Consider the following 245621-nt stretch of genomic DNA (forward strand, 5'->3'; position numbering starts at 1 on the left):
TAATGATTCATTGACACCAGTGACACCATACAGATGTAAATTTACATGGAATCTCCTCTGCTGAGATTAATATTCCAACTGAGTTTGATACTCTTGATGTTTAAGTTTTGAAAATCAAAATAGGAAATAAAACACTTACTTATTCAGAAATTGTTTCTCATTTGAAACACCTTCCAAGGGTAAAAGTCAACAAGAAAACCAATTAAGCTGAAGTTGCCAAGGCCAACTCTGAGTCAGAAAACTAAATCTGTTCAGATTTCTACAGAACTCCAGAGACTGTTGTCCATTTCCAGAACTTTGCTTGAGACAATCAGAGATTGAGAAAGCTTCTCTAATCTTAAAAACAAAATGTATCATTTAGGAATGTATGTATTGATTTCTTTATTGTGACTTATGCAAGTAAGAATTTACTGTAAAGTTGCCAAAGAACAATTCGCTAAGAACTGATATTCAGAACCTCAACTTGTAAAGGCAGTTTGGAAAATACTTATCACTGTTTCATTATTTCCATCATCCACAAGTGCTGCTTTCCTTTCTCTGTCAGAGATTTCCTAGTACAGCTTACCATCAGGTGGGATCTATATCTGTCTCACACAGCAGCACTTGAATGCATGAGAGATGCTGGTGGGTCTAACATTCTGGGTGGGAAACTTCTTTTGTAAACATAAATAAAAACCTTACTATATGATGAGTTAGAAAGTGTTTGGATTTCCTGAACCTTGAACTGTTTTGGCCAAATAGCCAAGAAGGTGGATTCTATCTCACGGGTTGATGTTTGCTTATTCACCTTTACATTTAATTAATTGGAGTAGTAGAAAACAATGAGTCTTAGGTGATAAAAACTGAGATACACAGAGAATGAGATATGTTTTCCCTAAGGAAAATCAGTGATCTACCTGTGGATTTTTGGTCTACGTGGTGGGAATGTGACCCCACGCTGCTCTGTCTCTTCTCTGCCTTTTCCCCTGCACCAGACATCAGCTGAGCACCCCACACCACAGAATATTCTTTCTCAGGCTCAGATGGCACCAGATACATGCTGTGATAACTTACCCAGGGCTGCATTCTCCCACTTCACACAAAAGCACTCAGGCTCCTGTTGAGCTTCCTTCCTAGCAGAGGCTTGTCATAATGCAAAATGGCAGGTCAGTCTGGGCTGTGGTAAGATCAGCCAGTGCTTACCTAGCATGTAGGCTCCTGATGCCTTCAGAATTGTGCTCTCATTGTTATTGTGGCTTTCAGAAGCACAGAGCAAGAACTGAGGAAAGCCCATGCTGCCAAGGTGAGATTCCTTATAGGATCTGTCTTACAAATTCCTTAGAAAACATGCTATCAAGTGTTCAAAGACAAGTGTTTGCACAGCTTCTGCAGTAGCAGCCAAATGAAGGGCCCAAAATTTAGGGATTTTTAGGTTATAATAATGCTTCCATTTTAGAAATAAAAATGTTTACCTCTCTTCTCTTCAGAGACCTATGGTTGCTGTGTCAGCACGGAAATCCAAGAATGTGGATGTGATCCAGCTCTTCCACAAACTTTTGTTTTGCACTTAGGCAAGCAAGCAGTGCCCCAACTCCTGCAGTCAATGGGAACAACTCCAGTTGACAGCTTGGTACGGGCCTCTATGCTGTCAGAACACAAATACATTTGAGCAGGCGGCAGTCATTGATATTACCAGACAGAAAGATTGTGACATGAATCTGTTTCCAAACAAAAGAGGTTTACAAGCCAGTTGGAAATGCAGCGTATTCATTTTCTTTAAAGATAATGAGCAGCATGATCCAATAATTTTCTCTTATGCTTTTCATAAAGCTCTTAAGGCATTTAATAATCAATTAACAGCTCAAGCACGTCATCATTACAGAACATTTTGCAATAATCCATTAGGAATTAATGTAGAGGGAGCATTCCATCAGTGCTAACAAATCATTGCTAACAAACTGCTATCCAGCTAGGATCCATGCCAAGCTGATGGGCTCTGCATTTCCTAATGAAGACAAGATATGCTCTGCAAGCATATTGCTGGGACTTGCTGTTCCCGACATCTGCATTTCTGGTGGTTCATATTTAGCCTTTTCTCATTCTTCTGGTGAGATTAATAAAATCCAGCTTGCTGTGCTGCATGACCTTCAATCCAAATATTTAGGCCTTGATGGATTATAGAAAACGTGCTACAGAGTAGTTATATATCTAGAATGCAAAGCCCCTGAAGTGGCTTCATGTATTTCTGAAGTCTTTCTTAACAACTCTGTGAATGCCTTTTAAATATCTTTTGCTGCCTCTTCATAAATCTTTCTGGTTTTTTGTTTTGTTTGTTTCCCCCCCCCCCCCCCCCACTTAATAGAACTGGTTGTATCCCTGCCTCCTTGGATCAATCTCAGCAAGAGACAGAGATATACCTGTGTGAGCTCTTCCCAGCTGTTGCCAGATGCAGCAATCAAGTGCCTGGCTCTCAAGGAACTTAGAGCAGCAGTAGCACCTTGTGTTTGCAGACAGGTCTCTAAATTCAAGCTTGGACCTGAACAGCTCCCTCACCTTGCAAGAGCAGTCTATTCCTTCCCAACGATGTGGCTCACAGGCTCGTCCTCTGCCCAGCAACAGTTGGCTCCTTCCTATCTGCAGCAACAGTTTAATGTAAGCATCTTACCCTGAGATCAGCAGCAGGAGCTTACAGCGTGATTTGCAAGGAAAAAAGCTCTACAAAGATTAAAACGCCTTTAGATGTCTGACACTGGGGCCCCATACTGACAGCATCACATGAGATGCAACTTTTAAGCAGTTTAAGCAAGGCATGTTTTTGTTTTACAAAGGCAGCACACAGTCTATTATTAATATTTTGCACGAGAGACCTGGCGGTTTCCCAATGCTATGCCAGACAATACAATTTGATTGCTTCTGCCTCTTGTCAAGCCTCCAACTGTAAATATGCAATGTGAAACAAAGTCCAACCCGACAGATAAGGGTGTGCTGAGATAGTTACACAATACCAGCGTAATTAAGGATTGGTATCAATACCAGAAACAAAATAAGGCCCGAGTTTTGAAGGCTCATTTAACACTGCAGGATTTTAAGGCTACCAATTATGCGTACTCTGTATCAAGTTGACAGAAAAAAAAAAAATCATAAAATATGAAAGTTTGACATTAAATGCTGCACATTAGGAATGTTTAATTTATCTAAAGGTTTTCAGGATGATTTTTCTGTCAAACAGAAACAGGAATATAAAGCGTGTTTTTGCAGCAGCTGTTGCAGCAAGGTAGTGAGAGACAGCTCTGATCTTTTTGCTAACATGTACTGCATCACTATTACATGCTCAGACCCATGGCAAATGTAGCAGCAAGAGAAAGAGAAGCAGTAAGGAGAATGAATGCCAGTGGCAGAAAATGCTAACAGTAACAGATTACATAGAATATGAGGGATTCCTTCTGTGCATGCCACATTACTGGAAAAAAGTAAAAAAATAAAAGAGAAAACTGAGTTCCTTCTTTTCCTGCACCAGAAAATGATGAAGTACCGCCGGTAAGAGCAGTGCTAAACAATGAATTGTTCTTATTACCACTATACCATTCAACTTCAAAACCAGCCTGCCTTGCTCCAGCATCCAAGCAATGGAGTGAGGCTTGCTGTTATCTGCATGGTCCCTAACTCCTGCCCTTGTGCATCTTGTTTTAGAAATTATATTTGTCCTTGATACTTTACAAGGATTCATCCCTCCTGTGTCCAGCTTGGCTATCGTGGAGAGTCATTAATTCACGAGTCTTTGATTCCATATTTACAAAGAAATGACCTCTCTTCTTTGGAGAAGAAATGCAGCCTGCACACAACTGCTAATTTATACCCACAGTCAGGCAGTGAATGCATTGTGAGGAGAAACAGGAGCTGGGGAAAAAGTGAAAGAATGAGTTCTCATTGGCTTCAAATGGCATATACAACCAATACAGAAAACAGAATCTCCTTTGGGAATATCCAAGAAAAAATGAATGAAACAATTCCCTCCAAAGATATGTTGTCTTTCCTTCTCTCCCTCCTGCTAATCACACCTTGTCTTATGCACACTCCCGTTCTGTCTCTCTTTTAGTTGAGGGGGATATTCATGCAGTGCTAGCTTCACTCAAAATGAGAATATTCTTATTTTATTTCCCAAAGTGAATGTATCAATTCAACCAGCTCATCAACTGGAAATTGCTGCGCTGTGAGCCAACCCAGGCACTCTGTGTTGACAACTGAGTGATGCAGATTGCTGACAAGCTCGACAAAACAGCCATTTCACAGTTGTGAGCTGCAGAGGGATGGAGCCAATGTCGATTTCCAGCAGAATGCTTTCCCAAGGAGTTACTGCCTCATATCCCTCTCACGACAAATCAAGCATTATGGATGCCCTACCCTCTTTCCTTCTGCCTCGAAAATAATACTGCAGTGATTTTTCTAACTAACGATTAACACCGGAGGAAGGAATATTAATGTCAGCAGTGGCCTTTGAGAGGTTTAAAGAGCCTCGTAACTTGCATGAGTAGGTGCTCCTCAGCCACAGGAGCAGTCTCACACAGGCAAGATGGGCATTAAAGGCTGTTTTGGACCCGACCCAGACTCATGTGGAAACCCACAGTCAGGATGAGGGTATTTCAAATAGGACATTCCTGATTCTTCTGTCTTGGAGTTCTAATTTGGGAAATTTTCCAATGGAGATGAGTATGATTATGCACCCTAGCAGTTGAAATAATCTCTGGTTACATTTGGATTCGTTGCTACGCATATTTCCTCTTATAAAAATATTAGAGATTATCTCCTTTCACCTCCATCTAGGCACTTGTGGGGGTTTTTTGTATTTTTTTTTTTTTTAATGAAATTCAATAAGAAGAAAAAATCCAATGCATTTATACTCACAGGAAACCAGTCATGCAAAGCATTCATTTAGGAATGAGATATAGTTACACTGAGTCAATATTAACACAATTACCCACTTAAACAAGCTCAGCTACTCTATGCATTACCCAATTCTCTGCTGTTATATACTTACTGGTGCTATTTTTTTGTAACGTTCTTGTCTGTATTCTCTTATTCCTGTGCTTTTAAGAACTACCACTATTAGAAATATAGAAGTACAAACCGTTGTCATGGAAAACCTGCCCTAGCCATACAGATTCGTTTCTTTCACTATAAGCAAAACACAAGTTTGAGATCTGGTATTTACAGCTCTGAGACACCATGGTAGATTTGGGAGAGTTGGGTTGGAAAAGTTTTTTTTTAGACTGTGAAAATGTTGTAGGAAGCTCTTCTTATTCCCGATGGGACAGAAGGTTTCTGCATTCCTAGTGGGACAAAAGCTTCTGTTTATTTATTTATTAGTATTTTTTGGAGCAGCAGAGAGAATAGATTAAGATAAGACATTATGACTCACCTAGGCCTAATTTATTTTTGTCTTACAATTTAACAGAGAGAGGCTTAAAGAACATCTTCTCCTTCACTTCTCTCAATGCTCAATATGTGTTTGCACTATAAATATCAAATCTTGGGGAAAAAAAGTTGATGAACTTTGTCTCTGGGATAATATCAGATGTTACATCCATGATATAATGTGAAAGAAGACCTTGGAAATGAGCCCAGACAGAACTGCAGAAACTAGACAGAGTGCTCTTCATTTATTCTGAAATCTGAAAGTCTGAAAGACTAATTAATAAAGAATAGAGTTTTCAGTCTGGAATTCAGCGTGCATAGTTTTGCATGGCAATACAACCCCCAGGCTGCACAAGCTTTCAAGAAACACCGTAGTTCGGAAGGTAAAGACCAAGGCATTGATCAAGTCACCAAATTCTCTTCACTGGATCTAAACAAACATTCTATATAATGATATGCATGGAAGTATCTTATATTGACATGACTGTAATCAGCCAATATACAGCCAGAATCTCCACCCAACTGTAAGCATTGTCTTCTGACATCCTTCCTTCTGCCAACACTCACATCCTTTTTAATGTCCACACCTGAAGGGTGTCTCTTCTGAGGCCCAAAGTTGACCTGAGGCCCGCACACATGAGATGCATCACAGACACTGTCCCAGTACTGAGAGACAGGTGCTGTGAGCAAACCAAGGGCTGCGCACACAACTGCACTCACCAGGTAAGGACCTGCGAAGAAACATTCTGCACATTCGTAGTTTCTGAGACCAAAAGGAACTGCAATATCTCCAGCTCATAATGCCAGCATACGGGCTGTAAATTTCCTCCAGATGACTAATGCATATTTTATAAAAAGGATATTAGTACTTAAATTAAAAGAAACTTAAGTTATAATGAATCTACTGCTTCCTCACTAAGGCATCCTACCATTTAACCATTCTCACAGATTGCATTTTACTTCAAGGTTGAAACTGTCCTACTTTAACTCACGGCTTTTGGATTTTGCTATGCCATCAAATGTGAAGGGCCATCACAAAGAATTATAGAGACGTCTACATCAAAAAAGCACGGCATCCATCTCTCTGCTAAATATGCTAAGGACAAAGCCTGATAATACTGCTATGTGATTTTCTAATAGTATCTGGGGATAACTACTAATGACATTATTTTACTTCCCCCAGCACTGTAAGGTGATCATCAGTGAGGCAGGAGGAAGCAGAAGGCTTCGTTACGTGCCAGAAAGAATAAAGGGTGTGCTTTAAACATATCTACGTGCTGAATGCCACCAGGCCTCTAACAGACCATTGGGCAGTCAGCAGCTACGGTCTGGAATTGACCTGATTGTTTAGAGAAAAAGTCCTCAACTGAGTCAGTCTTTTGGATATCCAGCTGCAATAATTTAGGTAAAACATAAGATCTCACATCATTAGCGTGTTTTGTACACACAAGGGAGGCAAGTTACCTGCTGATCGTTGTGGGACTGCACATTGACTTCTAATCATAAAATCTTTGTACATTCCAGCATTTTGTCCTGTGCCACTGCAAGTAGCAAACTGGAGATAACGTCATCAGCAACAGGCAGCTGATGGCTGGTGTGAGAATCCCAGAAGGAAATGACAGCAGGTGTTTGTCAGCTCAGTATATTTTTACATGAAAAGAAAACGTCAAACCATACCTGAAGGTAATTACAAGTATGTAAGCTCAATAAAATTAGTTTGTGCTTGATTCTTTAAAAGTCTCAGCCCTTCCTGTAAATAGTCACGTGCGTTCAGTTCCTAATGATCAATAGGAGTTGAAAGCATTTAGCAGGAAGCTGCTCAGCACGATGCAATTGCATTTACAGTGCAGGTTTTGAAGGTCTGACTGATATGTTATGTTCTTCATTACGAAAGAAATCTCAAAGCAGAGAAAATCTTTTCTCAAGCATACATCTATGGGTCACATAGCTGCTCATGTATTTATGATGACTGAACGTGGAAATGCTGTACATAAACATCAGCTCTCAGAATGGTTCTGACGTAGAGAGCTGGAGGTGTAGCTTTTGTAAATTCAGAGCCAAAAGAGGAGATAGATAGTGAGAAAAATTATAAGCAGAGCTACCAAAGCATTTATATCAACAGTCTGTGCTGAAGAAAGCTTTGTCATGACTTATCTCTTCACTTCTGTAAAACACGGTACAGATGTCACTGTCTGATCTGACTTTTAGTCACAATATTTAGCTACCTGGAAGATAAAGTACAGCGTAGCACCGTACATTTCTGCTCTCAGTCTGTCTTAGCTTTGGAGCCGTGAGCCTTTGAAGGCAGATGACATACTCAATTATTATCAAGTCAGTTTTGTATCTGTCATTTGATCACTCGTGACAGCAAAAGCAATGTAAAAAGAGTAAATGCTCACTACAGAATTAGCCTGCAAAATATAATAGCTATTGTAGGGTATCCGGCACACAAAATGTACATCAGCTGTCAGAAGTTCCTGAATAATATTCTTGTGCATTTCGGATAGGACCAGCCACAGCTGTGCTGATGTCACATTTCGGTAGCATCTTTCAGTAGGTTACGCATTCTTTCCTGAGGAAAAAGAATCTCTTCTTTCCTGCTGTAAACAGAATTTCTGGGAAAGAGAGACAGTGTGCTAGTGCATCTCAGCCTTAGCTTCAGATATTCGTGGATCAGAATTTCTCCTCATAGAAATTAATATATTTTCACTGGTTAAGTGAAGCCATGACATTATAGCAGCAGACAAATCCAGTCTTCTGTTTTCCATCACAACTGACATAATCTTCTAAAGGTTCTGTCAGTCTCTACACTCAGCAAACCGGTGGGATTGTGAAACCATTTTCCAAAGGAGTTCTGCAGAGTGGTGATGGTGAGCATCACTTATTCTGCCTTGGCAATAGAGACATGCATTCTGTTTGAAGAGCTTACCCACAGTTTGTACAGGCAGAAGAAAGCACTGTGATAATTTACTCCATCTTTCTGTACATGGAGATTGTCAGAAGCTCTGGGCTCAGTTTCTATGTGAGCTACAGATATAAATATATTTTTATGAGACCTTCCAGTCAGAATTTAGACCTTCCCAGAATTTCTCAAGTTGTACTGGTTTGTATCTGGCCCTCCCCATTTATCTGCTTACCTGCTCTTAAATTCATTCTTATTGTGCATATGTTGAACTTTAATTTTCATCTGAGACCATGAAGAGTTTATTTCTGAAGTCTTGTTCCCCACATGGGTACTTCTAGCTCACAGCCAATTTGCTCCCAAAAGCACCTATTTGAGAAACTTGTTCTGCAACACTTTGAACTCCATGCGTCCCCTCTCTCCAGAATAGAGCAAAGAGTATTTAATAGAGTCTCTGGGGCAGTTTGGTGAGTGACATCTATAATGAAACCATCTCACAGAATACAGATGAAGAGCTAGACGGATTCTCTCATTTTTCAGAGACTACTCAACTACTTTCTGACAGTAATAACTAATGGTCACTTGTGGTCCAGTGTGGAACCAGAAAAAAAAAAAAGAAAAAGTGGAGGAGATAGATAATTTCTGAAAGGTAAAAACACCAGCACAGCTCAGAGGTGGGTCTGCACAGAGATGCGATGGTTTTGCTGTTGGTCCCTCACCCTTCCAGGAGATCCAGCGCTGAAGTCTGTGAAAATCACAAATCCGAAGAGCCCAGACAACCTGCAGCTGCTTCTCAGTTGGGAAAGACATTACCTATATTATTCATTAGAACAGGCTGCCCAAGGAGGCTGTGGATGCCCCATCCCTGGAGGTATTCAAGGCCAGGATGTGGCTCTGGGCAGCCTGGTCTGGTGGCTGGCGACCCTGCACATAGCAGAGGTTGAAACTACATGATCACTGTGGTCCTTTTCAACCCAGGCCATTCTATGATTCTATGGTTCTATCTGTAAGGTTTTACAGCTGTGAGTTCCTCCAGAACGGAAACACTCTCCAGGAAAAGATGCTGGTAGTATTTATGTGCATGCACCCATAACATTACATTTTGTATTTGATCTTGTAACTACAAAACAAGCTGTTGTACTGCAATTAGTATAGAAAAAAATAATAATCATTTAAATTCATTTTCCATCATTTTGTTTGTTTACAAATACAAACTGAATAAAAATCTATAATTCTAAGCAGGTTTAAGGGGAGATTACTGCAAGCTCATGATTTAAAAAAAAAATATGAAAAAGCCTTTTTTTCCTAGATTAAAAATAAAATAATAAATACTACAATATAATCCTGGCAGCAGATTTTACATCTACATCCAAAGGAGGTGCAGGTTTATTTATTAAAGAAGAGTGCAGTGTCTTGAAGTGCAAACCAAAGCTTTTGCTGAGCCGTACTGCAGGCTGCACTGTTGTAATCAATACTCCAAACAGACCTATTTTTCTTGGACAAAAAAACATACATATATCTGACATTTGAGGAAGCCAGGTGAATAAATCAATAGCTAAACACAAATGCACTTAATCATATCTATTGCGGATAGATGCAGTTTGGAAAAAACCTGTATGGCTCACGTATTGCCTTCTGCTTAAAGGTTAGGAATGAAACTGCGTTTCCTAAGTCACGTCCTTCTGATACACTGCATTTCTGAAGCCAGAATGATGGCAGCAGCCACTGTGTAATGGGGTCTGAAGCCCCCAGTACAAGAAAGACAGAGAGCTGATGGAGAGGGTCCAGAGGAGAGCCACAAAGATGATCAGGGGGCTGGAGCACCTCCCCCATAAAGACAGGCTGAGGGAGCTGGGCTTGTTTAGCCAGGAGAAAAGAAGGCTGCGGGTGATCTCATTGCAGCCTTTCAGTACCTAAAGGGAGCCTACAAACAGGAGGGGAATCAACTCTTTCAAAGAGTTAATAACTGCAGGACAAGGGGAAATGGTTTTAAGTTGAAGGAGGGAAGATTTAGGTTGGATGTGGGGGGAAGTTCTTTATAGAGAGAGTGGTGAGGTGCTGGAACAGGCTGCCCAGAGGGATTGTGGATGCCACGTGCCTGCAGGTGTTCAAGGCCAGGATGGGGCCCTGGGCAGCCTGGTCTAGTATTAAGTGGGGAGGTTGGTGGCCCTGCCTGTGTTCAGGGGGTTGCAAATTCATGATCCTTGAAGTCCCTTCCAACCCAAACCATTCTGTGATTCCGTGACATTGCTGGGCAGGTCTTTCCCTACACCTTCAGAATGTACTTTACTGGGGTATGCAGGAAAGATTCACACATTCTTAACACACAACCTTAAATTGACTGAACTGTTACCTGAGTCAGACCAATGTACAATGCGTTTTATCTTTCCTTAATGGCTTGAAGTGATAATTGTTACAGCACGTTTCTTGTGCCACTGCAGATGATCATTAAACATACACAATAGCCCCATTAAATGATTATGGATAACTCTGGTGTCTTGGCCAAAAAAACTCTATGTCCAAAGGTACATTGGTGCACAGAACACTGCTGAGCTTAAAGGTGGCCGTTTGCCTGGCATCGATTCATAAGGCCGTTTGAGATAGCCACAGTGCCAGGGATGCTTTAGTTTTTATTATATAAAAATTTTGATTTCTTCTCAGCTTTAGCCCTGAGCAATTCAGTGTTATTGGAGCATCAGGAGCACTGCTTCTTTACAGCTTCAAAGTCCAATTCTAATCTCACATTGGCAGTGCACCTTGAGATTAAACATCTGCCCCCAGCTGGAAGCAGTGGATGCTTTCAGCAGAGCAGTGCAGTGGGAGGTACCAGCCTGATACTGTGATACTGCTCAGTGAGAGGCTGAGCTGAGGGCACATCAAGGTGCCTGACCTGAATGCTCTTCCAGGAAACATTCTAAGCTGTAAGAAAGGCACCACACATCACGACACAGTGAGCATGGGGGCGGCTTCGTGCCTGCTGTTAACCTGAAGGATGGGCAGATCCCTCCTGAATGACCTTTTCAGTGCAAACTTCTGTCAGGTGTTCTGAAATCACGCAGACCAGGCACGTATTTTCCAAACGCGTAATCCTGTGAAGAAGAAAATGCAAATAGATGTCTGAGAATCTTTTGTTTCCTTCCTGCTGCAGCTCCTGTCTCCTCAAGAGCACAGCAATAGGCTTCTCCTCAGTACGAAAGCAGAGCATGTCTGCAGTGCAGTCACCCTGAGCCATGGATGCGCCCTGTGGTTGGGTGGGGCTCTGGGCAGCTTGATCTGCTGGGTGCCAACCAGCCTAGAAATGAGGCTGGGGCTGGATGGGGTGGATTCTAAGGGCCCTTCCAACCCAACCCAACCCATTTGGCCCTGGGCAACCTGTTCTAGTACCAGATCTGGAGGTTGGTGGCTCTGCCTGTAGCACTGGAGTTGGAACTTGATGATCCTTGGAGTCCCTTCCAACCCAAGCCGTTCTATGATTCTGTGGCACAGATGTTGGCTCCTGCTGGCTCAGACAGCTGAGGCTGTGGCAGGGCTCCTCAGCCGCTTTGCCCTCCCACTGTCCTCATCCCATTCTGGGAGGACATTCTGGGAGCTCTCTGTGTTTGTTTTGGGCCAATTACTTCAGAGCGTGTGTAACAAGCTTCCCTCCCGCTGATACACTCTAATTCCACCTACATTTTTGCCTTCTCACTTCTAATTAACCAATAAACGCAACACCACCTGTGTTGGAAGAGAGTTTTTTTCCCAACACCGCAGGCAGCCGAACCCCGCTCCTTTCCTCAGTACAGCACCACTCTGACACGAAGGAGGCCCACACCGCTCCCGCCCCTCAGTGCTCCCGCCCACCCGCGGCCCCGCGCCGTGCCGGCCGCTCTCTCCGCTTCCCGCCGCAGCACCGCGTCCCCCGGCGGCGGGCAGGCAGCGCCCCCGGCATGCGGCAGAGGGCGCCCCGCGTTCCGCCACAGCGGGGCCGGGAGGAGCCTCCGGCGCGGCGCGGCTCGGCCGGGGAAGGAGGGAGGAGGAGGAGGGAGCTGCCACGTCCTCTGCGGAGAGCGGAGCGCCTCAGCCCCACGTGCGGCGGAGCGGGGAAGTTGCCGGCGGCCGCTTCGCGCTTTGCCCCTCTCTCTCTCTCGGGCGAACGCAACTCCGGGTAAGGGCGCGCGGGGCCGCCGTCCCGAGGTGTGGGGAGCCGCTCCGGGAGAGGCGCGGCGCCGGCGGGGCTCCGTGCGGGCCGACTTCCTGCGGGCTGCGGCTCCCAGCGCCGCTGGCGGAGCGCCGCGGGGAGGAAGCACAAAGTTTGCGGGCGGCGGTGCGCGGGCGGCCCGCTGGGGGGAGAGCGGCGGCCGGACGGGACGGGGCGGTGCGCGGCTGTGCCGCCGGACTGAGCCGCGGCCCCTTCGGGGATCCGCGAGGAGAGCAGCTCTTGGAAAGCCCCGCGGCTTCCTCGATCGCCTTCACTTTATTCGGAATTTCAGTTCTCCGGCCGCGAGTGCTGTTGCGTGTGGGAGACGAGCGGGGAGCCGCGTTTGTGCAGCCTGGTGGGGGATCGGGGAACCTCAGAAAAGCCTTTAAAGGTGAGCCGGGTCGGGGGGAACCGAGATGATCCGTTCTGAACGTGGAAACGCGGCTTCGCTCTGTATCTCAACGCGGCTGCCGTTTGTTCCGGCGCTGTCCCCGCCGAGGCTGACAGGAGCGCAAATCGGAGCTTTTCTTCGGTTCTTTTTTTTTTTATTGGGCACCTGGAGAGCAAGTCGTTTTCTTCCCGTGTGTATTTCTAAAGAGCCCGAGCTTCAAATCTGCGATTAAAAGAGGGGGAAAGAAATGTTCGGTGATATGGAGGTCTCCCTTGCGTGGTCCCGACATCTGTGCCAGCTCCTCTGCCTCCATCTGCAAAGCTCTGTTCTTTTTAGCTATGATCAGATTGCTTCTTTATAATGGAATAAAAGTCTGATGGGAATTCCCCATTGCCTTATTAAAAAAAAAAAAAAAGTGGGATGAGTTTCTTGTTAGTGCTTTTGCAAGAACTTTTTGCTCTCTGTCCTGTAGTGGCCTGTTTATACCATGCAGTCCTGAAAGGCTGAAGTTAGGAGGAGAGCAGTTCTGGGCTGTCCTCAAGCATCGCACATGGAAACCTCAGCCGTTTTTCTCCGTAAATGAACAGCTCGCTCTTGGAGCAGATCAGGCTGCACCCTTCCCTTGTGCTGTGTGGGAAATGTAGAGGCAAAGTTGACCAGCGTGATGTGGGGTGCTGTTGTCACGTACTCTTTCTGCCGGGACAGGGGGTTGATCCTAAGTAATCTTGGAAGTCCCTTCCAACCCAAACCATTCTGTGATTCTGTGCTTTTATGACAGGACTTTCTGGGAATCACCTGTTTCTGTAGTGCTCTTTCCAGCACAGGCTTGCAGAGGTTTTTGCTCTTCAGTCAGGTTGTGATGAAGGTGTTGACCCAAAGCAAAAGGTACAGAAGGGTACAGGCGGCACTGATAGAGGTGAAAATGAGTCATTAACAGCACATTCAGGTGCTGCGAGGGTGGGTTTGGAAAGCCCTGTTTGTACAGCCCTTAGCGCGTGGAGCATCCCTGTGTGCTGTGACCAGTGCTCTCGGAGCGGTGGGACCAATCCACTGGAGCCATACTTATCAGTGACTGCATGGCTGCATCTGTCTGGGGAGGAGCAGTCGAGCTTTGAAGCTATCCCAGAGCAGCAGGCTGCAGCACAGCTCGCACTGTGTGAGGTGGCTGTCGGTCACCCTTGCTGGCTGCACATTTGGAGGTGTGTGCTGTGTACAGGTGAGAGAGTGGGCTGTTTCCTCTAGTCGCTCCTACAGCAGTGTGCTAGCAAAATAATCTCTTTTTTAATCCAATCTAATCACGTTTCTCTGTGCATTAGACAGTGAAATGCTCCTGTATGTATATACATGCTGATTAGGTGATATCAGCTGTCTTATGGGATGGTAAATAGGCTGGACAGTAAATCTGGCTGCGGAACTTCATGTGCGATGTAAGGCAGTTTCCTCCTCTGTTTTTGTTACATATTTTCCTCCTCCATCATCTTTCTCCCTTCCCTGTTAGCTTTGAATCCAGCAGGACTTGGCCTGATGGTGTGTGCTCTACTTAGAGGCAGTGATTCAGGAGAACTGAAAAGGGAGAGTTTTCTCCACTAGGAGTCACAGCCCTGGTTCAGCAGGGAGCGGTGCTGTCACAAGGACTGTGCTTACAGGAAGATAATTCATCTTTTGGTATCAGGGTTTGAGAGAACTGAGCACTAATTCTCTCTGCTGAATCGGGCTGTGTTTGCCATACCTCACAGCTCCATGTCCCATCTGCTCCTGAAGTCTGAGCTCCTTGGGAATGGCCCTGGCATTTTTTGACTCTGGAGCTGCCTGCTCCAGAGCAAAACATTCTGCCTGTTTTCCTGTTAGTCCCTCCATCGTGTGCTGCAAGGAGTATCTATGGATGACTGATGCCCACATTGTCCCCTAGCAATTCTGTGTTGTGTGCAGATCTGGATTTCTCTGCTTTTTTGACACTTGACTGCTGTGCTTCAAGAAATGTCTGCCAAGCAGATCTTTGCTGTGGTCTTCTTGAAAGGCCTCTGAAGTGAGTGCTGTAGAGACCACCAAGGCAACAGCAGGGCTGCTCTTTCACCAGGTGGCGATTTATCACGAGGTGCTGTATACTGAGGAGCCTCTGTGGTTGTGATGTTCTGTGTTGTTCTCCCCCTTCCTTTAGTTTTCTTTTTTTTAATTATTGTAGTATCAGCTTTCCCTTAAGTGCTTGTTAAAGCCGAGAAGCTACCTTCCTTTCCATCCATATGGGAAATAGTTAGGTTGACAGATGTGGGCTCTGTGAGGATTTGCTGAGCTCTTAATCCTGTTTGTGGCTAACAGGCCATGCTAATGTGCAAGGGCATCTCTTTCACTGTACAGAGTTCTCACCTGCTGCTGCCTTGGGGAGATGTGCTGTTAAAATGCTGTCATTGCCTTAGCAGTAGTGGTGGGCCAGAGGTTGTCATTGTGAACCTCTGCAATGCTGCAGGTCTCTCCTCTATTTTTTTATGTTAGTTAGAGATTATTTTCTTGTTAAGACAAACGCAGGAATTGCTGTAGGCAACAGAGGAAGAAGGCTCTCTGTGCTGGCTATGGCAAACAGCTGGAGATGGGGTGTTTGTGAGCTCTTAGGGTGTTCTGGGGGGATGAGATGTGTGATGCTGTTCCCTTTGTTGCCTTTTGCCCTAGCCCTGGTTTGGTCTCAGGGTTTTTCACTCTCCTCTATCCAGCTTCATTTGATTTCTTTTATGCTGCTTTTAGTTGCACAGAAGTTAGTTACTTCTTTCTCCTTTAAAATGGGAGTTCTGTGCTTTTAGATGTCAGTGTGGCTAGAAGTTTCTGATCACTCTGTTCATTAGAAATCTTGTGGAATTTCTTGAAGCATAGGAGGCAGAGCATTTAAATCGTTCTGTATGGGAGTTACCATAGAATCACAGAATGGCCTGGGTTGAAAAGGACCACAGTGATCCCCTAGTTCCAACCCCTTGCTATGGGCAGGGTCACCAACCACCAGACCAGGCTGCCCAGAGCCACATCCAGCCTGGCCTTGAATGCCTGCAGGCATGGGGCATCCACAGCCTCCTTGGGCAGCCTGTTCCAGTGTGTCACCACCCTCTGTGTGAAAAACTTCCTCCTCATATCTGACCTAAACCTCCCATGTCTCAGTTTGACACCATTCCCCCTTGTCCTATCACTATCCACCCTTGTAAACAGTCATACCCTCCTGTTCATACGCTCCCTTCAAGTACTGGAAGGCCACACTGAGGTCTCCCCACAGCCTTCTCTTCTCCAAACTAAACAAGCCCAGTTCCCTCAACCTTTCTTCATAGGACTCATGAAAGCGTAAACACAATTTTTAATGTATTAGTGACTTGACAGAGCCACCTCTCTCTGGTCCACCAACATGCTGGTCAAAAGCTAATCTAAATAACTACAGTGCACTGATAAGTCCTTCCTTGCAGTTTCACATGAATGCAGATGACACCACTGTCCACCCTGTCTAATTATTGTGTGCTTTTTCAGCATCTGCTGAAAATATTTCCAGTCAAAGGATTTATTTTGTGCCGTTTGTTGATGGTACTCCTTGGGGCTGAAAGGCTTTTGAGAAAAATGCCTGCTTGCCTTCCTTGATGCTGGTAGCCACACTGAAAGTGTATGCAAGACAGCGACCTGAGGTCCAAACGTTTGGCAGAGGGTGTCAGTGAAACCAGGACTGAGTGTGCAGATGGAAGGCATGGTCACTGATTCATGGCACTCAACTGCAATAGGAGTCTTTTTTTTATTTTATTTCTGTTTGGTTTCTCTTGTGTAGTCAGCTGACAGTACCAAAATACCTTTATTTTCCTTTTTGTATCGAGCATTGTCTAGGATAGCTGCAATGGAAGGCTGCTATGACCATGATGTATTTCTTCTGCAACTGGCTTTTAAAAATGGGACAAGATAATAGGAAGACTCACTGTGTCAACCTCCCAGTTTAGCCATCATACAGCTACAGCTCAACTTTCTATCTGTAGTATATTTGCACTCTTAATTTTTTAGAGCTACTCACGGCACAGGAAAACAAAACAAAACAAACACACAGCTAAACAAGTGCTTGTGAACAAAAGTACCACCTCAATAAATTGCCCCAACCCAAATGGATTGGTTTGTTGCTGCCAGAGTCCAAAGGGTGCCAGTGTCAGTAAACGCAAGGCCAAACATTCTACACCCCCCTACCCCAGCAGCTCAAAGAAGTCATCTGTGCCTGCAGCAGGACAGGCCACATTTCTGCTCTTCATGTGACAAAGACACCAACACATTTGCTTAGGCAGAAGCAGCTTTTGCACTGATGCTGCTCTTTATTTTCCACTCTTTTTGTGAAATACAGAGACAATTTCCAAGCAAAGCCTTTGGGAAAAGAGCTCTACTCAAAATCACTGGTCCTCTGTCTGGCACAACAAGAGCAGAGAATGCAAATTAGTTTCAAAAAAAGCAGCTGGCAATCAATAAGAAAGGGCTGGTCTCCAAAAGTAAAGCTGGGTTCCTCTAAGGATAAGAGTTAAAAGGTAAAAAATATAAGAAGATGAAAGTAAAGGAAGAACAAACGTAAACAACGTTGTGGGAGGGAAGCACAGAAGGAGAAAAAAAAATCTAATGATACAACTGAAAAAAAATCAGAGACAAAGAACAGCTGGGGGTAAAAAGGGAAGAAATACGCACACAACTGGACTGCACAGAGAAGGATCATTAGAAAAAGTCTAATGCACAAAACACGCAGAAAGCAAACAAGATAAAAATAGTGAAAGGGAGCAGATAAGAGGCTAGCAGGCACTAAGGCTGAAGGCAGCAGACACGAGTTCACGTTCTAGCCCGGTTCCCAGGCACTGATGAGTCTGGTAATGAGCATCAGCATTCCTTCTGCTGCACAGCTGGCCAGCTCACCAAGCCGTGCCTGTTCGCCTCCTGCCCTTCTGCACAACCCAGTGCCCACCTGCATGAGCCAGAACCCACCCACTCTACCTGCAGGCAAAGTCTTCTTAAGGCCTCTCATGCCCATGGCAGCTGGAACAGACTGAGAAAAGCCCAGCAATAACGTTACCACCTGTGTAAAGGAAAGAAGAGCTCCTCGGGAGAAGATTAAGCGAGCTGAGGTGGGAGGCTTCAATGCTTGGGTAGTATCTGCCTTCAGTTAGGCCCTCTGATAAAGGTCTAAGGGTCTTTAATAAAGCTCCATGACGTTTACATTGCCAAACAGAAAAGTCTTGCATACAGCCCGTCTTGATTCCAGGCTTTGTTCTGTGCTAGTGGTATGGATAATCATGCCTTGGATGCAGACCTCGGGGTGTATATTTGTCACGCTCGCAGGCTGCTTTCTATTTATAAATGGCTCTCAGTGGTTTTACACCCTCTGTCAGTTTGATTTTGTTTGGCACCTTGGCTTTGTGTACACAGAGAGCCCTTCTCTGGCCACAGTGCAGTCCTTTGCAGCAGGTCCAAAGAGCAGGCGTGCTGCGTAAACCTGTTATTGAAACTCAGTGAAGTTCTTTGCATCTCAAGAGTCCATTTTCTAGAGACCTGTGCACCTTACTGCATTGGGTCTTGCTCCCACTTTGGAGTCGGAAAGCTTACTTCTGTATTTAAGGATAGCTTAGGACAGAAACTGTGAAATAAGCATCTATCCAAGTGGTGTGAGGGGGAGTTAGGTGGCAGCGCTGCGAAGGATTACAAAAAACAAATGCTTTCCTGAGTTGACATGTTAAAGGTGGAGCTTGTAGCTGTGGTATTAGGATGAGTGACACGTGTTTGGAGGCTTGAGTTGTGTGTGTTGAAGGGCCCTAGCCTGGAGGAAGGAGTGTGTGTCAACTTCTTGCCTGAGTGTTTAGGTTTGATAGTCCTGCTCAGAAGCTTGGCTGCAGAGCTGGGCTGATTTCAGCCTGCAGCCTCAGCCTCCTTCCCTCCATTGTTCCTGGTTCTCACAGCGGTCGGACAAACATTCAACAGGATAGAAAACAGCGTCTGTAAAAGTAAGATTTGCTCTGACATCTGATTGGAGGAGCTACTTCTAAGTCTTGCATTTCTGAAAGTTGAAACTGGCTCCTTTCTGCTGCTAATTCATGTAACATGTTAGCTCATTGTACAGTAATCTCTAGCAGGCACACAACGGCTTACTTTTTATGGCATAAACTGGGAGAAGGGGCAAAGATTTGTATACAGTCATTTTATTGTTGTTTTTTTTTTCCCCATGTCTTCCAGCTGTAGCACTGCTTCCTGTGTGGGAGAATGAGAACGGGGGACCTTTCTGTTCTGTGTCCAGAGTACGACACAAGCCAGTGTTAGAAGTAGGAGTGAGAATCCTTTTGACCTCTTGAATCTGTGCTTTTGTTAATAGCAGAAGGGGTTATTACTATTGAACATGGTGAAACGGTGGTTTTCTTTTTTTAAAAAAAGAAAGTTTAAATTTAGTATGTGTTTAAGGCAGAGGAGGGGTGCTTAAAGCATTCAGAGAAGCCTGCAGGAATAAATCTTCACAGGAAATTCAGTTACAAGCGGAAATACTCAAGTTGGTCTGTATGTATTAACGTGGGGTTCCTCCCTGTCTAATGATGCCCCTCCTAATAGAGCTGGCTTGTAGCTGCACCACGTCTTACCAACTGGCATGCACTTCTCTGTTTGCACTCTCAAATCAGCAGGTAGGGGCTGAATCTTGTCTGTAAGCCATCCAGCTTTGTTATTTCAGTCCTGCGCTCAATAAACATGCAGTGCCGACAGGCTGGCCTCCTAGCCTAGGCTCAGCACTGCTCCAACAAATGGCTGCAGCTGTAGGGCTGAAGCTGGCTTGCTTCTGAGCAGGACTGTGGAAGGCTGGGTCCTAGATGTGCCTTGTGCCCAGTTTGATAAACTGCATGGAGGTTTCTTCACGTCTGTCCTCATCCTGAGATGACAGGGGAAGCTTCTGTCCTTTGTGACACTGGAACTTTTCGGTGCCTTTTTGTAGCTGTTTCATGGGGTGAAGTGTTTTGATTGTTTGCTGTTTTACTTACTTCACTTCATTCATTTATTTTTAAGGCAGTGCTTTTTGCTCAGTTTTTTATTATCTGGATGTGTTTTCTTGGCAGAGGCAGGTTTTCCTGTGCCTCTTTTGCAGCAGTGAAAAGAACCCATTGGCCCCTAAAGCTTTCCTGCTTAATGCGCTTTTTGACCTTTTCAGTCACTTTCTGTTTCACAAGTGTAAGTCCTGGGGATGTTACTGTCCCTTGTTGCTGAACTAAACGACAGTTGAGGGTTTCTGATGATAAATGCATATTTTTCCCTATGCAGGTTTATCTTTGTACTGTGTGCTGGGCAGTCCTGAAGGGGAGGTTCTGTGTGAAGAGAAGTCTGAGATTTTGGCCTTAGCAACCCTTACAAGTGCAGGAGAGGAAGAATTAAGGAGAATGGCTGTGGTGTGCAGAGTCTGAAGAATCCATGTCAGTGTATCCGGTCCCCTTTTCATGCAGTGTAAGGAAGACGGTGATGGGAGGATTCAGTCTTCCCCGTGGTACCAGCAGAAGAGCAAGAACAGCACCTGAGAGCTAGGTAAGGCCCTGTGAGCTGCGAAGCTTCCTGGGCTGTGTTCAGTCTTCTAAAATACAGTTTAAGGAACAGCCAACAAAATGTGTTTTCCAGGGGCTGAAAAGGTTTCCAGGTAGCGATTCCTGATCATCTGTCAGCTTCAAACTCCTTTGATCCCCATATAACATAATTCAAAAATGTTTTTAAAGCTTAGCCTTATTTTAATTAAAAAGAAGTATCGTGGCAGGGTTTTTGACGTTGCACGTTTGCTGAGCCACATCTGCAGGCTGGATAAGTGGCAGGAAATTCTGCTCTATGGTGCTTATTTGCTGCCGCCTTTTGTGCCAGATTTCATTAGATGCAGGATTGTTTTCTTTCAAGCTGAATGGGCATGCGTTTTTTGCTGAATATCTTCCTCCTGTGAACACTTTCATTTGTTGTGTGAAAATAATATGATGCTGTGTTACTGAAAATAGAGTTAGATTGTAGGCACGGGCTGTATTGTCATCTGCTTTTTTTTCCTGTTGTAATTTCAGTAAGTGCTGAAGTGTTTGTTAATCCTGGGGAGACATATTTGCTTTCCAATATAAATATCATTTAGGAAAGTTTATTTCAAGTTATTTACGGGAGACTGCACACACGAGGTGGGGATATGTGGTGTTTTCTTTGGAGCAGACCTTTTCCAAAGACATTTGTAAGGGTTGCTAATGCATTTCCTGCCTAGGAAGCCGAGGAAGTCAAAGAGAGAAGGAGATTACAGACATAGCTGTTAGTGCAGTGCTGTGGAGTTCCTGTAACCTCCATCTCCTGCACAGTTACGAGCTCTGCAGGAAGGGGATGTGCACCTTGTGTTGCAAACTCTCAGGCTTCCTGTTTCTGTGAGCACACTGGTTTCTGGTGGGGCCTCTTAACTTTCACTGCTGGGCCATCTCCTTATTTTCCATGGCCCTAGAAACTTGCTGGTCTCCGCCAGTTCCAAATAGTTACTGATGTCTTCACGGTACAGCAGCGTAGCAGCATCAGCTCTGTGCCAGTCCCTTGGAGTTCTGCTGCAGGTAATATTTCCTGTGAATAAAGTGTTGCTGTTACGGAATTCCAGGGAGCCCTGAATATAAATGTATCAATTATGTGTCAACACAACAGCATCTGTCGTTGAAATTGGGTATCATTTATTTGGCATCAGCCTAGTGAAGATTTGGCTGACAGCCAGAGTGAAATATTCCAGCAGAAAAAGCTGCAGCAGGAGCCATCTCTGAAGTAATGCTCTGAAATTCAGGTGTTCTAACATCATCCAATACATTCTTAAGACATGAGGGACCTTAAGCAAAAAGGTTCCATGTTCTCGTCTGCTTTTCTTTCTTTTTCATGTTGTTATTTTTTTGTTCTTGCTCTCCGCAGAGATGCACACAGGCTGTGGGATGTATATATCCTGTGAGTTGAGATCCTTCTCCTGACTGCATTTCATATTCCAACACTTGTTTACATAAAAATTCCAAGTGGATGCAATCAGTGATGGCTGCTTTGGGGGAGGTTTAACTGTGAAAGAAGCAAAATAGGAGAGTTAGAAATGACATCCCTTTTCTCCAAAAGATTTGCAAGTGTTTGTGTTTTTCTTAGACATTACCTAAGTAAGCTGCACCTTCCCAGGGATGTGAATCAGAATGGTGAGTTTAGAAAGTTAGGCACAGCCCTGGATACCCTGTTTGTTGTGGATGCACTTGGCTGTGGCTCAGTAAACATTTTGGACTACCTGGTGCAACTCAGAAACAAATCACTTTGCTTTTATGGATGCTTCCTATCGTACTTGAACAAGGTAGAGAAGCAACCCTTCTGTTTAATGGAAAAGCTTGTAATGGGCAGCTCTTGGGTTCTGAGGTATCTTCTTAAAAATGAAAGTAGGAAGCTCAGTGTTGTAAAGCAGAAGATAAGTCAGAAAGATTGGGAGGTTGTGTGTCAAATCTGAATGCCTGCGTGGTTTCTTGTAGCTGGCTGGGGCTCCTTGCGCCAAATCGAAATGATTCACCTGAGTGCTAGAGAAACTCTTTTCTAAGGAAGTGTTAAGAACAATGCAGAGATAAAAGTAGTTGGGAGAGAATAAGCACTGGGCTTTCAGTGCTGCAAGAAAGGCTTCTGGAATAAAGATGAGCGTTTTTAAAAGGTTTTTTTTTTTTTTTTTTTGTTGGTTTTTTTTCCATGAGTTTTGAAGGTCTGTGAAGTTCAATTTCTCTTGGAGGGGAGAGAGCAGTGAAGGGAGGGAGGTCTGTCATATTCTCTGCATTTCAAATGAGTTGGTTGCTGGTTGAGTAGGAAAAGCATTTGGATTTACTCTTTAACTTTAGACTGTCAAAAGAAATAGCAATCTAGAGTTAAGTAATGAAACCTCTTTAGGAAAATCGATGCTGCCTTATCCAAACTCAATTTATTCAAGAGGTCAGCTCTGTTGCTGCCCTGGAAAAGCTTGAATTTAATGATTAACCTCTTTGTGACTGTTCGTGTAACTTCAGGCTTTCCTTCTGGTACGTTATGTAAGCATGAGGCAAGATGGTAATGGAGCTCTCTGTGGAATGCTGTGCACTATTTGGGGAGAAGATCCCTACATACAGTATGTATCAGCCCCAGTGAAACAGAAGCCCATGAAGAAATCCTATTAGCTGTCTGCTCTCCAGGTGAGTTAAAACCTCTGCCCAGTGTCTTAACTGGTGGCTTATCTGTCGCCCCTTCTGGAGAGGTGTCTTTTTGTGCAGCTGTGCCAGGCTAGGTTCATCTCAGCCACATACAACATTGAGAGACAAAGTGATACCCTGTAATAAAAGTCAAAATCCTCTTCAGTGTTGAACCTGACACTGTCTTGTTCTGTTCTGTTGGCCTCCCATTCAGCTGATCTCCTTGTGAGGTCTCAGTGTCACACAAGCAGTAATGCACAACAAGAGGGAGGGAGTGTGTGTTGCATGAAAGCAGCTCTGAACGGCACGGGGTTTGGTCCAGGAGTGCTGTCAGGTGGTACACAGTGTGTTTGCTGTAGCAGTATTCATCTCTGTAATTTTCTGTGGCTTAAAGCAAACCTGTAGTTCTTGTGTTTACTTCCCAAAATTCTATTTCAAAAGTAGCTTTAGTTAATGTAATAGCATGTAAAGTCTAAATTGTTTTTCTCTTAAAACAGAGAGTATCAGGAGGAGTAATTCTAACACCAGCTGCACGTCTCTCATGAAACACAAATCTGCAGTCTGCTCTGTGTATGTAGATGCTCATGTCCATGGAGTGGCCTGAAACCTGCCAAGTGCTGCAGTAGCATCTGAGGCAGACTGCCACGCTGGACGTGAGCTTCTTTTGCTTCCTTCCTCTTCAATTTTTCTCACATCTAAGTAGTTCTGTATCTTTTCAAAGTGATTTCTGTTGGTAGTTGTTGCTTCCCATCAGCTTTTGACTGTCTTCTGTCTTTCATTTTATTTGAAGGAGAGGAATTTGGACTGCAGCTACCTTCCCTGTTTTTAAGTGCTGTACGCTTTTTGCTCTTGAGCTCCACCAAGTTACTGCAATCTTTGCCTACGCAAAATTATTTTGTATTTCATTCTAAGGTGGCTATTCTGAGACGTATAAATACTGTGTTATTTCTGTTCAGATGTTTATGAACAATTTTGACCTGTTGCTGCCCTCTCCAGTTGTTTGAATCATTAGCATGCCCTCAAGGGAGGGGAGACTGCACGTATATGGGTACAGTAGGAAAGGGCAGTGCTATTCCTTTTCCTTTCTCAGAAATGGGCATTGCTATTGTAGCTCTGGCTTCAAGGCTTGGTTAATTGCTGCAGTCGCACAGAGGGATAAGCAATGGCTGATGGATCCAGGTCGTGGGAGGAATACATCTAGATATCTACTTCCCTTTGTAGGAAAGATGTTCTGAACTGTGCAGGAGGTGATGTGTGTTGTCCATGTTGTTTGCCTCCAAAGGCACAAAATGAGCTTTTGAGTCCTTTAATGTGGTGTTTTGGGCAGCCCATGTTCAATAGCACAGGTTTCTGCCCTGGCTTTATTCAGTGTGTCCAGGAGCTGGCTGCCCGATTCTCTCTCTGTGTATGTGGTTTGTTTATCTGTGTCCGTTGCTTTTCTTAGTCTCTCTTCTTTCTCCAGTCCAGATTAGTTTGAGGAAAACCGCATTTTCTTTTCCGTAATACTTGCATTGGAAATTCAAGGGCAAAAGGTCCCTTCCTCACTCTCAGGAGCTGAGAAGTACTAGTGCTAAATGTCCTCATATCTAACATTGGGGTCTGAATCTACTTCTGGCACTGCAGCTCTGGCACTGAGGAGCAGCCTGTTGGGAGCAGTTTGCAAAAACAGTTTGGAATGTGTCAATATTATCAAGTCAGTACTGGAACCTTATGTGAATGAGTCTCTATCCCCTTACCTCATGGGGAAGTTGGAGCTTTCATGTTTCCAGAGAGAAATTGTCTCACTCTGCAAAGAAACGCTGGCTTTTCCCTGGTGACTCAGTGTGAAAAAGCTCACAAAGGCTTTCAGCAGCCCCACGTCCCAAACAGGCATCAGCAGCAAAACTGAGGTCATCTGTAATTCAGTATTTCATTCTGTGAAATTGCCTGCTCCAAGAGAAATAACACATTTACATGTACATTAACCAGTGTTTGCCAGCTCTTGGAATAAAGCCAGTTCTCTCAGGGCCAAACAAACACTCTGAGTGAATGAGTAATAATCTGCTATTGTCACTCTTAATTTATGGATGGGTAGATAGAGCAGTGTTTGCCATTTTAAGTTGTCCTATTTGCTTGGAAGGCTAAAAATCATGATTAGCTATCAGCTTGGAATTGTGGAGTATCTCTGTTGTGTCTGCTTATGGCTGATTTGCTGAATGCAGTTGTTGCACAAGTTCAGAACCGCCTCTTATGGTATGAATAATTGTGGCAGAGGATGAGAATGCATGAAGGTTACAGAAGCTTTAATTTTTCAACAAGTGCACTTAAAGGTAGTTTTTAAAACTTCATGCAAGTGTAAATGTGTAAGATTTACAGTCTGACGAAGCTGACAGCAACCTTTGTAAAACTGGGATGGTTACAGACATCGTCAAAGCATTCTTCCAAGGAGCAAGATGCATAATTTTTAATAGGAGCACTTAAAATCGTTCAGCTCTAAGGCCTGGCCCATATTAAAGGCTGCAGAGAGGCAAATAGCACAGCATCCCTGTGGAGCAGAGTTTGAAGCATTGCAAGTCGCTGGTAAGATGAAATTCTGCTCAGAACGCCCTGGGAAGTCTTCTGAGAGATCTCTTGGCAGGCTGCAGAGAAGCGTGCAATATCGCACCTAAACACAGAGGCAGGAGATGGGTGAGAATTAGACCTCACGCGCCAGCTGCTGAGGGTGCAACGACGTGGTGCAGAGATGAGAATGGTACCTGGTGTCTGACTTCTCTAACAAATTGGCTCTCCCATCCACTTCTTTTAGCCTTTCTTTCACTTCCATACAACTTTTTCTTCCACGTGTGTTCTTTTTCTTTCCTTTCTCTACTTGCACTTTGGGGGCTTTCTTGCTCTTTTTGTCCAGACCTCAGTATCCTACTCACCTCCTTGTGCTACATCATTGTTTTCCCTCCCCAGTGGTGTTAAACTTCCTCTCTGTGCTCTTGCTAAATGAAATAACAGCAAGAGGGATCAGCATTGATGCTGTAGATAAGAGGATGCCCACAGCCCAGTGCACTGGGCTGCAGCCACTAACACTGTAAGCAGTGGAGGATGGGTCAGTGGTTTCTCATCTCTGAAAGGAGGTTTCTGAACAATGAAAGGGGGTTTCTGTGCTGCAAAGCCTTAGCTGCCACTCGGTCTCCGCAGGCACCTTGGTAGGATAAAAAGCTAAAATATCCCCCACTGGAGAGAAGGTCAAATCATATGTGATCCAAACCTGTCATGTCCTGGACTTTGGGCACCCACACCCAGCACATGAGCAGTTCCCAAACCATCCCTGTGTCCTGGTGCTGTGATTTACACTGTTACAGGCTCAGGGTACAACCCAAAGTGTTTTCAATCGTTGTGTGCCTGCTGTTGTGTTGAAGAAAGGATCTACTGGGCTGAGTGCTCCAGAAGATGCTCTACCAAATGTGAGCAATGAAAAGAAATGAATTGTGTTCTCAAGTCAGTTGGATCTCGACAAAAATGTTTAAAAACCAAACCACCACCATCACCAGAAAAACAGCCCACAAACCCAGCAGCTTGGAGGAATGTTTCTTGAAATTGCTCTGAAAGATGGAGCTATTGAGATTAATGTGAATTAATTTTTACAAAGTAAGAAAGATACCTACTTAGATCTCAGCAGCAGCAGCAGCAGCAGCAGGTGCTTGCAGCATTATAAATAGAAAGCAATACAAACTGAGGTGCTTATTAAATTTGCCTTTATGATGCTTTGAAGAATTGCAGAGGAACAAAAAAGAAAAATTACCAGTGGTGCTGGCTTGGGAGGGTGATTTAAAATAGCTGTGCTGCCAAAGAAACCAGAATGTAAGCTAGAATAACTGATAGACTTGTTCAGAAAGGTTATCTCACAGTGATTCGTCCCTCACACGGAGAGATTGACTGAGAGCTGTGCAGGGATTTGATTTGGAGGGCTTAATTTTTTGGACAGTTTTAATAAAGTGTGGCATTTTAATGTATTTTCCAACAGATTGCACTCTAATCCTTTCTGGGATTGCCTGGGTTTGAAAGGTTTTTCCTTGTTTTCTTTTGGCCCTTCTCCCTGTTGACAAAAACTGATTCTGTAGGAGATGTTCATGGTTGGGAAACGGATTGGTTCAGAATTCTTGCTGTCCTTTTGGATAAGGCTTTAGTGAGGATCCTGTGTATCCTTCAGCATTTTGTACAACTTTGGAAACACTGCAGCATCTCCATGGAGAGGTGGCTGAGCAGAGTGGCTCACAAATGGGCTTGTAGACCAGATTGGAGCAGCAGGCTCAACGAGCAGAGACACCATTAAAAATGAATCAAAATGAATGATTTTTTTTTTTTTCTGTTCTTAATGGGATACTCAAATTGATTGAATTTGGCAGGGAGCGTACTAGGAAATTGCAGTGTGGGGAAATCAGGTGTTGCTGCTGGGATCAGTGAACTGGCCTGTGTGAGATGCTGGTTCCTACCTGCAGCTGTGCTGCAGCAGTGGCAGGATTGGTGGAGATGAGTTCTGCTGGGTCACGGCGTCGCTTCTGCACCCTTCTCATCTCCTTCTCTTTGGGAAAGGCACGGCTGGTGTACAGACAGAAGGACCTGCATTAGAAATGGAGCAGTGCACATACACATACAGGACAGGTGAAGTCATTGCTGCGTGAAGGGAGAAAAGTGAAGTTGTGCTGATGATGAAAAGACTCCTGGCTTCCACCCAAGATGTCCTTGGGACTGCACATATGGTCTGACCTGCTCTGAAGTGGTTTGTGTGCCATGATATAAGATGCATGGATATATTTTAGCTGCGGTTAGCAATTCTGCTGCATCCCTGTGCTCATACATCGTTACGTAGGGGATGTAAAGTTGTGGTGTTGCTGAGTGTTCTGGAAGGTCGCTTGCACTTACTGCTGGCTGGATGACAGCGTTGAACCCATGGCTGTTTGGTGAATGCTGTAGAGGAACTTGTAAGATATCCTTTGGCCGCCTCTGCTTGTTTCCATTACACACTCTGCTCCACACTGTTTGCTTTTGCTTCTGAGTTTTTAGCTGATGGAAACTCCTGCAAGTAGGATTGCAAATAGGATTACGTGCATAGGTGGTGCAAGAACCAGTGCTGCAGAGGCAGAAGGCAGCTGGTGCTTAGGGAATGGCTTTGCTGGGAAACTCCCTTTGGTTACACTGTGCAAAACTTCTTTCTTGTATTTTTTATTTACTTATTTTTTTTTAGGTCTTAATTAAACTTTCTGCATTTGAATTAGTTTACATTAATGTCACACTGTCCTATTATGTGTAAATTGACAGACGTTAACAGGGATTTGATCAGCCTAATTCAGCTGTATGTAATTATGTGCCTTCTCCTTAAATAATTGCAAACAGAGTCTATCAATCATGGCAGGGGAGCCTGCTGCTTTATAGTAATGTGGGATTGTTTAGTGAAATGTAATAAGGCTTCAGGTTTCAGATGGGAAGTAAACAGAATGAGATTTTAATGAGATTAGTGATAGGAAGAGTAAACTCCACATCCATCCCCTGCTGCAAGCCACGCTTCTTATCTTCCCTTCCCCTCAAAAAAGGTGTCCTGATTGCATTGTAGTCACACTGGTGTTTGAGAACATTTCTGTAATTTGAAAGGAATTTGGGCAAAGCGTCAATTTCTGGCTGCCAGGGAAAGTCCCGGCCCTCCCAGTGGTGCTGTTCTAATGTAAGGTGGTTTTTATTTCATTCACTGATGACTTGATTACCCAGATCAAACACAAGGGTGTGCAGAAGGCCACAGAAGTGGAAATGAAATTGGCCGTGCCGTTTCTGCACAAGGTTGCAAACAAGGCCTGCTTGGAGAACCAGTGGCTGAGGGTGTCACTTTCCTGGGAAGCCCTTTGGAAGCGGTTCCCCCAACACAGGCACCCGCTTCAGCAGTTGTGTTTGGGTGAACTTCTCTGTGGTTTTGTCGTCTCTGCTGTTGCACAGTCCTCCTCTGGCACGTGGACAAGCAGGGAAAGACAGGCGCAGTGCCAGCAGGCTTTCCTCAGCCTGCTACTGAAAACCCATCTGTGCCAAGAAAAGCTTGAAAAACCAGAACTTCAAACGAGCTGTGAAGGGAGTGAGTTTGAGATCACAACCCCTTGTTCAACAGGCTCTGGTGTTATGTCCGCTTTGATTTAAATCTGCAAATACCTCCAAAAGACTTTATAATGCCTGAGCTCCACTGTCAGTGCAGTGCTGCCTGTTCTCTCCTGCAGGACTGCCTTGGGAGGGTCTCAGAAGCCCAGCACACATCTATCTTACTCTCTGCTATTGCAGATAGTTCTGTAAGTTGAACTAGAAGGGGGACATCTCCCTTTGAAGGGATTGCTGTGTGAGTAGCTGGAGTCCAACATGCTTGGGTTGTCTCCTGGTCAGGAAGTGCAGATGCTGTTTCAAGATATTGTCCTGGTATCTTGGGAGATGTTGTCCAGTTTTCCTCACCTGTCAGTCAGAATCCATTGCTCCCCTCCACACACACAGCCCCATTGCCACACCGTGCTCCCCTGCCGGTGGGTTTTTATGTTTTTGGGCTCAACAATCCGTTCTTGCTGGGGCCATGGATTTTTTCGCCTGCCGACTTTTAGCTTGGACTGAATTTTCAGTGCCGAAGTTTTAATGACAGTAGAATTAAAATGAAAAGCAGTGACAGTTGCTCAACTCCCATGTTTGCATTACCAAACTGTAACATCAGCCTTCAGACTCGTGGGCGCTCTGCCCGCTGTGTCTTAGGGCTCTGTTTCAAACATGTTTGTAGTGATGCTGTCTCACGGTACTTGAATTGGAGGAGTAACAAGCTGAACACATGCCGGCACGTAAGAAATGAGAATTTCCCATCTAGGTCATCAGCAGCCCAGGGGAGGAGGGCTGTGGTGGCAGTTTGTGGCACTGAGTTATCAGTGACAGCCCAGGTCTCGGTGTGCTCGTGGCCCCAGTGCAGCACCGTTGGAGAACATCGATGATGTGTTCATGGTCTGCTCCTTGTGCTGCACGCTGTCAGAGGCCAAATGCTGGATGTGAGTCGGCGGATTTTAGCGAGTTTGACACTTGTGACTGCTTTATTTATTTAATGTGGTGTTTAGAAACTGTCTGAATTCCTGTTAGCACAACGGGAAGATACGTGTTTTGTATCCAAAGGATTATTGTCAGGAACAGCTGAGAAAATTCGTTTTTAGGAAAACAGCTGAGCAAACACACGATGTGAAGTCATATGCTGGCTGTTGTGGTTTATTGCATTTATGTGCAAGATCATCTGTGGCTGTATGGATAGAGAATGGTGAGGTTTTCTTTAGAGCTCCCATGGGAACTGAATTCATGCAGTGACCGAAATGACCTGTTTGTTTTCAGGAAGTGTTAGTCCTAGTTCTTCATCAGATTACCTGTTGCAAAAGTTGTCTTGATACTGATTGTTTATCTACAAAGGAAAATATTACTTGTTGCCCACCTGTTCACAGTGCAAGAGGACTTGTCTACTTATTTTTTACTCCATTTGCTTCATGCTTCTGTGCTGCATGCAGGGCAGATTGGATTTCTCTGCAACACTGGATGTGCTGAAATACCATCACCTCATTTCTGTTTAACTTTACCTTTGCAGATGCAGAGATCCATGGCTTTTTGCTTCTCATACAGATTACTTCTTGTATCCGAGTCCTCAGAGTGGTGAAACCATACTGAAGTGGCTTTTTGCTTTGACGGCTTTGCAATCTCTGACTTTCTGGCAGTATTCAGTGATGACTTTCATTTTCCAAATGCTGTGAGTAGGTTGGAGACTCTCAAAGCTACATTTACAGTAAATGTGATGCTGCAGTAATGATGGGTCAATTCAGATTCAGTCTGTAATGTGGAGGGAAAAAAAAGCCAAACACCTTCAATAAAAAATAATGTTAAAGTGACTTTAGACAGCAACTTAATAGTTCCGTGTCATTATGTGTGCAATTAAAAGCCTTTACCCATGAAAATGGAGTTGCTTGGATTTGTTAATCATCATTCTTTGCTACGGTGAAATAGACTGAGGTAAATTCTTATGGTGTTAAGAATGGCTTCATGCTGTAATGTGAAAATCCATTTTTCACGGAGCAACAATTTCTCTCTTAATGCTTTTCTCCATTCTTGGCGCTGTCTGAAATGATGACAGTGTCACAGTAACACGAAGCTTTCAGATGTAACATTCCCAGCATTATCTTCAGCTGTGCTTCCACTCTGCTCTGTAACTTCTGTTGAAAGGCACTGGGCTGGGTGACCCAGAGCACCTGAGAGTGCAGCAGCAGGAGTTACTTGTGTCACTGAGCTCTACCCAGAAACTCCTCTCTGGCTTCAGTTGCTCTTGTTGCTTTAAGGAGACACCTTGTACAGATTAGAAGTTCATTTTTTAAGCAGATAAGAGTTGTTTCTCTGTGTCCCACAGAGCTTCAGTGACTGAAGGAACTGTCCTGCAACTGGGAGGCTGCTTTTGTGCTGCTGGAAGTGGCTGTGGGGGAGGGAGGGAGGATGTGGTTGGGATTAAAGTGTTACGGCAATCTTCCGGGCAGACTTGCTCTTTAGGGTTCAGCTGTTTCAGTCGTGTTGGCAAATCTCTGCTCTGTCCATCTTTGTCACCCACACAAGTGACTGCACAGAACATTTTGCTCCTTTGGGGCCTGTCACAAAATGAAGATTTTTTTTAACTATCTCTGTACAGTTAGCGTTTAAAAAGTAGGGTAATAATCGTCCCTGAAAGCGGGTTGAAATGGTGCTGGGCTGTAACTGCTGCAGTTGGATAGAAGCTGTTACAATCAGGCTTTTTTTTGGAAGCCCTCTCCTTGGAGCCAGGCCTCAGGGCACGAGGTGCCAGGCGCTTTGGGTAGCAGACCCTGTGGGAGCTTAGTGCTGGTCCTGTGCTTGCCCAAGTCCTGCACCCAGGTCGTGGCTGTCTGAGGGACTGACTGCGTTCTGCAGAGGAAATGTGAGGGTTGTGCTCTTCCTCTGACACCCGCAAAAAGCGAAGCACAAGAGAAACCAATGGCAGAGCTGGAGCTTTGCCTGGCTGGTAGGAAAGGCTGTGTGCGGATCTGAGGTCTCTGCAGACCCCATCTACAGCTCTGAGCACAGAATTCCCTTTGTAAATCTGCCCCGAGCTCCTTCTGGAAGATGTCTAGCTTTTTAAAATTCCCATCTAGATGCATCTGTAAGCTGGCCAAATCCCATCAGAAATCGGTGACCTTGCTGATGCTGCTCTGGCAATGGCCAGACATTAGAGCTGCAGGAAAGTGAATTTCTATCCAAAATGTGGTACTTCACCTTGAGGTAAAATCAGCTATGCAGTAAATCTGTGCTCCACAGAAAATCTAAAGCAAGGCTTTTATTAAATTTTACCCAGAGCTTCTATAACAGCGTTACACGTGGTTTAACCATTAAAAAAAAAAATTAAAAAAAAATCACTGGTGTGGTTTCAAAGACAGGAAATAAAGCAGGGTCTGGGCAACAGCTAGACATTAATTAAGGTAGAACTGAGCACTGTCATTTCAGCCAACTTGCTGGCTGGGTCCATGTCACACTTCCTCCAGCTCTGCCAGAAGCTGCTACCTCCTTGTGCTGGTGGCCTCTCCATCTCTGGCACTCAACTTCTGATCCAGCCTGCTCACAGTGGCTCTGGCTGCTGCTGGGCCCTCAAGTAACAAGCTTGGTAACTCAAATGAGGAGCAAACTGGTAGGTTTGATGGTTTGAACTCTCCTTCAACTTATTTGCCATGCTGGTGTGTCCTAGTGTTAGTCTGTTTTCTGAGGTGACAAGCGATAGGGTGTGAGTAAGCTGCCTCAAACTGTGCTGAGGGAGGCTTAGATTGGATATCGGGAAGAACTTCTTCACAAAAAGGTGGTTAGGGGTTGGAAAGTGCTGCTCAGTGGAGTCCCCATCTCAGGTGGTATTTAAGACATATGGTTGGGACACCAGGTGACATGGTTTAGTGGTGGACTTGTGTTAGGTGATGATTGGACTTGGTGTTCATGAAGGTTGTCCTAAATGATCCCATGACTCTTTGAACTACAGGTTTTAAAGGCTTTTCAACACTACAGTAATCTGAAGAGTGTTGTCTGCATATGGATCCTGTGTCCTTTTTCCCTACTGCTGGCAAGCAATGTGAATACAGCACATCTTCGTCTGCTGTTCTGTTGTTTGTTTGTTTTTCATGTCTCATTGACACACATTGCCCCAGGGGAAAATTTAAATGATAAAAATAAATTCTTGTTGGATCGTTTGCTTGAATTTCAAGATATTTTGCAGTTCCAGAAACGTGATGGTGTCAGTAGCATGCTCCAGGGGCCAGGGTAATCCAAAGTGGTTTGCAAATGCTTGTAATTCAGGATTTGGTGAGAAATTATTCAGCTTAAGGTGGTTAATAAGTTCATGCTGTAATGTTGATGATAATAAGTTCTTCAGACATCTAGACGTGTGATTGCACTGAGTGCAGCTAAACGAAACCTTCTGTGTGTGTGTTACTTGTGGGAGATCCCATCCCACACAGCGATGCCCAGCAGCATCAGTGTGGCTGGAGGCAGTCAGCTGCGCCTTCCCTGGCTCCCAGAAGGAGCCCCGGGCAATGTGAGGAACTATGACCAGCTGATCACTGTGGTTATTGTTAATTTTACAACAAAAGGAGAGGACAGATTGCTGTAGAGCCTGGTTGGAGGGTTGTCAGTGCGTTTTGAAGGCTGAAAGTTCCCTTGTTTCACTATTACCTCTGCTTACCCATATTTAGCTGCTTGAAGATGCTGCCAAATGCATCAGCGCTGATAGAAGTAACTTCGCTAAGTCTGATTATTTGTGCTGTTAGGTTTTGAGGTCAGCTCTGCAAAACAGTTCAGAATGACTTAATCCAGAGGTTATAATGAGGAGCATTTCTATATACAAAAGCAGTTTGGATGATGGGCAGAGAGGAGTGTAATTGCACTAGTTAGATTTGGAGTGGGGCGCTAACTTTGTGACTTTCTGTTATGTTGAAGAATGACTTTCTTAGCTTTGTTTTCAGCAGCTTGAACTTTTAACCTTTTGTTCTGTTCAAAACTTCAGCTGCTCAGTGCCAAGCTGGACACTGCAGGGTTGGACGGGCAGTCTCTGTGAAATGGATGCTCCAAACAACTGTATCCAGCCTGTGCTCTCTGACTTGCAATCAAGCCAGCAGGTTCCTGCTTTTGAGTAACTTTGCTACAGTGGACTTAAAAAAAAAAAAAAAAAAAAAAAAAAGTTGCATCACCCCATGCAATTCCATTAAAGGAAGATGATGTTACAGATTACTGTCAGAACTGTCAGGCTGTTGTGGGTTATTGATATTCCACTTCTGCTGGACTGCATTAATCCCTTCTGTTGGTGTTCAGACAAATGGCCCAGATGAGAGAGTCACTGACCAGTAAAAGCAGTAGTTGAACGAGTTTGGTGTTCACTGCCAGCCTTGGCAGGTGCTTGGGCTGAGCTGAGCAGAAGCAGCTTTAGGGATGCATACAAGGTGTGGCAGCAAGCCCTCTCCTGTTCAGGGATGACAGGGAATTGAAAGAATACTTTCTTTCAGCTTCTGTTTGCGAAGAAAGAAGGAGTTTCCAACTCTTCTGTACAATGAGTTGCTCTCTGAGCTTGGCAATGAGCTTATACAAGATTGCAGTACCCATAAGCCATCACCTTCTGATTGCCCTTCCGATAGTGACTTGACTCGAGATAATTTAAAGAGACAGTGGTAACTAGCTTGATAATTACAGCCAGTGCAATATTATTTCCTTCCTCTCCTTGTCTGAATTTGGCCTTTCCAGTGAGCAAACAAGGTGATTGCTGGCCAAAGGAGGACAGAGCTCAGAAACACGAGATTTGCTCTGTTGGACTGTGCACTTCTTTCTGCTAGTGAGATCCTGATGCTGCCATCCCGCCTCTGGCACTGACTTGCTTGGCTGAAGCTGTCTGCTCTTTCTGTATCTGCTCCTTCATGTCCATAACCAAGCAGTCATTGCCTCCCACTGAAGTCCTTGGGTGGTTGGTGAGAGACGTGGGAGCAAATGGGGATGGCTCTTACTCTGCTTGCACGATGTAGGTAGCAGGATTTTGCCTTATTGCAGTGGAGCACTTTTAAAAGCACCGCTTCATGTCAACAGGAATTATATTCCTGTCCAGCAGGTGCTTCATACTGGACCTTTCCTGTGAGTGAGTGCTGTCTGCTGCAGAAACTCTGTGATCGTGGCCTCGCATCTGGGCTCCAAATGGCAGCAGGAGCCTGGCAGCAAAGTGCAGAGATTCCCTGCTTCCACTTTATGGTTCAGTTAAGATGAACCCTAAGGCTTATTTACCTACAAAACTGGGTCTGTTTGTGTGCAAGTCCATCTCTGCCTGTACCAAAGCCAAGTAACCCAACCTACTGGAAGCGTGTTTGGGATTGATGCCAGATTCCCAAACTGGAGAGCATCAGCTTGCAACTCAAGTGGTGTTGACATTTGCGGGAAGGCTTTATGTTCTAAGCCATCAGATGTTGGCTGGTGTGTGTAATCAACTTGGTATAATTTTGCTTCAGAATGAAATATTCAGTCAGAAGAGACTTAATGCTTCTAATGTCTGGGTAGCAAGCGATGCTGTGTAGATCAAGGCATACATCTCGTGTTTCAGAGACTGGTTTCATGGCAACTCCTGTTTGTTACTATGGTACACAGTCAGTCCTGAGGGATTTTACTGCCCATCACTTCTTAGGTCATGTGAGTAATCTAGATATAAAACCCATGGATGTATGCTAACAGTGGAGACAAAAAGCAATAAGAAAATACTGATGATCTGCAAATCTAGTTGTCCTGGGGGACAAATGTAAAGCTTTATTCTGCTTAGTGATTTAGAGTTAGGTAACAAAGCTTGTGACCAGAGCAGGAGGAAAATGGAAACAGAAGGGGTAAGCAAAACACTTGGGTTTTGCCAGAAGAAATCGAAGACCAAAAAGAAACCACCGCGGCACAGATGATAGAAGGTGAAATGCCGAAGACTCTCCCTGGATCCGTAAGACAGCTGAGGATTTGCTGAAAGAGAGTTAACATCCAGTAACCAAGTAGTGCTGTTTGTTTAAACAGACTGGAACAGGATGTTGTGTGTATTTGCTCCATCCAGTTCCTATGCCTCTCCATTACGAAGCTCACCGGCCACTTCTGGTCTCTCTACATACGTCTGGTATTACAGTTCTAATGCTACAGCTCCATTGCTTCTAAGACTTGAACTTTATTGTCTTGTCTTCTCATCTGAGAGCCATCCCAGTCACTGAAATCTTCTTTTTATGCTTTGTGAAAACTGAAGTGAAGTTTCTCCGAGTTTGCCTTGGAGACTGGGCTGAATTTGCATAGAATAAGACCAGAAGAAGCAGCTGCACGCAGAGGTCCTGTCTGCTTGGTGGCTGGTTTGTTTGTTTGCTTAGATGGCATCCAGGCAGGTCTGTGGGAGAACACAAGTACTGACCCAGTACCATCAGATGGTTCTGATAGTCTGGTCACTTCTGTAAGTGCAACCAACTGCTGGGTGAGATTCACAACAGGCAGATTGCTGTTGTTATGAGAAAGGATGCAAACATTTCTGTAGTTGCATGCAGCTGGTAGGTGGGGACTCTTGTTTTGTATGTGAGCATTTAGTCTGGTTTTGTTGTCTGACTGACAAACAAGATTGAGTGGTAACAGAACGAATCTCACTTTCAGGGAAAACCATTTCTTTTTTAAGGCAACTGTAAGACAGCTTGTAATGCTGACTTGTAACATTGTAACGTTCTGTGATCATAGAATGGTGGAATGCTTTGGGTTGGAAGGGACCTTTCAGATCATGTAGCTCCAACCCCCTGCTACAGGCAGGGACACCTCGCTCTACACCAGGCTGCTCACAGCCCCATCCAGCCTGGCCTTGAATGCTTCCAGGGGCATCCACAACCTCACTGGGCAACCTGTTCCAGTGTCTCGCCACCCTCACAGCAAAGGATTTCTTCCTAATAGCTAGTCTACATATATAGTCTTCCAGTTCAAAGCCATTTCCCCCATCCTATCGCTACCTGCCCTTGTAAAAAGTCCCTCCCCAGCTTTCCTGTAGGCCCCATTGATGTACTGCAAGGCCACTATAATGTCTCCTGGAGCTGTCTCTTCTCTGTGCTCCCTCAGCCTGTCTCTATAGGAGAGGTGCTCCAGCCCTCTGATCTTCATGGCCTCGCTCTGGACCTGCTCCAACAGCTCCCTGTCCTTTTTGTGTTGATGGCTCCAGAACTGGAAGCAGTACTCCAGGTGGGGTCTCACAAGAGCAGATTAGAGGGGCAGAGTCACCTCCCTCAACCTGCTGGTCATGCTTCTCTTGATGCAGCCTATCAAGATGGTGTATCAAGAAGAAAGGCAGTTAGTTGCATTAACACACCAATTTCTTCATACATTGTATTCTTGGTATGTTAGTGTGATGGAGAACCATCAGTTCATAGTTAACTTCGAGCTCAGCTACAAAGGTAACCCCAGCAGCTTTAACCCCCCCCGATGTGCATTCACACGGCCTGCACGGAGCTGCTGGGCAGTCACAGCAGTGGATGTGGCAGAGGATCACAACCACTCGGGCGGCCTCTTCCTTCTTCCCAGTCAGTGGCATGCACAGCTGCAGGCCGTGAGGGGAGCAAAGCCTTCCCCGCATGCTTGGGTCTGGGAGTGCTGGCATGCAGTGAGTGTCCTTAGCTGAGGAAGGCTTTCGTGTCGAGCAGTGTTTTTGTTAACGTTGATTGATACTTCTGCTTTTATAACTAGTGTAGCTGATGCTTCAGAGCGGCTAGCTTATTAATGACTGCTTGTCTAAGCCAGTGATTTGTCAGCAGGCTGATTATCACTTGAGGTATTTTTTTTCATATAAAAATGACAGCTGTAATAAGAGACAGCACTGAGTCATGCTATGGCTTAGACTTTGTTCTATGGCAGCACAACCAGAAGTAGAAGTTAAGCAGCACTTTCTCTGTGTTTCTTCCTGTTAGAGTACTGCTGATTCCCATAAATACCAGGTGTGGGTGACAAATGCTGAATGTTTTTTCCTGATGACAGGATGTGTGTATGTGCTTCCTGCTGCTGCAGATTGGTGGGGAGCTGTGGGCCCGTAGTTGGGAGCCAGCTGCCAGGCGGCAGCTGTGCTCTGTGTTGATGCAAGGCTCGTCAACAGTATGGTCATTAAGTCTTTAGCTGTGTTATCTTGTTTGACTTGGAGGATAAAGTGTATGGTGCTGGACTTTGTTTCTGGCTTGACACAGGATAAATTCAGTGCTCTTGGACAAATAACACACCGTGAGCTTCTGCAGTTTATTGTGGGGAAAGCGTTACTGATGAGGTGAACGAACGCACTGAGATTCAGGTGCACAGATGTTGGTGCCAGTTAGGCAAAAGTTTTACCCAGTGAAGCTGCAAGTGGTTTTAATAACTGTAATATATGTAGATTTTGTTTCAAACACTTCTTCTCTCTTCTCTTGCAGTTTCTTGTGCTGCCAACCATTGGTGGGAGACGGAGATTTTCAGCTCCTTGTTTCAAGTGACCTCAGCCTGTTCTCTGCAGCTGAGCTCCCTCTGCTCCCCCATTTTGGTGAACAAAAGACCCTATTTGGAGGATGAGGCAGCTGAGAGGAAAGCCCAAAAAGGAGACCTCCAAAGATAAAAAGGAGAGGAAACAGGCAATGCAGGAGGCCCGCCAGCAGATCACCACGGTCGTGCTTCCCACGCTGGCCGTCGTCGTGCTGCTGATCGTTGTGTTTGTTTACGTGGCGACTCGTCCGAATACGACTGAATGATGCGGCTTCTCAGACCTTCTGACTTTGGGGTATTAATACTTCTATCAGGAGCCAAAAGAAACTCTCTGCCACTCTCAGTACTTCACAAAGGAACTTGCTGGCACCTCCAGTCTTTCCCTTGGTTAGGATTCCACAGTTTCTCTTTAGGAATGTAACATAAAACGTATTGGTGAGTGTGCCAGTACGTTTTATGGTCCAGTTCATGTGCCTTTCAGACTTTGACAATGGTGTTTTTCTTAAATCTGTTTGAAGTTCTATATTGTAAAAGGAAATTCTGTTCCGCTATAAATTTGTAAAAAAATCAGCTTTCAGCTTTTATCACTGTTATGGAAAATGTTGCTCCCATGAGCTCTTGTATGTCTATTTCAGAACTTCCAAAGAAGTACATTTCTTCTTTGTACTTAATGTCATATGAAACGCTTTGATTCAGAAAGGATATATTTATTTTTTGAATAAAAGAGAGAAGTCTTACTTGGGATCTTATTTTGCAAAAAAATGTGACTTATTGTGAAAGACTACATGGTGTAATAATTTTTCATTAAACACTATTTAGTTCACTCAGAAAGAATTTCTTGTTGCAGCGAGGTGCGTGCGTGCAAAGTGAATACTCAGGATCCACTGAAGTTGGGAGAGCAGATTCTACCATTTCTGCTGGCTTTGGTGAAGTGGTAACTGCAGACTACATAAACGCAGTATGAGTGTTAAGTATTTAAATCCATCACGTGGCAATAAAAGGTGCTTTTGGATACAGCCCTTGGTTTTTTTTTTTCAATTTAATGTTCACAAAGGAAGGAAAAATGACAGTATGTCGCAGGTCTCTGATCTCATTACTTAAGTGAAATGCACTTCTCTGATATCTGCTACCTGCTTCACTTACAGGGAGCTGTAAGCATTGCTCAAACTGGTCACATCCTGACTTAAGTGATTCAGTAATTCTGTATCATTCTAAAGCCCTTTCCTATCTAAGTATTTTAAGGCACTGAATAGGCCTTAAAGCTGGGGGAGGAAACTTGAGAATACTTGACTGCAGCTAAAATACAGACCAAGCAAGCAATAATGTGACGCTGCAATGTATGGAAGTGTGGCAGGGAAGACTCTGTACTCACTCTCAGGCAGAAAGACAAAGACCGCTCTGATCTTTACATCAGGTGCCACCTTCCAGCAGCCCCAGTGCAGCCAGTGGGATTGTCTGTATGCATGCCTGCAGAAGGCTGGGCTCTTGCTTCTTGCATTAACTCAGTGTACTGTTCTTGTACAGAGTGCTATGGATGACCAAATTTGTTTTGCAAAAAAGACCCAGCAAACTTAGCTGCAAAATTCCCGGCGTTAGGCTTTGTCTTAAGGCAAACATTCCCCAGGCAGGATGAGATGATGACTAGCTACAGCAGAACCCAATTCAAAGGGAGATACCCACCCAGTTATGCTGGGATGGTCACTGCTACTGACCGTACCCAGAGTTAAGCATGCCCTGCAGACCAGGATGCTTTTGAAATACAAAATTTGCTTAAAGGAAAGAGTTTGGAAAAACTGTTAAGGTTTTTTTGTTTCCCTCCAGTTTGCAGCATAGTTGGGATATATGCACAGCAAAGGATGTGGACAAAATGGTTGTCATCATATATTCAGAAGAGTTTTCACCACTGAGGGACGAGCTGAAAATCTGCAGGGGAATCCCTCTGCTCACTAAGCCATACGTTGGCACTCAGACTGTCTGTGCTTCTGTTCTGTGAGCTGCTTCCTTTAATTGGAGAGCTCCAAAATGATGCCTGGGAGACAATGCTTGGTCTGCATCGTCACCCAGTTGCTTCTGTTCTCTCACACACCAAGTGCATTTTGCCCTATTCTTACTTGGCTGCAGTGGAGATGTGAGAGTTTGCCTGTTTTTGAAAGCAAGTGTTCAGCTGGAACAAAATCTGTGCCTGAGGAAGTGAACAGAAGGGTGTGTACTGCAAACATGCATGTTCTGCAGGGTGCTCGGCTTCTTGGGCATCTTGAATGGAAGCACTTTCCTCTGTCTGACCTACAGATTCCTCTTCCTCATCTTTTTCTTCCTAGCAGAGATCTTCCTCTCCTCCTTGTTCTGTGACACTCACTGTAGGATTTACCACAGTCCTGAGCTCTAAGTAGCTGCTTTAATGCAGACAGTTCCACCTGTAGGGTTTTTTATCAGCCCCAGAAATGACTTCATAGATTTGCTTTTTTTTTTTTGCAAGAGCCTTTCTTGAAACTGCTATTAGGTGTTTTTTTTTCCCCTTCATTTTCTGCAAGAGTTCAGTTTGTGACAGATAAGAGCAATTAACTGGCTGATAACAGCAAAATAGGTAAAAGGTCAGCAGGGCCAGATAATATTAATCTCTAATTAGATCTTTCATTTCTGCTTTTTCTTATGCCCTTCCTTTGTCTCGGTCATCTGCAAATTTTTCAGGTCATGATAATCATCTTTTTGGAGCCAAATGTTTATTAGTATGAACCTATAGAATAATGCTAATAAGAGACTTCGTATTTCAGTTCCCTGAAATGTGCGATTTTACTGAGCTCTAATTGAGAGGAAAGCAGTGTTACACGTTCTGAACTGTTCATTATGCAGAAGTTAGAATTGATTTCACAGTTTGACTCTTAAAAAAAAAATGTTTTTCTCTAGTAAACAATGAATGGATTCTGACATTTTCTACCAAGTTTCCTTTTGCTGGTACAGGGGAATGCAGATTTGAAACAGCAGTACGAAGCCTCTGTAGACAGAAACTGTCAAAAATCACTGGGAAGTAATCAGGAAAGAAATTAATGGTGGTTGCCCAAATGCCAACTCTTCTGAAGTCTGCTTAAGGTGTAACCATGCCTCTGTTTTGTAACTGTATGCATTACTTCAAGTGTCAGTTGCCTTCAAAAGTATTTCAGAAATAGGCTTTCAGACTGCTTCCCAGCATACAGGAGCTTATGGGCAACATTGAATGATTTATTACTAGCATTTTACCAGAAACTCACACTGAGGCGTTTCTTCAGCAGTGTCTTATGATATGGTTTCCAAGAGTGCTCATTATCAGGTGAAGTCATTATAAACTTGCCACTGCCTTCTGATAAATCAAGTTATAGAAGCAATCTATTAAGACCAATTTTTCGAAGCATAAATCAAGTCTGAATCAACCAGTCAACCACGTGGAGGTCAGGGTTTGAATGGAGATTTATGTCTTCAAAGTGCTAAGCAAAAGACTTGTGTCAAGTATCCTCACAACAGGCAGACAGCCATCTGTGTTATAAATGGCCCCGAGGTCCCCAAAGGGAGTGCCAGAGGCCCATGCTCTGAAGGAAGAAGAAGGGATCAATCTGACCAGTCTTCTGTTTCCATCAAACTTCAAGAGAATGTTTTTCAAATAGTAATGGTCAGAAAATGGCACTTTGAAATACATACGGGAAATACGGTGGACTCTTCTTTCAGAATGTTTTCATTGGGTATCCAGACAGCATGTGCACAGGTTCTGAATGCACCCTTAGCTCCAGCAGGTGTCAACTGGAGCCTGCTCTTCCATTCTGAGTTTGGACTTGCATCACAGAACATTTCTTACCAGGAGAATATTGGGCACGTGGTCTCAGTCCACACCCCTGCACCAGCAGAGGGAAACCCCCCTGTTCCCACACCGTGTCCTCATCGTACCCACAGGTGCAGGTCTTTGGCTGCTCCTGTCTTCTGTGAGCCGCTGTTATTTGTACATGGTGGAAAAGCTTCAGCTACAAAATTATTGTTGTGGTACTTAGGTGGGAAACTGAGAACCCAGGACTTCTGTTGGAGTTGTTGTTCTGTCTGGGATCGTAGATGGATTCAAGCCAAGCCTGTAAGTTCTACATCTGTAGCAGGCAATTCAGTGGCAGATCAGACTTTCTTTGCACACAGACTGGTTCTCACAGGATAAATGGGCAAACACATTCTTGATAAATCTGATTGAAGGCTCCTAGCACTGTGGCTGAGCAGAGCACAGCAATGGGATTGTTGGTTTGGGGTGCGAGTTGAGTGCAGTCTGTCAGCATCCAGGGCTGTTGCTCAGTCATCAAAAACTGATGGAATTTCAGTGTGCTACATTAAGTTGCAGCGTGCTTATAGACTTATAGAAGGTGTCTGTGTGATTAGAAAGTCTCTCAGACATGATGAATAAGAAACTCTGAGATCTGAACCCTGCAGCAAGGAAAGAAGAACACGGCACTCCAGCACTGAGCAATTCAAACGAGCTCTGCTTTGAGCCATCTTTACCTTAGGTTTTTCCAAGCAGACTGCTCTGCTGGGGAAGAAGGAATTTTGCTTGAACAAGACAGCTGCTGGGAAATGTAGTGAGTAGCTATTTTGCATAGACTTAAGTGAAAAGAAAGTGATGTCAATGATGTAACTGATTGTTGCAAAGCTGTGTGGGAATGTAAATCCCTTGATCTGTATGGTACAGCTGAGGTCCTTCACACAGCACTCACCCTGCTGTCTGACCTTTGATAGATCCAGAGGCAGAAAGCAGCAGGACCAGCTCCTGGATGGAGCCTGGCACACAGCTGGGTGGACTGCAGAACAAACCCGACAGCTGCCATGACAGACCATGGAAGCAATATCACCTGGGGCTCCCTGCGTAAGGCAGCCTATGGTTATGACTTCTTTCTCCTTGCCCCTGGTTTTGTTTAGCCTGGCTGTGAATGACTGTTGGGCTTGATTCTGTGCTGTTACACCACTGGTAAAGCAGGAATGACAAGCAGTCATGCTATGACAAGAATGGAGATGTAGGCACTCTGTAGTCTGGAGGGGATAAGCTAAAGCTATCATTTAAGTCTTCCCATTGGAAAAGCAAGACAACTGTGCTTGTGGTTTCTCATGCTTGTCAATTTTTGTGTTGGTGAGGTGGTGCTTTGCTGCTGTTTGCATCCAGGGCTGTAGTGGTCCTGTGAGTATGCAAGTCCCACAGCACCCACAGCCCCAGTGCTGCTATTCCATTCTTCCGTTCCTAAATCTCCCACACTTAAGAGAGTAAGAAATGAAGTAAGAAGAAAATGTGTTGAATAACCACTTCTCATGTGAGCTACTATTAAATGTTTCTAGTCCACTGTTTCATCAGAGAACAGTTTGGGAAGTGAATTGGACAGCAATGGCTTGGCAGCTCATCCAACACCAACTATTTCAAAATTGCACCTTGATGAAACACGTTGGCAACTGTGTGTATGTGACCTCTGCTCTTCCTTCAGCAAAAAAGGCTGGTGGCATTCTGAACTATTGTTCTTTTATTTAAAACTGGTCTTTCAACTGAGAGCCAAAAATGTTTTTCGGTGAAGCTTTGAAAAATCATAAAAGAAGTCCAGCAGCTCATAAGAATTTTGCATTGCCAGCTCTTCATAAAGTAGAGGAGCAATCTTCTGTATGTTCTGGCTAATCCTTAGCTCCATAGCGTTTCACCTTGTTCTCGCAACAGAACTTACAATTAATAATTCATTTCTTTTTCATTTTTATTGGTACTTTCAGACATTTATAGCCCTGGACCATCCGGTTATTCTTTTAGCAGTATGCATGCATCTCCAATCCCTGTTTGCAGGGATGTAATTCTCAGACTTTATTATTTCTGCTGTCCATCATTCTTTAAATTTTTTTCCCAGTAATGTGAAATGTCATCTAGTGCATAAACTGCCTCAGTCATGATGGACTCAGGGATATCCTGAACAGACTCTCACCAGCTCAAGCAAGTTTCTACATTTTAATACAATCAAAGTATTTCATCAATTTAAAATTTTAAAACGTGCATCTGCATTGAATTTTACTCCTAAGACTGCATGAATACCAACACCATCTTCTCTCGTTCAGAAATACTGCTCATCAGTCAATGATTCCAAGGCCTTGTTGCAGCCATACTCGGAGAGCTGCGCTGTGGCTCTGAGTTGACTGCAGCAGCATTGGGCCCTTGTTCAAATGCGAGCTGAGAGATTAGCAGCTTCTGCTGATTTTGGCCACGGAAGAGAAAGGTGATCTTTCAGTTAAGGAGGTGTTAAGAGCCAGGACTTTAATCTGTACCGACGCAGCACATTTTCAGTGCAATATGCTCTGTGCAGGAAGTGCAGGTGAAAACAAGCCGGCTGTTCAGGCACCAGTGCTTTGCAGTTTTCAATGCTTTTCATGTAGAGGTTAATTGTATGGTATTACACTGAAGCCAAGCTGAAACTGACTCTGATGTTTCATTAGCCAAATTTAAGAGCTTGGCCAGATCGTGAAAGGCTTCAGAAAGAAAATCTTACTCATTTTTTGATAACTTCTTTCATTCATTCTACATGATCACACAAACTTGCATCGTGAGCAGGATCCTTGGGTAGTTAACTGGACTCAGGCACATTCCTCTGGAGATCCAGAGCATGCTGACTCTGTGCATGTTTAAACCTTGCAGCAGCAAAACAATCTGGCTCACCAGCTAACAGTCCTTGTCTTCTTCTGCCCTTCTGAAAGACATTTTACTTTCTGCTTCTGCAAATCTTTCCCATCTTAAAATTTCACTCCACTTATAGAGGTCCCTACATTTTCTCATTAGTTCTTTTAACAAATCCAGATGCATCTCTCCTTTAATTGAGGACAGATATATATTTAGTCTGTTCAAATGTCCTTTCATTATCTTTTTATTCACTCTTCATTCCTCCAGCTGAGTCTAGCAATTTTTCTGAGTTTTCCTGTAAAGAATCTTTGATTCCCTCATCTTCATTACTCATTTTATAGCAAACTGGTATTTAAAATCTTGGTATTTTGTGTGTGATGTAGTGAATTTTGTCATAAAGGAAATATCTCTTGCAAAGACAATTTACATTTTTGCTGTGGTCTTGAATATCAATAGCACTGTTTTACTCGCACTGGAGCTGTTTGACAGTCTGGTATTATTTTTATCCAGATTTTTCCAGGCAGTTGGCAGCAGTACATGCTGGAAAGCACTTCTTCAGTATCTCTTTCACTGAAATTGGTGGTTCATCAACACTGTCTGTAATTTGTTTCGCTTACGCAGCAATAGAATCCAGTTTGAATTGCAAATAAATGGAATCTCAACACTGTGCAGTCTTCTAGCATATGGAGTCGAATCAGCTCTATTCAGTTTTAGAATGTTTTCCCATGTTGCAGAAAAAATATAAGGAATTTAGGCCATTTCTTAAGACTCATCACAAGTCATCAGAAGTAGAAGGCTCTTCTATATTCCAGTGTGGTTAAACGACAAGCCAATACAGTATCAAAAGCTTTTGAAGGTGCTTTTGAAGATGGGATTTAAAAATCTTAAGTATTAAGGTAAAGCACGGAAAGCACCTGTGATCAGACTCTGTCCAGGTAAAATCTGTAGGTCTGCAAAAAGAGGTAATAGAGGTGGCTTCAAAGTAGCTTTGTGCTTTGTCTGCTTGTGCTCCTCAACAGTGTGCATGGCTTTACAGTGTAAGAAATCAAAAGCTCAAACTTCTCATTTCAGGAGTCCCAAGGGTTACTTGTATAGCCAAGAATAACCAGAGCACAGATAAGCTCTTAATGCTAGGAGCTATGACACAGCTAAAAGCCCTTATAATTCCTGCTCTGTGCAATTTAGAGAATTTCTCTTGGCTGACTGTATTTGCAAGGAAATAATTCCACTTACTAGCCCTCATACACCACAGAATTGAAAACGTCTTACTTAATGTACAGTGCTGCAACAGGCTCTTGATTTAACTATGCAAAAGAAAACGGCATATTTTGCAATATGTCTAGGGAAGAGTTTTATAATATAGTCAGGTAATGATATTGCATGCTCTCCGCTATCATATTTCTTTTTGGGAGTCCTTCTACGTAACTTGGGGAAGACCTCTGATAGTTTACATCACTTATCCTTTAGAGGAACCTTCCCCAGGAATGCACACTCTGTACATAGGTGTATGTATGCATATTTTGTCACACACACTGCAAGAATGTCCTGCACGAGATCAAACCAGAGAACAGTCATGGCATGCCTGAGGAAGTGCGAGGAAATGCCTGAAGAGCCATCGGAAGGCCTGGCATCACCCCCCCCCCCGTCAATAACAGATGTAAACCTTCTGATAAGATTGTGATCCTGGCGTACCCAGCCAGTGGGGAAACAGGGGAGGGGGGGGGCAAGGGGAGAAAGCAGGGTATAAGGGCTGTCATGCTGTGTCCATAGGTGTGCTCCTGCTTGCGGGACGCCCGGCACTGCAATCATGAATAAAATCTGCTTTTATGAGAGATGCTGTCCTCACAAAATTATGTGGATATCTCCAACATTAAGAAACTCTTCAGTGATTAAACGCGGGTTTATTTTCTTAGTTGTGTGATGAGCTTAAGCATGCTTACTTTGCTGAAGCCCGGTGTATTTTTTAAGCATGTTTTCAGAAAGTCCTTACAGTTCTTCAAGGTGTGAATTTAAACATTCTTCAAACTCTTTGGTAGGTTTCTCTTCCTCTTGAAGGAACTTCTGTGTTGTTGCAGGGAAGGATGTCTCAGGAGAAGACTAAGACGTGCATAGAAAGCCATGGTTAGCAAACAGCAGCAAGTACAACAACATGCCTGCATTATCAATTGTTAAATGTAAAACATCTGTGCACAGAGCAGCTAATAACCCTGTAATTCTTCATATCTCTCAAAAAAGACATAACTCTGAACATATGTTTTAAAATGTGTTCAGGTGCCTAAGTAACATCATCTGAATACATTTCAACACCTCTGACGTTCATTCACAACATTAGGCTGTAGATTTTCCACTGAAAATGTAAATATCCTGTTAAGCAGAATTATGCTGCTTCAGAACCTCCAAAGTTTGGATCAGCTAAAGGTCACATCAGTCACTTGTGTAATTTAGACCAGGACAGAGGACAATAACTTGTCCTTTGGAACTGCAGAATGTAACCTGTGTTGGGTACTGCTGATAGCCTCCTGTAATTTTCTCTCTTGATTCTCTTCCACCTCATGAGATACTTTCTGAGGAAAGGAAGAAAATCTGTTCTCATTTCAGTGCCATTAACATCAAGGCCTGATATTTTGGAGAATGTACCAAACTATGAGTAGGTCACCGAAAAATCTTTTTTCCATTTAATGGGGATTTAGCAGACTGAAGCATAAAACATAGGAAAATCAGTTTTAAAGTGGTTGTCATGGAACTTAGGAAAAGACATGAATAAGTCTTTGTTGAAGCTGGAATCAGTTCTAAACACGTAAGAAGCAATTTCTGTTAATTCTTTTTGCTAATATTTAAGATCTGTTCATTGGAATGTCTTCATAAAAGAAACCTCTATCAAATGAAATCACCATGCTTTAAATAACTTCAGTGTTTATTTGTGTAGATAATTACAACTTTATGACATGCATTTTTAACAGTTAACTCAAAGCAGCTTTGTAGTTTTACTGTAATACTGACTAAGAGAAAGGTAATTTTCTGTCTTTGGCTATGTATTGAGAAAGATTATTAAAATTTATTATCCTAATTAAACTGTATGTAAAAAATATTTTAGTAACTGATAGAATTATTAGTCTAGAATGCCTGGTTTTGTTTTTCCTAGAATGTAAAATGGAGAGTTATCTGTCGATACATCAGATGGGGATGGCTCCAAATGATTTCAATATCCAAATATTTTGTGCAAAATGTCAGCTCTGTCATACCTGCACCTTTTTATTCTAAGATCCATTGTATCAGAATGACATATTCCCTATTTCTGCAGCAATTACAGGCAGATTCAGTCTTTGCTTGTGGCTTGGTTTAAATCTGCTCTTTTTCAGGCCGAAAGATGCAAACTACATAATAGAAAGACTTTACAGCACTATTCTGTTCATTCAAACTGTTTGCAGCAAACCTTGATATGAAGTTTAGGGATTTCCTAAAGGAAACTCCTTTACTTTTCAAACTATAGCGAGTAAATGATGGTCAGAAATAAATACTGGATGTAATACCACCCTTGTAGCCAGGCTTTCTGGACATGCACAGCTCCTCAAAGGAAATTCACAGATAAAGCAGAATTTTCCTATTCCTAGTGCCTCCAAAGTAGTGTTTTAGCAGGGTGGGGAAGAAAGTGACATGATTTGCTACATAGGAAGGAACAAACTAGAGGTATTGAATCCCCTTGTTGCACAACATTCTTCTATGAATCCCTGCACAAGCACTGATCTTCCAGTGCTTGAAAAACTCTGGAGGAAAATCACCTTATGTCACCTTTTTCCTTATAAACATGTACAGGATTTCCCACTCACAAATCAACATGATTTTGTACAAGGAGTTTTCCCTGAGAATTTGAATACCATGGACACAAGCACATTCTTTCTGCTACTCTCATGGGCTATTTCCTTGTGAAGTTTGGGCTCAGTGATAGAGTTCGCAGTGCTATTTTGAAGTATTTCAAGAAAGCTTTTGCATTACGAAGAAGACCCTCTGGATGGAGGCTTTTCTTAAAGAAACACCTCTGAAATCAATACTGAGCAAATAAACCCCTTCCAACAGCAGACTGATATGAGTATTAGTCTTCAGAAATGTTATCTCAAGTTATGAGAAATTCCTTCTAACAATGTTTACAGTTGCTGACTTGTCATGAGAAACACATGGATCTCATGCTCAAGCCATTGATAAAATACTGGTGTCCTTGGCTTCAACTGGTGCTTACTCTGATGTTCTTTCTTGAAACACAATGTAAGCCCCAAATGAGACATTTATGAATTTACTCAGTGTTGAGGGAAGAACGTTTATCACTCAGAACAAGCAGATGATGGTTCCTTACACCTTAGTATCCTGGGGGTAAGACATTGCTATCATTTTAGATAGATCCCTAATGCACTGTTTTTATGCACTTTGTGAGAAGGTTGTGTATAAACAGGTCTAAAAGGCAAAATTTCTTGTTAGCAAGTAAGCTTTGTTTTCCAAGGTTCTGATCTGTTTTTTTCACTCTGTTCTGTATTATCTTTGCTTTCTGTGCCTGAGGAAGGAAAACCATAAAGAAATTGCTTTAACCCACGTGTCAGGAGAGACTCCGTCTTTATTTTTGAATTTGTTTTCCTCAGATAACACTTCTTTTTTTGTCTTTCAGTTTCCTAACTGTATGCTGTACAGAAATGGGACCATTGCTAAGATTTCAACCTAACTTTTTGGGTAGATAGGCAACAAGGACTCTGCTTTTTCATTACTCATGTGTCAGCTGACCCCATATTTCCTTGGTGTAGACCAGTAATGAGAATCACCTTTTTGCCTCATTGTTTGCTGGCAGTGAAGCAAAATTTGATAAAGATGTGAATCTCCACATGGGATGTGTTAAATATATCTTTTCCTTAGACAAGAACAGCTCAAAGTTAACTGGATTGCTGGGCAGAAGCACTCCAGAAAGCCAGGCCTATTCTCACTCACAGGGCGCCTAATTAATTTGACTAGAGTCAATCTCTTTCTTGCCCTGTGAGTTGTGCCTACTTTCTTGGCTGCTCATTAAGCAGGGTAAATGAAAGCACTAATGTTTGGGATAGTCTTACATTTAGAAGTCAAGTCATGCTTCCAGACTCTTCACGTGTTTAGTCCCTTCAGCTTCCCAGGAAAGTTCTTACAACAACAAGCCTAGGAATTGGTCTGGCTAATTTTAGCCTCATTGTGGCTATGTCTGGAGGCCTCTTGGGCTAGTTTCCTCCAACCCTACACTGTGATACACCTTAGACAGCAGGTAGAGGTGTGGTCTTCTAAGAAAAATGTGCTTCTGCTTGTATATGAAAATAAAAATCAAGATGCCTAGGATATCATCAAGCCACTGAGGAAGGCATTTGGAGGACCTGAACATTCAAGCATCTACACACCTAAAAAGTGAGCAGCATGAACCATGGTAGGACCAAGACAGTCAAAATCATTCCTAATAATGTCCAATGCTAGAATTTCCATAGCTTTCCATTCAATTTACTCAAAAGTAATTTCCCATCCTTAAAGTTAAAAAGTTTCCTAATGCTACAGCCTTTCTTGTCTTATACCAAGTCTTGAAAGCAAGAGCACACAATGTATGTCCACCAAGAGAAACATGACAAAGTATTTGTGACTAAAAGTCAAAGATCCAGATTGGAGAGCACAATGTACAGAACAGCTTGCTCCGGCTAATAGAGAGAAATCATGAAAAATGGACTATTCTGAAACTGCACAGAAACTTATTGGCTATTTTTCTTTTTCTTCTTTTTTTTTTTCAGTGCAAAAGATTAAACCTTTTGCTGGAGATTGGACTGTTCTATTGAATTGTCTTCCCAGAGACTGGGAATGGTTCAAGCGGCCATTTTGTGCAGTTGTTCATTTCCATAGAAGAACACACCATAACGTACTGTTCAGGCAAAGAACATCTATTTCAATCTAGAAAGCCTGGAAACAATACATTCTGAGTTTCTGGAAATTTTCAGTGAATCCTAGCAGAGCATTCTAGTTTAAAGGCAGGAGTGGTTTTCTGTAACCTCTAAGTAGGAATGTGAAAGGACAGTGACTTCAGTGCACTGTTCATTAAGGTTGTTCACAGATTCTCTAGTGGGAGAGGAGATCCAGGTCTTTGTCAAAAGCCTGAGTGATTATTTTCTCACTTCTCTAAATACTAAAAGAGTAATTTTTGTAGGTTTCAGAACATCACCCTTGTTCTGATGTCTTCAATTAGTGCTACAATATTCTTAAGAAGAAATTTTGAATATACCGGAGATCTGACTTACATGAAACATCAATTCTGAAAAATCTGCCAAAGAACTCTGATTTACAATACGCTGTATTTTTTCCTCCTTGTTTCATCATGCAGTGGCTTTCCATTCAAACAAAGAACTCTAGAGTAACAGACAGTTGACTTGCCTCTAAAGCTGTAGTATCAGTCGGTCTGAATGATCAATTAATTTTGTTGATCTTCTGAACTTTTACCTGCTTGGATCCCTCTGATTTGGACATAAAACTCTGTATGAGAAACACCCCTTACTTAAAAGTTCAATTTGTACTTTGCCCACACATCTTCTGGCAAGTACTTTCCTCATTACCTAGGCAATTGTCTTGGCATCAACCCTGTCCTGAGTGCCAGCTGGGTAACAGTTTCCCTGTAGATTGCAAAACTGTGTCAGAATGGCCGTTATCCGCGGCCTGGCTGGAAACAGAAGCTTTGAGCCCTGCTGTCTGTCTGACTCTTCTGACAGAACAGAGGATGAGGACTGGTGTTTATCAGACTTTCCTGAAAAAGTTCAAACAATTCCTTTTGCTCCTAGCAGTTTAAAGAGGAAAACTTCCAATCCACGAGAAACTAAAAGTCATGTACTTAACATTTACACAAAACATAAGAAAATAAAAACGGAAGTGAGGTCAAACATTCAGGACTGTGCGGTTCCCTCCCTGTTCTCTGACTACTGGGGCACAGCTGCTGGGAGCACAGACACTGAAGGGCTGCACCGCTGTAGCTGTTCCTCAGGCAGGCCATCTCTGAGCTGCTGCCCACCAGCAATGAGGCTCCAGCAGCCAGGCGGCGGACAGGAAAGGGTGCGTGCACTTCTCTGAAGTGAACAGCAGTACGGTCACTGCAACCTGCTTTAAGATGACTTGGGGTCATGATGCCTCTTCCACCCTAATTACTGCGTGGAATGGCAAGAATATTGCCTACTTCTTCCCAGTAAATGCTGAATTACAGTCCTTCATTTTCTTCTCTTGAGATGACTCCGCCACACACAGTTTAGGATCTCCTGGGTACAAAGAAGCATATATCACAGTTGGACAGAGAGATGGCTACAGTCCACTCCTCATTAACCCGTTAGTTCTATAAAAATTCGGTGTGATCACACAATTTGAGATCTGGAAAATGAATGCTGAATTTTCAAGTGGAAAAAAAAGTGGCCTACAGTGGGTAAGGAAGAACAAAAGATACTAAGGAAGAGTATAAAATTCAAAGAATTCTGGAAAGCTTTTCTTAAGAATTTCCATAGGCAAACTGGGATGTATCCCACTTTTCATGGATTTTGCTAATCTGCACCCTATGAAGATCTGCATCCCGTGAAGACTGAAAGAAAGAATTTTGCATCATTTCATTTCAAGAAAAATAAGGATTACAGCAGTTATTTCTGTTCCTTTCTGAATACAACAGCTCACGCATGGAAAATAGCTGTTACAGTTCTTCTAATTTCACCCACCAACAACATGCTGTAGAAACCCAATTAGTCTAACAGCATGTGAGGTGTAAGTTTGCAGGTATTACAGAAACAGACTTAAAGCACAGTACACCTGCAGAAGAGAATATGAAGCAGAGTACTTCCATACAAATGGCAATGAGCTAACGTAGAAGTCTGTCCCACAGTCACATAATGGCAAGTAATTACCATCACTGTTAATGGACAGAATAAGGCCCAATAGGGGATGTCTAATATTCAGAAAAACTGCACTTATGTTAGGATAAGGTATTTTCATTTTTGCTGGGCTGGCATTGAATGAATAATAACAACTGAGGTAATCTAAACTTTGGCTCCTCCAAGATTGCATCTGGTCCACAGAAGGATCTCTGAGAATACAGAGAAACAGTTACTTAGTGATAATTTGATTTCTTCTGCATTGTAAGCACGGCTTAATAAAATGCCCGCTCTGCCTTTTTCAGGAAGCAGTCCACCAAAACACAAAGGATGCTCTGTTGCTAGTGATGGAGACTTATCATCTAGTTCCATTTCATGACCTCTGTCAAGTGATAAGATAAAGTGCTTTTGGAACCACTGATATAACCTTGGCCTTGTGAAGTAGGACTACAGTTTCTACGGTATCCGCTGGCTGCGAATATGGCAGTCTGTTGAAGTTTCACATGCCTTTCATCTTCATTTTGGAAAGTTCTAAAATAGCAGTAAAAATTCAAAATCAAAATATGAAGAGCAGTTAAAAGTGAAAGCTATCACAGCAAAACCAGGCCTTTTGGTTTGTTTGTGAAATTCTGGTTACTCAAACTGTTCAAACTGTTTCACACATCAAGGCATCAAGGCATACCTGCACAAGTTTAGCAGCTTTCCAGTGAAGTTCATGTGAATGTCTGAGGGTGCACACTTCGCTTCAGCTCCCACTTAAACCACTCTGATTTAAACCTTTTAATTGCAACTTAAGCTGAGTAACCTTGCCATATAATTTTTCAGGATAAGATCTAAACCACAAACTTGCTTCAGTACGATGGGAAAGAGACTGAAATTAGCCACACAAATACTAAAAATAAAATATTAAAGTATAAATGAGATGGGAAACAAAGCCTATTATTTGTTATTTGGATAATTAGTCAATTTTGATCTAATATAAACAACTGTGTTTGAGTAGTTAGAATAAATTTTTAAATCACTTAAAAAGAAAAAGCTAGTATAGGAAACTAGCTGCCTCTTTACTGCAACCTTAATTTATATCCATCTGTATGCATTTTTTTAGGTGCACAAGAACATGCTTTCGTAACAACAAGGGAAACTTGGGAATTTTAAGCCCTTTATTGTAGTATTCTGTAACTCTTTTATCCTTCTTACAGGGGATGTAACATGGATATAAAAGCATGCATCTGTATTCATTTGTAGTTCTGTCAAGCAAACACTTTTATGGTTAATTGCAACTCAACACGAAGCAATCTCTTTGCTTTCCCTTTGAAATACCTTCTCCTGACAGATAACTGAATGATTCTGAAACCACATTGATTAAAGAGCAGAAAATTTTGATACTATCTTACCCAGATGTCTGCTGAATTAGACTCATTTTCAATTGCATCTTTACTTGTACGATATACCAGAAAATGAAAAAAAAATCAATTCTTTCATATTTTACTGTATTTCTGCTACAATTTTCCTGGAAATAGTAGAAAATGCCACTGTACTGAGCTCCATCCTTATGAAAATAAAAGAAATTTCACTCTTGGGAGGCAACCACTATACTTAAACACGAGAGCTGTTTGAAATGATCCTATCATTGAAAAGATTCTAAAACATTTCACAGACCTGAAATGCATGTACAAAAGTTTTTAAAGATCCAGTTCTCTACCACTACATTACAATTATTATGAATATCTAAGGATGCGCACTGCTGCTAGATCCTGCTTTTATTTCTAATAGAAAAGAAAGAATTTGCCAAGCACAGTGAAAGGGCAGTGCTGTCTGCAGAATGTTCACACCATCATTTTCTGACATCAGTTCAAACATTCAGTTCTGGGAGAGGATGGCTGTGCAGTCTTAATGAACTCTGCTAATCCATAAGCACACTGGGCCTTCAACGTGAGACTGAGGACTCCACAAATGGACAGTAAGGAGAACTAAGCAAGAATGCACTTTTCTTTGATTATAAATTTGCAGTGGCTAAGATACTCCGAATGCTGCAGGATAGCACATTTCAAGTAGGCTACTATAATTTTTGTTTTTGTATTTGAAGATAAAACTGCCTGAGAACATTTACCAAGTCCTCCAGTTTTCCAGATCACCTGAAATTATTCTCCTTTCTTTCCTGCTTTTCATTTAAATATTCTTCTGCTTTTCAGGGCATGGGAGAATGATTTATGTATTTTTTGGCCTGTTTTAAAGTCCATTCTGTTTCTTATTTTTCTGAAGGGCGCAGTGAAAAAGCACCGCCCCAACTGAAGACAGATGCTGTGAGTAATAAAACCACAGGGCTTGTTTTATTTTTGTTTTCCATTTTGCGTTCTGACCTTTTTGGAACTAATTTCTTCTGTAAACCCACAGTAAAGTCTATGTGATCTTTCTTTTTTTTTTTTCTTCCCCTCCAGAACTGGTTTCCTACGTGTTCAATAACAGTTATTACAGTTATGTTGCAGCTTACTTCAGTGAGAGCAGAACTGTCAGACTTGGGTGCCTACAGTTATGGTATCTTTCACACAGTGAAATGACATCTCCTCCCCACCCACCCCCCAAAACCACCGATTATTTACAGCAACTCCACTTTCTGCTGTAATCCATAAGATTGCTGGGGCTGTTTGCTATCTTGGAGAAACATGCCACCTACATTTAGGTGCTTTGATATGGATCCCATGCCCTCACTTGAGACAAATTTCACAGTTGAGGCTTAAATTTCTGTCAGTTCAGTGCAAAATAACATCTGAAACCAGAGTTCTAGTTTGAATACAGATGTGGAGGTAGGCAAATCTCTGCAAGTTTGTGAAAGAAAAGAGGCCATTTGTTAAAGCTGGCAATGCAAGTTCACTCCAACTGCAGTTGAATAAGTGCTTTCAGTGGGTTTGTAGAGTATTTAACACATACAGGTACTTGACAAAAACAATATTACTGTTGGCGTGGAGACGCATGGGACGAGAAGTGAAGAAAGAATGCCCTCACAAAGAGAATTTTAGACAGAATAGGTTTTTCCAGACACATATAGATATAAAATCAGCCTGGTTCCTATGAGATCAATGACTTCAGTGATGCTAAACACATGCCTTACACAGCGTGTGCTGGCTGACATACTTCTCCCTGACTAAGAGAGCAATGGATTTTAACGGCCAAATATCTGCACAATCAGTCGTATTACTTTGACATTGAAAATCAAACTTAATTAACTTGGTTTTTAAAAATTGATAGAAAGCATTTTTCTGAAAATATTAGTTTTTCTGCTTCCGGTTAATCCATTGCAATAGCTGATGTAGTGGTGAGATGGTGAAAGATGTGAGATCTCCACAGGGTAGTGAAAACTTCCTTACAACGGATAGATCCTTTAAGATCCTCTAAGATCCAGCTGTGTCAGTAGGTTTCCAGTCCTAACAGAGATTCGTCCCTTCACTTTTGCCACATGATGAAAGTGCACTTTGCCTTGAGCAGTCACCTCATTTGTGCTTGTGTTTATAGTAACCTCTTATGGGAGCTCACATGCTTTACTTTCTGAAGAAGCAGGCTAAGCACATTGGCTTCATCAGTGAAAATCATCTTCAATGATGAAAACATTTAAATATGGAGAGTATGTGGAGAAGGTATAAAGAAAAGATAAAAACTTTGGGGATAGAGAAAGCTTATTTCAATGTCAATTAAAGCCAACAGTCATCTATGAGAACAGTAATAAATTAAGGTGGTTTCATATTAGAATGACCTTCCTTCCAAGAAGCCCAGGGTTTTCCTCTGGCTGAAAGAGCTGCCAAAGACAGATATGAAGCATTTTTGTTTTTTTTAATGGGGATTGTATGGACAGATTCATTCATCAAATCCTGTGTTAAGCCTGAGATAGCTTTTTAAACTTGGAAATGCAAGTCTGGGCATCTTCTAGCGAACTAAAGCTTAATGAATTTTTAAAATTGTCAGCAGGAACTTGCTTATGATCATCTTAATGACTTTAACATCCAAGAGATAGCCACAAGTGGTACATAGTACATTAATTTAAGGTGTGAGTGGGTACACCTCTGATTTGTTTATGCAGCGTATAAGGGGAATGCTTCACAGTTGTAGTGGAAGTCAAATAACCTGTGGCACACTGCAGTCTCCATGCACATTTACAGAAGTTGTATTTCCTCCTGTGAAACGTAGCAATACCAGCAATAACAGCAGCCACAGCAGTACGAAACTTCAGGTCAGGAGTTTCACGCATCATTTAAAAAAAATAAAATTAGATATGTACCATTTACTGCACTTAGTAAAAAATACCAAAATGAAAATGAAAGCATAAGATTTTGTTTAGAAAATATCCAGTTCAATATTACTTTTTTCAGAGACTGTTTGAAGTTGAAAAATTCACCAAACGTTCTCTTTTATTTTGGGAAAAAGATTGCCATGTTTGATATCAAAAGGAAGACTCAAAACTTTTGTGATCAGCTTTTGTTTTCCAACTCTGCTCAAAACTGTTTCAGTTATATGTTGTATTTCTATATAAATTGGTGTCCACTGTCTGACTTAATGCCGACTTTCCAAGAACCAAATCTCTTGTGTGATGTTCTCAAGCTGCCTCTCATGTACAGTTGCAACAAAGTTTGTCAAACAGTTCATGAGATTGAGAAATACTCTTTAGTCTCAGTTTGGATCTTCTTAAATTCATGTTTTCTTCACAGCCGACAAACCCACCTTCCATTCAGGTTGCTATTCTTTCCAACCAATAGTATGAAAGAAACAGGTGGAAGCATACATAAAGTACTCACAGGCATGGAAGATGTGTGAGGCATACTACCAGGCTAGCTGCCATGGAAATCAGTCTTGTCTCCACCAAGACTCCCATCTCCTCCTCCTTCCTTCACCCAACCCACATCCAACTGTCCTCGTCCTCCATCCAGAATTCATATGCTCACTTGCCTGCTCCTTCAGGCTCATGACAGATCCTGCACTTCCTGCTCTCTTGTATGGATGTCCCTACAAAACATTTCCTTGAAGATTTTCTTAAAGAAGGATGCAGCATGCTGCCATTGACTCTTCCTGTGCCCCTTATTAACTTGCTCCCCCTTCTCCAAATATATTCTAATCCAACTACTGTTTGTGGAAACCTTTTCACATTCCCCAAAGCAGGTCTTTTTGCTTGCATACCGTCAACTTGCATACAGTCCAGTGACTTGGGGAACTAATGTGCAAATCAAATGTATAAACATCACATATGCAGGATCTGGTTGTTCTGACAATACCTGAAATAAATCTTCATCATATATCTTGATTACTGTGAAGTATATTGTAACTAAAGTTAAATGAAGTTAAGAAAAATAGATGATCTTCACAGAATCTCCAGGGTTGGAAAAGACCTTCAAGATCATCCAGTCCAACAGAATCACAGATTTATCTTTCTCCAGATAAATTCTCTATAGGCCACTCAATATATTCCTGAATATTGAAGTGCTTAGATTAATAAGCAAAATCATGTTACTGGAAAAAAAAACAGAAATTAAAATCTTATTATTGATCTGTTTCAATATTCGCTAATAAAAAGGCTGAAGATAAGAGGTAGAAAACCCCACTGAGGGAGCAAACTCCCCCACACTGCATTGGTGGAGCAAGTCCAAGACCACCTCATGAGTCTGAATGCGTACAAGTTCACAGGGCCAGACAACATGCAGCCCAGCGTCCTGAGAGAGCTGGCTGATGTGGTTGCTGTGATGCTCTCCATTATATCTGAAAAGCTGTAGCTGTCAGATGAAGTCCCTGGGAACTGGAAAAAGAGAAATATCACTCCCATTTACAAGAAAAGGAAGACCTGGGGAACTACAGGCTGGTGAGCCTCACCTCTGTGCCCTGGAAGATCACGAACAGATACTCCTGGAAGATATGTTAAGGCACATCAGAGACAAGCAGGTGATCTGTGACAGCCAACAGGGCTGCACCAAAGGAAGGTTGTTCCAGATCAATCCGTAGGCTTTCTATGACGATTTACTGTTGTAAATTTGTCATCAACAGCACTGTAGAATGTATGACATGAAAACAACCATGACTACAGTTACAGACTTGATTATTGCCTTCAATAATGACTCTACCAAAAATAACAAGAATTATTACGGCCAATACTTTGCTTTCAGCTTTCAAAATCCAAGATTGCAGCGTAAGATCTAGAAACACTTAACAGTATGAAGTACCTTGCTTAGCACTTCTCGTTGGCTTTGTTGACTCTGTACGTGTAGTAATAAATCAGCATTTTTATTTTCTGATTGCAAGTAAGTTGTACAAAGGATGATCAATGCCTTTAAATTAAAAACAAAATATGAAATAAGCTGAATGTGCAAGAATATCTACATTATAATATCAAAAGAATTAGCTTACACCAAGAATTAGCCCAGAACAAATTGGATCTTGAGAAATTTCTAGCAATTAAGGACAATGGAAGAGTGTGCAGAAAGGATCCTGAAATCTCTTGTTGATTAGTATTTCATATATTCTCAAGACAGTTATGGCACATCAGAGACAAGCAGGTGATCTGAGATAGCCAACAGGGCTGCACCAAAGGAAGGTCGTTCCAGATCAATCTGTAGGCTTTCTATGATGGAGTGATAGCACTGATGGACAAAGATAAGGTGACCAGTGTCACCTACCTGGCCTTCTGCAAGGTCTTTGACAAGGTCACCCACCACAACCTTCTCTCTAAATTGGAGAGACACAGGCTTGAAGGGTGGACAATTCGGTGGATAGGGAACTGGTTGGAAAGTTGCAGCCAGAAGGTGGTAGCCAATGGCTCTATGTACAGGTGGAGGCCAGTAATGAGCACTGTTCCCCAGGGGACTGTCTTGGGTCTGGTATTCTTTAACATATTTATCAGTGACACAGATGATGGGATTGAGTGCATTCTCAGCAAGTTTACTGGTCACACCAAGCTGAGTGGTGCAGTTGATACAGCAGAAGGAAGGGATGCCATTGAGAAGGCTTTGATAAACTTGAGAACTTGGGCCTTTGTGAATATAGTGAGGTTCAACAAAACAAAGTGCAAGGCTCTGCACTTGGGTTGAAGTAATCCCAGATATGTATACAAACTGTGAGAAAAGCTCCTTGAGACTAGGTCTGCTGAGAAGGACACAGAGGCCCTGGTTGATGAAAAACAACCTGAGACAGCAGTGCCTGTAGCCTGGAAAGCCAATGATATCCTGGGTTCCAGCAGAAGATGAGTGGCCAGCAGGGCAAGGGAGGTGATTGTCCCCCTCTGCTCTGCCTTTGTGAGGCCTCAGCTGGAGTACTGCATCCAAATCTGGGGCCCCCAAAACAGTTAAGATAACAGTTAACAGTTAAGAGCTTTTGGAGGAGAGCCACAAAGATATTTCAAGGACTGGAGCACCTCCCCGACAAGGACAGGTTGAACGACCTTGCCTTGTTCAGCCTGGAAAAGAGAAGGCTGAGGGGAGACCTCATTGTGGCGTTGCAATATTTGAAGGGAGTTTATAAACATGAGGGAAACCAGCTTTTTACAAGAGTAGACTGTGACAGGACAAGGGAGAATGGTTTTAAACTAAAGGAGTGGCGATTTAGATTAGATATCAGGAGGAAGATTTTTACTGAGAGAGAGGTGAGGTGCTGGAACAGGTTTCCCAGAAAGATTATGAATGCTCCATCCCTGGAGTTGTTTAAGGCCAGGTTGGATGGGGCCCTGGGCAGCCTGATCCAGTATTAGATCTAGCAGTTGGCAACCCTGCAAGTGGCAGGGGGTTGGAACTTGATGATCTCTGGAGTCCCTTCCAACTCAAGACATTCTATGATTCTGTGGTATCTCATCTCGGTCTTGTAAGAATCCATAGATTATGATCAAAGGAAGAGGCACAAGCAGCTGTCTCCATAAAGGAGCAGAAAAATGTTAAGCTAGAGATAGGATAAAATCTCATGCGTCAATGCTGCCAGCCTAGACATTCACTGCACTGAAGAATATTCTTAGAACAATAAACTATACCATAGACTTTTATATCTACTTATTTAGTATGTAAAAGGCAATTTGTGCAACAAGATGTAAACCAGATAAAGGCATTCAGTACAAATAATTTTTATACGAGGAGCCAAGTGAATTAAGATAATTCACTCTATGGTGCTACAGGGAGAGGAAAATTATAAAAATCGAGATAAATAGACAAGAATAAGATACACTACTGCATATCAAATGTTTTTCACATCTTACTCAAAAAATTGACTGCTCACAGCTCATTCCATGTTTCTGCAAAGAATATACAAAAAACAACTGTACAGACCTTGTATATAGGCATCCTAGAACTACTTTTTAAAGTATAGTCATATTAAAATAATGCTCCAAAATAATGCTCCACAACATTTATGGAAAACAAGATGTATTATTACCTGGCACTGGCTTTGGAACATTTTCAGTTGTTTCAGATTTTCCTCTTCTAATCTATTCCTGCTTATTGTCATTTCATTAACTGCTGCTGTTAGCTTTTCAACAATTAACCCATCCTTTTCTCTTTCAGGTTGGCCATATTTAACAATCTCTTCCTGGTTTTGTTCCTTATTGCTTATCTGGAATTGATAACTCCGAGTTCGCTTCTATAAAACAATAAAATATTTTTAATGAAATTCAATAATTACATCTAAATTTTCAGGTCAAAACAGTTCTACTGAAGTGATTAAGCTAATTTCTATTTTCTTCATCAGGACTTGCTTAGAAAAGATGGCACCTTTGGAAAGGTTTGTATCACTATTCTAAAAGACACTTCCCTTCCTTAGCCTCAAGTTCATCATGTTCAGTGAGAATAACATTTCTAAAACTTACAAGAGTACAGAATTTTTTCAACAATTTTTCTCTGTTGTGTATTTCCCTCGCACTTTGATATTAATTAGCCTCACAAGTGACAAGGTGATTATGATGACTTACTCAAAGCAGTTACCTATAAAAAATGATTTGAGAGAAATGTTACTCTTCGATATAATGAACTCAGTAGGAGATGTGTGTGTATGCCTCAGGATCGGCATTAGCCTTTGACTAAAAGGTGAGTAGCATGCAGTTTGTAGCTCAGTTACTGCAGTAACTGTATTTTTTTTAATCATTATTGTTAATCTTGTGGAAAAATCATTTGCACATTCAGCATCTCTGGAAACAGTCTTGTAGTCCACTCAGTTTCTTCAATTTCTTGTACTCATTAAATAATTCTAAAAAGAAAACTTCAGAAAATAGGTACTGGTGGTATTTGTGAATTCATAGGCAGTGTGAAGAACCACAATCACTATGGTAACTGTTTAAAAAATTATCCATACAGATCCTTCCACTTGGACACAGCAGCACTAATCTTTCAGAAGACTGAAATTCAGAATTAGCTGAAAAATGACACCAATAACCTGCAAAGCGTATATCATGTGAAGAGATCAAGTTGAGCAAGAAAATTTAAATAAAAAAAGTAGTGCTGCATATATTTTATTTCCTTGATAATGACTGCGAAAAGGAATTCTTTCTTTGGACCCCTTCTGATTTCATTGATTGTGTTCTCTTAACTTGTGCTGGATGAAATGGACCACAGGCTGCATATTAAATAAAAAGCCTATATAAGTTGGCAAGTAAATCTAATGTATGTGGCTAACAGATTAAGGTCCCCAACATCTAAGTTATGGAGTTTGACAAGCAAAGATGTCAAAGCATCCTGTGAAATAAAAGTTTTGATTCTGGAAATCAAAAATCTTACAGATGAGAATTTGGACCAAAGATGCAGAACCTATTGATGCTTTAGAAACAATCCATCAAACTTATCATTAATAAACTAGCCTGATGTTACTCGTATGATGTTACAGTTGTGACAAAAGCTGTCTTCAAAGAGAGTTCACTGATGATAGCCATTTGAACTGAACATTTGACAGAAAAATGTGGATGATCATCTTGAGTACTCTACTTCAGTTTGTCTACTTTACAATCAACTTAACATACACCAGCCAATGGATTTGTCAAGTCAAAGACATATTTTTTTCAGCCATTTGTATGAAAGTTCAGTAATAGCAAAAGAATGCTTTCCAGATCTGTAAATGAAATGTAACTGTCATCCTTGGAAATAGTGGATATGGGTAAAGAGTCTCGTAGGAATCATTAAGAACATGTTTCACCAGATTAAGATTCAATGAGCTTAGTCCCACTGGAAAAGAGCATTACCAGTGAACAATGTAATTGGCTTCCCAATGCTTCATTTTGAGCTATTTTGTAGCCCAAATAATATTTAAATTATTTCTTTAAATTTTTTTAAGAGCACAATAGGTCATCAAGAAATCATTAAATGTATTCTTTGTTCTAGAATGGAAATATTTAACACAATAAAAAATATTCTATACAACTAGGTTATATAATAAATACAATAAAGAACTATGTGAACTGGCAAGTAAAAAATGGATCACAGAACCAAGAATGGACTGAGTGGTAACTGAAAGATGAAAACTATGATCAAAAACGTATCAGTAATCCAACAAACACATCTAAGTGAGCTTTTGGAACAGCACAGAGGGATCCAGTTTTTTGTATAAATGAAGTTAATGTTCATTTATGATCCTCAAATAGTGAGGCGATATCTCAGATTTGAGGGAGCTTCATATTTTGACCAAACAGGAGTGAGATGTTCTATCTACAGTGGAAGTTAAATTTCATAACTTGTCATCACAATTATTGTACAAGGACTGCTCTGCAAGTAATGCCTCCCGTTTTTGTTCTGTTGACCCACAGTGTCAGAGTTGAATATTGGTAGGATGGCAGTGGAGGTTGAAATTTCCTGCTAATATTCTGTCAGATTTTGTTGCCATGTGACAGATGAGCAGCAGAATGGCAGTCTGACAAAATGGAGACTTGACATGGAAGTTTGGAGGTGTGAAATTCAATTTCTCAGTGTGGAAAAAATTCCACACTGACATTCATTAATGCTTACTGAATGTTCCTGGAGACCAAACAGTGGATGTGAGCACAGTGAAGCAGTGGGTGGTACGTCACTGCAGTGGCAACAGTGACAGCAGCTCACCTCTGCTGGTGCAGACATTCACAAGTCTGGCGTGCAGGCTCATCTTTGTGCCTGGCAAAAATGCAGAGCTAATGGTGGTGAATATGTTGAAAAATAGTGTTCTGCAGCTGAGAACTATCAACAGTGTTATTGTTCTCTTTGCATCTGTTGCAACTTCCATGGAAATGAATAAGACATTACTTTCAGAGCAACCTACATATGTTAGTAAATAGCATAGACAATAAATCTAAGTCCACAGTATACCTGAAAAATTAAAAAGGAACATGCATTGCTTTTTACAGTTATCTTCAGAGGAAATATCATAGTTTTCATTGCGAGATTTATTTGTATTACATAAGAAAAACAAAATTAAAATAACTGCATGTATCAGTATCTTTCAGTATGGATCTTTCCTACTTAAAATAATGTGTCCATATTATTTTTACGTTTGCTATAAGCTTAGGAGTGTTTAGATTTCAAAACATAGATTAAAATAACTCAAACTGAGCAAACAGCTCATTTAATTCTTGACTTCCTTCTGAAGAAGGAAGGTAGGAATTTTACCTGAAACGAATTACATTTCTCAGACAATAATTTTTGCTGAGCTTCTAAACACATGAGATGATTTTGGAAGATTGTCTTTTCCTCATCCCATTCTCTCAATTTTGCTTCAAATTCCTGAAATACAGCAAAACAAAGTTACTAAGCAGAAGGAAAATTACTCTTTTTCCTTAATCTAAATAATTTATTAATTTTATCATTCTAAGAAAAGCACAGTTCTGTAGCTGATATGTAATATTTCCATAATTTTGGAAAGAAGAAAAAAACCCCAATGATATAAAACAGCCATCCAACCACAAGACAGCCTCTCTGGAAAAAAATAATCTTAGAGGCTGGTAATCTGAAAAAGTTGCGTGGTGAAATAAGCATAGAATTGCAGAATCACAGAATTGCTCAGGTTGGAAAGACCTTAAAGATCATCGGCTCCAACCACAACCCAACCATACTACCCCAACTAACAACCCTCCGCTACATCCTGTTCCTGAGCACCAAATCCAAATGGTTCTTAAACACATCCAGGGATGGTGACTCAACCACCTCCCTGGGAAGCCTATTCCTGTGCTTAAAAATTATTTTTGTAAAGAAGTGTTTCCTGATATCCAAACTAAACTTACCCTGGCGCAGCTTGAGGCCATTTCCTCTCATCCTGTCACCTGTCACCAGTGAGAAGAGATGAACTCCATTCTTGTTGCCATCAGCTTTCAGGTGTTTGAAGTGAGCAATAAGGTCTCCCCTCAGCCTCCTTTTCCCCAGACTGAACAGTCCCAGTTCCTTCAGTCTCTCTCCATAAGGCATATTCTCTAAGCCCTTCACCAGCCTTCTTGCCCTTCTTTGGGCCTGCTCCAGCACCTCAGTGTCTTTTCTGTACTGAGGTGCCCAAAACTGAACACAGTACTTGAGGTGGGGCCTCACCAGTGCTGAGTACAGGGGCATGATTACTTCCCTAGTCCTGCTCACCACACCATTCCTGATACAAGCCAGGATGCCATTGGTCTTCTTGACCACCTGGGCACACTGCTGGCTCACATTCAGCCAACTGTCCATCAGTACACCAAGGTCTCAATCGCTGAATAGAAATGACAAAGTATTTAAAATCACTTCAATTGCTGTAAATCTTACAGTTATGACTATAAAACACCAATTATATTGGAAGGCAGGCAGCTCCTGTGACTTTAAAGAAAAGTAAGAGTAATCAGCATGGGATCAAACCCTTAATAATCAGACAAATATTTTGAGTGCTTTTTTTGGTTGTTCCTTTTCTTGAGCAAAGGAACAGCAGCTACAGTGAATAAATGTTACTTCTTGTAGAATTGTTCAATTGCTGCTTCTGGACTTTTTTCCTAACTTCACCTAGTTTGCACGAACTTTTCAAGAAATGTTATTACAATCAGGTTTTGTTAGTAGTAGTTTTGTGTTTGGGTTTAGACTTATATATAAATAGAATTGTTTTGTATTTATATACATATGCTTGTATTGATAAATATTTGTATTTATATTCCCATTTACACTGCTGGAATTTTTTCTTATATCAGATCTTGTATTCTTGTCACAAATGACTTTAAAGGCAATAGTCTACAAATAAATGGGAGAGCTCCACGGCTAATAAAGTTCTAGCTCTTCTTGTTTGGATGAACAATTAGCAAAATTACAGTATATATGCACGTGGCGGGGGGGTGGAAATTCATGATCCTTGAGGTCCCTTCCAACCCTGGCCATACTGTGATTCTGTGGTTCTCTGATATTGGTTTATACAGCGAAAAGCAAAATGCTCTTATGAGCCTTTATAGGATCTGCCTTTTTCACAATGGAAATGTTGGTCCCAAAAAGGGAGATGAGTTTTTATAATTATCTTAAACTGACATATTCCTCTAATACACACATACATACACAGCTACTGCAATGAGATCAAATGCTTTTCAACATAGATTAATACAAGTTTTAGCTTTCATAATGTGTGCTTTGGTATTTTAAATGAACAAAAAACCTTCAGTTTCACCAAATGTCATACAGATGCAGTTTTGGTCTGCTAAATGAGGACTGCAGGCTTAAGGCCTTACTAAAGGACTGCTGAGTTTAGTAGATTTTCAACACTGACTATTTCCTAAGTACTAGAATTTTCTGTATATATTTCAAGCAATCATTTCTCATACTGCTTAATTAATCAAATGATAGAATTGTCTTACATTATTTTCTCATTTTAATCTTGAATGAGATCATTCTCAAATGAGCTGGATCAGGCAGTATCAGACTACTGGTATGTTTAGTCAATTATCAATGTATAACCCATTTATTGTTCTTGCAGTGGCAGATGCTGGTAGCTCTGCCAAAATCCAAAGCTTAGCAAATTTTCTGATGATAAGGACTCTCCCACGTGGAAAAGACATCATTTATCTGTTATGTAAAGTGACCTGAAGGTGGCAGAAGTTGCCCCTACGTGTTACATCATAACAGGAAGGATAGGCAAGATCAAAACATAGATCCTAAAATACTTTTAAATTGTAATTTAAGTATGAAAGTATTTATAATTGGTCAGCTCTTAAGATTTCATTTGTGGAGTTCTCCAAGTGTTTAAATTGTCTACCATCATAAACATATATAAATCTAAATCACGAGCATCTAAGTCCTCACCATGCTTAAAAGCTATGCAACTAGCTCACACTTAGTTTCTACTGGTATTCTTTTGCTTACTTGCCCTACAGAACCAGGTCAGGGAATGCTTGAAGCACACATTAATTTTTTCATGATCTCTGTAAAGGATGGCTGGAGAAAATACTGATTTTTTTTTTTCTGATCCTTCTATGCTACATCAGACTAGAGGATAGACTGTTCTCCAAGTACAGGAAACACTCAGTTTAATAATCTTCTCTCCAAACAGAATTTGAACCAGCATCTCCTCATGTTAATTTTCTACATAATCAACTACACGCTGTTTTTCAACAGTTTCTAGAATTTCTCTTCTGGAAGTTGTTTCATTTTGCAAAGAAAATGTACTGGCTAAGTAAGAAAGCAGAAGGAAAAATTAATAGAGCTAGAGATTATATTGCTCAGTCCTATGTTTCTGTGCCAGTGAATGTACCGTAAGAGTATTCGAGGAGAAGCTGCCATGTGGAATCTCACTCTGTAAGTGCCAATTTTCTGTGCTGGGTCAGTCTCCCATTGGCTCAGTAAATATTTCACTACTCAGCAGATAATAATGGAACTTCAAACTCTTGAGAAGTCAAGGCTGGGAATTCTGATAAGAGATCAGCATCTTACTGTATCCAAGAATGAGTCAGCTAAAATACTTTCTGTGTCTGGTTGAACAGAGAATATGACTGAGTCCTACCCTCAGCATCACAGATTACCTGGTTCCCCACTCAAAATGTTGGGTTCTGCAGACTGTATTTTTAAGTGCCTTATCCTTGCTGATGTGTGACCTAGGGAGACTAAGCACTGAAGTCAAAGCTGTGGATGGCCTCAGACATGTAAGTGCTGACAGGATGCGTCTATAACAAACAGTTTTTCAGTCTTAAATCCTTATTCTATCTAGCCCTACACAATAGAAGTTGTCCTGAAGTCTGTAAGACTTATGTTAATGGTAGATATCATGTGACAAAATCCTGCTCATGCAAAAACTCTCATGCCTAAACAGATGATACTCTCCAGTACGCTTACAGGAAGTAAAATTTATTTATCAATACGTTTATGAAGCAAATGATGTATGTTAACTCATAAAACTAACAACAACACTAATAAAACAGCGAAAGAACAAAACTTCAGTATCAAACTATGCACCTTTTCTTACGTGTCTTTTGTAGAAGAATCAGATATTTGGAGTTTACAGCTGTAACCAAGAAATTAATTCTAGAGGCATACTGAAAATAGAGGGTGGTAACAAAATATTCTTACCTCCAGTTTCTTCTTTAAGTTGTTCAGAAGAACTGATGTCTCTAGGCTTTCTTTACTTATTTCTCTACTTCGATGATTTTTTTGTTTTAATAGCTTGTTATAACTACGTGTCAGCTTCAAAAACTAAAAATAAAAGCAGAGGGGGACAGAATCTGTCAAGGATGACTGCGTGACCAAAGTTCTCATTAAACTAGAGTTGCCTAGTGCAAGTTCAACATTCTAATATTTAATCAATACAATGAAGAAGCATTTAATAAAATGAATTTCTTGGAGATGAACTAAGCTCTCCCTCAAATGTAAACTAACATTTCAAGTAGGTTCATTTAACAACTACTTAATTATGCTGAAGATTTCTATGGCACCATTACCCATAGTGTCACTGCCTCTGTGCTTATGTGAAATTTTTACACTTGTTTACTGCCATCTTGTGTTAACAATTTTAAAGGGTGCTTCATCAACCAAAATGAAGGATTATCACTAAAATATTTTAGGCTTGCGCATTTCCTTTCTATAATGGAATTTGATGAAAGGTTATGCATGGGGTGATTCCTTTCTTCTGGAATCGTGGAGTTCCAAAGAGCATCTTTGAGAATTAGACCCCAAATACTGTTCTGCCTATTGATCTTGCTATGAAAGCATGGCTTAGGTGTCAAAGGCAAAGTCAGGAAGGTATCAGCAGAAGTACAGGATTCTTCAGAAGTGTGGTCACTGAACAGTTTGCTACTCTACATCAGCCTGAGGAGGGCTCTGCTATTCAGAGTTAGAAAGAGCTGCCCTCAAATGCTTATACATTTCACCTCTCTCATCTCAGCATACACTGAGAGGAATCGTATTCCAGGAGTGTTTAATTCCTTCCATCCTAAAGGATTCCTTGCATTCCTAAAGGGAGCATGACGCAGCTCAGACTTGGACATTAAATTCTAAAGGCACTTAATTGCTAAAGTGCTTAGAACAAGAATGGATTCTCCTTCTTGTGCCAAAGGTTTTCTGCCATTTTCAAATTGAGAGTAACTAAGTATCACTATAGGAAAAACAAAACAAAATTAAATTAAAAAAACAAAAAGAAAACCAGAAAATAATTAAGATGAATCCCTGAAGTTTTTGCTATTGAAGTATAACAAAATGCTATACATGTGAATGAGTGCAAAAGTGTGGTTTAAGAGTTTCAGATTAGCTATCAGGAGCTATTTCTCTAACACAAAATAATACTTTATTGCAGTCAACTGGAATATAAACCTTCTGTGGGAAGGTTGCTCGTTAAACAGTTGCTCATATTAGTATCAAGGGTAAAAAGCACCGAGGACTACAGAAGAATTGTTATCATAGAGAAATTTGTTCTGAATAGTCTAAATACTGTTAGGGAGAGCTAGAAAAAGCAGCCCTTTCTATTTCTGTCAAGATTAGGAAGGAACAAAAATTGCAAGGGATTTTAAGACAACATCTGCACAGAGAGATACAATGATGTCAATATTAACATGCTATTTATGCAAAATTAAATGGCAGCTCTTAAGGATGTACATTGTTAAAGGAGGTATAATGTTCAAGTGAAGATAAGAACCAAAAGAAGGGAGAGAAAGGATCACAGAATCACAGAATCACCAAGGTTGGAAAAGACCTACAACATCACCCAGTCCAACCATCCACCTACCACCAGTAGTTCTCACTACACCATGTCCCTCAACACAAAATCCAAACGAGACATCTTTGAAATAAATTCTATATTTATTGGCTTGATGGACTGTAGGTGATAAGTGTTATCACCTTTAAGTGAAAATAATGATTCCCAATTTAGACAATTTAAGAATTCTGTGGTAAGTGTGATGACTGGAAAGTTTTAATTACACTTACTCTTTGGTAGAATAATTCAATGCAGGAAACAGTAGAATAGCAGGAAAAACAATGTAGAGATGTGGACATGAACTTGTTAAAAACAGAATCAGAATAGTTTGGAATTTGTTATGGATCTGAATTCATAACTGAAACGAAAAACTAATGGTGAACAAAAGCACAGACACAGAGCAACACATACAAAGCCAAAACAACTCCACAAAGCCAGGCTACTCTGGTTTTACTGCTGTGTTCCCTTGTGGAAAGTTATCAGACTTCTTTAATAACCCCTGTAAACCAATCAAACTAATAACAGAAAAAAGTCTATAGCAAAGTAGTGGCAAGAGCAGTTTAAATCTCAAAATTCTTAATGTGCATCCAAATCATATTAGCATGAATCTAATTATGTGTTTTATTGAGGTTATAGGTTAGTAGTCCATAGTCAGAAATTTAAATACTTGTCTTCACATCAAAATGCATCCAAAGAGTTTGTATGTCTCAGTACAGGACAATGGAGACAGGTTAGAAGCCACAGTCAGCATCATTTGTATTACACAATTCACACAGAATCACACACAGAAACACCAAGGTTGGAAAAGACCTACAAGATGATCCAGTCCAACCTTTCACCCATCACCAATAGTTCTCACTACACCATGTCCCTCAACACAGAATCCAAACGTTCCTTGAACACCTCCAGGGTCAGTGACTCCACCACCTTCCTGGGCAGCCCATTCCACTGCCTGACCACTCTTTCAGAAAAGCAGCATTTCCTAACATCCAGCCTAAATCTCCCCTGGCGCAGCCTGAAGCCATTCCCTCTGGTCCTATCACCAGCTACACGAGAGAAGAGGCCGACCCCCAGCTCACTGCAACCTCCCTTCAGGAAGTTATAGAGAGCAATGAGGTCTCCCCTGAGCTTCTTCTCCAGGCTGAACATTCCCAGCTCCTTCAGCCTCTCCTCATAAGCCCTGTGTTCCAGACCCCTCACCAGCTTTGTTGCCCTTCTTTGAACACGTTCCAGGGCCTCAATATCTTTCTTGCAGTGAGGGGCCCAAAATCCATAAAGGTGTGTCTATACCATAAGACACGTATGAGTTTTTTATAATGCAATCAGAAAATAACAAAACTGATATTTTTCTTAGTTGAGATTTAAGTGCACAAAGCTGAGTTTCGTAATTCTGAGCCATTTTGCAGTTAGTTTTCTGTAAGTTTTCCAGTTGCTGACAAAGTAGTTAAAACACACCACAAAGCCAGATTGCAGCAATCAATCTGCATATTATATGATGAATTAATGATAAAACTATGTGAGTCTGTCATGAAAGATCCCTTAACGAAGCATTTCTGACCCAACTATAGAAATGAGCTGCTGTGCCCCAACATAAGAATTTTGCTTGAATTGTTTACATCTTGAATTATCTGAGATTTTCACAGAGACATGGGAAATATGACAAAGAGCCTACAAGATACCTAGTTGTTTTTGGAGAGGCAGCTGAAAGCCAGTTGCAATGTGCTAAAATATTTCAGATAACATCTGTGTGTGGGCAAATGGATTGATGCTTTAAGGACTGGCTAGCTGAATTATTCTCTTGGCTCCTTTGACTGCAATGACAAAGGCCAAGTTCCTACAGTTGTTTGTTAGGGAGAGAGAGATCCATTTCAAGACTCCCACTGGCTCCTAGCACACATGAGGACACCCACATGTAAACACCTAACACCTAACTTCAGATGTCTTGCAATGGAGCTGAATGTCGTGCCAGGATTCACCGATACTTCTGAGACAGTACTCAGCACACACGACTTGAACTGCAGTTGATGTCAGATCCGCTGGTGCCTTCAGTTTGAAATTAACATTCAATGCCAGTACAGCATGTGAAATGATAAAAATGGTGTATAAATATGAATTACAGTGACATAATTTTGTCAAACTTTTGGAACTGCATTTTTCCATTTAAAATTTCTGATTAAAGTAGAAGTATTGTCATCTAGGAAAAAAAATCAAATTATCTTTTCAAAGCTAATCTGAGAATACTTGATTTAAACTTTAAGGAAATAAAAGAAATATGGGACTTTGAATGACATTTTTACAATCACTTTTCAGAACAGAAGCCCACTTTAAATCAAAATAGTAAGGATAATTTGTGACCTCCAAAGAGTTTGCTATTTTTGCATGGTAGATCAAATAAGCCTACAAACAGAGCATTGTGATCACACTACTCACTTCTTCACAGGATATAAACTTTTTTACAGATCTGATATTTTCAAATACCTCTTGACCTTTTTGATCCAGTTTGCTTTGGGCACTTGCTGATTCTTGATGCTGGATATCCATCCGTGCTTTGAAAGCTTTCATCTTCCTTTCCCATTCTACTTTCTTGCTGTTTACTATGATGACAGTTTGATGCAATACATCCTGAAGAGCAGCTTCACATGAAGAGGCTCTGTAACAATAATAATGAGAAAAACCATTTTTTTTTAAATACAGGGTGAGGGAGAAAACAAATTTGTAGTAACATTGCTAAGACTTCATTTTACTTCTGATGGAAGTAGCCATTTTTCAACATCAGAAAGGAAAGCAATGGAAAAGTGATACTTTCAAAACTTAAATCATAAGCTTGCCTGAAGTCCAAATCTGAATATTCAGCATATTCCTGGCTTTTTGCCTAGCATAAATAGTGCTTGATATCCTCTCGCTCCCTCAGAGACAAAGTGTTGTATGAGCATAAGTTGAGTAGAAAGTATACAGGCTGAAGCTCCAAGAAAAAGAGCAGGACAATATCAAGTTGCTTATGGGCACAGGACTTCCTACTAAGTGTTGAGCAATGGTGGAAAAAGAGTTTACTGGAGGAAGTTACTAAACAGCTAGCTTGAAAGCTAGTCACTATGCTTGATTGCTGGTTCAACACTTACACTCTATTTTCCTGTTGTGGAAAATGAACTTAAATAAAGAGGCTTCTATAACACTACCCATATTTAATACCACCAGGATGCACAGAAATGAGGGCGTTTTGAAAATGACCTTGTTTTGGGGAGACCATAAACATTGGAAATTTTCCAAACTTAAGAGGCTAAGTTTTGATCACGTCCTCTGCAGTACAACTTCACTGTCAGGGATGGAACATTTTTTGCATTGCTGCTTTAGGAATATGATGTATCATAAGGAATAAAATGATGGTATATGGCTAATACATGAGATATCAGCAACTTAAAGCAGTCAAAGATACTCTTAGTCATCTTCTTGTACTTATATGGGAGCAATAAATCAGATGGTATATACCATTTAGCAGACACATAAAAAGCACCTGAACTTTAACATGGAGATTTCTTTATTCCATATAAATTCAAACTTTGTATTTGATAATGAGTATTAGTAAAAAATGAAATAAGAATGATAACAAATTTAGTCAGGGATACTTTCTTTGCAAGAAATTGCACAATTTTTTCAGCACTCCAAAAATTTCCATTTGTAGAAATGCCTATTTTACACCTACATTCTACAGTTCTTCTGGGTATATGAGATTTTTTCCCTAAGTGTTTTGGGGGCTTTATTGCCCAATAAACTCAATCGTTTTATGAACTGTGTTTCTCTCCATCTGTGAATTTACAGCTGGCATTTCAGAATGGCAGCCTCTATATAAGTCGGGATCTTTCTAAAACTTGTGGATCTATTCAAATTTCGATGAAACATTCCAGTTAGGAAAAAGAAAATGACAATATAATTAAATAAAACTTTTTACTGAAATATTTCTAACAGTTTTATTTTTCCAACGTACTGCTTTGTATCCTTTTAAGATGGGATTCTGGTGTTTTGTGAAAAGGAAGAGGAGACAATGCACACTCTTGCCTAATTCCTTTACGTTAAATAAAGAAGGGGAATTTCATTCCATTAACATTTAGAGCTATTTTTGGACCACTACAAAGACTGAGCTGAAATGGCATTTATCTCACTGAAGTGAAGGAAAATCTTTCACTGATTGTTTTCAACCAGTGAGCAATGCATTGAGTTTTTAACCTTTCGAGGCGCAGCATCTCATTCATTTCCTTTTTGGTAAAGCTCTACTTTCCACACATTTTATTAGTGGCATCTGTTATCTATAGGCCCCTTTCTCATATTAGTTAACAATTTTTTTTGTTTAACTTCCTTTTGTATCTTTCTTTTTCCTATTATGGTTTTAATTAAAGTTTTCTATATGCTTGTTTGTTTTAAATAGATAACATTTATAAACTGCCCGCTAATACAGTTTATGACTTTCTTTTGGTCTACCTTTATCTTATCTTTGGCACATATTGGGAAGTGTTGAAATGTGTCATCAGTAGCCACTCTTGTCTTACCTTGGCCACGAAAAAAACCTCATTTAAAATCCTCAAATTACTCCTTTTAGTGCTATTATCTCACCATTATGAAAATCATTACGAAAATGTCTCCATTTTCCCTCTGCAACGATTTAGAGATTAGTTACTCAATTACTGCTGTATCTACATGAAAGTACAAATAAATCGTGGTGTTTTTTTCTGCAGTGTCATCTGTCTCCCTCTTAAGTCAATAGCTTGTACTGTTAGTAAACACCTGTTTGCTCTTCCCTTTTTTCTGTCACAGTGCCTATTCATTGTACTCTTGTTCATGTAAACTTCATAAAATTGAAGTTTAATCTAAATTTAATTTCAGTTTCCTCATACTGCTGGATGATTTTCAAGCCTCTTATTACTTTTATTCTTTTGGTTCCTAAAACGAGCAATTGTATTCTTTCATAAATTTGATCATCTAAGATGATGAAAAATGTATTGTAATCTATTACTTTTCACTATAATATATTTAGCAGTCTGATAAGCATCTCTTCTCTTAAACAAATCTAAGCGTGGTGTCACTGTTTTGAGTTTTCCTCTTAAAAATATTATCTCAACTAATCTTTCTAAAACTAAGTAAAAGAACAATAACTGGTGACTATTTAATTCACACACGCTTAAAAGTTACCAACTCTCTTGACTGGTACCCTATCTCTTGATATGGTACACGCAGTTGTGTGGCAAATGCCTCTGTGACTGCCTATCAGGTTTGCAGTCATTAATATCTGTGGGGCGACAGTCTGAAAAAGTGAGCCACTTCCTTTATGAATTCTCTACCATTTCCTAGCTCTCTTTCCCCTCCTTCCAAGTGTACCCATCAGTCAGTAATTTATGAAATAATTGCCATAGATTTGGTCACAGAGACAAAAAAAAGCCAGTGCAGCATTTGCATAATGTAGCAGCAACATGCAGAAGAGTTAATGACAAAGCACAGAGCAGCAGGCATGTAACCACTCTGTCCTAAAGGGTGCTGGTGAGGATTTCAATATCCAAAATTAGCACAGGATACCATTTCGTGTCATGTACTTTGCAATCTGGCAGATTTTTTTGGAGTGGACATTGTAACTAAGAACGTGCCAAGCAATTAGGAACTCTTTTAGCAGAACCCAACTAATCAAACACAAACTGAACCATGGACTCAGAGGTTATACTGTCTTTGTTTCAGCTGGGACAGAGTTGGTTTGTTTCACAGTGTCTGCTATGGTGCTGTGTTTTGGTTGTAGGAGAAAAATAATGTTTGATAACACAACATTTCTAGTTGTTGCTAAGCAGTGTTGTAAAGTGCCAAGACTGTTCCAGTTTCTCCTCTCCTACAAATGGCTGGGGGTGGGTACAAGAAGCTGGGAGGGGACAGAAACAGGACGGCTGACCTAAACTGGGCAAAGGGACATTCCATACCACATGACATCATGTGGAAGGAGTTTTGAAAGGAGTGGGAGTTCATCATGCTCCCTTCCATTGCTGAGGGTGCTAGCTGGGCATTGGTTGGTGGCTGGTGAGCAATAGCTTGTGCATCACTTGCTATATACACACATAAAAATATGGATATATTTGTCCTGTTATCCTTTGCCTTTTCTCTATTTTAGCAAATAATTTTATCTCAACCCATGAGTTTACTTCGTTTTTTTTCCCCTGTTCTCTGGGGGAGTTGAGTGAATGACTGTGCTGTGTTTAGGCATCTGCCAGGTTAAACCAGCACATCCCTAATGCCTGTGAGCCTTCAGCTGCTGAGTTTGCAGCCAGTGCACCACTGAAGAGCAGTACGGGTACTCACATGTGCCTCTGCTCTAAATGGCTATGGAAAACCGGCCCTAATATAAGCATACATTTTACTCCTTGTAGTTGATGTCAATACCTAGAGGAAACATTGGGATTTCTTTCAAGTTAACTATCTGTTTGAAATAACAAAGGCAGTGGATAAAAATGTCCCTGCTGTAAATGTTTCTGGTAATCTTTCACTTCCTCACTGTTCAACCAGCTTCCTGACTGTCAGCCCTCCTGATACCTGTGCAGACACACCAAAATCTTCTGTCTGTAGGTTCTGCTCAGAGTCAAGCACTGGCCTCACACATTCTGTACTCCATATCTTGCATGCTCAACTTCTGAGTGTAGTGCACTAAGAAGAATTCCTTTACATGGAAATATGTTTACTGAGGGTTTTTGGTGCTTAAAAGTGCATACATAATAATCGTGACAATTGCTAAAGAAATTCAAATCTTGGAAAACTTGCCATTATCAGTATTAAGCGAGGAAAGATTTTATAAATACTTTAAAAAATCTTTATGTTTTTTAATGTTAGTAATCTTATAAAATTTAATATCATTCATAGAATGACCGGAACAAAAAAGCAAGCAAGTAGCAAGCAACAGCACGATACAGTACAAGAAAGACAGAGAGCTGTTGGAGAGGGTCTGGAGGAGAGCCACAAAGATGATCAGGGGGCTGAAGCACCTCCCCTACAAAGACAGGATGAGGGAGCTGGTCTTGTTCAGCCTCAAGAAAAGCAGGCTGCGGGGTGACCTCATTGCAGCCTGCCAGTACCTCAAGGGAGCCTAAAACAGGAGAGGAATCAACTCTTTGAAAGAGTAGATAACAGCAGGACAAGGAGAAATGGTTTTAAGTTGAAGGAGGGGAGATTTAGGTTGGATGTCAGGGGGATATTGTTTACTATGAGTTGGTGAGACACTGGAACAAGTTGCCCAGAGAACGCTGTGGATGTTTCCTCCCCAGAGACATTCAAGGCCAGGCTGGGTGGGGCTGTGAGCAACCCGGTCTAGAGGGAGGTGTCCCTGCCTTTAGCAGGGGTTGGAACTGCATGATTCTAAAGGTCCTTTCCAACTCAAACCACTCCATGATTGGTGGCAACATGTCAGGGAACAATGAGCAGGGACTCTGCTATCTGATTTTAGCCTTCATAAATTGGTACTTTCTCTGTTGTGCATCATATAGATTATCTAAACATTGCTGTTCAACTCCAAATGTGATCTCTAGCCTGGACCACCTGATTACCATTCCAGATCCACCATGGCTGACATCCTTTCCTCTCGGGTTGTTTCACCTATTCTTTTGAGATCAACTCCCACAAGACAAGTTCTGCAGCTGTTGCTAGAAATTTTTCTTGCAGCAATTATTGCAAGTTTCATGAACCTAGAACTGCCAGTATAGAAAATGGACACGTTGAAGGAAAAAATCCCATCTGAAGCAGCTTCTCAGTCTCTCAATTTTCTCCTTTTCATCTTTCTCTGCTTCCTTACCTAGATCCTTTAGGTACATTCACAACTAAAAAAGGAAAGCTGTACCTGAAGCTGTAGATTACTGCTTCTGTTCTTACTTCCAGAGCTGCTCTGTATCATCACTGTAGCATTATGCACATCACTGCATAAAGATGCACTCAGCAGTTATCCCCAACTACTAGCACAGAAGGACTAAGAGCTGCTGTGCCTATTATTTTAATCCCTTTGGTGTTTTGAAGGCAGTGGTTATTACACTCCCTCAGAATATGACCAATCATATGGTGTGAGAATTATGCAAATTTTAATTTCATCACTGGAGGTGGAAGGTGGGAAACTCTGGCATGTTTTGTTTAATATAGGATCAGGTGAAAACACAGGGAAAAAGTTTTCCCATGAAGGGAAGAAGGATGGGGATTTTACTCATAAGCATTCAGCACTCCTACACTGCTGACTGCGTACAACAAATGCATTCCTCCCACATGGAACCAATGACTTGTATTTAAGCAAGTGGGAACTACTCTGTTGCATTTACTATGAAATGGCTCAAAACACTGTAAAGTAATGCATTTTTAAAGAGATGCAGGCAAACTCTTAGTCCTTTTACTCTATTTCCATAATAGTGAAAACAGAGATGATTCATATTCTGCTGTCATTAATGACTATTTATCTGCATGTCAAATGTGTGTATTTCCAAATTTAGAAAAAAACAAATCCTGTTCAACCAGCTTTTATTAAAGCTTTCTTCAGCCAGAAGAAGGTGTGGGTGAATATATGTGCTTCTATTACTTTAAGAAGTACTTTTACACTCAACATGTGCCTCATTAGCTAGACCGCTTCTTGGTAAGAACGATATGAAGAACCATGTGATATGACATATGGAGAAGTGTTCTTTACCTTGCTCTGTTCCTTGAGCAGGCTGGATGATATGAGACCCTACATCAAATCTCACCCATGGTTTGTGCTGTATTTTTTTTCAGATTAAAGCAACTCGATTTGGATGATGTGGAAAAAAAGATGAGTGTGTTGGGAAGGGAAATGTGCTTAATGTTTGGCAGAACAATTTTGGTTATTGTATGTGAAAAATAAAACTACAGCTTGAACAACCAACAACCCTGTTTCTAATAGTTTTGAATGTTTTAAGTGCTGTGATATTTAAGTTTATACTGCTGTAGCCTAGCAACTTCAAGAATTTTTGAAGACCATTCAAAATGAAAATTCTTAACATCTTAATAAAACCCATTTTTCATTGTTTTCTTTTGTTTAGGTATGCAGATTTTAAGGATTTAAATAAATAAAAGTAGAAAATTAAAGCTCTGAACTGTGTTGTCTTAGGTATCAGTAGCCTCCTTACACCTTGCCCAAAAAGGATAAAAGAATGTTTGCTTCCGAGATCATCAGTATTTTGTTTTACATCCTTAATAAACCCACACAATTCAATTGCATTATGCATTTAACCTCCAGACAGTCTTTACTTACTTAGTGAGAGTCTGTTCTTGAAATACTTTTGAGCCCTGCTCCATATTAAAGCCTTGTTAACCTGTTGGAACAGCAGAAATCATTTAATTCAGATTCTCTCAAGTGTGCTTGTACATAGCAAAGCAGTACATATGGGATAGTTCAGTGCTTTCCCTTCAATTTCTGTGATTCTTCCATGCAAACAACAGTAGAAGAGAAATGATTACAGACTGCAATGGGCAACATGAAAGCTTCAGGAGTAAGTTCAGGTCTCTCAGCAGCTGCTACACTTGATGCAGCAGTGAGATAGTTGAGGTGCTGCTGGCTTGAAGATACCACTGGATTTCCATGAGGAATTTGGTTTGGATCATTCTCTGCTAGTGATATCAGTGATCTGCTCCAAAACACACGAATGTAAATTTGCCACAGTTTCATGGGTGCAGTCAGCAGCCATTTCTCCAGTGTCATAGTGCAGAGGTCAAATTCCATCTCTTCATAATTAAGTTATACTGGGCCATAATTGCTCTCAAACACATTTTTGGACTCACAGTGACTATTTGTTGCCATGTGCAGCAAATGCAGCATGGGGACACACAGCACTCAAGCGTCTTGGTGGCAAGGACAGAGTGTGATTCTGGGAACAACCTGGTCTGTGTGTCCGAAGGAACAGAGACCTGGAGAAAGCCTGGGTGCGTGCAAGGACAGGAACCTGTCACGGACTCTCAAGAGGATGGATATCAGCGCATACAGGTGTGTGAACACCACTGCATGGCACCAGAGCCACAGGACCTCTGATTCCACAGAGGACGGGCACCTGAGGTGACACAGGTACAGGATCACCATCCTTGGATCCACCTTGGTACCACAGAATCACAGAGGTTGCAAAAGAGCACTAAGATCACCATGACCAACCATCAGCCCACCCCACCATGCCCACACACCGCATCCCTCAGTGCCACATCTCCACGGTTCCTGAACACCTGCAGGGATGGCGGCTGCACCACCTCCCTGTGCCAATGCCTCGTAACTCTTTCTGAGGAGTGTTTCCTAATATCCAACCTTAACCTCCCCCGGTGCGACTCGAGCCCATCACCTCTCGTCCTATCACTGTTACGTGGGAGAAGAAGCTGACCCCAGCTCACCACAACCTCCTTTCAGGTGGTTGTAGAGAGCGATAAGGTCTCCCCTGAGCCTCCTCTTCTCCGGACCGAACAATCCCAGTTCTCTCAGCCGCTCCCCATAAGAATTTTGCTTCAGACCCCTCACCAGCACCTGGGGTGACACAGCAGAGCTGTGGCTCCAAGAGGGAGCGGCACTTGAGGCGACCCAAGCACCGCGGACGCGCCGATCCGGGACACCCCTGCATGAACGAACACGGCGGAGCTCCCCGGACCCTCAGCGGAGCCCTCCCCGCCCGTTACCTGCCGCTCCTCCCGCAGCCCCCTCCGCGGGCTCCTCAGGCTCCGTGGCCGCAGCACAGCCCCTCGGCCCGCTCGCTCCCGCCTGCCGCCCTCCCCGCCCGCTTTGCGCCGCTGCCCTTGCCGCGGGGAGCGAGGCGGGGATAGAGCGGTGCCCGTGAGGAGAGCGCCGGGACGGAGCTGGGGCAGAGCTATGGATTATGAGCACTGTTTTTAAAATGTAAGATTAAAATAAAAGTATGTGCAGAATTTCAAGGAAGTTCGTGATGAAGTTTGCTTGCTCGGACTTTAGCGCAGCCTTTGACTCTGTGTTCCACACAATTCTCTGGGAGAAGCTGCAGCCCGTGGCTGGGATCCGTGTGCTCTTACCTGGGTAAAGGGTTGGCTGGATGGCCGGGCCCAGGGAGTGGTGAGGAACAGAGTTAAATCCAGCTGGCCATCGATAACGAGTGGTGTTCCCCAAGGGTCCGTACTGGGGCCTCTCCTGTTCAGTATCTTTACTGAGGACACGGATGAGGGCATTGAGTGCACCCTCAGTCAGTTTGCAGATGACACTGAGTTGGCTGGAGGTGTTGACCTGCCTGGGGGAGCGAGGCCCTGCAGAGGGATCTGGACAGACTGGAGAGCTGGGCCAACAGGATGAGGTTCAACAAGATCGAGTGCCAGGTCCTGCACTTCGATCATAACAACCACAGGCAATGCTACAGGCTTTGGGCAGAGCAGCTAGAAGTTGCACCTGTGTGGAGGAAATGGATATGGCGGTGTTGGTTGATGCTCGGCTGAGCATGAGCCAGCAGTGTGCCCAGCTGGCCAAGAAAGCCATCGACATCCTGGCTTGTATCAGAAACAGTGCTGCCAGCAACAACAGGGAGGTGATTATCCCTTTGCACTCAGCACTGGTGAGGCTGCATTTGGAGTGCTGTGCTCAGTTTTGGACCCCTCACTATAAGAAAGACACTGAGGCTCTGGAGTGAGTACATAGAAGGGCAGTGAAGCAGTGGAGGGGCTGGAGCACAAGTCTTGTGGGGATCAGCTGGGGGAACTGGGATTGTTCAGCCTGAAGAAGAGGAGGCTCAGGGGAGACCTTATCACTCTCTACAACCACCTGAAAGGAGGTTGTGGTGAGATGGAGGTCGGCCTCTTCTGCATAACAGTGATAGGACAAGAGGTGATGGGTTCAAGTCGCAGCAGGGAAGGTTGAGGTTGGATATTAGGAAACATTTCTTCTCAGAACGAGTGGTGATGCACTGGCATAGGCTGCCCAGGCAGTCACCATCCCTGCAGGTGTTCAGGAGCCATGGAGATGTGTCACTGAGGGATGTGATGTGTGTGGGCATGGTGGGGTGGGTTGATGGTTGGTCATGGTGATCTTTGGTCTTTTCCAACCTTCATGATTCTGTAATTTCTAATACTGCCAGGTGCTCCTGCAGTGCCTCATGACTCTGCCTTGCAGCAGCTGTGAGCCAGGTTATGGCTGCATTGTGCCGGAGCTGTCCTTGGGGACAGGCAGCCAGAGCCACAGGGAAGGGAGGAGGAGGCTGAAGAATCTGCTGCGCTCCTAGCCCTGAAAACATGACACCCATTTGTCCTAATTACTGCAGTAGAAAGAATGCGAAGAAATGATCCTGAAACATTTGGTTATTGCTGCCTGAAATATCTCATGTGTAATTTCTTGCATGGAAATGTTACTGTACGGGTTTTTTTGTTTTGTTTTTTTTTTTAATGAAACCCTTCCTCCCCCACCCCCACCCCCCACCCCCCCCGAATTTTATAATTATTTATTTAAAATACATAAACTTAGGGGTTTAAATATGTTGTAGAAATAATTTGCAGTGTAACTGCCAGCAAATTTCCCGTTGTTCATTTGAGCAACTGAAGTTAACTTTTCAGCCCTATTCCCACTGGGCTCATTTTAATTTTCTACCTGTCTCATACCTTCTCCGTGGTAATCAGTTATTCAGAGATTTAACTTCCATCTATCATGCCCAAATAAAATGTGAAAAAAAGCCCCAACATGCACACAGAAAAATAATTTTAAAATGACATATCAGTGCTTTAAAAGCTTTTCTGAAGGACAGTTCCCACTGCATTTAATCAGAGTTGTGTTTCTAATTCCTGGATGCTCCTTTGAATATCTCATTTGCTATATTAAAAAAGAATCTCCTACAATATTTCTGACATTTTCAATTTGCTTTTGCTCATGAACATTATCTTTTGACTAGATCTTGTTAATGAGAACAAAAATTTTCACTTGTTGACTTTAAAAAGGTAATTAGTGGTATTAAAAGCAGATGGAGAGGAAGCATAATAAGTGCAAAATAATTACAGATTTTGTAAAGGATATTTATACATACATTAAATTACAGTAGCCAGTAAAATAATAAAGAAAAATAAAGTACTTAAAAACCTACAAATTAGTGGAAAGATACAAGCACAGTTCTGCAGGAAAAAAGAGGAGTCATTTCAGGTCAGGGACAAAACTGTGAATGACCAAATGTCAAACAAGATAAGGCACAGCACTGATATTAAAACAAAAAGAGAAAGTCAGCAAGGCTCACAGTCTGACTCACAGTCAGAATAACCAGGCAACAAGAGACATTTGGATTTTGTGTTGAGGAACATGGTTTAGTGAAAACTATTGGTGACAGGTGGATGGTTGGACTGGATGATTTTGTAGGTCTTTTCCAACCTTGGTGATTCTATGATTCTGTGATTCTGAGGGTGCAGGGAAATCCAAAGAGTGGATGGGTACAATGATGTATAGCTTCAGCAGGATACCCCTTGCTCAGGCTGGTCCTGGGATTCATGAAGCAAAATGAGATTAACAGCTCTAGTAGAAGAACTGGAAGAAGCTGTATGAAGAGAGTTGTTCATTTTTCAATATCTGCAACTCCAAATTGCCAGATTCTTCTCTTTTTTTGTGGCATTGCGTCACATTATTGATGGGTAGGTATCCTGTCTGTCCACCTAACAGAGCATATGCCACAGCTGTTCCTGTTTTGGAGGGAACCATTGAAAGTGGGTCTCTTCATATAGGATGTACTTTGCCACTGGTGTGGGTTTTACATGGAATTGTAGAGCTTTTGTCCATAATGTTTAAGAAGCATGTAGTTATTCTAAGATACGGTGCTGAAAGGCAGGCAAACTAAATTCCGTTGCAGTTCCTCTCCACCAATTGTATTAAGAGCTTTTGAAGAAGTCCTAAGTAAAGTGAAATGCCTTTTAGTCTAATAATTATGCTGAGAATTTAGAACACAGTCATAGAATCACAGAGCAACGGAGGCTGAAAGGGACCTCAGAAGATCATCTGGTCCAACCATTGCTGGATGAGGGCACCTGGATAAGATTATACGGCACCAGTCCAGTCATGTCTTGAAGACTTCTGTCACATCCCTGGAGAGTTTTTTTTCAGCAGTTGATTGTTCTCACTATAAGAAATTTCTTTCTTTAATTAAGACTTTTTGCCCCTTGCTCTACCCATGTGGCTCCTTGTGAAAAGAGAGTCTCCATCCTTTTGAAGCCACCTTGTACGTACTGGAATGAGGTCCTCCCCGACCCTCCAGCAGGGCAAAAAAACCTTGACTCCTTCAGTTCGTCAATGATGTTTCTAAAATGTGGGGACCAGAACTGGATGTAATACTCCAGGTGCAGCCCAACAAGTGCCGACTGGGACATGTTTAACAATAAATTAAATCAATAGCATACAACTTGATGTAGCATGGGAGGCAAATGGATGAGGCCAGGCTCTTCTCAGTGATGTGCAGCGATAGACAAGGAGTAATGGCCTAAAACTTGAACGCAGGAAGTTCTGTACAAACATGTGGAAGAACTTTTTTACGGTGTGCATGATGAAACACTGGAACAGGTTGCCCAGAGAGGTTGTGGAGTCTCCTGTAGAGATATTCAAAACCCATCTGGATGCCTACTTGTGCAACTGATTGTAGGGAACCTGTTTTAGCAGGGGTTGGACTCTTGGGGTCCCTTCCGACCCCTGCAATTCTGTAATTCTGTGTTATAAGCACTGAGATAAGAACAATATTTTAGAGACAACTTCTGGAAGAGAGAGGGTTTTTTTTGTGTTTGTGTGCGTTTTTTCTTTTTTTTTTTTTTTGTAAAAATCAGAGAAGCATAAAATCAACGTAAGGATTCTGAAGGTTCCTACCTAATTTACTGGCAGGAGGTGATAAATCCTGACATAATGCATTGATAGGAGCAGAGTCCTGTTTCTAAATGATTTGCTTCAAGTTTAAGCTGAAAAGTGTTGTTCTTGAGCAGCTTATAAGATCACAGAAGGGAAGAAGGGAAAGAATTTGGATTTAGTTGGGCTTGCCAGGTAAACTGATTGATAACTCAGGCTGCAGTCTGGGACTTCTTAAAGTGGAGAACTGTCAGCATTAATCCAATAGCCGGTAAAGGCAAGACAAGTGAAAGCTGGGGTTGTGCTCTGAGAAAATGAAAAATGGGGTTCATGGTGGAATTTGGCCTCTTGTTGTGACAGTTATAATTTAATCTTTTATGTCTCATTCTTTAATGATAAAAAATAATGCTAGACAAATATATGTACAGAAGAAGAATCTTTTTAAAGCTTTCTGCACGTGTGTTCTCCTAGAAACTCATGGTAATGCTTAGCATTACTGTAATAAGTTTTAGCATGCCATCATCTTACACTTGTTGTACTGCAGCATCAAAATAATGTTGATGTTTTAGCAGCATGGGAATATTTCATAATGAGAACATTACTCCATAGGCATGAATATGTATTGGTAAACTTTTTTATACAAATGAAATGAAATTGTCCTTTGTGATCACTGACAATCAGAAAAAGAGCGAAGTCTCTTAAACTTCATGTGGAACATTTCATCTGTTGCTGAATATTGTGCCACTCTTGCTTCAGTGCTATGCTGACGTGAGAATTTATGAGGAACTTTTTAGTTAAAATAGGTAAGTTACAGAAAAATGTCACCTCTCTTAGGCACAAATACAGGCTTTGTACTGTCTGAAGGGATTACGGGAAACAAATTGAACATTTGGTTTCATCTTAAATTCAAATTATTTTAAATCCCTACGATTTTAGTTTTCAGTGGCACAAAATGTGATAAAGATTGTAGAAGTAACTTTTGGTAGCATTTGCGTTTGACAACTGAAGGGCGGATAATTGGAGCTGTTGTAATTTTGCACTGATTTTGGAGCAAGTGTAGAATTTTTCTCAAGCACATGAAGCAAATATTCTGTTGAAATAACTTGCAGAGAAATAATTAACGATGCTGACATTTAAGATGTCATCCCAGAGTTTAATGGTTAGGAACTGAGGAGATGACATAGGAGCTCACACTACTCACTTTGCCTAAGAATGTACCAATAAAGTGCAGTACTAGATTAGTTGCATTAAAATGGTATTTTCATGTTATGCTTGGATGATCATGTACTCTAATCAGTTTTATTTCTTTTACCTTTGGCTTCAGCCTGTTGTTTTCTAATGATACCAGTTCATCTATTTTTGGAGTCAGTACTGAGGTACAGCTGTATGGCAATTAAAATACATCGCTGTGTTACTTTCTATAGAATTTCATGATGAGGTCTGAGTGATTTAAATTGTCTGTCAAAGTTAAGGCCTCAGTTGGCTTGACTGCAAAGGAGTCTTTGATCAGCCAGCAGATGAGGGAGTCAGAGGCAGACAGATAACAGCTGTGTCACACTCTTGCTTGTCTCTAGAAACAGAAAGCTGCTTTTTAACAATTCAGCATATAAGCTCAGCCTTCTGATCTTGAGAGTCATTATTATATTTAGAGCACAAATTAAAAAAAAAAACAGCTTTTGCTTCCCTTCTTTGTCTTCTGCAGGCTGCTGATTGTATACATACTCAGTGGTTCATCTGGGCTGAGCCAAGATGCTATCTACTCATATATCAAATTCTTCATTAATTCTTAATGCTTAACTGTTAACTGTTAACACTGATGAAGCTTCAGTTAAGAAGAGAGCCCTTATGCAGGGCTGACTGCATTCAGATATAAGAGCAACAGCTGCAGTGGAAACTTTGCTTCAGCTGGCTGGAAAAAAACTAACACTTTCCAATAGAATGTGAGCAAACAGAAATAAGCTGCATTTTCTAGAGGCTGAAAATAAGGCCCTGAGTACTCTAACACTTCTTAGCAGAAGAAGCAAATGTCTTCTAAGGGTGGAGCCTTAATCCCTGAGCTTCCCTCCCATCTTGGACACCACCACCTCATTGAAGTCATGTTATCACTTTATCTGACATGTCACTGAATAGTATGCTATAAGCATCATGCTGTTATCCAAAAGAGTTACTGGTAAGACGTAAGCCATGCTCTATTTATGCTTTTACTTAGAGTAGATGATCAAAGTCGAGGAGAATCACGTACAGGATCCATGGAGATAGACATACGCATGTGTGCAGAGATACGTGCAGACTGAATCTTACACCTGGGTGACATAAGGTTGCTGGAGAGTCATGACTCCTGAAGGATCCGATCTCCCAACTAAGCAAGTGCAGCAAAACAAATCCTGTCACTCACTCTGGCCTCTGCACTTGGATAGCCTTAAGACTGCTCAGCCAATTTACTGCTGGGATGTCAGTAGGAGCCCTCCTTGAGGCAATTGCTCTCACTGACCTCCCTGCCTGAACTTGGATGAGCCTTTTGGAGGCTTTTGGAGCCTTTTGGAGGCTGTGTTTTTCCTGATGGGTACATTCAAACCTAACTTGATCTGCCCTTCATGCATTCCAACTCAACCTTGGCCAGGTCTCAGAACAAAAAAACGAAGACACAAGCAGCACAGGCAGTGTATATAGGGAATGGATTTCTGATGCCACTGGTATCAAAGGCTGACTTTAACTTGACATTGGTGTATTTTATGTTTTCCTTGTCATTCAAATCCTAGCCAGTTTTTCAATTGCATGAAGAAGATCTGGTATAGACAGGGTAGATACCAGTGTCTGTGGGAAGGGAGCTGGCAAACCGGAAGAACAGTAGCTTACTGTGCAGAAAATAGGGTTGAGATTCTGCCAATAACGGCCAAAATTATCTTTATTTATTTGGGGCTCTTTGTGCTGCAAATTGCTACCTATACAAACAAAGAAAAGGAACATTCAAAAAGACAAAATATTTCCATAATATGATATTTATGCTTTTCGTCCAATTTTGTGATGTAATTGTTAGGTAACTGTTGAGTGCTCAGTGCATACTGGTACACTGCCTTTCATGGCCATTGGCTGCTGAGCAAGGGGGGGTTACAGATCAGCTGAAGTGGGACTGAATAAACAAAAAACGTGAGTCAGTCTTCCTTTCAAACATTTGCAACAGGTAGGGAGGAGATCTAAATGTTGAATGCTCTTTTTGTTTTCTGAACTTCCTTAGCTACTCTCACAGCATTGCACTAAAACTAGACACTGCTGTGAAGATAGGTCTGGAGGGAAGATTCTGCTTCATTAAGAGCTCATTTGATTTCTAAGTAGCTAGATGATCAATACTTCACAGATATTTTACGTGTTGTTTAGGAACATTAATCACGGACATATTGGAGAGAGTCCATCAAGATGATTAAGGGACTGGAGCACCTCTTCCATGCGAAAGGCCAATAGAGATGGGACTGTTGGGTTTGAAGAAGAGGCTTAAGGGGATCTCATTAATGTCCATAAATACCTGAAGGGAGAGTGCAGAGAGAATGGAACGAGGTCTTGTCAGTGTTGCGTAGCACCAGGCTATTGCCTTTAAATGTTGTATAATCACACACCGTAAGCACAGGGTTTTGCATAGGGTAACAGTGCCCAAAATGTCCTTGTTTACTCTCTTGTACTGTTTTTATACTCCTAACTAACATCTGATTGCTGTAATCTATGATTGAGTGAATATACTTCTTATGAATAGCTTGTAGATGTCCTAGGGATCCTCTGGGACAGAAGCAGCTGCATATATATTAAGGTGATATTAGTATTTTCCATCTTATCAGAGAAAGTCCACAGCTGGGGAGATATTAAACCAATATTTTCAGCTTTCCACATTCCCAGTAGTTTAAATTGAAAGAACAAATACAAAATTGCTGTCTAAAAATAGCTCTCCTACTTCAATTCATTGTATTATAAAGAACCTGTTGTGTTCCTTAACATCTCTCAAGACCATGATGATCTTGAGAGGAAATGTCTAAAGATTTTTATATCCAGACTAGACTTTATTGACTGAAACAGTGGCACTCTTCTGGAGATTTTCTTCAAAGCAGAACTCACTGCTGCACTTATTTTTTGGTTCTTTGTCCAAGGTTTTCATGGTGTCACTTTTCCCTCTCAACAAATTCAAAGAATCGCAAAGTCATAGAATTGTAGGGGTTGGAAGAGACCTCTGGAGATCATCAGCCTACTGAAGCATAAGTTCCTCTTCCTACACAATGGTAGGAACTGGTAAGCACAGCCAACATACACTGCAGAAATTTTTTTCTGAAGCATTTTTACAGTGAAGGTACACCAGTACCATTCACTTACATGAGCAGAACGATTCAGTAGGGTAACCTATCACCTAAAGTATCAGAGAAAGCTTGAAAGCATCATTCTTTCAGACACTGGGTCTTCTTACACGTGGTTACTGCCAAAAAAGAAAGAAGCTACAAAGGCCGACTCTACCCAGCTGTAACCATTAGCGTATAGAAAAGGAAGGTGGTTCTGTGAACTCATGGGTTCTGAATTCAATTCGGAACTTTGTTGTGGCTTCATAAGCCTTTCAGCAAATCTTTTGGATTAATTTTCAGATATGGAAAATTGGTTATAATATTAATTTTACTCCTCTTTCTTAATATGACCTTTATCTTTGTCTACTGCAGCAGTGACCATTTCCTACTTATTGTACATGAAATATTTAGGAAACATAATCCTGGCTCAGTTACAAAACCCTCCTATTATATCCAAGAATGCTTTTGTCCAGAATTTAATAACACAGTGGCCATGGCATTACTTATTCATATGCATTCTTCATTCACAAGTTGTTCTTCTTACTTACTTCAGCAAAAGTAGTTTAATGAAATTTTGTCTTGCCTGATAGAAAAAGATAAATGTTCTAAGCTAAACTAACATTTCTGTTAATATGCTGCAATAAAAAGGCACTTCACGTTATCCTATTTTCCAGGGGAATTGCAACGTGTTTCATTGTTCATTTTACAAAATGACTGATAGAGGCATATTGGAATCTGACAGATTGCATTCACATTATCAGAATCAGTGGAATACTGGAAATTTTTGTATGACCTTTAAGCATCGTCACATTTGGACTTTTGGATTGGAACGTGCTTTTCCATTTCTTTATTTAAGTAGCCGGTTTTGACTATTTAGGATTAAGTTGTTTTGATAGTCCTTTTATAGAGTGTAAAGGGTTTTTCCCACAGAGATTTCTGCTGGAAAAATTGAAAGAGGCTATCGACATGCTGATAAAGATGTTTTTGTGTTTGCTTTGCATTTTTTCAAACCTTGGAAAATATGTCTGTGTTCTTTTGAGGCGCTGAATTCTATCTCAGTGCACAGAGAACAACCATATTTGCAAATGTACAGAATGCTACTCAAAATATTCACGACTTTGCTCTCCTTTCCTTAAGCATTGTGAAGTGAATTTTACTTGTTATTTCATTATTTTTTAAGAGCACTCCCAAGCCACCTGGCTATTCATCTGCTACTGCCACATGGAGCCAAATCTGAGAGCATTTCTGTTTCTGCCTCCTGCCTCTTGTCAAGGTCTCCTGGATTGTTCTTCAGATTTATAAATCTTGCCACGTGTTCCTGTGCAAATGGAGATATATCCTATCACTTTTAGAGTATACTCAGGCTTTAAATTCTGCACCCACCTCACAGTGTGAGAAGCCAGTTACAGTTGTTGGCATATTTGGTATGTGCATGGTTTCTGCAAGGTATAGCATGCATAGTTAGTGTAATGCAGGAGTTCAATCAAATGTAATGAAAAAATAAGTGTAGAAGAGTCACTAATCAATTGATAATGAATCCTTATTAAGGAGGCTGCTGCTACAACTTCATTTTTGTTATCTTTCATTTTTGCCATACAGTCCTGAACTGTGACCTTCTGTAAAGATCACCTGTTGCTCTAAGGATTCTTACCAGGCCTTATCACCTAATATACTCCAATAATCCCTTGCAAAGAAACCCAGGAAAAAATAATTCCATAAGGAGCTATTTAGTTTGCACAAGGCCAAGCACAGGCTTTTCAACTGTTTTACATTTCTTCAGAGCCAAACATGTAATTGTTTCTAATTTCAGCCAAGTCAGGTTCCATGGCATTATTTTTACTTAATTAATTATCTTTTCTATGTTCTGCGTGCCAAGTTGAATTCGAGACATTTCAACAAGTTACCATCTAGCAGCCAGTTCATTGCATCCCAGTTGTTCTGTAGTAATTTCAAATGTTTGCGTTCTTGGTATGTAGCAAATCTGAAGCCATGTAAGCTGATTGAGCCCACATTTAAAGGAAGCTTTTGATAAGAGATTTCTCATCTCAAATAAAAAATCAAACATTTAGAACAGACAAAGGAGGAAAAAGAAGAGATAACAATAAATGTAACAGATATTATTAACAGATAAATGCTGTTAATTCCTTGTTTTTCTATTATCTTTTTGAATCTGGAGTTAAAGAAGAAGAGTAAGATCAAATCATGTTCAACTCTTAATTTTTGTCAACTTCATAAAATATGTTTTGCACGTAGCACATGAAGATAAATGTGTGTGATATATGTGTGTGCTTAAGGTACCTCCTATACTCTTAAAACTACAGTTAACATGAATACCTACATGTCATCTCCGTACCCAACAGTAATCACGCTCCTCAAGTCTGATTAAAATAATACTGCTTTCATTATTCTGGATCAGATGAAGTTGATCAAGGTCTCAAGACAGTACAGGCCTACATTAGAGTTGTCTTTCGTAAGATTTTACAACTTTTTCTCCTTTAAAAGTCCATAAGATGAGACGACCATTTCTAGACCTATTTCTCCTCCTAAAGTACATAACCAAAATGGGGTTGATTAATTTTGCCTTTGAAGTCCCTATTTCTGCCATTAATTGTACAGGGATGTTATGATGCCCAGCACTCACATAAAAGTACGTGTATTGCATGTGTCTAACGTTAAGTGCAGTGAATCCTAAACTCAGGAGATACATTTACATGATGTGATAACAACAAATACTACACAAGGAGTTTAAAAGTGTGGTCCTCTAACTTCATTTGACATTTTTCTCTCTAAAAATGCTGCTGCAAATTAAACGATACAGGGGAGCTTGTCAAAGCAATGTCTCAGGAGGTAAGAAATGTGATTTTATAGAATTTTTTTTTCTTTAGTTGCTGGATATTTTTTAAACTTCTTTTTGATGCAGTTTGGGATATAAGAAAACAGGCAGCCATAATCACTTACCCCAGCTTGAAAAGAAATCCTGCCATATTTTTAAGAGTAACATAGTCTAGAATTCACTCGATTCAACAGTAGAGAACTATAACCTCTCTGAGGACCCTGAAGACAGATAATTACTGACATTTTATTTTTACACCTGCCCTTTTCAAATCTAAAACTTTATACCAGGCTGTTTAAAAATAGAGCAGACGTAAAGGGAAAAGTTCCCCTGCTTAGAAATTTTTTAGGCATCATACATAACTATAGCTCTGATTAAGAAGATAGCATTGCAATTAGGGTTGCTTGACTTTCTGAAGAGAATTTTTACATTCTATCAATTCCACACATTTTCTGGTTGGGTTGTTTTTCAGAAAAGTTCACATTTTCATGTTTTCCTGATACTTTCTGAAAGCGTTGGTACTTCCTCCTGGAGTGCTTCACAAACTCCATACTGGTTGCTTTGAATGGTCTGGACCATGTAAGATGTCAGTGCTTCTAGAATAAGATTTTTCCTTAGAGAAAAGCGACTTAGGAGTGGAACCATTAGTTACATCTGTTGAAATTTCGTGTTCATAGTAAGGCATACGTTCTTTTCACGTGAAAAGAACCTTCAGCTTTTTTATCCCTTGTGCTTCACTTTGAAGCTGAAGGTTTTATTCTTATGGTGAAGTTTTTGTGTACTTTTAATTAAAAGGAAAAAAATGGAAAAAAATCCATTAGAGTTCTGCAGTTCATTGCTCTGTATGTGCCTTCACTTGCAAATTTCCAATAACGATGCTGCTGGTAGGGTTACTGTGTCACTCTCTTTCTGCTGTATTATTGACAGATCTTCTGCCAAGGCTGCAGTCATAGCAATAATCAGTGACTTAGATAATTATCTAAATATCTTAGGGTTTTTTTCAAGAAGTCATGTCTGATTATTTTTCTACCATCTTGAACAATCATTATCTTCTACCATATTGTGAATTAGATTTTACTTTTTGCACAATGTTAATGTGAGGAAGTATTTCTCAAATCATTATTCCTCTTCGTTTCTTTTGCTTATTAAAATATGAAGAGCTCTGTGTTACTTTTGAAGCTCTATAGCTACCAGCAATATAAGGGTATACACCATTAACTGATTTGTTCTGTCATCTGAGTGTGATCCTCTTCCACTGATGCTTTTCCTGCTAGTTTCCCATGTGCTAGCAGATATCTTGGTTATCTTATGGTGTCTATTATGGTACTGGAAATCTGTGTTTAGGCACCCAAGGTATTTTTTCTTTCTGTTTGTCCTCAGCAAACAGAACCAACTCATTTTTGGTGCTTGAGGTTGGATTCTGATTTATGATCTCTGCAGCTACATGGTTTACCCTGACATTCCAGTTTGGGGCTGAGAGTGCTCTGACATCCTTGAACCTCATTTACCAGCCTGCCATTACTTTTGCACTTCCTCTTCCACCCAGAAGGACTAAATACATTTTATTACACCTTTTCCTTGAGGCAAATTCTAAGGGAAAGCTGTTTATCCTCTGTACAGTAAATTATGAATTGTCTTAGATGTGTAATATTTTATAGGCATGTTTTTCTGCAATTTGTTTTCACCTAGACAGCCTGGGATTAACTTCCACAAACTTTATTTCCATTATTTCTGTCTTCTTTATCCTTCTCCTTCTGTCTCCTCCATGCTATGATTATTTATTTGCATAGGAGTCACACAGAATCTAAGCTCTCATTTTTTGGACAATATACTTTAAATCAGGAAGCAGAGAAAACAGAACCAGAAGGCACAGAAGTTCTTCCTATTTCAGAATTCACACTTTTTTCACTTTGCTTATCTAAGACAAACATCACAGGAGGCTGATATATCAAAAATATGTACCTTTTTAGCAGATTCCTCAACCTGGCAATCTTCATTTGGCATTTAACCCTAGATACCTTTCAATTCAATAATAACATTTTTCTAAGCTTTTGTTCTTAAAGCTTTCTAAACTGAGAAAGCAGGGCATTTAAGAGAGAGAAAATTTGCATTGACTTTGATTTAATGGTCTGTCATCTTTTCTCACTGTAGTCTGCTCTGAATGTGACTCAAGATGACTGATGCTCATAACTCTATAGATTTTGGTTTCCAGCACTACAGGGCGTTTCTGTAGAAACACTGTTCTTTTGATTCAGTCCTTTGTGGTTCTAAGTTTTCTGTAAGACCAAATAGTTATTTTATTTTGTGAAAACAAGGTATCAAACATGATTTACTGTGTCTTAAGTCACAAATGCACTCACTTTTGGAGAAATCAGTTGTCTTTTCTTTGCTGTTTTGTCATAGAATCACAGAACCATTCAGGATGGAAAGGACCTCTCAAGATCATTGCAGCGCAAACCTCTTGCTCAAGCTGGGCCAATGAGAGCGTCTTGCCCGTGACCATTTCCAGTTGGGTTTGCAATGTCTTCACAAGCTCTATCACTTCTCTGGACAGTGTGTTCCAGTGTTCAACTGCCCTCACGGAAAAAAAGTGTTTTCTTGTGTTCAGAAGAAATTTGATGTGGTTTTTCTTTTTCCATAGTTCTGTTTTTAATGCTTTTTGTCTGTGCTCATTACCTCTATTCCTATCAGTGGGCAATGCTGTGAAACTTTCATTCCCTGCAGCTGGGTATTTATCCACATTGATGAGATTCCCCTGAACCTTCTCATCCTCAGTCTCAACTTCCTCAGTCCCATCTCCCTCAGCCTCTCATGGTATAAGAGATGCTACAGTTCCTTGATCACCTTTGTGGCCCTGCTCTGGATTTGCTCCATTAAGCCTGTCTATTTCTTGCACTGGGAAGCCCAGCAATGGACTCAGTGCTCCAGGTGTGGCATTCCCAGTGCTGAGCAGACCCCTTCCATTCTGGTAGCAGTCTCTCTGTTACAGCCCAGCAAAACTATAGGTAAACGTGTTTGAATGTGGGGGAAATGTTTCTTTATTGTAGGTCATTAGTCTGCTTAGTCTATATTGCCACCCAGCTGTGATCAGAGAAACTAAGAAAACAAAGGGCTTGAATATTTAGCTTTTGTTTCTGTTCAAGAAACGTTATAGGGAGTTCTTTGTGTGCATTAGGAGAGAGTGCGAACAGAGAACAGCACAAAGGATGGCATTGGTAGCATTACTGCTTACAGTCCAAACTTGTAAAGAGAGAGAATTCCCTCAAAGGCTCAGAGAATCCTTCACTTCCATGACATTTTAACATGACAGCTGTCTTTTACTGCCCATGATAGCTTCTTTCCCCTTAGAAACATCCAAGCTCAAGTCCATAGTGTGCATTTTTATATTACTTTCACTAAGTTCTAACAATATATTCAGGTGCTTTGTACACTGCAGCTTATAGTAGACCAAACTTTGTATCAGTACTGTGTTCAGCACTGAAATGGGACTGGAAGGAAAAGATCTATCTATCTGTCTGTCTGTCTGTCTGTCTATCCATCCATCCATCCATGTACCTATCTACCTACGTACCTACCTACCTACCTATGAAGAAATGTATATAAATTGCTATATATATAAGAATACTGTGGAGTTTGCATCCACTTTCCAGGTTTTTGAACACACAGGTTTGGTGGATAGCGAGAAAAAAATCATTCATTTTCAATAGGTAGATAAAGTAAGGAATTGGTTTTCCTAAGGTATCCCTTACTTAAGTAAAGAAAAAAAAATGCACCCGTGTTTTACTTAATCTGGTTTGTTGCTGTTGTTTGGTTTTTAAATTGTTAGAGCTTTTGTTTTAAGAATAAATAAGAATTTGCTGTAGATTTTATCACGGCTGCAGAGTGGAAATTGTTTCTCAACAAGAGAGTATGTGATGTAGTAAATAAATAAACATAAATAAACGTTCCAACATTAAAGAATTGCATTTTCTACCTTGTTAGCTGTGTTGTTTCGTCATGTGTTAAAATATTTTCTATTATAATTAACTTGAAAAATAATTATGTCCTTGTAGCATCGAATTCCAAGAACACAAACTCCAGTGTTTACATCTCAGCCTCGTGCAGCTCCTCACAGATCAGCTGCTCTTTTCAATCAAGTGCTTTTTCTGTTCGCTCTTTCAGGCTCTCTTTAAAGTTTATCCACACGTTACACTTGCTGTATGGCAAACTGACTTTCTTTTTCAAATTAACCATGTAGTGACTCTGAGATCAGTGGCTCTTGTGCTTGCAATGCCAGGATTTCCAGCAGAGGAAAATGAGTCACGCTGTTTCAGACCGTGTCAAATGCAATATAAAGAGTAATTCATCACAGAGCTGTGAAGTTTGAAAATGGATGCAAATGGTAACCACGTTCTGAGTTCCTCCAGAGGAGCACTGCCTGAAATGCACATCAAAAATCACTTAAATGTTGTGGAAGATTTGGGCAGTTAGATTTCTAGGCTACACAACTTTCACTCTTCCTCAAATTTTACTTCTTAAAAACAGTATCTGTGTTTAGAATTGAAGCTAATCATCCTGATTCTGGGGATCCCTCTACTCTGCACTGGTGAGACCTCTCCTGGAGCACTGCACCACACATCAGCCTGCTGGAGTGAGTCCAGAGGAGGGCCACAGAAATTCTCCAAGGGATGGAACACCTCCCCTGTGAAGACAGGCTGAGAGAGCTGGGGTGTGCAGCCTGGAGATGAGAAGGCTGCAGGGAGACCTGAGAGCAGCCTTTCAGTATCTAAAGGGGGGGTTCAGGAATGAAGGAAACAGACTCTTTATGTTGTTATTTATTTTGTTGTGATAGGAAAAGGGGAAGTCATTTCAAACTGAAGGAGGGCAGATTTAGATTACATACAAGGAAAAAGTTTTTCATTGTAAGGGTGGTGACACAGGTTGCTCAGAGGTGGTGGATCCCATCCCTGGAGACACTCAAGGTCAGGCTGGACGAGGCTCTGAGCGCCTGATGGAGCTGTGGGTGTCCCTGTTCATTGCAGGCGAGATGAATTTGATAGCCTTTAAATGACCCTTCCATCCCCAATCTCTCTATGATTCTCTCATTTGGAGTGAGCAATAGAGCATTGTGTCCTCAGTGGGCAGAATGTATCTCTTTCAAGGACTACTTTGAATCATAGAATCACAGAATTGCTCAGGCTGAAAAGACCTTAAAGATCATGAAGTCCAACCACAACCCAACCATACTACCCTAACTAACAACCCTCTGCTTAGTCATGTCCCTGAGCACCACATCCAAACAGTTTTTAATCACATCCAGGGATGGTCACTCAACCACCTCCCTGGGGAGCCAATTCCAGTGCTTAACAACCCTTTCTGTAAATACAGTGGAAGTTAGAAAAGTAGACAAAATGGGACAGCTAATTCTTGTGAATTGAGAAGTACATCTAGGAGTGTTTCGTAGTACTTTCTGGAAGTGTAACACTGACAAAGTTCTTTCAGCCTTAATTCTATGAGTGCTGCACAGCACTTTTGCTGCCACTGACAAATGTGTTGAATTCTTTAGCAGAGATATCAGAAATAGACTTGATGTGATTATCAAATCAATCGACAGCAAGTTTTAGGATAAACACCATTCTGTGGTCTTTCTAATAAACAGCTTGTATTACAGAGACCAATGAGGCCATTAAAGATGAATCCACACTGTGCCATTTGAGATTTCTTTTCAGAATATTACAGAACGTTTTCAGAATGTTATTTCCCTTCAATTATTGTGACCATACTCGCAATTCAGAGATGAATTTTGAATGCACCAGAGAGAAAATGAGAATGGATATGGAAGGAAAAGTGAATTCATGAATGAAAACAGGAGAATGAAATTCCACTTCAGCAGAGACTTTCAGGGATTCATGATGTCTGTTCGTGCCCTTGACAAGATTAGAGTATCAAAACACCAAGTTGGTTATGAAGAACTGGGAATCCATGGAGATCTGGTAATTAAAGTCACAGTACAGGGGAAAAGGAGTCTAGAGCTACATTGAAAGCCCTCCTGCTTGCAGCGGAGAATGAGTATCTACAGTCTTCTTTTGCTCCAGAAAGGACTGCATTTTCCATATCTTCTCTGTAATTGCAGAGCAGCTCACTTACCTGTCATCAAGATTTACAGTTGTTATTTTTGTTTTCTCATGCATTCTTTTCCCCTTTATTTTTCTTTTTGGGTGTTTTGTTTTGCTTTGGGTTGTTTGTTTTTTTTTGAGAACAGGTTCCAATATTTGTTATGTGTTAGAGGAGTGCCCACCGAAATGAAGCCGAGGCAGCTCTGCTCCTGCAATACAGATGATGAGGACTAATGGCAATGGCAGCAGTAGAAGGACTGATTTGTTTCATAAATTCAGAAGAGAGCTGGTATAGCTCATTTACAGTGGAGTGAATGCCGCATGACATTTTTCAAAGAGACATTAGTCACATTGTTTTGCTAGAAAAAGTGAGTGAAACATGAGAAAAAGAATAACAGAGTAGTTGGTACACTTTGGGCAGGTAGAATATATTGCTACAACTGTGAAAAGGACCCGGAGACCAGAGTGCATAGAGATGTTAAATGGCATTTAGATATTAGAGACTGTCACAGCAATGAACTGCTCTGAGCACCTCAATATCAAAAAAGATAAAGAAGTCACAAAGAGCTCAGAAATAAAATAACAAACAAAAAATATATCACAGGGTTAACTCACTGCTCTTGGTTTGCTACATTTTCCTTAGCAAAGGAATAAATGGATCTAGTTTAATAGTCATGCTTTTCAACAAAGCAAATGTAAGACACTTGAATTATATTCTATCTTACCTTAACTATCTTCTATGGGTCTCTCAGAAGCAGTTCAGAGATGTGGAGGTGAGTACACATTGAAAGCCACTGACCTAATAACATAGCTTTATGCAACTACACTGCAACATTAATTCCTGTTAACAAAGGCAAAGCAGAGGTGGACAAAGCCTACTGTGTTTGCTAGGCAGACAAATGGCACCCAGTTGCCTTTGAGGAAAATTGGACTGTTCCCACTCCCTGTAGATCTGTTTCCACCTGCAATTATTTGACAGTCTTAGTATATGTGATGGAGCATAGTTTTCTAGGCTCAGACAAGAAAGGCAACAGGACACAACTGTCTGAATCTAAAGAGGAGGTCCACTAAGATGATCAGAGGGCTGGAGCACCTCTCCTATGAGGAAAGGTTGAGGGAACTGGGATTGTTTGGCTTGGAGAAGAGAAGGCTGTGGGGAGACCTCAGTGTGGCCTTGCAGTACTTGAAGGGAGCGTATAAACAGGAGGGGGAACGGCTGTTTATGAGGGTGGACAAGGAGGAATGGTTTTAAATTGAGATGGGGGAGGTTTAGGTTAGATATGAGGAGGAAGTTTTTCACACAGAGGGTGGTGACACCTGGACAACTGGAACAGGCTGCCCAAGGAGGCTGTGGATGCCCCATGCCTGGAGGCATTCAAGGCCACGCTGGATGTGGCTCTGGGCAGCCTGGTCTGGTGGTTGGTGACCCTGCACATAGCAGGGGGTTGAAACTAAGGGATCACTGTGGTCCTTTTCAACCCACACTGTTCTGTGATTCTATCATTCTATGATAGAGCTTACAATCTATGTAAATCAGCAATGATGGTAACAGTGATGTCTCCTGTAAGTGAAATGCTGTCCAAGAATTGATATACTCTCATTATTAGGGTAATTTGGAACTGCAGTTGTCAAAGCATTCAGAAATAGTCCCTGAGAATCACTCCTGAGTGACAAAGAAATAAGAAACTGACATAATGACAAATAGAAACATTAGGCCTTAATTTTTATGCTGCAGTAGATGTAGATAATGTCTAACAACAGTAATTCAGGAACCTAATACAGTTTTCAAACTGTTCTGGAGAAAAAGATACCGAAGTCAGCTAAATGTAAACTTAGCACAGATTGATTCACTAGGATTCACCTAAATAAAATTTTCAGTGATACAGTTTCATTTCTGTAAGCACATGTGAGAGCAAACCTGAAAACTGTTTAGAGAAAACTATTTGCTATTCTATCTATTCATAACACTTTGTATGTCTAGTCTGATGGTGTTAACATCCCAGGCAGCAACTGAGCACATTAATAAAGGCATTCAGTGTGGTGCTTTATCTTCATTGTGTACTCAAGTGAGAGCCAAAGAAGCTAAACTTGCAAATCATGGTCTGAAAGGACATTTTGCCACAATGAGCTTTCTACCTGAATAATAATCTAACCAGTAAATAACCCATTGCTATTTTTCTAGGCATGTGCAGGTGCACAGCAGTTACATCATTTTGAAATCCTGTCTATTCCTTATTTTAACTGAACAATCAGGTAGCTCAATTAATGAAGTAATTACAGTATTGAAAGACAAAATTAGGATGATTAAGTTTGCGTATTGTTATCTCTTCAAGTGGAGATCCATCCTATTATGATATTGCACGAATAATATAAGTTCCATATGCAGATTAGAAAGTAAAATACCTGGCAGGTGACCTTTTCCTGTTCCCATTGAATCTGCCTTTCCCTAGTGAGGCATTTCACTTTCAGTGAAATTATAAAACACCAAATTTGTTTTTTATAACTGAGCCAAAGACAACAAAAATAGAAATACCCACTTGATGCACCAGCTTCTCATTTTACTCCCATCCGTTTTGCAATGCAGTGGAATTATTTTAGCGCAATTCTGACATAAATGATCATGGAATCATAGAATGGTTTTGATTGGAAGGGACCTTAAAGCCCCAACCCCTGCCATGGGCTGGTTGTCCCCCACCAGCTCAGGCTGCCCAGGTCCCATCCAGCCTGGCCTTGAGACCTTCAGGGATGGGGCACCACAGCTCTCTGGGCAGCTGTGCCAGGGCCTCACTGCCCTCAGAGTAAAGAATTTCCTCCTAAAATCTAACCTAAATCTCCTCTCCTTTAGTTTAAAGTCATTCCTCCCTTGTCCTATCACTATCAGACTGTAAGAAGTTGGTATCCAGTGTATGAGCTCCCTTGAAGTACTGGAAGGCTGCAATGAAGTCTCCTCAGAGCCTTCTCTTCTCCAAGATTAACAAGCCCAACCCTCAACCTTTCTTTATAGAGAGGCAATCCAATCCTCTGAGCATCCTCATGGTCCTTCTGTGGACCTGCCCCAACAAGCCCATGTCTTTACACTGAGATCCTGCGGATGAAGGGATAGATGTAACAGGAGCAGAGTGGTATGGGACAGTCACATCCCTTGACTTGATTTTGCCAGTCACAGGAACACAACAAGTCAGTCTGTTTCACCTTCAGGTAATATTTTACATAAAAACATGAAAACGCATATTATCTTTTCTTTCATTTAGGTTAAATGATCCTAATCTTTAAACATCTCATGGTAGACTCTTTTTTCTGGATCTCTTAACATCAGTGCTACTTCCCTTGTGACTGCTTCTGCTAACTCAGCTCCTTCAGGGTTGCTGCCTTGAGTTCCAGTGCTTTTAGCCCCGCTTCTATCTCAGGATGGGGAAAAAAGGGTGGCCAATAATGCAAGAAAAATGGTCTCACACCAAGTCCTGCTTTCCATCCCAAAACCACAGTGCTTAACATAGCATTAACAGGAATTACACAATCAGAATATTAGCATATAGCCATATGTTATATAATAATATAATGAGAATATAATAAGACTCCAAGTGATATAAACATTGCCTTTTTGTGACCTTAACAGTTGTTCACTGCTGCTAAATTCCAGTAGTTCCACTAACAATGATCTAGGATGAAAATCCCTACAGATGTAATGGATCCTTTTGTCAGCTACTTGTTTTATTTTAGGTTTTGACCCATGACACACTCCTTTCTTCTAAACTCTAGGGATTAGAAACCTAACTTGGCTTCATAGGAAGACTGGGATGACTTTGTTATTACTGTATTCAAGCATCTGGAACAATAGGAAAAAGACCAAATATCACAAAATCTATGATGAAATGAATAAAATTGGTAACAAATTATTTTCCTGAAGAATATTAATCTGACAGCCATTGATGTGTTAAATAAGTCTGTACATATTTGTTAGTAATCTACAGAAACATTTTGAACTCAACCAAAACTAGCTTTCTCTTACAGACAACAGTTTCTTTGTCTTTTCTGTTTCATGCAGAGTATTGAAATGACAAGGTACATTTTTTATCCACTTGCTTTCAGGCTGCTGTGTTTCCAGTTGAAATATCCTACATATACAATGCAGTTTCACTCATCAAAAACATGTTTGTAACTATCACAGGGCAGTTTCATGAATGTAGGAGATCGAAACCAACCAAGGAAGATTGCGGTAGCCCTGCCTGCATTGGGGAGGCTGGTGCTTGATGATCTTTGAGGTCCCTTCCAAGCCAAGCCATTCTATGATTGCCATTGCTTTTTGTGGTGTTTTCTATTTACTATTAATCTGTTTATTATTCTGAAAACCATTTTCAAATGTCTGTTAAAATAAATGGCAGACTTCAACAGGCTTTAGACTCATGCTTATATAACTAAGAGCACTGATGATGGATTTCTACTGGAAAGCATAAGGTTGGCATAGCATGTTTTGTTTCTCATGTGGAAGAAGCAGTTGACTGAAAACTGCAGTTTGTCTATGCCAGATCTTTACAGAAAAATGAAATCTGCGAATTACAGCTTCTCCAAAACCAGTACATTTCTGCTACAAAGAATTGCCCCAAATCTGCCTTGATTTACAGTCTATGAAGTTGTAGAGAAATACTAAGATTGTACAGTGTTTTTTTCAAGGCAGTATTTGGTTGAGTAACTAAAGAGATTATTTATGAGTGCTCTCAAAGACTAGTTTCCATGCATTCATGCAATCTACACTTGCATTTTTTAGGAAACACTAGTTATTTCCTATCAATTTGACAATGATTTTACATTTTTAGTGCCTGCTGGGCTCTTAAGCACAATCTTAGAACATCATTAATTCTCATAACATATAGAGATGATAAAAAACCTGTAATCTAGGCGTTGTTGTCCTTTATGACAGAACATTTTTCACAGAGGCAATAAAATAACTTCACAAATGTTTCTTTTCAAAATGCAGAAATGAGAAAACACTTTTGAAACCAATGGAATTAGGTACCTATAACGCTTTTTGAAAGTCATTTTAAGTGTCCCAACAAATCTTGTCAAAAACTTACAAAAAGCTCCAGTGAACCAGTGGCCTTCTATAACATCGTCTGCAGAGGGACAGTTGAGAGGAGAGCAGTGGATGTCGTGTACCTTGACTTTAGCAAAGTGTTGGACACTGCTTCCCATAAAATCCTGGCAATGAAGCTTAGGAAGTGTGAGGTAGATGAATGGCTAGTGATGAGGGCTGAGAACTGGATGACCGGCAGAGCACAGAGGTTTGTGATCAGGGTGCAGAGTCTGGTTGGAAACCTGTAGCTAGCAGTGTTCTCAGGGGCTGGTACTGGTCTTGTCTTGTTCACCATCTTTATCTGTGACCTGGATGAAAGAGAGATCCCATCCTCAGCAAGTTTGCTGATGGTACAAAGTTGGGAATAGTGACTGAAGGAAAGCTGTGTTGCCATTCAACAAGACCTGGGCAGGATGGAGAGCTGGGCAGGGAGGAACCTGATGAGGTTTAACAAGAGCAAGAGTAGAGTCTTGCACATGGGGGGGAATAACAGCATACATCAGTACAGGTTAGGGGATGACCTTCCGGAGAGGAGCTCTGCAGAGAAGGATCAGAGTGCCTTGGTGGACACAGGTTGGCCTTGAGCCAGCAGCGTTCCTTTATGCCAAGAAGGTCAGTGGCATCCTGGGGTGCACTAAAAGAAGCGTGGTCAGGAGGTCGAGGGAGGTGATCCTCCCACTCTGTTCAGCCCTGGTGGGGCCACGTATAGAGTTCTGTGTCCAGTTCAGAGCTCCCCCATTCAGGAAAGACAGGAACATCCTAGAGAGAGTCCAGTGGAAGGCCACAAATATGATGATGGGCCTGGAGCATCTCCTGCGTGAGGAAGGGCTGACAGACCTGTGACTGTTCAGCCTTGAGAAGAGAAGACTGAGAGTGGATCTCGTCACTGTTTATAAATATCTGAAGTGTGGGAGTCAAGTGGATGGGGCCAGACTCTTCAGTAGTGTGCTGTGATAGGACAAGGGGCAAGAGGCACAAACTGGAACACAGGAAGTTCCATAGAAACATGAGGAAGAAGATTTTCACTGGGAGGGTGACGGAGCACTGGTACAGGCTACCCAGAAGGGTGGTGGAGTCTACTTCTCTGGAGATATCCAAGACCCACCTGGACGCTTTCCTGTGTGACCTTCTGTAGGGAACCTGGTTTAGCAAGGGTTGGACTCAATGATCTCCATCCAGTGATCTCCCTTTCAGTCCTCATGGTTCTGTGATTCTGTGAACTGTGAGCCACCTGGTGAGGCACATAGTAACATCTGTTGGTGCAGAGTGTCTATTTCCTGGAGCTTGCTGAAGAAGCTAATTCTACTAGTGTGAAAAATGGTTTTAATGGGGGCATAAAGCTAGTACCCTAAAAATTTTCATGGTGCCAAAATTCCTCAGTATTCAGTTGCAGATACACTCTAGGGATCTTAAGGATTTCTCTTTCTGAGTGTAGAGCTTGGTGACCTAAGACAGAGTCTGAGAGCACTGGAAATAGAGGTCCAACAAGTCATCTTTCTGAGGACAGACTGATATTTCTAAGAACCTGATTGTAGAAATAACAACTCAAGTGTTATATACTTTTATATATAACTGTACTCTTTAATTAGACAGCCATTATCTGAAGAAACAGTGAATTTAGTTGTCATGTTTAATCCTCTGTACTCATAGAGTTTAAGAACTGAGAATTCTGAAGCCTCTGATGTTCAGTCCTCTTGGAGAGCTGCAGTTAAGCAGGCAAGCTGGCATGAAACCAGGCAATTATCCATCATGAAAGTGATGTGAATGAAAAACTCCAGTACAAAAATTTGTCATTTATACCATTTCTGGTATATATGAATAGAACATTCAGAGATAGTGTGCCTTTTAGATGCTTGTACAGATGTGCAAAATTATTAGGCACTGGAAATTCAGTTGCTCCAATTTAGTCATGAAAGAGAAGAAAGACCATGCAGAAATGCATTTCTGGCCCCAGTCATTCTGCTGTCCAAGGTGTTTTAGTTATATGATAATGAAGAAAACCATGTTCCATGGCCTCCAAGCATAGGGTGTGGTAATTCTGAAAGCTGAAATAAAATAACAGGACAAAAGATGACCCTCCCAACAAAGTTTTGTGAAGGTGGTTGGTATACTTCAAACTACTTGAATTATTTATATGGTGTTCAAATAGTGTGCAATTGAAATTATTTACTGTTCTGCATAAGCACTATGAAATGACCAGACACCAATAAGAATGTCCTATTAATAAACAATAATACAATTAACTGGTAGATGGCAGCAGGGGCAAATTATGGAAAACAGACAAATTGTTTCATGTGAACGAGTCATGATGATTTCTTATTGTTAAGAAAGGTTTTGGGATTGATCTCCTTCTACATAATTAAATTCAGTATCTAGTATAAAAAGGTCTTCTACTGGTAGAGGGTATTAAAAGGTCTTATGCACTTGAAATCTGTTTTTAAAATGTAAAGAATTGGAGTAGAACAAGATGATCTCCAGAGGTCCCTTCCAACCCTGTCAATTCTGTGATGCTCTGACTCTGAATTGCCCTTCATTGTTTGGAGGGTCACAAGAGACATACGTATGTATGACATGGATAGGATTGGGTAAAAATTCAGACTAACTTTAAGAAAGAGCACTGTAAAAACAAGATTGCAGTCATTTTTATTTATCGAGTTATGAACATATTTCATTGCTGGTTCCGGTGTGTTTTCTCTGAGCTTCTGTACTGAATTCATGTAGCAGAGTTTTGTTAGTGGGAGGATGTGGGGGTGGCCCCTCTGAGGAGAGCTCAGCACTGCCTTATGTCAGATTAAATGTTTAAAAACTACCTTATAAATAAATAAAAAAAAGAGTGCAAACAAGAAAATAACTTCTCACAGAATCACAATGTATAATCAATGGATACATGGACATTATAATTAAGAAATATACAAGAAAGTTAGGCTAAACAGGTTATCGTTCTAAAGAAGAATGGATGGAAAGCATACCCTTGTCCTGGGCTTACTGAGAAGACTCCAAGAGGAGCAATCTCCAAAAGAGATCCTTCCCCAGTTGTAGGCAGCTCTTAAATGGGGTCTAGGAGAGCTCTTAAATGGGGTCTAGTCACCTGTGCTCCCAGGGCTGACTCATTGTGGTCAATCAGAGGTTCAGGCCACGATTCAGCAGTTCCCATACACACAAAATCAACAGAATCACCAAGGTTGGAAAACACCTACAAGATCATCCAGCCCAACCATCACCAATAGTTCTCACTACCCCATGTCCCTCAACAGAACGTCCAGCCGTTCCTTGAACACCTCCAGGGTTGGTGACTCCACCACCTCCCTGGGCAGCCCATTCCAATGCCTGACCATGATTCAGAGAAGTAAAGAGTAGTGGCTTTTCTAAAGCTATGGGCTGTTCTTTATTTCTCCAGCATGGATCCGAAGGAAGCATACAGATATTGGCGAGTAACTAGTTTCTAATGACACCAGTGGATGAACTGTCCATCAGAGGCTGCTGATACGATCAGGAAACAACTTGTGAAGTCTGTGACCCTGCTGCTTTCCACCTGTCCTCAGAACTGCTGGTGCCATGTGTGTCAGTCCATGTGCTGTAATGAGCTGAAGCGAAGATCCATAAATCGTTCTGTTGCTGCAGTACTGGCAGGTGCAGGATAGCAGATGCTGATAGCTGATATATTAAGAGAATGTCATGATTTATTTGCATTAAGGCAGTCTGGGGTTAGCAATCTGCATGAAACCGGACAACCATACGGTGCATGGCTGCTAGATTTGCTTGTAATAATGTATTGTATTAAAATGTGAGGTCCAATATTTAGCCTCAGCAAGTGTCTCTTGACACCTGTGTCAGCTCCTTGAAATACTTGAAGACTACATGATGTGAGTTACAGTGAAGAATGTCACTGATCTTTTGACAATGAGCTTGGTGATGGTGTGCAAGTGTCCAACATAATGAAGTATTTAAGCATGTAAAGTTTCCCACTGACCTCCAAGTTAGTTAGGCATGTATTTAACAAACTGAATAATGATCTGCAGAAAGATGCTTTCCTATGAAACATTAATGGTCATCGTGCTACTTAGCTCTTAGCTATGATGATGATACTGAGCATATTGGCAAAGGCAGGGCAGCTCTGTGATTAAGAATACAGAAATAAAAATTAGTAAAACTGAGGTGCACACAAAGTATTTAAAAAGATTGATAAGCTCGGATTGGGAAGAGTGTGTCCAGTTCCATTACAAAGACGTGAGAATATGTGAAGTTATTGGTCTAACAGCAAGTTCCCTGACTTCAAGTCAGGGAAAGTAAAAAAATCAAAAACCACAGTGATCTTATTTAAGGATGTTGAAAAGGGTTATTTATGTAAGTACAGGCTCATTACTCTGATCTCAGAAGCATGAGGAATTTTAGTCTATTCTGTCAGGGAACAGAGGGATGGCATCTCCTGAAGGAGCTGGAAGGGGTGGGCAAAGACCTCGCGCTGGTCTGACTGGTACTGTGCAAGCCTATTAGTGCCCTTGGGGCCCTGACACATATCTTAATGGAGAAAGAAAACCAAGGTGATTGTAAAATGGAGAATGAGATAAACTGAAGTTCAGGTTTACTGAATGTAAATTGCATTTGAATAGTCTGACTATTCTTTGCTATCTCATTTTCTAGATAAAAAGAAATGCCATGGACGTCATCTGTCTGGTCTCCTGTACCATATGGTAATATGGGAGAAGATGGAAATTACTAGCAGAAATTTCAGGTGAATAAGGAATTAATTAAAGAGAGGCAGCAGTAGGTATTTTTGAAAGGGAACAAACTGTCTGGAGGAAAATCAGGAGTGGAGCTTGTAAAAGACTTGATCAGGCACCATTCTGACAGACTCTCTCTGCTTTTACCAAGTTCCTAGATTTTGTGAAATGAAATAAGCCAGTGTCACAATGATCTACATTTAAAACCTATTTATTTATATAAATTTCATTGTCAGAAGGCTGGATCTAACAAAAAATTCTCATACTCACACAAATCACTTCTTCTCTGTAGAGTCAGGGTACTTTGCATGCAACAGTGGGAAGATGGTATCAAAGTTCTTGACCACAGATAAAGAAACTGAGGCACAAAAATGGAATATCTTACCCCAACCCACAGAATCACAGAATCACAGAATTGTAGGGGTTGGAAGGGACCTCCAGAGATCATCGAGTCCAACCCCCTGCCAAAGCAGGTTCCCTACAGCAGGTCACACAGGTGGGCATCCAGGCAGGTCTTGAACATCTCCAGAGAAGGAGACTCCACCACCTCCCTGGGCAGCCTGTTCCAGTGCTCCGTCACCTCACTGTAAAGAAGTTCTTGCGCACATTTGTGCAGAACTTCCTATGCTGCAGTTTCCGGCCGTTTCCCCTTGTCCTGTCTCCACTCACCACTGAAAACAGTCTGGCCTCGCCATTCTGCCCCCCACACCTTAGATATTTATAGACCTGGATCAGGTCCCCTCTCAGTCTTCTTTTCTCAAGGCTGAACAGACCCAGTTCACTCAGCCTTTCCTCATAGGAGAGATGCTCCAGGCCCTTCACCATCTTTGTGGCCCTCCGCTGGACTCTTTCCAAGAGATCCCTGTCTTTTTTGACAGAACATTTGTACAGACAGGAATCGACCCCAGCAGTCCTGTGTCATGGTGTGTGCCTTGTCTGTCACTGAATGCTGCCTGTAAAGCCTTGGCAGTCTTGAGTTAATGATAAAAATGTTGAGATTGCAGTTTTACAGGCATACTTACTAAAGAAAAACTCTCACTGCATTTTTCATCATCTAAAGATGCTGGAAAGAATTATTCCGAAACCTTATCCTTAAAGGATTACGGGTAATAAAATGGTTTGCAAAGAAGAATGGCAGCACTTCTGAGACAGTAACGATCCCCCAGGTACCCTTCCAGGCTGCTAGACGAGAGTGAGAGAGGCAGAGAAACCAGGTTTTTTTAAACTAAAAATGTTTGGCTTAGAGATAACGGTACAGCATTTTGTGAAAGTTTTTAAGTGCAAAAAGAAGAACAAACAAGAGCCAAGGTTTTTAGGCTTGGTAGCCATTAGTTGAGAGGAAATCATTACAAACCTAAAATATGGAAGCCCTAGGCACCAGTAATAAATGATTACCCAGCTGTCTCATCCAAAGCCATCCATGTAGCTGTTTTATGGAGAGTACCTCTGGGTATGACTGATGGTATAAAGAAGTGAGGGACATCAGCTCAGTGGGAAGGGCCATTTTCAGGAAAGATTAAAAAATACAAAATTAAGAAAGGGGAAAAGAGGAAGTCGAAGGAGGACAGGAGAAGAGAAAAGGGAGCAGGAAAAGCAAATGAAAAAGGTAGGAAAAGATCTCTATAATCATCTGGTCCAACCACTCACTGACCACCAATACTGCCCACTAAACCATGTCCCTGTGTACTACATCTGCTCTTTTCTTTAACTCCCCCAGGAACAGTGACTCCACCTCCTCTGTGGGCAGCCTGTGCCAATGCCTCATCACTCTTTCAGAGATGAAATTCTTCCTAACAGCCAAGCTGAACTTCCCCTGGCGCAACTTGAGGCCATTCCCTCTGGTCCTATTGCTGTCACCTGGGAGAAGAGGCTGAACCCCAAGAGAAGAAAAAGGAAAAGAGAATTCTCTAAGGCAACTACCTCTTCATCCTTACACTAATCACACTGCTCAGAGCACATTTTCACCACACACATGCTGCAGTGCGAACTGGCCTGAGCTTCATGCAAATATAACTGGGTTGTGCTTGCTGGCTGCCTAAACCTTCTCTATCTCCTATGGGCAGCTACGAGGCACTGCATGTTCCCTAAAGTAATACTATTCTCTGAAAGCCATAAAGCCAAGAGTGAAGGAAGAAAGAAGGCCGGAAGAGGTGTTTCACACAGTAGTGCAGCTGGAACAGGGAGTGCCAAACCAGAAGAATGCCAGAACTTTGGACACGGGGGTACAGAGCTCTGCCCCAGCTTCATCCTCTCTGCCCATCACCCTTTTCATCTGCCCTGGCTTTTTGAAAACCATTTCTTCCCTGTACCCTCCCTAAGGGTCACTGACATGTTGCTCCTTACTTCACAGAAGAACTTTTTCTGTTAGTACACGCTCAAAACACTGCGCCCAAGGAAATGTTTCATTTGAAGGTGCCCTTGCTTTGTTGTCCTGTGATGTGAGTAGAACCAGGTCTCACCTTCTGCAGCCACTGATACTGTTTATATCATAGAATCATAGAATCATTAAGGTTGAAAAGATCTCTAACATCCTCTAGTCCAACCATCCTGCCCACTAAAGCACATCCCCAAGTGCCATACCTGCATGTTTCTTGAACACCTCCTGACAGTTGCAGACCTTCTTTCAGTACTGATGTGAAAACCTTAGTTTGAACTGTAGGATTTGGTTAAAATACCACAAAACAACAAAAAACAAGGCCTATATGTACCCTCATATTTATCAGTTGCTGGTGGAAGCATAGCTATGGTTCTGCACACATATCCCAAGTTCACAGCATCTAAGTAGGTCATCCAGAGCACGGAAACAGCTCACGAACTCTCTGGCATACAATTACAAACTCTTTTAAGATGTACAAGTGGGAAAATAGTGAAGAAGAACATTGTCCTTTTAATATGGTAAGAGACAGAGAAGCTCCTGGTATGAATGACAAGCAGTTGGCTTTGCACAGGTGTTGTTTTGGTATTCATAGATTCACAGGCTCTGGGGCCAGAAAGGACTCTGAAGTCACTTTTATTGACTCACTGCCTGTTAAAGGTTAATACGTTTCACCCAGAGAAATGAGCAATTTCTTCTTTCAGTCTGCAGTGAATGCGGCTGAAATACCTTTGCTCACTTTAGTTCAGGTGCTGCTAAAGCCATTTTTCTCACACCAAATCCCTCAGAGACCCTTCTGTTTATAACTCTTACAGGAAACTGAAAGCAATAGTGACATGTGTTTGACCTTCTGATCCTTTGGCCAGCTGGGCCTTTTATCACATCTCACAAATGTTCAATCGTCTCTTGTTAGGGCTTTTTTTTTTTTAATTTAAATACAAATTTCTCCCATTGCACTAACATAGTGTTGATTAAATTTCTGTTATTGTTTTTAATTACACCACAGAACAATGTTACTGGCTTTGACTTCATGTGCCATGGGACTCTACACCGTGTTTGAATCTCAGCAGCATCCCAATAGCCGTCACCATTTTGGCTGGGCTTAATTGTGTTTACCTTCAGGGACAGAGTATAAAAGTGATCATCAAAAATTCTTCTGTCTCCAGTCAAAATGAGTAATGAGAGACTCCTTGGCTGTCCATTTATTTTACAGTTACTGCTGACCCCAAATGGCTCTTTCACTGCTGCATAGCTAGGCACAAATTGCCTGCTTTTTGGAAAGAGTCCAGTTTTCCTGAAATAATGATGGGCAGCAGAGAATTAGCATTTACTGCCTTTTTTTCTGAGTCATCTTTTTTTTCTTTTCCCTTTCAATGTCTCTACTAATGACTATCATCACCCTGTGTTCGTTTTTTGTGTGAACCTGAATTTTTATTTCTTTTCTCTGTCTCACAGTATTCTTACAATCATTTCATTAATGAATCTACTTACAGTTTGGTAAGGACATTTTTTAGAATGCAATATACTTTATCGCCTAGGGGAGTACAAATTTCCATGTACACTTCTGTTACACAAGAATTTTGGTGTTGGTATGCATGGAAAACAAATAAAACAAGTTGTGTCACTGTGGCCCACATGGCTGCAGAGCTACATGGGCATGACTACAAAACTGATTATATGACTGGGCTTGAAAGGTCGTGTCTTCTGGATCACAACAACGTGATCCCGGACCTGACCTGTTTGGCATTATTACCAACAATTTGGAGGAGGTGAGAGGGTGCCTCTCTCTTGACAGATTTTCAGAGACCATCAGATTAGGGTAAATGGCAAAAGAAAACTTCTTTTTAAGGGGGATACAGTGCAATACACTGAGATTCTTTTGAAATGCTGAAATACTCTCCATGTGAGAGACTTGCAAAGAGTTGTAATGACACAGGTAGGAGTGTGTACATGTGCACATCCATGTATTTGTGTGCCTGCTGCATGCCTGTGTACATGTATGCATAAAATTAAAACGGAAGGATTAACTCTACAATTTACTACTGAGCAACCTGCTGCAAAAAGCTACAGTGAATCCACCAGTAATTTCAGTACCTCATATGCTTATTGATACACAAATCTTTGCTGTATTCGATAGTACCTTCAAAAAAAAGAATCATAGAATCATGGAATCATTAAGGTTGGAAATGACCTCTAACATCACATAGTCTGACTCCAACCCACCCTGCCATGCCCACACACCACGTCCCTCAGTGCCACATCTCCGTGGTTCTTGAACACCTCCAGGGACAGTGACTGCATCAGCTCCCTGGGCAGCCTCTGCCAGTGCATCACCATTCTTGCTGAGGAGAATTTTTTCCTATTACCCAACCTGAATCTCCTCTGGTGCAACATGAGGCCATTCATTCTTGTCCTGTCACTGCTACCTGGGAGAAGAGGCCAACCCCCACCTCACCACAGCCTCCTTTCAGGGTATCGTAGAGAGCAATAAGGTTTCCCCTGGGTCTCCTCTGGTCTGAACAATCCCAGTTGTCTCAGCCACTTCCCGTAAGACTTGTGCTCCAGATCCTTCATCAGCTTTGCTGCCCTTCTCTGGACACACTCCAGCACTTTATTATACCATTATCAGCTTTTTATTTGGAAAGGAAATATGCTCCCAAAACTGGCAAAAAATTTATACTCTTTTGAGTAATAATTAATGAAGTATCTGTTATATATTTTACAAAAACAGGGGTTTCCCTTGCTCAGCCTGACTATTATTGCAGTGTTCCATGTACTGGCTCCTCAAATCCACCAACACAGCCATATCTACATGCTGTTTATGTATCACAAAGCAGATTTTCAACAACTTTTCAAAGGCTACATAGTCATATGGAAAACAACAGCTCTCACCATGACATTTAAGAATCCATCTAAAAGACTGACACTTCAGAAAAAGTTCAGTCACTTTAATTGTCCCTCTAATCTTAGAAGTGAAAGCAGAATAATGCTGCCAGCCCACCTCACATATAATGGATACACTGAAATCTAGACTGAGTTTGGAAAGCTGTAACTGAGGAGCAGCTTCACTCCTATGCTGTGCAAAATGTTTGTACAGAGCAATGGGAAATAAAGACTGTTGGCGTTTGATGGGCTTAAAGCAATTGAGTTAACATCAAAGTGGGGTTATGTTGGTTTTTCTCCCCTCCACATCTGTTCTTTTGCTTGAAGAAGGTTGTCTTTTCTTATTTATTGATGCCACATTTTCAATCAATCTGAATCTCTACAAAGACGAAAGGAAATAAAATAGACTACTATGGTAAACAACTTGATAGGGCAACCTATGGTCAGGGTATCATGAGGAAAATAAAGCAGACTATATCTGGGTTGTGAGAGCCTCCCAGAAGGGCAGCTACTTGCTTTTCAGAAGGAACTCAGAAGAGTGTTGCAGGCATCAAGTGAGACGTTTGTAACAGCATTTATACCATTGAAACACAGAAGAGCAGCCAAGTTTGGTTCTTTCATTGTTTTTGTCTCTTTGCACTATTTGCAGGACTGATGAATTGGTCAGAGCAAAGGTCCACAGAGCTCAGGATCCTTCCTCATAAGATTTACAGCAGTACATCCACAGGCAATGGAGGAAGCACACAATGATAATTAGCCAAAATATTCTTCTTGCCTTCAACAGTTTGCAGCTTGGGAAATTCCTGAGCCTGTGATCAAGACTAAGTAAGTTATAATTCTCTTCTAAAGTTTCTTTTCCACAAATGTGTCCCTCCTGGCTTTTGTACTGAGTGCATCAGAGAACAACTGAACCCAGTTCACCATCTCTGTTTTATCTTCATTTTGCAGAAACTCGTACCAATTATCTTTTCTTGCCTAGAAGAAGAATAATGTGAGGCAGATCCAGTATGTACTGGATACAGACCGTTTTCTTCTCTGAGAATCAGTAACTTTACCAAAAGTGGAAATTCCAATTAAGAAAATGGTGAGGTCACATCAGATCTGATTAATAACTGAAATTGGAAAAAAAGGAGGCTAAAATGTGGAAATGACAAAAAAGTTTCATTTTAACATTTTCAGAATTAACTGTTGTGTACTGTTAAATTGTAATTTGAAATTGTCTGTCTCATACCTACAAAGCTTTACATTTTTAAAAGTTGTCCAAAAAGGCATAGTCATTCTAAGCAAGAGCTCAAGAGGATAGCAAGTCCTATGGGCACCTCCAGGGATGGGGCATCACAACTTCTCCAAGACCAGAGGGATAGAAAGCAAAGGGGAACACATTATACTGCCAGTTTGAACATGTGCCCATGAACACACACATTGCTGTAAAGCAGTTTCACAGAATCACAGAATCATCAAGGTTGGAAAAGACCTACAAGATCATCGAGTCCAACCATCCATCCATCACCAATAGTTCTCTCTACGCCATGTCCCTCAACACAAAATCCAAACGTTCCTTGAACACCTCCAGGGTCAGTGACTCCACCACCTTCCTGGGCAGCCCATTCCACTGCCTGACCACTCTTTCAGAAAAGCAGCATTTCCTAACATCCAGCCTAAATCTCCCCTGGCGCAGCTTGAAGCCATTCCCTCTGGTCCTATCACCAGCTACACGAGAGAAGAGGCCGACCCCCAGCTCACTACAACCTCCCTTCAGGAAGTTATAGAGAGCAATGAGGTCTCCCCTCAGCTTCTTCTCCAGGCTGAACATTCCCAGCTCCTTCAGCCTCTCCTCATATGGCCTTTGTTCCAGACCCCTCACCAGCTTTGTTGCCCTTTTTGAACACGATCCAGGGCCTCAATATCTTTCTTGCAGTGAGGGGCCCAAAACTGGACACAGAACTGGAGCTGCGGCTTCACCAGAGCTGAGTTTGACTTCAGCAACAATGATTGGAAGGCATCAATGGAACTAGCCTGTACTCCTGTTGTTTGATCAGGTTAATGAGAAGTGTGACATTAATTACTGCCAGACTGAGACCTGTGTGTCACTGTGGATTTGTCCAGCCATTCCTGGGCTGTAAGTGACCCTGTTCACTGTCCCCATCCTTTCTCTGGTCTGGCTGAATGCTGTGGGACATCCCTGCAATGGGCAGTGTGCTGCCCTCACTGTCACCCTCACCCGACAGCTGCTCCTGGGCTGACACTGGGACGTCTCAATCCACAGGAGGTTACACATACATGTACACTTATACTTACATTTACACTTACACTTACAAATACAGAGGAACGATCCCACTGACTTGAACTTTTTCCTCTGTGGATGTCATTCTCAGCTGTATTTGCCATCTGCAAGAAAGGTTGCTGACTGCATTCTAGTGCAGGTTTTCTATTCTCAGTGCCACTGGCACGGGATGAGCAAGGTTTATGGAATCTGGTCCTTAGTGTCTGTGCAGATTTCCACTTGATGGCAGCAGAGCCCACTGCACGGGTGTGCAGGCAGCACCAGGCAAGCATGTTCACTGAGAATCCAGACAGGTCTGCTCTATCACACACACTAGGTATTTTTAATTTTAGTGATATTACAGTCTTCTGTTTATTATTGATGAGGGAGTGGAAGTGAAATAGTCCTCACAGCAAAGAAATGGCTTTTAAGAAAAACAATAAATTGTGAATGTGGTGGGTAGGAGATTAGATCAGACAAGCACCAGGGTCCTGCTGATTTCCAAAATTAGAAGGTGTATAACGTATTTCACAGGCAGAAATTTCCACTGCTGACACTACATATGAGACCAGACTGACTCTAATTCAAACCCATGTTCTCAAGAATTTAATGGCTTGGAGTAATATTTTTGTTTTCAATTTAGTTCTGCCTATTTTCAGTACTAATGATTTGTTTTGAATTCTGGATGTTGAGGTAAATACAAAATAGCCAGAAAGTTAACATCTCTGAGATGGAGCCAGTTTTCATTGGTTGGAGTTAGAGCTGTTTTCATTCTTATCTGTAAACTCGAGCAGGTCCAGTGGTGGCTGTGACTTTCGCCATCTCCATCTCCTGCACAGCACCTCCAGCTATGGTGTGCATGGAATTCTCACGGCTCACTGCAAGAACTGCAATGGAAGCTGCTCTTCTTGTTGTCTTTGTTCTAAGATTATGATAACAGAAGCAGTGTAGGCATTTTCAAGCTTCCTCAGACACTCATCTGAAAACAGGACTCAAATATTTGTCTCATCTTGGAGATGTTTGCCATTGTTAATTAGTTGGCCCTCATTTTCTTGACAGAGTAAAGAATAGTTTTTAAAAAGACAGACTTATTCTTCACTGAAAAGTTCATTATGCTGTAAATGGAAAGAGCCACAGCATCAGCTGCTGGATGTCTGTTTCACGCATTCTGGTGGAACTGCTGCTTGTACATTCCACCTTGTTCTTGGAAAGCAGGACAGAAATGTCCTGATGGGCAAAATCAGCAGTTCCCAGAGAGATCTTCTACTGCTTTACTCAACAAGTCAATTTGTGAAAATCTTTGCTCTTTGTGAAGTGAGATTCTATATGCCACTCCAACACCTTGCATTTCAGGGGGGTTCAGGTTGGAAGAATCTCTTCTCGGAAAGAGTGGTGAGGCACTGGCACGGGCTGCCCAGGGAGGTGGTGGAATCACCATCCCTGCAGGTGTTCAGGAGCTGTGGACATGTGGCACTGAGGGATGTGGTGAGTGGGCATGGTGGGGATGGTTGATGGTTGGAATAGATGATCTTAGAGATCTTTTTGAAAGTTAATGATTCCTTGATTCTCTGGTTTTACACAAATTTTGTTAATGCTTCTTGTATCAATACTTCTTAATGCAGTTTCCAGCGGTTGTCACCAAGAAAGTTCAGGCTTTAAAAGGTAAACTTGAATCAAAGTTGCCTGAAAAACAGGTCTGTGAAACTGAATGCACGTGTCATAATTGTCCTAATCAATGGCTATGTCAGCCAAAAGAAAATTTTGTAAATCTAACAGGCGAACAGCTTGTCCGTAACTACATGATGTAAACACTTTTGATGTGCCTGTGCTTGAGTTACATGTGTAATATACTTGTAACAATTAACCATGTATTAGTTTTTTTTTAATAAATCCTCCATTCAGATAATCTAAAGTCCTAGGCAAGTTAAAAACTCTGACACTCCTGGCTGTGAAAGTTGTGCCAAAGGCTTGTGACTTATTTCCCACATTTGCCAAAGATTAAAATAAATTGTGACACATGCAATTTTCAATATGTGTCATACACTCAGTCACAGAACAGTTTTAGGCCAAAAAAGCCCCAGTGTGTCAACGAAGATCAAGAACAGTTTTTATGACACATACAAACGTTATCCATAGCTCTGTCTCAAAGCAGTGAGAAGCCATTTAGAGTTAACAGTAAGTAGTGCAACAGGTACCTTGTAGTACAAAAGTCACTAACTACAAATAAATCTGTGCTTCATTACATTAAATGTATATTATTTTGGAAGTATTTATTTTAAAAAAGCTTCAGGGAAGGAAAGTAACCGCAAACATGGCACCCTGGCAGCTCCCTCAGGCACTCACCCACTCTACATCCCATAAGCTCCCAAAGGCTCTGAGAAGTTCATCCTGCGAACAACCTGAAGCAGGAAGAAACCCAAACAAACAGAGAAGCTGGAGCAAGATGACAACTCCTTCATCTCCATGAGCATTTGTCACAAAAAAGTGTTACGATGAAGAACCTCAGAGCAAGTAGCTCACAATCCTGAACATTGCTGCTATTTCTGTTCTTTTCTTCTACGGCCACTACAACAGGCGACACACCAGATCTCCAGCCCAAAGAGCTGTTACAAACTGAATGGTGTGTCCATCTTTTTATTTACCTCTTGGATTTTTGTAAGCAAGTTCTTTTTCTTTTGGCTTTATTTTCTGGGGCTTGTGAGTTTTTGAAGGAATGCCGCATTACAGAATGATAGAATCACAGAATCACTGAGGTTGGAAAAAACCTCTAACATCACCTAGTCCAATCATCAACCCATCACCACCATGCCCACAAGCATTCCTCTTGCATGAATATTTCTTGCTGATTGGTGAATATAATTCAATTTATGTAAGCTTAGTTACGTGTTAAGGCATTTAGAGTTTTTCCTAGGCATCATATTTCTGTTACTTAAGTAAATAAGATGATATATTAAAGCCCTCCTTTGTCATTGATTGCAGTCTGCTTGAAACATAATTATTTCTCCTTGTATATTATTGCAATCGTTGATGTAATTACACCTTTCTGTATCTTCATTCATTCATCTATTCGATATATGATATTATTTATAGTGTAGCATCAGCGTCTGATACATTTTTTAAAATTCAGCATATTTCTGGCGACTTCTCTGCCTCCTCTCCTGCCTCCTCATGCTCCATTTGGAAATATGGGTTCTTGAGGTGCTCTTTGGTGGAGAAGTGAAGCACTTTTGCCACTCTTGGCGACCTCTCCTCAAAACAAGATGTGCCCTGATGCTTATTGCTCTGTGTACTGCCTAACATCTGTATAAAACAGCATAAAAATTCTTATCCACCTCTTTTTTGTGAGGCTTTTTCACTTGTCTGGGACATTGGCACAGCTGCCCAGAGAGCTGTGGTGCCCCATCCCAGGAGGTGCTCAAGGCCAGGTTGGATGGACCCTGGGCAGCCTGGGCTGGGGGGGAGCAACCGGCCCATGGCAGGGGTTGGAGCTCAATAATCTTTAACATCTCCTCCACTCAAACATTCTGTGATTCACTGATTCTATAGAGTGCTCTTAAGGAGTTAGAAGAATGAGACAAGGTGATGAAAGAAGCAGTCTTGAAGTATCTGACATTTTACTGCTAGAACAACTTAGGAATAAAAGAGGAAGAGACTCTGTGCCTCCTCGGTTGCTCAGTATAACCTGTAAGTAGGTGATAAACAGAGTAATGGCAACATCACAGCCTAATGCAGAGTGAAATGGTGTACCCTGCTACCTCCAGGACTGACTGCTGAAACAGAGCGAGGCAAACTGAGGTGACTGGATAATGGCAATATCCAGTTCTTACCCTGGGTTTTGGCAAGCTGTTTACTCATAGATCAGCAGATCTGGGTCTTGCTGTCTTACAAAATGATGTACTTCATGGCTTTGAAAACATGACCTGTAACAATCAGCTATTCAGAACCATTCAGTAAAGAAGGCCAGCCCGATATTTTCTGTCTTTCTTTGCCAAGGAAACAGGTTTCTTGTCAGAGGAGAATTTTCTTCCTATACACACACTCAGACTTAGAAATTTCCTGCTATCGATTTATTTTCTGGAAAGAATTATTCATCTGTTTTCAGGAATAGCCTAAGTAGCCTAGATACTTACTGTATGACTGCTATTCTAGACCTATTAATCATCTGCCAGTTCCAGCTCATAGGGCTGAAAAGGTTTTGAGGTGACTTAACAATGAGTGAATATGAGAAACACTTATGTTTGAGCTTGGGAATTTTAGAAATGAAATTTATGTTATTTGACTTCAATAGGGATTCATGCCCAAACCGCGTATCTAAGAATTTCTTCAGAGATTAAATGCTGAAGCTGCAATTAAACACAATATCAGCTATTTTCTGCTCATGCAAATGCTTTTGCAGAGTGATGTATCTTTATTTAGGAGCAAGAGAATTTATAGGTATTATTCCAGACAGAGAACAAAATACTGCAAAGAATCCCTATGTCAGACTATTTCATACAGAAATTCTCAGCTGGATTCCTCTGACTCAGGATGCTTTATCTCTCCTCAGCCCCACTTCTAAATCTCTTAAATGAAAACAAAACAAAACAAAAAACCAAAAAAATCCCACAGAGGTATTCTTTCAACTTCTAAAAGACAGACAATGTTAGAAGTTTTGAAAGTTTGGATACTCTTTTCTTTCTCCTCTACCCCTCTTCTGACATAAGCTGTAATAGAATGGAACTATAGAAGTTTTCGATTTTCTCTTTTGCACTTGAAAGAAAACAGAAAAAACAGCTTGGCAAGAGGCAAATAGAACTCTGCCAAATAATGAGAGGATAAAATTAGACAGAGGAAAAAAAAGAGAAAAAGCAGAAAAAAGATCATGAAAAAATCCTGGGCAGCTTAATTTCATTGGATCTTTTAGTCAGAAACAGAAAAATCCTGTCTTTCCCTTCCACCCAGTCCACAGTTGGATCGGATGATCTTGGAGGTCTTTTCCAACACTGGTGATTCTATGATTCTATGATTCCAAAGAGTTAAAATTAGTGGAAAAGAGAATAAGAGGGGAAAAAAAATCAAAAAGCAGATGAATTCAACAAATACTGACTTGTTCAGAAACCAAGTATCCAGTGTAAACATCATCTTTCACTTCTGTCATTCTGTCTGAAGGGGTTGAAGTCATTTACACTGTCACAAAGATTTCGTAGCACAGTTAGAGTTGAGATCATTCATAGGAATCCATTCTATCCTTATTGTCTGGAGTTGCTGTTAGGCCCTGGGCTCTGTTGGTCTGCTGATGTAGAAGCCGTAAGTCTCGGTGTGTACCTCTAGGCCTTCTCTCTACCTGCTGTGATTTTTGTTCCAGATATTTCTCTAAGAATTTTGTTTCAGGCAGGAGTGAATCCAATCACTGAGTGTTAAACCACAAATCCAATCACTGAGTGTTAAACACTGCTCAGAAGGAACCTCCATCCTGCTTCCAGTGAGATAACAGGGATCCGGCATTTCCTGTGGTCTCTGACACTTTCAAAACTGGAATGTCCTTCTGACTTCCAGCAGCACTCGTGGAGCTGGAGAGCCCAAGGATAAGGCCCTCTACTAGACTAAAAAGCCTGTACAAGTCAGGAGATGCCCTGAGAGTATTATTCTCAAGCAATTCTAACCATCTACATTTTTAGATAATGATTAGCTTTTAAATCTTAATTGGTGCCTGATGTGTCCGTCATGGTACCTGTAATATCATCATGATGACAACTTAAAAGTGGTATAATGGTGCATAAAAGCCTAAAATGAGAGACTACTTAATGGTACTCACTGTATTGATCTAAAAATAAGAAATCACAAGGAAGAAACAGTACCAGCTGGGCTAGTTCATAAAAGATTGTACCATCAGCCACAGACACGTCTAGCAAATTGCTGTACTTCTACAAATGGATAAAAGCAGCAGATGGTGTACATTAGTGCAGATCCAGTTGCTTCAGTAGGATGAATGGCGCCTTCCATTGGCACAAAATCTGATCCTTGAAACTTCACTGAAAACAAGATGAGAGGTGATTGCTACCTAGCTTTATTCATAAATGATACATTAAATGAGTGAAAATAGAGGATGCTACTATAAATGTTTTATTTAGATTATGTAGCACTCCTGGGCTTAGAGCCAGTTCTCCAAACATAACCCAAATATTTCTCTCTGCTCTACAGAACATTTGAACGAACAGTAAGTTTGAAAATAAAAGCAGTTAACATTGCAGACTTTCAAAACTGAAAATGCAAGCTTAACTTGGCAGTTTTATCACACTCTGTGATTTGTAGATTCTACTCCCACAGGTTTTTTCCAAATACTAACAAAATTGCACATCAAATGTGTCCTCAAGTCATGAATAAAGCGGAAGCCCTAAGACTATATCTCACTGCCATCCAGACTGAATGGTGAGGTGACATCCACGTGATGAAATGAGTAGCCTTGACCCCAGGCAAAGTCCACACAGCTTTAGGCAAGCTCTCCATCTGCACCATGCTGTTTTGGACTAGGCACAGTCTTCCCTGGATGTCATTTGATGTTGAGGCACTGGCTACTGAAAACCAAAAAATAGTCGTTGATCCTGGGAGAGTCAGGTCCCACCATATTGTAATGGGAACTGACTTAGAAGTTCTTATTAATCTAACGAGCTAATTGGGTGAATTTAGTTAAGATTGAAATTGATATTTCTAATTTTATTGGCTCCAGTCTTAAAATGAAGATTCTTAAACAGTTTGGTTAGGATAATAAATGGGAAAAAGAGAACTTTGAAAATTAAAAGGATGGAGTTACTATGTATTAGATGAACCTCATTGTTCTTTGTACAAACATAATCATAGATTTTCATCCAGAAATACTGTACTTATCTTCAGTGCATTTATCTTCCAATAATCTGCAAGGTAATCTCTTTTCAGAACTGATATCAGATCTAAAAGACTATCGGCCGAAGTAATTAGGTGCTTGTGGCAGTCCACTCCTGGATGGTGTCCCACAGAAACAGCAGTGGACCTATCTAGCCAAGCCCAGGTGAAAAAATAAACTACAACAAATTTGCCTTGGCTTTTTGTGCTATGCAGAGTAAGTAAAGTTCTTATATTTGTTCAAATAATTTTAGTTTTTTTCTTTCTAACATGTCTAAGTCTGACCAGGACATTGGTACTGGTACTTTTCCTCTGTGTAATTCATCCTTAACTCATGATGATCTCTTGCTCCCCTCTCTATCATACTGCATAATTTGTTGAGATTATTTATTTATTTGCTTACAGAAATCTCTGTGGGACTTTGAGGCAGAAATGAATAACTGCAGCTGTGGGAAGCAGTGCAGCAGCGAGCATGGAGGTTAACAGCTCCTGCCTACAGACACACAATCTTACCCAGCTGACATTTTAGAGTGGTGCTAAGGAGGCTAATGTGATTGCTGGCAATTGTCTGTCACGTAGGAGGCAACATGCTAAAAAGGGCTGTGACGTTCAAAGGAACTGAACAAAACAACTGATGTCATTGTTCAGACAAGCAAAGGGACTTCTGCTGATGGGATATTGGTTCTGTCATGAGAAACTGAAGTTCCTGAATGGACAGGCTGGGAAGTGATTTTGGTTTTGGCTTTGCAAGACCTCGGTAAGCACAGCCCGGAGCTGACACAAAGAACAGAAGGTGTCGTGCTGACCATGTTAGAGTGGCCCATTTGTATACAGACAGCCCTCGTGTCACACTGGCTGGAAATGTGAGTTGTCAGATTGCTTTCCTTACATTTCCACAAAATTACTTGCACAATGATTCGTGGTAAGAACAATTTGCAGATCCCAAGAGATAAATGGGAGCTCGCAGCATCAGGTCCCATTGGTGAAAAGCACAGGGCTGTGTGCAGACTGGGCTCATCCTTCCCGTATGTCACTTGGATGCTGGGAGCCTTTCCACAGTTAACACAGGTCTTCTCTATCTCAGTGTAATTTCTTTACACCTAAATATGGTCATTAAGTAGTTGGAGTAAAGATTATTTTTTTCCTGAAGTGGGACAGTTAGAGAAGTGATTTGAACTGATATGTTTAAGTGGGAGGAAGAATAGCTGGGAAGGAGATGATATTGCCACTATCAAATTTCTGCATTCATCTGCACTAGTCAAGTGTTGGCTTTGGTCAATAGGATTTTATTTTTGTACAGCTCTCCTACAGAGCGGTTGTAATTCTTTACAGCCCGTTCAGCTACTACGAGATATATTCAGAAACACAATTAGTGACATTAACTTTCCATTCCTTTATTCCCAGACTCCATTGAATATATTTCAGCCTTAAGCTGCGCAGCAAATTAATATGGCTTATTTTGTGAAAATTAAAAGGAATTACAATATATTTAGTGAAAACTGCATTCTTTGTGGGCAGAGAGATGTATACTATATGGCAGGTATTTTAATAAATGCATTGCTTTCCATAAGAATGGAGGGAACCAACCAGAATTAAAATACACAAGCTATGTAAGTACTTGCTTCCAGTTTCACACGTATCTAGATAAATATATTTTAAAAGTTATTTTATGTCCAAAAAGCCTTTCGCCTACATTCTAAGGAGTATTTGGTCTATTTCTAACTAGTTTTCAAATGTAATACTGAGTAGCACAGCATGCTGCAGCACGATGTCAGCAATCTCTGACTTGTTCCCTCCATCCTCTTCAACTCCAAATTGTCACAGTAGAGAGGCAAGAGCTTAAGTTACCATGGCCCATCTACTGCAGATCTTCTGTTGGTGGAACAAGTTCACTAAACATTAAATAACCTTATCTGTCATACACCCAGGATTCATTTGGCCCATTCAGTTTTGAATGATGAATCCTCCTATGGAGAACAGACCCGGACATTTCATTTTCCGAAAAACCCACTGGGGAATCTTCTTTTTCTGTGTCAGATTTACCAGACTTACAGTTACTGAAGAAGTTCTCCACAGAAGAACACAGAAAGAGGGTGGCAGGAGAGGTTTCCTCCTGGGACCTCCACCCCTAAACACTCAGGATCACTTGGGAAAAAGAGGGTTACAAGTGGTGGCATTTCTCCATATTTAAACAGTGTTGCAGTGTTGTAGGAATAGCATAAAACATCATTCCCAGGGGTCAGTACTGGGGCCATCCCTGCTTACTGTCTTTATTGATGATCTGGCTGAGGGGATTGAGTGCACTCTCAGTAAGTGTGCAGATGACACCAAGCTGAGGGGGATATGATGATCTGTCTGAGAGGCAGATCTGTACTCAGCACTTGTGAGGCCATACCTTGAGAAATTTTTTTGGGCCCCTTACTGCAAGTCAGACACCGAGGCCCTGGAGTGTGTCCAGAGAAGGGCAACGAAGCTGTGAGGGCTTTGGAGCACAGGTCTTATGGGGAGCGGCTGAGGAAACTGGCATTGCTCAGTCTGGAGAAGAGGAGGCTCAGGGGACACCGTATTGCTCTCCATAACTGCCTGAAAGGAGCTAGTGGTGAGGTGGGGTCGGCCTTTCCCCCAGGTAGCAGTGATAGGACAAGAGAGAATGGCCTCATGTTGCACCAGGAGAGGTTCATGTTGGATATTAGGACAAACTTCTCAGAGAGAGTGGTGAGACATTGGCACAGGCTGCCCAGGGAGGTGGTGGAGTCACCATGCTGGAGGTGTTGAAGAAATGTGGAGATGTGGCTGTGGTGATTGGGCATGGTGGGGATGGATCGACGGTTGGACAAGATGATTTTAGAGGTCTTTTCCAACTGTAATGATTGAATGATTCCACGATCATCCAAGGAAAATCAGCATGGGTTTGTCCCCTTTTATGAAGTTCTTTACACAAGGGTAGCATGTGAAAACAACGTCTAAGTCTAAAATTAGTTGATTAAAGCACCAGTAGCCCAGTCATAACACTGATTTAAACCGGTCATTAATGGTGGAGCATATGTTATGTAAATTGCAAATTAATTGAATGTGTGAAGGCTGGACAGTCCTTGTGGATCATTTCTCAACATTTAACTAATCTGTTATGTTTGAAACTCAGTCAATTAACAGCTGATTCTTGCAGATAACCGCTGATCCTGACAGGGTAGACTTCAAGCATGGACACATGCGAACATGCACACATCTTATACAAAATCTCTCAGAGGATATTTCAGACACAATAGTTAAAAAAAGTGACTGATAGCTTTTTTTTTTTTCTCAAAAACATATATTTTCAAATTTTATTTGTTTTTAAACGACTTAAATTCATCCATCAGTTTCTTTTAGCAGTCAACTGAGGACAAATATTTTTAGTGAAGCTTAATTTGGATTTGAGGACATGCAAACTGTAGGTTAATTGAAATCACAGAAATAACTGAGCTTAATTACTAAATGACTAAACATTCTCTCCCAGTGCGAGGATGCGCATGCAGAGAAAGCACTCGATGAAAAAATATCTTTGCACAGAGTGCTGTAGTTCTGCAGCCCGCGGTACATAGTTCTGTGAGAGCAAAGCAAACAGAGGAGGAAGCATAAGTTTTGAGGCATTATAGGTTTGAGAAATTGAGGCTTTCTATTGAAGATTAATTAATAGCCATTTTTCTATTTAATGATCTGTTCCAGTGACAATATAATGATAAACTACACTTCTGCTTAAAAATACTACAGGAGATAGGTACTACACGAATGTGCAGGGATGAGACGAACTTGTGTTTCTTGTTAGTCATAAATATTGGATTTCTGCTTTTGGTATTCCAAATAGGAGCCACTCAGAAGTACTCTGCAGGCAGAATCCGAACACATGGAATAGTCTGTATAACTTCTTGCATTGTGCACCTGTGCACATGAAAGGCACCTACAGAGTCCCTTACATTACTACAAGAGAAAAATGTGTGAAGTTAGTGGAATTCAGAGTCAGGAAAAATTATTTCCAGAAATTCATGGTCTTCACAACAATTTACCATCTTTTATGCTGGGGGTGGTGAGGCACTGGCACAAGCTGCCCAGGGAGGTGGTTGATGCCCCGTTCTGGAGGCATCCAAAGTCAAGCTGTACGGGGCTCTGAGCACCTGATAGAGCTGCAGGTGTCTCTGTTCATTGCAGGGGAGTCGGACGCGATGGCCTTTAAGAGTCCCTTCCAACTCAAACAGTTCTACGGTTCTATGAACTATGGAAGAGATATTTTGAATTTTTCTATCTTACTTTCAAGCAAAGAAACAAAGAAACAAACCAACCAACAAAGACATTTTCTCAATGAAGTAACAGACATTCTTCAAGCACACAAAGTATGATACTTAGAAATTGCTGTTATCTTACTGTGGGTAATGTTCCCACACCTATTTTTGCTGATTTAATTGATTAAAGAGGTCAACCCTCTTCACTGATTTATTTAAGGGTTCAGATCCTTGGAAAATCTCAGGATCTTCTTAGACACTTTCAGCAGAAGATCCTTGAGTTGATGTGCAGTGCTTCCATGCCCTCCCACATGAAACAAGATTTTCTTGGTTGCTGAAGTTTTGTAAAGCATTTTTGACATAACAAGAGAATGCACCACTCTGAAAAGTGCTGTTTATCTGTCATAACTCCTTCATTTTCTCTCCTTTCCCAATATTTTAATGAAGCACTACTGAATGAACAAGAGCAGGTCACTCAATTTGCCGAGTTCTGACATTTTCCACAAAACCATACCAGACGTAGATTTTAAATGCCTTCCTGCTCAGCCTAATGAAGCATTCCTCCCATAGCAATAGGGAGGACAATTCAAACTGGTTTATGATCAAACTTGGTGACTTTGTGAGTGACATTAAATGATAAATTTGTCCCATGATTGCAGGCAGCCCAGATGTCCCACTGGCTCTCCTGTCCCCAGTCCGTGAAGGAAAAAATAGCATCAGGAAAAAAGTGAAACCTCCTCTACTGGCTTGGGAAAGTTTTGTTGCGGTTCACCACCTGCATCCCGTTATCACTTGGGATAAACTTGCGTTTACACTTACAGTACCACTGCAATTACAGTGGCTAGCTGACAAGGGAATTGGGCCCTCAGCAACTTGCTTACTGCTGTCACCAAATGTTACTGTAGAGCAACACTGCTAGCAGCTGTTTTCCTCCACATGAGACATTTGCCATTTTGCTCTAATTTGTACTGTTTACTCCTGTAATGGGAGCAATTACAGTATTTCATCAGCAGCATTCCTTAACAATGAACTCCTCAAGGAGCAGAACATTTACAAGCAGGCGTAGCAGCTAACACTAAAAGCACTATTTATTGTTTAGTTATATCTTCCTCCTATAGAGATTGAAGAAACTGGCCTAGCCATGACTGAACATTAATACAAAACATTAGGAACAAGAGAGTAAGTCTTTAAATAAATGCAAACTTATGTTTTTTAAGCAAATGTCACTCACTTCAGCAAATGCAATTGGAACTTCTAATTTTATACGAGAAAAGTATCCAAAGACATGCTGTGGAAGCACCATGGCTTATATTAAAATACATGCTTTTAGTGTCTTGCACTGTTGGATCTCAACATTGTTTGAGTTCTACATAGGAATATTTAAGCTATTTTTTCTCTCCTTAGAAATGTCTTCCATATTCTGTAGTCAGCGATGTACCAGGATAAAAACTACATAATGGGATTTGTACTGTTTATTAAATGGTAAGCCAACCATGCCTTAGAAGCCTGACAGTGTCTATAACTTCTCTGCGAGGTGTGAGTTGGCATAATTACATCTAGTTACTGAATGGAAACTAATTCCAAGATCAAGGCCTAAAAATGTTGCTTTTTTTTTCACATCCTTAAAATGAACGGGATGGATAGGACAAGGGGGAATAGTTTTAACTAAAAGAGGGGACATTTAGGTTAGAAGTTAGGAGGAAACTCTTTACTCAGAGGGCAGTGGGGCCCTGGCACAGCTGCCCAGAGAGCTGTGGTGCCCCATCCCTGGAGGTGCTCAAGGCCAGGCTGGATGGGCCATGGGCAGCCTGAGCTGGTGGGGGGCAACCAGCCCATGGCAGGGGTTGGGGCTGGGTGGGCTTTGAATTATTCAGTGATTCTGTGATATAATTTGCATGCATGAATCAAAGGTATCTTCCTGAGCGAGGAAATGAAAGGCTGAGTGAACTGGGTCTGTTCAGCCTTGAGAAAAGAAGACTGAGAGGGGACCTGATCCAGGTCTATAAATATCTAAGGTGTGGGGGGCAGAATGGCGAGGCCGAACTTTTTTCAGTGGTGAGTGGAGACAGGACAAGGGGAAACGGCCGGAAACTGCAGCATAGGAAGTTCTGCACCAATGTGCGCGAGAACTTCTTTACAGTGAGGTGACGGAGCACTGGAACAGGCTGCCCAGGGAGGTGGTGGAGTCTCCTTCTCTGGAGATGTTCAAGACCTGCCTGGATGCCTGCCTGTGCGACCTGCTGTCTGCTTTGACAGGGGGTTGGACTCGATGACCTCTGGAGATCCCTTCCAACCTCTACAATTCTGTGTGACTATGTGAAATAAATTATTTTACAAGGGGTTCAGATAATTAATGCTGTCTGTTGTCTACTGGTCTACCCTCTCTTCTTGCTCTGACTGTTCTTAGTTTGAGATGGAGAAGCTGAGGATATGGAAGTGTACAGTTCCTAGATGAAGATGTTCTTTGCAGAACATATGCTTATCTGAAACAGGATTTCTCAGAAAGAAAAGCACCAAGAAGGACGTGTATAGTTCTTCACGCACTGCTTGTCACTCCTATGTCTGGCACAGCATCACTGCAGGCAAGCACTGTGTTAGCAAACAGCACAGATAGGAGCTCTGTTTTGATACAAAGTCCTGTCTATTATGGATAAAGCCTAAATCTCCATAACATAGCAGCAGTAGTTGGTTCAGCTACACACAGACTTCAATAATTAGTCTGCAGCAGAAATCAGAAGGTCATTTCATGGCTTTTCCATCTCACTGGCTTGCTTACACAGCCTTGTGCTTTAACCTGTGATGTCTTTGTCTTGAGCTTACCTAAACTTCCTCTCTGAGCTTGATTTCTGGTTGTGAAGAGATTCAGCTGGTACTCAGGAACGGAGTTGCTTGCATATTGCTAAACATGAAAAATAGCTGATGAAACAGCAGCTTATGATGCTGAGTTCACACAAAAATCAGTTCTGGGAGCCACACTTTTGTAAGCAAATATCTTTATACATTGTCCAAACTCCTGATCACCTGTAAATGGCACACAATCTCTGGTTCTAGAGGTTTTTCAGATTTCTGCTCCTCTTTCCTGCTTGATCATCTCTCATTTCAACATTTAACAGTGGTAATTTTTTTTGCATGTTTATTCAAGTTGAAGCCTAAAAAAGATGCAAGTAATCTGTTTCCCAAACTCTCCCAAGTAGATGAACCTATCTTGCTATTCACTTCAGAGAAAAAGTAGTCTCCTGGATCTCCAACACCAATGGTTCCAAAGATTGCAACATGAATTAATCAGGATGCAATCAAGACAGAGTCAAAGGACAGACTGCCTTTATATAGTTAAGAGGGATCAAAAAGTCATTGGAGCTAATTGCTTAGAGGTAGAATCATAGAATATTTGAGGAAGGAACTTTTAAAAGTTTCTATTCCACGCCCCCTTGCAATGAACAGGACACCTCCAGCTGGAGGGACACCTCCTGCTCAGATCCCCATGCAACCTGACCTGGAGTGTCTCCAGGGACAGGGCACCACCACCTCTCTGTTCCACTGCCTCATCACCCTCATTGTAATAAATGTTTTTCTTATATCCAGTCTAGATCTCCCCTCTCAGTTTGAAACCATTTCCCCTTGTGCTATCACAACAGAGCCTGTTAAAGGGTCTGTCCTCTTCTTTCTCACAGCTTCCCTTTAGATACTGAAAAATCGCTCTCAGGTCTCCCCAGACCCTTCTCTTCTCCGGCCTGAGACACTGAAGTATTTCCTCCTTCTCGGTGCAAAGAGCATTGCTTATCTATATTTACACTACGTACACAATAGCACTAAACTGTTACCATCCCTAGAAAATCTTCTACCATTTAGACAGGCTTCAACACATAATGGGCTGTCTGGTTTGGACAGAAACTCAATGGGTTTGATGTGAAAATGAGCTCAGTAGCTGTGTGCTATCCTTCTGCAGACATCACACTAATGACCCTGATTTGCTGAAAACTGCAAGGATCTCTGGTATTTTCAAATGAATCTCAACACAAAACTGCTGCTAGAGATAAAGAGACAGCTGAGGCTTAGCTGCCAGTAATGCTTCACAGAACCAATCACACCATGGCCACCACTGTAGCACGATGTCCAGAGAAATGCAGTTCCTAGAAGCATCGATAGTTCCAGCGCAGGAAGGAAAGTAAATCACAGCCATTTTTAACATGATATTGAAGGTTTTTTCGAGCACCATCTTCTAGTGAGACCTAGCTCTGGCGTTTTGCCGCTACAGAGGTTGGAGATTGGCACACATATTTGTGTGTTCAGCCTAGGAAATCAGACTCATGAATCTCAGTGCTCTAAGGACATTTTGTCTGGGGACCCTGCCTGCAGAACCATTTATTAAACAAATCTGGTTGGCATTTATTATAGCAGCATGTTTTCCCAAACTTGCTTGATTATACTTCTGCCTTGGATCAGCTATGATAATATTTATTCCAACCGGGTCTCATTAGTTGCAAAGCAGGAAATTATTGCTAAATTAACTGGCTCAAAATATTAGTTCTGTATATACTTATCCATGGAGCTATTTTTAAAAATTCTTGGGTTCAAGTAAGTATAAACTTTTTTCATGAATTAAATGATGATCCCATTTTAGTTCCTCAGACTTTTGGGTCTGCCATTATTTAGGACCTGACACCATGCTTGCTGAAGTTGCAGTTCCATTATCTTGGATGGACTTTTTAGATCAGGCTGCTGATGGTGAATTTATTTGAGATAACGTTATGTGCAAAGGAGAATAAATGTTGCAAAGAGACTAGAGGTTAATTTTACCTGTTTGCAAAGCTGTCGCTTAGTCTTCAAAGCAGAAAAAGATCAAGCAAGATTTGCAGAATGAAAAAAGGCAACGGAGGATTTTGGAATAAAATTTAACTTGGTAACTTCTTGTGAAGGTTTAGAAATTTTAATATAGCATTTTCAGCTCTCTCCTTCCAGTCCTTCTCAGGCCATGTTTACCTCAATAATACCTAGTGCATTGAAGGGCATGTAGTTGGAGGACTCTACAAATTTCCAATGTTTTTTGTGTTCATTCACAACCACCCATGATTAGTTCTTTACACACCCATGATACACTAATCACTCCTGCAATTGTCTAGGCAATAAGCCTTTTTTTTCCTATGTATGGTCATTATAAAGTATGTAGCTTTTCTTATTTGAATTGTTTCCTGTAGAATGATGAGGTCAAATGTCAGACATACTCTCAGAGATATTATTTATCACTGAATCATAGAAGGGCTCAGGTTGGAGGGCACCTCACAGCCCACCCAGCCCCAATCCCTGCCATGGGCTGTTTGCTCCCTCCCCAGTCCAGGCTGCCCAGGGCCCATCCAGCCTGGCCTTGAGGACCTCCAGGGATGGGGCACCATAGCTCTCTGGGCAGCTGTGCCAGGGCCTCACCACACTCTACGTAAAAAATTTATTCCTAACATCCAACTTAAATGCCCTCTCTTTTACCTTTAAGTAATTCCCCCTTGTCTTATTGCAATGAGGATGCGTAAAAAGTCAGTCCCCTTCCTGCCTGTAAGCTCCCTTCAAGTACTGGAAGGCTGGGAGGAGGGCTCCGCAGAGCCTTCTCTTCTCCAAACTAAACAAGCACGTGTCCCTCAACCTTTCTTTCTAGGAGAGGTGCTCCAGCCCTTTGATCATCTTTGTGATCCTCCTTTGGAAGTAAATTAACTGAATTGAACTAAATTGTTAGTTATAAGGGAAATACAAAACTTCCCCAAATCTCTACTCAGTAAAGATCCAGAATACTCTTCTTTACTGGATAGTACACACTGGCAAGAGATTTCTTGTCCTTTGCATAAAGAATAGCAATAAAAATAAGACATTAAATCTAAATTCAAATTTTACTACACATCTACCAATTCAGGAGAGAGGAAGATACTTACATTCAATGGCTCCAAATCTGGGTGGGACTTCTGGGCTCTGCAGGCTGCTTGTTTCGAAAAAAAATCAGATTTCTGAAACTCGCAACAAAAGGAAGTTGTTTAGAGAAGCTCACTAAACTCTGTATTTATGTGTGTGGGAGGTCATTATTTAAACTTTCAATCTGTCTCTTTTACTTTCCCATTGTATGGATGTATCTAAGGGCTATGTCTTTATCACCACCTTAAGCACATTCTCTAGCACTTGAGCCAACTTTCAAACTCTTTTTCCTCCCAAATAGAGTGACTATTTAATTGAAAATGGCCTGTGCCGAGTCCTTAATTATGCCTGGGAGTTGTTTAGGAAACTTTAAGCGTGAAAATACCCCAGGCACTACCCTAAGAAATAAATAGTATAAATGATAATTTGTTAGTGTCTAAGACTGTGTGCTAGCACCGTTTAATTTACTGTTACTGCTTATTGTAGTACATGCTGATAATACAAAGTACTTCAGATGATAGCAATGCAAGCCATGCTTAGATGAGAAATATAATTCAGAGATTCAGTGGGATAAACACAAAGGTAGCTATTTCCTATTTAAGAACTAGACATATTGAAATAGATATATATTAGTTATAAATGTTAGTATTAGTTCTGCCTGCTACACTTCTCGAGGGTGAATGATGACCATTCACAGATGGCCAATAAAAGTTACAGAATCACAGAATCACCAAGGTTGGAAAAGACCTACAAGATCACTCAGTCCGACCATCCACCCATCAACAATAGTTCTCACTACACCATGTCCCTCAACACAAAATCCAAACGTTCCTTGAACACCCCCAGGGTCGGTGACTCCACCACCTTCCTGGGCAGCCCATTCCAGTGCCTGACCACTCTTTCAGAAAAGTAGCATTTCCTAATATCCAGCCTAAATCTCCCCTGGCGCAGCTTGAAACCATTCCCTCTAGTGCTATCACCAGCTACACGAGAGAAGAGGCCGACCCCCAGCTCACTGCAACCTCCCTTCAGGTAGTTATAGAGAGCAATCAGATCTCCCCTGAGCCTCTTCTCCAGACTGAACAATCCCAGCTCCTTCAGCCACTCATCAGCCCTGTGCTCCAGACCCCTCACCAGCTTTGTTGCCCTTTTTGAACCCGCTCCAGGGGTCTTTCTTGCAGTGAGGTGCCCAAAACTGGACACAGAACTCAAGGTGCAGCCTCACCAGAGCTGAGTGCAGGGGGACAATCACTTCTGTGTTCCTGCTGGCAGCACTATTCCTGATGCAAACCAGGACGCCATTGGCCTTCTTGGCCTCCTGGGCACACTGCTGGCTCATGTTCAGCCGAGCATCAATCAATACCCCCAGGTCCATTTCCTCTACACAGTCTTCCAGCCACTCCACGCCAAGCCTGTAACGTTGCCTGGGGTTGTAGCAGCCAAAGTGCAGGACCTGGCATTTGGCCTTGAACCTCATCAGTTGTTAAACCTCATCCCATTGGCTTCAGCCCAGCTCTCCAGTCTGTCCAGATCCCTCTGTAGGGCCTCGCTACCCCCAGGCAGATCCACACTTCCAGCCAACTTGGTGTCATCTGCAAATTTACTGAGGGTGCACTCAATGCCCTCATCGAGGTCATCAATAAAGATATTGATGAAGAGGACAGGCCCCAGCACCAACCCCTGGGGAACACCACTCTTGACTGGTCGCCAGCTGGATTTAGCTGCATTTGCTACCACTCTCTGGGCCTGGCCCTCCAGCCAGTTCCTTATCCAGCCAAGAACGTACCAGTCCAAGGCACGGGCTGCCAGCTTCTGCAGGAGAATGCTGTGGGAGACAGCGTCAAAGGCTTTGCTGAAGTAGACTACGTCACGAGCCTTTCCCTTGTCCACCAGACGGGTGCGAGCTTTCTGTTTTAACAGTGGCAGTGAGAAGTTCAAGAACACGGCTTCCTTGCAAGGCTCAAAATCCTGGAAGCAACAAAAAAGATCTACAGTTAGATTTACTTATTTCTATTTAAATCTTGTTTTCCAGCTCCTGTGAAGATAAATGGAAGAAACAACAGTATTTCAATTGGGTTTACTGATACATAGCAAAGTTCTGTATAAACTTCTAAGAATCTAGGCTACTGTGCTTAACTGCCCACTGAAGTTATCCTTTTACTTCTAATTGTTCACCACAAAGAATCATAGAACCATTAAATGGTTTGGGTTGAAAGGGAGCTCAAAACCCACCCAGCCCCAACCCCTGCCATGGGCTGGTTGCCCCACATCAGCTCAGGCTGCCCAGGGCCTATTCAACCTGGCCTTGAGCACCTCCAGGGATGGGATAGCACAGCTCTCTGGGCAGCTGGGCCAGGGCTGTAAATCTTTCCTCCTGACAGCTATTGTAAATCTCACCTCTTTTTGTTTAAAACCATTCCCCCTTATTGTCAGCCCCATGTAAAAAGTTGTTTCCCATCCTGTTTATAAGTTCCCTTTAAGAACTGGAAGGCTGCACTGAGGTGTCCCCAGAACCTTTTTTGTCCAGATGGAGCATGCTCACTTAGCTATAGGATAACAATCTAATTGGCACTTCTGCTTAAAATCACTTGGCTTACAAAGTACTTAGCTGCTCAGTACATTAATATAAAAAAAAAAATAAAAAATCAGTTAAAAAAACGATGATTGTAAAAACGAATGTAGCCACTAGATGGGGAACAAGATCTGGTTATAGAATGAGAGCATCAGCCTGGATGAACTTGAGGAACTCTCAACAGCTGTGACCTGCCAGCCGTCAGCTGATCACTAATACTTCGATAATGTATCTCACTAATGCATCTTGACACTTCTACAGGCATAGACAAGTAGGCTGTTCAATGAACTGGAAAGTTTTTTTTCCTCTTTTTTGTTTTGTTATGATTTGGGAATGGTGTTGATGAAATGGTGAGGGAGAGGAGTATTTTAAAATAACTGTGATAATTCCTTGCCTTTCAATGGCTTTGCCGTATGAAATGATTGAAAGGTGGGCCCTTGCGAACCTACTGAGGTTTAACAAAGGAAAGTGCAAGGTTTTGCACTTGGGTTGAGGTAATCCCAGATATGTATACTGTTGCTGACCTCCACGCAATCCCAGCCTGGTCCACAACACCTTATCAGCAGCCCTCCTGTCTGCACCCCCACCTGGCACAGGGACATGAGAGACGCACAACTTAAGGTGTAGCTCCAGTGCCAATTTAATGCTGTGCAACACCTACCTACATACCGTGACACATGACCGCCCCGTGAACCCATTGACCCATCAAGTACCACCCAGAACCACCCCCTGTAACTACCGCCCACCTTAGCCCAAGCAGCACCCACACCGAGTGCCGCCACATCTACAGACAGGGAGAAGAACTCCTTGAGAGTGGGCCTGCTGAGAAGGACTTGGGTTGATAAAAAACTTAACGTGAGCCGGCAGTGTGCGCTTGCATCCTGGAAGGCCAATGTTATCCTGGGTTCCATAAGGAGAGGGCAAGGCAGGGCAAGGGAGATGATTGCCCCCTTCTAGTCAACCCTTGTGAAGTCCTCCCCATGTCCTGCGTCCAAGTCTGGGGTCCTCAAAACAGGAAAAATATGGAGCTTTTGGAGAGGGTCCAGAGGAGGGCCAAGAAGATATTCCAAGGGCTTGTAGGTTTGTTGCAAAGATTGGATACAGGCTTGTTTTTAGCACGGTATTCTTAGAAATGGTGTGATTTGTTAGCTGTGCTGCCATTAGAAAGTTCAACCAAATTTGGACCAGAGGGTTAGTGACCTCAAATATAGGAAATTTCTTCCAGAAGAGAAGACAGACCAATAACACTGCCTATGTTGTCAGTGCTTGTCTTGTGAATCATACCAGGAGGTACAGGCTAGCCAGCTCCATTGTAGCAGATGGACACAGAAACAGAGGTCAGAGACTCCTGCATCCAACTGCCTTTTTTGTATTGCCTTGCTCTATAACACCAGTCTCGGTGGTAGTCAGACCAATGACAGTCACTAGGGAAAATAAGAGTTATTTTTACCTTGGCCTCTTCAGGCAAATTAAAATAGTATGAAAATAAAGACAGTAGCAACTGACATTTTTCAATTGCTGGATCTGGTAGCACAGCAATGGGAGGTTTTGGGGAAAACATGAACGTGATTAAGGCTGTTTACATAGGAAGGGAGAGGCCAAAGCAGAGAAGGCCAAATGCATATGGGCTATGTGATGATCCCAAATCATTCCTACAGAGTATAATAAATACAAAGTGGATTTACAAGGGAGAGAGGAAAGGGTATCTTTTTTCCACATCTTTGTATACGAGGGTCCTCCAAGAACACTCCTGTGTTACCTTCACAGACAGTCATGTAACAGGGGTGGTGACCTCCTCCCCAGATATCACAGCAGTGAGGGGACACCAGCTCCTTTGGGACATCACAGTGCATCAGATGCAGTTGCATAGGAAAAGAGGTGTTCAGTGTACTGATAAAGGAAATGCCAAGTAAGTTAAATATTCCAGAAGACAACAACTGTTAGTGCATTATTCTGTTCTGCTAAATTTATAAAGTTTGGAATACACATTTTTATGCAACTGACATCCAATAATAAGTATTCTAGCAAGAAACAGATTTTTAGGATGAACAATATTTGCAAAGATGTAGGACGATTTATTTCTAATTAGAGTGTAGCACCAGTTCTTTGTGAATGGAAGACACAATTTCATTGTGTTTACGTTGAAAGCTGAAATGATGGCTGTTCACTTGTGACACTGACATTTCACAAACTGAATGAGCTGCCTAGAAAGTCAAAACTGTATGAATTTTCCATTGCTCTCCTTTTCCTACTCTCCCTTCTCCACTTCCATTCATTCTGTTCTGGATACCAGTATTTCATAAATACCTTTGATGCCTTTTTGACATTTTTTGGAGATAATATTTACTTCAGCATAGCTTTATTGATTCTGTGAGGTTTAACTTCATCTCACGCTATCATTAGTGTAGGAGGATACAAAAAATTGGTCAGCATGACATTAAGAAAGGCTTCTACAGGCATCTTCAGTTTTTAAAAATAATACCAATACAAGAGTGCAATCCTGGACTGAGGTTAGCACAAGGAAGTGGTTAGTTTGGCTTGGCAGTCACAAGAACCAAGTTGTAAAAGCCGTTAACCAATTTCCATGGCCTTTTTTCTCTTCGTAGAATCTGAATCAATGCTTAAACACTGATGGACAGAAGTCACACACAAGGAAAATAAATGGCGTATTCTCGATTTCCGTGGCTAGACTGCAGTAGTCCAGATGTCTTATTGCTTGCTCACAGATTTAATATATTATGCAAGCAGAAACAAGTCATCGGTCATTTTCTGAATTACCTATATTGGGTCTGGCTATAAAGACAGTGCGTATGATTGATTATTATCTTGTTTAACAGAAGGGCTCCTGTGGATAGAAAGACAGCTTCTAAATGCTTCCTGAAGATGAGATGTTGACCTGAATTTCTAAAATAAGTGCCAAATGGTAGACATCTTAGTTTTCACTGAGCACTGAATAAAGCTAGGAGCAGATGAAGAGGAGCTGGATCATCACGTTCAACTGAACAAATCAGTACTATTGTGAGTCTTGCACATACAGACCAATTACAAGTTCCAGAATGATGTACTACTGATCCTGGGAAAATTCGATAGGCGTATTTACCATAGAGCTCAGCTGTCTGATGATTATGAATTTCCTAGGAGCTTTCTGGCCCCTTCTAGTATTTTTTTTTCTCGTTTGATTGAACGGAATTAAATGAAAATGTTCTGTGTAGCTATTGTTCTGATTTCTATAACTAACATTTCCTACAGCTTTAACAAATATTTTCAGTAACAACTTTTTACTATTGGCTAGCTATGATTTTACAGTATCCTGTAACTAGTTTTGCTTCTGGAAGCACAGGGAGGCAGATAACCCTCCCCCTCATCACACTCCACTTTGAACACTGCTTCAGAGGAACACAAAGGCCACAAAAGCTGCTGAAGGAAGAATTCCCACAAGATGCATGAAATGAATCCCCACAGTGCGTGAGGTGGTGTGGATTTTCAGTTGCTCTGAGCTGCAGTTCTCTGGAGGTTTTCTTAAATTAGAGCAGGCTCTGGGAGTAATGCCTCATGCCTTAGGCTATGCTAGTTCCCAAATCAGATGTGAATCTGACAGCCACTCTAGGGCTGTGCTGGTGGGTCACATCTTTTTTGTGGTATCACAGCCAGCACCTTCGAAAGAGATCTGGGCTTATGTACTGCCTAGATGTGAAAACCAGGAATAGTAGAACTCTCTTATAACAGAGAGAGAGATTTACCTTACAACACCACAATTCTTATCCCTTACTCAGCCATTTACTTTCCATTCTTGTGCATGTATTAAATGCCCAGAAAACATTGTATCTGGAGGTGTGGGTGTCCTGAAAGTGCAAAGGCTGCTCGGGATAGTGGTGGGGGGGCTATGGAAACGGAGGGAGCCAGACTTCAGTTGACTCATTCTTGTCGTCAATGTTTTTTGGGAGCAGGCTTGAAGAGAACTGTCCCTTGAACAGTGCCTGGACATATTCTTGGAGAAATCTGGTTAGATATCCAGAACGTGAGCGTTCCCCTGAACAGTATAGCACAAGACACAACTGACCATATGCTGGTGACAGATGGCAAGACCTAATGGCCATGTGCAGTATTTAACCCATCTAGGTAATTTAATAAACATTACGGTAGGTCCACACTGATGCTTAGACTAATCTGTGTTATGTCCATAGAACATCCACAGGCTTCACTATTCGTCAGCTTCTAACATAGGTGAATTGAGCTGCATAATATGGAAAAGCGTTATAAATCTGAGACACTATCCAAAATGATCATATGATCTTCTTTAGTGTGGCTTAGTAAGTTTGTCATGCATAACATCTGGATTTCTTTATTTAAAATATGTGAGATTAGTGATACATGATCTGACAAAGATTTGTTTGTATCTAAACATCAGTGGTATTATGGCAGGTGATCTGCTTATTGAAGAGATGCTGCACTTTGACTCTGAACAGTAGTGAAAGGAAGTTGACACTGGCAGCCCATTAAATTAAACAATTAAAGAAAACATTGATATTGGCAAAACTTGACTGACAAGTCCCTTATGAAGATCCATATGCAAATATAGATCTTTTGTTTTCATTAAGTGACAGAAAAATATTTTACTTGTGCCTTGTGACAATGAGTCATGTTGGGAAACATCCTGCTAGCTTTTTCACATGCTTCTGATGTTTGAATGGTGCTGAGGATTTCTGTTTGAAGTATGAACCACCAACAGCTCTTGTGACAGCTGCAGCATCTTCTGTAATCATATTTATTCTTCATCAAAGCTTAAAGAGAATCAACACAGTCCAGGCTTTTAACACTTGGTTACAAAACAGCCAAATTTTACAGATTCTAGTGGGAATCATCTAAAATTTCTTTTTCATCACATCTGTAGCAATCAAATCTGTGAACAGTAATTTTGGAGTTTTAAGCATAGCTGTTGAGCACAGTGGTCCCTTTAAGATTTGTTTTCTTAAGCAGTGACATTGAAAACACACATGTGAAAACACAGCTACGTACCTCATGAACAACCTCAGGACATGCTACGTGCCACCCAGCTGAAAGCAGCCCATCAAAAAAACACCTAGGGCTCCTGGTGGACATCAAGAAGAATGTGAGCTAGCAATGTGTCCTCGCTGCTAAGAAGGCAAGTAGTATTCTGGGCAGCATTATACAAAGCATCATCACCAGCAGGCCAGGAAAAGTTATCTTTCCCCTCTATTCAGCACTGGTGAAGCCAGTCTCATGTTCAGTTCTGGGCCACCCAGTATTAGAGAGACCTGGACAGACCAGAGAGTCCAACGAAAGGCTACAAAGATGATAAAGAGCTGGAGAATCAACTCTGTGAGGAGATGCTGAAAGGGTTGGGGCTGATCAGCCTGGAGGAGGCTTAGTGGGATTTCATCAATACAAAGTAGACAGAGCCAAGCTCTTGTCAGTGGTGCCCAGTACCAGGACAAGAGGCAATGGGAAAAAACTGCTGCACAGGAGATTCTATCTGAACATCTGTCTCGCTCCAATTTATAGGAGGCACAGGAGGTTCTTTGATATATATATACCCAGTGTGAGATTAAGAAGCAACGGTTCAAATGTTGGTCCGCCTTGTTTATTACAAATCTCAATCAAGGTGATGGGGAAAGGGAAGACGAACACTATTATGAATCAGGTGATGAGGAAAAGAAGGTGGGTGATAGACAAGATAGGAAAGAAGCAAGAATTGTGTAAAGTGGGGATAGTCTGCAGGATGAGTCTGGGAGGAAGAAGGAGGACTCAGGTCCAGGAGAGTCTGTCAGCATGCAGGCATTCCGTAGTGAGGGAGCTGATGGCAGACACCTTTGTTCTTCTTCAGCATGCAGGCATCATGTCGTGAGGAATCTGTTGTCAGAAACCTTTTGGGAGGGAGCAGCAGCATGGCTGGCCTTAGGCAGCAAGAGGCTGCAGCGACAGAGTAGGTCCAGGAGGAAGAGGGGCAGGACGTGAATCTTCTCATGGCCGTAAAGCTTCTTCTTCATGAGGAATCTGTTCCCAGAAACCTAAACCTCATGATTGCAGGTCCCCTTTTTATCCTTCTTCTTCTGCCAGCATGGCATTCCTGGACTCCTGGGTAAGAGTCATGTGCAGTACCCCCTGACAGGACGATCTCCCTGGAGATAAGCCCACACAAAAGACGGCTTCCTGGCCATTAATCTGCGGCTTATCTCTCTCGTTGCCCCTGGCCTTGTCCATCTGTGTTCCTCAGACAAAGGATTTTGCAACCCTTACCCAGGACTTGTCCATCTGTGTCCTCCAGACTAAAGATTTCTCAAGCCTGGTCAAGGACTTGTTTGGACACGTTCCTCAGCAAGCTTTGAGGCATAAAAGAATAATCTCTTACAACACCAGAAGCCCTTCTATGCTGTGCATGATGGAGCACTGGCACAGGCAGCCCAGAGAGGCTGTGAGGTCTCCTCCTTGGAGATCTTCCAAAACGGCTGGGGCATTATTTTGGGCACCCTGCTTTTGCTGTCCTTGCTTGAGCAGGGGTTGGAGCAGGCAGAACCAGAGGTCCCTTCCCACCTCAACCATTCTCTGATTCTGTGAATCTATCAAACACAATGGAAACCAACCTTTGGAACTTCTTCCAAAAGACTCATCATGGTGAACAAATAAAAGCTGTTCCATGCGTAGCCTGAAAATTCATAGTAGGAAGATGTAACAAAATAGTTTCCGAGCCAATACACATCAAAATAACGCCCTCCTAAAAACTTAAGACTGCAAGTTTATTACATTTTTAAGTGATACTGACCACTAAGATGCTGACTTTTTATGACAGTTTAGGACGTTGATATTTTGCCAAAAAGCTAAAGTAGGGATGCTTGGAAACTGGCCAATACATACCAGAAAATAGAACATGAGGAATTTATAAGAAAGGAAGCTCACAATTTTGACTGCTGAATTGGAAGTATGTATAAATGTTTTCATGTCAGTGATCAAAGGAGCTATTGCTCTTTGATTCCTAGGTAAGCAATAAGCTATTTGAGATGCAGTGAAATGTGGATGCAGCATTCATATTCAAGGGGATACCAAAATGTGTTCGTGTGGTCTGAAGTAGATAACAGTGATATAAACCTTGGAGCAATGCCAACCATTTGCCAATCAGACAGAATTATAGACTACAGGCAAACAGATGGCAACATAATTGAAGGCTACCAATGGCTCATTAAAGCATCATGCAAACTAATCATCTTGTAACTGAGAACCTGCATAAAATATTAAAATATGAACTGCTACACAAAGCAGAAGTACAACTAGTCAGATGGAGGCAGAAAGGTCTTTAGTGTGTTTGTATGTCTGCACTTCTGATGCATCAGGTACAGGCACAAAAGGACATGCCTTTTTGGATGACACATAATTCAACTGTGAGACTTACTGCCTCAGGTGGTCAGGAAGAGAAATACAAAGAACCTGAAAAATAGATTCTGCAAAGAATTCGAAGAAAAGTCCCTCAAAACTTGAGAAACCTCTAAACCAAAGCTAATTGATATCTTTGTGGAAAAAAACAATAAAATCAACGAGTTGAACCCATGATTTCTAAGAGAGAAGCTGCAAATGCTATTCAGAATATGAAGCTTAATATAAATATGCATTTGGTGACTGCAATATTCACAGCATGAGGTAATTTTGCATTGATGGATGGATGGATGATTAGAAATAAACCAGATGCCTGTATTAAAGTAAATCCTCCCATTCTTACTAAAGAGGAACAATACAAATATAGTAAAACCATGAATATCCATCACAACATAAACTCTCCTGCATTTTTTTGAACATTAATTGATCACTGCTGGCTACCAGATATTTGGTATGTTTTTTGGAGCATACTAGAGAAATCTCCCTCAACACATCACAAGCCTCTTCCCTGAGGAGTGACCTCCGATGCAGTAGTGGAAAACAGTGGAAATAAATGGCACTGAGATGTGAATTAATGATGTATCATGCCGTCAAATCTCTACAGCATGTATGAAGGATTTACTGTGCACCAAGTCCTGAAATGCAGTGTCAAAGTAGAAGGAATGAACATCCTTATTGAATACAGATTTTTAATATAAACTAATATAATCTGATACTTTTTTTTTTTTTTTTCAGGGAACAAACTTTGCTGTTATTAGAAACAGCAGAGAACATAGAATATGCATGAATATAAACAAAATTTATATATTCTAAGTGAACACGTCACATAAATACTGTAAATAGCAAAGCAGTTTCTGAAATCAATAACCTGCAGTCACAGGTTGCATAATGTGAGCCCTTTTCCAGAATAAATTCAATAAGCCAATAGCTCACATGCATGGCTCTTTTTTAAAATAGCTTCATAGAACATAAAGCTGGTGATAGAAAATCGTTGTTTTCCCTAGTGGAACTTTGTAGATAATTGAATTATTTATACTTGTATCATAGAAAGGCCTGGGCTGAAAAGGCTTACAACGATCAATTAATTCCAAGCCCCTGCTATGTGCAAGGTCACCAACCAGCAGACCAGGCTGCCCAGAGCCACATCCAGCCTGGCTTTGAATGCCTCCAGGCATGGGGCATCCACAGCCTCCTTGGGCGGCCTGTTCCAGTGCGTCACCACCCTCTGTGTGAAAAACTCTCTCCTAATATTTAACCTAAACCTCTCGTCTCAGTTTAAAACCATTTCCCCTTGTGCTGTCACTGTCCACCCTCATAAACAGCCATTCCTCCTCCCTTCAAGTACTGGAAGGCCACACTGAGGTCTCCCCACAGCCTTCTATTCTCCAAGCTAAACAAGCCCAGTTCCCTCAACCTTTCCTCATAGAAGAATGTATGAAGATGACTGAAGCTTCTGGGAACCTTCAGAAGTCTCTTGCATTTCTCCTGATAGGAAACTGATTAATTTGTTTTTTAATGTCTTCTCATTGCAAAGATAGTTTTCTGTTTTAGAAAACCAACAGGTGAAAACTTTATTAGTTAAATCGTATCAAGCATCAGTATAGGCATAACTTTTACAGCTGTGATGAAGAACACTGATGGGTTACTCTGGGAGCAACTGGCACAAAGATGGGTTAAGCTGTGAGAGCCAGGTTAGTGGGAGATCAGTCTCCAAGTACTTAAAAGCAACAACAGAAAACACTTGATTGAAGAAGGCTTTCTCAAACACTGTTCCTTTTAAGATAAACAGCAAAACCTCAGCTGAAAACCCTAGGAGTTTAAAACACCATACTTTCACAGAGTCACAGAATCATAGGGGTTGGGAGGGCCCTCTGGAGATCATTCAGTCCAACTTCTTTCCCTTTGTTTCTCCTCCTGCCTCTGCCCCCTTAAAGAGCTCTATATTAAGGGCTTCATATCATGACAACAAATATTCATGGAATTACAGCTTTTACTGCACAATGCTTAATTTCACAGAGAACAAGGATTCTGTATATTACTTCACCCTGAGGGGAGATTTAGACTGATTGTAAGGAGGCACAGGGTGAAGCTGAGGCGTTTACAGGGGCAGCCATCAGCAGGATAGCTGCTGTTAGGGACCAAAGGTCAGTACGGGCGGTGGCTGACAAGGCGTCAACGCACCCAACATGGCGGCCACGGCCAACCCCGCCCGAAGGACCAAACCCCCTGGCTCCCGCGCGTCCTCTCCTTCCGGCCGCTATCTATGGTTCGCCCCCGCCAGGCGCGCCGCAGCGCATGCGCAGTAGCGGGCCGGCCGGCTCCACATTGGCGGAAGGGCGCGGAGGAGCCGGTGGGAGATGGACGCTACCGGCGGGGAGGAGCTGGGTGAGCCGCGCCGTGCGCGCCGCCGGTGGGGGAGGCCGGCGGGCAGAGAGACGGCAGATCGCCGCGGGGCGGGGAGGGGAGCGACGTGAGGTGCGACCGGCCGACTTCTTTCCCCCTCCCTTGGTGGCGGAATGGTTCGGCCCACGGGGGGATGCGCTGCAGCGTTCAGCGCATCGTGGCGGGCGGGAGGAACCATCCCACCGGGGGGAGCGGTGCGCTGCGCCACTCCTTATGAGCGGTCCGGAGCCGGTTCTGCTCTGTGGGGACACCGGGAGGGGCTGAGGGGAGCGGGGCGAGGTCGGTGGGCCCGCGGGGGGCGGGTGGCGGCTTCGCTTCGCAAGGACCTCGCGGGAAGCTGCCTCCGGAGCTCGGGGAAGGGAGGGCAGAGGGGACCGATCCAGGGCTGGATGGAGGGCTGCAGCCTCAGGCGCAGCTGTGTGCCCCTGCCTCTGAAGGGTTCCTCCCGTCCCCTGCTGGTGACAAAAAACGGGAGGCGTGCTTCGAGTTTGGATTTCCCGAGGCTGATCCATCCTGCAGTGAGAGGCTGCGAAGTGACGGGGGAAGCTTCATTGCTTCAGTCAGCTGCTCAGATTTGCGGGCATGCCAGGGATTGTCAGACCTTCAGAAAGAGAATTATTATTATTATTATTATTTACGGGATTATCTGCTTAAGAATGTAGGTAAACTGGATTATCTTGATTAAACTTGAGATTTTTAAAAATTGCTGATTGGTCCTGTTATACATCTTTGTGTTTATTGATTGTGCAGTTTGGGAGTAAGTGCTGATCTGATTGAGGGTAGGAAGGCCCCACAGAGGGATCTGCACAGGCTGGATCAATGGGCTGAGGCCAGCTGTGTGAGCTTCAATGGGATCCAGTACTGGGTTCTGCACTTTGGTCACAACAACCCCTTGCAACGCTACAGGCTTGGGGCAGGGTGGCTGGGAAGCTGCACAGAGGGAAAGGATCTGGGGGAGCTGGTTGACAGCTGGTTGAATGCAAGTTAGCAGTGGCCCAGGTGGCCAAGAAGGCAGGTAGCATCCTGGCTTGTATCAGAAATAGTGCAGCTAGCTGGAGCAAGGAGGTGATGGTCCCCCTGTACTCAACACTGGTGAGGCTGCTCCACAAGTTTCGGGCCCCTCACTACGAGGGCCCTGGAGTGTGCCCATAGAAGGGCAGTGAAGCTGTGAAGGGTCTGGAACACAAGTGTTAGGAGGAACTGGGATTGTGTAGTCCGGAGAAGAGGAGGTTCAGGGGGAGACCTTATTGCTCTGTACAACTGCCTGAAAGGTTGTGGTGAGTTGGGTGTCACTCTCTTTTCCCCAGTAACAGCAATAGGATGAGAGGCAGTGGCCTCAAGTTGCACCAGAGGAGGTTCAGGTTGGATATTAGGACAAATTTCTTCTCTGCAAGAGCGGTGAGGTATTGGAACAGGCTGCCCAGGGAAGTGGTGGAGTCACCGTCCCTGGAGATGTTCAGTAACTGGAGATGAGGCACTGAGAGATGTGGTGTGTGGGCATGATGGGAGTGGGTTGTTGGTTGGGCTAGGTGAGCTTAGAGGTTTTCTCCAACCATAATGACTCTATGAGTTCTTAATAGCATTCAAGTTCTTACCCACGTGTCATCAGTTGACCGCATGTTAATCATGTAGAAATGTGCGCCTTGGTCTAGATAGTGCACTGGATTAATTAAGACTTCGCAAATAAATGTGTGATTGTCAACAGGGGTAAAAGAGCTTCTCTGCAAGAGCATAATAAGCTGTGAAGGGTTTTGTAACTTGTGTTTTGTTGTGTTCGTCTCCTGGATTTTGATGATTTTCATACAGAAGCAAACACTTCTTCCTGCTTACTCAGTGATGTTATTGACTTCTCAACATTTATTAATAGAAAAAATCGTACTGTAAAGCAGAATAAATTGACTTCTGAAATACAGTCTGTAATGGAGAGAAACGTGATGCAAAGTTATCTCCCTCTGCCCCAAATAATAATTAAAGTAGCCGCACTATGCATAGCACGCAGCAAAGAAAGCTAGCAAAATATAATATTAACTTTTATTCTGTAAATAATGTTACTATATAGCAATTTAAAAAAAAAAAGGTGCTTCTTTAACACGAGTTTTCCTTTTACATTTTAATTTTGGAAGACATTTTTCATTTTTTCTTTTTTTTTCTTTTCATTCCTCTTGCATCCAGTTGGAGTTATGGTAGTGAGAAATGGGCAGGGGTTGGCTGGTAAGGGGTTGAATGGGATTACCTCCCCCTGGAGCTAGAAAGGATTCACAAGCCATTCAATCCAGGCAGTTGTGCCCCGGGAACTGCTGCTCAGTAACCTCATGCTCTTTGAGAGCTTCTGTGGTGGCTGTGGGAGTGTATAACAGAGTAATGTGGTAGAGCTCAGGAGTCGGGCCCATGAGTCATTTGTGTTTATAGACAGTGCTGCACAGTTCACCTTCTGCAGAAAGTACTATGAAGGTTCTTCGTAGGCTGAAGATTAGGGTGTGGAGGAAAATACTTGTGGTTAAAAGCTTAACTGAGAGTTATATTGTGCATTGCTTACTGAACCAGTTGTGGATTCTGAGAAGAAATTACTGTTTTCTCTGTGACTAAATATTTTTTGAGAGCCCTGGCTCTGACTGCTGAAAGAGCTTCTCCATGACTTCAGGATGATAAATTTACATCTGTAAATTGAATGGAATGGCTGAGCAAGTGCCTCATCTTGTCTCACTGATGGCTGTTCCCTGGATGGTGGAGTGGTCCTGTGTTACGGACCAGGAGTGTATCTGCTGTGCGCAGACCCGGTTGTCAGTCTTGTCCCATATAGAAGCCACAGCCTGGTTATGTGACAGAGCCTGTGGGCTTGTGTGTAAGTTGTCAGTGTACCCCATGAGAAAATACAAGCTTCAAATCATACTTAGGCTAGTATATAGACTTAGTGCTTCTCTTCTGATTTTTGCTTTTATGCAGCAATCAAAACAAGAGCAAATTAAATTAAATAGAGCCTGCATCCCTGTAGCAGAGACAGTGAGTCACCTTCTGTTTATAATAAACATTTTGTGGGACTCTGAATCTCCTGCTGTGTTTCTGGCTGTGTTAGCAAGTTCTTGTGTAGGAGCTGTGAGTAAGTGATGAAGTATCTGTGAGATTCACTTTGATTAATGCTTTTGCCAGGCATATAATGGGTACATAGGTTGCTCTGAAAGTAATGCCTCCTATTTATTTCCTTGGAAACTACAACAGATACAAAGAGCTCAATGATACTGTTTGACAGAGCAAATTCTCAGCTACGAAACACTGGTTACCACATGAAATGTGTATTTTTGCCATTGATGAATGAGAGCCTACATGCTGCGCTCATAAAAATCTGCACCAGCAAAGATGATCCTCTGTTACCATTGCTGAAATGCACCACTCACTGCCTCTGACAGTGGCTGTGACCACAGTGCTCTCCATAAATATTCAGCAAGCATTGATGAATGTCAGTGGGTACCATCTTTTTCACACAAAAGCATCCAGTTGCACACCTTCCTCTGCACTTCCATGTCAGATACCATTCTGACACACTGCCCCTCTGCTGCCGTATGGTGCAGTGCTGTAACAGCAACATCCACTTCTTTTTCATGGGCTGACAGAATGTAATAGGAAGCATTACTTTCAGAGCATCCCTCATACACTGGAAGTGTTGCTCCAACAAGATCTGTCTTCTTTCATAAACAGAGTAAATCCAGCTGATACAAATGATGATAAGCTATATCCTATCCCTAAATCTTTTTTTACATGTCAAATCCAGTTCTCGCTGTTAGATCACGCTTCCCAAACCCTCAAGGGAAACAAAAACAAGCTGCTAAATTGATTTGCAAAGCAGGTTTTAGATAAGAATTTGCCCAGGGGGTGAACTTCTCTGAAGGAACAACAGGAGATTGTTTGACTGTGTTTTTCATATTTCTTTGTTTTTAACTTGGTTGGCAGCTGTGGAAACAGCTTCATCCTTTTGTTGCCCTTAATGATGGAGCTTCGTTTTGTCACTTGTGGTGCTGAGAGGTTCAGTTAGTTTTTGGAGTGTTAATGGCTTGAGCAATATAGAAAAACTAACTGAAGTTCTTAGTGAAAATGCATTTGCTTGCAGAACTTTCTAGCTAAGGGATTACTTGAGTGTGGTATAGATAGGCTTAGAATTAAGTACATTTAGTAACAGCTCAACAGTTTCTTTGGCAGTAAGTCTACAGAGATGCAGCCGAATTCTAGTGGTAGGAAGATGCATCGAACAGGAAATATTGGTCAGCACAATTTAAAAATGACATTTTAATCTCCTACTGTATAGTGAATGGTTGCCTAGTGGCTGAAGTTCCTCGGAGGTCTGAGGATGCAGGGTTGAGGTTTGTGTGATGTAGCATAGCATGAATCTGTCATGGTTTGTGACGGTTTGTTGTCAGTAGTAGTGCTGCTTGCAGAGCTTTTTGGCATCCTTTTGTGGATGTTTGCAGAAGAGTACAGAAACAACAGCGAATATTCTATATTTGCATGATATATAAGAGGTGAAGTTAGGCTGGATGAAATGCTTGGTCTAACAAGATTTTTGTAATAGTGTTTGAAAAGGGGTTTGTATTACATTTGAAAATTGTGTGGTTCTTTGGCTAGGTAGAAGCAAAGCATTCGTAGAGGTGAGCTGTCGTTCTGTGCTGTGTTGAATGTGATGCAAAATCACGGAATGCACACAATCCAGTTCCAGCCCCTTGCTGTGGGCTGACTGCTGCCCAGGGCTTGTTCCTGCCCTTCAGCACTTCCAGGGACAAAGCATCCACAACAGCTCTGCAAATACTGTTACTGAAGTGGATCTTCAATAGTGAATAAAGTTTGGATGCATTTGAGGCAGCTTGGTGGAACAGGAGCCTAAGGAAGACTGAGATGTATGTTGTACCGTATGCTTCATGAGGCAACAGGCTGCAGGGTTCACCTCCAGCTGAGGTTTGGCATGCTTGTGCTGTTCTTTGAGTTTAATGCCCTATTTATGCTTATTGGACCATGCAGGGGCCACTGAGATGATCAGAGGGCTGGAGCTCCTCTCCTATGAGGAAAGGTTGAGGGAACTGGGATTGTTTATCTTGGAGACCTCACTGTGGCCTTCCAGTACTTGAAGGGAGCATATAAACAGCAGGGGGAATGGCTGTTTATGAGGGTGGATAGTGATAGGACAAGGGGGAATAGTTTTAAATTGAGATGGGGGAGGTTTAGGTTAGATACGAGGAGGAAGTTTTTCATACAGAGGGTGGTGACACACTGGAACAGGTTGCCCAAGGAGGCTGTGGATGCCCCATCCCTGGAGGCACTCAAGGCCAGGCTGGATGTGGCTCTGGGCAGCCTGGTCTGGTGGCTGGTGACCCTGCACATAACAGAGGGGTTGAAACTAGGGGATCATTATGATCCTTTTCAACCCAGGCCATTCTAGGATTCTATGCTAGGAAGCACTCTAAGTTTTGATATTCCATGCTAAGGCTCTGGCAGTGACTATGTACTTCTCACAGACGGTCTCAGGCTAGGTCCATGTAGGCTGAGTACTTGCTCTTCTACTTTGTGGGTATGTATCAGCTTTGTGGGACAGATAAAGGTTATTTTTTTTTCACTGATGTGCTCTAGACCACATACTTGGATCCATTAGATTTGTGTAATATCCAAAATTAAATATCTGTGCAAGTATGGACTGGGCAGCTGGGACACAGATGCAGTACCCCCAACAGTGGAGATCTATTGTCAGAGCCATGCTGAGAAAGCTGCATGATCAAAAAATTACATTATGTCTTACCACTGTCACTGGTGGCTGATTCATTCATATATTGTAGCCCCAAGCTGTACACAAGTCATAGGATCAAGGAAGAACGTTGGGGAGAAAGAGGCAATTCAGGAACTTTGGAATGCCTGGTTCTGGGTGGAGAAGCTGCAGTCCTTTTTGGATGATCAGTCTTTCTGGAAAGCTGATGTCTGCATTCTGTAGATAAGAGAACATCCTTGTGCTTCCACGCATGCCAATCATAGAATCACCAAGGTTGGAAAAGACCTAAAAGATCACCCAGTCCAACCGTTCACCTATTCCCAATAGCTCCCACTAAACCATGTCCCTCAACACAACATCCAGTCTTTCCTTGAACACCCCTAGGGTCGGTGACTCCACCACCTCCCTGGGCAGTCCGTTCCAGTGCCTGACCACCCTTTCTGAAAAGTAATACTTCCTCATGTCCAGCCTGAATCTCCCCTGCCGTAGCTTGAAGCCATTCCCCCTGGTCCTATCACTAATGACACGAGAGAAGAGGCCGACCCCCAGCTCACCACAACCTCCCTTCAGGAAGTTATAGAGAGCAATGAGGTCTCCCCTGAGCCTCCTCTTCTCCAGGCTGAACATTCCCAGCTCCTTCAGCCTCTCCTCATATGGCCTGTGTTCCAGACCCCTCACCAGCTTTGTTGCCCTCCTTTGAACACGTTCCAGGGCCTCAATATCTTTTTTGCAGTGAGGGGCCCAAAACTGGACACAGTACTCGAGGTGCGGCCTCGCTATTGCTGAGTAAAGGGGAACAATCACCTCTCTGCTCCTGCTTGCAACACTGTTTCTGATGCAAGCCAGGATGCCATTGGCCTTCTTGGCCACCTGGGCACACTGTCGGCTCATGTTCAGCCGAGCATCAATCAATACCCCCAGGTCCATTTCCTCTACGCAGTCCTCCAGCCACACCGCCCCAAGCCTGTAGCGTCGCCTGGGGTTGTTGTGGCCGAAGTGCAGCACCCGGCATTTGGCCTTGTTGAAACTCATCCCATTGGCTTCAGCCCAGCTCTCCAGCCTGTCCAGATCCCTCTGTAGGGCCTCGCATGCCCCAGGCAGATCCACACTTCCAGCCAGTTTGGTGTCATCTGCGAATTTACTGAGGGTGCACTCAGTGCCCTCATCGAGGTCATCAATAAAGATATTGAAGAGGACAGGCCACAGCACCGACTAAATACAGGGAATTTAAGTGAATCAAGATTGTATATTTTGTCTGACCTGCATGTCTTCTATTTTGTAAATTCTTACATTCAAAAGTGCTTTACTTTTTGTCACGATCAATTGCTGAATGGGACAAATGAGTTCAGGACTCAAGACCAGCAGTAAGTCTGACAGGGAAATGGAGCAGAGTGTCTGCTGCAGACAAGTGATGAAGAGGTAGACGAAACTCTTTGAACAACTGGAAGGAGCCTTCTGCTTGCAAGTCCTGCTTATCCTGGGGAAGTTTGCCTTCCTAATGCCTTCTGGGGAGGCAATGTCACAGGGTCCAAAGAAATGAGGATTTTTCTGAACTGTTGTGTTTCTCAATAAAAGTTTTGATGCTGAAATCTTATTCTGCAGTAGTTTAAAAATAAAAAAAAAAGTTTGAATTAAATTATCAGTTATTGCAGATATTAGCATTTTGCTTTGTACGTTAGCCCACATGTTTTTGTGGAATCTAGTGAAATAATAATGACTTTTTAAAAAATACATGACCAAATAAACCGCAAAAACACATTTCTTTTTTTCTTAAGAGGGATCTGCTCTGAAGTAGTCCTTCAGTGAGCTACAGAACCTCTTCTCAGAAAAAGTTAATGATTAAGGAAAAAAACCCACAAGGCCAGGTTGGTCGGCATCCTGGGCTGCGTGATCTGTTGCCTGATTTAGTGGTTGGCAGCCCTGCCTGTGATGGGGGGTTTGAGCTAAATGATTTTTTGTCTCTTTCTACCCAAGCCATTCTGTGATGATTCTATGGTTGTTAGACTCAGTATTTCAAAATATGAATATATTCCTAGTTGCACACCTGCTGGGTAAAACCTCCAGAATTGGCACTTTGTTTGGGCTGATACTAGAGGGGAAGGACTTCTGTTCTAAAAGCAGAGTACGTGGATTTTGGTGAGCACTGTGAGCACAGCAGTAACTCAGCTCAGGGTGACAGGTCATGGTGTCCTACAGTACTGCTCAGCACAATGCACTGGCAATAGTGGGAAGGGACCTATTTGCTGACCCTTTTTTTGATCAATACAGATAGTACACACCACATAGAGTAAGGTGATTAAATCTATCTCAACTTGTATAATTGGAATATGGCCGAGTATAAATTTGATTTATGCTGTACTGTCCATTTAGATCTGACCTCTGATGCTGCATTCCCCTGCACTCTTCTTGTTTTTTTTTTTTTTTTTTTTTTTTTTTTTTTTTTTTTTTTTTTTTTTCTTTTTTCCAAGTGTCTTCAATATCAGCATTCATCTTCATTGACACTTAGTTCAGATGACTTGGTGCTGTCTTTAGATGAGGTTGATCTACAAGCTTTAATTTTAATTAGCTGGGTTTCAATGCGAGTCTGGATCAGGCCATGAGCAACCTGATCTGGCTGTGGTGTCCCTGTTCATTGTAGGGGAATTGGCCTAGATGGCCTTCAGAGTTCCCTTCCAGCTCCTAGGGTTCTATGATAAGCTGCCTTCTATCTTACTGGATATATAACACTTGTTTAATAGTTGTTTGAAGTTCCTATAGCTTGTGTTTGGCTTCAGTGCCCTGCTTTGGGGTTAGACTTAAGATTTAATAATGATATTTTTGAACAGCAGATTTCAGTGTATTCTGTATTTCCTACCAGGCTTTGTGCACGTATCTTGTTTTTACATCAAGTAGTGATTTTATTAGGTTGACCACAATAAGTCCCTAAATAAAGCTTGTACCTGGCTAGTGTGTTCTGCTGTGTGCTTTGGAAATGCCAGTCGTCCACCTCTTCTTTTAAATGCTTCTGCAGTGGCACTGGTGTCACACATCTGTTTGAGATCTGTTCAGCAGATCTTATGAATGGGTGCTGCAGATACTCTTTTTGCTCTTGGCAGGATTTGTTTTGCTTAACTGTAATCATTTAGAAATGGTTTAATCAGTGCGGAACTGGCAAAAGCTGCTAGCATTGCCTGAGAGGCAATTTTGTTCACTGCTGGCTGCTTGCTGTTTCTTAGTGCTGTTATTTAGCTGGATAGCAAGATTGCATATGTTGACTGCAGTGTCATTTTATGCTGCTTTAAGAAGATCTGGAAATGGCAGTTTGAGCATGTGGTTTAATTCAGTTATCTAGGTTCTCCTGACAGCGATGGGGGATATCTTCTAGCGTAGCTGTTGTACCAATCGCTTGTCTTGGGTGCAGGACTCGAAGGTGTCATGAGTAGGTCTGTGATGATACTATACTGGGAGTTGTTCACTCCCTCGAGGGTAGAGAGGCATTGCAGAGAGATCCTGATGAATTAGAGGGCTGGGCGACCAACCATGATGAGTTTAACAGGAGCAAGTGCGGAATTCTGCATCAAGGGTGGGACAGCCCTGGATCATGTCACATACAGACGTGGGGATGAGATGCTGTAGAGCAGCCCCAGGGAAAGGGATCTGGGGGTCTGATGGCAAGTTGGACGTGAGTCCAGCGTGCATCAGGTCCAGCACCGCTCTGCGCTGGTGCATCCTCACCTCCAGCACTGGCACTGGTTTGAGCACCACAATACAAGAAAGGTATGAGAGGGTTCAAATGAGGGTTACAGAGATGAGGGAGGATCTGGAGGACGAGGTATGTGAGGAGTGGCTGAGCTCAGCCCAGAGCAGAGCTGAGGGGAGGCCTGATGGCAGCTGCAGCTCCTCACAGGGAGCGGAGGGCAGCGCTGAGCTCTGCTCTGTGTGACAGCGACAGGGAACGGCATGGAGCTGTCAGGGGAGGACAGCTGGGGGTGAGGGAAAGGGTCTGCACCAGATGGCGGTGGACATGGAACAGCCTGCCCAGGGCTGTGGGCACAGCCCCGAGCTGCTGGAACTCAGGGGGCATTTGGACTGTGCTCTCAGACATTGGGTTTGGGTTTTGGGAGGTCCTGTGTGGAGCTGGGAGTTGGAGTTGATCCTTGGGTCCCTTCCAACTTGGGATATTCTGTGATGTGATCAGTGGTAGGATGGAATGACTGGATGGAGGTTACCCTTAGTTTGCCCTTGTAAGAGCTGGAGAGTAGGCTAAGTGCTTAATTGAAAATAGCTAACAGCACTCTCATCAATCAGTATCATCCTTTCCTAGCACTGGATGACCTTTCTTTTTAACCTGTATGTTGTATTAGCTTTTTAAAACTTATACACCATCATTGTTTTGATGGTACAAAGTTGTTTTTCTTGAAGCTGTAATGTTTGGCCATAAACCAGCCTACTTTTGAATAATGTGAATGTGTACCCCTTTAAAGTGAGACAGCATTTCTTCTGTAGATATGTGATGTAAATAACTATCTGCCCAAACCAGCTTTACACTTGATAACATAAAGAAATCTCACAGAATGGCAAATTAGTTGAAAATTGTCTTTTAATTCTAAACTGTACATTTCTTTCTAAGACTAAGTTTGTTTTAACTCTGTTGTTTAGACATGGAAGTAATGAAGCCTTTAATTGATGAACAACATTCAGATGTTTCTGATGAGGAGCGTGAAAGTAATTTCCTGCCAGTTGAGAAGCATTACCAACTTGATAGTGAAGAAGGCATTACGTATGTATCATTCTTAACTATCAGCTTGTTAAAAATTTGTTACCTCCAACTTTCTTTTCATAAGTAGCTTACGAAACTCTTAAGTGGTTTACTTGCAGCCACGCTATGGTTTTGCAGGTATACTTAAGGATTTTCATAGTTTTACAATAATCAGTGGATTGTGCAGAGGTTCTTTGTTCTTTGGAAGCTAACAGTATGTTGACTAAAATATTCCAAGGTGACCATAGTTAAGTGATTGGGCCTCTTGAAATCCAAACACTGTTTACAGTGGATTTGGATTGAATTAATTTTATAATAAAAAGCTTAAGATACATTGGAAATAGATTATTTGTTGATGTTTGAAGAACTTGTAAGTTCTGTTTTTGTTATTTCTTTTTTATTGAGTAAAGCTTTCATGGTCACAAATCACAGATTCTGACAGGTAATTGTTTTGAATGTTATCATTATAAAATAGCTTTGATCAAACCTTGAATCTTTCTGAGGCAAAATGACAATAAAAGTACACAGAAAATATCCTTATCAAGGTGGAAGAGGGACCTGGAGGTCAGACTTCTATGTCCCATTTGAAGGAACTTCTTTCTAGATATTGGTAAGAACATCCTTTGAATGTGCTAGACCACTTTAAAGTACTTAGAGGAAAGAGCTGGTTCACAGATCATCTTTATCAATGACCTAGACAGTGGGATTGAGTTAACCCTCAGCAAGTACGTTGATGATACAGAGCTGACAAGCAGAAGGAAGGGATGCCATCCAGAGGGATCTGGACAGGCTCTAACTGTGTGCCCATGTGAAACCAGTGAGGTTCAACAGCACCAAGGGCAAAGTGTTACGTTTGAGTTGGGGCAATGTGTGCAGACTGGGAGAGCTCATGGAGAGCAGCCGTGCAGAGGTGGAGGAGAACCTCGTGGTTGAAAAACTGGAGGGCCAGCTGTATCCAGAGCAGCATCAACAGTGTGATGGCCAGCAGGGTGAGGGTGGTGATTGTCCCCCCTCTACTCCGCACTCAGGAAGCCCCACATGGAATACTGCATCCAGCACAAGAAAGATGTAGAGCTGCTGGAGCTGGCCCAGAGGAGGGTCACAGAGATGTTCAGAGGGCTGGAGCGCCTCTCCTGTGAAGAAAGGCTGAGAGAGCTGGGCTTGTTCATTCTGGAGAAGACAAGGTTCTGGGGTGATCTCATCTCGGCCTTCCTGTACTTGAAGGGAGCTTATAACAGGAGTGATTTTTTTAGATGGTCTGATTTTGATAGGACAAGAAAGAGCGGTTTTACCCTAAAAGAGGATGTATTTAGATTAGATGTTAGGTAGAAATTTTCACAGAGAGGACGGTGAGGCCCTGGCACAGGCTTCCTGGAGAAGTTGTAAATGCCCCAACCCTGGATGTGTTCAAGGCCAGGTTGGACGGGGCCCTGGGCAGCCTGATCTAGTGGGTGGCAAGCAGCCCATGGCGTGGTATTGGAACCAGGTGTTCTTTAAGGTCCCTTTCAGCTGAAGCCTTTCTTATCCGCTAATAAAGATGGAGGGTGCTCTTCCCCAACCAGTGTGAATGTACTTCTAATGTGATTATGTGATCTGTGACTTGCTGTGTTTGTGTCCTTAGGTTTATACAAACGCTTACCCACCTTCTCAAAGGAAACATTGGAACTGGGCTCCTTGGTCTTCCTCTTGCAATAAAGAATGCTGGCATTGTGGTAAGACTTAATTATTTTTCACAGATAGAAAAATTGCCTAGGAAGATCTATAAATATGTGGCAGAGCCTGAAAAGCTATATAGTTGTCGTTTGTACCTACCTACTTACAGTTGTTTTCTGTTTTTCCTTTTTAGTGTGGTGAATATGTGAAGGTTGACACAAACTTTTTTTAAAAAATCTGGGCAATTCTGTTAGAATATGTTGTATTTTTGCTTAGCCAAAACATTTTTTTTTTCTCTGTAGAAAACAACAATAAAAAAAACCCAAAAAACCAAAAAGTCTGAAACCAGAAAAATGTTGTTTTTCTGTTTCCTGTGAATGGGATTTGTTGTTGGGTTTATCTCATCTTTGTCCAGACTTCTTTGTATCCAGATTGTATGGCAGAGGATGTACTCTTATTTTCTTAAGTCAGACTTCTGTTTCTGAGCACAATTAGTTTGTACCAGACAACAAACAATATCATTTTCTACGGCAGTGTAAATTTCATCAAGTGAAATTTTCAACTAGATAAGGCAGTTCTTTATTACAGAAGGCTTAATGCAAGGATGAAAGTTACGTGTGAATAGCAGGTACCTTTTGTGAAAACTTGTGGTCAGACTTAGGAAAAGAAATTATTTAATTCAGAAATTATCTGTGACTCACAGTTGTAAAAGTTATCAGGGGAGTGATTGTGACATGTTCTTTTCCCCCTTTGTTTTTATATTTTATTACACTGCACATCAGCTGTTCAAATGTAATGGGAAGAAGCCTTTAAAATGGCAATGCTGCTGCTGATGAAATGGTCCAAGGCATGGTATGGACATGTGCAAAGTGTTCAGCCTTTTCTTGTGATAATTCTTTTGATGAATATCTTAATGAAACTGTTAATGGGGGGAAGTTCTTCATGCCCCTTGCTATTCAATGCATGATCATCTCTAAGAAATCATCATTCAAACAATCAGTTAAAGGGAGGAATGCCATAGGAAGTCAGCTGCAAATCCTCCAGTGGGTTGGGGGGGAGGTTGCATAACATTTGAACCTTAAAATCTATTTATGTGCTGAAATGTGAAATTTTTGCATGAGAAGATTTTCAGTGTATTTTCATGAGAAGTTCTGTTTGTATTACTTCTGTTGTTGATATTCTTTTTCCTCTTTTTTGTCTCCACACCAGGTCGGACCAGTCAGCCTTGTGCTCATAGGAATTATATCCATTCATTGTATGCACATCTTGGTACGTTGCAGCCACTGTCTATGTCAGAGGTAAATGTGGAACTACTCACTCTGTTGCTGAGTTGGAATATTATTTTTTTTCTTCTCCAGTTCTGATTTTTGGTCTGTGGAATGACATGATGTTGTAGCAATTTGTTCAGCTCAAAATCTTGTACTTAAAAAAAAGAACACACACTTATGGTGCAGCTACAGGTGACAGCTGTGTGACCAACACTGCGTTAATACATTGATAAAAAATTTCTTCTCTGCTCCTACACAAAATTAGCTTGGTTTAATATATATTGTCCAGTATCGTGTTCCCTCTCTTAATAGGGAAGTAATCGGGTGTTTGTCATTACAGTTTTACTTGCTTACCTTCAGTCCTTTAACCCCCTTGTATCTTTATAGTTTTCTTAGCTTCTGAATCTTCACAGCTTTGAAAAATGTTCAATTTATAAATTGTCAGTTTGTAAATACAGAATAAATGGAGAACTGTTAATTTATTTTATGCTAATACATGAGCTCTGTTTCTTTGGATTGTGACAATTGGATTCTTCAAAATTGTGGTGCTAAGAAATGTATTGAAGTGCTAATGGTGAACAGATAAATGCCAGACAGTCTTTCAAGTGAGATGTAGGACTCTTTGGGGGAAGTGGTTTCAAATTGGGCTGACAGTATTTCCATTAGTAGTTGTTGTCATTAATCACTTTTATCTTGGTCGGGTGTTAAAGGGCAGCAGTGAAAGTTCTCCTGCTGTTGTTTCTGAACTGAAAACACACAAAGCTGTTAGTGTCCACGTAGCTGGAAAAGCTATCATTCAAAAAAACCCTGAACTGTTTTAGTACTATTGAATTAATGGGGAACAGTTTTGGTTACATGCTTAGAGAGTGCTAGATATTCCTTCCTGTGAGAAAGGAGCCCAAGCTGTACTTGTAAAATTCAGTAGCTGCAGAGTGGAGTCACAGATGATTCCTTATAACCCTGTGAGGCCAGCAGCATTCTCAGAGTGGAGATCTAGGCTCTGATTGTTTCTAGTAACTCCATTCTTTCTTCATTCCTTGATCTCAGGTTGAAAAAATCCTCACTGGGGTATAGTGATACAGTTAGTTACGCCATGGAAGTGGGGCCTCTGTCTGCCCTTCAGAAAAGATCCTCCTGGGGAAGGTAAGTTGACAGTGGAATTTAATTTAATAAATCAATTATTAAAATTAATGGCTACTCTTGGAACGGTTAGGAGACCGCTTTTTGCTGAGCTGTAGCTAGTTTTAAGAATACATTCTCTGTATTTGTAATAAGAAATACTGTTGCATAAAATTATTTCCTGAAGTCAACTTGTGTGCTGGGGATGACTGGGGAGTGAGTCTGTCTGTAAGGAGCTGTGAAGGAAAGAATTTTGATGTGTAGAATAGGATGGCATATGGTATAACCAGAAGTGCATTCTGTATTGCCTAATGCAGTAATGAAAATTTCTGCCAGCCTTTACCACAAACGTGTTTCACTGCATCAGACTTTGCTTTCTGAGCAAGTTGGTACTGCAAACATAATTTTGACTTTTTGTATTTAGACTAGAAGGGATCAAAACATTCTTTTATTTCTGTCAAGAAAAGATGGTGGAGAAATAGCTACTACCTTTTTATAGGAGCAGCATGCAGGTATTGATAGCTTGTTGTCTCTCTTAAATGCTTTGTCCCTCTTGGAAAAAAAAAAAGAGCATCATATTGTCTTTGCCATCTGTTGCTGTATAGCTTATGATATGACTACACGGTGGAACTGAAAATCTGAGTTGTTGTTCCATGTTAATTGTAAGGGATTTTTCCCTCTCTTGAAGAGAAGAATATTTTTCCTTGTCGTTTTCAAGGATTTAGCACCTTGTATTGCATGTTTTGGCTGTCGCTTGGTTCCAAATAAGACCAAGGGAAGTTGTGTTTCAGGATCTTTTGTGATGACTTCATAGGAATGAACTGGAGCTGAGATTAGAGGGAGATTGGTCTGTAGTGAAATAGAGTGAAAATGCTGTAACGCACCAAAGAGTTACATGCCACAAATGACAATTCTGTTTCCAAAGACACCGTGCTTCAGCAAATCTGTTCAGTGGGGCATTTCTCTATTAGATAGAGAACTATATGTAGTAAAACTATTAAGAGAGTTTCATTATGATGTGTCTTCAGGCCACCATCCTGTGAATCATTTTTCAAAAACAATATGAGCCATGAAAAACTATGAAATTTTTTTTCCCCAGGAGACACAGTGTCTGAATGTGTATTTGGATACATTTGTATAGATCCAATTAGCTGTGAAATGTTTGTCATCTGGAATTGCTGGAGCTTATATAACTAAGACCGTATGAGACATTTCATCTCTGGTATCAGTGGAAAACAGCTGTGTTATAGTGCTAAATTACTGCAGCAGAAGTTATTTGCAAATTGAGTGTCTGTGTCCATTGTTTATATTTGCACAACACCGCTGCATGTTTGAATTTCCCTGTATGCCCCTTTAAAGCATGTGATATGCCTGTAAAAAAACAATGATTAGAAAATTACTGCCACCACCAGAAAAGCCACAAAACCACTTTATTTTTGCCAGAAGAGGAACCTACATTCCAGCATTGGTGAGATTAATTCACAGGAGTTATAATTGTGTGTTAGCTAGAAATAGGTTAACATATGTGAACTTTAATGTATGTTTGTTTATTTTTCCTTTCTCAGGTATATTGTGGACTTTTTCCTAGTGATAACACAGCTGGGATTTTGTAGTGTGTATGTTGTATTCTTGGCAGAAAACGTTAAACAAGTGAGTAAATATACTGTATGGAAACAACTTTGGCATTTAATTTGTTTTTCACTACTTTTATTTCCTTGTACAGTCCAAAAGAACTTGTAGAATGTGGAGCTGAGAGATGCACAGAATACACTCTGTCGTGGTCTCCCCCAAGTTGCTTTTGGAAAAAAGTGGCAGTGTGCAGAGTGATCTAAACTGGCATATTGTGCAGGTGGTTGTAGCTTCATTGCCCTCTGATTTGTTTGTCAGATTTCAAAATGAATCCTAAAAACTGGTGAAAATACAAGACCACGTTAGGACTGGCATCCAGTTTTCTCTGGACTTCTCTGTTTTACCAGGCTTCGCTGCTGCCCTTTTTTTTTTCCCCCTGATCTCCTAAGTGTATTTTACCCTTTTTGTGCCATGGGAATCTTTCTTTGAGTCTGTTTTTGTTTAACCTCTTCAGTTTTCCAGAACTGTCTTGCAGTTATTTAGCTGCTTTTTTTCCCACAGAATCTGTTGAATCTAAACCTATCCTGATCTTGCTCTTAAAAAATACCTGACCTTGGAATTTCCATAACCTCCCAGTTAATTGGTTCCAATGCTTTGTTATCTATTAGACAACTTCTTACTTGAGTCTAAGCTAGAAATAATTATTTGCAATTCAAGTCTGTTATTTCCTGCTCTGCTTCCAAGTGTTTTATTGTATTTTAAGTATGGATGCCTTTTACATTTTTGAATATTGGTATCACATCTCCCACTTCCTTTTTAAGCAAATTTTTAGTTTTTTCCATCTTTATTTGCCATGAAGTGATATTTTTGTACTTTCTTTGAAGGTTCTGCACTTGGTTATGTACTTCTTGCCAAGTTTTATCCCAGCAGTTGTTTATGCTAGTCTTGCTGAAGTCTTGCTTGTGACCAGTGGACTTGAGAGGTTTTTTCGCAGGTCTTGCAGCTCATATTCCAGACTTGATATTTCAGTATAATGATTATCTTGCAGGAGCATGTCGTTATTAGCTCATGATTGATTTGTGATTCATTGTGACTTCTTGATCCTTCGCTGCAGAGTTCATCCTGGCATTTCTTCCAGTTCATTTTATACTGATAGTTTCTCTTTACCTATGAAATTCTTTATTTGTCCTTATTGAATTGATGTTTACCAGAGCTCAAGGCCAAGTTTTCCTTCTGTATCCCTTCACTTTCCATCTGGAAAGATGTTTAAACTCTGCTTATTACATCCCTGTGATGTAATATGTAATGAAAATATTAAATATTACTGCTTAAGAAACATTTCATATTTCCAAGTAGTATTAAACAGATGCAAACAAACACATATCGAGGTGTTGTATGTTTTAAAAATGAATATTAATCATTAGAAAACTACTGTGATTAGTTTATGCAAACTCTAGATGTCTCAGGATATCTAAAAGTCAAATATTTTTAATGCTAGATTTATGAAAAAGTCAATTAAAACTTGCAAGTGAATCCTCACAGCCAGAAATGTCTGTATACCTCCTCAAACCTTTCAATAAAATCAAACTATCATTTTTCTGCCACACAGTCATTTGTCATTGACAAAACCAAACAAAAGCATGCATGGAACGCGCACACTGGTTCTCACTTGAAGTGTTACTGCTCTAACAACACGCAGTGTGAGGAATAAGCAAGAGCATCCAGTAGCTTTTGCTCAGTTCCTGAGCTACGACATCATTGACACAAGTGAGACTTGGGAGAAGTCCTGTGAGTGTTGTGTCATGATGGACAGTAGGACCTTCAGCAGGAGCAGTCAGGAAGGGCGATGCGGGCTGGCACTGTGTGTGAGGGAGGAGCTGAGCTGTTTCTTATTCAAAGGTATCTTGAGATTGGCTGCCCTTGCTCTTGTGGGTAACTGTTAACTTCCTGTATTTTAACTGAGAGCACATACATTGGTCATACATCTGGTACATACAAACAGGCCTAGGAAATTCCTGAGGTACACTGAAGATAACTTCATGGTACAGGTACTAAGGGTTCTAATAAAGCACAGGTACATTTATTGTTTCTAAAAAGAGAGTGTTTTCTGGGAGAAGTGATGATTGGTGAGTGTCTTGGCCATGGTGACCATGAAGTAGTTGAGTTTTAAGTTTTTGGTAATAGGAGGAAAACTGCCACCACAATTTAGACCCTAGATATAGGGAGTGCAGACTTTGGGCTGCTCAAGAAACTAATTAGCAGCGTCCGTGGGAACCTGCTTTTGAAGAGAATGGGGTGCAGTGGTGCACGTCACTTTTTAGGAGCCATCTCCAAAGAGTACATGAGCAGGCAATTCGAAAATGTCAGAAGTCAAACAGAGCAGAAGACTGACATGGCTGAGCAAGGATCTTCTAGAGCTTAGTTGGAAAAGTCTACGAATGTTAGAAATGAGGCTGGGCAACATGGCAGGGCTACAGAGATGCTGTTTGCCATTGTAGGGAGAGTCTGTGTAGCCAAAGCTCTATTAGATTTGAAGCTAGCCAATACTTCAAGGGACAACAAAAGGGTTTTTTTTTTATTTTTTTTTTTTTTAAAGTATGTTAACAGTAAATTGTTCCATTACTTGATGAGGGTGGTCACCTTACAAAATAGGGACACAGACAAAGCAGAGACGCTTGCGACTTCTTTGCCTCTGTCTTCAACACCAGTGATGAGTGCTGGGACCCTCAGAGCCCTGAGTCAGAGAACTTCAACTGGAGTAGTGATGAACTTCCAGCCAATTTATTTGGACCTTAAGCAAGAGGAAAGACTGATCACCTGTTTCATAAGTTTTGGAAATAAAGCCTTTATAGAAAACCCATTGCTGCTTTCTTGAAGAGCTGAAAGCTGGGAACAGATCTTACAGAAGAAACAAACTATAAAAGCAGTAGCTGCAGAGACCCATGATGTGTAACCTGTCTATATGATTTACATTGCCCTGTGCCCTTTCCCCTGGGAGGGAGGTGGTGTTTTCTTCTGGGCAACTTTTCTGTTTGCAAAAATCTGTCCCTTAGAGGGCACCAAAGAACACAAATTAGTGCAACTTCAATCTCTTTATTTTGGTTAGTGGAAGGATGAGACAGGTGAACAGGAGGAATGAGGGAGTGGAAAACTAAGATAAAGGAAATTCATAGTAGTAGTGTTAATAATACTAATCCTTGACCAGTACCTTTGCTATTATGAATACCATGTATTCTGATTGCCATCCATGCACAAAATGTCTGAGGTTAGTAAGGATCTGTCAGCACCTGCTCCAGACCCAGAGCAGGGATACCCAGGGCCATGTCCAGGCAGCTTTGGGAGATCTCCAAGGAAGGGAACCCCAAACCTCTCTGAGCAACCCGTGTCAGTGCTGCATCAGCTGCACAGCATAGAAGTCCTCCCTCGTGTTCGGAGGGAACGTCTTGTGTTCCTGTCTGTGTCCAGCTATTGGCAAGTTGGTGTATGTAAACTTGACAGCCACATGGAACAAGGAAGAACTTCCACTGATACCTCTTATTTGATATTCCTAGTTAAAAACTAGTTCCAAACCAAACTTTGCAGTCTTTTTCCCCTGCTTTATCTACCATTTCAGAGAGCTAAGAGGTGACAAAGCATTTTGGAATGGTTCTGGTGAGTGAATGGGGTGTTCATCAGATTTAGTTGACAGTATTGTATGAGTCTAAATATTTATTTAATCTTTTGAATTCTGAAACGTTTATACACTCTTCTCACTACTGGAGACGTAGTGTAGCTTTTGGTTCTAAATCTTTTCTGGTTATGGTATGGGATTAGAACAATGTTGACTGCATTACCTTAGATTTTTCCAGATTACTTGTGTTTCAGGTCTGTTTCTAATTGTATCAAATTTCAAGTAAAGTTTTTCTAAAGGAATTTCTTACTGGGGCATCAAAGAAACTCAGGTTTGTGATTTGCAGATACACCCGTCAGAATGCAAGTAAGGTCTTAAATGTGAAGATATCTAGAGTCTGAGAAGAAGTTGCTGAGTTTGCTGGAAAAGTGTCATTTTCTCATTGTTTGGTGATAAAGCTGAAATATGCAAATGTATTCTTTCTGCATGGGAGCATTTTATTACATCTTTGGCAGTTTGAAGGTGACCTGTCAATAGGATGACCTGTGAAGCATTTCATTGTCCTTTTAATTCTGAATTACAGGGTTACAGTATAGTCCTGTTTGCATTATATATGTATCACACTGTTTCAGTGCTAGATCTGGCCTTGTGTATCGTACTACATGTTGCTCTGTGTTGAATAAGGAAGGAATTACAGGAAACTGATCAGCTTGAGGAGTGCTGTTTTGGTCCCAGTGGATGTTGCATAATCTGTAGACTGTGTGACAGAAAGAGTAGGATTTGGGGTGTAAGCAAGAAAAATGGTCTTGGTTGAAGTGACTAAGGAAACTGAATTCTTCTGACATCATTCTTACATGAAGCATATTGGTCAATTAAACTAAATTTTCTGCACTTGCTAACTGTGCATACCTACTATCAGGAGTCTGTTGGCCAGTTTTGCTCAAGTGTGTAATCTTCGCAGATACAGCTGAAGGCAGTAGATGCTGTGCTTGGGGTATATAAATGAAAAATGTAATGAAAAGTGGGGTATGTAAATAGAATTCAGTGAGGCACTCCTGTAAAGGAATCTGTTTCAGACATCACACCATCGTGAATTTCTGATGTGACACATAAAATAAATGTATCAGGTGTCAGAAACTCTGCTGTCTGCTTGGAACTGTTACCACTAGATAGAAACTTGTATGTAATCGTAGTGCTAGCAATAGGACTACATGAATGGTCTCAAGTTGCTCCACGGGAGATTCAGGTTGAATGTTAGGGAAAACTTCTCCAAGAGCGGTTAGGTGCTGGAATGGGCTGCCCAGGGAGGTGCTGGAGTCACCATCTGTGGAGGTGTTCAAGAAACATTTAGGCGTACTGAGGGACGTGGTTTAGTGGGAAATACTGGAGGTAGATGTACAGTTGGACTGGATAATCTTGGAGGTCTTTTCCAACCTTGGTGATTCTGTGATTCTGTTCTTGTGGATTTCTTCTTTAGTCACAAATGGGATTATAGTGAGGTCCTTTATGGCCCAATGTCATCATTTATCTTAAGGATGAAATATGTTGAGGATGAAACTCTTGCCCTGTCTTTCTGTTTGTGTTGTGAGTATAGAGAAACCCAAATGCTTGACATTCGGCACCATAAAAAAACAGGAGCATGATCACCGATGTGACCACTCAGTGCTACTGCTGTTGAAAACTTTTCCTTTCCTTACAGGTCCATGAAGGATTTTTGGAAAACAAAACTGCTTCTATAAATGTCAGTGTTACCAGCAGTTCTTCTGAGAAAAGGAGTACTGATTTACGAATATACATGCTTTGTTTCCTGCCATTTATGATCCTCCTGGTCTTTATTCGTGACCTGAAGAGCCTGTCCTTGCTTTCACTGCTAGCCAATCTGTCCATGGCTGTCAGCTTGGTGATCATTTACCAGTATATTGCTAGAGTGAGTATAGAAAAGTTTATTATTATTATTATTTTTATTAATGTGATTCTTACATGTTGCTTGGGATAGTTGGTCTCTGACCAATGATTTCTGACAATTTCTGCAAGTCAGAATTATCTTGTAATTTGAGGTAAGGGGGCACCTTAACACTTGAGAAATGCTTTTAACATATTTTTATGGAATTTTTGAAATAATGGATAATATTGCTGCACTTAAGATATTGAAAATGCAGATTATAAGGGTTCTTGGGTCCTTGAGTGGAAGAGAGTGGAGTGCATCCGGAACTTCAGAGGTTTCAATCTGTGGCCAGTCCATTTCAATTCATTGCACCAAAAGAACAGTTTCAGAGATTGTTTCTATTGTTTCTCCAGTACAATTACTTATTTAAGAACGGATACTGCATTCTTCTGTTTCCGAATAAGTTGAATGTTCTTTGAGTTTTCTGGGTTGCTGCTGTTTTTAACATTTGGGGGCACTTGAAAATAGAACAAATGGAACTGATGGCTGAGAACACATACAGAAACCTCTACATTTTTTCATTCTTATTTTTGAAAAGTATAAATGGTAAACACCATTGCGTGCACAGTACCTAGATATATGGTGTGCTATATACATGTGCTACTGGTAGAGAAAGCTTTCACGTGAGTCATAAAAGGGCAGGAAGCAGAGAATGAGGTGGAAGTGAGAAGATAGTGAGAGAAGAGGTAGAGAAGATAGTGAGAGAGTTGGCTAGAATAGAATCATAAAATCATAGAAAAGGACCACAGTGATCCTGTAGTTTCAACCCCCCCTGCTATGTGCAGGGTCACCAACCAGCAGACCAGGCTGCCGAGAGCCACATCCAGCCTGGCCTTGAGTGCCTCCAGTCTCAGTGTATCCACAACCTGGTATAGGAGGCAGAAGTTCCACAAGAAAGATTGGAGGAGTGTGTTCTTTTGTCAACATCTGCTGGTTTTTCTTTCCTAGAGACGAATGCAGCGATCAGAGTTGTAAGAACATCTGATGTTGTTTATGTAGAGCTGTTTTGCTTTGTTTTCTTTAGGATATAGCAGATCCTCGAAAACTGCCTCCCATGGTTGGCTGGAAGAAATATCCTCTATTTTTTGGAACAGCAGTGTTTGCTTTTGAAGGAATTGGTGTGGTAAGTTGTTATCTCTGACTCTTCAAGATATCTAGATCTGTGCCAGGTGATGGAACATGAACAGTTTAATGACTTCTGATATTTAATTTTTCATGTTGAAGCGCTAATCTTCCAGATATATGAAATGTGTTATAATTTGTCTAACTTGTTGAGGACAGAACATCCCTGTACAGAGGTATTTTAGTGGTTGCTGATTGCTAATTGAACACTTAGTAGCTTCCCATTTACAAGAATGTATGTAGTACATAAATAGATTAAGACAGTGATGTAATAATAATTAGTATCATATTATATTCAGCTAATAATATGATGAGATTGCAATTATAATTCAACAGCTCAGTTTGAAGTGATAAGTGTACAAAAAAACCCCAACCTATTTCAGCGTCTGCCCTTTTTTTTTTGAGGTCACGGAGGACAGAAGTGATTATGAATTATGATGGAAGCATTATTTGCCTGGTCTCAAAGTTGTCTGTAGGGATGGCTTCATAGAAGTGGCGATGATAAGAAAAAGTCTAGAAATTTCCAAATATTGTTTTGACTCATGGACTCATGACAGTGAATCTCACTGTTTCTTGAAATATGTTAACTGTTTATCACTCCTGTAATGTTTTTGATGAGTGAGGCATTTTTAAGCTCTTGTGTTCATAACCTGCTGCATCTTAGGACTTTCTGATTGCATCTCACACCAGTAAGGTTTGCAAGTTAGTTAGCATTTTTGTTCCATGTGCTGTTTTTTTAAAAAGAGCCAAAGAGGCACCTAGGAATTGTAGGTCATAACGTTTGTAAACTGTTCAGAAATTACTGTGTATGCTGTATTTATTACTACTATAGCTATGTACTTGACAAGGTGCTAGTATGTGCTTGAAACTAAAGCTAAAGAAACAACAAAAACAAGGACATAAACCAGCCAACCGAAAAAAAAAAAGGCCAAACCAAAATGCAGTACCCTCAAGACAACATGCATTTTATCTGAAATAATTGTTTCTCATGACATAATGTGTTGGAGATTTCAAGTATCTTTTAATTTCTGGAATATTCAGCTCTGAATTAAACCAGCAGAGCTGAATAGCAAAAGTCCTAACTCCAAATTTGTTATGAAAGTGTTTTCGCAAAGGGGATGTGTGGCTCTAGTGATGATGAATTCAGACTGTTTTTCACTGTTTCTTAGACTGAACTGACTGATGTAGAGGTTTGGGTGAACCTCTTTTTTCACGTCATCTGGAAGTTCTGCCATAGCAAATGGATCTACACTGTTTGATGTCCACAGCAGCTCGTGACCAAAAAACCACCAACCCCGTCATCAGTTAATCTAACATATTGGGCTGTGATAAACTTAGTGCTCCTAAGTTGTTTGAGGGGTGACCTCCTTGCTGTCTACAACTGTCTGAAAGGACGTTGCATTGAGGAGGACATTGATCTCTTTCCTCAGGTGATAAGAGATGGAATGCCAGTCAGTGGCCATAAGTTGCACCAGGGGAGATTTAAATTGGAAATCAGGAAGGATTTATTCATGGAAGGGGTGATTAGGCATTGGAACAGGCTGCCTGGGGAGGTGGTGGAATTGCCATCCTTTGAGATATTGAAGAGAATGTGAAGCTTAGGGACAGGGTTTAGCAGCAGACCTGTGGTGTTAGGTGTGTGGCTGGACTTCAATCTTGATGACCTTTTCCAGCTGAAATGATTGTATAATCTTACATGTCATGTTCTGTTTTAAAAAAAAAAATCAAAATAATTGTTTACAGAATGCCAGTATGAGTAGTTTCTCAAAGTCATCTTAGGAAGCTTTAATTTTTTTTTAAATGTATTAATATGATGATTTGGGCTGTTTACATCTGTTTGTAGGATCAGCCTAAATTCTTGTTCGATGGCTGGTTTGAACAATTTTGTCATTTTACTAAATTTCAGGGAAGTTCATTTGTAATACAACTCCTACAGGACAGTTATTCCTGTTACAGAGCTGAATAACAGTAGTGCGTGCTCAGCTGTGATGCCGAAACAGTGCTGCACTTTGATGTGCTTGCTATTCATATTTTGTTCAGTGTGAGTTGACTATAGAAGTGGGCTCACTGCTGGTTGGTATAACGTACCTGCTGCAGGTTGCACCTGTCTTGGCAGCTGGGTGTTGATGATCTGTCTGCTGACAGGAAGAGCTGTCAGCAGAGTAGGCAGTGTTTCTTAATGCTGAGCTAGAAACAGGAATTGAGCACTTAATACAGTAGATCTGGTGGCTATTGTTAATAATGATGGAAATCCATTTGGGATTTCAGCATGCTTAAATTAATGTTTTGAGATGAGGGTGACCTTGTGAAAATTGTACTGAATAGTGACATAAGTGCCATTTGTGAAACAGTGGTAGCTGCAACTGGATACAAATAGATTGCTTTGGATGTATGGTTTTGTTTTAATCCTTACAGTTTCAGTCCAGGAGGCAATTATGTGTTGATCAGCAGACACCAAAATTCAACCCTTTATGGGTCTCTTTATGGACAGAGTGCTGCTCAGGATGGCAGAATGTACTGTTGCTGCTTTCCCTCTGTGCTTTAGCTCCTCTCTAGTTGTGAGTTCCCTGCCCTGGATGAAACTACCTGTGAAATCATGAGGTTGATACTAAGGCCACAGAGGAGAAGAAAGTATCAGCGCTACTTTTTGAGTACTGTAGCTGCAGGTGATAGATGGAGCAAATGTTTGCAGAATGTGTTATGTTATTTTATAAGAACGGTGTTTGAGAGCTTCTTTTGTATTGCATGGATGAGTGGATCTGTTTGTATACAGAATGTGAGATTTCCGTGACTGAATTTAAAAGTATTTTCAGTCTGTGCTTCTGAGACCTAAAATGCAGTTAAAACTATTTTTTAGAAGAATATAAAACTGAAGCCTTCAGGCTTGGATACATCTGTAATATTACTGTGTGCAGGTGAGAACTGCATGATGTTATACCTATGCAACTGCAGTTACAGTTATTGGATACTTGGCAGTGAAATTCCAATTTGCGTTCTTGTGTGAGGTATAAAAACCAAATTCAGATATGGAAGTGATATTTTAATATAAACTTCAGGGGAGAGAAGGAGGATAAAATACATTCATAAAGTTTAAACAGTAAATACATATTATGTATTGTGCATAAATATGCTCAGTTAATTTAGTACTGTTTTTTTGGAGTTCTGCACGCTAGTTATCATAGCAGAGAGAAAGTGTTAATAAACATTATTTCCAAGTTTAGGAAATGAGTCTGATATTTCAGCTTATTTCTTGAAGACATCTATTAAGACTGCTTTTAAACTTGGGTATCACAGCTTTGCAGTAAGGAGGTGCGGTGGTATTTGTACACCCAGTGACAGGCTCTGGAATCCCTTTGGCAGCAGCTAACTAATTGCAGGAGATTTAAAAACAGAAAACTAAGTGGATTAGAATTTTTAAAGTGTTAGTATTTGGATTTTGAAAGTGATGCAGATGAGCTTGTTAGGCCTATGGCATTGAGATAAAAGCCTCTCTTAAATTCTTTTGCCAGAGTAGTAATATTGTTTTAAATAATTAATGAATCCCAGTGGCTCCCTGTTCTGTTGTCAGACTGGGTTTGGCAGAAGCAGGCATTTAACAGGTAACATGACATAGTCTAGGTATACTTGGGTCATCTCTAGATTGGGGTGCATCAATTTCATTGTTGTTCTTCAGAGACAGCTGAGATGCAAAGGCAATATCATTAGATGTTGCTTTTAAATTTGATCACCAAAATGTAGGCATCAACAGTATTTGCTGACTGTGTGTATGACCTTCTTGTAAATTTCATGGTAATTGTGAGCTTTAAATGTCTTGTCAGTGAGAGGCATGCCATAACTGCTGAGCAAAGCCTCTTGGTTTGACTCTCTTCTGAGCACGTTTAAAAAAAATTGAGGAAGAAGGCAAAAGATTGTAGACAAATGCCTAGAAAACAATGTTACTAGATGTAGCAGATACAATTTTTTTTGTTGTTGTTAGAAACAAACAAACAAAACCTTACTCAGATTCATCTGAGTCTTGGTAAATGCTGGGCTTCTGAGTATTGGCTTTTGTGAAGATTTCACAACAGTGAGCAGCTCAGCACTGCCATACACCTGTCTCACTTCTCAAAAGAGCAGAGGGAGAAAATGTGATGGACAGAAAACTCATGGCTGGAGATAGGGACAGGGAGATAAGGACCCTCCAAGTGCAGGTGGTGTTCTCCTCTGTCCCTTCAGTGGCAGGGATGGATACTGAGGCCCAGGAAAACACATCTGATAATACATGACTGAGAGACTGGTGCCACAGCAGGAATCCTGTTGGTTTTTTTTTCTTTTTTCTTTTGACCCTAGGGCAGTTTTTTGAGCACCTGGTGTGATGGCTGCAGATGGATCCCATCTGTCTCAACAGGGGAATGGATCCTAGCCTAGTAGCTGGCAGGGCTCACTGAGAGGGCTTTAACCTAGGCATGAAGGTGGAAGGAGATGAAACCAGGCTCACTAGAGATGAGTCTGGGGGAACAATTACAGCACTGGGGACGAGGCCAGTGTCTAAGCAGAAGTGCATCTATGTAGGGAGAGAATCAGAAAGGCTAAAGCACAGTACGAGCTCGACCTGGCCACTGTGTTAAGGAACAAAAGATGTTTTTACAAATATGTTAACAGGAGGAGGGCCAAGGAGAATCTTCATTCTTTACTGGATGTGGCAGGGAATGTGAACATTAAGGATAAAGAAAAAGCTGAGCTTCTCAATGCCTTCTTGGTACTGCTGAACTAGATGATAGAGATCTTTTTCAGCCTTTATGATTCTGTGATACTACTTATGCAATACTTAGACTTTTGAGAAATTGACTGACTTTTTTGGGGACCTTATAAATGCATTGGGGATCTTATCAGTACTTATGTATATCTAAATGGCGGGAGTCAAGTGGATGGGGCCAAGCTCTTTTCAGCAGTGCCAAATGACAGAACAAGGGACAATGAACATGAGCTGATACTTAGGAAGTTCTATACAAACACGAGAAAAAAACTTATTTACTTTGAGGACGAAAAAGCACTGGAACAGGCTGCCCAGATTAGTGGTGGAATCTCCTTGTATGGAGGTATATTCAAAACCCTTCTGGATGCTTCCTAGGGCAACCTGCTGTAGAGAACATGCTTTAGCAGGGGATTGGGCTCTCCAGAGGTCCCTTCCAACACCTACAATTCTGTGATTCTGTGAAACAGGAGTCGAGTGCCAATCCATTGTGTTCTGCTCTGCTATCTTGTGGTGAACGGTTTTTGGGGTGTGGTACAGATGACTTCAGTGGGACACAAAAGCTTATTCCTCTGTTTGAACATGACCGTCTCAGATGGAAGACTTCTGTGTTTTAAGTATGCGTGTAGTAAAGATGAAAAAAGACTTCTTATATTAATTACACACGTAATTAGGCAGTACAGTAATTAATTTCAGGTAGAAACATTTTCTGTGTTAGGTTTTTCATCCTCTCTGTCCATTATCCAGTAATGAGTTGCTGCTCTTTTGCACTCATTTGCAATTGTCTTATTTTCCTCCTTCCTAGTATGTTCTGTGTGAGTACTGATCTGCAGTGGGTTGGGTTGCCTACGTGATATTTAACTGCAAGTCTTCATTATATGCCTAATACGTTGAATAGAGCTGTGAAGCTGTGGAAGTGTTAGTAACTTTTCCTGAACTCAATAGCTAGTTAGAAGAAATGCTTGCATCTTAAGCTTTAGAGCACTTGTGTAATTGACAACATGAGGAAAAGCTTCTTTACTTTGAGGATGACAGAGAACAGGCTGCCCAGAGAGTTGTTTTTTTAAATATATGATGTTACTGTATGGCTCAAAATACCACTTATTAATATTTATGAATAAATATTCTGCTGAAAGAACCCTTATCATCTACTGTTGAACACTGACAAATTTCTGTAGTGGTTCTCTAATATATGTTGTGACTTAAAAATTGTACACCTGGAGGAAAGATTTGTCAAGAGCAGGAGAAGAAAGTAGAGAAGTGACATAATGATGAAAGCATTTGTAGAAGATTACACTAGAAAGTGGTGTGTTGTGTATTCTTACAGTTGTACTTGAACTGTTTGAGCACTTCTCAGAAAGAGTAAATGAGTAGTTTAGAAGTCAAGGTGCTATGCAATCATTTCAAATGAAAGTGTATGAAGCTTTCTGCTCTGAGAAAAGCAGAATGGTCAGTGTTTTCCCTTCTCCTATGTCTGGTGGATTGATTTTCCAGAAGAAGATAGTTTTTTTCTTTTGATGATGTTGATGTTAAAATGTCAGATATAAGTCACAAAAACTGTTGAATTGCTTCTTTTCTCCAGTGCAGTCCTGTTAGCTTTTTAACTGTCTTGGTCCTGGAGTGTGTAGTGCTGTTCTCCATGCATCTTCCATGCATTCGCCATGCATTCTTTCTGCGTCAGTAAGCATCTGTTGAATTACTGTGTATTTCACAAGTGAATTCATTAGGCTTATGTTCCTTTTATTCTTTTGTTGCTAGAAATATCGTCCCAGATAAATATTTATCCTGTGAAATAATGAGCTTAATTTTATCTCTATGTTAAGAAAATTTGTTTCTGAACTTGCTGGTTGTATTGACTTAATACAAGTCAATTGGCAAAGCTAGTATTTATGCAGAACATTAAGATCAAGCTCTTACCTTGTGTGAATGTATCTTCTATGCTGTGTTTCAAATAAAGTAATTAAGAAAAAAGGTTAGTATTTCTGGATAGATATATTTCTGTATTTAGAATTATAAATCTCCTTAATTTGTTTATTTCTGAGAATACTAGTTAATCCTTGAAGGAAAACATTGCAACCTGCTTTCACTTGTACAGTCATGGAGTGTGAAAGACCTTGGAATAGCACGGAATCCCAGAATGTCTGAGGTGAGCATGTCCTGGGCATGCTGCTCTGGCTGTCCCTCTTCTCTAGCAGGGACAGCCAGAGCAGCATGCCCAGGACAGTGCCTTAGTTGCTTTGTAAGGTCTCCAGGGAAGAGACTCCACAGTGTCTCTGGGCAACCTGTGCCAGTGCTCCATCACCTGCACAGCACAGAATGCTTCCTGGTGTTCTGAAGGAATGTCCTGTTCTGCAGTTTGTGCCCACTGCCCCTTGTCCTGGGGCACTACTAATGAGTCTGATACTGGGCACTACTAAAGAGTCTGACTTCATTCTCACTGTACTCTCCCTTCAGGTATATATAGGCATTGGCGAGATCTCTATGAGCATCCTCTTCTCCAGGCTGAACAGACCCAGCTCTTTCAGCAAATTCTCTTAGGAGAAGTCCTATGAGGAGCTTCTGCCCATTCATTACATTTCTGGCTCTCCATTGGACACTTTGCAGTATGCCTAGGTTTGGTATACAGGGAGCCCAGAAATGAAAGTAGGACTCAAGGTGCGACCTCACCAGTGCTGAGTAGAAAGGAAGAATCACATCCCTTGACCTGCTAGTTATACTTTGGCTAATCAGCCCAGAATACCCTTAGGCTCCTGAGCAACAAGGGCACCAGTGTCAAAAGCCTTACTGAATACCAGAAAGAAATGTTCGCTGCTCTTCCTTCATCCATCAGGCTGATGATTTCATTACAGAAGCTCATCATGTTGATCAGACATGTCTTCCCTTTGGTGAATCCATGCTGACTATTCCCGATTTTCTGCTCTTCCATGTGCCTAAAAGTGGTTTCCAGGCTCCAGATTAGCACTTCCATCACCTTCCCAGGGATTGAGGTGAGGCTTATTAGTTCTCCAGGTCTTCCGTCTTGTGCTCCTTGAAGGTAAGAGTGACATTTACTTTTTTCCCATCTAGAGAAATGTACATCTAAATTGTCCTGCATTACTCTAGAAGCTAAAGCGATGTCTGGGTAGAACAAATTCTGAGGTACATGCCAAAAGAAACAGTACTGCCAGCAGGAGCAGGGAGGTGATTGTCCCTCTGTACTCACTTCTGGTGAGGCTGCACACTGAGTACTGTATTCAGTTTTGAGCTCCTCACTGCAAGAAAGACATCAAGGCTCTAGAGCGTGTCCAGAGAAGGGCAACAAAGCTGGAGCACAAGTCTTATGGGGAGCCGCTGAAGGAGCTGGGATTGCTCAGTGTGGAGAAGAGGAGGCTCAGGGGAGACCTTATCACTCTCTACAACTGCCTGAAAGGAGCTTGTGGTGAGGTGGGGGTCGACCCCTTCTCTTGTGTAACAAGTGATAAAACTGGAGGGAATGGCCTCAGGTTGCACCAGGGAAGGTTGAGGTTGGGTATTACAAAAATTTTTTTCTCCAAAAAAGTGGTCAGGCACAGAAACGGGCTGCACAGGGAGGTGTGGAGTCACCGTCCCAGGGGGTGTTCAAGAAATATTTACATGTTGTACTGAAGGACATGGTTTAGTGAGGAAATACTGGGGGTAGGTGGATGATTGAACTGGATGATCTTGGAGGTCTTTTCAAGCCTTGGTGATTCTAAGAGACATTTTGTGAAGCTGTTTTCTTTTTTTGAAGCGCTTGCACTGAAGTGAAGTTCATACATTGGCTACTATCTACTAAAAAAAACAGATATGGATGACTGAGAATTCAAATACTTCATTGCAGTACTACTGCAATGGAATGTATTCTTCTGCAACATCTTTTGTGTTTCTGAATCGTATTTTCTTTTATCACTTATCCTGTAGAAGTTTTGAGACTAGCATAAGTTATAGAGGATGTTAAAATATACTATTTTATGGTCTATTGAGTACAGTTCTAAATGCAACACAGTGGGGAAAAATAAAGCTGAAGTGTGTGGCTGGAAGCGTCTGATTAATTAGGAACATAATTTTTGTATTGGCATATATCTTACAGCAGTGTGGTGTAAAGGACAACAAAGCCTGTAATACTTGAATGATTTTGACAAACAAATACCATAAAATAAAATATAAAACTGGTTTGTAGTTTTTTGTATACATTGTAGGGAAATATTCTGGATTTTATTCCTGAATAAAATTATTCTCTTAAGACATGGTAGTACGCAGAATGGTGTAATTTCTGTTAAATCTCAGAGCAAGCTAAAGGTTGAGTAAATGTCACAAAGGGGAGACGAATGAAGTCTTAAGCGTTTATTTTGTATAAACCATTTATGATAAAAGTGATGCAGAATTACCTTCTGTCATGCACATTTTGAGCAATATTAGTCATACTTCCATTTGCAACCATGAAGGATACGTTAGGGAAAATGAGGTTGTTTACTGCACTTACAGTTAGACAGTAAAGTTCTGTGTTTTCCTCAAGAAAGTAAGTGGTCCTGGACACTTAAAAATGCATCAAAAAGTGTTAGAATAAAATATCATTGTTGAAAATTTTCCATAAAACATTTTGTCATCTAGAGGGACCTTGACAGTCTGGAGAGGTGAACGGGAAGAACTGGAAAGAATTGCGTGAAGTTCAGTATGTAAAATGCCAAGTTCTGGGGAACACTTCAGGCACCAGTACATGCTGGGGGCAACCCATCTGGAAAGGAGCTTGGCAGAAAAGGAGTTGGGATTTAGGATTCCTGCTAGACACCAAATTGAACATGAGTCAGCAATGTGCCTTGCTGCTAAGAAGGCTAAATTTGCCTAATGCCTAAGCTGTATTAGGAAAGTGTCAGCAGGTCAACAGAGACAATTCTTCCCTTCTCCTCAGCACTGGAGAGGCCATAGGTGGAGTGCAATGTACAGGTCTGGGTTCCCAGTACAAGAAAGACTGGGACATATTTGGACATACTGGAAAGGACACCAAGATGGTGAAGGGACTGGAGCAACTTTCCTGTAAGGAGAAGCTGAGAGATCTGAGTCTATTCAGCTTGGAGAAGACGAGGAGGCTTGGAGGTGACTTTAGGAAGTTTAACAGGCGTAAGCACTGGATTCTGTACCTGGAATGGGGCAAATGTGGATATATGTTCAGATTAGAGGATGAAATGATGCAGAACAGCCCCCCAGAAGGGATCTGAGGTTTCTGTTGTTGGAAAGTTGAATATGAAACTGTTGCGGTGTAATCTCAAGTACTGTGTGCAGTTTTGGATGCCACAATGTAAGAAGGACATAAAACCTGGAGAATATCCAAATGAAGACTACAAAAATGGTGAAGAGTCTGTAGCACAAGATGTATAAGGGGCAGCTGAGGTCCGTGGTGTGATCAGCCCAGAGCAGAGCAGGCTGAGGGGAGGCCTGATGGCAGCTGCAGCCTCACTGGGCAACCTGTTCCAGTGTCTCACCACTCTCACAGTAAAGAATTTCTTCCTAATATCTAGTCTAAATCTACCCTCTTCCAGTTTAAAGCCATTTTCCCTTGTCCTGTTGCTACCTGCCCTAGTAAAAAAACCTCCCTTCCTAGCTTTCTTGTGAGTCCCTTTCAGTTACTGGAAGGCCACTGTAAGGTCTCCTTGGAGCCTTCCCTTCTCTATGCTGAAGGGCCCCAGCTCTTTCAGCCTGTCCTCACAGGGAAGGAGTTCCAGCCCTCTGATCATCTTTGTGGCCCTCTACAACAACACCATGTCCTTGTCTTGAGGGTACCAGAGCTGGATGCAGTACTCCAGATGGGGTCTCATGAGAGCAGAGGGGCAGAAGAGGGGCAGAATCACCTCCCTCAACCTGCTGGTCACGCATCTCTTGATGCAACCCAGGATATGGTTGGCCTTCTGGGCTGCAAGTGCATGTTGCCAGCTGATGTTGAATCTTTCGTCAACTGACACCCCCAAATACTTCTCAGGGCTATATTTAAGCCATTCTCCACCCGTCTTTTTTTTGTGCTTGAGATTGCCCTGACCCAAATGCGGGGCTTTGGGTTTGGTCTTGTTGAGCTTCATGAAGTTGGCATGGGCCCAGCTTTCAAGCCTGTCCAGGTCCCTCTTGTTGGCATATTTTTCTTCTAGTGCATTGACAACACCACTCAGCTTGGTGTCATCTGCAAACTTGCTGATGGTGCACTTGGTCCTACTGTACGTGTCAACTACAGTGGTGTTAAATATGCCAGCCCCAACATCTATCCCTGAAGAATGCCACTCATCACTGGTCTCCACTGGGACATTGAGCTATTATCTTTTAACCTGGAATACCCATTTAAAATGAGTAAGGGAGGGAGGATTGCTTCTTGTCATTTTTGTGGCAGTTCACGAAAGATGGGAAGATGAGCATTTTCATTTAAGCATACTCTGTTACAGAGCTATCCATGACAAGATTCGTTTTCAATGGCAATGACAAATCAATCTGATAATCTGCAGGCTGAATTCTCGTGTTCCTGTTATTTTTGGTCAGGTAATAAAAAATGTACAGTTGAGATTTCTAATTAGAATTAGACAGTTCCCTGGAGCTTACTTCTGAAAGGTGAAGTCTAATTGCAACCAGAATATTCAAGTCAAGTAGTGAGGAGGCGGTGTTCTTTCTGGGGAATGATTCTAGCTACTGTGAGCAGCTTGAAATGAAAGGGTAGATACTTCACATGATTTATGATTGTAGATTAGGCAGGATATTTCCAATACTAGATTATGCTGCTTTGCCAGTAAAATATGGATACTTTTAAATTAGTCTTTTGGTGGATTAAGGAGGGGTGGATTTGTTGTAAAGTTATTTTCTTGGAAATTAAGAAGCCAGAAGTTAATAGTCTCTAAAGGAATCAAGCGTTAAGTTCAAAACAAGATATCTGTAACAAAACATGTGTATCAGAAATGATAAAATTCTCTAAAACAGAGAAAGAGAATTTATTAACTGAAAAAAAAGATAGAAAATAAGAACTTAGGAAAAATTATCAGATTTTGGTTAAATAAATAATTTCATAGGTTTTTAGGGCTGTGACAGGGCTGCTGTGAATTGGGACCTAAAGAGTGTGAAGAAAGCAGAGAGAATATGTAAATCATAAGCAGGGAGAAGACCAACTCCCAAACCACTGAAACTTTTGATATCTTGAGGTTCTCGTCTCCACTGTTCTGCCTCCAGTAACCTTGCTTGGGAGACAAAATTATTCCCCAAAGTTCTCTCTCAGCAAACTACTTCATATCACTGCATTGTGAGACGGTTATATAAGTGGTGATAGTTGATAGATCTGAAGGACTAGGTTAATGATGCTGTCTGATAGAGCAGAAATATTGTTTGAGTGAGTGGACAAAAGCACTGAAACCCTGGCATGAGATACTGAAATTAAAGCAGCATTTGTCTTGAGAGAATCTGTTCTGATGCAAGAATGGGACAGACAGAAGGAATTGGAGATATGGTTTTCTCCTTCAGTGTCCTTCAATCATCTAATTCAGGTGTTGGCTTTTTAAGAAAATCATTTAAAGAATTGAAGAGTGAAATTAACTCCTGGTTCCAGGAAAAAAGAAAAAATGTTCAGCTTCAGTATTTTAGAAGTAAGTAAAGAAAGAAACTCAAAAGCATTTTCAAAAAGATTTCAATCTCAATTTGTGGCTAATTAAAATGTTAGGCCACAGGGACCGTACAGGAACTGAAAGGAAATTCAGAATGAAAATCTCTGCAGCAGCTGCCCAAAAGTGGCACAGGAAGAACAAGGCCTAGCTCGTGTCACACCTTCCTTCAGCCCTCGTCTGCATCCGACCCATTTTGGGCATCTTCCTCCTACTCTGTTCTCTGGAAAGGGAGTGGAAACTATTCTGCAGTTTGCCCCATCCCTGGAGGTGCTCAAGGCCAGGTTGGATGGGCCCTTGGCGCCCTGAGCCGATGGGGGTCAGCCAGCCCGTGGCAGGTGGTTGGAACTGGGTGGATTTTAAGGTCCCTTCCAATCTGAGTCATTCTATGACCCCTATGATGATGAATTTAATGTAAAGCACAGTGTATGTGTAAAATATCATTACTGATAATAATTGCTTATTAGATCTGTTACCTTGCACTCTGCAGTCATATGGACATCTTTTTTTTTTTTTTTTAATTGTTCTTCAGTATGATTATAGCCAGTGTGTGTTATAAATATACATAATTTTGCTATTTAATTGAAGCTACAGCCACAAAGTGTCTTTATCTTCTGCAATTTGTATGAGTAGTCTGCCAAGAAATTGGCATGGCTTTTTTTTTTGTTTGTTTGAAGGAATGTCATCATAATGAATGGCCCAGTGGTACCAGTAATAGGTCTTTGATTTGAGCTCCCTCTGACAGTGACACCAGAAGATTTTTTTTTTCCCATTAATAGTCTTCTACAGATGGCTTTTGCTGCCCTTTGGTGGGACAAACAATATCCAGGATCTCTTTCCTACAAGGAGCCCTAGTGGAAAGCCACTGGATTTTTCACGCCCAGCCTGTGTGTCTGTGTTCACTGCCCTCATTCTGCCAGGAGTGTGGGAAATGAATGTTGAAGACTCTGGGAATCAAATCTCTCAGCCTGAGAACTTATTGGAAGACTCCTTGTATCTGTAATCTGGGCAAGCATTGCTATGCAGTTCTGTAGGGTTAATATAGGTTGGAGTAAGAACTTAATGCAACTATTAATCTTACTAGGACTCCTGGAAGCTGTAGAACATCTTAGAACGTAGGCAGAAAATGTGTTGCATTTGTAACTACCAGAGAATGAACAGGTATGCAACGAATCGGCAGGCTCAAATGCTACCTGTTGATTCTTTGTATCAGAATATTTTGTAGGAATAAAGAATGGGAAAACTCAGGGGACAGGAAAAATAACCTGTAATTACTTGCATTCTTCAAAGTTCTTAATAAGCAGTTAGGGTAAAACAATCCAATCCCAACTCAGGACAAAAAAATCTGAAGTGTTTTCTGTCCTACCTGGCAGTTCTTCACGTGAAATACAAAAATACAACTTGATGGGCACTGCACTGTCCCAGAAGCTTAATCCTTTTAGAGGAATGAATGTCTTTGCCTCTGTGACAGTAAATTTAATATTTGTGGCTTCATGTCTCCTTTTGTTTTTTTTTCTGCTGCACACCACTGTCATTTAATAATTTAATTTAATAATTAAAGTACTTCCTGGTTTAAATTCTGCCATCTCCTCATCAAGATTCAGTTACAGTGCAAGCTCATAGTGCTTAGTGGGGGAAAATTTAGCAGTGGAAGCTCTGAGATGTATGAAGATGCTCAGTTAATGTGTTTAATTAATTGGGGATGAACAGAAAGTTTGGAAAAATTTGCCTCCAAGTTTGCATCTTTTTAGAGATCTGTTCCCAACTAAAGATCATTCCCAACTAAAATGATCTCATCAGGATTTCCATTGTGTGAGGAAATACAACATGGGATGAGTAAATGGTTGTGATATTCAGTGGTAGGTCGGGAAGTGGGTATCAGTGGGTGAACACGAGGAATGATTGCTGCGGAGAAAATAATATGGCAGCAATTCATATATAATTTCTGTTTACTTATTAGAGGAAACCTGTTTTGTTCATAACGTGTATTTGTTAAATTGAAAAGTAAATTTTCATGCATTTAAAATTATGAAAAGGAGAGTAGCTCTTATAGGGTGGCCCTGTTGCACTGGATGCCTGTATTAAATCTCATATCAGTGGGAACCAGAAGTGAAAAGCTAGTTTAATTCAGTGTCCTACCATTTGCAGAATGTAAGCTACCTGCCTTCTTGAAGATAAGCTGAGCTGCGTTTTTAATTCCACTGACTATTCTGACTTCATTACCTGTCTTTATTACAGAAGCTCAGGCATTTTACTCATGTAGACACAGCAAATCAGCTGTCTTAATGTTGAACCATATCCCATATTAGTGGCCTGAGATGAGTATAGACTTGAGAAAGATATGAGAAAAGCATGCTTGTGTAGGAATGTCTGCATACCTTCAGTTTGCATCTTCATTATAGCAACCAAGGCTCTGTTACACTGATGAAACTCAAGATGAGAGCAGCAGAACTATTTGGCACTTACAGCGTGTGTGTTATTTTATGACATTAGGAAGTATTACTTTTCAGAAAGGGTGGTCAGGCACTGGAATGGACTGCCCAGGGAGGTGGTGGAATCACCGACCCTGGGGGTGTTTAAGGAAAGACTGGATGTTGTGTTGAGGGACATGGTTTAGTAGGAGCTATTGGGAATAGGTGAACGGTTGGACTGGGTGATCTTTTAGGTCTTTTCCAACCTTGGTGATTCTATGATTCTATGATTCTATGACTTGGATTTCCTGAGCCCTGCTTTGAAATTCTGTGTTGGTGGCTGAAAAATTACTGCATATGTTTTTCTGTATCCCACATAATACATGTAAAAGGGATGCAGTAATGTTTGTAGTGCCTGTTTCTTAGCTTTGAACTGACGAGCTTAGCAAGCTTATTTGGCTACAGTTCAGACTCAGAGCACCTATGCTACATTTAGGAAAAGCAGCTTTCAATATGCCTGGCTATATCAATGTTAGCAAAATGAGAAATAGCATCAGCCCATGTTCGTGGATTCGAGGGAGAGCCAGGGCTGACTGCTGAACATCAGCTTGTGTGTAAATCACTTGCACGATTGGTTTGTCTGTGATGGAGACATCCAGTGCAATCATAATGGGAAAAGGAAGATAACTCTTGGATTCTGAGCATAATCTGTTAAAAATATATATAAAAATCATGATACTTGTACTGTATACACATTTTCATCTGGGCATCATCAGTTTCTCTTGTCATTTTTACTAACCTATAAATACTGTTTTATATATTCAAAATTATGCAGTTTTCCAGCCAAGATTGGTGCTCTTTAGTAATCGACTGAATATTTCCACTGTGTATACAATAAAGCTTCAAGACTATAAAACGTTATTGTAGAGCAATCTTGTTTATTAATAACAGCTCTTTAAATTCATAAATCAACTTTGAAAGGAGGGAGAAAACGGTTTTATTGTGAGGATATAAAATGTGAATTTTCTCCCTGTGTTTCTAGGTACTCCCATTGGAAAACAGAATGAAGGACACCACACGCTTCCCACTGGCACTGAACATTGGCATGGGCACCGTTATGACCTTGTACATCTCATTAGCCACTCTTGGGTATCTGCGCTTTGGGGATGAAATCAAAGGCAGCATAACGTTGAACCTACCACAGGACCAATGGTAAGTGTGAATGTGACCTCAAAGCCCTTCCCTCCACATGTCCCGTGCTGAAGGAATGCTAAAGACTTTCACCCGCTTAGAATTCATAGTTCTGTACCCACCTATGACTGTGTGATAATTAAAGTCATTGTGCAGTTTGAATGTTTTCCAGAAGTTCATAGAATCATGGAATCCTAGAATCACCAAGGTTGGAAAAGACCTAAAAGATCACCCAGTCCAACCGTTCACCTATTCCCAATAGCTCCTACTAAACCATGTCCCTCAACACAACATCCAGCCTTTCCTTGAACACCCCCAGGGTCGGTGACTCCACCACCTCCCTGGGCAGTCCATTCCAGTGCCTGAAGTTCTGCTTAATTGCCTGATTCCAATGATAAAGACATGGAGGCATAGTAAAATGTGTCATGAAGGATGAAGGATGAAGGAATTCTCATTTATCTGTTATTTTTGCTTTGTTTGTGTGGTGTTACTGCATAAACTTTGTTTGACAGGGTTCTGTTTCTTGAGGCATATTGCTCATAATAAATATTTCATTGTGGCCTTTTGTTAGGAATTTGCATACATTAATAACCACTGTATCCCTTGTGTCTATATGATGCATCTGAGGGGGAAATTACTTCTGCTTGCAATAGCACATGGTATTAATCATTGATAAGATTAGTGAAACGTTTCTTTTAAATGGTAGCTCTGAGGTCCTTTGTTGAAGTTGAATTTCATTTGTTCTCTAAGATGAGTTCTGTTAAAAGGAGGAAGAGGGATGCAGAATAAGGCAAAGTTGCTTGCTTTTTCTGTTGCTTTTTGTGAAACTGAAGCAAACAGGATCAACTTTATTAGCTGCTGCCTAACAGGGCTATTCAAATATGAATTTTCAAATAGCTCTTGGCTACAGTGCAGATGTGATGATATTTATCCTCATGCCTTTACAGACCTAATACAAAGAAAGAGATAATAAAAGAGATGGAAACTGGTGCTCTATAAGGTGGGGAATTGACATTATAAGCTAATAGCCTCAGAGTGGCTGCTCAGGGCTCAGATGTAGAGATAACAAATAGTCTGTTTTCCTCTTACCCTGGATGGTATCCCAGCAGCAGGCAGAACTAGAAGCAGCTCAGGGTACACCCATGGGTTATGATGCGAGATGTTATCTATAGCTTTGCAGTGCTTGGGGTCTACTTGAATGTTATTGCTGAGCAAATGTGTGCAATTAATTGTGCTATCAAAACAAATTTCCACTGAGCCATATGTTGGTATTTTGTTATTTGGTCCTCGCATAAAAGCCAATAAGTGGGTAGGTTGAATGCAAGAAGCAGAGAAATTTTTATAAGAAGGTGGTTGTGCAAATGAGCTTGGATTGTAGCTGAGCAATGAGATTTGGTTAATGTGTTTAATTTCAGCTGGGCAATCCCTGTCTTTACTGACAACAATAACTGACATTCTGCTGCTTTCTGAGTTTCATTTGATGTGTGTGCAAAAAAGCTGTCCAGAAGGTACATGTGGGCCCTAGATCAGTGAAGTCCTTGAGCTCAGTTTAAATAAAGGACTGCTTCTACCCTGGCCAGGTCAGAGCCTCGAGATAAGAGACGTTTTACACTTCCAATTTAGAATGTGTTTTGGAAGGCAAACTGTTGCTCAGCATACTAAGTAAAATATGGAGGTTTTAATTTTTTTATTTTTTTTGTCATCTTTAACATCCACTTCTTTATGAATTCAAAGCATTCTATTTTAGTACATCACATTTTTTTTCTTCATTTACATACTGGTATTTATTTGGTTTGGAATAATAAATTTTCGTGTCCTTGGAATTATGTAGAGGAACTGGTTCCCATTTTTTTTTTCCAGTAAAAGGTGCAACAAAATCCAAAATGCAGCTTGATGAGAGGTGCACTTCTCTTAACTTCTTCCAGAATCTATCAATGTTGTAGAATTTTTTTAAAAGGTAACCTATGGACCATCTTTATCTGGTTGTACTGTAGTAGCAAATTGCCAGTGAATTCAATTTAGTAATGCAAAAAATTATTTCCTAAATTGAACAATATGAAGAGTGAGAAAATGAGTGTGGTGGAGGCACATTCTTGGAACTACTGTGTATTTAAAGCTTTGAATCCTCTTCTTGAAGCTTTGTTATTTTTTAAAATTTATTTTTATTTTATTATATTATTTTTTGTAAAGTTTTGGGGTGACCTGAAGACTGAGGATTAAAGGTTAATTGAGGATAGCTGGAAAGTTTTTTGCTTTTTTTTTAGCTACCCTGTGTACATCCCAGTGTATGGAATGTGAGCAGTGGTGCAGCTGACAGAAACGTGCCCATCTCTTTTGTCTGAATTTCTTAAAGCTTCTGAGCAACCAAAAAAGGGTATTACCAAAGCAGTGGCTTCTAAATTACATGGGGTTGAATGGTTGTAATAGTTTTTTCTATCCCTTTAAAATATGCCTTTGAGACTTGGTGTAGCTGTGTGTGATGATGGTCAAATATTTGATACCAATAATTTAGTTCCTGTTAGCCACAAGGAAGTGAATTTTTCTTCTTTCCACTGATAGACACTTGTAATTACTTCTGTAAATTTGTTCAGATAAAAATTACTGACTTCTTATTGTTTTTTTTCTAGTATTCCTTTGTTATCATCAAAACTCGAAAGAAAACTTGATGAACTGTCTTGTAGATGTGAGAGGAGAAGCATTGCAGGCTGGATTGATAGGGCTATTAAAGCTCATTCCTCTGCTCAGAATCACTCCAGTGTAACAAAACCATGACTTGTGTATAGCACATCCTTCAAAATGCTGAATGATGGAGTCTGTAATCCCCCAGGCAGTTATCTGGGGCAGCATTTCATTTTATCTTCTGTTTGAAGGCCTTTCCTAACATTGAAATAAAACTCACTTGCTGCCATTTAAGCCTACTGGTATTATCACTTTTGTTTGAACATGGCAAAGTGTTTCAGCCTCTACAGCAGTCTCAGCTATCTAAGGAGTTTGTTCTGCCTTCCCTCAGTGGTACTTATTCAGGATTAAACAGTCCTCATCTACAAGCTTTCCCAATAGGTTGTGCTTTCTAAACTTCTACTTTGTCTCATTATAGTTTTATCTCAATTAGCTATATATTTTTTAAGTGCGGTTTTACCAAATCAGTGCTTTCCTAGTGCTGAACATTTGATGTATGTTTTGAGTACAGTTCCTTACAAGTATTATAGGATATTATAAGCCTGGTCTGGTATTCCATGGGGAGGTTGGTGGCCCTGCATGTGGCAGGGGGGTTGGAGATTCATGATCCTTGAGGATCAACCCTGGCCATTCTGTAATTTTGTGAAAAAGGTAGATATCACAGCAGTGTTTTTGTTGTCTGTCCGCCTTTTCTGAAGGTTTTATTTCAATTTATGTGTAACATCTTATATTTTTTTTCAACACTTTCTCCAATTTTTGAAAGTTACTCTGAATTGGAAGCTTGGCTTCACTCATGCTTGCATGAGTGCTGTGTTTGATAATATCCACAGATGGATTATATGTATTCTTTACCATGAGTTTCTTTAAAAAAGGAGCAACTCCAGTACGGATTTGGGTGGAATCACATTGCAGTTTTCTTCTTCTGGAACTGAACCCTGTACTGGAGTTTAGAGCATCTTAGGGAAATGCAGTTACCTCGCTACGTCTGTGACTGTTTGCCAGTCCATGTCATGGTTGTTTTATTAGAATAAAACAAAAAAGCATATAAGGTTCGTGACTAGTTGTTAGGTTTACAAACAGGATTGAATACAAGCTTATATTTTGAGGTATTTCTGGGGATTTTGATTTGGAGAAAAAGAAACAAAACATTTTCTTTTATTAGAATAATTTTCATAGTAACATATTGTAACATATTCTGGCAGTCCATTACTGGCGTAAGATTGGACAATTTGGAGTTGTAGAAGTTGACACTTTTTTTTTTTTTTATTATAAAATCTTTGAAGTCCTATTCAGATGATATTTTGGCACAAAACAGTGTTTTTTCCTATATTTCAGTATTGTGGCCACTACTTACAGGTTGACAGCCTCAAAATATCTGACCCAACTGTACACCAAAATTCCTTAGAATTTTTCTCTTTCCTGATGTGGCATTGTAATTTAATGGTGTTCTGTATTCTTTGTGTTCCAAGAGGAGGTTATAGGCTGCAAGCAGATTGTCTTTATGAATATTTTCCAGCCTAAGAAAGCACTCCTTCCAATTTTGCTAAGTAAAATTTCATGGGATGCCCTCTGCCCAGCATGAAAAGATTTTTAAGGAGCACACTGCCTACATCTTCCTTCTGTTTGGAAAAGATTGTTGTAGTTATGTATTTTTTTTTTACATACCATTTTAGAAAAAGCCACAATCATTAATCAATGTTACTCTAAGGGATGACAATGCTGGTCACTTTACCTGTGTTTTTAGTTAATGACTATGGGGATTTTTGATGAAGTTTACAAAGAAAGAAAAATATTGTACTACCCAGCTTATATTTTGGTAGAGCTGACAGCTTGTTAATATGTGGAATGTTCATGGGTGAAATACATGTGAGATAAAGAACCTGGATCTAATTAAAAATATGAGGAGTCTACCTGCTTAGCTATTAATTAGTTCTCAAATGTCAAATGATAGAAAATACTTTGAGAGGAAAAAAAAGGAAAGCTAATTTTTTATGAAGAATTTGTAGCTTACATGATTGTATGTAAATGTTTTGAACAGGTTGTATCAATCGGTAAAAATTCTGTACTCCTTTGGGATTTTTGTGACCTATTCGATCCAGTTCTACGTCCCTGCAGAGATCCTCATTCCAGCTGCCACCTCCAAAGTGGAGCAGAAGTGGAAGTTACCCTGTGAGCTCGTGGTGAGAGCACTGCTGGTCTGCTCAACCTGTAAGTATGCACAGAACATCCAAAACAAGTTTGCTATTGCATGTGGCTGAGGCCTGCTTATATGTGTATGTTGTGTTACATATTTTTCTGAAGTACAGCAAATCTGAATAAGTTTCAGTGATTCAGTATGTTTTGATTTTCATGAACATGTGAATCTAATGTTGCATTTATATTTTAAGCATGCTTTTCTTTGTAGACAGTTTGACAGCCAAGTATCTTTGGTCTGTAATAGTCTAAAGCAGGTAATGTGAAAATAATTTTCTTAAAATTTCTTTATTAAGAAATAAATACGTATTTCCATTTCATGTCAGTGTTCCTCTATGCTATCTCAGTATATGCTGCTGACAGAGAAATCCTTCTCTTTGTTTTGTTGGCCTGAAAATTTAAGGCAGGCATAGATCATAGAATCATAGAATCTCTCAGGTTGGAAAAGACCGTAAAGATCGAGTCCAACCACAACCCAACCATTCTACCCTGACTAACAACCCTCTGCTAAGTCATGTCCCTGAGCACCACATCCAAATGGTTCTTAAACACATCCAGGGATGGTGACTCAACCACCTCCCTGGGGAACCTATTCCAGTGCTTAACAACCCTTTTTGTAAAGAAATGTTTCCTGAGATCCAACCTAAACTTACCCTGGTGCATCTTGAGGCCATTTCTCCTCATCCTGTCACTTGTCACTAGTGAGAAGAGACCAGCCCTGCTCTCGCTGTAAGCACCTTTCAGGTATTGGAAGAGAGCAATAAGGTCTTCTCTGAGTCTCCCCTTCCCCAGACTGAACAGCCCCAGTTCCTTCACTGTCTCCAGCTACTCATATTCTCCAAGCCCTTCACCAGCCTTCTTGCCCTTCTTTGGACCTGCTCCAGCACCTCAATGTCCGTTCTGTACTGAGGTGCCCAAAACTGAACACAGTAATACAGGTGAGGCCTCGCCAATGCCGAGTATAGGGGCAGGATGACTTCCCTAGATTATAGATGTCTGCTCAGATTGTTTACACAGAGGGAGGGACACTTATTTGAGATGCAAAACTACTTCAGAGCCCTGCCATCTCTGCTCTCACTGTTACTCGCTCTTCTGTGGACTGTTATTTGCACCCCCTGCTCTTTCCATCCCTCCTGTTGCCTCTCTGTGTTTCTCACAGCTAGATGGAGTGCTGGGGACAGCAGTAGCAGTCAGTAACGCTCACTGAGAGGTGAGCATGGTCTCAGCCGTGTCATATTCCTGAAGGAGATAAACTGAGGAGGAAGTGAGGTCTTTCTTTACAGCTCTCATCAAAAGTGCTTGGTAACATTCACACCTTTTCCCAGAAGCACTATCAGAAGTGGTTTCCAGTGAAAATTCTTGTCTTTTTACTAAAAACAGCTGTTTAAAAAGAATGAAAAGCTCCAGTTAAGCAAAACATGCTAAACACTGCTTATTAGTGGAGGAAAGTATTGATGGAAAAGACCAATTTAGTCTTTGATTCTGTGGTGAATGCTAAGCAGTGGTTAATGGGCTGGGCTGCAGCAAATAATTACCTGTTAAGGAGCTTGAACATGCAGTGAGATTGTCTTAGAAACAGGCCTGTTAAAGGAACTGTGTGATGTTGGTGCAGTTTAATTACTGAAGTAAGCAGAGGGAAATACCATTGATCTCATAATGTGCTGCTCTGAAAACATATCTACTATATTAAAAAAAAAAATTAAAAGAAAAAAGACGTGAAATGATTTCTTGTGTAAGGGAGTGCAGATCTTCCTGAGGCACAGTGTAGCCTATGTAATCTCCAAGGAACTGATGTGGAAAAGGAAATAAAATAGCTTGAAATGCTGGAAGAGGAATCTGTAAAAGGTGAAAAGAAATGGAAGCAAATCAGAGTGGGATGGGTATTTTGTGCTTGTTTTGAAAATGGACCAGTTGCCTATTAGGTATAATTAACTACAAGTGGGTGAATTGGGACAGAAAAAATAGAACATGGGCTATAGTGTGTCCCTTTCTCCTAGAAGTACGTTGGTATCTATCCTTCTTCTTTTTATTTTCAGACAATTGTCCATTGTGTTTTTTCAGATATTTGTTTCATTACAAGACAACATGTAATAGTGGCTTTTTTTTTAAATAGACATAATAGATATTTAAAATGATTTAATACAAAGTGAGTGTTACATCTCTATTTTTTTTTTAAATTATGCAAAATTTGACCTAATTTGTGTCAGTGCAGCTTATCTGTGATGCCAGTCTGTAAGTGGACCTGCTGCAAACAGGTATTAAATCATTTGCTGCAAGGCACAGAAACATCTTAAATGTTTAATTTTTGCAAAGCTATTGGATGGTCAGTTGTGTTTATCCTAATTGTCATTTCATTTTTGGCCAAGTGGTTTATACAGATTCTGTGCAGGCTGGTACCTGTAATACTTCTTCCACCAATAATATTGTGTGTAATCTCCCATTTTTACACTCATCTGTGTTTTCCATTGTTCACTGAATTGCATTTTCATTGAATTTTGGTTATAAACCAGAGCTGACTTAAACAGTGCTACGAATCACTAACTGCGGAACATGCTTTCTAAAATGGATCAGAAAGTGCTTCTGTATTAAAAACAAAAAGTCTGAAAACTTCAAAATTGAGTTTTAAAAGAGAAATATTTTTTTATCAGTGACAAAATATGTTGTAATGTCTGGACCGTTCAGAGGTCACACACTGATGAAAAGGACTCTGCCTGCTCAAAGAAGTTTTCTATTTAGAAAGATATTAGCCATGTTGCTAATAGCACATTAAGAGGTTATTTGAAGAATCACTTTCATTATTCCTGATTTTTTTTTTTCATTTCTCAAAAATCTATGAGGTCATGGTTTTATTACTGCAGTATATCATAAAATTTGCTGGGAAAATGCATACTCTAGACTTGTTCTCTTTGGTTTGGAAAGGTTTGTTAGAAGGAAGGACAACAATTGACTGGAGGAGCAATGTGAATGTGAAAAGCCATGCACCCTGGCTATTGTTTTTCACTGTTTCGTTGTTCGCTTTTTGACACCTTGTACTACGGGAAGATGGTCACAAATTTGCTTTGTATTTCAAAATTGTATGTTCTGCTTCCTCTGCTAGTGTTTCACAAAAGACACCTTATCCAAAGCATGCTATGTAAAATACTCTTCATCCTTAATGTCACTCATCTGAGCCAAACCTTTGAGCCTGGCTCAAGGAGAGGAATGCATCTGACTGTGGGTTGGCTGTAGGTCAACCTAAAAAAAAACCTTTTAAAGCTGTTTAAAAGGTTGTAATTTTTACCATATTAGAAGGGAAGTAAGTTACAAATAGATTTATAAACATATATATAGGTTTAATAAAGTGATAATAAAGTAATAAAAGTGATTGCTGTAACTATCTGAAATATCAGATCTGTTCCTAGCAGTGTTTTCAATACTTTGACAGTATCATTCAAGGTAAGAGAAAAAACTAAGGGGTATTTTTGCTGGGAGAGTGCTGGGCTGCCAAGAACATGATTTTCCTTTAGTTATAATCCCTTATTTGTGTTTTTTGAATGAGAAAACCGTGCAAATAATTGTTTGGGTAGAAATGCAAGTTATATACTTTTGAGATAAAAGAAAAACGAGGGGAGAGGTAGATTTCCACTTCATTTGACATTGAATGCTTCTCTCAATTTCATTTGCAAGAAACGTGCATCTCTTCCTGCACGGTGAAAATTGTTGCAAGTTGAAGAGTCTTGCTGTAATACTAAGCCCTTGTTTTACAAACTTGGATGAGTACTTGTGCACTGGCTGGGACTGGAGGGATGAAGTAGACTTCAGGTCAAAGTCCAGAGCAGAGCTGCAAACTTAGTTTGGTCTTTTGTATTAGCTGCTGGAGGCAGGTGGGATGTGGTGCTGTGGATAGGAAGGCAGAAGTACAAAATGAAAGCTGGGCTGAACATCACTGTGGTGGGGTGAAGTAAGAAACTGTGAACAAATGCAAAAAGAGGTAATGGGATGAGAGCCAGCTCAGGATCTGGAAAGCACAGAGATGTATGGAGGCACGGTGATGTGTGGATTGCCCTCAGGCTGTGGCTGGAAGGTTATGAGTACAGGAAACCTCCGGGCAGTGCCTGGCAATCTCCAGCAGCTGCCTGCACTGCAGCCCTGAGTGGAGCTTTGCCAGCTGCTGTCCTTTGGTGAGTCAGCTCAGCTCATCCTGGATGGTTCAGAAAGACCTCTTGTATGACATAAGAAAGACAAGAAATCTGGCTGATCATAGTCAGGTTATGTAACTACATCCTTGTAGTTTCAGTAGATGCTGTTGCTGCTGCATTTGTAATTTTATTTGAAGTGTAAATGCTTTTCATTTATTTTTCTCACAGATTTTAGTTTGTGCTCCTGGTATTTGAAGTTATCTCTTCAGCACTTTGAAATATTTGTTGGGGTGGAATTTTTATAATATGAAAGTTCTCTTGGTGATTTCACCTCTTCAAATGCGTCACAGAAATAGTTTGGATCTGTGCGTGCTGTATATGCTTGGATTATAATGGGGCTTCATGGGCAAACCTTGCTGTGGTTCAGCTGAGTTTCTTATGTGATTGGGCTGCTGTTACTGCACACTGTGACTGACTGTATGAGTGTGAAGCCTTCTAGTTTATTTCTGAAGAATCTGGAGTATCCTGGCAGAATTTTTAATAGCTCTGTAATTCTGTTAATGTCTTCAGAACTGAAGAAGTTTTAGCCTTTTGACGGAGAGAACAGGACAAAAATGTTCAACCCAAATGACTCCTGTTTAGTGAATAGCTTGAAATGAAACGCAGTTATGTCATGAAAGTATTTCACTCTTCTTGCTTACCTGACAGTAAGATCATAGTAACTCTGTAAGGGGAAAGTACGGAGAGGTTTTGTTGAGCCTTCTGTGTTTTCCTTCTGTGAGTAACTTCAGAATATGCTGAGCACTCTGTGATTGAGAGAAGATCTAGAGATCATCTGCTTCGACTGCCAGCATGACTCAATATTGGTGCTAAATAACAACAAGCATACTCGCTTCTGTTGATATGTCTCAGTGGAAATTGTGATAAATACATTTTAGGATAGAGCAAGAATGTGAGATTTTTAATGAATGTAAATTTATTACCTACTGTCTAGCCAAATCTTAATCTTTTGTTTCCTGCCAGAAGGGTACTAAAGATGAAACTGCTTGCTGGAGGTGTTGGAAGAATTACAAAGAAATGAATTATTGAGAAAGGAATAAAATAGAGAAGAACAATCTAAGCAGTACTTAGCTTTTAAAGACTAAGTTACTTTTGATTTATTACTTACAAGATAGTAATGAATAATTGTTTTGTGAATTGAGAAGAGCTGCTGAAGAGCTGCTGAAGCATGGAGAAACCTGGAGCTGAGAAGTAATAGTATCTGTCATCTGCACAAGAAATAAAGACATATTTTTCAGGGCTGTATTCTCTAAGCCATGGTGCTCCTGTTAAAATGAAGAAATAACACATTTGAATATGGATGTTGAGTTATTAGTAGAATCATCATCTGTTTTGATTGCTGGATTGAAAAGAAACAAATTTGAATGGCTGATCCAGCTGAGCATGAACTGAGCTATTAGTGAGCTGCTTTCCATTAAAAAAAAAAATTAGCCTGAGCTTGCTGTGTAATTTTACCGAGAGAATAAATTCATTATTCAGTTCAGTTTATCAGTTGTGCTTGTCTAAATATTTCCCAATTTTAACTCTACTTGCTGCTGAACAATTAGACAGAGGAGAACATGGTATTTACTAGATCTGTTACACTGTTTAACACATTGTGCCAAAAAAATACTTAGAGTAGGTGCACCATAGGTAAAATGGAGAGATTTAAGATCTCTATATGCTTAATAAGTTCAAACATTTTTAGTTACCTGTGCTACAGAAGCAGTGTTAAGGACAGGTTGAAGATCCATAATCCTGTTTGCAAGGTAAAATTAAGTGGCAGTCTGTGCTCTGAAAGTTTTAGGTGACTAATGGCTGAGATGCAAATAGAACTGTTTTAACACAGAATAATAGGGTGGTTTAGGCTGGCAGGGATGTCAAAGACTGTTCAGTTCCAATCCCCTGCTGTGAGCTGGTTTACCCCACCAGACCAGGCTGCCAAAGGCCCCATCCAACCTGGCCTTGGGCACCTCCAGGGATGGAAGGGACCATAGCTTCTATGGGCAGCCTGTGCCAACTTCTGTGTTCGCGATGCGTTTGCACCTGGAATAGCCATCCTAGCAAGACTCCTTATAAGCAGGGGAGGGCACAGTTAATCTACTTTACGTACTCACTCCTGGATTGGGCCAAAGAAATGCTTCTTTCTTTCTTTGATCTGTAGAAGGAATGTGGGTGAGAAATGTGTCAACATCTGTTATGGTGAATTTTTCTTGGGAAGACAGAGAAACAAAGCTGACTATTAAGCTCAGTTGTAAGCAGCTCAATTCTGTCTTCCATACCTAGCAATAATTTTAAAAGTAATCATGCCTACTTTCATTTTTTATTGCATTTTGTATTTTTCATTTGAATGTTTATTATGAAGCAGTAACATGAAATATCTTTATCCCAATAAACAATATGTATTTGCTTTAGTTCTTTATCAGGAACTGCTGATCCAAAGTGCAATAAATTCATTACTTCTTATCTCTCCATTATTTTGACCCATTATATTTATGCATGGTATGACTCATAAGGGAATTTAATTTATGGAGTGCATTCTTCAATGTCTTTCACGAGCCAGTGATGATCTGACATGCTCACTAAGTGGAGCGGCAACTTCTACACGTGCGCCCTGTGCATTTTACATCCTGCAGTTCATAGACTTGAGATTTCCTTAAGATCCAAAAATTCCTTGGGATGGAGTCAAAGAAGACAAGCTGGCAAGCACTCTTCTTTCCAGGCACCCAATTCAGAGGAAGTTGATAGCATTAAAATCTCCCCACTGTTTTCATAAAAGCTTTCACTTTTGATGTGTAACAGCACAGAGTTGTAAAGATGTGTTAAGTGTATAGCAAATATTCAATAGCAAAAGTAGTAAGGATGCCATGTTATGCTTAATCTGCTGATCTGACTGAGGTATTATAGCAAGTAATACTTACCAAGTGATATCACATTCACTTTTTAATCCTTCTGTTTTCTATGTAATGATGAAGGATTTGTCTGCCTGCTGTCCTTTTCTCTTAGTGTGCAACAGAAAAATCTTGAACAATCCCTGATGTTGGAGTATTAAGCAGCAGGGAGACACTTGAACATGGGGCAGTAGTAACAAATACTTTTGAATCAGTGCTTTAGCATTAATTTTTTTAAATCACTTATTGGCTTTAAAGCAGTATGTAAATGGTGCATTGCAAATTTGTAGGGCTGTGGACTTCTTTGCTCACAGAAGTGAACTTCTAAATTGATAGGACAATACACAAGACTGCTGATTAACAGGTAATTCCCTTAACTGCAGGTGCAGTGTGTGGATTTCTCCCTGCTAATACCTATCACTATATCCATCTGCAGTGCTGCTGCCATGCTGGCACAACTGCTCATAGGATCGGACTGCATAATGTCTCAGTGAACTGATCTGGCCTGAAAGCATCCTCAAGGTTTTTTCTTTCTTCTGTATTTTCCCTCTTGTCTCTTCTTGTCTCCGCTCGTCTCCTCTCCACTCCACCTGAAATGTACCTAAACCTGATGTGCACTGTGGCCCCCAGACCTTTATACCTTTATGGAACCATATGAACTGTATTCTGCAGTTCAGGAGACAGAGGGGGAAGAACAGGATTATCTTTGGAGTGTAGTTTTATCATACATGATTCAATTTACCAACTTGCTACTTAGAAACATAAATATCATGCTTTTCTCTCCATCCAAATCTGGCATGCAGTTCCATCTCTTCCTCATTCTGGCTCTGGCATTTCTTCACAAAAGAGCAGGTTGGAATCATTGATCAGCACAAGACCCCACACTGTATTTAAATATGTTGCATATTGTTTGACTCAGCAGATGTTGGGGTGTATTGTGTTTTGATTTGCGGTAATTACTGACTGGCGCTGTTCTGCAACACTGCAAAATATAAATAATCATAGGATCCTAGAATGGCCTGAGTTGAAAAGGACCACAATGATCACCTAGTTTCAGCCCTCCTGCTATGTGTAGGGTCGCCAACCAGCAGACCACGCTGCCCAGAGCCACATCCAGCCTGGCCTTGAATGCCTCCAGGCATGGGGCACCCACAGCCTCCTTGGGCAGCCTGTTCCAGTGCGTCACCACCCTCTGTGTGCAAAAATTCCTCCTAATATCTTACCTAAACCTCAGCTTAAGACCATTTCCCCTTGTCCTATCATTATCCACCCTCATAACCAGACTGTTCATACACTCCCTTCATGTACTGGAAGGCCACAATGAGGTCTCCCTTATTATTAAATTATTTTTCTTTGGAATTAAATCACTTTTTCATTTCTCATGGGCTTTTCTGGTAAGATTATCAAGGCTATAATTCTTCAGTAAAAATTTACATGGAATCACATTGCTGCAAACTGGTAGCTCGTTAGCAGTGTGTTTGTCTGGTAGAACAAAGTGTACTTAACCAAATAACCCTACAGTATCAGGCCATCCCTTCTTAATTATCCATTTGAAAATTGCAACAGGCTACTTTTGAAGTTTTATGCATTCCACAGTGCTTCAGCTGAACGTATGTACTGATACCACTGCATCAGTGGGCAGTTTTGACAAAATGGCTGAGCATAGACCACCTGCTGACGGGGTGCCTGCAACACTAGAGGGTGCTGAACGATGTTCTTCTGTAAATTTTGGAATGGAGCTGTTAATTAGTATTAATTAGTTTGCCTTATCTGACCTTTGTGCTGTTTGGTAATACTGAGTGCTTTGATTCTGCATTCAGTTTGAGATGCCTTAAGCTGCGTACCATCTTGGCAGGTTTTTGGAGCAGTGTTTCAGAGGGACTTCAGAAGAGTACTTGAATGAAAAGCATGTCAGAAGTATGTTTGTGCTGGAAAGCTCTGTTTAATATTAAAGACAGGGTAGAGAAATTTTCCATATTAGGGCAGCAGTGAGGACTCACAGTAAGACTAACAATAATCTTTAGTTTTTTTCTTTTTTTAGCTTTTGTGATCTTGTCCTCCAACTGAATAACATGAGCCGTATGACCTGCTGAAGTTGCTGTCTGTATGTTCACTAATTGGAAATGGCGTCACTAACCATAGGGAGTGGGTTGTTTTACTGTGTCTCATGGAAAGAAAGGGAAGGGGAAGAGGCAGTTTGTGATAGGAAAGTAGGACAGTATGTATGGTTTCATTGTGTTTCTCTGGAGTCAGTGAATTTTAGAATTCTCTTAGCAAATATTCGCTTATTTTCATTGTGATGATGTACCAAATTTCTGTACACCAGTTTGATAGATATAATGAATCTTAAGTTACAGAAACAAAATTACTTAATATAGGACAAGTAGTGTGGATGTGTAATTGTTTATACAGAGCATTTCTCACAAAGACTGAAATGCAAGATGGCAAACTGGCATTTGTGTAGTTTGAATCAAATTAACTTGGTTAGCTTTCAGGACAGAGATTGATTTTCTTTGCTTTGTTTTCTCTCAAGTACCTTATAATGCATGTTTTGTAAATGTGTGATATGAAGCAAGTAAACAAATTGCACAAATTGCCATTTTGGTTATAGTTCTTGGACATTATGAGACTCTTGACATTCGCAATCAATTATCCAGGACTACCACAACTACCAGATTGTCAAGTAGAGCCTCTCATTATCTGGAACACCATATGTGTTACACAATAATAATTAGTATTAATTAATTAATTCAGTGTTTAATTGCTTGTTGGTATTTTTCTATTTATTTTTTATTTCATTTGAAGTGTATTACTAATGGAAACAATTGTGTAATTAGCCGGAGCAAAGTTAAGTGGAATACAAAAATTTATTATGCACTCTTGCATTCTGCCAATATGTTCTAAATCCAGCAGACTCTGTCCAGGCAGGTAATTAATAAATTAAAGGCTTTCAAGGACAAGGAAAGCGTACTTATATGAAGAACCTGACTTTGAAGAACCTCTTCTGAACCAGTATATATATAATGCTTTTAAAGAAAAACAATTCATTTCAAGTGAATAAATGAAAATTCTGTATAAAATAAATATAATTTATTGCATGTTATCCAGTAGCTGTTTAGAATGAGAGCTGGGTTAAACAGCTGTACCTGTTATTTTTCTTGAATTATTTCAGCGGTTTATGGTCTTTTTCAGCTGCATGGTGCACATGTGCATCATTATACCACTGCAAGTGCAGCTAACAGATGAACTGCTGTGCTCTTTCTGAATAAAGAAGATAAATCTCTGATTACAGTGCTATGCTCTGAACGTAAGAGAAATTATACTATGATTGCCATGATGATGTGGAATATTAGTTGATATTATCCACTAAGAAAGAAAATGGGATACATTTAATTTAAAAACATGTTCTGAGAGTTTTGTTTGTGCCATTGAGTTTCTTCTGCACATTGGGTAATGGCTTCCTAGAAGTGATATACTTCCTGTGTATCAGTTTGACAGGCTGTAAAGAGGGAAATTCAACTTTTCCAAGGACAGGAGAGGAGACCCTCCTGAATAGAATGTTGGATGCTTGGTGGATTTTTTGTTTTTTTATTTCATGATTTTGTGGAACTTGAAAACCAGGTAAGACAGTCACAGTAACATGGCGTGTGCTAAGTAAAAGATTACGGAAAGCTGCATATATAGATCTGCAAATCCTTGTGCTTATGTTTTGAAAGGATAACCAGCTTTTTAGTGTAAGAATCAGTATTTAAATTATCTTCATAAAACAGCTGTTTCCAATTAGCATCTTCCTTTTTTTTTCTTGAATTCTGAACATGGCAATCTTGTGAATGTGAATGGTTTGCAGCAATGATTAAGAAGACTTTCTGCCAGTTGCATTCAACTTAAAGTATCAGATACTATATTCCTATGTATTAGCAGCTTCTAAAAATGAGAGAGAAGTAGAAGGGTGCACTAAATCTAACTTTTGTTTGGTGTTGCAAAGAAGAATCCGGGACGGGTAAACTGCTAAACTCTTACTTCCTATAGAAACCCTTATCTCACCTCTAATGACCTATTTTTATTTTATCTTGTGCCTTTACTCAGTAAAACCATTCAATAAAAAAGAATTAGGTGTTTTCAAGGAAAACGTGTCAAATTTAGAAGATTTAGCTGCAGACATGGACTGATTAGTTGAAACGAAATTTCCACTGCTGAAGACTAGTTAGTATGAAGTCAGGTTTCCCAAGGAATTAAGTGCATACAATTATTCCTTCATTGTGTGCCCCTGATAAGTTGCTTTTGAAATCACAGAGTAGCAGATGAAATTAAGGTTGGAGGGAGCCCTTGAGAATCACTCTAGTCCAATGCTGTGCTCAGAGTTAGGCTAACTTCAGACTTGCCAGCCACTTCTGAAAGAAGGCTGGTTTGAATAATGATTGCATTATAACAATTTTTTCTTAAAATGTTTCTTATGGGCAGACTGAAGAGCCAGATGTTTCCACTGCATTAAAAACAGTGGGATAAGATATTGTGCATTTTGTTCAGCATTAACTGTTTAGCCTGAATGCTTCACTCTGGACTGCTATAATAGCTGTTGGAAGGGGCAGTAAGAAGAGAAATTTAGGAAGGTAATTTGGAGGGAAAGGATAGAAATACAGGAGGTTCTTCACCAGAGGACAGCGAAGCATGAAACAAGCTCCCAGTGCAGTGGGCACAGCCCTGAGCTGCTGGAATTCTTCCAACACATTGGATTTGGGTTTTGGATGGTCCTGTGTGGAGCCGGGAGTTGGATTCAGTGACCCTAATGGGTCTCTTCCAGTTTGGGATATTCTGTGATTCTATGAATGACAATGCTTTGTTCTTTGGAAGTATGTTGAGAGATGCTGTTAGCATTGTAATTCGTATTATTAGACTCCCAGCAACCAAAACTTCTAACAATTTCTCCTACGCAAGTATTTCTCTAAAATAGACAAATTCCAGTATCAAGTAAATCAATGAGAAACTTATTTTTGAACAGAAACATCTCAGGAAAAAGTTCTATAATGTGACTTATTTGTTATCATTTAGGCCGTAATATCTTCAACAATGTCTGAAATGATTTACGTTCAGTAAATAACACGTTTTTTTTAGATTACTTCAACAACTCCAATACAGAATTTTAATTCAAAATGTTAATGAACAATATGGAAAATAATTCACTGATTTTTGAGCAGTGTGCACTTGTGCTCTATAGACTATATGACATCCTAAAAATTTGGTTGGATCTACTTACATGTGATAGATTCGGAGTCTAACTGCATGTGTTTAACATACATACAGCAAACATTCAACAGGTGTATTTCACCATAAATTTAGCATGGCAAATTTTGCTTCAAAGTGTTGCTCGTGCTTGCTGAGGGAAGGAGAGTAGGATAAGTTATATTTATCCAATTGATCATACTGTGTTCTGATTCATGGTATCTCTAGAGATAGAGTTTGTACCGCATTGTCAGAGAAATATTGCGTCACTTACTAGACTGACAGTTCATCACCAAGGAATAGGATCTCCATGCATCTTTTTTGCCATTTTAAAACTTCTGTGAGTATGACAGGTCAGGAACATTGGCAAAATACACAGAGCTATTCATTAGCTTTTTGGTTGCTTTTTAACTTCTGCAACCTAGGATATATATGTATATATATATATATACACACACATAAAATACTGTATGTATACATGTATAAATGTTAAAATACATAATATAACCATATATGGAATGAAAGCCATGCTGCAGTACCATAACTAACCATATAAGCCCTGTCTTCCCATTGGAAACTGTCAGCCCCTTGTTTGTTATAGATGTATCACAAAATGCCTGATTGTTCCAACAGATTGTTGGTAGGAATAAATCCATTTTTTTGTATTGTAATCTCACACTGACAGCTCTCCTTCTCTCATCCCTAGATCCCAGTGCTGCTTCTCATGCTGTAGGCTAGCAGAAATCATGTCTTCTTGTCATGTTTCTTTCTTTATGGCCTCCTCTAGATCTTTTTATCTTTGCAGGACTTAGTCCAGATGCTTCATTTACGTTGTTCTGCATAGCTCACTTCTGTCTTCCATTAGCTAGTGCTTTTTTCACTCTTCTGGTGTTAATCCACTCTTCATCTAGTGCCTGGAACCCTGTTGTTTGTAAGCTTCCTGTTTTGTTGATTTTTTTTTTCTTCATCTTTATTCATATGCCTTTGCCTGTATCTCACACTTGTCTGTATTTTAATTGTATGTCATAACTCATCTGTAGTATCAGACAAGGAGCTAGAGGATTATTAGCTTAAAAGCACAGAATGAGCCATTATTATTATTATGTGTCATGTAATCAACTTGACAGAATATATTACAGATATGAAGTCTTAAGTGGTTTGGCTAAGAGAGCTGCAATTATGTGGTTTGTTTCCTTCAATTATCCCTATTTGATAGTTACAGAACGTATTTCTTATTAGAATATGGAGGCAAAATGCTGCAAATACACCACTGAGAATATGGTAACAGTTTAATTTTAACATTTGGTGCTAAGAAATACAGGCCTGGCATAGAGAATGGACTGTTCAGTTGAGTCTAAAGTGATACATGCTAACTCTATTTGGGATTTGTTTTAAAATTTTGATCTTACTTCTTAATTGTCACCTTGAAGTTGGATATTGTGTAGAAATGTCTAGTGGACTTGATGTGCTGCTCAGAGAGCTGAATGAGTTTTGATTGCACGACTATGTATTCTAATTTGTCACTATCAGGAAAGCTGTGTGATCATTTTGGATATTATTGCTTAAAATGCTGTCTGTGTGGTGTTTTTTTTTTTTAATAAATCTGAAATAATGTTTGCTGGGCTAGATGGAAATTGCAGTGGAGTTAACTGAGGTTAAGGAGAGGTTAAAGTATCAGGAATGAAAACGAAAATAATTCAATTTTGTGGCTCTGTTGAGCTGGATATCTTTGATCTAATTTGTACTCAGCTTTGTGCTGAGTTAACTGTGAGCACTGATAAACAGCCTGCCTCCTGGGTCAGAGCAGCCTGACGTGGTAGCATCAGTAACTGGGGATTGTTTGGCAGTGCTAGCAGTTGCTCAGTAGAGAAAAAGGGACTGTGGCCCTTTATGTTCTGGGGCTTGTGCATGCTTCAGTGAGTCAATAAGTCTTTCAGGAAAGGCTTTATATCTTTATAGCTCTTTTTGGTATTATCGATAGAAGAAGCCAACATCCTTTACAACTGGTTGTGTCTCTTTTGAAGCTAGGAAAAGAATGGAATTGTTGGTCATATCAACCTCCATCAAAATAACTCTAGTGCCTTATTTTACCATTAATGTTCTATTTTTTAAAAAACTTGCTTTTGTGTTACACTCCTTTAGCTTCAACTTTTAGTTCCTGTGCCTATTTACCTTTTGTCTGCTAGGCTTAGGGGCACATCCTGGGGTGGTGACAGGGCAGCCTCTTATAGTGTCTGACCACTCTTTCTGATAAAAAAATTATTTCTAATACTGCACCTGAATCTCCCTTGGCACAACTTGAGGCCATTTTCTCTCATCCTATCGCTGTTACCTGGGAGAAGAGACTGACCCTCACCTTGCCACAACTTTCTTTCAGTTAGTTGTTGGCTTCCTCTTTGGTAATGTAAACAGACTGAGTGTAGGAGGCAATTTTCTATCCTTGTTTAAGAGGATCTTTTTTTATGCAGACTGTAAGGGAATCTTTCCCAGTACTCACACTGGGTTTCTTTCGCATCTGCAAACCAGAAACAATTTTCAATACACTGCAATAATTTCCCCATTTTCTTTTGTGTTTATGACCATGTTACCACTTTTGGTTGTAGTATTAGCCTCATGCTCATCTGAGTAGCTGCCGTGGCTCCCAGGAAAGTAAAGCAAAATCATTGGTTCCAGACCCACTTAGGTAGTTTATTAGTAGTAAGCCCAGCAATGAGATTGTATTGCTAACTCACAGCAATGAGATTGTATTGCTAACTCACAGCAGCATGTGTGTCAGGAATACTGAGTTCACACATCTCCCTTAAACATTGGTGAGAATTGTCCATGTAACTCACCACGTTCTTTGCTGAGAATAAACCATTTTCTTCTCTACATGTTGTATTGCACAAATATTTTCAAATGATGCCAGTTACAAATGTTTTTTAATTAATCAGTGGCATAAATAATTCTTGCTGATCATCTATTGTTGAAATTTACGTAACAGTATCAGGTATGGTTACTTAAAGGATCAAAAAGATTTACTACTTAGTTCAGACGTTTTACAGTTTTCTAGGAATTTCATCCTATCAGTTGGACTTAATGATAACTCTAATTTAGTCTGATTGTCTCTCTGCTGTATTGTTGTGTTCAAGATTCATGTCAAGTCTGTTTTCTCCTGTCAGATGTTCCATTTATGCTGCCCCCAGGAAAATGTTGTAAATTAGAGATATCTTCCCCAATATCTGCTAATACATTTTAGAATGAAATTCTTGCATTAAGGCCTGCCTTTACAGCTCAAATGTATGAGATATCAGGAAGGAGCAGAACTATGGGGTTTTAAAAATATTTGTTTATTCCTTTTGTTTATGACTCATTTAATAATCCATGCTTTAGAGTATGGATAAAATAATGTATTGCTTGCTTGCATGTCTTACAGCTATAGCTGTTCCCCTTAGCTTCTATTAAATGAGTTAATAAAAAGCCACTGTGCCAGAGTTCCATGGTTTTTCTGATAAGCAGATTTGCATAAACATTTTATTTCTGTTGCCTGTACAAACTCTACATACATACCTCTATTTATCTCAGATACCTTCATACTCATGCAGTCACAGAATTATCACAGAATTGTTGGGGTTGGAGGGGACCTCCGGAGATTGTGAAGTCCAACTCCCTGCTTGAGCGTGTTACCTGCGATAGGTCACACAGCAGAGCGTCCAGCTGGGTCTTAAATATCTCCAGAGAAGGAGACTCCACAACCCTTTCCTTTTCTTGTACACAAGGTGCACCAGGCCCCTAGTCACCTTTGTGGCCCTCTGCTGGACTCTTTAGGAGTACAACAGCACATGCTTGTTGCTGAGGTCATTCTCATGAGCTCATTTCCAGCAAGTCAGCCCCTAACCTGTACTGATGCATACAGTTGTTCCTCTGCAGGTGCAGGACTCTACACTTGCTCTTATTGAAGCTCATCAAGCTCCTCTCCACCTAACACACTAGTCTGTCCAAGTCTCACTGAATGGCTGCACAGCCTTCTGATATGTCATCAGCCATTCTTCCCAGCTCATTGCTCCTGGAATATTGACATCAGAGTTCTCTACATAGTATTTGGTGGACAACAGGCTGGCCATGAGCCAACAGTGTGCCCTTGTGGTCAAGAATGCCAATGACATCCTGGGGTGCATTGGAAAGAGTGTGGCCAGCAGATTGAGGGAGGTGATCCTTGTCCTCTATTCCACCCTGGTGAGGCCACTTTTAGGCTACTGTGTCCAGTTCCTGGCTCCCCAGTTCAAAAAAGACAGGGATCTCCTAGAAGGAGTTGGGTGGAGAGCCACAAAGATGATAAAGAGCCTGGAGCATGAGTCCTGTATGAGGAAAGGCTGAGTAACCTGGGTCCATTCAGCCTGGGGAAAAGAAGACTGAGGGGGGATCTAATTAATGTCTGTAAATATCTGAAGGGAGGTGGGAGGCAAATGAATGAGGCCAGGCTCTTCTCAGTGCTGTGTAGTGATAGAACAAGGAGTAATGGCCTAAAACTTGAACATACGAAGTTCTGTACAGACATGCGGAAGAACTTCTTTACCCTTTAATTAAGGGTGATGGAGCACTGAAACAGGTTGCCCAGAGAGGTTATAGAGTTTGCAAATTCTTAATTATTTAAGATTTAAATGTAGTCTGGAAACTTAATAAATTCTAAGGTCTTTCTCTTTACGTTAGTTTTCAAATATATTGTGAGCTCTGGTGTATATTCACAATTTCATACAGATAAAATGAGTGCTGAGAGTTAAGGGTGAACGTAGTAAGGTCAGCTAGATCCTGTGGTTGTAAGTGCTCAGTTTAAACATGTAAAATGTGATTTTTCAGTATAGTTAGTCTTATATGATATAATGCTGCTGTTCATGTAGGTTCAAAGCAGACTTCATTGGCATCAGCTGCATCTGAAACTGCTGTGAACTTGTGGGATCTCCCCATTTTCCCATGAAGTATTTTCATTGTTTTTTTTGGCGTGTAAGTTCTCAGGACCAGCATCTGTATCATCTAAAACATGTGCAGCACTTAATCTCTAGTGAATTAAGACCTAGCCTAAGCTCACACGGGGAGGATCACATAGAATCACAGAATTTCTCTGGTTGAAAAGACCTTAAAGATCATCAAGTCTTCTCATTCTTATGAGCCCTATTAGGATTACATGTAGCCTAATGTTTTTAGACAGAGATCCTGTGTTGAGTGTAGATATCTTTAACTCAGTCGTAGAGCATAAATATGTCTTTTTTGAGAAGGATGTAATAGAGTGGGAGGCAGTAGATAAAGAGGAACTGTTCTCTGATTTCAGCCCAGTTTGAGCTCTGTGATATTAAGTTTCTTATTAATGGTAATTTTAAAAGCCATTCCTTGGCAATAAATAAATTTTTCTGATACTTCAAAGAGATATAAGGAATATAGTAGCTTTTTCATGGCTCTATTATAATTTTTATAGACAAGTATGAGAGGGATAAGATAACATTATTTTCATTTTTGATGGTTGAATCCCAAGGAAAAATATGGCTTAGCTATTAAATGGTCTGTGCCTGAGTAACTTTGAGTGCTTTGATCTTGCATTGAGAGAGCTGAAATGACAGTAATCATCATAAGAATAAACACAGAAATCATTGTGAGCAATTGTTTTAGCTCAAATAACTGTCATCCTATATAATATAAAATTACAGGGTTAGATACAATAGAAATAATTGCTGTGATTAAATATGAACAAAGTACATGATAGCAAAAGAAAGCAAGAACACTTTATTACTGATTTTTCTGAGCATCTCAGGACATTCATATGTATGAGTTAATTTACTCTGGAAATTTGATTGCATGGGGTGAAGTCTGCTGTTGGTTTAGTGATTCAAACCAGGTTTTTGTTAAGAAAATGGACTGGAGAATGACAAAAATAAATTTATGTAATTGTGTGCTATAGACAGTTTAAAAAAACTTTTTGGAAGGATTTCCTTTTTTTGTCTTACATTGTACTTGAATGTTTCATTGTTACAAGATGAGTCACTCTAGAAAAAAGCCATTTACAGTTTGTTAGGTAAGGATATACAGAATCTGGGGAGAATCTTTCCATGCTTGGCTGTTAGATCCCAAATGAATAATGTTGTTACCATTCACTTACGATTGCTGTCTAATGTTTTATGTTTGCTTCCTGATGTACCAGAATGAAGGCAGTTAGATCTGAAATGCTGATACTGTTCCAAAATAAATGTCTTGAGATTTTCTTCACTTGTTTTATGATTGTGATTAAGACATGAGGAACATGTACGTAGCTGAAGAATATGTTTAAAAAAAAATTACTGAAGATACTTGATGTGCTTTTTATTTATTTTTTTTTTTTTTAGTTTTCTTAGAAGTAACAGACAAGACTCCCTCCACTAGAAGAGCTTTGGGAGGGAAAGCTCTCACAGTTGACTTTGCATCATTGAGGGCACGTTTTATGAACCCAGGTTCATCTTGTCTGACTTTCTCCCAGCAGTAAAGAATAGTTGTTACTTACTGATAGTGATAGTGGTAACATTATTTTTCTCTCTTATTAAACAATTTAGATGGTGTGTTACCAGAGTGTAAAAAAAGAGGAAAAAAAAAAAAAAAGATTATAAGGAGAGATGACATCCGACAAATATTTGGAGTCACAAAAGAAAACATGTATTTTCAGATTCATCATCATCATCTGGAGGAATACCCATAGCTTTTCATTTCTTCAGCCAAGCACAGGTTATATAATCTGTTTCTATCTTTCAAAAAAAACACTATACTTTAAAAAAAAAAAACAAAACAACGAACAGTAGAACAAGGTGTTAACATTGGGCAATATGTTATGGAGATTATAGGTATTTCAAGCTAAAGAAAAATGTCAAAACTTTTCAGAGTAAAATTCTGGCACATACAGGTTAATACTGCATGTTAGTCATTGGCTATTTAATTATTTTTTATGAGCATGTTTGGATGGAAAGTGTGAATGGAGTGCAGCAGTGTGTACCATTATAAATGGCATATTCTGTGTGACTGTATGTTTTATTCATAGAGAGGAACACATGTATGCTTCTCAGTAAAGGCCTTTGGACTCGGTAGGAAGCAAACAAAAAAGCAAGAAAACATATGGTTCAACAACTGTCTAACAGTTCATCTGGGACTGGCATTTGACTGTTTAGCATTAGCAAACAGAGACAGCTTAATGAGAAATTCCTCGCTATTGTAAATGTAAAAAACACTTCCTGGAAAATGGGCTGAGAAGTTTATGTTCTGCTTACTTAGTGTTCACAGTTCGGAGTGTGATTCAGCTGCACACCAGTAGCTAATGGTGGAGCTTTTGCAAAGGTGATGTATTCAAGTGGAATTGTGAACTTGTACTGAGATGGTTTGGAAGAGATTATTCTTGTAAGTCATTTCATAGTTCTCTCTTTCACTACCACTGTTTATTGTCTCTGCCTTTCTTTTTCTGGTCACTCAATTCATTGTCTTCAAAGTCCTACCCTACACAATAATTTTAAACATTCTTCCATTTCCTTTGCGTTTGGAAAAAAGAAAGATTGGAGATTTGTGTGAGTGCTTATCTTATGTGGATTTCCCAGTAAATGTAAAAATTAAATTTATTGAAAAACAAGCAGAATCGATACAAGCAACAGACATTTAAACATATCTGCAGAAGCGAAGACACAAAAAGCAGTCAATATGGGGCTGACCTGCACTGTTCTGACAGTGGCATTAAGTCCTGTGTAATTACAATGCTCTCATCCTGAAATGCTCTGAAGTCAGATAAGTAATTATGTCTTACAAATTCAATCACTGAAAGAGCTGAAAATTAAAATGTAATTGTAGTTTCCCTGTTGTGTTATGCTAATGGATGCTAATAGATAATAGGAAATTTAAAATAAATAAACTGTACATCTTAAGTAGTTGTTAAGCAAAAATAACTTTCTTGCTGTTGACCTGATCCCAAGCCATTGAACTGAATGAAGGGTTTGGGATTGATCCTTCATGATTCTGAGGTATCAGATGCCTGAATAAGTCTGAGAGTTGTAGCAGTTTCTGGGAGAAGAATGGGAAAAGATGAATCCTTATTTCAAAGAAGATATTGGTTGTAATGAAGTGAGGAGTCAAGGTGCATATGCGTCAAAGAAAAGAATGTAAAGACCATACAGGCGAGGAAGTAGTGTAGTGCTAATGGCAAAATGATGTTGGTCTGAACGAAATTATCTAAGGTCATTCTTCTGAAGCAGTCGGTATTTGTCTTCTAGTGCTATCACAGTCCGAGTATATATCACAGTTCTGTGATCAGTAGTGTCTTCCTTAGTGTGATAAAATACGAGAGCAGGTAAACGTATCTAAGGTTGACTCAGGTATCGATTGGAATCTATTCTTAAATTTTACTCTTTCTTTACACTAAAAATTTTGCTATGGCCTAAGACAGAATACATCGTATGCTGATGTAAGGATTTATCGTTAGCATAGCAAATATTTTACAAATTAATTGAAATACAATGCAGTTGTTATTAGTCCACTTGTACTCCAAAAGATCTATTACAGGAAAGGGGATCAGCCTCTTCTTCCAGGTAATAATGACAGGATGAGAGGGAAAGGCCTGAAGTTGTGCCAGAGAAGGTTCAGACTGGGTATTGAGAAAAATTTCTTCTCAGAAAGAGTGGTGAGGCATTGGCACGTGGTGGTGGAATCACTGTCCCTGGAGGTGGTCAAGAAATGGGCAGATGTAGCACTGGGTGACATGGTTACTGGACAGGGTAGGATGGGTTAATCAAAGTGCCCTCTAGATGATTTTAGAGGTCTTTTTCCAACCTTTATGATTCCATAGTCCTATGACAAACTTCCTCATTAATTACTGAAATTGCTTTACGAAGTGTAAGGTCAATCAGCAGGTACATGACTTTGCTAAATTGTTAACATAAATTATGTTCACAGAGCTAAGTTAGAGCAAGTTAGGCAAAATCTCTTTGTCTGTCTGATGGGCAAATAATTGCTCCTGCTTTTAAAACAAACTGGAATGAGCTCAAGCTAATACAGGAAAGTGCAGAAAGTGCAGGCTTAGGGCACTGTTCTGTGCCACAAGGTCTGTGGTTTTATTAGTATTAGCAAAATCATCTTTAGTGGGCTACCTAGTTTTAATGAAATAACATTTTTAAAGTTCATTATTGATGGCTAAGTAACCACATGCAAAGCTGTTGAAAAAATTAATATAAATATATCAGTAATTTTAAAGATCATACTTATGCTTCTTCACAATGCAGTCCTATGTTGTCTTTTTGTAGCGGCAGAATATTCATAGAATGGCCTGGGTTGAAAAGGACCACAATCATCATCACGTTCCAAACCCCTGCTATGTGCAGGGTCACCAACCACCAGACCAGGCTGCCCAGAGCCACATCCAGCCTGGCCTTGAATGCCTCCAGGGATGGGGCATCCACAGCCTCCTTGGGCAGCCTGTTCCAGTGTGTCACCACCCTCTGTGTGCAAAACTTCCTCCTCATATCTGACCTAAACCTCCCATGTCTCAGTTTGACACCATTCCCCCTTGTCCTATCACTATCCACCCTTGTAAACAGTCATACCCTCCTGTTTATACGCTCCCTTCAAGTACTGGAAGGCTACAATGAAGTCTCTCCACAGCTTTCTCTTCTCCAAGCTAATCAAGCCCAGTTCCCTCAACCTTTCCTCATAGGACAGGAGCTCCAGCCCTCTGTTCATTTTAGTGCCCTCCTCTGGATCCGCTGCAAGAGCTCCACGTCCTTCCCGTACTGGGGGCCCCAGGCCTGGACGCAGTGCTGCAGATGGGGCCTCACAAGAGCTGAGCAGAGGGGGACGATCACCTCCCTGTCCCTGCTGGCCACTCCTCATAGCCAATCTTCTCTTTGTTTGGATGAAAAGTGTTCACTTAGTCTTTTCCTTACTTTAAAATGTTCTCACATGTTCAAATATTGGAGTTTAATTTTGGAATATGGTATGTTCATGGAGGAACTAAACATTGCATTTGTCTGTTGAAGCCAGATGTTCCTTTGAGGACATTATGTTAAGTAGGCTTTGTCGATGCCAGAGCTCCCTTCCATATTTTAACTTGCTGATTAATAACTGAATTATATAATGTTGGTGATATTGATTGTGAATACTTGCACATTTCTATTTTAGGATGATTTTAGTGTTAGGAAATTCAAGGCACTTTTAGTAGTAAAATTTTGGCTTAATAAAGTCCGTAGTGTCTTAACTCTCTCTGCTAATGTACTATAGACATGACATTATCCTTGAATTAACTAAAAAGCCTAAAGATTCCTGTTAGTTCAAAGGGCAAGAAAATGAAAATATACATAAAGCACAGGTCTGATGACCAAAAGAATGCTGGTTATGCGGAACTGATTCCATACAGTAGTCCTTAGAAATCAGCAGAGAATTAAGATTCTTCAAGGAGCCAGTTACAATTTGCAAATGTGCTGCAAAATTTGGTCCACTTTGTGTAATATTCCTCTTAAGATCAGTGTATGTGCACAGATCCTAAATATGACATTATTAATTATTGCTTGGTTCATAAATCCAGGCATTTCTTAAGCAATGTTGCCTGGTAGTTATGAGAACAATGCAGAAAATGGGATTTGTTGATAGTATGAAAAGAAATTGTATTGACTTAATTTCTTGCAAGTTTGTTTTTTAACAGTGAGCACTGTTAAAAACCGCATGGTACCCAAAGCTATTTCTGTTTTCTCTGTTTTACACCAATAGCATCTTTCCTCCACAAAGTAGCAGTGTGTATGTTCCTGTCAAGTAGAGATGTAACACAGTAGTTACACTATCTTCATTATGCTTTATCTGCTTTGAAAGGGATCGCCACTGAGCTGATGGTGCATATACATGTTGGGAAAATTAGGTGTTCCTTTGTTACTGTCTTATGTTCTTGCCACCTACTTATCTGTCCAAATATTCTCAAGAGATATCCTAATTAGTAGGTACTTTGGAGAGCTGGGGAATTAGTACTGTTTAGCACAAAAATGGCTCATTACAAATACACTGATCTTGCTGGTCTATTATTACAGTGCAGAGAATACCCCTTTTCACCTGTTGCTAGCTGCGTGTTTTTTGAGGCACACTTTTAGGGCATTTGTAAAGAATCTACAGATTGAGATAATTATGCACATGGTGTTCCATGTAGTATTTATCTGGTAATAATAAAATTTGGATATTTGTTATTAATCAGGGTGGTATTCACAATGCCTGTCTTTTAGAACCATATGTATTTTACAACTATACAGTTTTTTAGAGTCTACTCGTATCGTGTATACATCCTGATTCCAGAGGTTCCAATATGGTAAAATCCTTTCCCTCAGTTTATTTTACAAGCACACAAAAATATGGTTTGAGAGAACACAGTTTGATAAACTTCCATTGGCTGTGCTGTCACACTGAAAAAGGTAAATGCTTGTATTGCTGAGTTAATGTAGGTACTTGTAGTGCACTTCAGTTAGGGCTTTATGAAATTAACCATTATTCTGTCCTTATGTTCAGTATTACCATTTAAATTGCTTGTGCTATACTAATCCATCCATCTCTGTGAACTAGAAGCACTGATGCAAATAGCTGTTTCTAAGCAATTTCATTATGCAGGTGAATGACCAAATGATATCCCAAAATATCAAAGCAAATCTGGGATCACAGAACAACTGGAATGGGATTAGTGCAGATTATCTACTCCAATCTCCTGCTCGGGGCATAGCACCTCTGCCCTGGTGGGTTTTTAAGATCTCCAGTAATGGAGACTTGTAAGCTTCTTTGGACAATCTGTGCCAGTGCCAGACCGCCTGCATGGTGAAAATGACTTTTGTTATGTTTAAATGGAACTTTCATTTCAATTTGTGCTTCTTGTCCTAGCATTGGGCAAGAGCCTGGCTTCATACTCATTGCACCGTCCTGTAAGATATTAATGGACACTGTTGAGATTCCCCTGAGCTTCTCTTCTCCAGGTTGATCAGCACCAGCTCTTTTAAACTCTCCTCCCAGGAAGAGTGCTCCAGTCTTTGTGGCCTTTTTCCAATGCATACCATTGTGCAGGCATACATCCTCTGGATCTGCAAACAGGATTTCAAAATGTGCTTAGGTGTTTTAAGAGCAAATTTTCCTTAGATTCCAAGTATATCAATAGTAAACAATGTTTGAAATTGATTTTTAAGTATACCTCATGTTTAATTGAATTTGAAACATTTTAGCATTAAGCAGTTTCTCCATTATGTTGTGAAGTTGTATCTTTTGCATCAGTCCAGATAAACTGGCAATGAACATCCTATGATGAATGTATGTATTAAAAACTATTTTACCCCTTTACCACGTGTAGCATCTGGAAATCCTTAGATGTGAAATAGACAAGCCTATAAGCCCTTAGAAAACGACAAGTTGATTATTGAGAAAACTGTGGGACGTGATGTAGCAGTTCCTAAAACTTCTTTTCTGTTCGTTTTGAACTCGTAATATAAATGATAGTTTTGATATTTGTCATCTGTAAGAAATAGATTAAAAAATAGGTTGATTAACTATATGCAATTTAGCTCCTGTAAGTATCTGATATGGTAAATGTATCTGAGTGTGGTTTGTCTTTGTATATCTTTATTCTAAGTGCTTATTTTCTAAATTCTTATAATGGGCAACACTTTAAAGAATGAAGCCTTTTAATTAATGCAGCCTAGGTGTAAGCATTTACTATGGATATCTAATGTGCACCCAGCTAGTGTAACTGAAGCCAACTGGTTGTCATTTGGTGATCTCTTTTATTTTTTTTAATCCTTCATTATTGTGTTGTTTAGCAAAATTGGAGTATCCACCCTTAACCGTGGAGATGAATGTAATCCTTCAGCTTTGCAGTTATTTGCAGTCATTTGGAAGTGCTTGTAAAAATGATGTTTATTGAAAGCAGAAGCAGTAAAGGGACTTAGCACTCGTGGAGTGGCTGCAGCTATTGGAATTGTCTCTGAGGCTTTTACAGATGATTGTAGTTTCTAAGTAGTTCCCAGCTGTGAGAAGTGGATATACACTGTGCCTGCCTTCCTGTGCCATTAAGTACCTGCAACTCCATCATCCATGTCAGCCTTGGGCTGCTCTTTCTGTTTCTCCCATCCTGTTCAGGGGGATGAGTCTTTTCTTTTAGCAGTGCATTTTTTTCTCTGACCTCCATTTTTTGTTGCTTCGAGACCTAGATAGGCCGAGCTAAATCAGTTCCTCTTTATGTTGTTATGGAGAATGGCAGTGCAGAAGTGAATTGGCAATCCTTTTATTACTGAAAAAGAATTACAGCTTCCTGATGAGATACTTATTCAGGGAAGAGACAAAACTGCGTACTTAAAAACTTGTTAAATTTGTCTGTTTTTCAGTAAGGACTGCATGACATCTTAGTTTTTTTTTTTTTTTCTTTCTATCTTTCTGTAGTTCAGAATCCCAAGACAAGACTCATTCAGCTCAACAGTAGACACGTACCTCTTGTGCTGAAATTAAGAGTGTCAGTGCCATTGGCTTCCCTTGGAGGTGGGAAATGTAACTTCAAATCCAGAGGGGCTCACTTCTGCCTCAAAGGCTGTGATCTCGTGTTTACTTAGGGAAGTAGTGATTTCAGAACAAAAGATGGAGAAAGAAGTAATAATGACTAAAGTGAAATACATGACAATATACGAGAAGAGACATAATTCTTAAAATACATCTAAAATGTTTCCAGGTAATTTTTCAAAAGCACGTTTCATGCTTTTGAAATATCTGATGGTGAGATAAGTACAATTTATATATGCTTATTGAGTATGATTCAACCTTTCAAACTCAGCCCAGTTAAACTTCGTGCAAGAATGTCCTCTCAGACATGCAAAACTTCATTCCCTTCACACTGTGTTTTTCAGTTTGCATAGATCTTATCACTGTTCATTTCCTGCAGATTCAGTTCTGCTCTTTTCTCTCTCTCTTATTTTTTAACCAAGAGGATGGCTTCTCTGGTTAAAGCTGTATGTGTTGGAGTGCCACAGTCACAGATCACCAAGTTCTCCACAATTATTTCTGAAGTAATGCCATGAAATTACTTTCCAAAGACATTTCCTACATAGAAAATGGATCTTCATGCATCACATCTGTGCGTCATGTCCTCAGAGCACCTTACAGGCGTCAGTTAGGTAAACACAACTCACGTGGCAGTTAAAGCATTCATAAAATATTATTGATGTTGCAAGTTAAAAAAAATAGTCAGAAAATAGCATCTGCTGAAATATATAATTATGTTGATTACTCCGTTGCCACAAAATTGCCCTGAAATGTCTTGCTGTACAAAACCATCTGTTTTGCATCCATATTCATGCAGATTGATCTGAAATGAACACTGGTATTAAATATAATAATGGAATAATGAAAATACCTGTGATTATATACTGTCTAAAGAGCTCTTTAGAGGAAATAATTTGATTCAGCCAAGGAATTAAAGTAATGCACAAGGTGTTGTTTGAACATGTAGAAAAACAAAACTTGGTTCTAAAACATAAGTATGGTGATGATTTATATCCTGATTGCTCTTGATGAGAACAAAAGAAGGGGAAGCAGAGAGGTGAGATGTGTGGCAGTGTGCCCAGACAGAGCTGTGCTGGGAGCTCAGAAGCAGGATGGATTATGAAGGGGAACAGAGTTCAGGGAGTTTGCCAGCAATTCTGTTGAGGGGATTAAACTCATCTCACTCTTTCAGAAACTTTCTTTCTAAATGGTGTTGTGATATTTCATTGTATTGTGATTTTTCCTTATTAGTGCCATGAAAGTCTTCATCAGCATCACCTATACCACACACAATTTGGAAGAGGCATTTCTGACTTACGAGTATTTTGAGATGCTTCATTTCATTTAGGCTTGAAATGAATTTGTAGCACTAACCACGTTATCAGTATTAAAATCATGGCACAATCACTGCATCTCAGAAATTCAGGTTTCTGAAGTCAGTATGGGAACCTGAAAATCTTCTGGTTTTTATTTTTTTTTAATTAAAAGCATATCTGCTTTACTGTGAAGGAAAAAGAGGATTATGACATCAAAGAAATCCTGGCTCTTCAGTGAAGAAAAAACAACAACAAAAAAAACAAAAAACCCTCACAAATAAAATAATCAAAGCTAAATAGTTTTTCTACCTTCTTCTACTCCTCCAGTGCCATGAAAACCGATTCTTGAAAGTTCTGTGAGTTGTTGCAGAAATGGAGCAAACAAAAAAAAGGAAAGGGAAGCAGGTGACGCATACCAAGGCTTGTCCTTGGCAATAGAAATGCTTCTGAAAGCAGAGATGATTCTTGGATTGCTTTTGTGAAAGAAGGAAATGATGAATAGAAATATATGCAGTGTGCTTCGTATCCAGTGTATTCTTACTGAGAAATAAATATTGTCACTCTCAGGAAACAGATGTGCGTTATTTGCATATTAATTATCACAACATCAATTTAAATTGAGTCCTTCAGGAGGCTTCCACATACATTGGAAAATGCAGCGGAGATTTCATTTCTCTTGCACTCAGATCAGCAGCAAACCACTGGTTTCCCTTGCTGCCCACTTCTCAAGTAACTTATGGAAGGCAAAACCCGTTGCAAGTGTCTGGTGGCACTTTGAATGCTTTTTTGTCTATGGCCATTACTGATCCTTTTTCCACATGGAAACCTTAATTGTACTAGCAATTCTTAAATGTACTCAATCATAGGTTTGAAAGAATTTAATATATAAATTTTATTTATACTCCACTAGAAGTGGAGTACAGCTGTGGTGTTGTCTTGATGGTCATTACAGCCCCATGCAGTGCATCGACTGCCCAGTGTGTGATGGCTAGATCGAGGGGAAAAAAGGAATGAAGGAAAGAGGCTCACTGAAGTGGCAGCCTCTTGAAATTCCTGTCTGTAGTTAGCAATCATCCTGACTGTCTTCCTAGATGAAGGCAGAGAATTAAGACCTCGAGAACAGAACAGTGGCATCACAGCATTTTTTCAGTCCATAATTTTATCCATAATTTTTTATCTGTAATTTTGACTCTAAGCACAGTTGGCTGTGCCTTCTAGACTTCAGCTCTTAATTTTGCACGATGAACCATCAGGATTTTGTGGGTCAGCTGCAGAATTGATATCACTGAAGGAATGCTTAAAGCTATGCTGTAAACAGAAACTTTGAATTTTATGCTGACTTCAGCTGCAGAAATCAGGCATTTCAATGGTATGCCCAGCCTTGATTGTTGGTGCAATACATAGCTGTAACAGCATTTACATTGCTCTGACAGTTTGCAAGGTAATTGCTGTAAAAGTTGGCAAACAGATTGCTCCACTAATCCAGTTCAGAGAAAAGAATCTCAAGTACTGATTGAAACGTTTGAAGGAGTAATGACTTATAGCAAGTAAAGCACACGTTTGTGGCTTTTTTTTTTTTTAAGGGCAGTGAATAAATTTGAATTTCTCATTGCTTGATACTCCCTGTGCTTCTTCTAAATTGACTGCCTTTAACAGATCAAGAAAGCTACTTGGAAATTTCGCTTTTAAACTGCTTCCATGAAATAAGTACTGTTACGCTTTTTGATGGTGGCTAGGAAGTTTTTTAAAGCCAGTGTAAGCAGAAATTGTCAATGCGTATGCTTCTTCGAGTTGAAACTGTGGGTTTGTGACGTCAGGTTTTTGTTTAGGAGGGAAAATGAAAACTATATTAAATATTTTGCATTTTTATTAATTCTGTCATCTAGATAATGAACATTTACCAAAACAGTGTCCAATGAAATGAGAAAATAATATTTTTCATGTTAGTGCTGTTGCTTGGCCTTTTTTTCTAATGACTAAAAGCATCTGCATGAAAGATAAAAAAACATGCATAGTTTTTGTATGAATACAGAAGTCTAAATGCTGAAGAACTGATAAATTTCTCTCTGGAGAAGTTGCAGTTATTAAACAAAAGAAGCTAAATATACTAAGAACATAAAATGAAGTCTTGTATGATTCTGTGATTCTACTCAAATCTAGTTTCAGCTCATGCTATCTGGAACAATTCTCTGCTTTTGCTATGAAGCTATAAAATCAAGAAATCATGAAATCAAGGTTACCTGTAAAGCCTTGATTCTTCCTGTGATCTAAAGATCATATTGCATGTTCTTTACACATATATACGCTTGTATGATATTGTACCCATTACCTATCCCTGCGTACTCTTCTGGTTGCCAAAGATTGTGAAAAGTGTTAATATTAAAAATCCCCTGTAAGAGCTCCAACCCTCATAAACAGACCTCTGGGACAGTGAAATCAATAGCATTAATTCCTCCATATTATGCTTGTAATATTTATATTTACAGATGACTGGAGCAGACCACATAAGTGGTGTGAACTTCAAAACTAGGGTCTCAGTCTTGGATTGAGGATGCATTTGTACAATAAAAGGGTGCCAAATACAGTCTCTGCTCTAGTGTGATGCTTTGCTTTGTGTCCAGTTCTGGAGCCCTCAACACAAGAAGGACATGGATTTGTTGGAGCATCTCCAGAGGAGGGCAGTGAAGATGATCAGAGGGCTGGAGTACCTTCCATATGGGAACAGGCTGATGGAATTGGGGCTCTTCAGCCTGGAGAAAAGAATGCTCCGAGGGGATCTTTCTGTGGCTGTAAAGTACCTGAAGGGGGCCTACAGGAAAGCTGGGGAGGGACATTTTATAAGGGCAGGTAGAGACAGCATGAGGGGAAATGGCTTTGAACTGGAAGGCAATATATGTAGACTAGATATTAGAAAGAAATCCTTTGCTGTGAGGTTGGTGACACACTGGAACAGATTGCCCAGTGAAGCTCCCTGGAAGCATTCAAGGCCAGGCTGGATGGGGCTGTGAGCAACCTGGTCTAGAGGGAGGTGTCCCTTCCTATAGCAGAGGGTCGGAACTACATGATCTTAAAGGTCCCTTCCAACCCAAACCATTCTGTGATTCTGTGAGCTCTTACAGTTTAGGGATGCTTCATCTGTCATTGGTACAGCTGAAATAGGATTTTTTATCTTGAAATAGAGTTTTGCTCATTCATTGAAATGTTTCACATTGGATGGGATTGATATTTTAATCCAAATCCAAGTCTCAAAAGTTTGTCTGGGTAAAATGCAGCATGGTTTTATTTTCAGCAGAGGTTTATGAACCAAAATAAATAAGTTTATCAAGCCTTATATTCCACTTTCCGTCTATGTTTGACTTCTAGGCGCCGAGTTTTGAATCATCATCCTCCACAAAAATCAAATTATTTTACTCTATTTATTTTCTCCTAGTATAGATTAATCAGGTCACTTCTCAAATTGTTCCTGCAATCTGTTCTGCCTTCTGATCTGCTTGACAGCAAACTTCTTCCAATTTTCTTTCTCTATTTTTACAGTATCTTTTTGTAACATGGATGCAAGAAATATATTTCAGTGTTTGAATATCAATTTTATTAATGCTGAATGGGATCTTAAATACCTTAATGTCCTACTTACTCTTGGCTGCGGTATAAAATTCAGCCATCCAGAAAATAGACCTTAAAATTTGGTTTTCTTTAAGTAATCCAAATCTAATAATTTCAAATATTTAAAGTGCTTACATTTGAGAAAGTTTAGATCCCGATGAGACCTTTCTTCCCTATTTCAATTCCACTTCTACCCTCGTATATTCCAGATCCCTGAGGATGCTTTTGTTCTTCAAGGCACACAGCTCTGTGTCTATTACTGAGGCTAGATGTTGTCCTTCAGAGATTAGTCTTCGGTTGTCTTTGTGTTAATACATAGAAGGCACTGTCAATTTCAGATCATCTCTAGGAAGCAGTTTATGGTTTGATGGAGCTGCCTAAGTAGTACCTAGCTTTGACTGTGTGGCAGCACTCTGATGTTCAGATTTAAGAAAGTGGTGTTTTTGTGCAGGGTGCAAGTGAGGTTTATTCTTTGGTTTGTCTGATGCAACTGCAGGTGATCCTGTGGTGAGGAAAACACCCTGCTTACTTAGCAGACATAGAGCAGTACGTGGAGATTTAATATTGACTGTTTTTGAGCACTGTTTTTGTTTTGTGTGTTTGAATACACAACTGTCAGTGCAAACTGCTTAGTGTACTGTAGTTGTACTATTTTGCTACTGTATTCCAATCTGTATAGCTGTACATCCCACCCCTTACTTCTTTTCTTAGAACTGAACCATAAACAGTCTGTTCTCTGTAAGAATATGGTGAGGTAATGTGAGATTTCTTAAATAAAAAGTAGTTAATATCAAGTACTATAAAGTGTTTGATTCAGAATGTCTGCACAATATATATGTACGATCACGAAAACTTTCAATTAGTTTGTATTATTTCTATTTATTCATTTGATCAAAGTATAAATATTTAATAGCAGTAATTATAAAGCTTTTGGTACTTCTGAATTTGTGTCTGTCAGGAAAACAAGCAGATTGCACCTGATTCCTAAATGTGGAGAGGCAAATATCCATGGAGTATGTGTGACAGCATGGAGCTGTTGTATTAGCAAATGCTCTTTGGTAAGACTGTCTAGGGTGCAGGGTGGGCAGTTACTTCAGTTGAAATTCCAGGCATTCTGCAGAGAAGACAACACCTAGATCTCATTTCTAAGGTGATTCTCAAACTGATCACTCAGTATTTAGTTAAATTTTAAAGGAAAATGAAAACTACAGTCTTCTGTAGTGCTCCAGTCTTCCTGTGCTTTACATTAATAGTGGTTGTTCATTTTTTCTATCCTGTGTTTATGATATACTTTGGTAGAAGCTTGAGTAGCAGCTGGAACTTCCAAGTTCTGCGGTACTATTTTTACTTTACCAACATCTCCAATGTAAAAATTGAGGTTATTTGTATTGTTGTTGAGTGTCACCAAACTGCAACTGCTACACTGCATGTTGCGTTCCTTGTAGTTAAGACATAACTAAGCAGTGCTAACGTGCTGATTACAGCTTGTCAGGCATTTCAGGCTGCTGCTGTACGCTTAACTAACAGAAATATTTTCTAAAAGTATGGCTCTAGCAGCACCACTAAATTTCAGACTGTGCTAGTTTTTGTTTTATACCATTTTAAGCTGTAGTATTATACAGGAAAAGATTTTGTTGAGATTGATTTTTGCGTGCTTGAATGGAGAAACAAAATTGTTTTGGATCCTTTTCAGCATCATATCTGAATGGTTTCATTTTTAATGTATGATTTTATGGGCAGCTGAGTGATAATGTAGAACTAGATTGCCTTTTTATTTCTGACGCTATCATGCAAGTCTAACAAAATGTGAGGAATGTGAGACTGCTTAGCATTGAAGTGTAAGCAACTATGTTTGTGCATTTACTGCATCTCATTTTGGCTGCATATGTGTGGTTATAAAAAATCTGCGTAAAGTTTAGTCAATGATAGCATTAAAAATACAATTATCTTCTTGCAGTCTGCCTGTGTTTCTCTGCTGATGTCTCTTTACAAGAAAATGGTGCTGAAGTCAAAAGAGATTCTCTTTCACCTGAAGGCAAAAGAGATTTGCTGGAAGGAAGTAATCTGTGTGAAATAAAATTGATTGTGTTTTTACTTAGCATAGCAAACTCCTGCCATAAGTTTGTATTTTTGATGTCCAAATATTAATCATCACTGTCTCATTATCGCGCTCATTATCGCTCTAATATTGTCCTTCCCTGAGAATCATTGCTTTCTCTTTCGTGTTTCACCTCTTTCCATCTCCATTTCTGTAACTGCAGCTAATTCAGGGCTTCTGGAAAAGCAGAGTTAAGGCCAACAATCAGTCAGTGCTCTGCTGTTTCAGCTACTCATAGTGATGCATCTTTGTGTTTGTTTTAATGCACTTAAGTGAGAGTGAGAAGTGTACAAGTATTAAAAGTTGTCTGTTCAGATGGATAAATGAAATATGTTTCTTTACCAACCCTAAAGGAAAATTTCAGCAGAAAGTCACTTAAACAGCTATAGGACTGTATGATCCAATGTTTAACTGTCTCTATGTGCATCATCTTGCTCCTTCTGCAACTCCTGCTCAGATGTTTTGTCTTTGCATCTTTTTTTGATTGTATATTACCTGGGGAGGAAATTCAACTATGCCTTTTTATCACATTTTCTCCTGAAAATGTAAGTTTTCAAGTAGAGAAGGAGCTAGAAACAAAATGATGCTTAATTTTACTTAAAAGTCATTTTATGTGTTTAATTTAGTAATCAGATTGCACGAAAAGCTTACATTTATTTACTCACTTCGACATGATAAAGACAAACAAAGAGCCTTATCTGAGGTGGTAGATGAAATAGTGCAAGCTAATAAGCTACTTCAGTTCTGTTTGCTAAAATGTGAAGTTTTGCTTCACTCCTTACTTTTATATTGCTTTGTATTTTTTTACACTGGAGAACTATACAGAAAAATTTCATCTGCAGTGCCAGTTTGTACGTTGCAGTGAGCATATATTTTTAGTTTCTTATAGCAGGCAACAAAGATGTTGTTGCTCACTTGCAGCTGAAGTGGGTGTGTTGGCCTTCAGAAATCAGGCTGCTTTGTTAGAAGCCTAGTGCAACTTTTATGTCCTACTTAAAGATTTAAGGCATCCGTGACTGAGTCTGTAAGAATAACTGTTTTATCTGTGTTTCCTGATGAAAAGCTGTAAGTTTGTTTGCAGTCTGACAACTTAGAATAAGATCCTCAGTCACTTTGGATAGGTACGTGACATAGACTTCTGCTGAGATTCTGCTTGGGACCTCAGCTGTTTATTAAGAACTTTTAAACTCTTTCCATGACATAGATTTTGACTGATTGTGTGCTCCATTTGTTCTTTAGTTAAAGCCTGAGGCAGTAGGTCAAATATTTGTGTAACCAGCAGGTACTACCCAGGTCCTTGCTCTCCTGCAATGCATCAATTCTAGATAAAGACATTCTGGATTTTAAAATTGAATGCATATACTTTTCTAAAAATCATAGAATCATAGAAAGGTTTGGCTTGGAAGGGATTCCACACCCCCTGCTGCAGACAGGTCCACCAACCTCCCCATTTAATACCAGACCAGGCTGCCCGGGGCCCCATCCAACCTGGCCTTGAACACCTCCAGGGACGGGGCATCCACAACCTCTCTGGGCAGCTGTTCCAGCACCTCACTACTTCTAGTAAAGAACTTCCCCCTGACATCCAACCTAAATCTTCCCTCCTTCAACCTAAAACCATTTCCCCTTGTCCTGCTGTTATCTACCCTTTCGAAGAGTTTTCTCCCATCTTTTTTCTAGGCTCCGTTTAGGTACTGGAAGAATGCATTGAGGCCCAGCTCCCTCAGTCTGTCTTCGTAGGGAAAGAGAAGAGAAGGTTAAAGGTTTTCTAAAATTAAAGTTGGTAAAAGCATGTAGGATTTTTTTTGTAGGATGTTTTTTTTTTCTGTTTGTTTTGTTTTGCTTTTTTCTCTACTAGAGTTAAAAGTTGGGAATTGTACAGCAGTAATTGGTCATTAATTAAAGGAAACAAATATGCTAGCAAGGGTTAAAACAATTCTTGGGCAAAACCATGTTGTGCCAGGAGCTAAAGCACCTCGCTCAGGAGGGAGTTGTGCTGGGCTGGGTTTGGTATGGGACTTAGAGATGAAAGGCTTCTGTTTTATAGTGCAGAGTTTTGAAGAAGAGCTGGTATTTGGAGAAAATTAAATCATTAATAAGGGTCAAATCAAAATAATGGAAAGAAAAAAACAATGAAAGAAATGTAATCTGAGGATAAAGAATTCATTGTGGTAGTAAGTCTTACATATTAATTCAGCATAAGGATACATATTAATACATTAAAGGATACCCTCCTTTAATTTTGGTTTGGTTTGGTTTCTCTCTGTTTCTCTTTCCCAGTATTTTGCAGTTTCATTATCCTTTTGGTGGCTGATTATAGCTTATATTTCAAAAATTCTTGAAAACTCATTTAGTTTTAACAGAAAACAAATTTTCACATAATGTACCAGTGTGTTTTTGGAAGCCAGTTTACAACAATCAACAGAGATAACCTCTGTTTTAGAGCACTCAGTGAAATGAGCTTCCTTTTTTATTGTTGTATTGTTTACTTTTTAAAAAATTATTATTATTTCTTGGTATAGCAGAAAATTAAATCTGAAGAAATTGCTTCATGAAATCCCAGGCATCAGAGTCCTGCTTAAGGCTGACTGATCTTCTACGTTTGTACTGTTCTTACTGTTGTGCTGCTGAGTCAAGCTGTAGTTCTTGCATTTGGCTTTAAGGAAAGGAAAACCCAACTTTGTTATTACTCCCTCATTCCACTGAGGTTCATCACAAATGGTCTTCCCTTTCTTACGAAGTCATGTGAAGTCTAGCAAGTACTTAATTCATAGGGAGTCCTTATGATGTTATTTAATATACCTTTAAAAGTAAGTCACTTAGATATAATTCCAAGTTGTTTTCAGATACATGCTCTAAGTTTAGAGAGCTTGCAAACATGCTGCTAAGCAAGGAAATGAAGATGACTGGGGAACAAAGTAATTCCATGAGGAAAGGAAATTGAAAAGTACTGTCAAAAATACTGGAAGTGTTTGTGCTTCTTCTCATGACTCTATAATATAAAACATGGGGCAAACATTAAGAGGCACTAATGCTACCAGTCTCTGCAACTTATGTACTGAAGCCACTTCTGCTTTGCTGTTTTGCTTTCAAATTCAAACAAGGTCAAAAGAGGAAAAGGGAACAACAGCCCAGCTGTCATCTACATGATGTTGTTTCTCCTTGGATTTGCTGTCCTCAAATTAAGCTTCTAGAAGAAAATGATAGTAGAGCAAACAGATGAGTGAAAAATTTGAAGCAGTAATGTTGGCACACGGAAAAAACTGAAGAATTAGGGCAGCAAGGTACTCAACTGCAGCTCTAGTAGAGACAGTGTTGTCTAGTGATTCCTTTGCTATGGGCTCTGTCTGTATGTAGAGCTCACTGGATCATTGATGCACACGTCTATGCATTGCATGCCTGTGGAAGTCTGGATACCGCTGAAATGACAACAGATATTTAGGTAAGATCTTAGGCAAATGGAGGAGTGGCAGAGACTCAGAGTGATTGCCTTCCTCTAACAGCAGTACTGGGTATGGGGCACACTGCATTCCCAGTCAGCATCTCAGACTGACTGCAGTCTTGTGCAAGCTCGTGTAAAAGTGAGTGGAAAAGGTTATTACCCATCTGTATTGCTAGGTTAACGTGAGAAAGCACTTAACATTTGAGCATCAATCTATCACACTCAGTGTATACTGAATGAAAAAAAAACAGAAATCAACTGTCAGTCTCTTGATGTGAGCTCCAGCATGATGTCTGTTGCAAAGGTTGGGTTGATTTTAGCAAGACAATTGCTACTAGTCCTGAATACAGACTTCTGATTAGAAAACCCTTCATTTTCAGAATTACTTTCTAAATGAGGAAAAATGCATATATATGGTGCTGTTCAGAGCGCCAAATATATAGTTTTTCTCTGAAATTTTTTTCTTTCAAAATCAATATTATAGGCCCGTAGAAAGTAAACCTTTGAAGACTTACTGTAAAATATAAAGATAGTGAAAGCATTTCTTGAAAATATTCAAGAGCTTTATCATTGCATATTGAAAAAAATTAGCAATAAAGGAAATACTCAGGAGCTTCAAAGTATGACTTTTCTGCTAGTTGGTATACTGGCATCCTAGTGCTTCTTTTTCTTTTCAGTAAAAGTGAATCACTGCTTTGAATTCTTTCTTAAAACATATTTCATAGCTGGAATTAGTCACTCCAGGCATTTTCTATCCTAGTGCTTCAAATAAGCATAGAAGGTAAAATATTAATGATAGCTCAGTGTTACTCATGATCAGTGACTCATCAAGCTGATCCTTGCAACATTCTTTGGAGCATCTCTATTCTTTTATACAGAAGTGGAGATGATAAGCTTGGGAGTGGTAGTTTGTTGTTTATTGTCGTATGTCAAAAATTAGCAGTCTTGTAAGTTTTGTTTCATTTTCTCTACCCTCACCATGTATAATGGCAAACAAAATTAACTGAGTCTTGAGGTACACATATGGGCCTGAGAATTAAGTCCTCTGTGACTTAATTATAATGTCTTCACTAGCCTGCAGGAGAGTGAGGGCTTTGAAGATCTGTTGTCATCATAGAGGTATATTGCTTTAAGACATCAGAGCAACCAGCATGAAACTACTGGTAATAAAATTAGGAAAAAATGTGTAGCATGTTTTAATGACTTACATCCTTGCAATGTTGAAGTTTTCACATGTATGTTTTATTTTCTTTTCATGTCATTTTCTTTTCCCTGCCTTATCAAAACATCGCAGCTCACCCTGGAAAGGAAGATACTCATCAATGGCTGTATGATTGGCTCATGTGGATGTACTTGATAAATTCTTGCATGAATGGAAGGGATGGATGAGATTTCATAGAAATAACTGGTTGAAGCTGTGCACTAGGTGCCATGCTGTGATCAAGCAAAGGACACAGTCCTTATGTTGTTCAAGCAGAAAAAAGTCTCATTAACAACCATATACAAAAAAGATGATGAAAAATACACTAGGTGGGATTCAAAATTCAGTTCATTACATGCAGTGAATAATTAACTGTGATAATGGTTAGAGTTTTGATAATCAAAACCAACAAATGTTACTTGTCTTTAATTTGAAATGACTCAAATTCATATTGGAAACTGCAGTGGCAGAGGCAGTCAGCCCCAGAAGCAGCACACCTCTGGAAGCAGTGTGTCTTCTCAGCAGGACCAGCATTCAGTTCTGCATGGGACTTGTAAGTTCTAGCTTACTAGCTTACATGTAAGCAACTGTAGGTGCTTACATGCAGTGTTATATAGTAGGTATGTGGCATAAGTTCATTTCTGTTGCACCTGCCAGTGCCATGTCAGCTTCTGACACAGCCTAGGTCATCAGCGAACTCACCTGGGGAATCACTTTGTTCATATACCCCATCTACATATTTTCTTAGACATTTGTTTAAAAGAGATGGTACTTCTCTTCAGCCTTACCTGATGTTTGGCACTCAGCTGAGAAATGGGAACTGGCAAGATTGGCTTGTCTGAGATGTGGATATTGGGCTTGGCAATATGAGAAAACATTAAGCAGCATCAGAATAGCTTCAGAGTCTGCAAAGGGCAAAAAGAAAAAATAGAGATGACAGTTCAGAATCCTGAATCCACTCATAAGAAATGAGATTTCAGGTTCTTGGGTTTGTTACAGCACCTATGTCTGGTGGAAAAAACAATTCCTCTTTTGGGCTTTTTTCCCTCCTGGCCAGGATGTCACAATAAGCAATGTACTCCTTGGTATCACCATCAGAAATTGCCTGAATTGGCTTGGGATGTGATTTTATTATAAAGCTTTTGCTGTGGCTGTAGACAACTTCAAGGAGCCTGTTCTGTGCTCCACACTGTAACAGTTAAACTGTAGCCAGTGTCTGCATTCTGTGTCTACTTTGACATGGCATTTTATGTTGATATCAAACTTCTGGGTAACAGTGCTTCATATGATGAAAAAGTCTTGTTGTCTTTATTGTTCTGTATTATGCAGCTAAGTAAATATATACTACCTGATTTAGAGTTTATTTCATGATTTTGTCTGAAATTTTGCATCTTTTAGATGTTTACTTCTTGAGAACAAAATGGAGATTGACTCAGCAATAACTGGTAGAGAAAAAATAGGTGTGTTGTTCTCATTGTTTTTTCCATGTGGGAAGTTAAATAATGATTATCTAAAGAGCTACAGGATAGACATCAGTACCCTACTTAACTCTTATCTCAGATGAGCTCCAGCTGGAAGCATGCTCACTTGACTTGCCAGGCTTTTATGCCTTCATTTTAAACAGTACTACTAAGTACTTTGAGTAATTGATACTTTCAAAGATGACAGCAGTGACTGTAGTACTACCTGGAAATTAAAAATGGGATTATAATACAGTAATATCTTGTGCTTTATATCAAATATTGCATTTTATTCTTTGCGAGTCCATACTGCTCTACAAAATGTATTTATATTACATATATATACAGAATTGTTTTACCTCCATGTAAAAGCATTATGAAAGTGTTACAGTAGAGTTTGAAATAAGAAGAAAACCATTTCTAATATGGAAAACATTTGAGGATAGCCAAAGAGGGCGTCTGATCACATAACAGGAGCTTGGTTCCTTGTATACCATGTAAACATGTGAACAGTTATGAGTAATGCTCTTAGATGTCAGAGTTCCAGCAGAAGCTGTAACAGCTGTAACAGTTACTGCAATGATATTAAAGTTTATTACTTTTATATTGCTTTTTATCTGTCAGTGTCAAAGTGCTTTACAAAGGAGCTCTTGCAGATAAAGAAGGCAGTGATGGGAGGGGAGGGGATAAGCCCAAAGCTACTAAATAGATCTGTGCAAGTCAAATGAGCTGAAAACAGATTTCCTATGCATAGTTTCAAAGCTTTATTTGTAAGGATATGGTGCCTTCCTGCTGTATATGGAGATAGAAAATTCCAGGAGGTACAGTCCCAAGTATTACAGCCATAGGGGGTTTAGAAGCTATTCAAGGGATCATAGGGCTCTAGTACTTTTACAGCGTTGAAAATCACTTTCATTGGCCAGTTCTTTAGACCAGTCTCATCACTTCTCTCCTGAGAGACTGAGAGAATGAATATTCATTCTCCTGTCAAGGTGCTTTCTGGTTCTTTGCTGCTTTTTCTTTCCTCCTCAGAGGAAAGAGTCAGCTCCTGTTTCTGAGCAGCCTGACCATATCCTTCGCAGATCTGTTAAATCACTGGCTCTTAAGAGTACCTTCTCCGGGTAGGATACTTAACTGATCACTGGACAACTTGTGGCAGAAGGAAAATAATGATGGTTTAAATTTTAAAACTGAAAAAAAAAACCTTCAAACAATCTTTTCTATCAAACGCAGTACTATTTTCATTGCGTGTATGTTTCACTTACAGTCTTTATTAAATGAATAAGTGATACAGGAACAGTTTCGTCAAATACCATTGCTTAGCTTAGGACCAAGAAGAATTCTATATAAAATTTCTAAAATTTGGATCTTTCTGACCACACTGAAGCTTCTGAGGCCAGTTACTCCAAATGAATGGTTGCTGGCAGCTTATCCTTTAAAGGCAGAGCAGGTGATGGAGCAAAGCTGGTGTCAACAGTTCAGAATAATGCCCTTGGGACTTGTTCTTCTCATGAGTATTAGTAGGTCAAGTTGGAGGAGGCAAGGTGTATCTGTAAAAAACATTGTGGGTATTTTTTTTTGCTCAGGGTTCTGTGGAGGAAAGATTTAGGTTGGATGTCGAGGGAAGTTGTTTACAGAGAGAGTGGTGAGGTGCTGGAACAGCTGCCCAGAGAGGTTGTGGATGCCCCATCCCTGGAGGTGTTCAAAGCCAGGTTGGATGGGGCCCTGGGCAGCCTGGTCTAGTATTAAATTGGGACGTTGGTGGCCCTGCCTGTGGCAGCGTGGGGAGGGTTGGAGCTTCATGATCCTTGAGGTCCCTTCCAACCTGGGCCATTCTGTGATTCTGTGTGAGGGACCAATGCCATATTCTTCATGTCTAAAGAACGAGGTTACTCATTTGCTTATGCTGTTCACATCTTCATTTCTGGGACATTTTTTTCTCTTAGCTCCCATTGTGTAATGTTTAAAGCAATGGTGCAAGCTGTATTCCAGGTACCATTATATATCATAATGTTGTGGTTGTTGATTGGAATATGAGAGAAGTAAAATGAGAAGGATTTGATTTCTCTGTTCTCTGGCTTTAACTTTTAAATAGACGGGAATAGGGGAAACAAACAAACAAAAAAGTGGTGAGTGAAAAACAAGATAAAGTAAATGAGCAGGTGAATACTGCTGACATAAAGACTGCCCACTTTTATATGATGACCACCGTAGGCAGGAAAGTAAACAGCCTAATTCTTAAATAAGACACTTATTTAAAATGTGTGCTTGTTTGCTAAACTTGAGAAAAGCAGAAAACATCTTCATTTCAGAAAGCTGATTCCTCAGAAGTCATAATGAAATTTTTATAGGTAGATCATTCATATTGTGACAATGGTCAGAGGTTTCAAAATGTTTTCCTTTAGAAATGTTGAATTGAAGCTTGATTTTAAAAACGCTGCAGAAAACTCAAGAATTTGTCTGGTAAAGATTAGAAAATCAGCAATTTTGAATAAAAGCTTGAATATAATCATATAAAATGATGGGTTTTTTTGCAGACTTCTTTAGGTGATTTAATTAATGGTATTTGTAATGTCTAGAAAAAAAGGAATTGCAAGATAATTTTGTAGGTGAAAATTATTCATTCAATTAAAAATACGAAGTTTTAGAGGTTAGGCATTAAAATAAAATGGGAAGTTTTTCATAAGTCTTAATGGATTTATATTTCACCCTATTGTTCTGATTTTCAAGCTCCAAAATTGAGTTAATGCATATTTTTTATTTGAGAAGTTGTGGCAATTAACAGGTCCTGTGTTCATTAAACGTAGAGGAAGTTAGCATAAACAGGAAGAATTCAGGATTAAAATGTGATGTTAGTACACTCAATTCACTTGTATGAAATATGCAGCTGAAAAAATATAGATAAATAGAACATTTGAGATTATGTTTCTGTGGCCTTGCTGTTTATTTGTTTCCATGTAAATAATGTTGATCCACCCAGGCCTCATGGCATTCTTGCCTGCCTTCCTTTTACTTAGGATGCACTGCTTCTGGGCTTGGAGGAGATGGTACTTGAATATTGATCAGCTTTTTTGGGCCCTTCCCTCCAGGCTTTATCCCATGTCACTCTGCCAAGCAGTTTCTTAAGAGGTCAAAATCTGATCTCCTGAAGTCCGGAGTAGCAAACTTGGTGTGCACCCTCTTCATTGTCCAAAGGATCCTGAACTCTACCATTTTGTGGTCAGTGCAGCCCTTGAGCTTCACATTGCTCACCAGCCCCTCGACATTGGTGAGGGCAAGGTCCATCATAGCATCTTTTCTCGTGGGTTCCGGTACCACTTGGAAAAGGAAGCCATCATCAACACATTCCAGCAACCTCTCTGATTTCTGGTGCCTTGCTGTGCTGTTCTTCCAACATATACCAGTGTGGTTGAAGTAGCCCTTAAGAACCATGTTTTGTGAATGTGAAGCTGCTCCTATCTGTTTATAGAGGGCCTCATCCACTCTGTCTTCTTGGTCAGGTGGCTTGTAGCAGACCTCCATTACAATTACTCCTTCTCCTGCCTTCCTTTTAACCGTAACCCATAAGCTCTCTGTCAGCTCCTCTTCTGTGCTCAGGTGGAGCTCTGTGGACTCCAGCTGGTTGTTGATATAGAGGACAACACCTTCTCCCCTGCCTGTTTTCCCTAAAGAGTTTATATTTGTCCATTCCTACCTTCCAGTCGTGAGAGCCATCCCACCATGTCTCAGTGATGCCAGTGACATCATAACCCTGTAGACAAATGCACACCTGTTACTCTTCTTGCTTGTTCTCCATGCTCTGTGTATCAGTGTACAGGCATTTGAATTGGGCTCACATTGAGGCTGATTTACCAGTTGGAGTTCTCTTATCCTGTACCTTAGATGTTGACTTACTGGCCTGTAATCCAGCTATAGGCCCAGGGCATCCATTACCATCATAAGCCTCAAAGTGGGATGAGGATTCCTTCCACTGGGAAGGGGATTAAATAAGCTTTTTAGGCATTTTCTTCTCAAACAATAATGATACTGTGAAAAAATAGAGGAATCTCTAGCTTTTGAAGTAAAGAAGGACATGATTTGGTGACAAAGATAATAGCTGTTACATCAGAGTGTTGATAACATATTTGAAGATTTAAATACATATTTCTCTTTTATTTGGTAGAATACATTCTCTCTTTTTTTATTCTTCTATTTTAATGCTACATTTTCTACTTGTAATATTCTGAAATGAGGAAATGAAAAGATCCAGAACTCGTTACTGATTATTAAAACAACAAACCACACAAATGAACTCTGGTTTATTCTATTCTGTTCTGGAATAACTGGATAGTAATAACTGGAAGATGCTGAGGATGGGAGAGAAGAGGAAAAGAAGGAAGCATGAAAAAATCCAAAGGAAACAACAAGTCTCAGGAAGGTATGAATGGTTGATAGGTCACTCTGATCCCAGCCCATTCTTAGATGCATATGCTTAAGGTTTGCCACTTGCTTTTTTTCTGGAAAGCAGTGTTTGTATTTCCATGGAGAAAAAAAATAATTGTGTTCCTAAATACATGTGAAATAATTCTAGGTTAGTATTTTGTTATTGGAACTTTCTATTCAAGTCTTAACAAATCATTAGATATATGTGTATATATATATATATATATATACATATAAAAAGATATTTCTAATAGTTATTAAATAGAAGTTGCCTAAGGCAACTGGAAATTCATTGTAAAACAGAAATGAAGCTTACCTCTCTTTGCATGAGGGACCTGTTTAGATATACACAGCCTCTGTGTTGGAAGGGCTGAGCCTAGGAAGAGGAAACTTCATTTACCTTACTGCTATCAGGAAACTCTGGCAGTTCTTTGAGCACTCCTTTCTGTTGGAGATTTGGCTGTATGAATTAGCAATGAGAAGAGAGACCTTTATCAGATATACAGAGAAGAGAGACCTTTATCAGACAGATAAGGTGGTGGCTGTGCCTTTGCAGGCATTGCTTGGTGCAGAGGTGTCTGCAACTAAAGGAGTGCCTCTACTTTTGTCCAGTTTTTACAATGTAGGTAGGTGATCAGAGTGGAAGGGAGAGTGATAATTTTGATTTTTTCTGTGAATTGCTGTTGTTACTGAAAACCTAATGAGAACTTCTCTCCAAACTAGTTCATAAAGGTGAACATGTTGGTCATCTAAAAGTCAGGTAGTGCTTTCAAGTGCCCAGAAGCATCTTGTCATCCTTAAGATATGAAGAATTTTTAGGAAGCATCACTGTTAAAGTACTGCCTTTAATCCAGCTTTGAATCACAGAATCACAGAATCACAGAATCACAGAATCACAAGGTTGGAAACGACCTGCAAGATCATCCAGTCCAACCACCCTCCCATTCCTATTAGCACCACAAGCACTAATCCATATCTCGTAGCTCCTCATCCAGGCGCCTCTTGAACATTGCCAGGGACGGCGACTCCACCACCTCCCTGGGCAGCCATTCCAGTGCCTGACCACCCTCTGAGAGAAGAAGTTTCTCCTAATGTCCAACCTCCTCTGATATAACTTCTGTCCGTTTCCTCGGGTCCTACTATTTGCCTGGGAGAAGAGGCCAGACCCTTTTGCACCACAGCCTCCCTTCAGAAAGTTGTGGAGTGCAGTGAGGTCTCCCCTGAGCCTCCTCTTCTCCAGACTGAACATTCCCAGCTCCCTCAGCCGCTCCTCATAAGACTTGTGCTCCAGACTCCTCACGAGTTTCATTGCCCTTCTCTGGACACGTTCCAGGGCCTCAATGTCTTTCTTGTAGTGAGGGGCCCAAAACTGGACACAGTACTCGAGGTGCGGCCTCACCAGTGAATCATGATTAAAAATCAATAACTTAGGCAAGCTGGTCTCTTGATACATCATCTTGTTTGGAAATGTTGCAAATTAATGAATCCTTGCTAATGAAGCACATACAACACCCCTAACACGGGAAAGAAACTCCTGGCTCAGAAGTTTTGTCAGTTTATTCAGAACCAAATCACCTTGTTCTGCAATTTATTGAAAACTGCACTGGGAGGATGCTACAGTAATCTTTTATGTCATAATCTTTTACTTCTTTAATAGTTATTGGACAAGATATTTAGCAAAACTGTTACAATTCTTGGCGCTCTGATAAATCTGCTTCTGGCAAAAAGACAATAGCATAATTTTTTTAAAATCTTAATCATCTGTTCCTTTAGTCATCATTAACAAAGAAATGTAAGATTTGATGATAAAGGGGCAAGAAGCCCGAATGATAAATGCAGATAGTTTAAACCATTCACAAAGGTGCGTGTGGCAATGTTTCTCCCTCTTTTCCCTCTTCTATACGCTTAGTATTTAGCAAGCAAAGTATTGTAGTTTCAGATTATAAATATATTTAATTGCTTTTTTTTCTCACTTTGTGTAGTAATCAAGAGATATGCAATAGTTTTTGTTTGTTTGTTTTTGAGGGTTAAGATAAGACAAACTGCTGTCTGTACAAATTGATTTTAACTTATTACTGCCCAGGTCTTACATTTGGCATGAGCTGGCAAAGTAGCTATGGATGACTGCCTTCTTCCTTCTGCCTTCTTTCCTAGCCTGATATATGTAGCACAGCAAAGAGACAGACTGGGGAACAGATAGTGATGGCAGCATGTGAAGGTAAATATGACTTTCCAGCACCATTGGAAACTTCTCCAGGCTTTGCCACTGCGCCAACTCTTTTCTTCACCTTTTTTTTTCCTATGGCAAAAACAGTCTTGTCCTTGAATAAGCGACATTCATTTCTGCTTGCACTGCTGGGAGCCCTTCAGCTGTCTCAGAAAAGGAATTTATTTTATGAGACTGAACCAGAGGGGACAGTTAAATTGCAAACTCATTTCAGATGCCTGAAAGAGAGTGACTGGCAGTGGGAACAGTGTCAATACTGTAATGGCCAGGATCATCCATTTGGAGTTCAGTATTAATGTTTTACTGCATGCTTTATGCTCATTTGTTGGATCTGGCTGCATATTGCAGTTGTATAAACTATTGTAGCATAGTATGTCTGAACAGATTTGTAAGTATCAGTAGCAAAGCTGAAATAAATCTACTGCTGAGACAAATGAATAAATACAGCATTTCAAATGCGACAGTCTAACCAGATGCCATTCGCGAGCCCACAGATTGTACTTAATGGAATGTGGAAATACATTTGCAGATAAATCAGTGTGCTGTGCCAAGCACCTGTGCACATTAGCTTTGGGAAGGTCACTTGGTGTTGGAGCTCCATCCGGAGGGTCTTACTGCCTACTTTGCTTTCCACGCTGGACTCCAAGAGGGGTGCTTTGTGAATGCATGAATTCTGATGGTCTGATGAGGGGAGACACAACCCTGTGTGAGCAGGCAATAAGGCAGAGAGGAGCAGTAACTGCTATAGCATTTTACTAAGAGTGAGCAAGTTGCCGTTGGGAGGTGAGTTGAGGGGGGAGTTCCCTTATAGACTCAGGACTGCCACTCCTCTCTGTCCCTGTTACACAGCCTCTTCCTGCATGTGGCGGTTGTGACACCAACTCCTGCTTAAAGTAAGTGCAAATCCTGAAGCCTGAATGAATTATATGCTTAAATGCTGGGGATGTATGAAGTGCAGACAGCATGGGAGGAGGTGCTTTCTTAGTGGGACATGGATGGAATGGTTTCCTTCAAGGAGTTCTTACAGAAGTGTATGTGCCAGTCCTAGATAAGCGTGTTAGGTAAGCTGGTAAGAAAACAGTGGGTTTGATACCTCTGTTAAGTCATCATTATCTCTGACATCATTTTTATGCTTCTTTCTGCATAAAGAAAGAGAACATAAATTACTAACCTCTTATAATGGCTTCAAAATCTGTGCTGTGAAGTGCTATAAAGAATAAATTTGCTTCTGAATCTCTGAGATGTGGATGTGGAGGGCTCCAGAGGAGGAACAGAGCTGTCCGTGCACTGAGCAGGGCTCAGCTGCTGCCTGGTGCAGTGTTACCTCTTGTGACGAGTGAAGTTACTTAACCTGAGCATGACTGACTCTATTCCTTCCCACTAACGTAGGCCAAAGTGAATTGCAGTGCAAGGGCAGATGGAAGGCTGGATGTGAGGTACCATCTGTAGCCCCAAGCATGCTGGATGTTGGAGGCACATCTGGTGAAGGTTTTTCACTCCAGAGGGACCAGAGCCAAACCATATGGTGTGTGTGGTTCTTCTGCATGCTAGCTGTGAAAGTTCAATTTTTCACCTTTTTTCTCCTTTGATTTGTTGGATTTTGGGTTTGAGATTGAACTCGTATTTAAAAGTATGCATTTAAAGGAGTTGGGTTAAGAAATGATTTTTTTTTGTGTTTGAAAATTGGATCTAGATTTTAAAGGAAATCATCTTCTATCTGTGTCTAATGGTCTTTTGATGTTTCCAAGGACAGTTGAAACAAACAGCACCTCAAACCCCATGTCAATTAGCATTTGCAGCCAGAAAAAAAAAAAAAAAAAATCACAATTATGTAATACCAGGTTCTTTATCTGGAATCTTTTTTCCTTAAACTTTATCCACTAACGCATAGATTTTCTTCCTGCATATCTGCAAAGCTCTGTAATTTATTCACAAATGCTCTTAACTAATTATTTGCATTCGACAGTTTTGCTTCAGATTAATAACAGGTTTCTGCTTTGTCCTATATTGTTTTGTATATGTATCAAAACACAATTTTACAAGCTTCCACTGTGGAACTCCCAAGGAAGGCGTTCTCTATTTTGGTGAGCAGAAGCTTGGATATTAGTGTAGAAAGGAGAATGTGGGCAGGCATTTTGAAGTGCCATTTTGCCTGTAAACAGAGTTCTTTGGCAAACATCCCATTGTAGGCATCTTTTCCTCCTCGAAGAAACTCTAATCTTGACACATCATAGGCATCTGTCTTGGTTAAAAATACGGTTTTGCTTTTGTGCTTTGAGAAAGCTGTTAAATCCAATTGTCCTGACAATGTATGTCAGGCACCCATTTCTAATCCATCAGTGCTCCAGTCTTCTGATTGGATCTTGGAAAAGTGGTAGTAAAGCTTTGTGTTTGCTGAAATGCCTCTTGTTTACTTCTCCTGGAAATAAGAAGGAGAAGCTGCACCCATTTTTCTTTATTTGGCAGATAATAAAAATGGCATTTCCCTTGGATTGTTACAGAATACATAAGAGTGTAATTAAAAACTTGAAACGTGTTTCCAAAACTTCCTCCCAAGTATTATCCAGATTAATACAAATACATATGAGCCAGATAAACATTTGACAAGATACAAGCCAACACAGAATTTTGCTTTTCTGTAATCTGAAACAATCATAAATTGAAATTTTGTTTTTTTTTTCCAATAAATAACTACTAGTAATATTATCATGATTTTTAATGAAACAGAAGATTTCAAGCCAAACTGTGACCTATAAATTAATGAGTATCTTCCAAATCCTGAACACCTGTAGATTTGAAAGAAGTCTATTACAGAAATTGACACTCCATGTTTGATGACTACACCCTCTACATCTATTAAATTGGCAAGATAATAAATGTTCAGCCCTCTCTCCTGCTTCAGAAGAACACATTCAGCTTATTAATTACCTAAGATTTTTCCAGTCATTGCAGACATACTTCAGCAGCAGTTTACACATTCTTACCTGTTGTGCATTGTTGTGCAAGTATCAATGATTGCCTGTGTGAGTCTGAGAGCTCAGTCTGTGTTGTGTGGGCAGTCACAGTACCTGCTTTTGTGGCCTGAACAGAATTAGAGAATCATACAATCATTAAGGTTGGAGAAGACCTCTAGGATCATCCAGTCCAACTGTCAACCCATCACCACCGTGACTTCTAAACCATGTCCATGAGTGCCACGTCTACATGTCTGGTCACAAAAATTATAGAGCTTGGTCCTTGGTAACTTTTATTAATTTTGGTGTAATTCCTTTCTCATTCTATTCAGCTTTGCCCTAGATAATATGTAAACATGTGACATTTCCAGTTTGTTATGTCATATGCATGCAGTGGAAGAATGCGTTTGGCACTGCGTATGTGCATCATAATGGTGGGATAAAAACTTTAGCTCATCCATTTTTGAGTATCATGTCTTTCCTAAGGTTTCCTGAAGTACAGTTCTGTCTCTTCCCAATCTTCATCTGGTGACATTAAGTCTCTCATGCCTCTGTAGAATCACGAAGTATGAATAAACTATAATAATGGCAAGCTAGAATAAGTTAATAGATTTATCTTTCAAATAGGATCTTTATCCCTGTTTAGTCTTGTACCTTCGGCCAACCATCCTTTTTATGCAGTATCTCTGTGCTTAGGGTTTTTATCAAAATGCTTAGCAAACGGTGCCTGGTAGCAGCAAGTAACTGTTGTGGAAGTGAATTTTGATTGGATCTTCTCCAGACAGGACTGAACTCCTTCTGCTTATGTTCATTTTAAATTGGAATACAGAGAGGTTTGATACAGCAAAGGGAAAGCTCTTGGCAAGATAAATGGGATGACATGATGTACCACACTGGGAGCCAACACAGTTGTTGCTGTGCTGCAGTATGTGCACTTACTAGTCTGTGTCTCTGCTGGCATGAGTGTATTTGCCAATGCAGATTTCTTCAAGTTCCATGTTCTCCATGGAGAATATAAGCACTAACATAATTTGACTACGTGGCCTTTCATAACCAGGTGTGGTCTGAATTTGAGGCAGTTGATGGCAATCAGTCCACAGGGAAGAAACTCTGCCAGTGGAAAGTTCAGCATGGGACATTATAAAGCTGATGAACATGTTGTTTTTTATCCTGATGTGTTACGTGATGATTTCCTTCCTGCTTGTTCCATTTGCTTCTTGCCATAAATGTTATTTCCAGAATACTTAGTTGGTGGGATGCATACAGAGGTGAAAAAAGACAGCCATTTCCAAAGTGTGGGATCATATTGGAGCCTGTGCTCAGCTGACCTTGGAAAGTTAGCTTCTAACAGAGAACTGAAGACGTTACGTGACAAACCAGCATAGCTCAGTTAATACTTGGGTATCTTAGGGTTGCTGGCCAAAGGGGTTAAGAGGAGGGGTTCTGCTCCTTCTCTAAGGCTGGACTCTGTTCCCAGGAACACTCCAGCTTCTTGGTGAGACTGGCCATGCCATCCTACCGTGCTAATTGGGCCTTCTCTTCGTACTCAGCTTTTGGTGGAACTAAGTTCTCATTCAGCTCACTGGGCAACTGCTTCATTTTTTTACACAGAATGCAATAGTATAGACCAAGATTTTTCAACAGACAAGCCTGTAGATAAGTGATAGAAATGTTTGTGAGCCTGCCAAGTGGCCAGCAGCTTTTGAGCTCATTTTGAAGACCCCTTCCACTATTCTGCCTGAACTTTTATGGCTTAAAAATAAACCCATAAAATAAAAAACTAAAAATGTCTCTGTACAGTTTCATATATCTCTCGTCTCTGTGATTTGCAGGTCAAGTTTACTCACCCTGTAAGTATAACAAAATTTTAACCTAAAGCTACGCCAGCTCATGCAGAAATTCAAAACTGAAACTGAGTATCACACATGAGCATGAAAATGTACCTTACTCATAAACAGATGTGCTGATCTGTGCTGTGCCTGCCAATCTTATCTGGAAAACATAGTGAGTGACAGAACATTTCTAAAAGCATGAATCACTGCATTATGTGTTTATCGTGATTGGTTTTTTTTCTTTTTTTTTTTCATGAGGATGTTGAATCTGCAGCCAATGTTGTTCTCCTTATGTTTTAGGTGCTGTGGCGGTTCTGATCCCTCGCCTAGACCTGGTGATTTCTTTGGTTGGAGCTGTCAGCAGTAGCACTCTGGCACTGATTCTGCCACCTCTGGTTGAAATCCTCACTTTCTACAAGGAAAACCTACGTCTGTGGACAATATTGAAAGACATTTTTATAGCTGTCTTTGGAGTCGTTGGATTTTTGACAGGGACGTATGTGACAGTTGAAGAAATCATTTACCCTGCATCCACAGTTCTGGCTAACACAACTGAGAGCATCTCTGCTGTTTTAAATGCTACAGACTTGGTGGTTGGTTTGAAGTAAAAATGTGATGCCGTGAACTGTTTTGTTCCTTATTGAGAATCCAGGATGGATGGAAGACCTACGTGTGGGATAAATTAAAAGGGATTTGAAATGAATTCTTAAAAAATCACATGTAGGCCTTTCTCCCTCTGTTTATTCTTTCTCTCATTGCTTCAGGTTTACTACCTGAATTAACCCCTTAGTTCTCAATCTTCTCATCTCATTAAAAACTGAATTGATGTCAGGATATAAAATATACATATGGATATAAGAAAGAAATATGATATTAGATTACTTGCAAGACAGAGGAACAGTTTTCCTAAAGAAGTCAAAATGCTTTCCTTCTCAGAAAGGTGGAAGTCTGTCCATTCATCATATCTAGATGCAAAGCCTAGGCACTACTGTTTTCTCTCCAGCCCTGTTTTAAGGGCTTATGTGGAAGTTAAGTGATGCATTGACCTGCTCTTGGCTGTCTCCAGTGGGTGCACCCCCGTGAACCAGAGACACTGGTTTTAGAAATGAAGAACTGTGGTTTTTATTTCCATTCTGAGGACTTTGATGTTTGCTTTGCAGAAGCTGTAGGGTGGTTACAGTTGTGTGACTGTGGTCTCTGGGAGCTGGTTTGTCTACAATCCCAGGGCGTTGTGCAGACTGACAGTGTCTCTCATTCACTCTTTCCACTCTGGCTCCAACTGAAAGGACTAATTCCTCCTAGAATAGGCTAGAGGAACAGCATTACCACTGCTGTTGGTGGGCTATGTGACGGGTAGGGTAAAGACATTTTTTCATGCTGACCATATGAACATTTAAGCTGAAAAATGGACAAGGCTGACAGAGAAACAAGGCTTAGAGGTAAAGGTAGGATTCTTTGTTAGATCAAAAGAGACAGTTAGGTGTGCTCTTTCCATCTTGTGTGATCTGGTACCATGAGCTGCTCAGCATAGTCACATCCAGGCTCCATGAAAATGGCATTCATGGAACTCTCCAGAACCACAGATATTTGACTGCCTAGAGCAGAGTTAGGTTTCAGAAGGGATGAGACACTGCTTTCTAGAATGGAGCTTACGCCATCTTTTCACACAAATAATCTATGGATTGTTTGTGAAAGAACTTATAATTCACAGCACTGTGAAGGGTGGGGGCACAGAGAGTACCTGCTTTGAAGCCCATTCTACCTGCCTGCAGGTTGTCTGAAGATGTTGGTTATCTCAGAACTTGCTTTCAAATACAGCATGGAGAAGTACAAATTACATGAGATGCAGGGTACGCAGATGAAAATATGGATTATTTTAGAAAGTAAATATTTATTTCTTTTGGAGTTTGACTGAAATGTTACAAAATGTTGTTTAGCAGAGCAATATTTATTTAATGATGCAAAAAGATTAAACGCCACAAATAGTGAAGTAGTTTATTTTTGTATACTTTGGTAACTGCTGCCCTAACATTTTTTATTTTGTTCTTAATTGTAACTGTACAAATGTATAAAACCATATTTTTTTCCTTTGCCTATTGCTAGAAGTCTATAAAGTATATTTCTATTGGGACATATAATAATTATTTTCACATGCTTGCATTCTGCCTTAAATAGAATCTAACATGCCCTTACTGATTTTTGATTCTTATCTCCATTTTGGAAGAAGAAAAAGAACACGTTATTGAGTTGGTAATTGGGTAGAAATGAGTTTTGTTCATACGGAGTCCTTAGCTGGAATCCTGCTTTTCAGGGCTCATATTTGACTTTCTGGCTCACATTGCACAGATGAAATTCAGTCCAAACACCAAAGCTATATTTTCAGTCTTTTTTTCATAAAATCACTCTACGTTTTGTACAACAGAACTCTATTTATCATAGTCTTTCTTTCTGTGAGGAAATTCCTTCTCTAAGGGATGTATTTAATTATAACATTCCTCTAAGAAATATGGTATGATAAAACCTCTCCATTCAGATTAACATAAGAATATATGTAATACTTGGTTGTCCTTAATATCTGTCTCAGAAATCTACCATTTGGTAGTCTACCATTTGGCATTAGACTGCTAAAATAATATAGTCCTAGATACATCTATGTTTATACTTTCTGAATGTTTCTCCAGTCATCTACCATGTAGTGACTGTATTTGAGCACTTTTTTCTCCATGCTTGTAAAGACATTTCTGCTAGGAATTTCCACATGTAGTTTGAACTGCCTGCATTTATTTGTTCAAGCAATAGTTCTGAGCAATGCTTTTATTTTTCATTTAGTATGGACAAGGTTAAATATTTGGCAGGACTTTAAGGGCACAATTCCCAATGGGTTTAATGCTATAGTGTCAACTTCTTGTATGAAAGTGTTGCTGAGGAGCAAACAGGTAATTATCAGAGGGGCATAAGGTAGCTTCAGCTTCTTGTCTTAAAGGCTTTTTGGTCTTTAAGCTGTTTGAAAAGACATCAGATGTCTCAGTGTGCTTGGTAATCTGTTGTAAACCATACACTACATAACAATATTGACTATTTCTATAACTATAACAATATGACTATTTCTGTATGGCAAACTTTACTTGATGTAAATATTCAACTGCAACCTGTTTTAGTAGGATTGTTAGAATTTAAACGAAAGTTATTTTTCTTGTTAGTTTTGTATCTTTCTCACAGTGTTTGGAGAACAAAAGATTGTCGAGTCCTTTCATATCATCTCTTCCTCAAGGGCTGTGTCCTAGGGATGTGTCTCACCTCTGAGAAAGCCACGCTGCAGCAGATCTTGACCAGCTCAAAGTGTGGTGGTACTGTTTGACTTGTGCAAGTGAATGCTGACATGAAGATTTGCTGAGCTCAGTAGGTGGCCACGATAGCCAGGTGAATGCAGCAGCGTTTTGAAACTAAGATCACCTGTTTAAAAGCTTGGTAAGTTTGAGGAATTGAGTTTGAGCTGTCAAACTTTGGATGACCTGGTCTAAATACAGATTTTGCTGCTGTGTCCCACCATCAGTCACCTGTGAAGGAGATTTATTGCCATTGATTGGCCAGATATGAAGCAGTGTTTTTATGCAGTGGGTCAATGTTGCTGTGTCTCATGATGTTTTATCTTATGCATCTTTAAAATGTTAGTTAATATGTTTTACACAATGTTTCTCCTACAGTGTAGGATTTTCATTAGTTTAACACTCAGAGCATTTGTGTGGCCTGTTCTTTCAAATAGAAAGATTGAAGGATTGGAATATCTTGCTTTGGATGCCACTAAAATTGTCATTAGTAGAACTAAAATAGAATTACTCTGTCTGAATAATAAGAGTGTTCCCATGAAACATTGCCAAAGATTTAAAAGATGGGAAATCTGACAGAAGGCTCTTGTGAATTACAAGGCTGTTCATTTAGCTTTTAAGGTACTGTAATATAAATTTCAAGTTAAGATGTGGGGAGTGAAACTCCAGATTTAATGGTTATGGTGTACATAACATATATTTAAGAAGGAAGTGTACTTGAGCTCAAGCTAACTTAAACAAAAATGTGATTGGCTTATGTTCTTGACAAGAAACAGAAAGCTGTTGTATTTATATACTGTACATGCAGTTATGTTCAACAATATGATATTGTCAACTGTTCCAAATTAATTTAATTATTAGCTGCATTGTAAGGACCGGGATCATTTTCTTGTCTGTAACTGTTCCTCCTGAAGTACGGGGCAAGGAAGAGGGTGGCTTTGCCTAATGTTCTGTAACTTCAGTCTTTTGCATCAATAAAGACTAAAATAATAATTTCCTCTTAACTCACTGTTATCCTGCCTATCGCCACATTACATCATAGAAGAAATAGATGCCTTGATTCAATATTTACATTTGTTTTTATTTTGATTTTTTTTTTTAATTTTATTTACCCAAGGAGTGCTAGCTAGTTGACTTAGAACTGTCAAACATGCTCTAGAGCTGAAGATTCATTGATAAAAAAAATCTCACTTCAAAGTAATGTGGGCGCTACTGAAAAATCCCCCTTCTGCTCCACAGTTATTCATGAAGGCACACTTACAGTTAGATTTTAGAGGTGCTTTATTAAGTGAAATAAGATCAAAATGTAGAAGGGCAGCCACAGGAGTTCCTGCTGAAATTCCAGTTCACTTCTGAAAAACTGCAAAGAAAAAACTGGACTTTTTGAAACAGGACAAGCTCTCATCATGTTTGGGTATGTACTTGGCCTTAGTGTAAGTATTGGCCTTGGGAAGCATTGGGGTTTGAATAATTAGGATGAAGGAAATTGATGTGAAAGTTCTTCACTTTCTAACTAAAATCGAAATTACTGGTTGGAAGCAAAACCAGCAGTATGAGGTTTAAAGTGCTCTGCAATTATCAGATATCAATTTGGAGATCTAATTTGAAATGTTTCCAATTTTAATCCACGATGCTTTGAAGGTGTGCTTGTCTAGTTATCCAGAGTCATTCAGCCCATTACAGAGTTGCTTGTATAAATACAAGTAAGAGAGAAGCAGTGTACAAATGTCTTGGAGAGTGATCCATCAGAAAATCCAGATTAGAAGAATAAGACATATAGAGTAGTTTGAAAGTCCCTTCACACCAGCAGACAGGCAAACTGGAAGTTTGTCCTTAGGTGATGAATTATTGGAAACACTAAATTCCATTATTCTATATTGGCATGTGGAGAAAAGTAATTTTTAAGAGGCATGCTTTAGCCCTCAGTTCACATTTTAGATTATTTTTTGCCCATGAGACAAAACTACGACTTCATAAACTTAAAAAAAAAGAAAAAAGAAAAAAAATGAATCCAAGAGCATAGGTTTCATTTTCCAATGCTTATGTTTATTAAGATATTTGTTTATTTGCAGCCACAATCCAAAAGGAATAAAATCATTAAAAACTTTTCATCCCTCTCCACTTTCCAGCTCTGATCATGCAATGAACTTTGTGTGCAAGATAAGGTGGTGAACAGCACTTGAACAGGACTTTAAAAGTATCAGCATGAGTATTCAGATGTATCTACATATTCAGACATTCAGACATGTCTACATATCTTGTCATTTTAGTCACTGTTGGGGATCTTGCATCACATTCAACTGTTGTGGCATAAGAAAGGCTTGAGTCTCCTTTAGATCCTGTTCTGTATTCATCTCTGTGATTATGGATTATTAGACAGCAAAGGTCATTTCAAACAGCAGCAGCTATCTGTGGTTAGGTGAGTCGTGGTCTTAGAAAATATCAGTATGAACTTTTATAAAGGATCTAGGGCTTAAGTAAGTTGCTTAAATGTCATTCTTGGTGCCATTTGAGGTGCATCAGGGCATCTAAACATCCATGTGCAGTTTCTGAGCATCATTTGTGCTATCTTCATCCAAACCCATGACACTATTGCTGTTAATAGGTGCATGTCAATGCAGATTAGCAGAGCAACTCGACTCACCAGGGAGAGGATCATCTAATCCCCATGATTGGGCAGGCTCTGGAGGGGTCAGCCTGGCCTATGCAGATCTATTATCAAAGAAATGGCTAAATGTGACCCAGCTGTATACAGGGAACTGGCCTGCCAAGAAAGAGTTGGCATCCACCTCATCAGTTTTATAGGCCACCCTTGAAAGGGCATGCAGTATGTGGGCTTTCCTGCATATGCATCATGTTCTGCAACACGGGCACTACTTTACTTTCATCTCCATGGTTTGTACAGACTTTTCAAAGTGTTTGCATGGCTCTTTGGATCAGATTCAGCTCTGCCTTTTCCCCCACAGGTGACAGCTCTTTGTTGTCTCAAGCATCTATCAGAACATGTAGTATGCATTCAAAGTTCTATGCTGCTGTTATAATTGCTGAATTCCTGTCAGCTTGGATGAGAGGTTTTTATTTATATCTGTAAATAGATATCTTTCATATCCATTTGTTAAAATTCCACATTCTCTTCCTGCCCAACCAATTTGCTTGTGAGTCACTGCTAAGCCTGCATCCACCACTGTTTCCTGGTGCAAAATGCAAGACTCGTTCTGTCCATTGCTCTCAATTTTAAACTGTCATGCTCCTTGTCATCCTGCTGTGGGCTGTTATTATGCTCTGCTTTGTTCATTCAAAACACCTACGTATTGTAAATGTATATCTGAATTAAATTCCTTCCAGAATCCCCAGTTGCGGTGTATTCTGTTGAACACAGTTAGCACAGCTGATTTTAAAAGATGAGAATCGGTGGGAGTTCAAGGACTTGGTTGACAATGACGCTAACAGAAGTGTGCTCTCAGTGGTGGAGTTATCTCAGAACCAAGGTGCCTTCCACTGTTGTTGTG

The 245621-nt window shown here is 40.6% G+C and overlaps 2 protein-coding genes and 1 long non-coding RNA gene across 8 annotated transcripts; 2 read left to right on the forward strand and 1 right to left on the reverse strand.

The window, feature by feature from the left end:
* The first annotated feature begins 12644 nt into the window (after positions 1-12644).
* Positions 12645-36870, forward strand: LOC122171320. The gene is made up of 3 exons (XR_006171970.1): positions 12645-12864; positions 20137-20394; positions 30637-36870. It is a non-coding gene; the product is annotated as an uncharacterized LOC122171320 (long non-coding RNA).
* Positions 36871-46980: 10110 nt separating this feature from the next.
* Positions 46981-132547, reverse strand: DEUP1 (deuterosome assembly protein 1). Of its 3 annotated transcripts, none has more exons than XM_042838816.1 (6): positions 132522-132547; positions 72618-72789; positions 68522-68644; positions 64637-64750; positions 61452-61655; positions 46981-47280 (listed from the first exon to the last, which is right to left on the reverse strand). In XM_042838816.1, the coding sequence occupies exons 2-6, from the start codon at positions 72699-72701 to the stop codon at positions 47170-47172; spliced, it is 636 nt and encodes a 211-aa protein (XP_042694750.1). In that variant the 5' UTR covers positions 72702-72789; positions 132522-132547; the 3' UTR covers positions 46981-47169. The 3 variants fall into 3 exon arrangements, with proteins under 3 accessions (XP_042694750.1, XP_042694748.1, XP_042694747.1); XM_042838814.1 differs by lacking the exon at positions 132522-132547 and adding an exon at positions 129427-129505; XM_042838813.1 differs by lacking the exon at positions 132522-132547 and adding an exon at positions 79402-79456.
* Positions 132548-144768: 12221 nt separating this feature from the next.
* On the forward strand, positions 144769-243057 carry SLC36A4 (solute carrier family 36 member 4). Of its 4 annotated transcripts, none has more exons than XM_042839266.1 (11): positions 144769-144841; positions 155241-155361; positions 156962-157052; positions 158203-158291; positions 159309-159404; positions 160946-161030; positions 166259-166486; positions 167529-167627; positions 183431-183600; positions 188297-188466; positions 239087-243057. In XM_042839266.1, exons 1-11 carry the CDS (start codon positions 144814-144816, stop codon positions 239392-239394), a joined length of 1485 nt encoding a protein of 494 aa, XP_042695200.1. In that variant the 5' UTR covers positions 144769-144813; the 3' UTR covers positions 239395-243057. The 4 variants fall into 4 exon arrangements, with proteins under 4 accessions (XP_042695200.1, XP_042695202.1, XP_042695201.1 ...); XM_042839268.1 differs by lacking the exon at positions 239087-243057 and adding an exon at positions 197541-198638; XM_042839267.1 differs by lacking the exon at positions 239087-243057 and adding an exon at positions 195790-195837.
* The last annotated feature ends 2564 nt before the right edge of the window (positions 243058-245621 follow it).

Source organism: Centrocercus urophasianus, unplaced genomic scaffold (assembly GCF_019232065.1).
Source record: "Centrocercus urophasianus isolate 14NV4802_14NV808 unplaced genomic scaffold, USGS_Curo_1.0 seq_9, whole genome shotgun sequence".
Classification (NCBI taxonomy): domain Eukaryota; kingdom Metazoa; phylum Chordata; class Aves; order Galliformes; family Phasianidae; genus Centrocercus; species Centrocercus urophasianus.

What these genes read in the sequence shown, in the direction of transcription:
- SLC36A4 (XM_042839266.1), top strand. Translation starts at nt 144,814, where the DNA reads ATGGACGCTACCGGCGGGGAGGAGCTGG. An exon ending in AAAAGATCCTCCTGGGGAAG is followed by an intron (nt 159,405 to 160,945) that starts GTAAGTTGACAG and finishes TTCCTTTCTCAG; the next exon opens with GTATATTGTGGACTTTTTCC. An exon ending in AACCTACCACAGGACCAATG is followed by an intron (nt 183,601 to 188,296) that starts GTAAGTGTGAAT and finishes TGTTTTGAACAG; the next exon opens with GTTGTATCAATCGGTAAAAA.
- DEUP1 (XM_042838813.1), bottom strand. Translation starts at nt 79,445, where the DNA reads ATGGAGCAGGGCTCAAAAGTATTTCAAGAACAGACTCTCACTAA. An exon ending in TGGATCAAAAAGGTCAAGAG is followed by an intron (nt 68,645 to 72,617) that starts GTATTTGAAAAT and finishes TTTTATTTTTAG; the next exon opens with TTTTTGAAGCTGACACGTAG. An exon ending in TGTTCCAAAGCCAGTGCCAG is followed by an intron (nt 47,281 to 61,451) that starts GTAATAATACAT and finishes TGCACGTCTTAG; the next exon opens with TCTTCTCCTGAGACATCCTT.